At 43.7% G+C, this 250,134-nt stretch overlaps 6 protein-coding genes across 14 annotated transcripts; 4 read left to right on the top strand and 2 right to left on the bottom strand.

Annotated features, from left to right (window-relative positions):
• The first annotated feature begins 2,290 nt into the window (after positions 1–2,290).
• Positions 2,291–22,025, top strand: shdb (Src homology 2 domain containing transforming protein D, b). The gene is made up of 6 exons (XM_041935858.1): positions 2,291–2,623; positions 4,470–4,620; positions 7,302–7,523; positions 16,091–16,265; positions 18,163–18,282; positions 21,774–22,025. Exons 1-6 carry the CDS (start codon positions 2,291–2,293, stop codon positions 21,958–21,960), a joined length of 1,188 nt encoding a protein of 395 aa, XP_041791792.1. The 3' UTR covers positions 21,961–22,025.
• An 11,080-nt stretch (positions 22,026–33,105) lies between these two features.
• On the bottom strand, positions 33,106–36,650 carry s1pr3a (sphingosine-1-phosphate receptor 3a). The gene is made up of 2 exons (XM_041935403.1): positions 36,411–36,650; positions 33,106–35,554 (listed from the first exon to the last, which is right to left on the bottom strand). The coding sequence occupies exon 2, from the start codon at positions 35,425–35,427 to the stop codon at positions 34,228–34,230; it is 1,200 nt and encodes a 399-aa protein (XP_041791337.1). The 5' UTR covers positions 35,428–35,554; positions 36,411–36,650; the 3' UTR covers positions 33,106–34,227.
• A 19,579-nt stretch (positions 36,651–56,229) lies between these two features.
• mier2 (mesoderm induction early response 1, family member 2) lies at positions 56,230–69,237 on the top strand. Its single transcript, XM_041935423.1, has 13 exons — positions 56,230–56,244; positions 58,561–58,726; positions 59,516–59,629; positions 59,721–59,832; positions 60,718–60,797; positions 61,319–61,388; positions 61,481–61,632; positions 62,105–62,186; positions 63,370–63,464; positions 63,603–63,733; positions 64,022–64,164; positions 64,801–64,896; positions 65,830–69,237. Exons 2-13 carry the CDS (start codon positions 58,700–58,702, stop codon positions 66,282–66,284), a joined length of 1,557 nt encoding a protein of 518 aa, XP_041791357.1. The 5' UTR covers positions 56,230–56,244; positions 58,561–58,699; the 3' UTR covers positions 66,285–69,237.
• Positions 69,238–79,674: 10,437 nt separating this feature from the next.
• Positions 79,675–96,984, top strand: plpp2b (phospholipid phosphatase 2b). Of its 3 annotated transcripts, XR_006006790.1 has the most exons (7): positions 79,675–80,095; positions 90,355–90,506; positions 90,775–91,037; positions 91,167–91,224; positions 92,776–92,952; positions 93,953–94,280; positions 96,429–96,984. XR_006006790.1 is itself a non-coding variant. In XM_041935132.1 (6 exons), the coding sequence occupies exons 2-6, from the start codon at positions 90,375–90,377 to the stop codon at positions 94,109–94,111; spliced, it is 789 nt and encodes a 262-aa protein (XP_041791066.1). In that variant the 5' UTR covers positions 79,675–80,060; positions 90,355–90,374; the 3' UTR covers positions 94,112–96,984. The 3 variants fall into 3 exon arrangements, 2 of the variants coding, with proteins under 2 accessions (XP_041791066.1, XP_041791065.1); XM_041935132.1 differs by having other exon boundaries at positions 79,675–80,060; positions 93,953–96,984; XM_041935131.1 differs by having other exon boundaries at positions 93,953–96,984.
• Positions 96,985–113,828: 16,844 nt separating this feature from the next.
• Positions 113,829–156,607, top strand: tle2a (TLE family member 2, transcriptional corepressor a). 6 transcript variants are annotated; one of them, XM_041934717.1, is made up of 20 exons: positions 113,829–114,417; positions 124,963–125,126; positions 137,357–137,420; positions 141,082–141,126; positions 143,439–143,501; positions 143,932–143,973; positions 144,538–144,748; positions 145,140–145,156; positions 147,220–147,315; positions 147,940–147,984; positions 149,159–149,320; positions 149,788–149,911; positions 150,799–150,995; positions 151,334–151,413; positions 152,101–152,350; positions 152,656–152,903; positions 154,486–154,633; positions 154,760–154,910; positions 155,115–155,191; positions 155,447–156,607. In XM_041934717.1, exons 1-20 carry the CDS (start codon positions 114,394–114,396, stop codon positions 155,552–155,554), a joined length of 2,316 nt encoding a protein of 771 aa, XP_041790651.1. In that variant the 5' UTR covers positions 113,829–114,393; the 3' UTR covers positions 155,555–156,607. The 6 variants fall into 6 exon arrangements, with proteins under 6 accessions (XP_041790651.1, XP_041790650.1, XP_041790648.1 ...); XM_041934716.1 differs by having other exon boundaries at positions 144,535–144,748; XM_041934714.1 differs by having other exon boundaries at positions 143,932–144,006.
• Positions 156,608–158,251: 1,644 nt separating this feature from the next.
• On the bottom strand, positions 158,252–239,623 carry tle2b (TLE family member 2, transcriptional corepressor b). Of its 2 annotated transcripts, none has more exons than XM_041934587.1 (20): positions 238,753–239,623; positions 226,923–227,020; positions 225,313–225,376; positions 209,969–210,013; positions 188,926–188,988; positions 186,750–186,824; positions 183,814–183,994; positions 182,416–182,432; positions 179,627–179,767; positions 177,877–177,930; positions 172,550–172,717; positions 171,889–172,039; positions 170,989–171,158; positions 170,166–170,242; positions 168,832–169,081; positions 168,283–168,530; positions 167,581–167,728; positions 166,088–166,238; positions 165,806–165,882; positions 158,252–161,776 (listed from the first exon to the last, which is right to left on the bottom strand). In XM_041934587.1, exons 1-20 carry the CDS (start codon positions 238,774–238,776, stop codon positions 161,669–161,671), a joined length of 2,310 nt encoding a protein of 769 aa, XP_041790521.1. In that variant the 5' UTR covers positions 238,777–239,623; the 3' UTR covers positions 158,252–161,668. The 2 variants fall into 2 exon arrangements, with proteins under 2 accessions (XP_041790521.1, XP_041790522.1); XM_041934588.1 differs by having other exon boundaries at positions 183,814–183,991.
• Between the last annotated feature and the right edge of the window lie 10,511 nt (positions 239,624–250,134).

Below are 250,134 nucleotides of genomic sequence, written 5' to 3'. Positions count from 1 at the left end.
CCAGAAGGTGAGACCTTCAGCACAACATATTGATCTTGTTCCCACATGATATTGTCTGGTTTCTCACAATGCATGAATCTTGATCCCACAAGATTTTGTTCTGTTAACTTTTTAAAAAACAATCTACAGGGAGGGCAGCTGGAAGGAGATGTAAAATAGGTTTTCCCTGCAGAACTTCTTTCCCTCTGAAGCAAATTTGACGGGCCTTTTTATCATCTGATGTCATGAAATTGATCCTGTCTTCAAGTGCTTCACCTCCATAAATGATTTAAATTGGACTGAAGGGACTGAAGGGACTTGCGAGACGTTTCCAGTGACACACTTCAGATTCCCCTCAAAAACAGTTTGGGACTTGTTTATGATCCCCATGACCCTCCTTTAGGTCTGACGCCGGTGCTTGGTGAACACTGGAGCTGAGGCCGGCAGGCGGAGGAGGAGGAAGATATGAAGCCCTTGATGGGATAATGTTGATGGTTGTGGTGTTCGCGGTGGGGGTGGATTCTAGCTCAGTGACCTCATCCAGCCTCCCGCCCCTGGGAGAAAGTGAGCTCATGAGTGTCGTAAAGAAAGAAGCGTTTACGGTCTTTTAACAGACTTAGATGGCCTCACCCACTGTAGCACACAATCCAATTTACCAGCTTGGGCCTTGGATAATGGGACATCTGTGAGAGGATGAAACACGCTCAGAGAGAGTAAAAAGGATGAAACAAAAGGAATGAAACACACTCAACGAAATGCCTTATTTTCCATCCAGAGTGGATAGGCTTCAGTGCTTCTGTCATCTTGTTTTAGTGATAAGGAGCGTTTTTGTGTCTCCACTTCTGTCCAAACTTCGCTACATCACTGTTCATGTTGCCTGGAGGATGATGGGATTCCTGTACTCCACCAAACCCTTTCATGGGGAACCACATAACAGTTTTGTTCACCCTTCAGGCTTTTGTGCTTAGACTTTCTTTATAATATAATCATTTCAGAAACCTCCAGTGGAGCTAAAACAGGAAAATTCTCCAGTGATGTCATGTGAATAAATAATGCACATCTTTTGGAGCACGTTCGTGAGAGCCGATCCCCCTCTGCCTCACACACACGCGCGCGCGCGCGCGCGCACACACACACACACACACACACACACACACACACACTTTCTATTCTTCATTTGTTTCCCCCATGCAGTTAGTGTGATTTTGAAAGAGGATGTATCTTATGTTGCAGCCGGTGTGATCTGCAGACATTTCAATGAATGAACGGTCGGCTGACTGTGAGAAGGGAATAGGAGGATATTCCACTGGGAATGAAGCACCTCCCCTTTAATCGCTCGGCTGAGTTTGTCTCGGAGCTGTAGTCGCTCTCTTCACTCGCACATTTGCCGTCAGAGGAACTCTTGGCAGATTTCAGTGCTGCTGTTTTGTTCCAGAAAAGCTGCTCCTTCTCTCCTGTGCTTTTTGTAGAATTAAAAGCGCGAGCGGTGGAAGGATTTGTCACTTCCCTGCGCCGTTTTATTGTGATCGCCATGAAGAAACGTGAAATAAAGCACCCAAAGTGGCTGAAGGACTGAATAGGGTTCGGTAAGTGAGCATGTCTTCGCAGCGCAACGCTCGCTGGTATTTAAATCCAGTGTTTTGGTGACGGTTTTGAGTGCAAGTTCAACAAAAATGAGCTGATTTTCTGCCTGCGTTTACAGCTTTCCAGATAAGTCTGTGCCACAACTGAACATGCTGTATTTTATGTTGGTGCAACTACAAAAGAAAAGCGCATAAGATGTTTAAAATTAATGCAACTTTCATTTCTCATTGCTTTGATATGCCCACTCAGTCTTCGTCTTCCCGTTTTTTTATTAGCATGTTAACGTCGCACTTTATTGCGTGGGTGTGAAATGTAATTGCAGCCTTTGGGCAAAGTCCAGATGCCAGACGTTATTGCTCCCTGCGTAAAACAAAAGGAGTGCGTAAAGCCCAGCTGTTGGTGTAGTTTAATGTCACACCAGTGCATGTAAACGCACGCTGATTGTGGGTCTGTGATCAGGAGAAAGTTGTCCAGCACAAATATTATAAGATGATCCAGGACCTGTGGATTGATATTGGTTTTGGAATAGAAAAAGCTGTTTTTTAATCTTTCTGTTGTCGTTCCATGAACATAAAAATACAAACGCACAGCACAAAGCCAATCCATCGCTGACAAAGTCTCATCAGAAATGAACCAAGCAATAACCCCCATGCCTGTCCCTGTCTGCCCCCTGCAGCCTCCTGCTCTCACTCCACCACACACCAGCACATTTGGAAGCAGAGCTGCGATGGCCAAGTGGCTGAAAGACTACCTGAGCTTTGGCAGCAGGAAGGTGCCACCACAGCCGCCCACACCAGACTACACAGAGAGCGAGATCCTGAAAGCCTACCGGCTCCAGAGGGACCTGGACTTCGAGGATCCCTACGAGGACTCTGAAAACAGGTCCAGGGGCGAGTCTGGGGCTTCTGACCCCGCCACACCTGTGTATGGCTCTCCCATGAAGTCATCCAGCGTGGACATGAAATCTCCCAAACACAGACTGATCAAAGTGGACTCCCAGGAGCTGGGACGCACCAAGATCCTCCTTAGTGCCATCTCTTTAGAGGACCAGCAAGAGCCTGTAAGAGCCTCAGTTTGTTTGTGGGTACCGAAAAGAAAGCAGGTGACGAGTTCAGTTTTTTATGTGGTTCCTGGCTTGGGAAGTGGAGATAGAAAAGAAGAGGGGGGTGAAGGAAAGGCAAGTAAGTGGTGAAGGATAAAAACACTCTCCCTCGTCTCTCTCATCTCATTTCCATCACCGTGACAGCTTTATTGATCAGACTCCATAAGCAAGTGACTGGTAATGTGTGCCACAAATATGCATTGTTTACATAAATCACACTACATCCCATGCGCCACATAAAATTCGCTATCCTAGATGGAAAAAAGAATTATTGATGGCTTGAGCGGACCGTCGAGTCAGAAAGGGTCACAGTCCCTTGAGTTTATGTCCTTCCATAAATAATAAATGGGGTTTGGCTTTGCAAGCTGAGAGAGACCCCCACAAGAGAACATGTTAGGGGCCGTATACAGTATGCTGTATGGTGATATGCCATGGGCCACGGGGAGGTATAATTTATACTGTTTGTGTCACTGGGGCTGCAGTGCTTTCCTGGCTATGTACTGTGCATGTTGTGCTGTAGGAAACATGCACAGCTCCTGCAAAGAGAAAAGGCAAACAGATGTTGAGAGAGAGAGCGACTGGAGCAGGAGCAAAGCTTTTTACGAGGAGATGGTCTTCACATTAATTCAGCTCACATATGCTGGGTAAGTTAAGGAGCATTTCAGGGTTTTCATCGCTGCAGTTAAATCCATGACTCGGCTCATGGAAAATGCTACAAGTGCGAAAGTCCTGAAGTGGATTGAAGTAATAGTCTTAACTCAAGTCGATAGCTGCCCCTCTCTACCCCACTCTCCTCCCGCGCTCATTAATTTCCCAGGCTCTGTGGGAACATCCGCCCTCTAATTAACATTGCAGATGCCTGTGTGTCGATAGGTAACCTGTTACAGAATCAACACGGGATTAGGATGTGATTTTTGTGAGGGAGTGTGCGTGTTGAGCAGGAATTTGGGAAGTTGGCCTTGCGACAGTAATTTCCTTTGTCAGACGGGAAGAAAGCGGTGGGAAGAGAGCACTTTGGCAAAGGTGGTATGTGTTTGTAGGTAAGTGCACGTGTGTGTGTGTGTGTGTGTGTGCGTGACCATATGGCTGCCTCTGTAGCTGTCACTGTGCCAGCTGACCACTGTTTTCCTCCTGCGCTTGCATGAAGGAACAAACGCTCTCAGCCAGCCAACCCTCTCCTTCTTCACTCTCCGTGTTCTCCTGCAGCCAAAAAGCACATCATCCTCAGACAGGATGATTTGTGGCTGCGTTGCCTATAGCTTCAATGAAGCAGCGTAGATGCAATTCAGTTCCCAGTTCAAAGGGTTTAAGAGGAAACTATGTTGCATAGTTGCTAAATATACATAGCACTGGTGTGGTGCTGTGAACGTGCAAATTAGTGTCTTAATAATACTTCGGAAGCGTTTTGTCTGGAACCAAACATATATTTAACGTGCCGTTCAGGGAGGATTTGATTGCTTGTTAAGAGTGTTGAGCTGCTCTCTCCATCTCGGGTCTTGATGAGGTATTGTCCGTGCAGCACTCCTTCCTTTTTATGCATTTATTATGGACTGAATTCTCCTAATTGCTAGACAACATTCGGATCTTAGGTTGCTTTAAGTCTTTAAGTATGTGGCGCTTTTACAAAGTGCAGGTCTGAAAAGGTCAAACTCATTATAGTCTATGATTTTAAATTTTAACTCTTTTCGCACAGGTGCCTGCAGGACACAAACATTTAAAAACAACTGGTTCGGATTTATTATATGAAGTCAAAAAGTGCTGGCGGCATTCTTCTTCATGAGTAAGTGTGTGCTTTGTCCTTCAGGTGGTGCCATCTGCTCCGCTGGCAGGCGACACAGACTACTCAGACCCATTCGATGCTCGCTTGGATCACAGGCCAGAACCAGATCTCGGGCCCGTTCCCTGCGAGAACAACGGCTACATGGAACCGTATGAGGCCCAGAGGGTCATAACGGGTCAGTGGACTTACCTGACTCATCAGTCAGTATCTATTCAGTATTACAGTGTTTCAATGAGCCACATTGTTACCAAAGAGGCACTATAACTTTTCCCTTGCACCGCTTCCTTTCTGTATAACATTTGTCATTTAAAGTTACTTCTGCTAGTTATCTCCATGTATAGTAAACCCATACAACAATGCAAATAATGAATCAGAATTGCCTGCATGATATGAGAGTACGTGGATACCCTGAAGGGTTAAATTCAGACCTCTTACCTGCCATGCAAATCACAGTCAGGTGTTTTATTGGATTTCAGGTGCACCGAATCATGAATAAAATATGCAACTATGGCACGAAGCAATATCATCACTGATCTATAATCTGTCAGCAGTTTCTTTGATGAACAACTTTAAGAAGATCAATGGCCTTATAATTCTTTATCACCCTTCTTGTTCTTTATAGTGAAGTATTATAGAATAATGTGTCGGTATTTCACCAGTTCTTTGTTGTAAAAACACTGCTGTCAAATGCAGTATTGCTCAGTGATTCCAGGGTAATGACTCCATTTGTTGGTTCTGCAGTACAGTCTGGTAACTGCCCACTGTGTTTTGGTTCATCACTGGCTCTCGGCCTCACGAAAATGTCCCTTTAAAGATGTCTATCCAGCACCGAGTCCCAGACCCTCCCTCCTCCCTTGTGATTTTCTCCCACATCATCTAGCTCATCGTTTTCCATTTGTCTCTCCTCCTGTAACGTCTCTGTCTGCCCGTTTCCCCCCGGCTCTCTCCCTGCTATGTCCCTGTCATTTAGTGTAAAAGCCCCCCCCTCCTCTCTCCCCATCTCTCTATCTCCCTTCATCTCAAGGGCTCTCCCCGGCCCCGAGGGAAGTCTGGCTGTCTTTCTAATCTGTCCTTTAACAAATTTTATGTCCTGTCCTCTCTCCGTTGCCACTTGTGCTGCCTTTTTGGTGGTCAAAGGAAGATTGTAATATGGGGCTTAAAGTGAATGGAGCATCCATTACTCTGCCCAACCGAGAAACCGCAAAGAAAATCTTTCCTCACCACAAAGGGATAAATCCATTGGAGGGGCTAGATTTGCAGCGGGGATGGCAGAGAGTTTGGCAAAGCATTGTCACAAGCTCCGTCATTGACTTTGAATTGCACCTGCCACTCCAGGGCTGTCTGTCTGCCTGCTTTTGTCTGTCTGTCTGTTGTTGCTCATTAAAAAAAAAACAAAGCAGAGCAGCAAAACACAGATGTGAGATTGGAATCCTAATTATCCCTCACAAAAGACACCTGTGTGCTTTCCACACTGTACTTTCAGGGGAAAAGCATCATCGGTGCTTATATTTGAAAGATGCATGCTTCTGTACGCCTAAAAGCTCCTCGATCCTCCCCATCGTCATTCCCCTCAATCTTCAATCTCTCTCACCTTTCTGTAAAATTACCATTTTCTTTCCCAGCCCTGCTTGTGTTTTCCACCATCATGTGTCCTACGATTTTCTCATTTTATTTCCTACACGCCTGTTTTTATCTCTCCGCCTTCATCTTCTCCATCTCTGGGCTGCCGCTGACACTGCGGGTACCCGTCGCAGGTAGAGCAGCATTCAGCCCCACTGTGCTTCTGTCTCAATGACTTAACATCAAACGTTGACAGAGCCCCCCCCCCTTCCACCCTCTCCCCTCCCTCCCTTGTCCTTCTCTCCTATCACCCCTCTCCTCCCCTTGTTTCCTCACTGCTTCCTTTTCCTCTTCCTGCTCCTTGTCCCACCACCTCCTCTTTCCCTCCTCCCTTGCCTTGCTCCTCCTCTCTCCCCATTTCCCCTCCACCCTCTTCTTCATAACCTCAGGGCCTTTCCCCAGGGCCTCCACTTGGTCGCCATGGTGACTGAAGGGCCGCCCAAGAGCGGTGTCTTGTCGTGTGAAGGTTAAAGTTTTCCCTGCCTTTCACCAGCTAACCCCTCCATTTAGTCCTGTTCCCTTCTCACGTGAGTGCACCTCCTTTGCAGAGTTGCTGGTCGTGTATGCAAAAAGATGCCTACTCCTTCATCCCCCCCCCCATTTTCTCTTCTTCTTTACCACCTGTTTTTGTTTTTTTTTTAAGTGTACATTTTTGAGGTCAACATATCAAAGCCCCATTGCTTATTGCTGCTGCTGCAGCTTAGAGGCTCCTATTGATGCATTGGGAAATCAGATTTCATCCTCTTGCCTGCTTCAACATAACTGTTGCAGGTGCTAAGAAACATGTCTTGGTTGGAACCTACTGAGAAACTGATGAAAATGTTAATAAGGGAACATGGATGCTGTTGTGAGCCGTGCTAGATTGCTGCTGGGATTCGTGATGGACAAGAGAAGGGGGGCTGGGTTTGTCTACAGTGTTGCTACTCAGCATCTAGCCCAAGGCCTCGATAAGCCCCACTATATGAGATTCTGAGCCTGCGGCAAGCTGCGCAAACATCATTTGTCTCTCTCCTCTAATTCTAGTCATGTCAGAGCTCAACAGGCGTTTTGATTTACTTTGTAGTACAGAATAATATCAGTGTTGTGTTTGGGGGAACTTCATCGCTTCTGGCAAATATGATTTCTTAGCATAGCCTGTTTTTCTTGCAGACGGGCTGAACGTTACACATCCAAGAGAATTTTGCGTGCGTGTTTGTCTAAGTATGAATTTGTGCTATTTTGCATATTCATCAACAGAGCTGCAGCGTGGCCCAGGAGGAGGACGGCCGCGGGGCGGAGTGCAGCTTTACGACACCCCCTATGAAGACGAGCGAGGCCAGCGTCTGGGTCTGTTGTACGCGGAACCTCAGGAGGAGGGCAAGGAGAGCAGCAGGCTGCCGCAGGACGACGAGAGGCCGGCTGATGAGTATGACCAGCCCTGGGAATGGAAAAAGGATCACATCTCCAAAGCTTTTGCAGGTAACCGGAAAAGACGATGACAGTATTCTGACAGTAAAGTCAACATAAATCAGAGTTGAGGTTAGCCCGACAAAGTCTGCTTACAAATCATGTAGGCTGTACACTATACTGTATGTAAACTCACTTTGGATGAATACTCCATAAACTGGATTGTACTGGTCTTGCGGTTTAACTGCCGAATGATGTTTCATTTTGTTTAAAATGGTTGTTTCACATATATGTCCATCCGAACCTCCTCTCATACTTGGTTGGTTTCATCTGGCTTCCAGCTGCAAGTTTCAATCAAACACTCAATTGGCCAGAATATTTTATTTTAGCAAAAATTGAGGTTGTGACGTTTCAGCTGGCTGACCAGCGGGCAGGAGAAGCATTTCGACGCACCCAGGTTAAAGCCCACATAATGGCTTTAACATCCATTACATTGAAGTGTCTTGTGAAACAATGAATCCCTACCACCTACTGTACATAGAGAGCTCCTGGAGCTTAAAAAACAATCAATCAAAAATCATACAGTATCTCACAAAATTTTTTTTTAGAGGGGGAATCATTAAATAGAATTAGTGAAAATAGTGAGGACCAGGCTCAAAATGGGCCATTTTTAAAGGTCAAAGCCCTCCCAGGAGCACACAAGAGAGCCCAGCTGCTGATACGACATGGCGAAATACTCATCTAACTGTCCTGACCTTTAATGGAGTGTCTGCCCCCACATCTCCACAGCCTTTTTCGCAGGATATAGAGAGTGCTGTGACCTTCACTGCCTCAGCTCAAATGACACACATCTTTCTCTTTTACTACATTTAAACGCCTTCTGGTGACTATTGATTTCTTTCTTTCTTCTTCCTCACACATGCGCCACACGCACAGCAACCTGTGAGATGATCATTACAACTGATGGAGACATCTGTGTGTGCGTGAGTGTGAGTGTGTGTGTGTGTGTGTGTGTGTGTATATATGCATGAGAGAGATACAGTAGGCGTCATAAGGAGGTTAGCAGAAGAACGAACAAAGAGTTGGGTTTTTTTTTCATAATCATCATATTAGCTGCAGTATTTTTAAAAATAATTGGTGTAGTGCATGATTATTATTTTTCAAAGTTGCAGGGACAGTGCATTTCACATCCCATCCCGTCATGTTTCATCTGTTGATTGTAATTTGAGCGAGAGAGGGAAGTAGAAGCAAGAGAGACAGAGAGGGAAAGAGAAACAGCACCAGACTGATAGGTCATTTAGAGTGGATCAGTGTAAGGCATGCCAGGCCAAGTCAGCTTAATTGAGCTGCATCTCTAAGTCACCAAGGTCAAGGTGATGGGATAATAAATCAACCTTGCCTCGCATGCACTCCCCTCCATTTTCGCTCTACTCGCCTCTTCCCGTCCTGTGTGTGCCCCCCCCCCCTCTTCTCAGTTAATTACGTGCCTGCATGTGCATGACTGATCCAGTGCTAATAAGAAAGTCATGGTCAGCACACCATTGTATGAACACACACAGAGATATATCCATTCGCTCCATGTTCATGCTCAAATCACATTAAAGAGCAGCAAAGAGACGCTGCAACTCATTTGAGAGTGGAGATGATTCAAAATGAGGTGCACGGCAGTTAATTTAAAATATCACCTCTCGCCTACTTAGCACTCATTCCTGGTTTTTCTGTCGTTTTCTCCCCCTCTTTGTTCCACATACAGTATGCACTCCTGCAGAGGAGCGCTTACAGAACCATTAGAGAACGCAGTGGAGGAAAACGCTTGTGCGCCTCGAGTTGTCTGACCCCTTGTTTTTTCCATTTGGAGTCAGCACTCTGAGCTGGCGTGCTGTCTGTCTGAGCAGACCAAAGCACTGAAGTGTAAACACACAAACAGTATTTTCCCTTCTCACATTTAATCCATATTCCCAGACCCTCTCAGCGTTGCTAGGCACGACCCACATGTGAGGGAGGGGAGAGGCGGGGAGGACGGGGATGGAGCAGAAAAAGAGCGAGATGGCAGAGATGAAAAGAGGAGGGGAAAAAAAAGAGATGAGGAGGAGGTCTGACAGAGCGAGATGGACAGAGAGAAAATGGATAGAGAGGCTGTGGAGAAAGGTAGCTACAGAGGAATGGAAAGGGACTCCCAAGGTTATGGTATGTTTTGGTGGCAGCTTAGTGGATGTTTGTAGGGGCCCAGTGCTTCAGAGGGGAGGGGCGTTGAGGAGAATTAATGGTCGGGGGCTGTGGCGAGGTGAGGCGAAGGGAAAGGAGGGGGAGTCAGGGCCATTGTGGCAGGGTGCAATCAGTCATCCGCTAACACAGGCACACTCTCTCACATAGACCAACACTGCAGCGGTGACAGGGCTGTCCCCGCAGCCCTCCCTCCCTGCGGATGTGACACACTCACTCAGATAACCCGCTACAGGGGGCAAAGGGGGCCATCGCAATCTGCCAGCAGCCCCTCATCATCACCTTCACAGAGGCGCATGCACATGTCTGTTGACTACGTTTTTTCCAACTCTGATTATCAGGCACCTAATTCAAGGGTGAGAAGAGGTTGAGTGCGTGTTGGCACAAATAAGTGTGTGAGTGTTGGGGCAGGGGGGTAGGCAGGATTGCTGTTGCTTATTGCGTGTGGATTTGCGTGTATTGCTTTCATGCAAGTGCTTCTGAACAGAATCTCTCTAATTATGATTTTCACAGCTTGTCGGGGTGAATATTGCATGTTGCGGCTACTTTTCGAAAAGTGCCTCCAAAGCATTTTCTTTATTTTCCGCTGGATTTGGAGGGGTGAGGGGTGAGGGTGAGCCTGGCCGTGCCTGAGGGGTCGGACGTGGCAGGCCTCTCTCAGTCCGTTGGGTTTTAATTACAACGTTAGAAAGCAGTCACCAGTCACCAGCGTCCAGCTCAAATTACAGCAGTCATTAATTCCTGGAAGTCAATAGACAGTCCAGCGCTAAGATATTGCCCCTGCAGCCATTCAACACTAATTAGTGAGCTAATGAAAGGCGCAATCTCATTAACTCTCTGATGGCCACACCTAATGAACAGATGAATGGGTGTTTCAGGTATTTCATGTTTTATAGTCCAGCACAGGAGCTTTGAGCCATTTGTAGCAAATGATGGTCATCGAAAGGTGGAGGAGTGGGCACGTGATGAGAGAGCTGCAAACGGAGATCTGGATGGAGAAGACAAATGAATAGCTTTGCCATCCCTTGCAATTACTATTATGGTGCCATTGAGCAAAGCACTTATCCTCCACTTGTTCCAGTCCAGCTGCTCATTAGACAACAGCAAAAGACAGGATGCTGTGCAGGGAAGCTCCTGAATGTATGTGTGTGCCCATTATCCATTCGGATAAAGGCTTTGCTGCACAACAGCATGATGAAGAGGGTATCTTGTGATTTTATAGTTTATTTTCCTTTTCTGTGGCAATGTCTTTGCTGTACATCAAAACAGTTTTATTGTTTTATTCTTGACCGAAATATAAATTAAATTCCTGTACATTAAAAATAAATGTAGTAATTTTCTTGAACTGCCAGTTTAGCTTTCATTGTTTGTAGCCATGCTAAAAACCGGTCCACCACTTTGGTGCAGGCTGAAATATCTTGACAACTATTGGATGGATTGACATGAAATTTTCCACATTGTCACCGTCCCCCAGAGAATGAATCCTACTGACTATGTTGATCCCTTTGTTGGTCGTCATTTGTGGTTTTAACTGAAATGTCCTGACAACTATTGGATAGATTGTCAATGAATTTTAGAGCAGACATTCGTGCTACCCTCTCTGAGTTGCAATAACTTTGTTGATTTCTTACCTACAAGTTTTAATTTGTCCAACACTTGCAAAAGTAATAACATTCCCATTAGCCTCAGTCATTGTGTTCAGAGCTAACTGGCAAATGTAAGCACGATAGCATACTAATCTAAGATTCTGAACAATGTTAAATCTTTAATCCTCCACACATCAGCATGTTAGTAATGCCATTATAAGTTGTTAGCATGCTGGTCTTAGCATTTAGCTCAAAGCGCTTCCATTCCTGAGTAGCCTCACTAAGCTGCTAGCACGGCTTTAATCAAGTTCTGAATAAATAAATAAAATATCTTGACAGCCATCCAGAGCATTACATTACTTTATCCATTCTTGTGAAAGTTGCACTATTAGCTGGATGCTAAAGTGTGCTTTAAAGTGTCAATTCAGGGAAGAAAAAGCTCAGTTTAGTAAAGCTTGCAAAGAGACGTTGACAGGTGGTCGGCATGTGCATGTGCTCTGAGAGGACAGCAAAAGGTTTCCTGAGCTATTCTGCATGTTTGTGTACGTCCCTGTAGGAGTTTGTGTGTGTGTGAGCAAAAAGAAAAAAGAAAAGAAAGAAAATTAGATTTCCATACTGGTGTGATGCTCTCAGTGTCTGTAAGCAGGCCCAGAGGCCATCTGACCAGCCTCTTCATCAATTTACTGGCACAGTGGAAGGACTCTTGTTGCTCTCTCTCCTACTCCTTTTTCCTCTTTGTCACATTTCATCCCTCTCCTGCCCCTGGCCTCTCCCCATTGCTTGCCGCTTTTCTCTCTCCTTCAGCGTGAACCCTCACTGACATTAATGAAAAGGCATGTCCTTCACGAATCCCTCTCGCCAGCCAATATGCGAGACGGGGCGGAGAGATGATGGAAGTAGAGTAGGGCAAGAGAGGAGAGGAGCGAGGGAATATGGAAAAAGAGATAATGCCCCACTTACAGGGAGGTAGGTTAAAGAGGAGGGATGAAGAAAGAGGGATGCTCAATAAAGAGAGAAAGATGGTGAGAGCCTCAGGGGAATGGATGCAATGAATGTCTGGAAAAATGGATACAGCAAGACTGGTGTGGATCCATATCGTGACAGGGGAACTTGTGTGAATGCGTGTTTTTTTTTTTTTTCCTTCACTGGCATGAGGTGTTAATTGTTTGTCCTTATGGGGGCCGGTTTGCCCAGCAGAAGGTCTTTTTTTTGCGGTGAGGAGAAGGAATGCCAGGGCTGTTTGAAAAACAGATGTCTTCATTAATGGACCCAATGAAGCCGTTCTATTGTCTCTTTATGGCGACAACACCAGAAGCAGCTGGTGTGCTTGAAAAGTCAGTTATCCGTCACTCATGTTGATGTGTCCTGTGTGCAGCACAGAAAGGAAATCCTAATACGGCAGCTCCATCCCCACTCAGATCATTTTTAATGAAAGCAGGTATTTGAGGCGCCAGGCACATGCGGGACCACAAATTACTGAATTGCTGCCACCTGTTTCATCAGTGGGGTTAAAATGGGGGTCAAAACTGATGAAAAGCAAACTCCTTTGTTTTAGCATATGTAATGAATACAGTGTAGTAGATTTGAATCATCAATACGTGCCTGGAGCACTGACGTTAGCGGGGGCTTTGTCCGTAAGCCATTAGTGTGTCTCATTGTCTTGTATTAGAGAACAAAGTGGGGCACTCACAGCCCTCTATGTCTGACAGATCCACAGGTTCCCATTAGAAGTGAATGGAAGCCAGATGTTCCCCGCTAGTGAATGAGTGGCATGGAGTGTGTGTGTGTGTGTTTGCTTGGTATTCAGCCTTTTGTTATCAGACTGAGGAGCTCAACCATGTGTGTGTGTGTGTGTGTGTGTGTGTGTGTGTTGGCGTGTATGTGCAGCCAGTGCAGAGAGCTGCCACTAGTTAGCTTGATAGAGGTTTTTTTTTTAATCTAAATATATGTGAAAACGGATTTCTTGATATAGACTTGATACATTCGGACAGATAGTGACATGATTCCTCTCGTGAAATAAGGTAACATCATTTTAATACTGTGAATTAGCTCGCAGCACATTTATCAGCACATCACATCAAATCCCTGAGCAATATTGTGAGTAAAGCAATAACTTCTAATACCTATAGCCTATATATGTCTGTTTGCTATTGGCTTCTCTGTTCTGTGTGTGTGCGTGTGTGTGCCGGTCATAACATAAGCCACAGAGACACACAAATCTGCGACGTTATCTTGATATGAGATTTCCGCCAGGATTTCAGGGCCCCGTCGTGTACTGGTTTTCATCCTCCTCATCTCATCAGGAAGTGATTTGCTGCTTAGATGCAGGATGAATGCGGCTAACTACCCCGAAATCTTCCTTATTTCAATTAACTGTGAGTCGATCGAGATAAAGGAAACGGATGAAGCTGCCAGAAACAGGTGTGTTGTTTAAAATGCGCCAAGCAAAAACGTTTGGCAGATTTTTTTTTTTCTTAAAAAAAGCACAATTTTAAGACAAAATGACTTGTTAAAGAGAGACAACAGCCACCCGAATGGCAAGAGAGGAACTGTGATAGAATTTTCTCCTCCGCCCGTGTAACACCGCTACCTGGGCTTATCTCTCGCTCAGATGGCTGAGCACATTTCTGATCTGTAATAAATTGTCTTGGCTGTCTCGGTTCTCTCTCTTTCTCTCTTCTTCTTCCTTGTTACCCTTCTCTTGCTTTTTTGTGTGCTTCTCATTTACACCCCTCGCTCTATCCACGCGTCTCTCTCAGTTTTGCCTGAGAATTAGAGGTGTGAAACGTGGTGCGGTGGTGAGCGGACAGGCAGCAGAGTGTGGCAGTCATGGTGTTTTGGAGGTGTCAGGTGTGTATGTGTGAGTGTGTGTGTGTGGGCCTGCGTGTTTGCGTGCGTGTCTCCCATTGAGGGGTGCCAGGCCACACTTTAATCCTGGCTTCAGCGGAGGTGCGGCCTGCTCCAGATGGGGCCATTGTACTGCGCCATGCATCAATAATTCACAGAGAGCCAGAGAAAGTGGCGGAGTGTGTCTGCCTGCTCAATAATTAACCAAGCAGGGTGAGAGGCATGTATGTACAGCCTGGGTCTCTCTCCAAACGCCCATTCAAATGGCCTTTGATGTCGCGGGCCTGGGGGGTCTTTGGATTTGTCGGCTCATTAAGACGTCACCCCTCTTTTCCTTTTATTTGTTTTGTAATCCGTTTTCGCTGTGAGCGGGAGCTGAATGTACGGTGTGAAACCGGCAAATCGCATAATGTATGTGTGTCTAAGGCTGCAGTAAAGACTGTTACAGTAGATGGCTGCCTGCCATGGTAGATAATGAGCTATTTTCAGTCCTTTCTCACAGTGCACCCTCTGCCACTCTCCTGCTGTAGGTAGGACAGTGAATGGAGCATTATTCTGCCCCCGCGCTCCTCAGTTCCTCTTTCACACTGCACTGTGGGGTGCAGCTCACAAGAAGTCACGTTTTGTTTTCATTGCATCTCCTGCTACTAGACATTTCCTTAAAGTGGATTCGTTCAGATGACTATAAATAATGCAGCCTCTGACCTCTCCTGTCCTCTCTGCTTCATCTTCTTTGCTTTCTTTGGTCTTATCGCACGTGATAAATGACTGTAAGTATGGGGTCTGAAATACTAAGACTGCGTTGTGATGAAGCAAGGGGACAGGAGGTTGGGTATATTACTCCTCTCCATGACAGGAGGTGTAGTTAACTACATTTCACGACACCACATCCCTGTCATCTGCACACACATGCCGTCTCACACGCTCTTAACAGGGCTTCCCTTTCTCGCACCTTTTCCACATCTCTCTTCTCACTTACCCTCGCACAAAAATCTTGCCCCCGAATTCAGTCTCACTTCTTAATCATCGCCATTTCTTCTCGCACGTCTGCCTTTAGTTAACTTTGTTCCAACCCATCTGCTGTTTTCTCACTCTGTCGCTCCCTTTTTCTCCCGCCTCCTCCCCTTCTCCCCTCCCTTCTATTAGAAATGAGGGAGTTGTCGGAGTTGCCCTGGCCTGCCCCAGTGGGTCAGCTGGAGGATGAGCCCCCCGTCAGAGAGCAAGGTGACCTCCCACCCCTAACACAACCTGCCTCCCTACTGTGCCGTCCTTTATCATCCCATACAGGCGCATATGCAGTCACCCTGGCCTTCATAACCCAAGCTGCTGTCCTACAACTGCTCTTCCTCCATCTGAAACCCCCCAGAGGCCTGCATCTGCACCACCTGCATCTGTCCCCGCCTGTTGTCAGCTTTTTTGAGTTGAAATCACTCCCTTCTTACCATATTTCACTCTTACATCAAGCATGCATGAAGAGCTCCCTGTAAATTAGGATGTCTGCCTTGTTCGTGCCAGGGTGTTTAGTAGTGCTGTGATACACTTAATGTTTAATTACAAGGTCTGTAGATTGAATTGCACCAAACTCAGGCAAAAAAGGGGTAAATAACACTTCAGTCTGCACATGTAATTTGCTCCAGAATAGAATCAGAATCGTCAGCAGCAAGTAATCTGCAGTATTGTCTGCTGGAAGACAAAGACGTGCAAGACAGCCAGGCAGGGAAAACGCCAGCTTTCCTGTCTCTATCTGCCCTCGGGGTCTCATAAAAATGTTGATGATGGTAATTGTGATGCCGATAGCTTCGAAATCTGTCTGATGTCCTCTAGCTCGACCTGTCCATGAGAGGTCTCTCTGCTGCGTGCGTGGTTGTGCAATAGCCGGATGTCTGATGTTTACCCAGCTCTTGCTGTGAGGTTTAATCTCTTTTGATCATAGCACTGTCTAAATACTGTGACTCACTCTTTCTGTTCCCCGTGTGCCAACAGTGCAGTTTGATGGCGCTGAGTGGGACCGCTCCTCGTCGCCCACAGAGCGGTTGCGTGCTCCCGGGCCCAGGTCCAGCCCGCTGGCAGGAGGGGGGATGAAGTTTCGAATGCCGCAGGAAGGCCTCTCCATGGTGGGGGAGAGAGTGGACCCTGCTCTGCCTCTGGAAAAGCAGGTGTATGTATGCAGTCTTCTGTTAAACACATAGGAGCTACATCAACACATAGAAATTTGTAGGAGTTCAGGCCACACTCCAGTTAAGATTTAATCACATTAAGAGGTTCACATACTTTACTATTAACTGACTTTTGAACTTTAATGATTAAATGTCTCTGTTGCCATTCATTTAATTACCTTGAATATAATACAGAAGAAAAGCAGCAGTAATAGTGCTGGTCATACAGTTGACATCAGCTGATACCAAATTCTACACATAACACTTTGCAAGATTGAGTATTTGCAAATGGACTAAGCAAGACTCAGCATTTTTCTGATGTATGATGTTTAAATGCATCAAACAAATCTGGATTATGCAGTTATTTGTGCACGTAAATACAATTAGCACATGCTGTTAATCTCTGTTGCCTGGAAATGTCTCTGCATGGCTGTCACGCGCATACATTCCTCATGTGTTGTTATTAAAGTGATTTCGAACATCTGACGTAGAAAGAGTTTGTACATCCCACAAATTAAGCCAAAAATCCCTTTTATTGCACCACTTTGATCTATTAAGGGGCGTGGACACATTAAAACGAAACGGTTATGTGTTTCGGCTAAGCAGCACTCATCAGAGCTTACAGAGTTGTGAAAGGTTAGAATGAGAACTAATTAAGTCAGGACATTAAAAAAACACATTTCCTTTGGTCTTGTAATTTCAGACATCATTGGTGTTATTTATGTGGTGTTTTCTGTGCACATAAAGGGCTGTTTTACTAATGAAATCCAGGCACGACACCCCTTAAGCACACATGCACACACACGCGACACGCACAGTGTTCACTTGAGGACGGTAGTTGATTATTATGCTCCATTACTCCCTGATGATCTCTGATGAGGTTTCCTTCAGCTCAGCTTTAAACAGAGACGCAGCACCACTGTCAACCTGTAGCATTCGGTACACCTGGCCAAGTCGTGTCCAAGAAAACCTCATCATTATGGCAGGATTTATTTCACTTGCTGGTTGTGTTGGTCCCTAACAGTTGTGTCTTTTATTAAAGTACTTTTTGTGGTGTTTTTGTAAAACACTTCCTGTATTTTTAGCCACATGAATGTGTTGGCCTGTCTGTTGGACTGTGCTGTGGGTTGGTCGCTCCACCACTTGGTCCAGACTGAAATATCTTAACAATTATTGGATGGATTGCCATGCAATTTTGTACAGAGACTCTTGGTCCCCAGAGGAGGAATCATAATGATTTCGGGGATCACCTGAGTTTTCCTCTAGCGCCACCATGACATTGACATTTGTAGTTTTGAGTGAAATGTCTCGACAAATATTAAATAGATTGCTAGAACCTGGCACAGATATTCACGTACTTCTCCGGATGAATTACAATAACTCTGGTGATCCCATAACTTTTCATGTAGCAGCATCATAATCAGAAAAAAATTGAATTTGTCCAAACTAATGACATACCCATCTGCCTCAGCTGCACTTCATTTGTAGTGTTAATTAGCAAACTAGCATGCTGACACGCTAGGCTGAGATGATAAATGTGGTGAACGTTACCTGCTCGGCATCTGCATGTCGGCATAGGCATTGTGAGCAAGTTAGCGTGCTGATGTGAGCATTTAGCTCGAAGCACCGCTGTGCCGAAGTGCAGCTTCACGGAGCTGCTCGCGTGACTGTGGGCTCTGGGCCTCGTTAGAACTGTTGTTCAGATGTAACGTTCAAGACCATGTGCTGATTGGCCAGCAGCAGTGTGCCACGGTATTACCAGCTGTTACACACTGTTTCACTGCCGTTAGCATGTATTATCATCTTATTTTGTGTGTGTGTGTGTGTGTGTGTGTGTGTGTGTGTGTGTGTGTGTGTGTGTGTGTGTGTGTGTGTGTGTGTGTGTGTTCTGCTAATCAGATGGTACCACGGTTCACTGTCACGTTCAGAGGCAGAGTCGCTGCTAACGCTGTGTAAAGAGTGTAGCTACCTGGTGAGGAACAGTCAGACCAACCGCTCTGACTACTCCCTGTCTCTACGGTAAGACTTAAGATTTACACGCACACACACGCACACTGACCTTACAAATGAAGGCAACACCTGTGCACCTTCAGTATCATTCTCCAGTAAACAGCTTTACAATTTAATCGCACGCTTCTCATTTCTTCTGCCGTTTGACTGAGGAGTGTGTACAAAGACACCTGAGCTACGGCTCTCATATTGCAGTCTCCACACCTCTCCATCTGTCTCTCCCTCCTTCCCCTTCACCATCACCCCCACTCAGGATCACTGCCGCACTGATGATTCCTCTCCCCATACTCATTTGCAGGGCACAATACTGCTTATCTGGTCAAATCTCTTCCTTGTAATTACCACCACGATCCATCGTCCCGGCCTCGCATCGCTCTACCATCATCCCTCTGTCCTCACCCCATCCTTGGCCTCTCTCCGTGGCCTCCCTCTTTGGCCCCAGTGGGCCTTCTAAGTGGTAATCAGGCAGGTAGAGCACACTTCAGTGCACACATCATCCTCGCTGTAATCGCTAATGAATATGAATTACCTTCTGTGGGCCACACAAGAAGGGAACCGGGGAGGGGAGGGAGAGGAGGAGAGGGGGTGCAGGAGTGTCACTGTGTTCTGCTGACATATAAACAAGCTCATGCATTACTCATTTACATGAGTAGAGTGGGTTTGACACACACACTCACGCACATTTGCGCAAGCAACAAGGTCACTGCTGGCACCAGTTCCTGAGCTGGCACATGTGGGTGTTTAATATCTATTTGAGGCACAAAGTCCATCAAGCTCACACCATTTTGGATGTTTCGAAGGTGAAACTGTCCTTCATGCATTTAGACTTACGGAGTCTTTACAAATCAAAGAACAGCATGGCACAATCTGGAAAGAGTTGAAGCCGCTTAGATCTTTAATCTCCTTAAAGGGGAACTTCATACAACCTCTATCTACTCAGTTTTGGGCAAGAAACAAGAGCAGTCTTATGATCAGACATATTTTTAAACAAAGCTCCTAATTAGATAATGCATTTGGAAGATAAGACTAAGGCGATATTACCCAATCTCATGAATATTCATCACAGTTTAAAGACCCTGACCTGCTTTGACCTTCCTTGCTCTCCACAGTTGTGCATGCACATCATATTCCTGTGTAATTATGGGTTATTACCAGCACTGATGGGGCACTCACTTTCAGTTTTAACTCTATATTTGTTTTTTGTAGCATCGTCATTTGTGGCTTATGAAATTGTCTGTATGTTTAAAATGTGTAATATGCCACAAATCCCTCGTCATCCATCTTTGTAGTCCACACCGACTGACTACAATACCTTGAGTGTAATCTTGTGTCAGATGTTTTCCGTCGGGGCCATTTAGTGGAACGTATAAACACTTCAGTGCTCTTGCATTCTGTTTGTCTTGTATGCCTCCAGAGGGTTTACGACCGAAAAGCTTGTGTATAAAATTCAATAGAGTGTGTGGACGGAGTTTTTTGTGCCACTTGTTATTGTCCTTCCAGCACCTGGCCTTTCAGCCAGGCGGGTGGTGGACACTCTAATCCAGCGATGCTGCTGTTTTCCCAGATATCAGTAATTACTTTGGTCAACGCAGTGCTATCATAAAAGGTGATAATATCTAACCTGGAATTTTCCTTCAATGTTCCTCATGCCTAGATTGGAAAGAAGCTGAAGGTTAGTCTGTATCAGGGTGTTGTGACTGGTTTGCTGGTAACTGACACTACATTCATGATGTCAGTACACCCTTCAGTAAGGACAGCTTGTAATCACAATCGATATCAGCTACCTTTTAGACATTGCTGCATCTGTGTGCTTTTGTTATCCTGGCGTTCCTTGGAAAAAGTGAACCGCACCCACTGCATGTTAAGATTACACAGTAATGTGGACAATGGGAGGAATGACGAAGGTTGTTTAGTGGAGACAAGACGAAGAGCCACTCCAAAGTGAGTCAGACAGACCTGCCAGATTTAAACCAACATGAATATTTATGAAAGAGCACTGGTAGCTTCTAATGTTGCACGAGATACAAAGAGTCCCCAAAACAAACAGGACTGGATGAAAGCAGCCTGTCAACTGTGAGTGCTGACGTGAGGAAGCGTCAGTGCTCTGAGGCCGGCGGGACCATCATGAACTGCCTGTTGTTCGGCTGTTTGTAGTCACAGCGAGCGTTTTTTGGTTTCACTGCTCTTCAAAATTTAATTTGGTTTAGTAGAACAATGACAATTATGGTGACCCCTTTCAGCCCTTGTCTTTCCCTCTGCTTCTATAATTAGACGTACATCATCATGACTGGCTGGCTCTTAAAGGGGAAGTCCTGTCCTGGCTGCCCGACACTTAAAGGGAAGGAGCCGGTGTGGTTCTCTCAGCGAAGCCACTTTCACAGTCCAGCTTTCTTCTCTGACTCTCTCTTGGCTCTGTCAGCCCCTCCATGTGCTGTTGCACCACTCAGTCATCCATCACAATGTCCCTTCCTTCCTAATTTGTGACACAGTGTTAAATCTCGGTCAGAATCGCGGCCTCAAAGTGCAGGAAAAAGACGTGGACATAACTCCAGGCTGTCATTTCCACCATGTCATTATGAGACAAAATGTGTGGAAGGCTGCACGGTGTTTTATGTGCCCCACATTTCATGTCATCCTTCTTCTCCCCTACACTTCTGTCTCACTTTCATATTGCATCTCTCCCGCTCGCACAGTACAAGAATGCACAAGAATGAAAAACACACCCAAATACATACAAAAGATAAAATCCATACATACAAAATCACCAGTAAAATTCAAATATTAGTGTTTAAGACATGCACATATTAAGTAAGTGTATTATAGTTTAAAGAAATGCAGACAAGCAGGAGTAATCGCTGTCTTTACATTATGAACAGCAGCTTCTAACAGTGATCATTACTGTCTTAAATCAAGTGTTTTTGGACAGCAGGGCATTTCAAAGTGTCTTTTTGTACGTTGTCAATGACGCAGAGGAATCCATTAAAGGTACATTTTCATTCCACAAGAGAACTCCATGATATCTGATAGAAAACTGACTGGGATGTTTTATAAGAAGGAAGATGAAGCCTGTCTAGTTGGGGGATTATGGAATTGTGAATTATATATATTATTATAACAAAATAATATCTAAAAATATAAGAGAACTCTGTATTCTTCTGTCTCACTTTGAAGACAAATGAATGTCGATGTCAAAAATAGTCAACTGCATTTTGAAAAGAAAGGTGCACTTGGCACATCATTTTGGGAAAAAGTTGCTAATGTAATAAACTGTTTCTGCAGCAGCAATTTTTAGTCAAGATAAGTAGGAAGTACTTACCCATGCAATATTACAGTATGTTAAATTTGGGTAAATTAAACTATAATAATAATGCTAAGAAACATCTACTGTGTACAAAACCTGTTAATTTTCTCATAATCCCTGGAGATGCAGACAAAACCAACCTGTTCTCTCCGAGAGTCATCAATCAGAGTACCTAAAAAATCCACTCTTTTCCTCACAGGAGCTGCCAGGGTTTCATGCACATGAAGTTCACCCAGTGTAAAGACGGCAAGTACGTGCTGGGACAGAACAGCCCTCCCTTTGACACCATCCCAGAAGTCATCCACTTCTACACCACGCACAAACTGCCGATCCGAGGGGCCGAGCACCTGTCCCTGCTGTTCCCGGTGCTGGTGCAGACACTCTGACTGACCCTGACGCTCTTCCTGGGCCTCCGGGATTTCATTGTGATCGGACAGGTAAAACTTGAATGTTTGCCGGGATCGTCCCAGCGGGGGGCCCAGTGCTCTCTTCTTGTTGGACTGGACTACTTTTGATGATTCAGCACACCAGGGGCTAATGCCCTCACCCACCACTGCTGTTGTACCTGTGCCAAGTGTCCCTAACATCCAGGGGATCGATTCACATGAAATGCAATACCTGAACTTTAGGCCACCTTTGCTGTAACTCCACTCTCTCATCTTCTCGTCAAACCACGGGGGGCCGACTTCAGGACATTTGAAATTCTCATTTCCTTATTACGTGTTTGTCACAGCTGACTGAAATGCAGAGGAAGTTGGCAGAGCTGTAGCTGGGAGAGAGTCTGTATTTCTGAATATTCTGATGCCCCAGTTTACTGAAGACCCGCAGAAGACTCACATTTAATTACTGCTGTTCCACAAAAAACACCTCATCGACACTGGTGGAAAATATTGCTGTTGCTAGGTGAAAACCTCACAAATCATATTTTGCTGATTTTTCGTCGTACTGTGTAAGATGAGAAACTTTTTCATCCAAGGACCTTTTTGTAAATGACAGAAAATTCACATTTTCCATTAAAAAAAAACTGCTATTTTCAAAGATCTAAGGTTTTTACCAACAGCAGTGAAGCTTTTCTACACAAAGCCACACCTGTTAATGTTCATCCAGTCTGTTCTGCACTGTCATGCTGCTGTACGTTGAGGATTTGCTCCACACGTCTCTGTGTTACTTGTCGATTGTTCCTCAACAGAGAAGCTGTGTTGTATTGGTACTTGTGTTGACCTTGCTGACCTGTATCTCTTGTCGGTTGCCTACGTTGCATTTGGTAGACAACGCTGGGTTTGTAAAAAAAAGCGCTGCCGTCGTCTTTTCACTGACTTGAAGCGAAGGCTGGGAGCTGAGCTGGAGGCCTCATCTGAAGCGAAGAGATGCTAATCAAGAAACGCTGAACGCTCTCAAACAATCTCTCAAACTTCGTGACTGTTGGCCACGTTCTCACACTTCCTACATGTTTTCGACTGGCCAAGTCATTACATGCTGGTTGGTGAGTCGTATTTGAGTTAAACGCCTGCCATCTGGAATGGGGTCCCATGTCTGCTGCCTGGTTGCAGCGTCGTGTGGCAAAAACTGATTTCAGAGGAGAGCCAACTTCTAAAATATGCATTCATCACCATTGGAAATGACAAATGGAAAAATTATTTAAGTCGTTATTTCTTCAGCCAAAAGTCCACATCGTCTGGGTTGTATTAATTGTTGTTATTATGGGCATTTTCTGTCACTAGTAAAAGATGAAGGGATGTCTAATTTACCTGCTGTGTTAAAGCATCTCATCTGTATTCACAGCCTTTTTAAAGAGTGTTGATTCTACATGTAGATCTTTATGTAGATCAGTGGTTCTCAACCTGGGGGCTGGAACCCCCCACAAGGGTTTTGGAGATGAATCGTGGTGGGAAATAATGAAAAACTAAATTATGCTACACAAAACCATGTTTATTTACAGAATCTTTCTGACTTGTGCTCATTTCTGTGCATTTTTTTTACCTCTTCAGGCCTCTAAAATTGAATCAAAAATAATTGGAGAAGGATAAATTAAAGCTGAACTGCTCACATCTCGTGCAGCCTGTGAGTGGTTGCAGCGTGTTACTATGGGGTCACCTGCAGTGAACGTCGGGGGCCACTAATGGTCTTGTGTTTGATTCAAGAGGAGGACACTTTCAAAATATTCAGATTTAAGAGTGTAGCTGATCAAATTTTCTACAATAGATTCATTTGCAACCAAGGAAAAAGGAAAACAAGCACAAAGGACTTGGCAAGATTGCGTGCTTCACACACTCGCGCACGCACACATTTGCTTTCCTTCATCCATTAACAGCAGGGTCGGGAGGGAGGGGGTGAGGTGTGGCTGAGGAGGGGTGAGGCAGCCCTCATTATTTGGGCTGCGCTGCAGTGAAAAGCACTGGGATTGCTTTCATTACTGAGCCAAATGAAATAGCAGAGGCTGATTACCCGCGTGACGGAGAGAGGAGACGAGCTGGATTGCTCTCTATTGGGGAGAAAAGAGTGAAGGAAGAAGAAAAAAAAGGGAAGGAGGGAAATGAGGGAAGGGGGGAGGAGGAAGAGGAGGAGGGAGACGCTGCCTGGCTGTACTTCCCCAACAAGACTCCAAACAAGTGTGTGCGTGTGTGCATGTGTGGGTGTTTGTGAGTGTAAGAGAGTGAGACAGCGACATAAAGGGGGGGCTGCTATAGTCCCATTTTTCAAACAAGGCTCCCTGGGGAGGGATATGAATAATAACGACGGTGGCACTGCTGCATGTAAAAATCAAACAAATATCACGCTCATATTTCTCTGGCTTTTGTCTAGCTTTTACCTTGTCTCTGCATTTTTCACTATTTCTATTACATCTACTATCCAAGTAAGATTTTCAGGAGCACATTCGAAACAAATGGCGGCATCCTTGCAGAATTGTGCCACGATTCTGGTGTGTGTCAATTGTGAAGTGTGTGTGTGTGTGTGTGTGTGTGCAGCTGTCACATCCGAATCAGAATGTGTGTAATGTCGATTACGCGGTGGCGGCAGCTGTTAATCCATCAGACAGGCTTGGAGGAATGAACACCTGTGATCGCCACAGAGCCAGAGAACATGTCAGGAAAGCTCATAACATGCAAAGCAGAGCTCTGTTCAGTTGGGAGACACCGTTTTCACATGAGGCACATTTTGGCATGTCTCAGTGTTAAAAGCACAGGTGTAAATAGTCCCATTAATGGTGGCTGCATTCCTTTCAGCTGCTTCAGTTTCAGGGTCCTGCCATTGTTCTTGCTGGCACATTACCTCCTGGGACACCTGCATAGAAATCAGCCTTGTTAATGTTATTAACAACTTTTTTCTGTGTTCTAAGTCTAAACAAAAGGACTATTACCCATTGTCTTGTAGAAACTCAGGCAGAATCATAAAAATTTCAAAAATAAGCCATTAAACGTTTGACATTGGAAAAAGATGATATTAAATTGTTGCTGTGAAAACAGAATTGCTGCCGTTTTACTGAAAAAGAAATCTTCATCTCAAGAAACCATCCGAGGTTAAAGGTCAGGTAAGAAAAAACATTTCCTTTAAATCCTTGACTAACAAAGAGATTTTACCTTCATATTAAAAGAGGTTCCATTAGGATTGGGCCACTTGTGAGAGACAGATTTTAAACAAACGAGCCAAAATCAAAGCCGGAGAGGCAGAGAGGACAACTGTTATACAACTGTTTTCACAGGCGGAGCAGCTCTCGTCCTGGACTTTATTTTCCTCCATAGATGCTATAGTGTGCAGCACCTAAATACTCATGCTGGCCTTTAAAGGTCCTGAATCAGCATCTTACTGTGAGCAGTGCGGTCCTACAGGAACACACATTTTGTGCCAAAGATGGAACAGTTGTGCTTTTTATGCATCCAAACTGGGGACAGTCGTGGCTGGAGGCACTATTCTTTCAGATTTGTCCTTCTGTTGGTCCCGTTCGAGTGAACACCATATTTCAACTGCACTGTAAAATAAATAGACCAAAGAAGTCCTCCTCCTCTGACCCTGAATGGCTGCCTGGTGATGGGGCTGACTCCAGATCCATGTGGGCCTTGATGTAGTCCATGCTTATACAAAACAATTTCTACACAGAACAAAGGAAATGTGTGAAACCAATAAATGTGCACTGTATGTGTACACAGCAACCATATGAACATCATGATGACTAGGCAATTGTGCTGTTTCTCCTTAGTGACTATTAACACATTTTCGGATCAACTGTTATATCTTACTATGATCAGGATCTACTTTTTACTTTAATAAATTAAAAATACCCTCCCTGTACAACAGCAATTGCGGAACCATTTCAGTGACTTACCAAATTTCAGCAAGTCCGCATTGCTTGTCCACAAGGGGCAAAACTTCAGAAGCAAAATGGCAGCAGCAACATGTTCAGGGTCAGAAAGCATGTCGCCAAATCGCTGCTGTATTCCTTCTTGAAGGGCAGTGATCAGTGGCTGGCAGAACCTAGATGAGGTTTTAGGAGGGTTATTGTGGCATTAGCCATCCCATGTGGGCATCCTCCTCTGCCTGCAATATGTTCAGTGCCTTGAAAATTGGGCCCATGGTTGCAATATATTCAGTCAAGAAAGCAAGTTCTGCAGGGCTGAACCTGTAACACAGAGACAAACCACCAGAATGTAGAATGCCAATAAATCATCAAAATAGTTGATATTAGAATATTCTCAAGTTGATATCGCTGAATTTATGATTTGGCATTTTTAACATCAGAAAGTAGTCTATATTGAACATTTCAACATGTAGTCTATAAGCATAAATCTGAAAACTGGAAACTTTAATTTCACCAATCATGTTTTTACAAGATTAGTGTTTGGCTGTGCAAAATACTTAAATTATGAAACGCTAGTATCTCAAATTAAGATCTAGTTCTACAAACATGAAACAGGTGGTTGATAAGATGATAATGTTCCAAATTATCTAAATGCAGTCAATAATACAGGTACTTTAACAGCAGTCCCTGAGACTAGGGGAAACAATATTACTTATTATACCCATATTACTATTATACCCATGCGTCTGCTGTTGACTCACTGCTCATGTTGGGCTGTTGCTCACTCTTGGAAAGATAGAGAGGACATGATCACTTCTGCCCGGGTCATTGACGAGCTTCTGACGATGCTGAAATGTCTCTTTCATCTTCTGGAAAATCACACAGTTGTCCGTGGTATGGTTGAGCAAACGACATTGCCTCCTGGCAAGCATGCCCATTGAGCTGCCTTTCGACATCAACAGTCCTTCGAAGATTTGGGCCCCCTCGAGAAACGTCCAACTTGCAAAAACAATTTTACACCTTGCTGAGGTGGAAAATTTGGTTGAGTAAAAGAAAAATGTGACAAACTGCAAATATCTCAGAACATATAATACATAATCAACCATAAAAATTAAACAATATAAACTCTGTAAATGTAAATGTGTAAACTATGTGTATTATTCTACTACACATAGCAATCGGTCCGTTGAGAAATACATCTGTTGTGCCACATTCTGCACTAAGTAACACAAATAACAGAATACTACTACTGCCAATACTAATGCTATAATAAATACAATAATAACATCACTAACAATAGTAATAATAAAGTCATATTGAATGATAATACTATATAATAATATATAGTAGTAATGACTATGACTTGAAATGTCAACAGACAAAATCATTAGATCTGTGTGGAGTGATGAGGAGACTCTAACCTTCCTCACGTGAACCAAACAGAAATGTCATATTTCATGTTTTCCACTTTGATTCTCACTGTTTCAGGTTTGACCGGCTCTCTTTTAGTTACATCATATTGTTGAGGCCTCTTCTTCAGGGTTCTAATGCACCTGACTGGGGAATTAGCGCCACCTATCGTTTATCTGACAAACCATGAAAAAATAGTGAAGAGAATTCACTTTCATTAGCAATTTCTCGCAATCTGGTTAAAATATGTATTACATTTGCACGAAAACCTGCCGATAAGACAACTAAGGCAAAGTCTCGTACTTGGACTCGAGGCTGAATTGATTAAAATTTGTGACCTCACAAAACACATGACAGTAACTCGATGTGATGGAGTGATGACATTTTATATCCAACAGGTCAAAGGTCAGCTTAACTGTGACATCATAATGTTCTACAAAAACCCTTTTCTGGCCAGTATTCAGCACCATAACTGAAGGGAAGATTGACCATATTTCATTTCGATCAGATACTGAATTGGTGACACTAATCTTGATGTCCACCCTGAAACTGTGCTGATTGTATAGATCTTCTGTGCTGCTGGGTTGAAGGTGTGTGTGAAGCATCCACGTTTTACAATTTTGATCTTCTCTGTAGCAGCATCCATATTTGAAGAGTTGCCTGCTGTCACAAGTATCAGAATCAGCTTCGTTTTGCCACTGCTTGCTGTACAGAGGGTGAGAAGAGTTATCCAAGACGGCTTTGATTTCCAACCTGATCAACTAGCTGGGCTTCCTTAACAGCAGAGCAGCGCACTGCCTACTTTGATCCAAACTGATCTGCATTAGCCTGTTCCACTCACTGAAGGATCTGAGTCTCCTCAGGAAGAAGACTCTGCTCTGTCCCTTCATGAAGAGGCCGCCTTCTTCACTTCCTCTCTCTGGATGGCGAACAACGTCAGGGGGCCTCCTGTTCCTCTGGTCGTCCACCACAGGCTCATTAGTTCTGCTGATTTTGAGCTTCAGGTGATTGTCGTTGCACCATGTGATGAAGCTTGGAGTGCTCCTCTGGGAAAATCTCACTGGAAATTATTCACTGGAATCATATCAATCAGTCATCATGTATGTTAATATGGTGACAGCTTCCATTTTGACAGAAAATGCACTAAATACCTTTTATTAAATTCACTACATATATGAGCCTGGACAGACATGGAAGTAAACTGCAGCTGGTTGATGGAGGCAGACAATTGTGAGACAGTAATTTTAGGTTAATATAATAAATTGTGTGTGTGTGTGCTTTGGGATTGTTTGCTTATATTGCAATCAAATCAAATCAAACTACACCCACACACTCCTGATGAAGCTGATTGGTGAGTGTTCAACTCTGAATACCTGAGGATGTTTTTTTTTCTTCAACTTTGATATTTGCCCATTTAGTGATTAGCATTTAACGTTCCAGAGAAATACAAGTTGTCAGGGGCTTGAAGACTTGACATGAGACGCACACTCGAGGTCTCGCGTGGGTGTCTCCACCTCCGGTTGCACTTTCACAAAAAACCTTCAGGCTGCTCGCATGCACAGAGGCAGGGAACCAGCCAGCTGTGCACACACGCTCAGCGCCACAAGTGAGGGACGGGACACGCATGTCTGACTAAAAGGCCGCCGTCCTCCCTCTCACTTATCCCCTATATCCAGACATGCTAATCCCTGCAGTTGTGGCTGGCAGGCATGGAGGAGATAAATTGGAGGTCAGTGTGAGCAGGTGTGTGCATGCCGTCGGGCTCTGCCAGAAGTCTGCAATCAGAGAAGGTCTGGAGAGAAAGCAGCTGCTGTTTGGGGGATTTGGGGAGAGGGGGATATTGAAGGGAATCATTTGGGAGAGATTGCTTATCCACTCCTGCCATCTATCTGTTATGATGGCACTGAAAGGCTGGTTGCAGAGACTGATGAATGGAATATATGTATACACACCAGTCACACACAAGCAAAAACAGATCCCACTAAATATGTTCCTAATGGCCTTTGAAGTTCATTCCATCTATGGTACAAAGTACTGGAAGGACGTCTGGTTCAGTACTTACTTGTATGAAAAGTTGGCCAGATCTGGGATATGTTCTGATGAACAGTAGTTCAACATACGGAGGCAGCTTATAGGATACACTCATAAAGAAAAATGAGTGTGTAGTTCTCCTCTTGTCGCCAGTGGGGACCAGCTTACTTCCTCATTTACTGTAGTACACAGTGAGCAGCGCAATATTTATCTCCTGTAATGAATTGCAGCACAGAGCAGAGATGAAAAACCCATAAAATTATTTTAACGTGGAATGAGCTGCATGGCAATGTAAGATATGATGGTGGAATGGTTTTCCAGTCCTCCGGAGAAAAACATACTTTATCCTGACATAAACACATATTTGTGCAGTTGTCCACGATCATTTTCATGCTGCTCATTTTTGATTTGTTAATAACGTCTGTTGTTTAAAAAGTAAAAATGGCTGCAGGTTCTCTCTTTGCTGCTCTGCTTCTGCATGTTTTTGTGTCTTGCTCAAAAAGAAAAAACAAGCAATTTGAAAACATCACCTTGGGCTCTGGGAAATTGGCATTTTCACTATTTTCTGGAAACCAAACAATTAATAAATTAATTGAAGAAATAATTAAGATACTGATTGATCTTAAAAATGAATGTTAGCTGCAGCCCTGCGAGGCACGCGTGAGGCTCAGGGCTCCCAAATGATCAGATATCCCACAGATAGATGTTTTTGTTGTTGCTTCAGCGGAAAGAAAATAAAAAAAGACTTAGCTGAGGCGTTAAATTGATGAAAATGTTCTTTTTTTATTTTAGTATTCGTGCTGCAACTCAGCTTGATCAGCATTGGAAAGGAAAATTAATGGCAGTGGGGCGTTCAGGGGGATGCTGGGAGGAGTGTCCACCAATCCAAGTCTCAGCCAGCTCCTTCAGATATCCTCCCATGAAGTGACCTTTGCTTTCGCTCCCACAGCTGCTCCCTGGATAAAGCCCTCTGATCCCTGGGAGCTTATCACCAAAGTCTGCCTGGGTCTTCACTCTCTTTGTTGCACATGTAATTACACCGTATTGAATCGGAGAGCTGTGGAGGTGAAGGTAGGGGAGGAGAATCATCACACAGCCCGATGAAGTGTGTGCCTCCTCTAGCGAGAGTGCTACAATTCAGCTGGTGAGGAGAAAATGGCTTCGGCTGGGGGCTCCCCGCGTGAGCGCCGCCTCAAATGGGACCCCTCGCCGCTCTCCGCCTGGCCCCTCTCCACCTCCGAGCTGCTTCAAAAAGGGAGTTCAGAGTGACAGAAGTGTTTCATACTGGCACATTCAGGGGCTCGGACCAGATGGAGTCTTTGTTCTTGCTTTGAAACGCACACGCACACTGTCTGCACAAAAACGTGACACATGCAAATGTGCACACACACATGCATGCTCTCTTCCCCACCACACAGCAGTATAAAGCCAGGATCATGACGACGGGGGCGGTGTGATTCTCTTGTCCTCTGTCGTGTTCACATTAGTCATATGCAAATAGGCATTGTGCACAGAGAATGACACAAATCCACCATGTCTAAATCCTCAAAGAAGACTGGTGACGGCTATTTAGTTAACACGATTTATTAAGGTGTTTGACCCATTTAGCGCATGCAGCCATTAAATGGTGTTTGTTTCAGGTGTTTGGAGAAATGGAATCTGTCACAGCTGGAATAGGAGGACATGAATAAGATTAAAATGAGAAGGAGTTCATTAATGTTCACTGAATGTGTTTGAGCTGTGTTTTTTTTTTTAATGAAAGTAAGCAGTCTGCAGAGCCTGAGGATGAGAACATCTGGAATGTGCAATATTCTGTCTCTCAGCTTCATCTCCATTGTGTGGCTTGTTTATTATTTTCATAATTTAAAGCCTTATTTGTCAGTTATTTCTGTGGTGTCCATAGGGGGATTTTTCATGCGGCGTCTCCATGTGCAAAGTCTGATTGAACAGGCAGATTAATATCAGTCACATGTTTGAATTTGTCACATGATGTTTAATTAGGCAATGCTCAGCTTTGCCTATGCAGTCACTCACAGTTAAGGGGATATACAACTGAACTGTTAACTGAGCTGAACTTTTAAATACTTTTGGTTAGAGCCATCCTAACTTTTGACCTGATCCTTCTAGGGTTTGTTCTTCAATTATTCCAGTAAACTGTAGTTGGATACACATTCGAGAACAACTGCCTGCTCTGTGTTACTGGAAGGTTTTCCCAAACACAGTCTTATAATGACCTTTTCGATGTTCAGTTTTTGATCAGACACAGTTCTTGAACTGAATGATGACGACTGGCCGGAGACACAGAACCTCTGATCCAAGAGATTTCCGAGACAAAGTCTAATTGGTGCCACTGAGCAACGAGCTGGCACATCTGGTCTTTATTAGCTGCTTCTGGACACCACTAGCCTCCTGATGATGATTCTAATGTAAAACTGAAAGCTTGAAACTGCAACAAAGTCCACTCTTACATGTTTTATACATCAGTGAATCACCTGCTTAGCTAAATTACTGACATACTGACTGAGTTCTAATATGCTGTATTTTATTAATTTGTGAGGATTTATTTCTTTGGAAACTGAAATTCTCACAACAAATGAGTGTGGATTTGGATGAGGATTTGACTCAGGATAATAATGGTTTGGAAATGGAAGAGAGGAACAAGTCAGACAGGAAGGAGCAGAAGAAGAGAGAGATTCACTGACTGCAAATGACGCTTTACAGCTCAACATTTTGCCTTTTTCTAATGTTCCAGATGGCATAAAACCGCGACCATCCCCGGCAAATTCAGGAAGGAGAGCGTTCAAACATTTCCGACAGGAAGCAGTCAGTGACCTTTAAGCTGGAAATGCTCGGCTGGTGTCGCGTCCTCGCTTCATCAGATGTGGAGGTGGGGAGACGCATCCTTTTGTTGAGGTGAGTGTGAAATGCCAGTCTGTCAGCTCCTGTCTGGTCCTTGCTGTGCAACATGGTATGAACGACACACGCCGCTGCAATCGGCTCATCAATCGGTTGCAGTCAAAGTAAGCTTGACTGCTGCAGGTTTATCGGAACAAAAACAAACACATGAATCGCACGTCTTCAGTTGTCAGCATCTAAAAAAACACAGATTTGCTAAAGTACAAGATCATTTCTCAGAATCCTCAGCACTGACAGCTAACCTTTCTCATCACTTATGCGAAATTCGACAGACTGTCTCCAGAAAACACGTCACAATAACTCTAAATCATTCAACACACCAGATAACCGGGGTTTGTCACACTAAGCACTGGAGAATTTATGCAATGACGGGGCTTATTCCACAATGACAGGAAGCTCTTCAGAGTGAGATTCATGCTGTATACCTTTCATGACTAATAGCTGCCTGACCTCACTGAGCTGGAAACCCCTGGTTAAAATAAATATCAAAAGTTTCTCTGCATTATTCATCACTGGCTGACCAAGGCTGCCTATGAATTCTGCCTATGAATGGGAATAAGAGACTTCCCTTTAGGACATTAGATGAGAGCAGCAGGTTAAATCGCATGGCATTTCTCTTCTCCTGTCTGAATAGCAAATGATAAAGTGACACATCAGAGCATTCCTACGTGAATATTAATAACATTATAAACTGGGGGGAGCAAACATGCACCATTCAGAGGTGCAACAGAGTATATATCCTGTGTATTTATGCAGAGGATCAGCAGAGGGACTGAGAGGAAGGGGCTTGAAAGCAGGCACGCCAGTGATTTAATATAAAAACACGACACATGTGGAAATCTCATAAAAGGAATAGGATTTTATTTCATTTGCTATATAATGGTATCAGGCACTACACCACCCTAGGCAGAAATGTCATTTACAGTCTACCACCATTAAATAATTCACATCCGACACTCCTATTCGCTAGTGGTTAGTTGACTTGTGAGTGGTTTCTAGACGTGCTGATGAGAAGCGAAGATGTCCATGAGTGTAGTTATTAGCCACGCTAATTCAGCTCACAGTGCAGCTGGTGCTGATGAAGCGGAGCTCAGACCAATGAAACATGAGTCAGTTCTGGTAACGTCCACTGAAGGCAAACCCTTCAGTGGAAACATCGCTCTTCCTGTTGCACCACCAGGAAAATCTTTACGCACCAGGAATCTAATAATCCTCCATTTTTCATGTATCCAACAGTTTTGTTTCGTGGCATGTAATCACAGCCTCAAGAGGCCGCTAGTCTGGCAAACTTTTGCTCTTGTTTTCTCTCACAGTGCATCTATCAAATCATTACAAAATCAATCATAAAGTCCAAGTACCATGATAGCTTTCTTATGCACACAAGCTATACCAAAAAATGACACCAACGGTATTAAGATGGCAAATGTTTTCATAGAAAATAAATAGTTTACCAAGTCAAGTTGTGATGGAAAAATGCAAATGTTGTAAGAGTATCTGCATATAGCACATGCAAAAAAAAGTGCCCCAATTTGATCTTTTCTGCTTATAATGACAAAAAAGTAAAATAAAATAAACACACTGACAGACACAACGCTAATGAAGTTAATTATACTCTGTTGTTGCTTGAGGCATTGCCAAGTATAGTTTCAGACATGAATTAAGACAAGAGATTTAATTTGGGGCTTGGTCTAGTCCACGTCCATGAACGTGTCCTACTGTAGTCATAGTTTTGAACATTAATCATTGTGTCAGACAAACACAACGTATCCGCTACCCTGCTGCTGTGAATAATATTGCTCAGTTGCTGTAAATAGTGGCTTTGGATGATTTTGATTGTACTCTAGTCTGCATTTATGTGGTTCCAACTGAACATCACATGTTATTTCATCTTATCCATGCTACGCTGGCCGTAGTGCATAAACAAAAAGTGGCTGATAGCAGGACTATGTCAGTTCTACGTCTACTTCTGTGTGACTGTGAGGCCTCGTTAAGGTGCTTCCACTCAGAACTTGCTGAGGGGCGGCAGCGCCCCCGCCTTCACGAGCACGGCAGACAGCAGGTCTGCAGGTCCGGAGGGATGAGGCACAGCGGTGGCTGAGGGATCTCCATGCTTGTTGTCAGAGTTCATTGGTGTGGGAACCTTCCCTCTGTTCAGCGTGGATTTGCCAGCCCCACTGCCCCCTCCTCCACCCAAACTGGTCTTGCTGTTCTCCGCTGTGGGGATGACCGTGCCCAGGTGGGGGTTGCCCACCACAGGAGTTCCGGTGGACTCCATGCTTGTCTGACAGCAGCACAGCAGCCGGAAGAAAGCGGCCCTCATCTCCCTGCTGGACAGAGTGTATATCAGAGGGTTGAGGGCAGAGTTGAGCACAGCCAGGGCGATGAACCAGTCCACCTGGTAGAGCACAGGGCACTTATCTGGGCTACAACCAACGTCCAGCAGCAGCAGGAGGAAGAGGGGGGTCCAACACATGACAAACACTCCAAGAACAATGACCACTGTCCGCAGCAGGGCCAGGGAGCGCTCTGACGGCCGGCTGCTCACCCTGCGGCCGCTAGAGGTCACCAGGCGGTAGATCCTGATGTAGAGGATGATGATGGCGACCAACAGGGCGCTGAACACGCTGATGCAGAAGGCCACGTAACTCTTAGCGTAGAGCGGCAGCACCGTGGAGCAGGAGGCCATGTTGTTCAGGCAGTTCCAGCCCAGGCTGGGCAGAGCACTGAGCAGCACTGACACAAGCCAGCAGGCTGCCAGCAGTCCTAGAAGTCTCCCCCGCCCTGCTGTCTCACATGGACGCAAGCGCACCATAGTCATGTGCCTCTCAATCCCGATGGCCAGAAGGCTGAATGTGGATGCACTGAGGGCCACGAACATGCTCCCCTCCCTGGCCAGCCACTGCACTGGCGTCAGGAAGAAGGTGTTGCGTCCCGAGGTGAAGATGTTCACCACGTATGCCACGCCAGCCAACAGGTCTGACAGCGCCAGGTTCCCAATGAGGAAGTACATGCGGCTATGGAAGCGTTTGTTCCTCCAGAGAGCGAGCAGGACCGTAACGTTCTCCAGAACGATCAGCACGCAGATGAAGAGCAGCACGGCCATCTTGCAGGCGCCGCCGGTGCGAGGCCGGTCCCACTTCCCCGAGTGGTTGTAGTGGCTGACGATAACGGTGTTCATCCCTTCCTCCAGCATGTTCCCCATGCCGCCGCCTGCCCTTCCTGGCCTTCCTCGGTCACACAGCAGAGGGAGCCACAGCACTGGACACAGCAGAGGGAGGCTGCTCAACCTGGCAGGGTCACAGCTGGCATCTTAGAGCCTCTTACAGGACCTGCCAATCAAATGCAGACAAAGGATAACACTTAAAAATAATATTCAGTGCTTTAAAGACAGAAAAGTTACATTCAATAATGTTTTGGTTTATTTGTGTAAGAAAAACATCTGTAGGAGGACTTAGTGTGTAACAACATCAAAAATATCAAATTGAAAATAAATACTGAACCTATATGTTATGCCTGCATCACTAGGATTAAAAAGCTCTCTCACAAAAGTGTATCACCAAAGAGAGCAGCACCAATAAATTACATATAACACTATGTGTAACACAGACTTATCAACATATAAATCTACAAAATCAAAAACAAAGAGGAACCTGTATTAGAACATTACATTATGTTTTTATTGCCCCCTTAAGAGCAGCGTCTTGAGCAAATAGCTGCGACAGTTACTGCTGTTCATAAATCTTGCGCCATAAATGTTCTGACTTCTGACTAAATGAATTTCTAGTGAAAGTACCGTAGCCTCCTTTTCAGGCCTCTGCTGAAAGGTTACAAAGGAATCTTGGCATTATGCTTCATGGCCACATGTAATCCTGAGGCTGGACGAGCAGGTTTTCCTCATCATTTAACACGATTACGCGAATCCCGAATTAATACGATGTAAATGAGGCAATTTACTGGCTTTTCTCCTTTTATGAAAATATAATGCTTGTCAACGTTTCAGCATTATCTTACTTGATAAAAGATGCCTGCTCATGAAGTTCTGGGCAACTTTTTGGTAAAGTTGCTCAGAGTTAAATGGAGCAAACTGATGGCACACAGACCCGCAGTGCTTGGCAAAATAAAACGACTGGCAAAGCGCACAGTTGGTTTATTCTTCTTCACTACAGCTGCAGCAACTTATCGCACCTTTTGGAGTCACTGGTCTCATCTGTACATCCCGGTGGTGTGGTGAGATTTGCGGAATCCCGAAGGTGTTTTTCTCTCCTGCGTAACGATGCGCTGCACAAAATATGGGATCGCCGAAAGTTGATAATCATCGACGTGAAGTCAGAAGTCCATCTGTCGTCCTCGCCTGTATGAAAGTTTCCAATCACTTCAGTATCTATCGCCAAACATCCAGTATGTGTCGCGTCCTGAACTTTTCGGCGTCCTCTCCTCAGTGACTCTCTCCAGCTCCGAGCGTCCCTCCCTCACCCCTCCCAGCCGGTGGGGCGGGATATTCCCTCACCTCTCCATTTAGTTGTTTCCATTAATTATGAGTCACGAGGTCAAAAGCCACGCGCCAGAGGCTAAAATGTTACACAGATGTGTGGCTTAATGTTTATAAGCTTTTTTTAATAAAATAAATCATTTTCAAGCAAGCAGCCAGATGATTGATTTTGTCCATTTCTAAGTGTAGTTTAAAGACTAATTGTTGTTCATGGGGGAGAGCAGCTGACAGCTCCAGACAACAACACCTTAATTTGCCTGTGTCATAAAATTGCTGCACTTACTTGTCCCAACACATGTTACAGTTTTTTGCCTCAAGGCTGATGTTGTGTCACTCTAATAGAGGCCTTAGCTCTACCAGTGCTTTGGTTCCACTGGTCCTCTGTATCACTGAATTTTCGGCTTGAAAATAACGAAGGATTCCCGAACAATCCTGGACCCCTGGAGTTCATTTTGTCAAAACACAGACAGCAAAATCCATCCAGTGCTGTCATCCTATCGCAAAACTGTTTCATAAAAGAGCTCAGACTGACATGTGTTTATTTGCCTTTCTGTGGAATTCATCCCCTCCACTGACAGGCCAAGAAGCTGTAACCCGTTTTAAATCTGTGATTTGATGACTAGCTGTTTTTAATGTTCAAATAAAAGATGACATTGGTCCCTTTGCTCTTCCAGAGTGTGAGATAGGTCAGACCTCTCCCATTGGAGCCGACTGGACTGGACGGGAAGGGAAGAGTCACACTTTCCTTCTCCTTTTATGCACTTCCTGAGTGTTATTCTGAAGGAATATTTCACAGATGAGGATAAGACAAAGACAATAGTCTGGGAGACAAAATATTGCAATATTGGTACTGCTTATGGTGTCATCCGCAGCCCATAGGGTTGCATGTTCGGTTACAAAGAACTGGTTGGGTCATTAGTTCAGAGGAAGTCAGAGACCCCACAAGTAAGATCCAGAGAAGCAGGAACGTTGGTGAACAAAGAGCACAGAAACCCTGAATTTAGCAGAAAATTTAAGAACAAAAGCAGCGCTGAAAGTTGTCCATGCTGTTTCCCTGCTGCCGCTTCCTGCTGTTGTGTGACTTGAGGAACCAACTGGCAGGTGAGAACACAACAGAGGACCCACAGCTGGATGTTGATGGTGTGGGACATGCTGAGGACCGTGTCTGACCCGCTGACACCTCCTCTTTAACTCAGCTAATCCACCACCCGCACCAACACCCCCCCGCCCCTCTCCGAGCTGGCTCTGCATTGTGCTTAAAAAACAGGCCACACATTCCCATCGAATTCCATGAAGCCGTTATTCCAACCACCGGACGGTGCAGTGGGTGGAAACAGAGGGGTTGGGGCTGTTGCTTCTCACTGAGCGTTTACGCTGTGCATTTTATTGCAGTTTTCCCAGATGACGGTCACTGACTTTAGGTGCCGTGGATTTGCATCGAGCCTGGCAGAGTGAGAAAGACAACGAGAGAGACAGACGATGGGATGGAGGTCAGCAGAAATCTGAGCGGGAGCAGAGCGAAAGAAAGGCTGAGAGAAAGTTTCAGAAAATAGGAAGAGAGATGAAGAGAGCAGCTGTTTGAATTAAAAGGGGCAAGTGGTTGGTGCATGGTGCAGCCTTTTGTTCCTACATTCTGTCATTTACACTCATTTTCTATCAGTATTTTGAATACAACCAATGGTGGAATCTAAGTACATTTACTCAAGTACTTGAGTTCTTCCATTATATCCTACTTTGTACCACTAATCTACATCTATTTTACAGTTAAATGTACTAGTTACTTTGCAGATACATACAAAGCTTATGATCAATTTCAAAATAAAACACCCTGTTAAAGGTGAAGTACCCGGCATACCCTGATGGCTGAGGGGTTTAAAAGACTATAAGATGCAACACGTGTAGCATGTTGTTCCCCATCACTCCGCTCGTTTCCTGTCATCTCTCTATTGTTGTTTGTTTATAAAGACAAAAAATGCCCAAAATATACCTTCTGAAAAACATTACATGCCCATAAGTATGTAAGCATGAGCTCCCTGTCACCAGCTCAAACCCTACAGTAATATAATAATAATAATAATGATAATAATAATAATAATACTGTCAGGTTATCATTTCCTGCGTGATGAGTACTTTTACTTTTGATGCCTTAAAAGCACAGTTTGAAAATATTACTTTTACTCATTTTACTTACAGTAAAAGTTTGAATACTTGTAATTAAGTGTTTAGTATCATTACTTTTTCTCAAGTAAAGGGAATAGTTCTTCTGCCGCTTTAAACAACATAATATAAAATAATAGTCCATATAACTTAATAGAGGCCCAATGAAGACAAAGCTGTTCAACTACAGTTTCATTTTTATAGTAACAGAATGTATGAAACAAAAGTCATTGTTCAAGCTCCTGTGGATTGAAAATAAAAACACATTGTCCATTCAGCGGCTGCTGTGGAGCCTTTGATGGTATTACATAATGTGTCTCAGCAGACGGAGTGACCCGTTTGTGGTGGAAGTTGCCTTGTGGTCAGATTGTTTTGACAACTACTGCCCTCATGGTGAAAAATAAACATTAAAGTTCAATTTGTAAGACGTCATTAACGAGAAGTCCTTCAATTGCCCGGAAAAATTACACATCTATAATTCAGTGACAGCTGAGCAGCTTCATATGCTGAGAAAGACCTTGTGATGATCGAAATCTTCATGACAAGCTGAGGATTTTGTGGTGAAAATACTGTTTCTAAGGTCAAAAAATTTACTTCAATTTCAACTTTATCTGTTTTGGCTGATTTGTACCTACCTGCTTATTGCTTGAGGACATTATATATAAAATTTCCCATGCATGTAGTCAAATTTTAGAGACAAGAGCAGGACCTTTGTGTGCAGATATTGGATGTTTGTAGTGCTGCAGCTCCGTGCAGCTAAATGAAAATGTGATGCAGAGGAAAGGTGACCATCTATTCCCGATAGCATGGTTGGGAAGTGTTCTTAAAATGGCACAGAGTCCACCGTGTTTTCTTTTCGTCTTTTCTCCATGCAGCTTTGTTTTTCAAACTGTCCATCTCTTGCGTTTCTTTGTTTTTATGTTCTTTGTTTTTGCTGGCCCTAATAGGCTGAAATAGGGTAGAACAGGCCAGGAATTGAGACTGTGACGGACGACAGTGAGGGCTAACAGAGACCGACGGCGTAACGAATGTTGATAAAAAGAAGGGGAGATGGAAAGAGACAAGAAAGAGCAGGAGAGTAAGGAGCAGCAGAGCTGACAGTTTTCCCTTATTCTCTCTCTCTCCCGCTCTCAGTCCCTCAGGTATCACTGATTGTGAGAGGTTACAAGCATTGTGGCCCTCTTGCACAAGTTAGACCAGGCATTGCAGATTAATGAATGACCCCCAGAGCTGTTGACTTTACCCTGAGCAGCAAGAGATGTACAGACACTCTGACAACCCATTTATAACCATATAAAAACAGCCCAAAGGCCTTGGCTCTGTGTTGTTGCAAGCTGGATACAGACTTCCTGGATGTTTGTTGCTGTGGTGGAAAGAGGAAATGTAGCTACAGGTCACCAGATCATGAAAAAACGGCCTTGTTGCCAAGTCCTGTAAAAGTTTGTACAGTGCCGCTGCTGTTGCGTGCATGTTTCTGCATCTTTGTGTGTGTGTGTGGCCGCTGTGTGTGTGTACACGTACAGCTGCAGTTTGTGAGTCAGGGCACACTGACGTAGGCTCAGATGGTGAGTTAGATGTTTGGGAATGCAAAGTGTAGTGGGAACGAGGGAGGAGCAGCAGCGGTGGAAAAGGGAGGCCTCTTGGGCCGTCACCCCACTGCCCTCCACTCCTGCAGTTTACCCACTCAAAAAATCTTGTATAAGAATTAGATGAGAATGTTTATTCATCACTCCAAGCTCCAGCAATATTTTAATATGACATCGGGTAGAAATATAGTTGTTCATGTTGTGGAAGCGTACACCTCTTGGCAAGCTTTGAACTAAGCATTTTTAACAGCCAACAGCAATTTTAAGTTTTTTAAATCTGGCACACTCCATCATTGTCTAAGTCTTGATGCTTCTGGTGGTGGTTGTGGGCATCATAGGAGTGAATGGCTCTTAATGATTCAGGGGGATTGGAACATGTAAAGGAGTATAGATACTATTCATTGTGTTAGAGATGGTGATTAGTGAAATATTGCTATTAGTGCACCTGAAGGCATGAAGAAGGCACGCACGCAAACACTACACCAACATGAGATTGGATCCTGCACATGCGGGACAAAAACAGAGAGAGAAAATAGTTCTTGTATTGGGTGTTGCAAACCAAAGAGAAAGCAAAAATAGCAGGAGCTAGCTGTGTACATAGAATAAGAGGGAAGAGTAGAAAGTCACTTTCCTGACTGGATTTCTGCTAAGCTCCATTTGAAGAGAGGGAAAAATTCTGGTATAATGTTGACTGATCATTGTGCCACTGACTTATCTGTCATAATATATCTCAACCTGTTAACCAGCATAAACCAAAAACATACGATTATACATCATACATACCGTACCACTGTTACATTATTGGCTTTAAAGATATTTTAAAAACATGGTGTAGGCTCCCAGACACAACCATTGTTAAGGTTTTATCTAGCAAGTTAAAATTAATTTGTTTTTCTTGGGGTGGTCTATTCAGAATGAACACATTTTTCATGAGGTGTTCCCCAAGGTTTAGTCCTGGGGCCCATTCTTCTCTGTCTCTGCAAGTTGGCATTGGGTTTTATTATCCCAAAATTGTTTCTATTGCTATGCAGTTGACACACAGCTTTATATCTCTGCCTCACTTGATGATCTGAGGCTTGTCGACAGGTTTGCAGATTGCATTTCAAAAATTAATGATTAAATGGCTCAAAAATGTCATCAGTTAAATAAAGACAAAAGTATTTAAGCCATAAGTAGTAATTTAGCTTTCGGGGAAATGGTACAAAAAAAGTATCAAAGCGCACATTCTGAATGCCCCCAAATTGACCTTTTACCATTTCAAGAACATTACCAAGGTCAAACAGTTTCTCGCACAGGACAACTTTGAAAAACTTTGTTTGCAGTCATCCTGATCACTATAACGCTCTATTCACTGGGCTTTTCACAGTAGGAACCTGCTCAAACTGCTACAGCTGGTTCAAAAATACTGCGGCCAAGATCTCCATGCAACCCAGACTGAGGATGTTACCCCTGCACCAAAATCTCTCCACTGGCTGCCTGTGAACTACTGAGTTGGATTTAGGGTCCTTATAATCGTTTTCAAATCACGTCACAGCATCACAGCAGATCAAAGTGAACTCCACACAGTATAAACTTGTACCAGATCACTGTGCTCTGCCAACTCCAGGACAAGAACTGACAGAGAAGCTGAATTTAGTTCAAACACCCCAGATGCTAAAATAGTAGATCTGAGAACATTTACCACTGGTACAACTTTTAAAATAAAGCATAGAATTTCAGACTTGTTTGAAAACTTTTGCTATGCTTTTGCCTCATCCGCAGTATTTATTGTAATGTATTTGCTATTAGATTTCTTTGTCTTTAAATCCCTCTTTCATTTGTCTCAGTAAAAAAAAACATTTTGCTGTGTTTGTAATGTTCCTTTTCCTTCTTTTATGTGTGTTTTCCATCTCTTGTGTATAGTACATACATTAGTTTTATTATCACTGAATTATAACCTTAGCAGGGCATCACAGCAAAAGAAACAACCGGTCAAATCCTGTTAATTTTAGATTATTGCAACATTATCTATATCTCCAGGACCATCACATATTTTCTTGGGTGTGATATGGACTACGTCTCTGTTGGAGGTCATGAGTTGAGCTCTGAGGGCTGATAGTGTATCTGGAGCGATGGTGCTGCTGGTGGGTTATCAGTGGAGGTCTGGGGTCTCTAAGGGCACAAGGTGACTGCTTGTCTGAGAAACAGCCTTTCTGGTTCTTTTAGATAACCTTTTTATCTGCATCCAGCTCAAAATAGCAACATCAAAGGATGCACAGATGGAAGGATGAATGGATGGATGGAGGACAGATGGATTTACAATGAATTTTCATGGTAAGCTGATCGTATGGTTAACTTTTCCGTGCAGAAAATGTTATTAGTCTTCCGCTCGATGTCTCTATTACACACCTGTGAAAAGATAAGCAACCGTAGATTAGAAGGCAGTGAGATGACATTTCATCCTGGTTGTAAGCAGTTGTCAGGAGGAAGGAAAAGAGAGGAATTATCAGTCAGGAAGAGGAACATCGTTATTCTCTATCTTTATTCTGTATCTTTTAATCAAAGTTTAGCTGTGTTTAATGAATAAAGTCTGGATTCTCAGCTTCAATACACACAACCTTTTGACAAGGTAATTTAGAAATGATGGAAAATCAGAGACTTGAATGTGGGATCACGAATCTGGTGAATTTCAAATACCAAGATTTAGGATTGTCAAGACTTGCAGTAATACATATTGAAAAAGCTCAAAATGACGTGAAGTGCTGGCAAACATGGCTCCATATCTGAACTCTTCATCATGGCTCCCTCATCTTTAAAATGTCACCATGTCTGTTCTCACACAGCCACTCTGGAACTTCCTCAGTCAAGATCTTTACGGTGTTATTTATTTTCTTTACAATAGGCGGCCTTAAACGCAAAATAGACTTCAAGCCCTCGCTTTGCCAAAATATGTTATAAATAACTTTGACCTCAGTCGTGTAAACAATCATGCCTGATTTTCTCAGAACTGCTTCTCTGATGTCTGGGAAAGCTTGTGTAAAATTTCCGTGTGTGTGCGTGCATGTACGTGTGTGAACGCAGGGCAAATGAGCGTCTGCAGAAAATGAGTTGGCCGTGGGCATGGTGCATGTCTGTGCCCATTCACGCATGTTTGCTGGTGTTATCGTCTCTCCTTCACACCAGAACCATGACTCTCTGTTCACAACATGCAAACATCAGTGGGTTGACCACCACAGAGCAGAAAACATGCATCCTATTTTGGGAAGGTTGTATGTCTTGGCTGGCTCTGTCTGTCTGCTGCTCCATACGAACGGGTCAAAGGTACATTTCCCTTGACGTGAGGACAAACGGTCAGGCAGTCCAATATGTGACGCTCCACACATGGACCCCCTAGACATCCACCATCTACTACCCACAACACCCACTTCACGGCCGATCTCCCCCCTCCTTGCCCCACACCCTCAGCCCTCCAAAGAAATGCAGCAGGAGCCTGAGAACGAAGTAACCCACTGACAGAGACAGACCAGACTCTGAATGCCATCAGTACAGATTTAGAATCACTTTAACCTTTCAAAGACTTTTTTTTTCTTCCTTTCTGTCTTCATATTGCTACGACATAGTGCAAGGACAACAGAAAATGTAAATAGAAATACATAAATTAGACAAATACATAAAAATGCTGTATATCATGCCTACTCCTGCCTGCTAAAGACTTATCCATACACAAATGTGGCTAATGGGACCAGATGCTCCCTTTAAGAGGAACATTTTTTTGGTTTTATATGTTAAGCTACAGCACCTGGCCACAACCATAACATCATCATCGTCATTTCTAAACTGAGGTTTTTGTACAGATTATACACACAAGATAATGGATTTAGTGAGTAAGTAGCCAGCTTTAGGGGTCCTGGTAGGTGGATTTTGTCATCTTTAGAGACAGGGTAGCCCCGTGTTTCCAGTCTGAGTGCCAAGCTGAGCTAACCAGCTGCTGGCTGTAGTTTCAAATTTACCCTACAGACATGAGAGTGGTATTGATCAAATCAATATGCAACATATATCAAAAGAATTATCTCTTTCTCTCAAGATGGTTCAAACTAACCAAACAGCTGAGTAGATCCTGCCCATGGATTTTTATCACTGATAGATTTCTCACCATTGCTGTTTTGTGATAATGTCTGTTTGTTATATGACTCTCTCGAAGACCAAACATTTCCCAGGCTTTCCAAAATGCCATAGGGAGGGAGAAGTCATAGCTTTGTTCCAGCAGTGGATCAACACATCGTCAAGTGTTCATACCAAGAAATTTGATGCATAAGAGAAGTGTCATCGTGGTGAAATGTGTTCAGATGAACACCGTGAAACCTTTTAATACTCCACGCTGAGCTAACACAGGGTTGGAGTATGTGGGCATATTTGTGATCGCATTCACAGTGCATTGGCATTTTCCCCACATGTGACCCTGCCACAGCGGCTGTGAAATGAATGAATGGTGTATGTTTGTGAATGAATTACTGTGTGAATGGCGATCAGTCACAGCCGGGCTAGCAGCGTCTCACGCTGACAGCGGGCTCTGTGGCCTGTGTGACGCGGCGATGCTCCACATAAAGAGCGGCTCGATAGAGATCTGCAGAGGTAGTAAAGGCTACCGTGGTGACCGCTCAACCAGCAACAACAATAAGACAGGCCGGCCATCAGGCACGGCCATCCTAAAGCTCCCTGGCTCCAGGGACATGCTGGACAAAATAAAGGCTAAAAACACACACTTCACATCTCATTAGACAGGGCCACTCTGACAGCTGACTGAGGGCCCGAAACAGGTCAACGTCACCAAGTGAACCCGACTAAATGTATATGAATGAAAAAAGGTACAGGCTGCTTTTGGTGAACTACTTTCATGAATTGGAGCATGAAGTTAAGCAAACCCTGCTGACACACGTATCTTTTAGTAAAATATGTGTTGTAGTTTTTCTAGTCAACATCTGTTTTACATCTCTGCTCTCTGAAGCCTGATGTTTTAACATCCACAATAGTTGTGACTTCCTGGTATTGTAATTCCATTAACAGGTTGTACCTAGCAACAGAAACTTAACACATTCACCCTGAGCTTAATTCATTATTGAGATAATTGCACTTATATGAACATTTCCGTTTACTTCTACTTCATAGTTCACCATATTTGAGAGAGTTACATTGTACTTTGTAGTCGACTGTATTTGATCATCTCATAAAATGCAGGAGTTAGAATTAGCTTCACGTAAAATATACCTAATCATTGTCCAATAATATATGCATTGATGAAAGATTCCACCACACTGTCAAAATATTCTGTTGCAAGAGTATTATCAGCAAAATGTACTTACAGTATTGAAAGTAAATGCACATATCGTAGTGGAATGCCCCATTTCGGTGTTACATCACAATATATTGTTGAATTATTACTGAGGAAATAACTTCAGAGCAGCATTTTAATGCTGTAGTTGGGTAGTTTGCTATTTCTATATCCTTATTCTGGGCTATTAAAATCCTAATATGCAAAGCAGCCAGTAGCTATAGCTGACAAATAAATGTTGTGGAATGAAACGTTCCAATTTTTGTGTTTGAAATGAAATGAAATATAAGTTTAATGTAGCTTAAAAAAAGTGAACTTAGGAACAGAACTTAAATGTACTCAGTAACTTTGCATTTCTGGTCATTTCTAACATAACATTGTGTTGGGGCAATTAATGCTTTTACTTGTAACAGAGCATGTTTTATATTGTTCTATACTTCTGACGCATGCATATGCATATACTGTATATAATCATCCTCTCGATCTATGCATATTCATTCAATATTCATTTCTTTCCACTAGTTGTATTGTTTACATTATTTATGTTGTTGCATCTATTTCACATAGTCTCCATCACAGTCCTGACGTTCATTCCTGTGTTAGTACACAGAGAGCAATGAAAAACCTGAGTCAGATTTCTTGTATGTGTAGTTGGCTAATAAATTCTCATTCTTATTCCACTGCTTAAGGGAAGGATCTGAGCACGTCTTTAATCCTATTAAAATAGACTCTGATATTGGAATGACTTTAGAGGTCTGTGGGCAACAAGTATTCCTAATACGGAATTATCATGTGCACCACAGCTCAGTAATTAATCCTCTTTTTAACCACTGTACACACTATTCTGGACAGGTTCTGGGCATCTGTGAGGCATATGTCTCTGCAGTTTATCTGTGGAGTCACACACACATCCTCACTTACACAAGCAGACACACGCACTGGAGTCCCTGGCCTGCAGTGCCGCGGACCACATGTGTTTATAAGTCTAACACATCATGGTCCGGCAAATTGCTTAGATCACAGCAGCCTTCTCCACCTCCCACCCAGCCAAAACCAGCCAACCAGCATCTGTCCCCCTGTACCTGTCAGTGCGCTGTGGTAGCGTTGCTGGTGCACAGCGGCCGCAGGAGGTCCAACAGCAGTATGCTTCAACGGTGGACGAGAAAGGGCGACTGTGATGGTCGTGGGCTGTTTATTGATGGAGTGTGAAGTGAACAAGGGAGAGGGGTGGAAGAGGCGGACGGAGGTTACATGCAGGGAATGCGGTGCGAAAATAAACCGAGAGGGCTGCAAACAGTGGAGCCAACAATGGTGTGTCAGATCCAGGTCTGTCTAAGGTTTATGTGCCCTCTGTATAAACACTAAAGAACGGTCTGCTCTCTGAGATCATCCTTTCCAACAGTGCAGCCTTTGGGTTGGACCACCACAAACCCAGTATCACCACAACGTCTTTCCAACAAAACTAAAGCAAATCTAACATATGCACAGACTCATGCACACACACACACACACACACACACACACACACACACACACACACACACACACACACACACACACACACACACACACACACTGCTACAGCCTTTCCCTTGCCTTGGACCTCTGGACTATTCCCTGGAGTCCAAACCAAAACAATCAAACCACTAACACAGGAAAATGAACTTGTGTCTCCAACACATCCATCACCTTTACAAGCCACCACCAATGCCTTAAAACTGACAGACACATTTCTAAAACACAGTCCAAGTTCGAGATATTATCTTTAAAATGTTTCAAAACACAAGAGCTCACTAACAAGATCTTATCGTGTGCATGTAGGCATGTGTTTGTCTCCGGCACACAACTTCACCCTGCTGCACTGCGACATTCCCCAGCGCTGTTTGGTCCTACATCACCAGGCTGAGGGCCTCCTCAGGATAAGGTTTTATCAAGACGAGGAGAACGAAAACATATTGAAACTTGTATTTGCAAAGAGTTTAGGGTTTTCTGGACTAAATGTTTTCTCGGCGGCCCTCACCCTGATGGATTGTTTTCCATGGATGCCGACCAAAAGATAAAGACGTGACCTCTCAGTGGACTGCCAGCTCTACAAGACCGTCACCACAAAGGCACTCGCTCACTTCGCATTCTTGCTTCAGTTCAAATATAGCCTTAGAGGGTTGGAAGAGAGCAGTCTTTGTGGAAAATTAACAAAGTACTAATGCTGAAAATCCCAACACAGCCTACGGAGGTTGATTTTCTTTGGCTGAGCTTGTGTAAATTAATATCTGTTATGAAAGCCTTGCACAGTTATTATCACAAAAAAATATTTTTTATCCAAAAACATGATTTAGTAATGTGTTATCATGTTATCAGTTTGCTGTAATTGTTACAATGCACTTCAAGGATGTAATTTGGCCTCATGAATGCACGAGATGAAACAAGACTCATTAGGAAGTCAAGCGGTTGCAAAGCATATGAACAACATGTTCAGCAGGTTCCAGCTTGTAAGTGGTGAGATCTCATAATTTATATGATTCAGAGCAGTGAAAATCAGTGACCGTTGAATAGTGATGTAATATTTCAAGAAGCCCATATAAACTCTCAGCCCATTTCATTGTGTGGAGGTAAAAGGGGGCCGGTCACGATGGCAGGTTAACTGCGGATTCGAACAGTGGGCTGGTTGTGCGCTGTATCTATGGCACATGTGTGCACACACAGGGGTGAGTCGTGGGTGTGAAAGGCCTATGTGTCTGGGCGTCAGTGACTTAATGACACCACTTACTGGCCTAATTCACACTCAGGTTCTTGTGCATATTTGAAAAAAGCAACACGCGAGGAAATCCTACCAACAGAGAATCGGTTGTGTGAGTCAGATTGGAGGTGAGCACTTTCAGGTTTCGTGTTTGACCTGCTTTGATGCTTCCTCTGGGTCGAAATAGAATTCTGTTTATCCTTTTATCCGACAGACATCATTTGGCGTGTTTTCACATCGGCAACTTGAAAAGTGACACCTTTCAAAAAACGGAATATTTGTCCACCCAACTTTGCTCTTGAGCTACTTATGAAGAGAATTAGGGCCAAAAAAGGTAAATGTGAGGAAAGGAGTGGTTTGGCCAACCAGAGGGAGCGATATGGGGTTTGGAGGGTGGAGAGAGACTAAAACAGGACAGGGCAGAACCACACACACACACATCTTTCCACTCCTGTGTTTTTATTTGAGCTCATTGCGCCTCACAGGAAATGCCCTCCACTGTTTCCATGAAAACTTCTTCTTCTATGGTAAAAGCCAAGCAGACTATTAATAAAACAAGAGAACAGAATGCACAGTTAGATGACTATTCCCGTTATCTATTGTGACACAGCAGTCTGCAGCTATCATGATCATTTATCAAAGATTTAACTTTCTGCAATAGCTGAAGCCTAATGGCAAAAGCTCATTTTGCTCTGGCTTTACCTCTAAGTGTAATCCCTGTTTTTGGTACTGCAAACACCAGACTGTGCTTAGATAACTCAGACTTTTGTGACATTGTTTTGCCATGAAACAACTTGTACTCATGATTCAGATCCTGTGGTCCACACAGCCCTGCTCAGCCAGGCGTCTGATATTAGCTGTGGTGAGTTCACACGCACAGCACCACAATACACGGAAACAAAAGTCTCCTGAGCCTCGTGATATCACCTTTGAATGTCACCATCATTGTAGGCTGAATTATGAGGCACCATAAAGCACCGCACTTTCAGGCTTAGTTCCTCTTGTGTGGCAATCCTTGCCAGTGCATCAGGACACAAACACATGTTATTGTCTCCTTTGGATAACTCGCAGGGACAGTCAGAGACCTCTCCGGCCAACTTCCTTCACATTGCCAAATTCATCCGTACACTGCTCGTCTCGCGAAGACAATATTATCCTGTTTGTGTGCAATGCTTGTGAGGCAAGTAGCAAGTTGAAATAAATCATGGAGGGGGAGGGTGGGCCTCACTGTCAAGGCAACAGCAGCCTAGGGGAAGCATGCTGTCGGCTGCCTGACCTCCTGTGTTTTGCTGTCTCTTTCGGTGTGTTGGTTTAGCGGGGAATCCGAATAGAAGCCCTAAATCCCAGTTAATCTGCCACAGCGCTGGGAGAACTGGGCACTACGCAGCCACGCTATCTGATCATCTGCTTTGTACTGGTCTGCTCCCAGCAGCCCTGCTGAGACACAAACATCCTGTTTAGAGAGGGAGTGGGAGAGACAGATGGGGGAGAAAGAGAAATAACGGAGTAAATGGTCAGTAAATGAGCAAGAACGGTTGCTGACTGCGGTGTCTATGAAAATATGCAATGAAAGACTGGCAGGTTCTATGTTTTGGCCACAGTGGTGTTTGTTTAGCCTACTCATGATTTCACAACATTTCTGCAGAAAATGCACATCTTAGACGGGAGGAGTGAGTCATTTTAGTATGCATGCAGAAACCTGAGAGCAAACAGAGCAGCCGGTACGCTGAAAATTAGCCCAATTATGACTCCACTGCACTGCTCGTAATCTCTCGTCCCATGTGAGCCACACAGGCACAAACCACACACACCACATATACTGTAAAGCTCTCAGGATGAACTAGTTAGCTTTACCATTCAGCTCTGGGTTTCTTGTGCACCACTTGGCAAAGCCATTGAAATAGATGTAGGAAAATTGTTTGCTGGCATGTTGAAGTTCTGAACTGGCATGCGCAGGACAGCATTGCCCCCTTGTGGAATGGTAGATAAAAAGCTAGAGCATCCAAAATTTGTTTAAATCACAAATTAGTAGCTTACCAAAACCACAACTAGTTGGATGAAAGAGAAACCAGAACCAAGGGGAGAGAGCGAGTCCAGTTTTAGCTGCTCTGCTCTGGCTTCCCGTGTCATTCAGAATAGATTTTAAGGTCCTCCTCCTTGATCACAACCCCCTTCATGGGCTAGGACCGAGCTAAATCGCTAACTCCCTTGTTTTCAACTTGCCTCCGAGAACACTGTGATCATCTGCTGCTGATTTATTGGAGGAAGAAAACAAAAAACGGATCTCTTCACTTAAATCTTTAACCATGACTTTCCTGAGACAGGCCTGAAACTGTGGTGCTTTGCCTCACACGTTTGCACTGCTGCACATCTTTCAAAATGTTGTATTTTCCTTCAGTTTATGCATCCTATTCACTCTGTTTTTAACTTTGTTTTATTACTGTTATTCAGTGATTTTATTTTCCATCCTATGCTATTTATTCTCTTTATTCTATTTTAATATTTATTCCATCTAATTTAATTATTATGAAGTTGGTTTTATGCTCTCTTATATTACATTCATTGTCTATCCCTGTTTTTTTCTTAATTCTGTCTGTTGTATGTGAAGCACTTGGTGCATGCGATTTCTTTGCTGTAAAGCAATTTTAGCTGCATTTCCTGTATGGTGGTGATGAAAAATAAGGTTTATTATCACTATTATTAATAATATAACCAGGACTGGAGTGGCCCTCAAGCTTAACTGCTAAAACAACAAAGGAAACTCTGGAAACAATGAACAAACAATGCAGAAGCTGAATGAATGATACAGTTTGTCAATGCAACAGCATTTTTAAAGATTTTGCACTGTTCCAGAAACTGTACAGGCAGATGAGCTACAGTGCAGTCTGTGTTTAAATTATATAATCTACATGATGATGGGTGTCTTTCAAAAACATGTGCTGCAGCGTGACATTCACATGCACTGACTGACTGCAGGATGACTAGCGACATTTCCCTACTCTCTCAATGGAAAAGCACTTTGCTTCTGAGTGAATTTTGGTTGCTTTACTCCATTTAAAGAATTTGTTCGTGTATTTTACTTTTTGTTTTGAGCACAGTGATCAAATGCCTTCATAGAGTGAAACAATATACATATTCTCACCACGGAGAAGAGGCAGTGACAAATATGTGTATGTTCTTATATGGCTTCGTTGTGGTGGAGCTGCTGTGGTCGGAGTCCGCTGATGACCATGTGCTCTGTGTTTTAGTGTTGACCAGCAAAACACCAAAAGCCATTCTCAGGAAGTAACTTGAGGAATGAGGAAATAACTTTAACATTACTTCCTTCCATTCTTTTCCAATTAGCCGGTCAAATAAGGAACTACATTTAATGTTATTTCATTTTTGATTGAACAGTTCGACTGTGTGAATTCAAATGGATCCCGGTGACTTTGTATTGCACTGTATTGTGTTACATTGTGTTGTATTTTAGTTCCTCTTCTCCTCTCAAAGTTTGCCAAGACTGATTATAACAGAAATATATTTATGCCCCTATCATAACAGACGTAAATTCAACATGCATTAAATCACAAGTCCATTAAATGCTTCTTTCTTCAAACTTTAGTCATTAACATATGAGGTGTCACATGGTGGCATGTAATCACACATTTTGGTGACATACATGTGGATGTATGTCACGGTGACTCGTGGACACACAGACACATTTGGAGGACTCGGGAATCAGCCGCGGATGGATCAGAGGAAAGGTCAACCTTTGGTCTGGCTGGATCAGCTGAGAAACTCTTCATCGCTGCTGGCAAATTGTCAACAGTGAATTTGTACTTATTTGCATGTTAATTAGAGTGATTACCATTCACACACACACACACTCTCATTTGGCCATCCTGACCTCCCCCTGCATTATGACCATCGTCACACAAAAACACCCACCATAACACAGCAGAGCTAGTCTGTTGTTTTTGTCTGTATCGCGTTTTCTTCTGTAACAAACCCTGATCTGGGCTGAGGCCTGTCAGCTGACTGCTACCCTGCAGCATCTGGCTGAGGCATCCGGGAGTAGCAGGTTAGCAAAGCTCTCAGCTTAGTCTTGGCTGTCCATCCTCTTTTTAAGAGGAGAAATGACTAGAGAATAAAGAGGGAAGAGGGCAAATGAAAAGCATTCTTATCAAACTGTAAGCGAAGACAATGAACCTCTGCACACTCTAATGTCCAGGCAGTGCTGAGTCTAAATCCTAAAGCACAGACTGAATAATGAAGACAGCCATAGTGGAATGTGCTATGTATGGGTAGCACTTTAAAATAACAGCATAACAGACCACAGACCACACAGGACACGTCACAAAGAGAGACAGAATGTGAGCGAAGGAGCAAAGGTGGGATTAGGGTCCGAAAAGTAAGACAGACTGAGAATCAGGCGTAAAAGCATTGAAACATAAAAACTTAACTATCATCAGCCTAAACATAATCTCTGCTTCACATCTGCCTTTCATCATGGGGAGGACGAGTCGTGCTCCCTGCCACAGCGGGGTGTTATGGGTCATGGTTCAGTGCCCAGTTCCCCATGATGCACTGCAAACTCTTCTCCATTAACGCCACATCCAGAACATGACCATACTGCACCCTGTGGACCGAAGTCTTCACTGCACCCGTTCTACAATGTACTGTAATGATCTACTCTCCCATTGCAATAAAACAGTCACACAAAATCAAGATTTCCTTCTGGAAAACATTATTATGACATATTTTCCATGACATACTAGACGAAGCCCTAGATTTATATTAAAACGTTAGTAAATTCCATTTAAATGAGTTTGAATAAACTCACCATGCTTGTGTCATTATAAGTCTGGCTGCCTTTCACTGAGTCTATGCATTCTCCTTACTTATAAAAAAAAACTTGTATACCAACTTGTATGCTGACTCGTTTCGTCAGCTTATTTTTTTGCTACGTGTTGTCCAGTCTCGACCTTGAAAATCGTACAAAACAATCCCAACCCGAGGCCGACTTTCCTGCTTTTTCTTGTGCTCTCATTCACAGCACGCAGCGTTCAGCAGCAGAGGTGCGTCTGATCACAGGAAAGCTTGTCTGCGTAGTGAGGGCCGTGGAAAAAGAAGTGGACCTTGAGTTGGGATGGTCAAACTTTCAATTTAAGAACAAGTTTTCATGCTTAAATTATGAGCCGACATGGACAAGAAGTCATAAAAGCACTTAAGTGCTATCTTTAGCTTCAGCTGCAAACTCCATCCACTGATAAAAAACATGGCTGAAGGTTTCGGGAAAAAAACTGTCAAAAAACTTTTTTTGTTAATTTTGAAATAAATTATACTATATGTACTGTAGACATTTCTCAAAATGCCAGTTACCCCATTTTCCCCACACTTACAGTTTTCTTAGTAATCATATTACTGTATCTGTGAATGTTTAATGGGTATCTGGTCAAAAAAATAAAATTAAATCTCTTGCAAATGAAAGCTTTCTGAGACTCCACCATTTTTCTGATGGTTATACTGGGGAGCATTTTATTGGTCTCCCATGTGTAAAACAAAATTAAACTAAATTTGTGAGCTGTAATCCAAAGTGTTACACATTTGCATTCTTTCTCCTATTTATAAAACTCAAAATAGTGGTGCATACCAGCAACAAAGCCTTACAAAACATTCGCTTCTCTTCTTTTGAACAGCATTTCTTATTCACACAAAACACGCACAGTTACAGACCCTGAAGAAACAGGAGGAGACAAAACAAGGGTTGCTTGTATAAACCCTCTCACTGGGGATAATTAAAGAGATAAATCTCTCAGCGCTCGTGGATGAACACTTCATGCACTGTCCTGATCCAGCCAGGTTACTGATACAGCAGCCACATGAAACAGAAAATATTAGATACGCACATTGATTTAAAAAGCAGATATGTATGCATGTGTGCATGTAGTCTAGCTATGTCTACACCACATGCATACAGGTCAGCAACTTTTTGTCATCCTGTCAGCTACACACTGCGACAATTGTGTGGCTGTGAATTGATTTCCAGTGGGTTTGCGTCTATTGTTCCGTGCAGTATATCCTGTTTATCCTTTAGTGTTCAAATCCTTATTGTGCAATACTCTAAATGGCAAAACCAACGAACCGACTACACACCCACTGCAATGAAGAATGAAAGCCATTCAGACCAGCTCACCTCTAAATTCATCTACTACTGCCCTGCACGCAAGCGCACTCAAGGGCACACACCCAGTAAACTAGCAAGTACAAACCTTCACATGGCATTTATTCATACTAAATTTCTACATACTAAAATCTGACCAAACCTCACACAGTTTGAAAACCCACAGCATTTTAAATTCTGAACGATGAACTCTTGAGCGCATTAAACAGAGGACACAGCAGTAAACAAACATCCTCTTCATGAGGAAGAAGTGGGTGTTATTAAAGTGATGTGGATTATCCTGTAAAGTGCATATTCACTTTATGCATTAGGACTTAATGAGTCACTATTACTTTGCCGAAGCATCTGGACACTTTAAATTCAGTAAGTTTGAGGTAGAGCCACATGAATATGTCAACACGTCTCACTTCTAGGAGCCTGTAGCTATGATCCACGCAGGAACCAAAAACTAGATCTCTAAAATAAGATCCAGATGTGATGGACTACTGAAACCAGTGCCTTTTCTTGGCCTCTCCACATCTTTCCTTAAAAAAAAATAATAACAAAGAATTATATATTTCGTCATAAACTTACTTACATACTGCATATCAGTTAACAACTCAGTTAACAAGTTGCTATGAGAAGAAACTCCCCAAATGAAGATCCATAACATTTGCAGTTTATTATACAGTGAAATTAAATTACAGTGGGTCACCCCTAACAAATAACACAGATAAGACAAGAGAAGATAAACTTTATTGATCTCATGCTGGGGACATTAAGTTGTGACAGGTAGCAATAATAGCAAGAGCAATAAAAAAGGAGGCGTAAAAAAAGAGCAAACAGACAATGAAAAGGGATGCAAAATAAAATCAACGTTCAATAAATGTTATCATTAATATCAGTGATATTTTTTCTTTGTTCTTTTAGTTTATCTGTCACTTAAGGAGCGTGACAGACATCACAACCTTAGCCTGTGTGCTGTACATGGGACACATGAAGTGAATCATCATCACCGGAGCTGTTGTGGTTGTTGTGGTGGAGTTAATGTCACGTGCTGGTCAACACATCCACGAAGTCTGCGTGTCGTATCTGTGGAGGGCTGTCAGCAGTCATTGGCTGAGGACCCTCTATCTCTATCTGCTGTGACCATGTCCTGTCCCTCCCTCACTCACGTATCACACTGTAGGCGCCGCAGTGAGCTTTAACTTTAACTTTAAACTCGGTTTAAACAAGCAGACAGTATTTATAAAACATAAACTAAGCAATGGCCACCAGCGTGTATGAACATAAGTTCTAGCTTCACGTCTTTTAGAGGTATCCTTTTTTCAAAAAAATAAAAATAAAAAAAGAGCAGAATTTAAGAACTGATACCGAAAGTGGGAGGAAACTTGTGAAAAACTATGGGGAAATGCTGAAAAATGAATGTGAAATGTGAATGTGAAAAAATAAGTTGGAAACAGTCGATATAAGCGAGCACCAGGCTGAGGCTCGGTCGCTGTTGCTGGATCGTTGCGGCAATAAACGGAGCAGTGCAGAGCAGCAGACCTACAACATCCGGGCAATAGTAAGCTTGCGCAGAAACGGAATGGCGGAGGTAAGTGAGCGAAAACGAGGAATGTAATGACCCGAATGGTAGAGAAACCGGGCCCAATGTGAGACTTGTGGCGCTCCGGACGGTCCACACGGCAGTCGGGGGTGTCGCCGGCCGGTGAACGCCGGCTGGAGGAGGGCTACGGTGGGCATTTTAACCGGGAAGCGGAGGAAGAAATGGAGAACCTCTCCTCTCCGCGTTCTTGGCTTTAAAGAGCCATTCCCTCTGCCTTCATAGTTAAGCCGCAGAAACAATAGGGAGCCCGGCGGGGTTTAACGCGGTGGTGCTGAACTATTTCAGGTGCGCCCCGCCGACCAAGTGGATTGAATGAGTGAAAAAGTTGGAAGAGATGTCACGACTCGGCGGCGGTAAACTCCGACCGTCTCTTTCGGAAATACTGAGAAGTAGTTATTTCCTTCTTGCGCCGCTCGTAGTGAGCCGGGGAGAGGAAGAGACGTTCAGCACCAAGTCACAGGAAAGCGCCCCTGGTCAGCCAGACAGCGCCCGATGGCTCGGAAGAGGCACACCGCCTTAATATTTACGCTCTCAGTGCACTTTTACAACTTATTCGCCAGGGAACGGTGTGGTTGGAGCTGTAGTGTAATTCAGTGAGCGTTGGCAGCTGTGGTGGGGTTGTTTCCACCCTCCTCCGGGCTGTCCTGCAGCCTCCTGCGCGAAGTTTGTCCACTTTGAAGTGAACTCTTCTGTGGCCTCATCAAACGCGTACAGCGCCGGTCAAAAGTCTGGAGGCATCTTCTCATCCAGCGTGTTTCCTTCCTGTTGATCCTTCTCGACTATGTGCATTAGTTCTGAAGCTATCAAACCTATCAAATAACACATGTGGAGTAATGCTTAAACTAAGCAAAGTATGTTCATATGTTAGATTCTTCAAATTAAGCTTCATGGGGTCAAATGACAAAAGGTGATTCAGGAATTTCATGTGCATTTGAGACTCTCAGTTGTGCTGGGCTCAGATAGTGTTGGCATATTCAACTGCTGTAGTAGTGCTTGTTATTGCTGCTCAACTAATTAAAGAGAACCAATTGCAATGAAGACATAAAAGCCAGTCGATCCGGAAAACTTCAACTGCAGTTCCTCAAACCATCAAAAGCTGTGGGAAAAGAGGAGCCAGAGCTACCTCTGCTGCAGAGTTCGTTACAGTTACCAGCCTCAGAAATCTCCAACTAACACCACCTCCGTTCAGAGGAGGCTATCAATCAAATAAATGCTGCAAAGAGGCCCCTGCAGAGGGAGACCAACGAGAAGAAGAGAATCGCTCGGGCCGAGAAAGGACGGGACATTAGGCCAGTGAAATCTGGACCAAATCTGCTTCCAACCGCCATGTCTATGCAAGATGCAAAGGAGGTGAATGGATGGCATCTGCGTGTGTGGTTCCCACCATGAAGCTGGGGAATTATTTGCTAGCGGCACTGTTGGCGTCCAACCGGCATGTCTAGCGCAGCACTCTGCCATCACGTCCAGTTTGTGGGACCATCATTTTTCAACAGGCCCGAAAACGCACCTCCAGGTGATGTAGGGGCTGTTTGACCAAGGAGGAGTGCTGCATCAGATGACCCGGCCTCCACAATCACCCAGAAAGCAAAGTGAGATGGTTTGGGTTGACTTGGAACGCACAGTGAAGGGAAAGCAGCCAACAAGTGCTAAGAATATATGGGAACTCCTTCACAAGTATGACGGAAAACCATTCCAGCTGGTTGCCAACAGGAGAAGTTGGCTACCTTTAAAAATCTAATATCTAAATCATAATTTGCTTTGTTTCCACTAATTCCATATGTGTTGTTTGATAGTTTTGGAGTCTTCAGCCTTAATCTACGACGTAGAAAATTGTTTGTTTCCAAACTTTTGACCGGTACTTTATGTCTTCTATCTTTTAGCCCGAAGCTCAAATTAGAAAACATGTTGTCACAGTAGAGAAAAGTGCCGTCACCTCACTTGAAAAACTATCATCTGTTATTATTTTGAGCAAAGCCAAACGTTCTGTAGAGTCGTCTGATAAGAGATTTAAACAGTATATTAAAGTTACAGTTGAGGGCCACAGGCAGTATGATCGTTTTGTCCTCACAGCAGGTCTCATAAGTTAAAAAAGGCGCTTTCAAAGTCAGGAGTCAGCTGATCTGTAATGGGATGAGCCAGGATCAGCCACTGTTCCCGCGTGTTGCCTGTGTCTACATGTGTGCACGTGCTTCGCAGATGCACGGAGGAATGCGCTGTCACATTGTAATGCACCCCCGCGCTGTTTAACATGACTTTACATGAATGTTCGTACAAATAATGCTGTGTGTTTCCGTGTGTGTGTAGGTGGGTGAAAAGCCCCTGAAGATAAGTGTGGAGGTTGTGGCCTAGTGGAGAGTGGATGAGCTACAGTGATGAAGGCCCTCGGCAGGAGAAGCGGAAGTGTTAACAGGCCTTAGAGGAGCTGAAGGAGAACGTTCGCCCCATGAAGATGGCAGCGCAGTCCCACAATGTAGGGTCAAGTTCAGCTGTGTTGGAGCTAGCTGCTGTGTGATTATGGGAACTTAATAGCTGCAGACTGGCATGCATCACTCAACATACCCATTGTATCAGTATTCTTTTTATTACTGTTGGAAATTTCTGCTTCTGCATAACACAGCTTGTAAGAAAAGCAGCCTAAACAGACAGAACTGACACTGTTTCATGCAACCTTTTTCTGGATGCTGCAGAGAGAAAGTCCTCGGATGGAAAATGTTACTGTCATTGACGTTCTATGTTCCATCACCACCTGAGAGTGCATCTGGTCTGTAACAGAAAGCTCTGTGTCAGAGCCCAAAGTGACACTCCTGTTGAGAGGAGCAGCACTTCAACACACATATGCCTCCACCCTCCTCATAGTGTCACTGTCTTTCCTTTCTGTCCTTTAGCATTTAGGTGGAGTTATGCATGAACAATAATCTAATCAGCAGCAGCACTTAATGGACATGGATGTCAGATTTACTTAATATATAATATTAAGTAATTTATAATATAAATCAACGTGTGTCCGGTGCAAAGCGAAGAAAGCTGGTGTCCTTCAATATCACATTCAAGCTGGTTGAAGGTCAGCAAATGATATTTAACACAGCTGTTGATCAGCTCAGATCTGAAACATCCACATAGCATTATGAAGATATTCAGGCAAAAGAGGGGAAAAAAAAATGTTAGTGTTGTTGAGATCATTGAACTGACAGATGTAGCAGTAACCCAATCACCTCCCTCCACCTGTCTCCGTCTCCCTCTGTCACTCTTCTCTTCGTAGGCCAGTGAGCTTCCCTTGGAGGAGCTGCTGGCTCTGTACGGCTACACAGTGTCCGATCCAGAGAAGGAGACCTGTCAGGTGGCTGCCAGCCTGCCCGACATGACGCTGGACAAGGTGAGCCACAGCAAAGAACAGAGAGAACTAAATGTATGATCTGTTGTTGGTATTTGTGCGAGCTCTATTGTGCTTTATTTGCTCTGCACAGGATCAGATAACTGAGAATCTCTTTCCTGGGGAGGAGGAAGAAGAATCGTCAGCTGATGATCTCACCCCTTCAGTCACCTCCAACACCTCAGATCTGCTGCGCCGCCTCCAAGGTATGTCACACAAAGACGTGCATTTACACATGACATTTTAGATAATTTCCCACAAAAGAAAAGTTCTAAAATTGCGGGTTGGCTTCATAAATTCTGTTCAAATGGAAGAAAACTCATGTGCACCCTCAGAGCGGTCGAACAGTGTATGGCTGTACTGAAAGAAAGGACTTTCCTGAGACTGCAGCTTGTTACTTACAGCTGGGTGGTGCGTTTCAATAACATATCAGAGTTCATAATGGCAGGAAATTACATGAAAGCGATTTGTTTTTGGCTTCCTGTGTGACAGCATGCACAGCTCTATGTGTCTCTCTACATATGACTGAACGCGCTCGAACCTTTCTGAACCAGAGGAAATATATTCAAGCAGCCTTTGCCTGGTAGTGATTCTGTTTGAAGTGAGTGACAATATTGGTGCTGAGTCCACAAAATACAATGAAAACTGGACATAAGGTAAGTACGCTGGTTTTAGATCCTGATGTATTCAGGAGAAATTAAGTCAAGAGAAGAAGAGCCTCTTTCACTCTCATTCTTTTCTCTTTTCTGTTGGCTGGTTTATCCTGAATTGTATTTTATGCTAAGTTAGATATGTTGAATTTGTATTTCTTATTATATTCACCCTGTCTTTCTATAACTTCCAGCGCTACATACTGTAGTCTTGGGTGGGTTTCGCTTGAGAAACTGATTTTTATCTCAATAGGATTTACTTAAATAAATAAATAGAACAAATCTGTTCACAAACGTTTTTGTTTTTTGTTTTTTTTTAATAGCGTGATTGTGATTTGTCAGCAGAAAGGCTTGACTTTAAGATAGGATCTTTGGATTTGACTAAATCTTTGGACATGCAGTATGTGTTCTCATCCTCCTCCCTCATGTTTTGTCTCTCAGGTGGAGACAAAGACACTTTAGTCAGCTCATCTGAGGAGGACTCGGACGATGCCTCCGTTCCCTCCAATGAAGAGCACAAGGTGAGAGCAAGAACACACATCTCATAATCGCTGGACCTTTTCGGAAACACTAAGAAACAGTTTAAGTGAGACGTTGCAGTGTGTTGCGGCGTCCATTTTTTTATGTGAGAGAAAATCACGGCAAGCACCTTTCATTAAATTATAAAACAATGATAGAAGATTTAGATAGAAGTTTTTTTTTTTTTTTAATGAATTCTTTGTCGAAGGGTCTGTCTCACATTTGATCCAATGAGCAGTGGATGTTCAGATTAACCCAATGTCGCACTTCTTCCTGTTTGGCATTGGACATGAATCATATACTGTAGGATTGTTCAATATTCAATTCCTGGGTCCACCCTGTGTGGACCGACTGAACCCAAACCTGATTTCAACAGATGCATCAAAGCCACCAATTTATTGATTATGATTGGCAGATCAGAAGATGTAGCACTTACGAATATTTTCACTTACGCAAAGGCCGAGAAATGGTACATATGACATTTTTCAGATTTGTGACAGACGGTTTTTGGTCTTCTTTTCAGGAGATCATGGTTGGCTCTATGTACCAGGCAAAAATCCCTCCACTCGGTTCATACATCTACCAGGACAGAGGTGAGCAACTAAGGGGTTGTGGGGATTGGTTCTAACATGTTGTATGAACTTTGTAGGAGCCTCATCATCATTGCATGTCTTTGTACCTCTAGCCTGCAGCAGTGAGGACCAGTTGTTGTGGAGGCCCGGTGTTCTGCCGGTGCATGAGGTGGAGGAGTTCTTGCTGTATGCACACAGGCCGCGTGTCCAGGAGGGAGCAGCATGCACACGAACGCAAGGGGACACTGTCCAAGACAACGAACAGGTACAGTGGAAACTTTAAATTGCATCCCAGACGACACTGTCAGCTAAGTTAAGTGTATTCCAGCTGTGCTGCTGACTGTAGGTACATGACAGAGATGGACACAGTCAGAGATTCTGCCCAGTGTTATATGTTGAGCAGGAAAGACATGCTGCTTAAATGTATTGAGAGAAACTGGTGGTAATGAATAGGTTGAGGGCTGCTAGTATGTGAAGTTGTGTAGCTGCTGACTTCATCATTTGCCTTTATAATCAGCTGCACCGCTTTTATCCCAAACTGTGTCCCAATCATTACGAGACTCATCGTGAATTGATCTCATTTATCTCCCCGTAATGATTAACCAACCTCAGCTAACTGCGGTTGATAGTTGGATCATTTAATCATTCGTGTCAGTCTGTATTCCACTCAGTGTAAAAACAAAGGTCAACAGTCTAACCCTTTTGGCTCATCCTCGTCCTTTTCTCTCGATCCTCAGGCGCTGTATGAACTAGTGAAATGCAACTTCAATGCAGAAGAGGCACTGAGACGATTACGCTTCAATGTTAAAGTGTTTAGCGGTAAGAACCTTCCTGTTGTCCTACAGTTACAGTATACTTCTCACAGCTGTAAAAGAAACTTATCTCTGCTTGACTCCAATGATAAACCTTCAGTCCCAAAGGTCAGACGTGCCTCCTCTGGGATGGTTGGTGCTGAAGAGAGACCGCAGCGCATTACGTGTCTCAGAATATTAGCAGCACACAGGTTGAAGACGAAATATTTGAGACACCGCTTTGACACTTGACATGTTGAGCATGAGCACAAGTTTTTTTTGTGAGGGGAAAAAAACTGAAAAACTGTTTTTTGGACTTAGTGTTAAAAGCCACGTACAACAAAAGGAGAATCAGTCCTCCCTGCTGCGATTGATGTTGTTTTAATCATGACTCATGAAGCAACTGCAAGCAAACTGAAAGCTGTCCCTGTGTCGAGCAACACTATTGAATATATTAGGCATTTTTATGCAAAAAAAAAGCAAGGAGCAGCTCAGTGACGAGATCAGAGACAGACATTTTGCTCTGCAGAAGGATGACAGGAAGAAAGGCTGTTTTTTTTTTTTTTTTTTTTTTTCTTGTCAGGTTTGTTGTTGCAGATGACGTGAAGGAGGTTTATCGTTGATTTTCATCTATTTCACGTTTTTGAAAGAGGTTGATCTGAAATTGGAGGTGCGGGGTGAGTGAGGCGTCCTCCAAGTGCTCATCAAGTGCCTTTCTGTTACTGTTACCTACTGTTTGGTATCCAACCCGCTTGAGATCCAGACTGTAGGATGAGATTATAGTCATTATTTATTATATGTTCCAGAAACTCAATGAAGCAAGTTTGCAGTTGAAGGGCAGCAGCACAAACCCACATCACACTGCAGAATATGAGTGTGTCTGCTCCCCTGTCAATGCAGCACCAGCTGCTGACTCACTGGTGTGAACTCATGACCTCTTACTCCGCAGCGAGGCTCCAGTTTAAGTCCTGCTGTAGTTTGGATTGAGTGGAAAAGATAGTATGGCCCTGACCATACTACCACTACTACGATCAAGACAAAATCAGGTCAAAAGCGGACACTGAGTTGCATTCTCAAAGCCCTGCTTCTTGGTAATCTGCGGGACAAACCTGTGGTTGCATTCCATGAATTTAAAATAATGACTTCAAATGAAAAATATAGTAAAAACGGATGCATAATGCTAAAATATGATGCGTTTTCCCTCTCTTTAGAAGAGCTGTGTGCCTGGAGTGAGGAGGAGTGCAGGAACTTTGAGCACGGCTATCGAGTTTACGGGAAAAACTTCCACCTCATTCAGGCTAATAAGGTGAGCGACCGGAGACAACGTGTCAGCCGAATCTTTCCTGAAGTTTGTCGCCAAATCTGACTGATGAGCTGCCTACGTGCTGAACTCATCTGCCTGTTTGTCGCTAAAAGCAAAAACTGTCATTTTCCTCCTCCTCAGGTACGAACGCGCTCGGTTGGGGAGTGTGTGGAGTATTACTACATGTGGAAGAAGTCTGAACGTCACGAGTACTTCACCCAGCAGGCCACCAGGCTCAGCCGCAAGAAGTACAGCCTGCAATCAGGAAGCATGTGAGTTCTGCAGGAACCCTAATGATAAGGTTCATAGTCAAGCTGAATGTGTAGGAAAAAGGTATACAGAGATCATGCCTGAACAAAAAGGTAACAGGGCCACTGATTCTGGAGGACTTGTAATGCTTGTTGCTCGGAATTCAATAAGCCAATAACAATAACTTCACCGGAGGCTGTGTATTCCTCTGCTCTGTGTGCGTTTGATCTGATATTGTGTCCACCCACTCCAGCTTTCCACTGTTGATGCCCACTATACTGCATTGACAGCGGCCGTGTTGTGCTTTGCAGGGAGGATGGAGACCAGGACGGGGAGGTTGGGGAGCTGGAGGGGAACAACAATTCTTCAGGCTTGTTGTCTCACAGCTCAATGGGCAGCGGGCAGCTGGAGTCCCCTTTGCCTCCACAGTCGAGCCTGGATCTGGACAAACAAGGTAAAACTTAGAGGTATTCTGTTACAAGCATCTGATGGCGGCAGCTCAAATTCTGGAAACTGTTGCCAGTACAGTAATACATTCTCTTATAGATGACAGCATAACTAAGAGTGAAGCCAGCCAAAACACCCTGAAGTATTATTCCTATTATCTCACTTGAAAAAGAAGCATGTGTACCATTCAAGCTTAGATTTCCACTCATTTAATCAGAGTTTAATTTGAAGTGGAAGCTGGTCATGGAGCACTTGACTCTACCTCTTGGCGGATAGAGCTTGTCGTAACAGTCCCACACACGGTGGGCTTCAGGATTTAGTTTGGTGAAATCAAAAAGAGCTGCATAACCTCACTCGTCTTTCTGTAAATAAACCATTCACATACCATGTCACAGATGTTTCTGCTATCCATCACATGCAGTTCTACAGACTTCATTTTTGTCTAATGAATGTCTTATTTTGATTACCTTTTATTTTGACATCACGCACTCATTATCTTATGTTAAGAATCATTTCTGTGTCTCTCCTCCTTTGTTTTCTCCACTGTTTTCTTGCTTCTTCTGTGTCTTGTGTTGCTGTGTTTGTGCGTGCACGCATGCATGTCTCTATCTCTTTGCACACCTGTTGACACGGTGCTCCAGAGGAGGAGGGCCGTCCCCGGCGCAGACGAACCCCCCGCTTTCTGTTAAAGCCGTGAACTCGGTCCAGACAGGCCTCAGAAAGCAGGCTGGGCCTGCAGGTAAAGAAGGCGAGAGGGGAGAATTAGAGATGGAATATGAATGATGTGGTGATTGGGAACAAATCTCAGTAACTTTCCGGCAGCTGATAATCAAACTCTACTTAGGACCCAAACGCACAGAACTATATACGTGTACATCCTCATCTGGCTATACAGTAAATAACGCAAATTATGATACAGATTGAGACATTTCAGAATGAATTCCGGCCTCGACCTCTTAACTTTGTATGTGTAAAATTTAGTTAAGTGCGTGTGATTTTTCCATCACATGTACTCAAAGCTTAACTCTATTTGCACTAAAAATGAAGGTTAAATTCAAAATAAGTGTTCGTGCAGCATGCAGCTTTTAACCGTGACCATATTTAAAAACTGAAATCCCTGGTGTTTACCAGGAGCGAGTTCACAGTGTGTGGTAATGGCTGTGATGCATTTACTGTTCGCACAAACGTAACACGACCTACAAGAAATTTTCAATGCAGAACAACAACAACAAAATCAAATAGTCATACATGTTGCTCTCGTGCTGCCCGATTCAGCAGATAATTGCTCACATGTGGTTGGCGAGAGAGAGCGACTCATAAGGCCTTATGCCAATTTAGGAATCATGCTAATTTAAGAGCCACTTAAATGAATGTTTCTGTCACTTGCTTCCATATCTAAAGAGAAACACAGTGATGCCATAATTTACAGTTCAAGTCATTCTATCAAGTCTCCTTTTTAGTGGTTTCATCTCAGTTTCATTAAAGAGTAATAAATACTTTTTTACTTTTTATAATGTGTGTAGACATTTTTATGCTAATTTACTTGAAAGCATGCATAAAACATACAGTATGCAAAGATTATTGGAACATATTAATCCGTAATAGATTAAATGACTGCAGTTGCAGACATTTGGGTGATCCGTCATACATGAATTCCTCTACATCTGTCCAGATGGCGAGCTGGTGATGGGGCTGTCAGACTTGTGTGGCGACGGATGTCCTCAGCAGCTGTTTGCCTGCCCCTTCTCTCTCCCGCCCATGGACGACCTGCGGGACCCTGACTCGGGCAGTTGTTGTCCCTCAGCTCCAGTTCAGCTCCAGTCCCAGCCCCCCCCTCAGAGCTCGCAGTGGGCCAGCGGGAGCCCTCCATCCTGCCATGACGACCTTCACCTCCCAGGCTCCTGCTTCTACCAGCTACACATGCACAGTGGGCCTTTTGCTTCTGAGGGCCCTGACTGCGGTGCAGCAGGCGGCGGGTCTGGCTCCCCCCATGGGCTGCAGGTGGAATTTAGCCTGTCTCCGTCTGCCTCACCCCCCTCATCTGCTGTCCTCCCAACACACTTCCAGGCATTTGGCAGCCTGCTGCACCCCTCTCCCGTCCAGCATCCCCGCTCTCTCACACAGTGAGGGGGAAAAATTAAAATTGAGTGGTACCCTTCATAGTTTGCCCTGTGTCGAGATCTTTGATTGGTTCGTATTCACACTGGGCTTGAAGAAACCAGGACAAAAAGTGCATTTACTTTGCGAAAAAGGATTGGACCTACTACCTGTGCTGGGAGGGGGGTTACTCATCTGTCTGAACCCTCTACTGAGACACTTGAACCCTCTATCCATTGTGGAATGTTGAGTGTTTGTCACCACTTTCAGGTGTTGATTATGTGTTTATTAACTGTTGATTACCTGCACCGTGGCAATGCTATTGATTGACTATAATTAAAACATACTTGTGAAAGCACAGTGCAGGTGACGAGAGCTGCAGCAGCCACGCAAACAAACCACATGCGAGTGGCCAGCAGCCTATTTTTGAAATGATCAATGCTTGACAACGTCAACCACTGTCGCTTTGTTTTTGTTTTATTTATCGGGATGGAAAAGTTTGACTGCAGCTCAGATTTCTCCCAGCTTCTTACAGGAAGAGCGTCATGTGTTTTTACATATGTTTTTTTTTGCCGCTGCAGCCATCTGAGATCTGTCTCTGGAGAGCACCACAGAGTAAAACCTGTCCCTTCAATGGTGTAGGATACTTCATTTTCAGACATTAAGTCTGTAATTGGCTCCTCGTCCTCAGTCTCACGTCTGGTTTGTTTTCACGCCCTGCCTCCACCTGTCTGAAAGCTCTTGTCAGACGAGTCACTCATGTGAAGAGCTGATACAATCTCTGAGGTTGAGATTTGAACACGGTCGCAGGAAAAGGAGCACAAAATTCTTTCTGCAGGTTTTATTTGTAATTTTGCTTCTGTGGAAGTTTTCGTCTTCATTTTGAAGATTCACAGAGAGATTTCTAAAGCTTCAGTGCTTTGTCATCATTTCTGACCACCTTTTTCTATCATGTTGAATCTTTAATACCATTGAGAGCCTGTTCGACATGCAGAATAGGCACACAATAGAATATGTCAATGTAAAACGTACATGAGAACACGACTAAGTCACTGAATGCAAACACAGTTTCTCAGGTTCTGTTACTTTGATGATCTCCAAGACCGTGAATCATTGAGAGTCGGACACTATCACTCCGGACAGATCCGATAAAAAGAAGTGATTGTTATTAAAGGTTTACTGGATAAAGACGCAGCTTGGTATGAAAGTAAAACGTGAAATTTAAAGTTCTGGCACCTTCTGTTTGCTTCTTACAGCCGAGTAATGTCCAGTCAGCAAACACGTGTGAACAACGGTACAACAATGATATTTTTATTGGCCGAGTGCAACAGATGCCAACTGCGTTGTGGATTAAACAAATGATTTTTCTCTGAAATGTTTCCTTCACTGACGTCTCCCAGACACAATTAAATATACTGATCACACCGTTAATATTTCTAATAATAATAGATTTTATTGTGCCAATCTATCAGGACGATCCTCAACTTTTTGTGACCCACAATTCTCATGGGCAGATCATTGAGAGTTGTCATATGAGTTTTGAGAATTGCAAAGTTTTATATTCTCAGTTTAGTTTTAACATCTCATAACATTTCATGTCTTCTCTAAAGCACAGAGGGAGCTTCAAGTGAATTAGTGCAGATCTAATTTTGTACTGTATTAAATCTGCAGTTTCATATTGAAAGAATCTACCAGTTCAAGGTGAAGAGAATCTGGTCAATGAGAATCATGTATCCATTGTGATCATATGTGTGAATACAGTAAAAATTATTTGATTATTTAAAAATATGTAAGACCAGATGGATCATATGGGGAGCAATTTCATACATTATTAGTAATTCCATAAAATAATGTGTTGATTTGTGTATTCATACACACATATAAGGTATTTTTCTTATATGTAACAGCTCATTTTACTGTTTCTAAAGAGGTAAAGGAGAAGTTACAGGGAAGGAAAGGATTAAGCTCCACGTTGTTCTTTCCATCTGTCCTTCTATTTATTCTTTATTTCTGTCTATAAATGTAGGAGCTCTTCCTGTAATGCCTGTTAAAAGATCAATGATTGTTTTGCGATGCCTCCACGGCGACGACAGCCGTGGCTGGAGGGATCATATTTTCAGGTTGTCCGTCCATACGTCCCATCCTTGTGTGTGTATGCGATATCTCAGGAATGACCGGAGGGAATTTCTTCAAATTTGGCATAAATGTGACCCAATCACTTGGAATCAAGGATGAGCTGATTGGATTTTGGTGGTCAAGGTCACTGTGACCTCACAAAACATATACAGAAGAAGAGATTGTGAGCATATTTCACATTTGATCAGATACTGAATTGGTCATACTAATCTTTGGTGTCCACCTTAAAACTGTGCTGATTGTATAGATCTTCTGCGCTGTTGGGTTGAAGGTGTGTGTGAAGTATCCACATTTTGGAGTTTGTAGCTTCTTTGCAGCAACATCCATATTTGAAACATTTTAGTCCAGCACATGATCATTGTCTTAGCTGATGGTGAGCTTCAGGTGATTGTTTTTGCACCATGTGATGAAGCTCGCTATCAGCCCTCTGTACTCCTCTGTAAAAATATCCTGTAAGTGAAGACAGCATGTTTCTCACTGGAAATTATTCACTGGAATCATACATGTCGTTATAGTGATAACTTCCATTTTGCCAAAAATTACACTTAATACCTTTCATTAATTCCTAAGTTAAGTCTTCACTACATGTATTATGTGAGTCTGGACAGACGTGGATGTAAACTGCAACTGGACTGGTGGGCAGAGACGTTAGTTTGAGGTTTTTTCTGTTTACATGAACGGGATTCAGGACAAGACCATGAGGGCAGGAACAGGCGCTGAATCACTGCCTTTTGTTAATTAGTTATTTTTACTCCTATTTTTAGCAATTTATATATTGTACTGCTTCTGTTTTGTTTGTTTATAATTATATTTTGTAAAAAAAAAGCAACGATTAAAATGAAATGGGTGAAATATTAAAATGTAGTGCTTAAATTATTTTGAAAACTGATCATGGTGTGTGTGTGTGTGTGGCGCGCGTGTGTGTGTGGAGATGGGCGTGCAGGAGTCAGAGCAAAACCACACCAGCTGCACCTCATCTTAATAATCAAGACCTCTACACATACTCAGCCCTGCTACCTGCACTGTGTCAGATAGTGGACTAACCGTCAGCGTTCCCATGCTTCAAGCCACTTCACCCGCGTTTATCCTGTTTTCTGTTTGCCTCGTTCCCCCTGCCTAACTCTGTCTCCTGTTCCTGCAGCCTCTTCCAAGCTTCCAGCACAAGCCTTAGCACAAGCCCCACCCAGCACTGGCTTTTGCTTGGGAGATTAGCATTGTCATATAAGCAGGGAAATTATAATGCATTATCACTTGCTGTAATGTTTGTGTTTACAAGTAGAAATTGTGAAATGTTGGCCATAATTTGAGTGTTAAACTGGGGATTAAGTATACAAATGAAAAATAAGGAACTCAAAAATGTGGGTTCTTTTTTTTACTTTTTATCTACATTGATGTTGTCATATTCAGAACTTTTCCAAATCCTGCATGAAGTCTTTGAATCTTCACTCAAAGAGTCGTGACTGACTACCATGTCTGAGGACCTGACCGTTCTAATGGACTCTTCTATCAAGACTGCAAGTGAAGGCACCATCACTAACCTAATGCGGGGTTAATACCACTGACACACTCCTGATTACTGTAGTCTGCATGTTCCTACTCATGTAACACACACATCCTAGACCCATCCTCACCCTGGACATACTCAGTGACGGAATGTAACTAATTACATTTACTCAAGTACTGTACTTAAAGGACCAGTGTGTTGGATTTAGTGGCATCTACTGGTGAGGTGGCAGATTGCAACCAACTGAATACCCCTTACCTCACACTCCCTTTCCATGAGTGTAGGAGAACCTATAGTGGCTGCTAAAAATAAGAAAAAATTGTAAAGCCAGTGTTTGGTTTGGTTTGGTTTGTCCGTTCTGGGCTACTGTAGAAACATGGCAGACTCTGGGGAGAAGGACCTGCTCCTTCTGAAGATATAAAGAGCTCATTCTAATTATAATCCAGTGACATGAAACTATATATTTTTCTTAAATGGGCCATTCTGCATGGTGAATGCTTTTATTTTTGGTACTTGAAGTATATTTTGCTGTTAACACTTAATGTACTTTTATTTAAGTACGATTTTGAATGCGGGCCATTTTTAAACTGTGGTTTTACTACTTTTACTTAAGTAAAAAGTCTGAATACTTCTTCCACCATTTAAGGTATTTAACAGGCACAACTCATTAGGCAGGAAGGAACATTGGGACTGTTGAGAGGGAGGAAAGTTTGTGTTGATAATAGGAAATAGATGAATGATTTTTCTATTTTTGCTAATATATTTTGATCTCATGTGGAAAGGTCCTGCTGAGTGGCCTATAGAGACCAGAATGCTGCCACACATTTTAATGACTCTCTTCACATGCATTTTATTGCAATTGCACAGTACATTGCATCTATATCAGCACCTGTCAGTGGGATTTAAAACACTTTTAAACACTCAACACTCGACGTCAAGTCTTTTATCAGCCGATGGAGTCAAAACTGACTACTCACTCAGTTATTTTGACGTCATCACTTGATGAAAACTGTATGAAATGTGACCACACTGTGTGTGTTTTTGACAACTGTCCAGTCTAATTACTCCTGGGACATATTCAGCAGTGGAAAAACATCTTTGCACTCTTACAGCAGTGCGTCATTGCTGCTGAGTGAAGTTTTGAGCATTAATAATTTAGCTGCAGCTATCGTCACCGTCCGTCTTTAGAATAACTACATGTGCAGTGAGCAGGGGAGGAGCCTGTCAGCCAACGTATATTCAACAAACAGCTGCACAGATGATTATGTGCTCAGTTTTACATGGACACGCTCAGATCGCATTCGTCACAAGTGGGAGCTGCTCAGTATCGTCCTCCACTGTTGGCCACACGCCAGCAGATAGCCAAGCAGTACGGAGTGCTCACTTCCCCTTCCCATAGTTTCCCGCTGGTTTCCTGAACCTTGTGAACAGGTTGTTTACAAGTTTCTCCTTGAGAACAACAGTGCAGCTACTGCATGCAAATGTAGTATCAAGTCTAATATTTAATCATGTATTTTTCATTTATTATTGATACTTTTATTACAGAAGGATGTCACTTTTCATTTCCAGCATTTCAATCTTAATTTCCCAGGTTACTGCAGTGTTATTGTTTCTGAAGTCAATTTGCAGAGGCATGCTTCACTGAGCCACACTTACAATGTCAAGTACATTCCTCTCTGCTCAGACGTCACATGTGCATGCGTGTAAATGCTTGTAATGCTAATGCATATACGTTGCACTGGGATAAATAGGACGCACAGCTGCGGCCCCGTGAGCAGTCCTAACAGGCAGAGCTGCAGCGCTGCAGCAGAGACCAGCGCTTTAGCAGAGCTTTAGATGCTGCTGACAACACATACGCTTTATTTTAGAAAAACACTCTACAAGTATCGAAGAGAAGATTTATAGTTTTCAGTTGGTTTATGGGCTGTGGTAAGACGATTTGGTTGCTCTGAATTTAGTCACCCATGCCCAGCATTCATTCATGTTGTTCACTTTTTACACATAATCTATCCCTCTTGTCTTGTTCCACCAGTGAAGCTATGCAGGCCAGTCCTGTCTGATCTGAGACCAGTTGGAGCTACAGTGGCATGAACCTGTAGAACATCTGCAGTGGTTTGTGAACTAGCAGCTACAACACAGCACAGATGATCAGGTGTGGTAATACACTGGCAGACCTTCGGATGGATGGATATACAATGTAGATATTTCTCATAATCCCCTTTGGATCACTGCTGTAAATACGGTTTGTAAAATGTGAAAAAGATTACTGTATGTTTTGCATTCAATATCTTCTTATTCCCCATTGCATTGTCCCCTGAGGTGTGAAGACTCTCTGAAGACAAACCAGACAGTCTGTGTCACACGCCCATCCTCCATTAGTCCATTTACTCGATACACACTCCTCAGTATCTGGAGCAAGTGGAGAAACCAGCTACTGAGCTGCACAGCTGATTTCTAAAAAAATGTAAAACATGTCTGATGTAATTCTCTGGAATTCACATTTCGGAGGCCATCAAAGCTTCTTATGATCAGTCCTGTGACTGTCAGTGTGGACTGTAGCAGAACATTATTGTTTCTGCCTGACGCAGGTCAGCAACCTCACATCCAACCCCCTTAAAAGCGGCACGTTGACCCAATTTTGAGACTCGCTGTCAACAACTCCTTAAACCAGAAGGCTAAGTATAGCCCAGTTCTTAGCACAACCTAGCCAAAGAATTGCCTGTTCTCTTGAAATCAAACCATTGTTAACGGTCATCTGACTCAATCTTCATATGACAACAAACACTGCTTGAGTCCTTCCTGTTTCTTCTCAGCTGCAGCCACCTTCCTGATGACAGTTGGTCCTAGACTGCTGCCATAAGACCACTTTGGTCCATGGGCAGTCCTGTTGAGTTGTATATTCTGGACTTTTCTGATCCGAACCCCGCCCACCCTTTGTCACCCTGACCTGCGTGCTGCCTACTATAAATACACATCAAAAACACAGCCTCCTCACTGCTTTACACTGATGTGTTGGCACATTAGAGTTCTGCTGCACATAGCTGTTTTATCTTTCTGCGGTACAAAGCTACGTATCCCCATGGTTTGCATTTTCCGCAGATGCAAATGGCGTCATAATTACATGAAGTTTTATCAATGCGAGGTGCAGCACAGAGGAATGAAATAACATCAACCAGCTTGCGTCGAACTTCAACTGTTTATGCTTCTGTCTTGTATGTCTGTGCATCATATACTCAGTTTTGATAGTTATCTGCAGGTATTACAGGTACTCACGCCTAGAAGTGATCAATAATAAGCGGACACACGCACACTAAAGAAATCCCCATCATGTTTAATGGACTGTCCCTCGCCCCCCGACAAGCAGCTGACATTTTTCTTTTCTCCAGAAATGCCTGAACATAGAATGGAAGTCAATGATGATCACGAAACAATGGTTATTGTGTTTATCATATTTCAGATCACACACCATATGCACTCCTGTCACTTTCACCACAGAAAACCCCTCAAACCTCGACGAGTTAGAAACCAGGTGAGATGTTGACTCTGGAGGGTCTTCTTCACATTCATCTCTCTTCCTCTGTTCGTTTCTTCTGGCTCTCAGCATAATAACTGCACCACGCAGACACGGGGGAACGACTTTCCTGCGTGTAAAGCCACTAACAGAGTGGGCCGGTTTTCATTTCTGCTCCGTGCGAGTGAACAACTTGAAACTCAACCTTGGAAAATCACACTTAAACCCAATTAGTTTGAAATTAGGTGTTAACAAGACTCTGAGTCCAAAGGTTAAATAGCCTCTCTCATCCATTCTTGCATCTCAACACAAATTGACTGCAGAACTTCCTTCTTTGTGGAAATTACACCATCGCTCGCTGCCATCTGACTCAACCCTCACGAAAAAACAAATCTCAACCACTGCTTGAGTTGCTAAAAGAGTTGTGAGATTAAATGAATGGGCTATTATGATCTATACTTCTTTTTGTGTGTGTGCAGAACCATGATGCTAATGGTTGGAGGTTTAGTTCTTTCACACCTCACACTGCTGCAACATATCCCCTACACATTCATTTACTGGTTTAAGTCTCTGCTGAATGCTTTTGTGGACTTTCTGATGCCACAAAGTTTACACCACTGTATGGTCAGTTAATACTGTGATTCTTGAATGTTCTGAAAGTAAAACACAGCGAAGCAGCTTGTAGTTTGTGTGGGCCAAATGTGTCAAACCACCATCTGGAATATTTAACCTAATGTATTTAACTGTAACTCTCATGTCTGTCACTGCTGTTTCTCCACTCTCAGTGCTCTGTGAATTAAATCTACTACCAGTGGACTGCGGATGGACTCACATTCTGTTAAATCTGGCTGTGAAAAAACAGTCAGGCGGGTGGGTACTACTCACTTTTTTGCTTACTTACAGGGATGCACTGATCCAGTATTAAATATGATTTTAAATTACAGGGATTGGTGTAGCACAAAAAATTCAACCTTGATCAGCCACGTACCCAATCCCCTTCAGAAGATCTGTGCTGATACTGCTCTGGCATATCAAATATGGCAGGCATATTTAATGCACATGTACAGTATGCATATGTTAAATATACTGTACATACGTAGATGTATGCGTACAAAGCATAGGCAAATGAATGCATATTGTTTTGCACTGTCTATGTACTGTTTGTTAGAGTTAAATCACAACCAAGTGTTCCTCTTAATCTGTTAATCACTACACAGCACGTTCAGTTTTAATCTCTGTGGTAACCTCAATGTTTTCTCCCCTCCAGTCTCCTCCAAGAAGTCAGAAAGCCTGCACCAGCCTGTGGTTTAATGCATACTGTCAGTCAGAGGAATCCCACAGTGCACTGCAAACGGAGAACTGCTTGAACATGACGTACGCTTCCTGTCAGGTGACCCTGCCCTCCTCCTGCTTTCTGACTGGCAGCTCCCCTGCAGCCCACCTCACCCGACCGGCACCGCAGACGCACACACATGCAGACACACACACATGCACAAAGCCACTAATGAAATGAATGAATGTCAAAAAATGAAATGAAAAAAAATACAGATATTTTGCGCACAAAAATGCTTCAAAAAATAATTTTAACTGCAACTCAAAGTGCATTTAGAGCATGTGTGAAAATGTGTGTTGTAATACCATGACAGTGTGTGTTTACATGGTCGACACTCACACACACCTCACTTACTGGCTTCCTGCTAAAGCTGGAATCAGTGACGCGAAGCTGACAAAGATAATCTAAACTTGGAGAGACTGAACCAAACCACCAGCAGCATGATCATCGCTGGAAAGTTCATCATCTGGCTGCTGTGAAATAGACGAATTATTAGAAACAAAAATGAAGAATGATGAGCTCCTCATCAGGCCAGTAAGGCTCTGACTCTTGCCCTCTTTACTATTAGCTGCTTTTAATAATTCTATCACTGCTGAGCCCAGTGCAGTTGCTTTTATTGTAAAGCAGTCTTGAATTGAAGAATGTCTGCAAATGCAATCCTCCCTTTGATGCAAGAAGCACTGTTTTTTATCTGATTGGCAATAGAATCAATAAGCTGCCACACAAATAAAGTAAAGTGTGTCTCCGTCAGTGTGTTTTTTTAGTCTAGAGAATTTACAGGGTTTACCAATCCCGATTGCCATTTTTACAACAGAAGACTAACAATGTGTGTGTTTGAATTCAGTGGTGTTCTGCTTTAACCAACACATACTGCTACATCTGTTTTCTCCTGAAATCTGGGACATAATATTTGACCACGACAAATGTTAACCTTGCTGGAAAATATGTTACAGTGCAGGTCATTGATTTATCTTTGCGCAAGACATTTATGTGATTACACACTTTTGGGTTCAGATTTGTCATCATATCTGACGACATATTGTAACTGTAAGGCCTGAATCTGGCAGTGAGCCTGGTGAAGCAGTTTCAGCTCAGATTTACACCAGCCAAGCAGGTGATGCACCTGCAGACATACGATAAATATAACTTTGACAGCACCTCAGTGTGGCACATGACATGTACTTTTACACCTTATCAGATTCTTGTGCCATTTAAAGCAGGAGTTAGCATACAAAGTGCAATGTATTCATTAAGTGCCTCTAACATTCTCTGCCTTCATTAGAGAACACAGAAAATAGAGCTATCACCTGTCAACAGATCACTTTTTACTACATTTTTTATTAGTCAAGCTTATTGTTCATCTCCTCACTATTTATCACCTCACCTGCACCCTCTCCTGTGCCTCCTCTCCTTTAATAAACTCTCCTGCCTGGCTCTTTAGTGCCCTCTGCTGGCTTGAGGCTGCAGGCAAAGTGTAGCAGTGTAGTCCTCGTGGTGTGGGCGCCTGTGCAATAGCAGCCTCTATATACGTATATATATATATACATATATATATATACATATATATGTATGTATATATATATTGTATGCATATGCGTATATATATATATATATATATATATATATATATATATATATATATATATATATATATATATATATATATATATATATATATATACGCATATGCATACAATACATGATTTAATGATTACTATGATTATTCACCATGACTCACTCTGGTAGTTCAGCTTTGCCTCTAAATGTAACCAAGGAATCAAACAGTGAAACGGTTAACAATGAGAGAGCCTTGATTTTTTTTTACGCCTGGATCATACTTTCAGTTTCATTAGTACTACATGCTATTAATACAGGATACAGATATGAGAGAAGAAGATGTGCACGTGGAGTGCAGCACTGCAGGAAAAGCCCTTGTGGGACGTAGTTGCAACTGTCCCTCTATCTCTTCTGGCCTCCTGTTCTCCAGGCCAGGTTGCAGTGCCTGATTAGGAGCTACACTGCTGACTACGTGAGCTATTTATTTCAGGGGAGTGAATGCAAAGTGGGCATTTAATACGCTTCTGGGAGGGCAGCTAAATAACAGTCAGGTAACAGCAAACAGAGTACAAATGTGCAACGTACAAGCAGAAAATAGATGCTTTGTTTTCTCTGCTTAAATTTGCACAGCTGTCTCCTCTGAGTATGAGCGAGCGTGAGGCTGAGAGTGTCAGTCTGTGCAGTCTCTCATCGGGAGAAACGTTCTGTATTTGCATTTCAGTTGACTGGAAACCAACACAGAGCTGACTGATAGCTATCACCGGTTGAACACAGAACATTAGCAACGCTGTTCTTTTTATCATAGCTCAGACAAATGCTGAAAAATGTCTTCTGTAGAAAACAGACATTTGTCACAATGCAGTTAATGGCCCGCTGAACAGCACTTCAAACATCAAGGCTGCCCTCTCCTCTCTCTGCATCTGCTGCCAGGATGAAGCACAACGTCTGGCCTCCAGTTTCTGACCCTACACTCTGCAGTCTGACCGCCTGGATCTCCAACTCCGAACACGTACTGAAAAACGTCTACTCCGAGGCAGCGGATCACACTTCAACCTCTGAACTAACTAATGGACTGTGTGATGAAGAGGGCTGTTGAAGCTCAGTGGATTTTTTTTTTTAGGATTATAATTAATAATTATAAATGTATGAGCATGCATAGCAGAAGAAAAGCACACGGGGATGCCTGGTGAACCTGCAGGCCAATATGCACAGCACTTTTATCCAAATGTCTGGGATTACACCATTTAGTTTACAGTTACCATTTGTAGTTGTGAGTTAGTCTGGAAAATACCATCATCCCTTGCCAATATGATGGAGGTTCTTTGCTGGTCATGGTAACAGAAAACAGTCAATCCTGACAGAAATCTGTTATCTTCATTTAACTGTGATTTTTTTTTTTTTTTAAGAATTGTTCTTTTAAAGGTTCAGTGTGTAGGATGTAGGAGGATCTATTGGCAGAAATTCTTCTACACGCTTGGAAGGGCATGGTGAGGTGAGGGGTATTCAGTTCACCACTAGATGTCACTAAATCCTTCACACCAGTCCTTTAAGGGCAGTAAGACTCCACAGAGAGTTTTCTGACACTGAACGTGTGGAGGACACACAAGGAAGAAGATTGTCAAGCTTAAAGATATTGAGAATTGATGCATATCAGCGGGGATATTTTCAGTGGTTTCCATGTGCACAAGTGCAAAATGAAGAACTTTATGTGGTCAACACCTTTCCATCTTTTCCACCACGTCCTCTGCTTTGCATTAGTGTGGATCACTCTCTTCTTGCCTGTGAGAATACCTGTGAGTGAAACAGACTGAACTGACTTAGAGCATATGTTTAACATTAACTCCACAATCCGTCTTTATTTTATTTCACAAAACTAAACAAGGGGGCTAAAATAACAAATATGACGTTTGGAGGCTTTCGCTTATGGATTGGGGCCTTATTTGTGAAGCTTTTTCTTTCACGATATGTAAATAAATCTGAGATTTTCATTCCTGTTTCTGTAATTTAAAAAAATGATGTTAGAGACGATGTTTTATAACTAGAGGGTCTGAGTGCTCACTAAAATGAACTTGCTACTTATAGAAACGACCAGAAGGGGGCAGAGAAAACTCAATTTTAAATGTGTTCCTCTTACTCTTACATTGAAGTCTCCACACTGTTCCCTTTTCCTCCCAGATATTCTTATTTATGTTGTTGATGTTTCAGTTGCGTAACATCAACTTTTAATTGGCAGCTGGACACTGCTAGATAGTCTAATTTTAATGCACTTAATTCTACCATTTGCAAATGTGCACAAAGTCAAATAAAGCTGCAAGCCAGAGTTTGTGCATGCAAGATTATCTACTTAACTCAAGGGTGCTGAACTAATAGACTTGGGGGTAAACGTTGTGTTTGTCATGCAAACAGTGTTAACTGTTAATACACACAAATGACTCTTCTGTCCACATGGCTGGATGCAGCCAGCGAGCGGTGGCCTGGTATTGACTGCTGGCGGGGAAACATCCTGGCTGCCTGGAGCAAAATAACAGAGTGGCCCGGAGTCGTGCTGGTGCTCAGTCATGCTAATTTTGCTTCAGTCTCAGCAGGGCTTGTTCACGTCTTCCTGCTTTTGTTGGGTTGCAAGTTTTGTTGCCTCAATTCTTTTAATCACCCACCATGTGTGCTCAGCGTGGGTCCGCCTCCCAGTGACACCAAGCTAGTTGACTAATATGTTTGGACCTTATTAAGAACCTGTTTGCTTTTTAGTCAGCTTCAATATAAATCCCTCTCATATATGGGAGAGGAGTGCACTCTGGGAAAGGTTAAGTTCTCCACAGAACTGAGCAGCTCAAGTGTTTACCCTGTGGGGCTTTGGTGGGGAAAATGAAGTGCATGATGGGATGAGCTCATGCAGGGCTCTCATCTGTATGTGAGGATTTCAGAGATGGAGGCAGAGCGGAGTCCTCAATCAAAGCCGCAGCCTTATTGCAGTGCATTTAAATCCCATGATTGTGTGTTCTTGATTAAGTCCAGATTACCTCAGATAATGAGATCAGGTGTAATGACGGTCATTTGTGTCAGGCTTTGACTCCCCCCCTTCTTCTTCTTTTTTCCTCGTGGGTATTTTTGACCTGACAGAGCATTTTGTCCCTGCGCCGCTGCTGCCAGGAACCTCCTTCTGGTTTGATCCTTTACACTGTTTGAGAAGACATTTTTAAAAAGTTGGTTTGCAAAGCAGGCACAGAGGCAAACCGCAAAGAGCTTTTCTCTCTTGCTCTTTGCACGCTTGTGCGTAAAAACTTCGAGCCTGGCGATGATCAGATAGCCAGAGAGGAGCCAGACGAGGAAGTTGGGAGGAGGGACCAGCGCAGTGGCGTGGTGTGAGTAGAGAGGAGTTTATACAGGGTTCTCCGGACGCCTCCAGCGCTGTGAAGTCGGAGGATCTCTCCAGTTCTGGTTTTTGAAGCAGCAATGCGCAAAGAAGGACGCGACGCTCCAGCGCTTGCTGCGTGTCTGCTGAGAGCTTTTAACACGTTGTCTTTTTAAGAAAGCCACACACCTCTGCTGTCAATGTCAGCACAGGTAGTTAAGAGGATCCCGGAAGAACTCGTAGTGCAGGTTACCTGCTTATTTGCATAGTTTGCGCTTTTATTCCAAAGCGAGCGAGCGAGCGCCGATGGACGTATTCACTTTCCTCCAAAAGTAGTTTTTTTCCCCCCTCTTAAAGTTGTTGATTTTAAAGTGAACGGACGGGAAGAAGATGAAGGAGCTGAGGAAGAAGAAGCTGTACGTGGTGATGGACGTGCTGTGCGTGTTGGTTGGTGAGTTGTGGACACTTTTTATCGACGTGTTGCGCTTCAGTGGCAGATATGATCTCTGCGCGTCTGTTCGCACTTTCTTACCTGCCGCTCGGCGTGTATGTGTGTTCTGCAGCCATGACGGCAGTTCGGGAATAACGACAACTCCGTCCTGTTTGTTTATTTACGCGGCGGAATCACAATGAGACGTGTTTTTAATCAGGCCAAACATCTTTAGGGCAACACCGAGGCGCATTTCTGCCGGTCTCTCTTTCCAAAGGCAGATGAAATCGCTGGCTTTCCACCACTTACAGAGCAGCCTGTCAGTCGGTTTGTTTATGTTGTCCACGCTGAAATGTGACAGTAAATTGCACCGTGGCGAAACGCAAGAGGAACCATCTTTCTCCCTCTCCTGGCGGGGCTGCAGCGTGCTCCCACCTAAAAACTTCGCAGGACTTTGCAGAGGCTCAGGAAGCGCAGTGTTTGTTTATGGAAATTTGATATGCATGTGTGCGCCCCGCTTATTCCTTATTTTTTTTTGTCTGCCAGGAATCTTCCCAAGAATGTCCCCACACCCCGCATGCAGTGCACGTCTGAAGATATTACTTCCACATCGCTCCACAGGCCATTGTTTTGCGTTTAACTTCTCATTTTGGCTCCTTTTCTTTAGTTTCCATTGCTGTGGTAACCAGATCCCAGCAGCCAAGTTTTTGTCTCCCTCCCACTCTGGGCAATGAGCAAATAATGACATGTTGGAAAAATGAATCATATCAGTGACAATTACTGCGGTTATAGTTGACAACGTTTCTCTTCTGCATTTAATCTTTAATGAATGGAGCTGAATATGAAATTATATTGAGGACCACAGGTGTCAAAAAATATTTATGCAGCATTCTGTTGGCTGATATCTAATTGGACGATTAAAAAGGAATTAATAAAAGTGAAGTTAATGAGTTAAGGAAACACTAAATTGCCGGCTGTTTCATTAATTGATATTTAAATGGGCAATAAAAACGATTATTTAAGGGAAAAGTAGAAATTAATCCAGTCATAATTGTGTTCTTTAAAATGGTTTCTAAAAATACCATAAACCAATCAATAAATGTATAGTTTAAAGATAAATAAATACTGGGATTTCAGACTTGACACCTGTGGGCTTCCATAGTTATAATGATGAGGTTCTGATAGTAACAAATGTGGGAGCTCCTCACCTCCTCCCTCAGAAAACCCAGCTGTTTTCAGATGCAGCCTCAGAGATCATGTGTGTATGTGGAACGTACCACCGTGGTGGGATGTTGGTTTTCTCCATCAGTGGCCCTGACAGATGCAGGTTGCGTAATGGTCTGGCGTTTGGCGACGTGCTCATCCCTTGTTGTGTCTGTGGCGGTGACAGCGGCGAGGTTGGAGGGAGAAACGGAGGCAGGGATCTGCTCTGCTGTGCACTTTCAGCCCCCCGCTCCCACCCCCCGGATTTTCAGAGAGCTTAGGGGTATTTTTCCGTCTGTGGGAACATCCACAGACTGCTGAACTTGATAAGCCTCGCCATTTCGCTGTCACAAGTCTGGGATTAACGTCTGGCTTGGGTCGGTCAGGTCTGGGTAGCTGCTGCATCCCACCCTTTTGCCTCTCCCTTCCCTTTTGCCACCCACGTCACCCACCCAAGTAATCGTCACGTCAACCCCAAGCTTATGTGAGGTTGCCCGAGCCATGTAATGACAACGTGGTAGAGCTTGTAATTATGCTGACCATTAGCCGACATGGAAACGGAGCTTGGAGTCGGGTTTTGTCTGCATTTTGGGACTATTTACATGTCTTATTGTAAACCAAAAACTTCCCATGTGAACCTCCCAAAGCTGTAATCCTGTCTGAGTTAGCTTTTCTGCTCATGTCTTTATCTTCTCTGCGTTCACCATGTGTCTCCTTGTGTTCTGAAACTCAAAGGCCAAAGAAGAGCGGCACACTCTGTCACCCACACCCTGCCCTGCCTGGGTCAAACTAAAAACTCTCGCTGTGATATGAACATATGGATGCGCCTCCCTCTGTGTTCACACACGGTAAACCTCAACCACTGAAGCTCTCAATGGAGAAATCTGGTGCAACATCTACTTAACTGCTACCTCAGACACAAACTCACTCCGAAACCTGTCTGATGCATCATGAGGGACATTTGAGCTGTTTTTGCTGCCTCTCTCTTCAGTTTGTTGTTCATTGTGAGCTCTCGGCCTCCCCTCCCTCCTTCTCCCGTTCTCTCTCCAGCGTATCCCTCTCTCACTCCCTCCTCCTCCTCCTCCTGTCCGTGTAAATCTACACTCAGCACAAATAGTCGGTGGGTGTTGGCTGAGAGCGCAGCGAGGAAAGACCGGGCTTTAACCTCTCCCTGCCCACGGCTCGCGTTGTGCACTGCAGGTGTAGGCTGCTCAGGAGCCATAGCTCGCGTCGCTGCACGAGGCGACATGAGTGCCGGCCAGCTGCGAGTTACGAGTAACGTACTCGATAGAAGAAAGTAGTGTGTGACTAAATGGCCGAGACAAAGCACTGGTGCAGCACATGAACACTTTTGTTTGTCTGTGTTTGCGCTCTCTGTTGTGCTGTTAAGTGCGCTGTGACAAACCAGCAGCTGAGGTTTAGCTTTCCTGGCTGGAGGTCATTTTCTTTTTTTGATTTCCAGGGATGCACCTCTGCGGGAAAGATGACGCTGGGTTATTAGTGTTTCACCAATTTGATTTGACTCCTGTGAGTTTTAGCTCACAGCCACATAGATTACATATAGATGTGTCCCCCCCCCCTCTAACTCACACATAAAGGGTAAGGCCTTCAGATTCTCCTCCAAAGCATGAAACTCTTCTCATATTCTCATTTTGGCTGCTGGTTTTTACCTCATACAATAGAGTTTGCTCCCAAAGCCCCGCAGCTGTAAAAGTCAAGGATTGGCTTCGTATTTCCTCCCATTATTTTCATCTCGTTCCACGTAAACATCCCCACATTCTGTTCTTCGACCTCGCTGGATGTCGGTCAGAGTTTGTCGGCGAGACAGCGGCGTTGCTCCAGCTGGGCCTCTCGCACGGTTGGGAAGGCTGGTTGTCCCGAGTTCTCAGAGAAAGGCAGCGATGGGAATCGTTTTCCTCAGGAGAGCTCTGTCATGGAAACTCAAGCCCTTTGAACAAACAGGCAAATCCCTCTGCGGAGTACGAGCCCGGTTTATTTTCTCTTCCTCTTCTTATTGTTGTTTTTCTAAATATCTTAATTGCACAAGGGCTTCTGGTAAACCAGTGAAGTCTTTTATCGGTCATACTTTCAAGTGCACGAGGATCTTTTGTCATGGTGGCTTTTAAAAATAAATCCTTCGTTCGCGTTCATTCTGAGACATTAAAGCCGAAAGTCAACCCAGTAAACAGATGACTTCAAAAACTGTGGGCTGAAATCAGGAAGTGCAGCTTTTGATATAATTCCAGTCGGTATTATTGTTTTTAAGACTTTGCGGAGGAGAAAATTGACACCTCCTGCCACTTTACATTGTTTTGGATTTCATGAGAAATTTCCTAAATCGCTTTGCAGCGACCACCTGCTGTGCTCCCAGCGCAAACGTCGCTCTCCAGCTTCTTTTAGAGGCAGACCTGCCAGCGTGTAGTAGAAGCGAGAGAGAAGAAAACATATGCATGGAAAGGGAAGTGTGAGGAGAATTTTGACAGAGGCTGGAATTTAGCAAAATGTGGGCCTAATTTGGAGAAACACTAACAAAGTGACTGGTGTTAGACAGCAGCTAAACATAATCCGCATTTGCATACAGTGATTATACAGAATAATCACTGTATATTTGGCAATGATCTGCAAATGTTCTGCAGTGTTGAAGCTGGCCCTTCATGATAGTTCTACCCTTCAGCTCCTCCAGACCTTTATGGTTTGGGTTTAAAACCTGTGTGGCTCACTTCTTTGATCCCCTCCAAACCCAGACTCTTTGATTTCCAACCCAGATTTAGCTGCCCTCCCACCGCTCGTACGACCTCGCCTGCCTGCCCTGTCTCCTCCTGCGCTGCTCGGAGCGAAGCATGCGTAAATGATGCACGGAGCGAACCAGCAGGATTAAAAATAAAGAAAGGGCAGCAGCAGGATTTGGTGTGACTGGTGAAGTTGGGCGTTCCTCATGTGAATTAGAATTCCAGAGGCCAACGCCGGCAGAGGTTGTAGGCTCAGCACATACCTTCCACATTAGTCAGTCCAGCTTGGGGTGAGACAGTCGGAAAGAGGGAGAGTTTAGTTGTTTTGTTACCGCGAGCCATCTTTTAGAGGTCTGAAACATCACCTGTGCTGGCACACTAAAGAGCTTTGGCGCTCTAGGTTTCCGCTGTCATCTCAACAAAGCATGTTTGAATTGGAGGGAGGAAACAAAAGAGAGCAGGAGTGAAACAGAAGTGGAAACACTGACTGCAGCGAAAAGAAAAGGGGGGAAAAAAAGGCCTGCCTCTGTCCTTGTCCGCAGTGGGAGGGGACGATTGCTGGAGTTAATGACTAAAGAGCGACACGGGGATGAGAAATAAAAGAGGCGAGGAATGGTGTTAATGCGAGAGGAAGCGCGAGCTCTCAGCAGAAGCATGAGATGGATTGTTCAAGGGCAGAGAAATGCAGGGAGAGGAAAGTCGCTGAGTGACCTTCGCGCTGCAAAGACGAGAAATGAGAGTGGAAGAAATTAGATGGAGGGGCGAATGTTCCAGCTGTGACCCTGGAAAGTTTTAGAGCAAGCAGGGCAGCCTGGGGGCATGAGAACACCCCTCACACACACACACACACACACACACGCCTTGAAAATATGCATACTGAAAACCCAGACTGTATGTTTTTCAACTTGAGGAGGATAATTGTTCGTCCACATGGTCTCGCAGGTGCAGCAGGTTATGTCAGAGAAACCAGGGCGAGCAAGCCCGGAGCACTCTGAGCCCAGGCGTCGACCTTTCTTTAGCGGGGCAGGCGAACAGAAATGTCAGAGAGGACAAAGAGAAGAACCGAGTTAAAAAAAAACAGCAACTCGGCGGAGACAGGCAGAGAGGGGACGCGACGAGCCTCGAATCACAGCCCCGGAGTGCGATTGCGGTCCGAATGGTCCTGCGTAATTGCACATCTGCCAGCTAAATAAAGCTTCGTCCCATTGAGGCCTCTATATTTACAACAGAGGGAGAAGTGTGTGGGAGGACGCTGTGATCAAGAGAATGACGGGCAGAATGATGGAGCTGCACGGAGAAGAATGAATGACTGTGAGGAAGAGAGAGAAAAATAAAGCAGAATGGAGGATGTGAATCAGCAGTGGTGGAAGGAATGAAGGAAAGAGCGCGGATCTCTTCTCACACTGACTTCTTTGTTTGTCCGTGGGGTTAACGCTAAAATCTTCCGTGATGCCCTTCGGACCTCGTCAATTATGCGGCTCTCTGCTGCACTAATGCCCGTTTCAGCAGGGGGAGACACGGAGGTGCCACAGCGCATGGAGGCTCATTTGCGGCCAGGTAAATGAGAAGCCTGAAACTTCCCGAAGCAGGCCCAAAGCCTCCAAAATGGGCCTTTCTCAATCTGAGACAGGAAAGCTTCCTGCATCCTGTGACTTCAAACAGGCTCCCATTAGAGGAGGTTTCTGACTGGCAGCTGGAGATTAGCTTCCTGGCTGCGTTCCAAACTTCCCTCCACCCTGTAGAAGCAGGTGTCTGGAAGGAAAAGCACCTCCACCCCCTTCCCCTACCTTCCCTCCGTGTGCGTCTTCTTTTGGGTTTTTTTCTCGACACAAAAATCCGCCATCGATGTCTGAGTTCAGCTCGACTCAGAGGCGCTGCTTGATCTTTAAGCAGCGGCAGCTCTGGAGCAGTGTCAGTTTGGGTTGCGGGGTCGTCTCGTGGTATCCCGGAGACCCGTTTTGTGTGCCGGCCGGTCTATTTATGCCTGAGGGCTGCGTATGTGTGCTTTTTCGAGAGAGTGGCTGGTTTGTTTCTCGCGGATGTTCCCCACAGAGGCTCTGCTCATGAGACCCGATCACACACCTCAGGATGGTCTGTTTGTTCAGCCCATGACGGCAGCCCAGGTTCCTTATTTTAGTTGACCGCTTTTATTTTCATCAAAACCTGTAATTTATGACTAATCAGCTGAATTAGTGCTTCGTTTATGAATGCAGAAATGAAAAATTCACTTATTTTTATTTACAGGCCCGGGGAGGGTTATTTAAGCCCAGGTGCCCTGACTTCACTTCACTCAGTCTGTGAACTGTGTGGCAAACGGGCAAAATCCAGGTTCAGTTAAGAGGATTTTGTGAGCACACACACACAAAAATCATAAAAAACGTTCCGCATGTGGCTAAACAGACAAATCCAATGATACTTGAGAACGTAACGTTGATGTACATGCATAAGCTATTTATCTTTTTGTGAGCTTGTTAGGTGGAAGCAGGCAGTATATTTCATTAGCTGCTGGCACCTCTCTTTGAAGCTTCTCACTTAATTTTCCTGCCACTCCTCTGTGATTAATGGCCCCGCTCCGGCAAGTGTTAAAAGCTTCATAAAACAGTTCCAAGTCTATACCACTATGCCATGTGACTCCAGTGCAGAAATAATTATGCCTTTCTGTGACATTTACCATTCTGTGTAAGTAAATAAACATTCCCCCAGACTTTGTCCAGGCCAATCTTGCATAAACCTTTAAAACTTGCTGTTATTATAATATGTGTTCGTATCCGGTCAAACGAGTCTTTCCTTTGCTTTTGTTTGCAGTTCCATTTTTAATGTTGCAAACATGCCGCACTCCGTAAAACGTTGGTTCTGGCTGATGCAGTTTGTCGAGTGGAAACAGTTTTTATGTCAGCGTGCAATGACAGCAAGCCGTGGACCGAACCCCCAAACCTCAACGAAGGGCAATGCTGGTTTAAGGTATTTGACAGGTTGTGGAAATTTCTGCTGCATCTACACTGGATATATAAGGAGCCTGGAAATAATATTTTAAAGCTACTTAGCATGAAAGAAGCAGAAAATCCTGAATTTCCTCTCATTCTCTTTTTGTTTTTTAAGAGATTAAACATTTTTAAAACCAAGCAATTGCTGAGAGATATTCATCCTTTGGGCCGCAGTCGCAATAATAACACCTGACACTCTTATCTCCTGTAAAGCTTTAAATCCAACCATTCGTCAGCAATGGTGAGATGCAAAGTAAACCTCTTGTTTTTTTGGAGGGGGGGGTGTGTGTCATGCAGGATGCAGGACACAGATGCAGAAGCGGCCACCACAAAGCCACATCAGTAAATCCATATCAGAGCGCTCCCCTGAGGCGCCTGAGACAGGATGTTAGCTAAATACAAGATACCCTATATTGCGCTGTCGCGACAAACAGGATTCTGGGGGAAAATGTGTGTGATTAGGCTTTATGCACCCGGTTTGCCACGTCCTGACACGGCTGGTAGATGTGTAAACAGGGATCCAGAGGGCGCCTGGTGGTTGGCGGCCGGTGGGAAGTTGCCATGCAGGGACAGGTGTCATCCAGCTGCTGCTGGAGACAGAGAGGGGGAGGTGGAAGAGATGTGTCAGGCATGTGTTCGCTGCTGAAACTGCTTTCAGGCACTAAAACGTGTTGTTAAAAACAACCACATGTGTTGGTTAAAGTTGTTCTACATTTCAGAGAGTGCACTTATTCACTTTGTGGAAAAGTTAGATGAGAACATTGATACCACTCTCCTGACTGCCACAGCCAGTTAGCTTAGCCTAGCATAAAGACTAGAAACAGGGGGAAACGGCTAGCCTGGCTCTGTCCAAAGGTAGCAAAATCTGGCTACCAGCACTTTTAAAGCTTACTAATTGCACGTTATATCTTGTTTGAATAATCTGTACAACAAATTTGTTGAGCAATAGCCCAGCACATCTCCAGAAAAAAATACTTTACACTTTACACTTTGGATTTTGGCTTTAGGAGTTACTGGCTCGTTGTTTCCAAGGCAGAGGAAAGCAAAAGGCCTCTCTTTTAAATAATCTTTCTCCGATTCTAGAAGTGGACCTTTCAGTTTGGTGAGGTAAACGCTGATAAGACAGGTGGAGTTTTACTTTAACAGCTTGTGTTGAAACACTGAAACTGGGAGTTGTGTTTCCTCCCTTATTCGAAGGTCACAAGAAGATTACAGCTTTTTTGTGCATGAATACCATGTTGCAGTCAATTGGTATCTCTAGCTGTGTTTCGCCTTCCCTGTTTGTCTAGTCTAAACCCAGCTCCTCAAGGTCGGGTTACCAGGAGGCTGACGTGCAACCATGTGTTTACCCTTTAGATCGCCATTGTTTATTCTCCTCCCAACACAAAGCTTCTATTTTGCTGCTGTCCTTCGTTGCTGAGCCAGGAAGACGCTTTGTCTGCATAGTGTCTGCGCGGAACATGTGTGCACTTGGCACGTCACTAAATGACATCCGCCCTCATCTCGTGCCGCCTTGGATACAAGCGATGTCAGACGAGGGCTCACACAGCATGTCACGGTGCAGGTGTCATTGTGCATTGTTTGTTGTGAATTAGACCATCTATAAAGGGAATTTCTCAGCTTCGTTAGTCAATCAGTGGTTTATTATAGACATTGAGACCTTTTTGTTTTTGTTCTCAGAATTAAAAGGAATCTGTCTATAAGCTAAAGTTTTAGTTTCACACATCAAAGTATTCAGAACTGAAAGCAGTAACGTGTTGTACTTCCCTCTTCACATCCTTTTGAACTGCTCTGCGCTAACATGCCCTCAGTTTTTGTGTTTTTTCAGTCAGCATTCATACATTTACAGTAGGCTGTTGTTCCTTCTCCATCATGACGGGCGCTACAGAGTGTTCACCTCAGCTGAATCCCGATCCACCGTCCAGTTGTATATTTTCCTTTACTCTCAGTCTTCGGCACTCTTGGTCTCCCATCAGTCAGTCTCGCTGGACGTCCTCCTGGAATTATGTCAGCTGCAGACATTTTTTGAAAGAATGGGAGGGGTGCACTCCTCATTTGCACAGGAATGTAATACTATTGGTGAGAGCGCTTTTTTTTTGTGCTGCGTTTTTTTTTGTTTTTTTTTTCACGTCTGTTTTTCTTGCATTTAGAGTGTGGCCATATGGCATTTCCATAGTGGCCCCAAGACTGTCTGCCTGCCTGTTATGGATAGCAGTAGTGGAGAGAGCATTCCTCAATAGGGCTGCAACTCCTGAATATATTCATGTGTTCATTAATTGTTTGTGCCAAATATGAAATGGCAGACATAATGACAAGTACCCATCACAAAATCATATGTGTGTGTTGAGTGTGAAACCATCAGAGACTTAAAAATAGGTAGTAGAAAAGTTAGAGGATATGGTCAGTTACAATGGATTCTAGTGGTGAAAAGGTTTCACTGCTGGGAATAAATTATCATAACATCCAAGAGAACCTCTCAAACTACTTGCAGCAAAGGCTGCTTCTCTGCTACCCGGCTATATCCTCACTGTGGCCAGCAATTCAACAAAACTGCCCGAAACTCTCCTTCAGTCTCTGACAATTTGACTCGAGAGAGCAGAAGAGCATCTGCGAAATGTTTTCATTAGCCTGGTTTTATCAGTACGGCTTTGCCAGGAACGTGTCCTTGTGCGTCTGCAAAATGCATATGCAATGGATGGATGTTTCGGAGAATCTCAAGGATATCATTCGTGCACTCTGGAGCCTTGAGCGGCTATATATGGTCTTATTTTTGGACAGAGCCACATGATTCAGAAGAGTTGCAGTTGTGTGTGTTTTGTCTGCAGTAATTTGTGTACGGTCTTGTTTATACACTCTTGCGTCTGTTGGGTTTGTGTGTGATGTGTGATTTTTACATATGCCCACATGCCTGAGTATATAAATACTATTTTGCGCTGTTTATTTTTGCAATTCCTAGCTGTGCATTTCTACCCTGACATTTAAGCACTGCATGTTTTTTTTCCTCCATGTGGGCTGGTTTCATCATCGTGATTTTAGACCTTTAGGTTCCAGAGGGAGAGCGAAAACAATTTAGCTATCCTTAGAGAAACATTTTCACTTCCCAGCTTTGAAATGATGTAATGTCTGAAAACCTGCAGGAAGCGAGACAAATATGTTATTCCAAAACACTTTCCTCAAATATCGGTGTCCATTAACTTGGATCCATCTTGTTCCTGGTCTGTTTGCCCAGTTTTAATCTTGGCCATGACCAAGCACATATCACTGACAAAACCCATTCGTCTCATTTCAACAAAAGCACAGTTTTTGCATATATAGTGAATATTCTGACCCACCTCATCTGACTTCTGGTTTGTTTTCACCACAGCGGCACTGCCCTTCATCATTATGACCATCGTTTTCAAGCCATATCAAAGAGGGGTTTACTGTGACGACGAGAGCATCATGTACCCCGTAAAGCCGGATACCATCACCCACGGCATGCTGGCGGCCGTCACCATCTCCTGCACTGTCATCATTGTAGGTTTTCCGCAGAACATCAGTCTCCCCGCGCCTCTCACAGGGAGTTTTATTACGGATCACCTCAGTAAAGCCAGAATCGTGGAAAGTTTACAGTCATTTAATAACATCCTGTGCTGTTTGCTCCATTGCTAAATGCCTTTAACAACTGGGCAGAGTGTTGATGTATAAGGAGGAAAAGTCATTTGATTCAAATGGTGCAAAAAATGAAAAGAAATTGGAACAAAGCTTCAAAAAACTCTTTCCGCTGTTCGCCCTCTTCCCTCAGATCTCCTCTGGAGAGGCTTATCTGGTCTACAGCAAGAGGATTTACTCCAACTCTGACTTCAACCAGTATGTAGCTGCGCTCTACAAGGTGGTGGGTACCTTCCTGTTTGGAGCGTCGGTCAGCCAGTCGCTGACCGACCTTGCAAAGTACACCATCGGCCGGCCGAGACCTAACTTCATGGCTGTGTGTGCCCCCAAGGTCTGCACGGGGTACATGCAGGGGATCAACTGCACTGGAAAGCTTCAGGACGTCACAGAGTCCAGGTGGGAGGAGAAAATCTCAGTATTATACCTGTATTGTCGGAATTCTGACACATTTTACATGCTTACGATGCTGACAGGGTTCTGCAGTTTTAAATATCCTGTGTCAATTTGATGCCCTTTCCTCTCCAGGCTGTCCTTCTACTCTGGTCACTCCTCTTTTGGAATGTACTGCATGCTCTTCCTAGCGGTAAGTAGCATGATCACACAAAGTCTTAGCAAATGTGTACGTGAGGTCAACATGAAAATATCTCCATGTGATCTCCATGCAAATAAAAGTCCCAAGATGAGGACAGACTTGTGCATTTGGATCTGTGCTCAAGGGCTAATTGTTGAGAATAGAAAAGGCTCATTGAGGTTCTTTGTGCTAGTGGACATAAAAGGACAAGGCAAGAGTTCAGAGGAGGAATGTGTATACTGAGAGAAGTGATCTGGAGGCCTCTGCTGCCTTTTTCCCAGCAATGATGAAGGCAAGGCATGTGCTGTGTTCTGTCTTCCAGGCCTATCCAGTTCATTACCCTTGGCCTCATCTCTTTGTGTTAAAAGCCAGGCACCAGTGCTAGACAGCAGGCTTCAGGAGGCCAAGCAAAGCAACAACTGTTCAGCTCAAAGACAATTCGGGAGACAGAATATCTCGAGCTGGTGTCCGTTCCTGTTAGCGTCCACACTTTCTGTTTTGCCAGGAAAATACTACAAATAAATAGAGCGAAGCTGTGATATCCAGCCTGTGTCCTGCAGTGTTCGGTGCAGAGTCCGTCTCTGTGTCTGGGGTCTGTGGTGTGATGCCAAGTTTTGCACCTTCAACAGCAGCCCAGCAGAAGCCCAGAGAAACCTGTACTGTTGCCAGGTTCATAATTTTTTGGCATCTGCTGTTTTCCAGTAAAAAAGGGGTTTCAGTCCATTGCGGACATAAATTAGATCAAACTCAACACCTTTTTATAGTTCAGTGTGTGTACAGTACAGTACACAATTCAATTTGAGACATACCAGCCACTGCTGTTGCATTAGAGAGACACACTGTTTTTGGTTTTTGGTGTTCGAAAAGAGATGCCATCTACCCTGGAACAGGAAGCAGGACGGTCTGTATATTTAAGCAAATATAGAGATGACTTTTGCAAAGCAGAAACAAAAGTTTTACAAAGTGTTCCTGAGCCCATGTAGTAACATCCGTTATACGGTCATGTTCACAAAGTGGTGAACTTCGCTCCAAGATGCCCCTTTCAGACCCAATCATGACACTATCACCTGTTACCAATGAACCTGTTTACCTGTGGAATGATCCCAACAGGTGTTTTTGACCCAGTCTTTAGTTGCCACATGCAACATGTTCAGATTCAGATGAAGCAGATATTTACAAAAATCATTGAAGTTAATGAGATGAAACATTAAATATTTTGCCTTTGCTCTGTTATCAATTGACTATATGTCAAAAGCAATTAGCAAATGATCGCTTTCTGTTTTGTTTATGTTTTATACAGCATCCCAACATTTTGTCATTGGGGTTGTAACAGGATGTCAATGCAAAATGCTGTAGATGTTGCTCAACACCAGCTACATCCTCCTAACATTTTATGATGTGGTTTTAACATCGTTTTTTCAGTTGACAGTAACAACTGAGGAATCTCTGTATAAACACACTGTCTCTCCCTCTCATCTCTCCTTTTTTCTGCCTCTTCTCCCACCAACACACCCAACAATCTACCACCCTCTACTCCTCTTCCACCCTCGTTCCTCCCTCCAGCTTTACGTGCAGGCGAGACTGGTGGCTAAGTGGGCCAGACTTCTCCGGCCCACCATCCAGTTCTTCCTGGTGGCCTTTGCGGTGTATGTGGGTTACACCCGAGTCTCTGATTACAAGCATCACTGGAGCGACGTGCTGGTGGGGCTGCTGCAGGGAGCGCTTGTTGCCGTGCTCAATGTGAGTCTCCAAGACAACTCCTCTCAACTTCCTACACTATATTTCCATGGCGATGTGATCTTATGTCAAGACTCTGAGTTGCTCATACAGCGAATGGAAGCCACATTTTTGCCAGTTTACAGAAAGTTTGAGGTTTTACACTGAAAATATTATGATGTCATCGGCTCGAGGCTAAAAAAACCAACACTTATCTCAAAAACCGTGCTCACGCTGAAACATTTTTGTGGCATTTCATTTCCTGTGAAGCAGCTCCAGCCTCTGAACTGATGACATCTTCACTTTTGAGTCTTCCTCCTGTGGTTTCTGGCTGTAGGAAAGGCAAACATGGGTGGGACTGTCCAGATCAGAAGAAATATTATTAAATGGAGATCCTTCTGTCAGTGATACTCCCTTCAAAGTGGAACGAAAATCCATATTTCAGCTTTATTTCAGTCTGGCAGTAAAAACCTGTGTAGACAGGAAACATGATGGGAGTGTGACGGCAGCAAGGTGTGACTTGACACAAACCCACACACTCACACTGGCATGTTCTCAGGCAGTCAGTCTGTTCTCCTCACTTCGTCCAGCTGGCTGTCTTTTTATTGTTTGGCCACTTCCCTGTTTCGAGTGAGCCACTGTCAGCACCGCCTTGTGGAAACTCTGGAGTGGCCGAGTGTGTGTTTGTGCGTGTGTGCGTATCTGTGTGTGATTAATTGTGAAGTGAGCCCGCGCCTTTTGCCTTTCCAGTGCTGTGTGCAATTAGGGACCCTCCTGGGCATAGTATTTTATGGCCTGCAGGGGTTGTGCCTTGCTCTCTGTGTGTTCCTCTCAGATGTGTTCAAGTGTGAGTATCACTTAACAGCTGTGCGCAGACCTGTCCAGACATATGTAATCACAGTTTCCAGCCCAGCCCTTACCTCCTCTGTATCCCTTACATGCTTATATTCCAATATCTGTGGGAAAGATGACCAGGGCTAACGTCTCCTCCTCTCCCTTTTTCCTCCTCTCCCCTTCTCTGCAGGTGCATTTTGTGTCAGACTTCTTTAAGAAGCGTCCTCCGCGTTGCACTAGGCAGGACACAGCTGATAGCGAAGAGCCAGAGAGGAAGCCCAGCCTGCAGATCGCAGACTCAGAGCATGGAAACCATTACAACTATCACCACAATCCAGGCCCAGTGTGATATCTCATGACATTCGGGAATAGAGGCTGCAGCCTGCAGACCCCAAACCTGTGTGATAGGGTCCAGTTCTGGGGCCCCCGGCCTTGACTGTGCAGTCAACAGTGTTTAGATAGCCTGGGTCCTGACTCTGTATGCTGACTCCTGATGCCATGTGAGAAGACCCATGAGTGTGAGTTCAGTTTTAGAGTTTTTATATGACTTTTGCAATCAGCTCTTTGTATATCTGTTTGAAAGGAGGGATCTGGTCTGTAGCTTGCAGCCTCCAAGCCCCCAGCTCCCTCCCACTGCGTCAACCACTCACACCCCACCCACTCCCCAACCACTGGACTGACTGAGGGGGCTGCACCCCATCTCCAGGTGCCTGAGCCCCCTCTCAAAGACACCATGATAACCTCCTTTTCTCCTGTAAGAGAGAGAGGAGCATATTGTTTGTAATGCATCGTTGTTGATGTTGAAGCGTACGTGCTTAAGGCTGCATTAAGCGAAAGACTACGATATAGCTATGACACGCTAAGTGCTGGTGGCTAATTTGTTAGCAAGCAAGTTACACAGAACCGGAGGAACATGGGCATCCCGATGAGAGGCCTTTCCCACCAAATGACAAATGAAGGTCTGGTATTCGCTCACCTTTATGGCGACACCTCCTGAGAAAAATATGTTCTCTTTGGCTTGACAGCTGCTCGCCGTTTTATATAATCTGTGACTGAGTGTGGTTGGGTTTCAGCTGTATTGATTCAAGTAAAACAACCTGAAAGTGCCTGAAACCAGCAGACATCCAGGCGTGGACATGTTGATACTCTCTGGCAGTAGCAGCAGCTCTGTTACTCAGCAGGAGCTCTTTGATTTCATGTTAATATCTAATATATCGCTTAATGGAGCTTTAACATTTTTTTTGTATTTTTTTGTTTATTTTATTTCTGTATGTAAAGAACCAGATTTGTTTGCAGTGAGGAAAGAAATGTAAGAATGGTAGATGAAGAAAGACAAGAATGTTTATAGACGTTGGTAAGAGCACAGTTTGTTGATTGATTAGCTTCACTTTAGTGCACCTTAAACTAGAAGAGTGCTGCAAATCATAACAAGTTAAGAGAATGGCAGCCAGTTTTGCGGTAGATGAGCTTATTTTTCTCCATATATCATGTCACAAAGTGAAAGCGTCAGCCGCAGGCCACCCCAAAGCCGCTTTGAGAGGAGACGTATGTCGACTTGCCATACTAGAAGCAACGTTCGGCGGCGGTCCGAAATCAGCTGACAATGCATGTCGGCCAGCTCGTCCAACTGCCACACGAACAGGTCTGGGTATCTGACTAACAACATAATGTTTTTAAAGTCACTATACAGGCTTGTCGTGCCTGGTGACTCTGCTTTGATCAGCCCTGATTCACCTGCACCAGTGGAATTCAACTCCCAGCAATCATTCTTACCGGCAACGCTCGCTGAGTGAAGTGTGATGTTGCGTCACTAACTAAGTGTGTCAGATCAGAGTCTGGCTTGTTGAATCATCTCTCCAGTGCCAGCTAGTCTGAATCTGGATTGACGAGTACCGATGCTGAGTCAGTCATCTTGCTTTTCTAAAACGTGTAAATGTAATCGTGGAGATTGTTAGTGATTGGTGTTCCCCCTGTGTGAAATGGACTGCAGAGGTAGAAACCATTGATGCAGACGGCTTTGCTTCCTGTTGGACTTTATGTGTCATACCACTACTATATCGCCAATCAAATGTTAAGAAATTTGGCCTCTATCCTGTCTCCTTTTTTTTCCTGTTTTAATGTGTTTTAATTTCTCAAATAATAACAACCAACGAAGGATGAGACGACCATTTCGAAAATGGTGTTTAATTTATTTTGAATAAAAGAAGTTCTTTATTTACTCGTACAAGGTTGGAAATGCTGGCGCTGTTAAGGTTTTTGTGCAATCACCCCCGCTTGCCACTATGAGCCACAAATACTGTACATACTAATGCTATGAGACATGTTTCATGTTGCGTGAAGGATGTATAGACATGCTTGTGTGTTTTTATTGCACATGTAGGTACATTTTTAAGTTCACCTGTACAGCGTGCTTTGGTCCGTGCCTTCTCAGACTGGTGCCTGTTAGAGTTGCCACACAAATGGATCCAATTCCAGGTCCAAACATAAGCCAGATGCCTTGGCAGGGCTTTTAAAGGGCTGTTGTAATGATAAAGGGTTACATACCCGACTGTGTTTTTGAAGCTAGTAACACTGCTCCCTTCCCACTTCAAAGATTCGTCTGTGTTCCTTTTCCCCTTCCTGTGCTGATAAATGGGGTTAATTTGTGAATACGGTCTCCTGCACAGTTCGTGTACAGCATGCAGACCCCTGGAGGACTGACGAGATCAGACAGACCACAAACCTGATGGGAGGGGCAGGAAGACAGAGAGAATCTCACCTGGTAGTCATTGTGAAGCCCCGAAGCTGAGCTGGGACTGGAGAAAGGCCGGGTACTTCAGGGGGCGGGCTGTGGGGGTATCCCGTGGTGAACCTCGGCCCCTGGGGTCTTCTACACTTTTAAAGCACAGATTTATAACAAGAAACAGCTGGACCTGGTTGCGGTGAAGTGCTGTGCTCACCCCCTCCCTTGCTGCCTACATCTAAATCATCCGTGTATTACTGCAGCCAGACTAATCGCCCAAACGAGGATGAGGATGTTGAAACGACATGGTGTTTGATTCCCCTCCAGCTTCACGAAAACAACGGTTCTCAGCTGGTGATGTGGCTCCATGTGTTATTATGCTTTATTGAGTTAGTCCTGTAAAGGAGGCACCGGTTGGCCAATCTCCTGTTCATATGTCAGCTTGTATGATTCATGTTCATCTAGACTCCAAACCAGAGACTTTTAAATAAAGATATAATCTATCAGACATATTGTTTTGTTTTATTTCTGCATATAAAGTCACTGCTGTCATGATAGAATTTAACTGTCTAAACTGTTGATACAGACATTTGAAGCAAAATGTGCTTTGTGGCACACTTGATAGATGACGTTGGTTTTCCCCTTTTATTCCACAGATAGTGAAATCTTTGAAATGAAATACGAGAAACTGTTAATGCAGCGTCAAGACTTTGAGATGTTCTTGGCGAGTTTGCTGTAATCTTGACTGGGAGCCATTTCTCATTGGATTGACGCAAGATCTAAATTCTTCAGACGGTCAGCACACTGGAAATTGGTGTAACAGGGCGTGGAGGGCACCGCTGGTTTCATTTGCTGTTTGTTATCTAAAATTAGTTTATTTCATAGTGAATCCACCAGGATGACATATAGCATCTGCTCTCAGAAACAAAAAAAAACATTTTCTCACTTGTGTTATTTTGTCATGCAGAAAGTTTTGATTTTACCAGCTCAGGTTTGGAGATATCTTTAAGATCACTACATGCAGTTTTAGTTTAGTTTGTGGTGCTTTAAGTAAAAACAGAGACATTTTGAAAATTCCACTGTAAGAAATCTTTCCAGAAACTGTCTCTGGTTGAGCCACAGAACACATGTTTTTTCTGTAATTTGGGCGAACTGGCCCTTTAACCTCGTAAATTTGAGAATTCCTTTTCCCTCCTCAGTCAATCATTCCTGCAGGCAATATTTTACAGTGTGGGGAAGATGCAGCTCACCAGCATTTTCTTTACTCAAATGCTAAACCAAATTTCGCTGTTTCTGTTAGTTTGCCAGCTTTTAAATGCACGATGAGTTGCAGCCTGTCAGTCAACGATTTACACTCTTTCAAAAACATACGCACTGACGTACTCTGCACGATGGAGAGTGGAAGGAGGAGCCCAACTAAAGTTCACACACAGATTCATGTCCAGCGTTCAGAGCATATGGTTTGAGTGCTCGTGCACTGCAGTGCCTAAAGATTTACAGTTTTACCTCTGGAGACATAATGTCAAGTGACCAATGCTTGACTTTCTCGTGCACTAGATGGTTTTTGCCATAAAGAATAAATAAAACCGAGCACTGAGGATTCCTGAGGGGTTAATCAAGGCTGCCTCAGCGCGTCCTGGCCGGAGAATTGAACGCTCCGCAAAAATAAACACATATATTTATAACGAAATAAACACCGGACCCGTGGGGACACTTGTGGGAGTTTTGTTGGCAGTGGTATTGAAAACCACTGTCATCCCTCATTTAAAACAATATTACTCACTTGCATGTTGTGAAGGTTGTGCGTACGTGGGGCTATTTTTTACAGTGGTGTCACAACAAGTGGGAATGGAAAACATGAAAGTATTTTATTTACATGACTATTTAGCCATTTAGTCTCTTCTTTTTCCTCCTCTGTAGGGTGATTTACAGTATGTGAGTTCATAGCTTTGTCATTAATTTCTCCAGATGCATAACATACCCTTGCTGAATATATTACCCTTAAGGCCTAAAAGTAAATGTGCATTGTTACATTATGAGAGATGAGCTCCAAGGTAACCACGGGGGTTCTGGGCTTGCTAAACAGCACGTCCACCTGTGGTTGTAAATAGTGAGACGCTATCTATCTGCATTTTCTAACACATACATCAGGTCTAGCATCTGCCTGAAGGGTTAATGAGGCACATGAAATAGATACTCTACCTGGAGTAGATAGACAGACTCCTGTGGCTTTGCATTATCTCCGTAGCTGGTCACCAAACCATCAGCATTCTGTGATGTTCTACCGTGCAGTACTGTTCAGCACACTTCGTGCATACAGCCTTTCATAAAAGGCTAAATATGGCACAGGACCTTTAGGTTTTATATCAAAGCAATGCGGCATGTCTGATCTGCTGACAAAAGTGTCGACACAAACACAGCAAATAGATCATTCCTTAGAAACCACCACAAATCATGAATGGTCTGGTCCGCAGGGAAGGAATTCTGTGAATGACCCAGAGCCTGGTCAGAAGTGGCTCTTGAGATGAGCGGGTTTGGGAAAAACCTCAGCGCTGGAAGCAGTAGCCCATGACAGAGGAGACTCGGTTGCCAGTATTTTGATGCTGCGGTAGACGTCGCTGAGGATTATATACTTGACCGTTCAGCCCACTTTGGTGAGTGTCCCTGCGGGCGATGGCCATATGGTTTCAGGCTGGAATTTCAGGACCAGAAACAGGAGTGAGGAATAAATGTGGGACAAGGGCGCAGCTAGAAATCCTAGGATCCCTGAAGCTGATTTAAAGACCTGAAATACTGAATAAATACTGAATTGTCATCTCCGTCATGTTCCAACTGTTATTCCACTTCCTCTCGTCCTTGTTAAAGTTCCTCTTCTAGCATTGATAAAACTTATTTCTGTTCCTCAAACACACATTTAGTTTTAAGTTTATTTAAGTTCTTTCCCTTTTTCTTAAAATGGCTGAGATGTAACTCTCCACCTTTGCTCTCATTTAGTATGCATGAATGTGTGAATATGCAGATTGACCCTGCTCCTACCCTCACCCACCACTCCACTGCTCACCTGCAACGCGGGTACCGATTCGCCTTCGACTCTGCACATCAAACACATGGTGCTTTCTGGCAGAAAGCCCTGAAGCAAAACTTCCCCAATTTGCCACATGCACTTGGAGCCCATCCTCGCCAGAAAAACAGCCGCATAGGTCGACTTTGCAAGTAAGTTGTTACAACCCATGTTTACATTTGTTGTTGTGCAAGAAAGTGAGCATATGTAGGACGGCTGGATGGATGGATGGGTCAAACAAACACAGGAAATTACTCTGGCTGTGAAACCAAAAGTCAATGCTGACTTATTTTAAGTTATATAACGTACTTCCTTACATCACATAGGTAACAATAACATACATATTTTAACCCATGATATTTTCCTAAACCTACTTAAAGGATAACTTTCGTTTTTTACAACCTGGACCTTATTTGTAGCATTAAATACGACCATTTACTCACCCAGACAACTTTGGTGGCATTTGGAGTCGTTTTGAAGAAATTAGCCCCAGAGGAGCGGCGCGTATATCCGTATAATGCGAGTACTCGGGGCATCCATGCGTGGCCTCTATATAACGCATAATCTGCAGCAAAACTCGTTCATATTCCAATATTTTGTTATGATATGCTGGTGCTAGTCACCTCTGAGCCCGTGGTGGCATGTTATCAACATCCGGCGTCTCTAGACAACTACCTCTGACGTGGATGATGTCATTACCGAACGCCGCGCGCTGCAAGCAGCCAACCGCAACACGGCTGACTCTGCGGCATCCGGCTACGAATACGTAATGACGAACCATAGCTATGCAAAACTACTGCTAAACTAGCCGACCGGCGGCTCAGAGGGGAATAGCACCAGCATATCAGAACTAAATATTGGAATATGAACGAGTTTCGCGCAGATTATGTGTTTATAGAGGCTGCGCATGGATGCCCCGAGTACTCGCATTATACGGATATACGCGCCGCTCCTCAGGGGGTAATTTCTTCAAAACGACTCCAAATGCCACCAAAGTTGTCTGGGTGAGTAAATTGTCGTATTTAATGCTAGAAATAATGTCCAGGTTGTAAAAAACGAAAGTTATCTTTTAAGTACATTTGTCGGCTAAACTTAAGCAACTGCAACGATTTCACAATGTTAACGTGAGGATGAAGGTCCGATATGACGAAGGTCCGTGTTCAAGGTCCGCCTCTGTCGTACTGGCCTGTCGCTGGTAATCTCCAACAGTCATATATGTCGTTCTGAGTCACGAATCATTGGCAATCATCCTATTCAGTCATTTAGGTATGATGGTGTGTTGGCGCTTAAATGACCTAACCTGAACTTGCTCATTCTCATGAGGACGACCGTTATCATGACATGTTTTCTCTTTGAGCAACCACAAATTCATGATAACTCTTCTGTCAGAATTCGCATAATGAATATAGCATCATCTAATTCAGCATCTTAGCTATTTGACAGAGCTTTCCGAACACGCCAAGCCATTTAAAATCTCCTGTCAGCAGTATAAACGGATGGGACGGCGCCGGGCTTCAATACAAGTTTTGTAGCGAAACCCAACAACAAATCCAAGTTCTGTCTGTCTCAGGTTTTCACATCCTTTGTTTATGCATGAAGGCTCAGCCATTTCTACTTTTGTGTACACCCTGTAAATTAAAGGGAATGGTTCCTTAGGTGTGTGACGCATGAAACCCCAGCTGTCTGTCCATGTTTGTGAGACTTGACAGAGTCATTGGTCCACTGCTGTTCAAACTGCTTATTTAACTCCTAATATGTCCCGCAGCATATAAAAAATTCCATATGGGCATGTGAACAAGGTTAAAATATTTATTTTCATTGGACGTCTCCCTCTTTTAGCCGTTAGAGATTGTTTCAGATAGGAAACTGTTCAACACATTAATGAGATTAGACTGAAGTTGAAGGAAAAGTAGTATCATTGGATGGAAATTAGCAGGTGTGACAGTCAGATGAATTAGGGAGTCCTGAGACTGTGGGCTGAGGGCTCCACTGAGGTCCCTGTGGTAGCTGACGGAGAGGACACGAAAGGCAACGTAAGCAGCGAGGGGAATCAGAGGGTGGGGGTGTAAAATTGAAACAGACACTGAGGAGAGCTGGTTTACATGATTAGAGCTAGATAAATGGGAGGAACAGGCGTTTTCTTGTTCTTCAACCTGTGTTGAATTTAACTTAATTATTTTGCGGCTTTCGTCGAGATAGAACTGTTTACATCCCGTTTTCAGCAAGTCACCGAGCGCCCCGCAGTCACACATCCACAGTGCTGCAGCCTGAGAAGCTGCTGGTGCTTCTGACCCTCTGTGTCTGCAGATATGAGGGGCCTTTGGCTGAAACCCACAGTGTGGTCATGGATTCTGTTCCTATGTGATGAACTGAGTGAGGGAAAGAAGAATTTGGATTAGACACAGAAGCCTGCAAGAGTAACTTTCATGAGAGTACAATTACTGCTGTCAGAAGTTCTAGTTTTGTTTGGTGCACCCTGTGCAAGTGCCTTAATATATTTCAGAGCATTCTGGCAATTATAATTATTCTGCGGCATTGATTCAGAGGTGTTACAGAGAGCAGCTTCTGTTACTTTCTCATGCTGGAGGCCAGTGGAGACATTTTTAGCTTGGCGCTGTATTCTAGCAATTAAAATGCCTCCAGAAATGAGCAGCTAGTCTCTGTTGTTTTTCTCTTCCTATTATAGACGGTAGCTAGTCTTCCTGCTCCGTTGCCAAAAGTATTGCTCCTCCGAAGAGGCACACTAATTAACCCCTTTTCTGTTCCACACACAAACACACACACACTCACACCAACATTATTAATGCAGGTTCATCAGCCAGTGTCACGGCCTTGCGTAATTTGAAATAACAGCATGAATATGTTATTCTATAATTAAGCCCACAAGACTCAAATCTCATGGACTGTCTGCTCTAACCTTTGTGTGTGCTGAGGGACTAATTTTATGATCAGAGTTTTGAGATCGTGCTGAAGTTCAGTGTGTGCATTTCAATAAGGAAGCAACTACTGACTACATATTTTATCAGTTTAGGCCCAAATACCTGCTTTCTGAGCTTTTCATTTAAATTTATTCATTAATATCAACAGGAAACCATCACCACAACAGCTCACAGGTTTATGGTGAGGGAGGATCAAAACTACCCAGCTCATTTTTCCACAGTTACAGTGCTCTCGTATAGACTGTTTACATTTAAATGGACCATGAAGCTTTTTCCTATTGGACAACATCCTATTTTCCTTTTCATTCACAATTGACTCACTTATGGCATTTATTTTTAGTTAAATTTTTCCAGCCCACTAACCGGCAGCTGTTTTACCTTTGGAACTGAGCCATAGATTTAATCAAATTGAATGTATTTATAATCTGTTTGCTTTTTTTTCCCTTTAATGACCCTGCACCTGTGATTAATTTGTCCTTCCACAGCAGCGATTAGATTGTGGTAATTATAATTACACAACAAAGCTGTGGGATACTGAGGGGATGAGGATGAGGAGTCTGGTAATGGTTATGATGATGGTGATGACAACAATGATGAGGATACTAACCTTTGACCTTGACAGCCAGACTGAGTTGGGGGCAGCAGGGGTCCTCCACTGTGACGGACGACTGCAGCCTGACATTAAACAGCACTCCGGTCCTGCAGGCAGGAGCCCACCTCCTCGTCCTCATCATTTTGTGAGATGCCTCATTGAGGTCTTATTATTAGGGAGTTTTATCTTAAATGATCTTGAAATTTATCTAGCCTTTGTGCAAATGTTGCTCTCATCCTGATTAGAACTCAACAGGGGTCAAAAGCAGCTAGTTCCCAGCTCTCGGGTACAGCAGTCCTCATCCGGTACAGTACATCCTCACTGCTGACAAAGTGAAAGCAATGATGGAGCAAGAGATAAGCCACATCTAATCTCTAAATCTCTCATTTCCAGTACGCAGTTCATTGCAGTTTCCCTGCACATTTCCAAGGAGGAAATTCAGCAAAGATCACTGTGATTTCATACAATTACCTTATTGTCATGTTCTTATTATTCACAAAAGGTGTGCTCCGTGCCTTGGATTAGTTGGTTTTCAGAGGTACAGTTCTGCAAACATCAGTCTCCATAGGCAAGGCACCTAAGCCTTAATGCCTTGATAAGCACAGTAAAAATTCCGTCTGACCCCTTGAGTCAAATATTTAATTTGCTTTGCATTTGTTGAGCCATTAAGGTAATTGTCCAGTGTTGAGTTGTGGTCGGCTCCTTGGGCCACAGCTCCACTGCAGATTCTAGTCCAGATTCTGTTACTGGGTCCTACTGCTTCAGCTTTAAACAAGGTTCACATCAAACATGTAGGGACCAGCGATAGCAGCCCGGCAACCCCAGAACGAGACTCTGGACATGATAAAGCGATTACATTCCCCTGCTACCACCTTGGGACCACTTAGGCATGCCCAGGGCAGATGAAGAAGTTGTTTAAGAAAAGCATATTTGTTCTGCTCATGCCACCTGAGCTCTTCGCTGCATAGGTGACTCCAAACAAGCTGTCTATAAGAGAAAATAGTGAAGAAAAAATGTATTCTTCTATTCTAAGCTTTATGATGATGTCAGCATTTATGTGATTCATTATCAAAACTAGACTGTAGTTTGACATTTGTCCTTTAGCTCCAATTCAATTTCAGTTCAATATTTATTTACATGGCACCAAATCACAACAATAACCATAACCTTTACTGCACGGTGACGGCAGCAGTTAAGAACATCATACTTACAGGCAGAAATCTCAAACAGAACCAGGCTCTGGGTGAGCGTCAAGCAGGGTCACAGCAGTAGGCGCAACCATAATCCACAATCCAGGCGCAACCACGATCCATGGGAACCTGCGAGACGAGGAAGCAGAAGGACTCCGGGGGAAGAAGCCAAGTTAGTACCACGCATTAATGGGACATGAGTGTGTACAGATGGAGAGGAGGAGAGAGGAGCCCAGTGTATCGTGTGAGCCTATAGCAGCACAACAAGGGTCTGGTCCGAGGCAAGCCTGAGCCAGCCCTAACTCTAAGCTTAATGAGTCTGTCTGATGAACCAGGGCGAATGGTTGCTGCAGAGATTTTAACCATTAGGCCACATTACAATCTGTCATTCATGTGATGTTGGGAATTGTATTATTCAAGTCTCTTGTAATTTTGTGTCCCTGAGAGGGAGTTCAAATTCAGTTGCACTGTGAACTGCTGTAGGAGACCCTTGGCTGCAGTGATGAAGCTGTGCACATGCACTCTCAAAACATTTTCTGGAGATCTGTGCAGTTTGAACTTATGAATGCCTACGCAGCCAGACGCTTCATTTCACTGGCAATGACCTACTGGAAAGAAAGAAGCAGTGAGGCAGGAGCAGCTTTTGGCTGTAGTAGAGGTGGTCGTAAACAGTCTGAGGAGGTATCTGAAGCGCTCTCGTCTCCAGCTTCCAGTCTCCAGTCTCTTGGCCTTTGCATGTTGTCTTGGACAGCAGTTCTGTGCTCGGGGGCCCGGCTGCAGGGGCCTTGCTGGATAATGGCACATTTCTTTCGGCAGCCTTGGGAGAGAGAGAGAGAGAGAGAGAGCTAGAGAGGGAGAGAGCAGAAGCAGCTTATCTGGCCGCTAGCCATCCTCACTACCACCACCAGTGACCCTGATGAGGGATACATATATTTATATATATACACGCACACACCATTCCTCGCGCCTCAGCCAGTCATGCAAGACTTTACGATGGGGGGAAAACGCGTCCCGCTGGAATAGTAGCGACACTGAGAGGTAAACAAACCTCATGCATGTCGCTAGAGGCCGTGTGTGACAGGGCCTCTGTTGGGAAACAGCCCAAGGTCCTGTTTCAGGCTTGAATGATGTCATTCCAAAGGGAGCAGCACCGTGTAGTCGAGGCCATGTGCACGCATACAGGCCGCAGCTATTAATGCACAAGAGCGACGATCGGGAGCGGTGGCCCATTGTTTCTGTCCTGTGCTTACACAAGAAAATACTATACAGTGATATACTGTTAAGCGCTCGCACTCGGGCCCATGTGGAGACCACCCATCTCATCGACTGAGGAGGATATGTGTCTCTCACAGCTACGTTACAGTGCTCAACCCCAGACATTTTAATAATGCTGTTCTGTTATGTTTAAGGCTTCAGATTTAGCTTGCACAGAGTTATGCATGCTCCTATGGGGCCAGGGAGGAGATACAGGCCTAGCATAACATGCATGTGTATTTAACCCATCAGTGAGCTCAACATATACCATCCAACTCAGCATTTTCCACAGTTTGGGGATGGTAGTTCACAAATATCAACATATGCTCCTAAATGACATTGCAACCACATTTATGTGGAACCCAAACTAAACTGTCTGACCTGACACTAAATCAGCTGCATTGAGTACACAGTCGCTCACTCCCTGTGGGGTACGAGGGTGTATATCAGTCTGTACTTGTCATTTAACACTCCTGCTTATATAGTTACTCCAAATAAGGTCTGTCTTTGTGATAATATATTTTTCTGCTGATAATAAATCGCAAAGCTGTGCAGGAAATTGCTTTAGGCCTCTAAAGTTTCTTTCCACAAAGTTGGACTCTTTTTAGAATTACCTATTAACACAATCGCGCCAGAAGCATAGTCAGGATTCATCTACAAGCATCTGACATGTGACTCTCATTCTTGCCATAAATTACATTAAATCGGTGGTGGGTGGGTAGGAGGGTTATCCTCTTTAGACTGTCAGTAATTTATCTTTGATCTTAACCATGACTGTTTAAAACTGGCATTTCTCTTCTTGTGCAGCCGTTGCCCTCGTAAGCTGCAGCAGAGAGAGAGAGGGACCACAAGGGGAAGTGGAAGGCCTGGGTCTGCTCAAGACAGCCAGCTGGTCTCCCCCTGGAAAATACAAGATGCCGTCCGGTGCCAGAAATCTGCAGATCGAGAGGGAATAGTGAATGAAAGAGGGGAAAATGTTTTGCTGCCAGCTAAAGAGGAGAAGGTGGTTCCTATTCCTAAAATTCGACAGTCTTCTGAAGAGGGGAAAGTGCTCTTGAAAAAGGACTGGAGGAGCAAAAAGAAGGGGAAAAAAAATACATTTACTTCAATAATAAGAAGGTGAAGTAGTTAAAGAAAGACAAACAAAAACTTGTATGACTGAGTTCTCTGATTTCATTATAAAAATTGCTGTACATGGAGCATATAATGTAAAAGTTTTGTTGTCTTGGATTGTCATGAGGTACGCATTAAGGCTTCAGGACTGCAGTGTCATTGAAAAGTCTTCTGCGGTTTGACCTTATGATACAGCACTTAGGAAGAAAAAAAAACAGGATATAAGAGGGTAAAAGCAAACCAAGTCCTCCCTTAATCACAGAATGTGGGTCCCAGACTTGTCACCAACTAGATGATATTGTTGGAAAGTGACCAAATACATTTACTCATGTACTGTTCAGTGCACATGTGAGGGACTTGTACCTTACAGAGTCTTCAGTTTTATGCTACTTTGTACTCCACTAACTTTATTTAATGCCTTTGATTACTAGCAACTTTACTGTTAACATTTTACATGCAAAACATTTGATCAGCGTATAAATAAAATATGACGCACTCTTACAGGTTCAACTAAGGAGTTAAAAATGGTTTCTCCTCGAATGGCTGCAGGAGTTAACAGTAACATTATGAAGAATTCCTAATTAAGTTTTCAGCCCTGGCAAAGACAATTATTGGTTATATAATGGAGAGCTTGTGGCTGTTGTAATTTAACAATTCACTCAGGGATAATTGCTGAAAACAGCTTCGCATTTCAGTGAAGAAGAAGAAAGAGGAGTCTGCTGATGTTGAACAGCTGATGTTTACAGTTACACGTCATCTAAATGTTTAAAAATGTGTTGCTTTCTCATCAAGACGTCTTTGGACCTGAGGCTCAAACCCTGCTGGGATGGTAACACTAACAGCTGCATCTAGCACCTCGTACGATGAGATATGAAGTTAATCTGCTGTGCAATTAACTTTGAGAGACAATATAATTATTATTATTTTTGACAAGACAGTCTTAATCATTTGAATAATCTCACTGATGATAAATCATGCAAGTTTATATAATATGCCTTTTTGTAATATTACAAACAGTATCACAGTTTGGACCTGCACTCTGTTGTGATTTGAAGCTCTATAGATAAAACTGACTTGTATAGCTGGTCGACCAAATAACTTACTAAGCCAGGATGGCTTTTTTAATTTAAAAATAAAAGTTTACAAATGGCAGCTTTTGTATGTCACCAATAAAAAAATCAAATGTAAACACACAAATATTTGCGTGAATATGTGAAAATAGGAGGGTCTGCTGGGCGGTTTTAGGAGTTACATAAATCAGTTTTTGAGCTGCTCTGTTAAACAACTGTGTAGCTCAGCCCACAGGCACCTCATGCTGGAAGGGTACCAGTGAAGGCACAAGCCAAGATTTCATTCTATTCTGACTGCCATAATAATAATCGATGAATTATGATTATTTTAGCAAATCCATTGGAGTTATTCCTCTCAGCAGTCCTCATGATGTGAAAGCCGCTGAGAGAAAACCATATTCCAAGATATAACTGCACGTGTGTCTCACACACCTGTGCACCGGTGTGTCGACTAAGCATAAGCGCGTGTACTCCCGTGCACCACTGCGTCACACGCACATAAATACATATGGAGCTTTATGCACCGCTGACAGCTCGGCATTTGCGGTGTAATGGCGACACCGTGCGGTACAGATATATAATTGCAGCCTGCAGCCAGGAAAGGGCGCCTTCACACAGCCCAGTCCTCCGCCTCTACCTCAATGCTTTCCCCTAATTGCAGAAAGTTTTCAGGATCTTACAAAGACGCCGACACGCAGATGTTAAGTTTTTTAATTATCTGCAGGCACATCGAAGAGCTGCTTGTCGGTGTCTGTTCACCGGAGGATTTCCTGGACCTCTTCCTGAGCAGCAGGTAACTTCCTCCTGGAAAAGAAGGCTGCGCCGATGAAGGCAGATCATCATTGGGATTCAAAATTGGTGCCATCACAGAACCAGTTCTTCTCCCTCAGTGAACATCTAAAACTATATCAGATGTATTAGCGCACAGTGATGATTATGGATTTATTAATTCAATTGCAGTCTTGCTCCCTGGAATGATTAACGAGAGGTACACTTTACAGGCAATCTGGCTGCAGTACCTGTGTTGAACAATGGGTGGCAGTATGATGCAGTGTTCAAGCTTGCATGGCTCCAGGTAGAAACCCACAATGTCCACACAGAGTATTTGTACTTGGATATGGGGGTTTGTCTAGAAGGCAGACATCATTATACTGACTGTTTACTGCTTACATCCAACAACAACAATGCATTTATTCCATCATTAACATCTCTCTCTTTAAAATGTGGCTAATTAGTTCTACTTTTAGTCAAAGTTCGGTATTTCTCAAGTGTCATTTGTCAACCAGAAATGTGCCTTATCTATTATCTTTTGTTAATCGCTGCTCGCCTGTTTTTTTTTTCTGTTTCGTGGCCTCGTATTGGAGCCAGACGGCTGACATCCAGCAGATCATTTCACTCTCTGCTACATCCCTCTGCATGAGAAAGTAATTTATGCATTCTCCTTCCTGTTTTAACAGAGAAATTAACACCTGACCCGCACTCTCCAGCTTGCCAACACTCATGTAAAGTGGAAACCTGTGGCACTAACTGCATACTTTTTTTTTTTTTTTTTTTTTTCCCAGAGAGCATCTCTCGGCTGTGCGAGAGATGAGTGACAGCACGCGCAGAGTGCTGTCAGTAGCATTTGCAAGTCAATGCTCAGATTTAACCTCTTCACTCTCCCTTCAGTGTGGATCGACTGCCTGAATTCAAAATCAGCCGCCGTAAAGATGCTCTTTTCTCGCTCGGCCCTGGAAAGCGTCAGAATTTGAGAGCGCGAGCCATGGCATTGACTTTGTCTGGGGATTCCACTGACACGTGTGAAGTTAACTTTTTTTGCAACGGGACACCGTGAGGAAACTCTGCTTTCTGAAAGTCCTCTTGCCTCATCGCTACCTCGGAGAGCGCGCAGTGCAACGTTGGATTCCACGGCCAAATTGTGCAAGCTGGTGTGTTCACAGGTATTTGGAGAGTCAAAAGGGGATCGTGTTCCACTTCACTGCAGAGAGACACGAATAAATCATCCCATTGTTCTGATTTATTAAGGAAAAAATGCCAGTGAAAAGGAGAGGCGTACATTTCCTCTTCCTGAGGTTACAAGGGGTGAAAACAGGGTCCTCCTGACTAAAAGAAAGAACAATTTAACAAATACTTTGGAAGTTAATGGCTCAGTATTGATCTCTTCAGTGTTGTGCTAAAGACTGGAGGAGGCTTTTGAGTGGGGACGCAACGTTACGGCACAGCACTGGAATTCCCACATACACATGCCTGTGGGCGTAAATGTGTCAGCGTCTGTTTTATGTGTGCATACGTGTGCGTATGTGTGTCACAGAGGCTATTTATTTTATATCTGCCTGCAAGGGGGAGAGGTGTGTGTGTGTGTGTGTGTGTGCGTGTGTGTGTGTGTGCATAGCTGCTGCTGATGTGGGTCATTACCCCTTCTTTCCCCCAGGGGCCATGCAGCAGGAGAGGACAGAAGGGGAGGGGATGGATGGAGGGGTGTGTATGTGTTGGGGGGGAGGGGGGATGGGAAAAATGGAGGGTGGTGGAGTGGGAGTGCGAGGAGATGGGAGGGGTTGAGATTGTGTGTAGATGTGTGCGTGTTAGAGGAGGTGGCGGTGGGGGGGGAGTACCCCAGAGGAGCAGAGACCAATAAATCACTGTGCCGTCTCTGCGCTGACACCCAGCTTGTCTGATGAGGGACAGGGAAGGGGTGGGGGCAAAGTGAGGTGGGGGCGCGGGTGCGGGTGGGGGAGGGGGAGGGCACCACCATGACAACACTGTGGCCTTGTCTTGCTGTCACTCAAGCCCACGCTGGGCAGGAGCCATTCTCGACCCCATCCCGAAGGCACTGGGGAAAATGGGGAGAGGCGGTGGTGCCGGGAAGGGCGGGGAGCAAACCGGGACACCACAAAACCAAGTTTATGACCCGAATTAAAGCACCTTCCTCCAGTATCATCCCTTCTCTCATGGGATGCCATTTTGTAAAGAGGGGCCCTAAAGGAGAAATCCCCTCTTTAACCCACCTCCATGGCTCCACTGATTTGCATTCCAGGCCTTTTTTTGAAATGAAATGCAATTTTTAAGTAAGTTCATTCGACTGCTTGGAGATCAGTTAGTGATTTTATCTATCTATTTCTCAAAATGTTCAATATTTTGAAGAAAGATGCAACTACTACCACCATGCGGCCCTCAAAATGCAGCATTTGTTGTAGCTTCATTAGCATAGCATTGTGGTCTGTAGAAGTGGTCTGTAGAAGCTTATAGTTGAAGTTTATAATGGTCTCCTACCAGTATGACTGGGGCAAAATTGTAGGTGTGGAAACAAGGTCTTTGATTCTGAGGGACTGTGTCCAAAACCTGATGTTTTCCATTTTACATACATCATACGAGTGGCTCCATCCAGATTTGGCCTTCCATCACTAGATTTACTACAAATACTGACCCAAACAAGAGAAAGGGTAAATAAATGCATGGCGCATCAGCAGCACCGCCAATCCTGCTGTCGTTTAAGTGGATTTCCCTTTCTGAGCTCCATTTTTAGAGAGTTTCTGCACCGCATACTTCTGTGTTTTGAGCGCCAGACAAGTGAAGCTTATTGATCCAAACTCTGCCTTCCAATGAACAAAAGACATGATAGTCCATCTTCTCGGCCGGCTGTCTGTCCACTAGACCCCGTCCAGTGTTATTGGGGGCAACATTTAGCGCTCATATCGTAGTCACAGTTTGACACTGATATTGCTGTTGGCAAGAGGGAAGAAGCAGTCTGTGAAGTTTCCTGGGAAGCGAACTTGTTTTCATCACCTCTTTGGAAAGCCGCTCCCTGCTGATGTTTTGCTGCTCGGTGATAATTCGCCCACGGTATGGGTAACCGGCGGTTTGGCGCTGCTGTTTTTTCTTAAGTTGTGGTTATTAAGAGATGCTGCTGCTGCTGCTGCTCCCTCGGGCACTTTCCACTGCTTGTTTGCCCTCGGAGACAGGTGTGTGTAGGTGAGTGCTTGTTTAGTTGCGCTCAGCGTACATGCGTCTGACAGACTTGTCTCTTTACAACCTCACACGGCTGGGCTAAAACCAAAAGCTGCAGCATTACGACCATTGTGTCCCGTCCCATTGTGGGGCCACTTTGATGTCCCGTTGCTCCGAGCCTCTGTGGAGGAGAGAAGGGCACTGTGGACTTGGTGTATTTGATCACTGGAGCTCAGCCAACACACACACACCTAGCACACTCCTTCATCTGACCTGCCAATAGCAATAATATGTGTCCTTCACTTATCATTTTCTATCATCTATATTATTATGCCTCCCCCCAGCGCAACGCCACGCAGCCTCATACATCCTGTGCACCCCCAACCCAGCCGCCCAGCCCAGCAAGCACCCCCACCCCCCAGCACACACACACATATACACACACACACCAACATGAAACATCTCCCTGTGCAGCAGCAGACTGCAAAGCACTGCATTCCTCATGACTTTTTTTTTTCTAATAAATGTGATCCCAGAATCCGGGAGGGAGACCAGTGCTGTGCATTAAAATTCATGGGAAAAAATGGCAATAAAATCTTTCTTTCTCTCTCTCTCTTCCTCTCTCTCTCTCTCCTTCCCTCTCCACTCTCCCCACTTGCTCCCCTCACCCTTCTCCCTTTTTCATTCCCTCACTTGTCTGCTCAACACATGCACACACACACACACACACGCACAAGGCACATGCACGCACAGACACACACACTTTTTTTCATCACCCGTGTGCACTCTCCCTCTCGTTCAATCTCTAACCCTCCTACTGGCTCGTCTTTCTCAGCATCCCCCCTGCTGTCCTTCATCCTTTATTCTCTTCCTCCTCCTTCCCTCCCTCCCTGCCTCCCTCCCCCTCTGCCTTTCCTCTCTCTGTCTCTTTCTCACACACACACACACACACACACATGTATATACTCTCACACAAACACACACACCCATCTATATTTTCCAACTCCACCTCTGGCAGGTTGTGATTTCCACTGTCAGAAATTGCTTTTTCAATATCTCTCTCTCTAATTATGAGCCCCGCCAAAGGGGTCGTGCCACCAGAATACCAATTTTTCCACCATTTCTCCCTTCGTCTCCAGAATAATTCCCCTTTTTCCAGGTAACAACAATGCGCACATTCAATAAATAGCCGTGCAAGCGTTGCAGCATTATCACTATTGTATTTCTGTGGGTTCTGGAGCCCTATTGGGCTTTTATTTAGATCTTTTCAGTCTCTTCATGCTCGGTCAGTACCCTGCGGTCATGATTAATTTTTGACATCTAGAAATGAGCAGGATGATGCAGAAGTTAGAGCGAAGTCTATTTATTTCCACATCAACAAGGACGAAATGGGGGGGAATGTAAGATTTTTCAGTGCATCGACGGTTTGTGGGGAGAAAAAGGAAAACCACTGAATCTTGATGCAGCCACCACACAACTCCTCAATCACTCCCTGTACCCAGGAAGGGGTTAACCTCACTGAGCAATTGTAGCCTGCGTGATTGACGTGCGGAGCATTGTGCTACCCGCACCCTCCAATCAGCAAACGGTCAGCGCGCCCCACGTGGGTGTCCCCAATCCTCATTGGCTCATCTTACCAGTGTTTACTGTGCCGAGGCCGAGCCCCACGTGGAGATTTCATTCAATCACTGAACACTTCCTCTGAACCCCTTCTTTCTAAACATTTTTTTTTCTTTTTTGCACTTTTCATAAAATTTAAATTCCCCAATTGTGTGGATATACTTTCAATTACGTGGCTATATGATGATGAAGCTAATTAAGATGCAACAATAACGTGAGAAAAAAAACCCCAGCAAAGGTGTCTTTGCAAATACCATCAGGCTATTTGAAGAACAGCATTGTGTGGTATGCACGATGCTGCGATTTGCCCAGCACTTACAACTTTAAAGGGCAGATTGGATTTAATTAATTTCGGTTATATAGATATATAAAAAAGGAGCATTAGCAAACCATCATTAAGTTATTAATTCTGATAAAACAAACTGCTGAGGAGGGTGGTGGTTGTGGTGGTGGAGGGGGCAGTAATCCTTGTCTTTAGCCCCCACCCCTCCTTCTCCTCCTCCTCCTCCTCCTTAAAGAAAGCTACTCATATGTCCCATTGAGGATCAGGGAAGGGGGGAGTGAGAGAAGTGAGGGACTGGGAGTGTTGTGTGAAAAGAGTGCAGGCCGACGAGCGAGACAAAAGAGGCTGCGGCTGCATTGAATGTGCCGGTGGTGTGTCCGTCTCCGAAGCCACAAGCAAAAAAAAAAAAAAAAACACCCACATTTCCCCCCCTTCTGGCCTGTGCGCTGCAGACGGCGACGAGATACCGGAGAGGGAGGAAAACACAACAACAACTGCGATATCGTAATAGGCTGGAAGCGCGAAGTTGAGGACTTGGAAGAAAGCTGCCCTCGGACCGGGTGTCTCTCCTCTCCTCTCCCCGTCCTCACTACACGTCGAGCGCGGTGCGGTTTGGGGTTGGAGATACAACCCAGAACAAAGGAGTCTTGAAGCGAGGAATGAGCGAGCCGAGACTAGCTCTGCCATTACCTTTGAAAGCGGGCCAAGTGCCTCTCTGAGACCAACAATAGTGCATCGGCTGCTCGCATTTCTCGACGAAGCTTTCCGCCCGAAAAGGGAGAAACGAGGAGGGGAAAAAACACACACACGCACGCAAGGAGACACACAAGTCGGCGGCTACAATGTTTCCTCAAAACCGACCACCGGTAAGTAGGCTACGCTAATATGTAACCGTCTGCACGCGCTGAACGGGGTTATTGTCTCATAACCGGAACCTCCGTGGAATAAAACGTGTCTGTAATGAACGCCAGGTTGATTTTAAACCGTATTGAGCCCCGTTAAGAAAGTGCGAGCCGAAATTGTTTGTCTTTGTCATCCTTCCTGTGCATTTCCGGGGACTCCTTTTGTAGTGGGGGGGGGGGCTGCTCCTCTTTTATGCTGTTACGCACAACATAACGCGTTGTTCGTCTTTGTGTTAGCGCCGTGTGTAATCTTTGTCTTGTGAAGGTCAGGCAGATTTCTGTCAGTGGGGGTTTAGACAGGCGAAGCCCACCTTAAACAGCGTCCAACTTTGCCGAGTGGCTTTGTGTGTGTGTGTGTGTGTGTGTGTGTGTGTGTGTGTGTGTGTGTGTGTGTATCTCATGTCCTTGGTGGCCACCACCACAAACATGGAGCCTCCTTGTGTTTCCACACTATTGTGGAGTTGACCCAGATGATGAAGTGTGTGTTTGTTTGGCCCTTCCTCATAGGCTGTGGGTGGGGGGGCTTTGATAACACAAAACTTCACTCACTGGTCCGCCCTTCCCAAGTGCCACTCATTTTCCCAAAGAATTCAGCTTTTTGCCTGTGATTTCAGTCATATTGAGGGTGATTCACGCTCCGGACTTGCTTTGACACCCGGAGACCCCCCCCCCACCACCACCAATTTTTTCCACAAGCTATAATGGCCGGTAATGTGGCTGTAAAAATGAAGAAGGAATTGGAATGCTGTCTGTTTGTTGAGACAGATCTGTGCGAGGTTAGGAGCGATGTTCATGCTGCATGGCTTTAATTTGTTTTAGTCGAGTTAGGTGGAGAGCTTTTGAGCCGACTGAAATGCATAAACACTGGTCCTCCAGCTGTGTGAAGTATCAATTAAGACCTGCTCATTTGCCTAACCCTCATCTACATCCCCCAGCCATGCCACCCTGCACCCCCCTGACAGAGTTTTGACATTCATGTCCCATGCATTGAAACCAGATTAAGCACACTGTGACATATAACATCCCGTGGATGTGTGTGTGATGCTGCTGCTTCAATTAATTCTCCTTGCAAATTCGTTCGTGCAGGTGAGGACCCCAAAAAAATTTGAATTTCATTTAGCATCTGTGTGTTTGCTCATACTGTATTATCGTGGTGCGTTGTTTTTATTTCAGCTTGTACTTCCTTTGAGTGATAAAGGGATCTTGTGAGTCCCCACTGCCCAAACATACAGCACACACACAAACATCACACACACACACACACACACCAGCAGCTGTGTATGTAGTATGGCTGACTGCAGGAAGGCAGGGCAGGAGGCAGACTGTGGGTCTGTGGTTTGCACTGTAAACCCAATCCCTCTCATCCAGCCTCTGCTCGCTGTGTTCCTGTGAGAGCTCCAAACCACATCTTAATGTATGGGCAGGCGTCCCAGGGCGAGAGGAGCAGACTGCGGCGGGTCTGGGTGGAATGTTTAGGCCAGCGGTCCCATTTCATTTCAACCCTCGGCACATCTCGGCAGCACCACGCGAGACACTGTCCTCAGAAAGTCTCTGGCCATCGGTGGCTCTTGTTTGCACCCCGGAGTGAAGGGCCACTCAACCCGGCAAACTGTAATCTCTGAAATGCTAGGCGGGCAGTAACCTGTCATCACTGGCTACCGGTCTGCTGTGAAGGATGTGACCCATATATTACATAAACACATGACCCATATTAACAAAATACAGTAGTTATTTACCAAATGATAATTAAGCATCAGGTGCATTTTAAGATGCTGCACAAGACAGTTTGTGGCTTTTAGCATGTAATGTAACCTGCATGTTTATGGCTCCTTACAACAGATCTTCTTTCACGATTGTTCATGGAAATATTTGAACTTTTTCTGAGCTAGATTTGGTTTCTGCTGTGTGTAGCACACACACAAGGCACACTTCCATTGTGCAAAGTGCAACAGACAAACAGGTTAAAATTTCCGTATCTATTTTTAATTTTGCACCTGCAGTTTTTTTGTCCTGACTAAATGCAGAACATGCCCAGGATGAGGTTCTCCTCACCAGAGGTTAAAAATCTAATTATGGGAACAGATGTAATGACACATGACATAAACACGACACAGAACTGTTCTTGAAAATGCTTCAGGTCTTCAGATCTGCCCAGATGCTTTTGGGATTGTTGCCAAATAAAGTAGACTAGCTGAGAAGTGCATAGGACATGGCAGGCATGGCTGGCTGTCGTAAATCCTTAATGTTGGTTCAGACGTGCCACCGTGACAGAAACATACGAGGCCACACTGTAGACAAATGCAGAGGTGGAAGAAGAAGAAAGTAGAATATAAAAATGTATTCAAAGAAGACACAAATGGTCTGTTTTTTTTTATTGGTCTGTACACATCTGACCCACTTGATAACACAAAACCGAAGCATTAAATACATTTATAAGGACAACATGGTTGCTCTATCTCATCCGGGAAGTAAATCTTTCTGTTGCCAAAGCAGGCCTGATCCGTGAGAGATAATTAATTTATCAGTGAGCGATCAAAGACGTCCAAACCTCTCAAAGGTCACAATAAGATTGGTCAAAATGTTACCAACAGCCCTCCAGCAACCATTTTATTCTGAACAATACCCTGGGCTGGGGGAGGGGTTAGTTAAGAGGCCACTATTGTGGGTGCACTGTGGTTCAGTGTTTGTAGTTTAAGCTGTCGTTCATACCTATTTTAATAACGTTTTATAGGGCAAACAGTGATCACGCTGGTTTGCAACACGCCATCATGTTCGTCACATCATCTCAACCACTGATTTGGTTGCTACCCGCACTGCACATTGTAAACATTCATTAGAGTTTTCATAGCTACCTCCTGGTTCAACTTGGTTTTAGCTGCTGCTCCTGCCACACAATACTGCATGCATGCGCTCTAGTTGTTGGCACACACAGTTTGGATGTGTTTGCCTCAATCTTTTCTTCCAAACGCGTTGGATTAGATAGCACAGCTCATCTGGATTGTCTGACTCTTGCTCTTGCCTGTCCCGGTGGACTATCATGAAAAGCTAATTTTATCTAACACCGTCCCCGTGGACTTAAATAAACTGTACAAACTGAGGCAGTTCCAAAGTCGAAAGTTTTTATTGTCGGAGTGTTTATTAAATGATCCTGTTGGCACACTAAGGCTCCAGTGCTGTAGACCTCCTCTTCTTCTTAGCCTCAACTAAGATGTTTAATTAGTCAATTATGTAATGCAAAACCAAACCTAGCATCTGTTCCGTATTACGAATTGTAATTGGTTGATTGTCCAACAAATAGTGGCCGATGTTTGCTGTTAGGATGCTGTTGTTCATGCTTGTAACTGATATTCAAGTAGAATCAATACTTGGTGCCTTGACGTTACACCACTATATAGACTGTGGTGCACTGTCACTGTACTCATCATTGCAATGATACAACAATAGCCATTAGCCAGTGCTAACAATGGATAGTTTTTGTAGATAAATATCTGCTCCCTCGTTTTTGAATAGTGCCCAATTTGACTCTTCTCTGACCATGGCCGAAATCTTCATCACTGTGTCTCCTTGTCATCCACACCCCTTCGAGGAGATGGTCTTTCTCAATGAATGTCTGGTCAGTGAAGAGTGATATGGTCAGGTAGGAGTCATAGGCTGTTGTGGGGAGAGCACTTTGAGTGGCCGAGACGAGGCTTTCTCCTCTCCGTCCTCAAAGCTAGCATAAAGCAAGCCTCCACTTCCCCAGTCCTAGCATGCTTTTAGCTCTTTATCAGCGCTGTTGTCCAGCGGTGAGAGTGTGGCTATCGATCAGGAGCTCGCCTGCTTTGCTCAGCCGCCGATTAGATGGGGAGAGAGAGAAGGCAGAGGAAAATGAAGGAAAAGAGGCTGAAGGGATCTCAGGTTTACACAAGCTGTTGTGGAGGTGCGTCTCGGTGGAAGGAACAAACGAGCGGAGGGGGTTACCTAATAAAAGAAGGCACCTCCAGCAATTAAGCCAGCTGACAGGCAAACTGTGGCGCTTCGCTAATGTGGGCTGACAGCAGGGAAATTTGAATAACGAGGCTTGCGGGAGGCAGGAGAGGGGAATAAGGGGGGGGGGGGGGGGGGGGGGCTGAGAAAGAAAGATGTGGTGCTAATGAAACAGGTGCCTGGCAGCCCCTCCCCTCTAAGTACAGGAATCATTGAGAGATTATCAGCACGTTCCTCCAGCGCAGAGCCAGACAGATAGCCACTTGATGAAAAGTGTGTGTGTGTGTGTGTGTGTGGGGGGGGGGGGGTAGAGGTGTGAGCGATCAACCTGTGTCTTTTCTTCCCCCACCGCAAGCTGCTTTAACGATGCAAATCACAGCTGAATGTTGACAGTCATGTATGAATAATTTGATATAAGAAGCTTTAACTTCAAACGCTTTTGAGGAAGGACAGTGTATTGACATGTTTCATGGCCCTCGGAGATGGGGAGGCGCGTGTTTTAGGCATGTGTGGGAGGATACACGGAGATGCACGCTCAGGAATGCTATTCTGGGTTAGACCTACTGTCACTGCATCCTTGGTGGTAGTTGGATGAGAGAGGGAAAGAGAGCGAGCTTGGTGGGTGTTTACTCTGATGATCGACTCTGTGGGTAAGCAGTGTAATTAGTGGCCTGAGTAATGGGCCGAGCTGTATGAAGGGAGGCAGCGGCACAGCATCTTCCCAGCTAAAGGAGACAGGCAGGGAGAGCCAGCGACCATCAAACAAATAGAAAAACTGATGTAGGGCGGCACGGTGTTGCAGTGGCGAGCGTGGTTGTCTCACAGCAAGAAGGTTCTGGGTTCGACTCCGCTGGTCAGTTTCCTGTGGTCTGCATTTTCTCTCCTGGGTGCGTTTCCTCCGGTTGCTTCCTCCTTTAACTGCTGACTCTTGATTGCCTGTAGGTGTGAAGTTGTCTGTCTCTATTTGTTATCCCTGGCAACCTGTCCAGGGTGTACCCCACTTCTTGTCCAATGTCAACTGGGATTTGCTCCAGCCCTCCGCTACCCTCCAAAGGTTATAGATAATGAATGGAAAAATGTAGTCTACACATTTGGCATGTTATTCTTTTAGCCATATTAGGGATGGCAGCGTGTCAGATGACCCCCTGCGTTACTCCAGACTGAAATGTTTCAACAAGTATTGGTTGGATTAAGATGAAATTTCATACAGACGATCATGGTTCCCAGATGATGAATCCTAATGGCTTTTGCAAGAGCCATCTTATTTCCTGAAGCACCACCATGAGGTTGACATTTGTATCTTTGGTTGAAATGTCTTGACAACAGTTGAATGGATTGCCATCAAATTTGGTACTTTCATGTTCCACCCTGGATGAATTAAAATAATTTTTGTGACACCCACCCCTTGACTCTTCATCTGGCGCCATCATTAGGTCAAAATTTTAGGACCAAATACCTGGAAAACTAACAATATTCCTACCAGCCTCAGCTGTGCCTATGCTGATTGGCAAATAGCATGCTGACACACTGAACTGAGGGGGTTAACATTGTAAACATTATACCTGCTTAGCGTCGGGACATCATTTTGAGCATGTCAGCATGCTGACTTTGGCGTTTAGCTCAAAGCATGGCTGTAGACTTCAGTTTTGTTTTGTTTTTTTGTGAACAAGCAAAATTTTAGATTTTAGCAAAAGTTATGGCATCAGATCTCTGATCAAAGCTGAGCAGTCATTGTGCAGGATTTGTAATGAGGAAAGCAATATAGCAGAAAATAAACAAGTACTTCGCAACTGCTCATTACAAAGTAGTGGGAGCTTTGTGCTTAAAAGAACATGGAAGAATCTTGTCTTTTTTCTGTGATGCTACTTTTGGATGAACTATGGATGGTGGAAATTGTGAACAAAAGGACAGATAATGTGAGAGATCATCCAAGAGAAATCTGTTCCTCCCCTCATCCCCTGCAGCTGTACAAAGAAGACAGAGGAGTGTTCCTATAAGTGAACATAATATTCCTATGGTCACGCAACCACATCATAACGCTGATGGCCCCATTTCAGCTCCATTAGCAAATTATCTATCACTGTGGGTCAGTGTGGCTAGTGAGGATTGGGACACATCTTGTGGATTCCAATTAATATTGTCGAGCTACAGTCATGCGCGAATACAATAAAATGCATATGTGCTAGTAAATACTTGTTGGGAAAACTGCATAGCGCACACAGCCATTTAGTGTTTGTTGTGGGCGTGTGTGTGTGCATGTGTGTTTGTGTGTCTGTGTGAGTGTGTGTGTGTGTGTGTTATTTGAAGGTGGGGGGTTAAAGCAAGGATGTGAGGTCATAGTGGTTTGTTACTTGCGGTGTAATTAGAGGTAACTCAAATGAAAACAGGAATGATTTCATTCAGGGAATGCCACGCTGTTAATGGTCCCTTCACGTCAGAACTTAATGTGTGCACGGATACCATTTTTCTGCGCCATTGTGTTCACATGCGCACATTTGTTTGTGCATTCGTGTACGCGTCTTTGCGTTCACTGGTTTTGTTGCATGTGACCTTGGATGTAATGTGTGTGCAGAGCATATAAGCAGATCTGTCATGTTGCAGGCCTACTAGCACAGTGCACAGTGGTGTTCAGCTGTTTCCCACCGGTTAGCATGCTTTAAAACAGCCTCATTGGGTTGTTTCCTATCCTATCCTGCGAAAGCGAGGTCTGATTTAAATAATTTCTATTCCCCTAGATGACTCGTTCACACTCTCTCTCATCCCCTCATCATGAGGTCCTCATTTAATCATTGCAATTGACTTAGGCCTTCAAGGGCTGAGAGAGAGATTAGCGTGAACATGTGTGTGCACGCCTGATACATCTGATGTGACAGGTTTGTAACTGGGCTTTTCCTCACTGAGCTTGTGCAATAGGTGGCCTTAAACCCCTAACTTTAGCCTATAGCTTTCTCAGCTGGCTTTCTGGGAACGGAACAGATCACAGCGGCGCTGGTAACAACGCTGGGCTGCTCGGGGGCTATAAACACCTCCCCACTGATTTATCCAAGCAGATGAGTTATCAGATGATCTCTATTCAAATTGGAGAACAGCACATGCCCTACAACCTCATGAAATCCTTCCTTAGTATTACAGAACCCAACTTTATGACTGTGCGAGCCACAGAAAGATCTAGTCTGTAATTGTGTAACAGCGACTTTCAGTCTATGTAAGCTTTGTTCAAGGGCAGACGGCATGTCTCTTGTTTGCCTTCAAGCCAGGACACGGCCGAGAGGGAGGGAATAACCGAGTGTAGGATTATCAGGTGAGGCTCCCAGTCTAGATCCATTCCCAGAGGTCACCAGGTCAGCGCGATGACCTGACCTCTCACTCAAAAGCCCGCTCAGCTGTTTACCAGATCAGAAGTCAGGACAGGCCAATAGCAGTGTTTCAAAGGAGACGCAAGGAGTAGGAAAGAGGCCATAAATGCTGGGATAGGATCTATGCTTCGCCCTCGTTCCAGAGACGACATGCGTCCAGTCTAGTCTGGTGTGAATCATCATAACAACAAACCTAACCAGCAGACTGGAGTTATGCGTAAGGTCCTGAGTGGCTGAGCCAGCAGAGAGGCAGTGGTTTCCTCTGCCGTAAAAAAAAGAAAAAGATGCCTCCCGAGAACGTCAGAAAATAGACCATCTCTCTCTAGCCTCATCCATGCCTCCATTTCTGAGGAAGATGCTCCCTCTCCTCTCAGATGTCCTCTGGAGACGTGGCCGTGTTAAAAAAGCAAACCATGAGAAATGTTGAAAGGAAGAAAGGAGGGAGAGAGAGTGATAAAAAGGAGAGAGAAGGATAGTCGCCTCTCTCCCTCCTTCCATCCTATAAAATGGCCTTGGTGCTCTTTTTTTCCCCCGTGAAGAGTAATTGCTCTGTGTATGTGTGCTATGTGAAAGAGGAGGGGAGACTGTGTGTGTGTGTGTTTAATCGTAGATTTTTGTGTGAAAGAAGGAGAGTGTGTATGTGTGAGCCAGCCTGACAAAAATGTGTGTGTGTCTTTGTGAGGGAGTGTGTGTGTGTGTGTGTGTGTGTGTGTAATGGTGGATTTTTGTGTAAAGGAAAAAGAGTGTGTGTGTGTGTGTGTGCATGCACGTGTGTGTGTCTGTGCTCTAGGAGGGGGATCTGGCCGACAGATTGAGAGCAGCTTGTTAGAAAGAGGAACAATGAGGCCACAGCCCCTCTCCTATCTTTTTTTTTCTTCTTTTCTTTTCTTTTCACTTGTTCTCTCTTTCCCTTTTCTGTTATTTCCATCTCCTTTCAAAACAGATTCTATCTTCTCTTCCTCTCTGTTTATTTTTGACTTTCACACTTGCTAGCACCGCCAATATTATCTGTGCATTTTTACTTTCCATCCATCTTACGTTTTCCTTCAACTCTCTCTCTCTCGCTCCACACTCCTCCTCCTCCTCCTCCTCCTCTATCCTCAGTATTTGCTTTCCTCTCTTGCGATAATGTTTCACCTGCTGAAACACCTTCCACCTTTTCTTTTCGCCCTCTCTCTCCCCGCTGGTCCAGCTCACACCGTCTCTTATCTACACACGTGCATGTTCCCGTGCACGGACTGGAGGTGCTGGCACACTCTGCTCTCGTCATGCCAACATGCAAATGTCCTGAACATCTTTCGGCATCCCCCTGGCATTCTTGTTGGCTTTGGGGTTGAGTGGTGTTCTGATTAACTTGTTCATTAAACATCATTAATGCGTGACAGACATCGTGGACGTGTCGAGACGTGAGTCGTGCGTTGTTGTTGTTGTTGTCGTCATTCAGGGCTGCCCACATGTGTGCCTGCTGTCTTTGAACTCCGCTTGTTGGCTGAATTGTTGAGCTGGAAAAGTGGGCAGACTGTTTTTGGGTTTCCCATGAAAGTGATTTGGGCCAAATGCATAAGCTTTCATACTCGGCATCCTTTTTAGCATTGTGTCCCTATGTATTTATAATTGCCTGGTTGAGCCAGGTAGCCTTAACGCTGATAGAGCTCCTTAACATTATCACATTTAAAAATAAAATTATTACACGAAATATACATTAAAGGGAAGCCACAGGATACACAGAGGCAAAAGTCCCAGAATAAGGTTGGAAATGAAAGAAATACTTTAAATAGGAACAGACAAATACAGGTCTACTGTTTCACCGTCCAGTCTGGTTGGTTTAAGATTTCATAACTTACAAACATGCCCTGTTCAGCAAATGCTGTAACGAACATACCTGCGAGGAGGAACATCTAAAAATTACAGAGCTATATTTCGTGACTTATTATTATTCCAAGTTGCAGAAGGAAGTTGCAGAGTTCCTTGTAATAGGTCCCCAGGGAGTCGGTCCAAGGCAAGCCAAGTTACATGACTACCACTTAAGGATGCATGTTAGAGAAGAATGAGCTGGCAAGTTGTATCTGCAATCTGCTGGAGTTTAAGAGAAGTGTGGCTGGAGACGGAGGTCTTACACAAATCTTAAGAAATGTGTCTGCAAATGTTGCAAATCCGTTAAAAAAAAAATCACCAGAAATCCATTAACATTACGGGCTTACTCTTGTTTATAAAATGTTAGGTAATACTCTGCTATTTGCAGTTGCTATCAGATCAAGCAATCTTACTTGGCACAGAATCTAGATTCTAAGAATCCTCCCACAAATCCCTCCCCCCTTTCTTTACACCTCCCATCACAGGCTGAAAAAAGCAAAACCTCTTTCGTGACACATTGACAAGACTTTAGCCTCTCATAAACTAACGGAGTCATATTAAAGCCAGTCGGTGCTCTCCTGCAAGAAAATTACTGTATATTATTATCACTTAACCTCGCCATCATACTTGACCACAGAGAAGCTTGTGAACCGGCTGTCCCGGGCCCCCGTTGGCCTCTGCACTGTGTTATTTTGACAGAGAGCCAAAAGACTGACAGACGGACAGCCCCCACCAGCCACTAGTCCAGCTCTCAGCCCCCTTTTGTCTGCCTGTCCTGCAGCATTACCCCTATGGTTATAGTCTCCTAATTGCTCTGAACCCTGCAGAGATGGGAGACTAAGCACAGGGTCGGGAGGGGTCTTCAGCCATGATGGCCCACCCCTCCCTCCCACTGCTGTGTTTCTCTTCTTTATTTCTTTCTTCCACTCAGACTTGCAATTAAACAAAGTGTGCTCATTTGGCTAAGAAGCTCTTGTTCTGTACCTCTCAGCCATCCCATCCAAGTCCTGTGACACATTCACATCTGGTTGTGCTGCCAATGACAGTGCCTCTGTATAGACAGCCCCTCACAATAGTTACATACATGCATGCAGGGGTCCATGTGCAGATGTAGTTGCTTCCCGTGGTTGTTTTGTAATGTTCTTTGTAGTTGCAGCTCCTTTGTTTAAAGTTTTTCTTGTAACCCTACCACAAAAAATTGCCTTTCGCCATGAGATTTCGACACAGTTTTGAAATCAGATGTCAAGAATTATTGCGACTGTTATGTACTTCTAAATGTTTTAAGTCTTTTCTCAGTCAAATCCCTAAGTTGGTCTTCCTCCTCTCTTCTCAGGCACCTCTCCAGCCACCCCCCGGGTCCTCCGCCTCAGTGGTGGCGGCCGCAGCGGCGGCAGCAGCAGCCGCATCAGGGACGCCCCAGTCACTGAAACTCACCTACCCAGAGACTTTGGACCGCATCAAGGAGGAGTTTCAGTTCCTCCAGACCCAGTACCACAGGTGGGTGTTTGTGTGCTGGTGTTTCCCCTCAAGTTTCCGCCTGTGTTGCTGGGAATTCAGATCAAAAACAGCACTGTGTTTGTGGGGGGCGTGTTGCTTCAGGTACAGGTGAAGGCTGGTTTGGGTGATAGATCCCTGAGTCTGACGGCTTATCAGATGCCACAGCACTGCTCAGTGGTTTATAACACTTTGAAACAGGATTTTACAACTGATAACTGCAAAGTTATCACCACGACAATCGTTTTATGCTCTGTATGGACAACTGAGCGGTAAACCATATAATTAAACCGTTCGCATTGCAAAGTAATCTACCAGGAATGTGCACTTGCATATTTTGGATTGACCAATGTGGTGTGTTGCCGGATGACTTTACATTGAGTTGTGGCAAAAGTTGAGCTGGGTTCAAATTTTCCGACACACTGTTCTTCTTGCCCTCTTCTGTTCCACATGTTCATGCACACTCAATCTCTGAAATAATGCAAGGCTATGTGATGTTTCGACAAACTTTCTTGGCACTGTTTCAGGAGTATATATGCTGGCTACTCTTTTTGTATCACTGTACGGTGTGCTTGATGTGCAGGAATGTGCCCAGAATGCCTTTTTGAATGTGGGATTTGGACTGGCCGCGGAGCCCCAGCCTCCTCTCTCCCTCTTCTCTCCCTCCTGTCTCTGTTCTCGTGGCACACCTTCACAGGGTGCCCCCCCCCCTCACTCCTCTCCTCTCATCCTGCTTTGATTTAGCTGGCCAGAATCTCCCCTCCCTCCCTTTCTGTCCCACTTCAAAATTCTTTTGTACAGCCCTTGTCCACAGCCCCTCTAACCCCTGTGGCTATTGCTGCTTCCCTGTACACAAGTGTGTGTATGTGCATGCGTGCGTACCCCTGTCTATTCTGCTCACCACAAGCTCAGCAGTCCAACCACCGCCAGTCTAGTATGACTAATATTTTTTTCCCCCTACCTGCATTCCGCAAAGATTCTCTCTGATTGGCTAGTGTTCATTGCTTGGTTAGGGTTAGATGGTAAGGGTTAGGGAAAAAAACGTTACGGTCGGAGCCAATCAGAGGCAGAGTAGGGGTGGGTCTTAGAAATAAAAAAAGAAAAAGAAATAATGCGGACTGAACCCACACATGCAGATACTTTTTGTACGAAAAGGACTGAAAGATTGGACCTAAAATCTCTATCCGATATGTTATCAGCTAACAAATACAAGTATATAAGATAAATAGTATTTTTCAATACACTAGTACATATACTGCATTTCTTTTATCATGTTGGCCCACTTATGTTTGTTCTATTTAATTGCAGTACGACCAGTTAAAGATCCTGGGATGTTGGCTGATTGGTTGGCTGGTTGGTTGGTTGGTTGGTTGGTTGGTTGGTTGGTCTGGTTGCATGCCACTGGTTGTTGTAGCTACGCAGGCTAATGCTTAATTTATTGAATATTTCAATATGAGTTCATTTAGGATGGGGATAACACTAACAATGTGTTTTATTGTGTGGTCCTAAAAGATAAAACAGTACTTGCGCACTGTTATCTTGTCCCAGTGCTTCTTTTGTTCTACAGGGATATGAAACGTTTTTGACCTAAATAGTCTGAGAAGGACCATTTGTGGTTCAACTGTAGTCATGTCCATGCATGATAAAAGAACTGGCAATCTGCAAGAGGTCGACTGATCTGCGATTAATTGGTGTTGGTGGAACTTGGCTCTGTTAGTGGCAGTCACACGGGGACGTTCATCACAGACCCGAGCTGAGAGGGGAGAGTTGTGTTAGATCAAGCCAAAAGGAGCTTGATCAGTGGGTACAGCTCCAAAGAAGGCAGGTCCCTTCTGGTGTGTGAGTGTGTCCAAGGCTACATCAACATTAATACGTTCTCATTTTAACTTTTGACACGTTCATGCCGAGCATCCACTTAACTCTGGAGGTTTAGAACCCCTAAAATGGAGACTTTTGGAAAGGCTGCTGACCCCGGTTTAGTTTATAAGTATTGCGTTGTAGTCTGGGTAGAAATGGAGAAGACTGTAGACACGATGACACGGACATCCGCCTTCACTTCCTGATCCGATCAGTCACGACGTGTCCTTCCCTGACTCATCATGCCACTATCTTGTGACCCTTTCCCGTAGAAAAATTAAAAGGCATCAGCCTGTATATATCTATCTTTGACTACCAGCATATTATTCAACATGGATAGTGAATAACAGCTGTCGCTGACCTTGTTGTCTGTGCCAGCAACTGTTACGCAGTTGAATTCTGCATTTTATCATGCTACTACTGCCTTCATGCTTAGGAGAAATGCCAAACACCAGCATGCACATGCCTAGTGTGTGTGTGTGTGTGTGTGTGTGTGTGAAAGGTCATGTGACACGTGTTTTTAGCCATGTTAGTCTGGATGGAGATTATTTCTGGTGCTAAATCGCTCATCTGGACAGAGATTGTTTTAATATGATGTTTTATAATGAAAACGTATCAGTGTGGATTTAGCTCAAGTGTATTGTTCTTCTTTTCTTTTTATGTATTTACATGATATTTGTTTTGGCTGGACTGCAACAGCAGGGGCAGCCATATTTAAAAGTCCTCAAGCGTTTTATACTGAATCCAGCCATGTACCATGCTTTGACCTAGTCTTGTTTTTTGTGTTTTGAGGAAGCATTTTCAGTATTTTGAGAACAAAAAATGACTCCAATCCAAAGTATCTTGTTCCAAATTTCATTTAATTTTTTTTCAGCCTTGTCAAATACTGATTACAAAATACTCAAGTCATTTGAATACTTACTACAGATACAAGCTCTGATCACGGCTTTGCATGGAGGCTCCATACATGAAATCAAGGTAATGTTGTTGTGTACCTGAGAATTTCAAGTTGACTTCAAGGGAAAACAGTTGCTCAACACATAATAGTATATAATATAGTATATACTGTATATTTATTTAGGTCTTTATTCCTCAGACTTAGATGTTAAGTTCAACGGTTGCCCAGCTTCTAAAAAAGTCAAAGATGTAATTTCTCACAGTGTCAAGTTTTTCTCTTGGTTGATATTGGCTGATTAATCAGCTATTGGCTTTTTCTTGCTCCAAAAATCATTATTATACCGGCCTTTAAAAATCCGCCATCTGCTGTCTAGTTTCTGCAGATATTTCTACCAAGCACCTGAAAAAAGAAAGATTCTAGATGTGTTTCCTGTTGATAATTGTCCAGTCCTACCACATGAACCACAGCCAGATTAAGTCTCACAACACTAGAGGCTGTGATAGCGGCCGTCTCTTCAGCTTGATATCCTTTTTGCTATCTGTTTGGTCGTCTGGATGCACATCGAATTCTGTCCCAATGTGAGAGAATGTCTTGTGTGCCCTGCAAATCTGAGGACAACCCAAGGTTATCGCCAGGTGACCACTTTTGAAAACGCCCCCTAAAAAATATTTGCAAAGCTCCTGTGAAACCACCCTTTGAGCAGCACTGACCTCGACAAATCAAGCCATTCACTGAACATGAGTCACCCCTGGATCTGTCGGTTGCGGCGGTGTGATCAGCTCCGCTGGCAGCCGTTCAACGTTACACCTCGTGTTACAAAACACTTGGAGCGTCGCCCTCTTGCCAAGCACTGGTACTGAGAACAAGCAAGCAGGATAAACAATAAATGAATGATGAGATTAAGAACACGATTGGGAGCAAGAGCGAGCTTGTGATTCCCATCTGCATCTTCCAGTTTCGATAACCGCGGCGCTCGCTGTTTTAGCAGGCGTGGTGCACGTTTCCAGGAAAGATTTGTTTAACCTTCCAACACAACAGATTAACACACTGCATATGGCTGCAAATGAAAACGGAGTCTGCAACCGTAGCTCATAACAATAGCAGCAGTCATGGAACAGATTGTGTTATCAGGCGTCTTTTCACTTATCTGTTGGATGTATGCTTAATCTGGCAGGTAGCTGTGAACCTGTTAACTGGTGGCTTTGCTTGCTCATAATTGGCATACAAACCGCAGTAAACTTTTTAGTAAAGAGACACAAAAAGAACACTGTTGCATGGGATTTTCTGCAAATAAATGATGAGCATCTACCACTGAAATGAAGATAAATATTTTCACTTTCAGTGATATCAAGAGCCCCAAAAAAAAACAAATGACAAATGTGCCTCCAGAGGGTCTTCCAAGTCAGGCCAAGGTTTTGTTTTCCACATGCAAAAAAACAGTAGAACACAATTAATTGCATTGAATCTCAGTTTTATGATGCAACTTTGCATGCGTTCACCATGCACTCAGCTGCCAGTTTATTAGGTACACCTAGCTAAAAGTAATACCTTCTAATGCAACAGTTGTGCAGTAAATCTTACCTTCATGAAGGTTATAATGCTCAGATTTTAGAGAGGTGTTGATTTAACTCTTGGAGGCTGTGGGGCTGTTGTTTGAGAGCTGTTTGCATCACAAGCAGCATAATAAACTCACTTTTGTATGACTTAAAAGCTGTTAGCTGTCAGCTTGCTTTCCAAACATCACCCTGAAAAAGTCATTTTGGCAGCAGTTTAGGAAAGGTCCAAACAGATAGTGGCCAGTAGCATTAACAGTGGCCTTGTTTAGTCCAGCAGACAGACTGGAGCACAGATCCACATTTGATTGGAGGCACCTTCATGTAATCAGACCCACTTGTACGCTATTCACAGGGAAAACATGACCTGCACGCCCACAGAGCCAGACACAAAACACACTGACCCATTCAGAGAGACTCCCAATCTGATGCATGTGCTTAACACGCTCTTCCACACAAATAGTCGCTGTCCAGAAATAGCAGGGCTTAGTTGTGTATTTTGTCTGCAGAGAAGGTGGCTGGATTCTGATAGATGTTGGATTAGACGGCAGGAAAGAGACGGAGGGAAGGGATTAGCGCTGATGAGCTGCAACTTTGTGTGTGTGTGTGTAGGCGGGAGAATGGATGGATGGGTGGGTGGCAGGGTGTGTTTCTAAATGTGTGTGTCGCTTGTTGGTTTTGTTGGCATGTGTGTGGTTGGTATGAAGGGATGAGAAAGATTACTAAGGAAGCTAAAGAAAGGGAAGGGTTAATTAATTAAAGGGCCATTGGTTGGTCAGCTGCTCTGATTTTTGCTGTGTGTGTGTGTGTGTGTGTGTGTGTGTGCGTGTGTGTGTGTGTGTGTGTGTGTGTGTGTGTGTGTGTGTGTGTGTGTGTGTGTGTGTGTGTGTGTGTGTGTGTGTGTGTGTGTGTTATCTAAACAGGCTGTAATCTGCAGACTGAAGGGAGATGGGAGGAGCTGCTGACACAGGGCTCTCATTACTGTAATTCTCTTTCTATAAACACACACAGCCATATATCAGTCATAATGCAACGTGTGTGTGTGTGTGTGTGTGTGTGTGGGGTCTGCAGGGTCTGCAACATGCTGCCACTCATCTTTGCCCAAATACTACGCAGCAGTACTGCCACACACACACCCTGAGCGAGTGTGTGTCATCATTAAAATATTCGGCCGTCACCACATCAGATGCTGGAGAGGCTGGTGATATTGGCCAGGCGCACCTCTTTCAGACAGAACACGTATTTGACCTCATTCATATAAAACTGCTGCTGCAGGTTAATCTCTCATCATCGTTCACAGCAGTGTTGAAATCATTTGGTTGATAGTTTGTCGTTTATCAGTGAAAAGAGCCAAACGTTTGCTGGTTGTAGTGATGAGCTGCTCTCCTCTGTTTCCTATCAAACTTCTTTTGGGCTGCTGGCTGGACAAAACCTTCACTTTGAGGTTTGAGGAGTTCAGACAGACACTCTGGTGGCCACTTTCGTAGACAAAGTGACTGCAAGAATTTTATCAGGTGAATCATGAACAAAAATAAGCATTAGTAGAGCTGAAAAGATTAGTTGATTCATCGATGAGTCAATCAGCAGATAAGTAATTGGCAATTATTTTGATCATCAGTTAATTTAAAAAAAATTTTGTTAGTTTCTCAAGCAAAAATGGGACACATTTAAAAAAAAATACTGTCAGTATGTATATGTAGATAAGTGCTGAACCATAAAATTATTTTACAAGATTTTACAAGTTCCATTCATTTCCATTCTCTCTGCACATTTGCACTCCATCACCCTTTTTCTTCTCACTAACTGTTTCCATTCCTAATAGAAACGCCTGTTCACCTGAGTCGTGTCAGAGCTGCACTGAATAAAGGTCTGCAGGAGGCGATGCAGCTGAAGTATCTTCAGAGTACATGTATCTGGAAAGTGTGTGTGTGTGTGTGTGTGTGTGTGTGTGTACAGATGTAATTAGATAAAATAGTCAGGAATCCCCTGTGTTTAAGTGCCTGTCTGTCACTCACCAAATGATGAAATATATTTGCTTTAAGGAGGTCTGAGGGTTCATAGTAATGTGTGCGTTTTATTTTGAGGTTTGCTTGTGTGATACAACCTCTGCCTGTCTGCCTGTCTGCCTGCCTGCCTGCCTGTCTGCCTGCCTGTCTGCCTGCCTGTCTGCCTGTCTGCCTGTCTGTCTGCCTGTCTGTGTCAAACGTTTATGGAAGGGCAGCCCTTCCAGTGAGTCTGGCAGCAGAGAGCGGCACTGTTGGCCTCCTATTGTGCGACGACATCGCAGCTCTGTTTGGTGTGCGAGCATGTGTGTAGGTGTGTATATTTGCTCTTGTACACACCCTTGAGAGATGATGAAAGAGCGCACAGGCGAGTTGGGTGGGTCCCTGGTGTGTGTGTGTGTGTGTGTTTGAACAGAGAGGGAGAGCGAGACTGTGAGAGAAGCTGAAGGTTTTTCCAGTGGAGCAGAGAGGAAAGGTTGATCAATAGTTAATGTGATGTAAAGTGAACAGTCACATACCTGCAGGCTGGCGGGCTAAATGGTCCTGACACTGTAGAGGCACGGCACTGGTGCAGTCACTACATGGTTACCATCTGTGTCTGTGTGTGTGTCTGTGTGTGTGTTCTTTACTGGCTGGTAGCTCTGTATTTGTATTGCACTTGTGTCACTTATGATGCTTGTTTGCCAAGACAGCGACGGGCTCCAGACTGCAGAACCAGTGATGGTGGAACCACACTTGGTAGCAGCCCGCCAGGATTAATAAGCAGTTCAGTGCTGACTGATTTTCACATTAAAAATATTTATCAGGATGTGTGCCTTTTTTCTGTTATAAGGTAGAACTGAAACAATTAATCATTTTTAATTGATTGAAAAACTTGATTCTCAAGTGTGACAATTTGCTGCTTTTGTCTTTCTATATAATTGATAATTGAATATGCTTTGGTTTTTGTCTCCTTGCGCTCTGGGAACTTTTGATGGGCATTTCATATGATCAATAGATTCATCAAGAAAATAAATGGCAGATTAAATGATAGTGAACATAATTGTCAGTCTTTAGTACTGATATCAATCAGTCCTGTTTTTGATACTTTACTTTCAGAAATATATGTATACAATTTTTTTTTCATTTTAACAAAATATTTGCTTGTTTGAATAAAATAGTCTAAAGTTCTCAAAAGTTAAAATTATGATTTGATGTATGAAAGTAAATAATGAAAGAATTGATTAAGACTAAGAATCTGACGGAGCATAAAATGGCAGTTTTCAGTACTTGACAGTAAGACACTCAGCGGTACACACACTCTCCAGTCACTATTCAAAAAGCTTGACGTTTTAGAGCTGCAAAAAAGTTTTTTTTTTTATCAAATAAGCTGCCCAAACTGGTCTATAATTGTCAGAAGATAAAATAAAATCATAATATCCAACACCAAGCTGACATATTTAAATAGCTTGTTTTGCCTTACCTGCCCTTCAAAATCAAAGGGATTCAGTGTATCATCATAGAAGACTGAGCAAACCAGCAAATATTTGCATCTGAAAGCTATAGCTAGGAAATATGGTATTTAAGTTTTAAAAAATTTTGCAAATAAATAATTATCAACATTGTTGCTGATTTACTTTTCTGCAATGTTGGAACAGCAAATGTTTCAGAGCATCCGGTGAAGCAGCAGATATCCTGATAAGAGGTAACTGACAGACTCCTCCTTCCATGCTCAGGTCATTGTTTACAGTCTGATTAGGAACTTGACTTTCAAACAACAACAATTCAACTTTTTCGGCTAATCTCCAGAAACAGATACCTGCGTGTGAACGCAGATGAATGAAGAGCGAATAAAAAGCTGAATCGACCACAGACAATAGCTGATGGGTTCACAGGTTGTGTTTCGGCCAGTGCATTCCTCCTCTTTTACTCTCTACAGGGGCAGTTTACCTGCATGCAACCAAAGCCCGCTCAGAGATTAAATACTCTGTTCAGTCACCTCACTGTTCATCTCTAGCTTCAGATATGACATAAAGATATGAAATGTCATGTCTGTCAGAATAAAATGTTCATATCACAGGATAACAGTGTTTAAGAGACCAGTCATATGCCGTGGCATTACACCTTTAAAGCCTCACACTGCAGTGTCCTCCACTCTGTAGTTTGTATTTGTTTAGACCACAAACACACACACATACACACAGGTGGCTACTTTTTTGGGGGGGTTATTTCTTGCTTGTAGAAGACGCTTTTTACTTTACCCAAAATTGCAGCTGATTATTTTTCATCATTGTAATTATTGCTGTTTTATCAGCTTGCACCAACTCATTTAGTGCTCCGTCTCTGCAGCCCTGCACGCACTGACGCCTCTTTGTGGGAGGAAAATCGATGTTCTCTGGAATTTTATCTCTGTGAAATATCACAGTTGAAAATATTCTCAAACAACCAAAAGCAACGGACGAGCGTTTTATAGAAAAGAAAAACAGCTGAAAATGCCTTTGTTCCCTTTTAGTAAAATAATCAATGAGGGCATGGTGAAAGTAAAAGTATTGTGAAGAAAAACAAACACTGGAAGGAGTTGACATTTTTACAATACCCAGTAGCCTGTTTCAAACATGGAGACTAAAAAGGCAGTCGGCACATTTCTACAAAGTGCAGGGTCTTAATTAGATGCTTCACTCTCTGTAGGCTCTCGTTAGTGTGTGTGTGTGTGTGTGTGTGTGTGTGTGTGTGTGTGTGTGTGTGTGTGTGTGTGTTCATGCCTATGTTTATTTAGCCGGTTTGTGTGGATGCGTGGGTGTACATACTGTATACGTGCTCACGTGTGCGTTTGCTTCTGTGCGCCAACATGCATGCATGCGGTATATGCTGAAAGTATGTTGGTTTTACACATACACACACACACACGCACACAACTAAATGCTTCCAGGCTCTGAGTGGTATGTTGGTGTGTTTCTGTGTGTGTTCAGTAGCAGTGCAGCACTGACAGAGCTGTCTGAAGGCTGGCAGGCTGCAGATTTGTAGCGCATTCGGCTGATCATCTTATCTCCTGTCACCGCCAGTGAAAGATTGGAGGAACCGAGCCCACCGTGGCGCACACACACACACACACACACACACACACACACACAGAGTCATATCTGCTTTTTTCTTGCCGGTTCTTTCTCTCTTGCTCACTCACTCAATCTTGTTTTTTTTCCTCCTCTGTGTTGCTGTCTTTCTCTCCATCCTCCAAACCTTCTCTCCCTCCCTCTCTCTCAGTAAATGGTGCTGAGCCAAACACTAATTATTACAGGCAATCATTTCGACATGAAATACCCACTTCCTGCTCACCGCTCTCCTCCCCCCTCTCCCCCATTTTCTTCCCTCCTCCAACTCTTTTATGCTCCTACAGTCACATAATGGCACACACACACACACACACACACACACGTAATTTCATTCCTTGAAGTCCATTTTGTGGGGAATGGTTGTTTCTTTCTGAGTGCGACCTTGGGGTCTTTCCTGTAAGCACAAGAAGTGTCCGTCTGCAGGGTGTGTGTGTGTGTGTGTGTGTGCGCACACACCCGTGCAGACGTTGTCTATGCAACCTTGTAATGCTGTTGTGCTATTTCTCGATGCGCCGTGCCAAACGCAGAACTGATTTTATGGTTATAGAGACATTGATTTTTTTCCCCCCCTGGCTCTCTGTAGTGGCGTTTAATAGAATGGCTGACTGCTGCTCATTTGCTAAAACAAAATCTGAAGAGCCAGTGTGGTTTTGTGAATGTGACACATTGTGGTCGTTTTTAAGCCCCTTGAACTGCACAAATGACCTGACTTGCTGTGAATCCTCCAGTGACCTGATGGTATAAGAGAGAAAGAATCCATGAGCCCCAAGGTGACATCAAAATCATTCATGGAGCTGAAATGATGATGGATTTGTTGATTAGCTGATCTATAGAAAATGAATCAAATTGTTTCTTAATAATGACTTTATTAGATGGGTCAGAGCAGAGAGAAATGAGGGGAGAGAGAGGGATGGATAACGATAAATGTCTACAGCTGGACTTGAACCAACTAGGGACAATTTTAATAATCAATTAATTGTTTAATATGTCATGCTTTTTTTTTTTGCTTTACATGAACTGAATCTTTGGATTTTTAGACTGTCGGATCAAAAAAAGAAAGTTGAAGCTTCACCATGAGCTCTAGAAAATTAGTGCATTTTATAGACTAAAGGATTAAGTCATAAATCAAACACTTTAATCGGCTGATTGCTGTTTTTGCTGATTGTGATCAGCAACAGCACATTTTTAACACAGAAATTCCACAACAATCACTCTCATTATCACTGTGCCGATCAATAACTCTGTCTGTCTGTCTGTCTGTCTGTCTGTCTGTCTGTCTGTCCATGGTCATTGCCAAGCTCATACCAACTTTATGTTGCGATGAACACACTGACAGTCGTGCACGCAAACACACACGCGTAGTCGCATTTGTTCACAGCCCAGCTGTGAGCGACTTCTGCTGAGTGGCAATTCCACTGTAATAAAATCTATAGGGTGGGGGTGGCAGGGGGGGTTAATCCTCACTACCCCTCCACCCCTCACACACCCACTCTTCGTCCTGCTTTTCTCCCTCTCCTCTCTCGTCCCTCTTCTCCTCAACTGGCTGGCAATGATAAATGAGTCAATTATGTGTGTGTGTGCACGCGGCGCTGGAGAGGGGGGGCGGATGGGGCGGTTATTACCTGTTGCGGCTGGGGGTAATGTTGCGGTATTAATCATATTCTAATTTTCCTCCGCCAAACGACCCCCTTCTCCATCCACCTACCACCCCCCCCCCCCCCCAATCAATCTATCTGCTGCCTGCAAACAAATATACTACCTCTCTGGGGAGGGAGGGGAGGGCTGATGGGGGTGAGAAAGATGGAGAGTGAGTTGCAGAGGTAACAAGGGAGGTGTTTGTGTGCCTGGACCTGATATACAAACACATTTAGAAATGCAAACGTGTGTGTGTGTGTGTGTGTGTGTGTGTGTGTGTGTGTGTGTGTGTGTGTGTGTGTGTGTGTGTGTGTGTGTGTGTGTGTGTGTGTGTGTGTGTCAGTTTTTGCAAATCCAGCCATTGCCCTTATCCAGCTTTAGAGGACACCAGGGACTGGCTTGGGTGCGAGGAAAGACGGGCAGATACAGAGGACAGAGAGAAATATAGGACACATGGGAGAGGTGTTTGGCTGCTGTCACTTTGGAGGTGTGTGTGTGTGAGTGTGTGTGAGAGCGTCCACCAGGCCTCGCTGTAGCTGTGGTGGCCTGACATGCTCACAGACTGAGCCACAGACAGCAGACGTGTCCTCATTACAGGAAGAGAGAAGTGAATGTTCAAACAGAAAAATGGCGGATTTATTACACAGCCGCACAGGTCTGGCCCCTCTTTGACCCACTTAAAGCAGGAGCTTCGACTTCAGTGAAACTTGGCAAAGTGCGCTGTCGAAGGTGAAAGAGTGAAAGGAGGAGGGGACCGGTCAGATAGACGGACAGAGAGACAGACGGACTGGCTGGTAATTGAGGAAGCAACAAAATGAGGAGGAGTGGAGGGCACATGGGTAGATTGAAAATTGCCCAGATAGATCGAGAGAGGGGGAGAGAGAGACACCTTGGATGTGCCTGCATGCCTGCAGTCTTGGCTGGGTTTCAGACTCTGAGCGTGACTTCGTCTATTTCTGCTCTGCTCTGAGGTGATAATGGGCTGTCAGCACCCCAGTCACCCTGCTCCCTCCTCCCCCACTGAGTGTGAGAGAGGAGAGGAGAGGGGAGGGGGACAGAGAGAGAGCAGGGAGTGAGTTGTTGTCATGTTGCTAATTGCATTGTGCGTGTTTATTTGGGGAATGATACACATCAAAACTCACTGTCTTTACCCCCCCCCCCCCCCCCCCCCCCCCCCCCACTCCTCTCTCTGTTGTAGTTTGAAACTGGAATGTGAGAAACTGGCTACAGAGAAGACAGAGATCCAGAGACACTACGTTATGGTGAGACACACACACACACACACACACACACACACACAGAGGCCAGGGCTCTACGCATTCACTCACAACAAGTGCGGTGCCAAGTCCACTGAATCTCTTTCATCTGCTACCAGCTGCCAAACAACACCCACCAAAAACCACACGCAAGACCACACACACACGCACACACACACACACCCCCGACCACACACACACACACACATATTAAAGGACTGCAGAATAAACAGCACTTACATGGGCGTGCACTCTTGTGCTCGTGTTCGTGATTGTGTCTTCCCGTGTCAGAGAGATGCAGTCCGGGGCTGATGTGTGTCCACATCTGTGTATAGAACCTCATATTCCTACAAATCACCTTTATACTCGGTCTGTGGCGCCAACCCACAGAGTTCATAGCACCAAGTGTCAAACTGTGAGGTGCTGAAAGCTGGCATCCAACGTCTGGTCTGATTCATGCTCTTTTTTTTTACTCTGTGACCGCATTGTTCTGGATTTAAATCAATATCTCACCTGTTTAGTTCAAGCGAAGTTCTCGTATGGCTGCTTGTGTTCAGAGAATATTAACATTTGAGATTCTTTTGTCAAAGAACTTGTTTATATTTCTAAAAGGTACCAAAAAAAATAATTCTGGTATCTGTGCTGAAATGTAGGTTTGATATTATTGCTGGTATTGACAGATTTGAAAGCACTCATCTTCAAGTGTCTGTTACAGTTTGCAGCACAGATGTAATAGATGGTAAATTCATCTCAATTTAGTCCTTGTAACTTTTGTGTGCGCAGGAGCTTGTCTTCCTTTCTGATTTTAATTCAAGCCAAAACAGAGCAGCAAAATCTAAAAGAAAAAGTTCGGTACTGTATCTGTGTGTCTGTATCTTACATGTGTGGTGGTTCATGCCATCTTAAAGAAAAATCTGGAGTTTTTGACCTCTTCCTTCGCTATGGAGCTGTTAATTAATGAGCGAGTCTCTGTTTGTTTGTCTCATGCAATCAAACCTTGAACTCTGGCAGAGTTGCTGCTGAACTCTGCCAAAGCTAAAACGAATAGTCAACGAGTCAATTAGTTGATCGGCAGAAGTAAATAGACAATTCTTTAAGAACAAAAATCCAAAAATGTGCTTGTCTCAGATGGATGTGAGTATTTGCTGGTGATCATTTTAGTTTATTCATCTTATTTGATGAAATTCTAAAGATCAGATAATTAATCGGTTAATGAAGATAAGAATTGTGTGGTTGATGGTTAGCACTGTCATTGCAGCCCTACACTCTGTGCACTGAGCTTTGTAGACTTGTATTTGTTTTCCTGCTGTCTCACTGGTTGCCAGTCATTCCCTCCTACATGCTCCGTTAGAGGTTAGCGTGATCACATGGTGTGTTCTCTGAAAACTGCTGCTTAATGGATGTTCCTCTTAAGTTTGAAGCTCCTGCATCTCATCGCCGAGGGCAGAGGAAGGTATAGAAACGAGGATGTGGACCACGGTCCTGAAAATCTTTAAACAAAAGAGGCACAGACACCTTCTCTGATGCTGTGCTCCATTCAGAGGCAGCACTCTGTGAATATTAGTGGCTGCATGATTGTGGAGGACACATGATCAGCAGGTCTTTTTTCTTGATGAAGTAAAGGCTAAAACTCTTTGTCTTTCTTTGAATTTCTCAGTCTGCAAACCCCCAGCCTTGATTTACCTGTGATCAGAGCCACACTCAGCTACAGCTGACTGAGTGTAGGCCGCCCAGAACCCGCTGTGCCAAAAAAGAGCTGTGTGGCAATCTTGGCACAGAGCGGGGACTTGTGGGGGGATTGAAGTTTTAGTGATGCGGGGGGAGGAGGGTGGTGGTGGGGTGTTGAGGGTATGGGGGGCTAGCTGGCATCAAGCACAGACCAGGTCTCCTTTCCTGGCTGATGATTTGGGTTGCATGAGTTTGGATGTTGCTAAGCAACAGGCAAAACTTGGCACACCAACTGCCAAGCAGCGCTGCCAGGAAAGGCGTCTTTTATGGTGGCGCGCACACACACACACACACACACACACACACACACACACACACACACACAGAAAGAGGAACGCACACACACACACACATAGAACACACACACTTGCAGGGAAACATGTGCATAAAGCACACAGATACACACGCCTACACAGTTGCATGCTTGTGCTGCAAACACACACTCCTGCTCACACACACACAGACACACACGCATGCTAACTGCCAGGAAAGATGTCTGGCGAGAGAGGACCCCTGCCATCTCCTCTCCCATCCTGCCAGCCTGTTCTGGCTGCCTAACTGCCAATCTCCTCTCTCCACAACCAGTCACACTGAAAAGCAAATGTCAGCCTGTCACTTTTCGAGGCATCTGACTTTAAAATGCTTTCCTTTTTTTCCGTCCATCTCTGAAGGTAGAGACCCTCACCTGTCTCTCTCTGTGGCATTCATCTCCTCCCGCGCTCCTCGCGGCTCCTTGTACTTTCAAGTAAAAGCCACGGTCAAATAGCTCGCATTAGACATGATTATTGCAATAGTCTGTCACCTTCTTCCGCCCGGCGACCATTTCCCTGCCTCTCTTCTGGTTTTTGGCTCCCCGAAGCGCGCCTTAGGGTCAATTTAGTGCCATTGACTTTCAGCAGAGTCAAGGTGAAATTAGTGGCAGTGTGCTTTTAGGGACATATGGGCACTTACACAGCACACATGCGAGGGCTGGCATCATCCGAGGCTGGGAGCAAAGGAAAAGACTGTGCGAGTGGTTCGGAGCTCACACTGTTGCATGTATTTGTGTGAAAACAATGACTGAATTGCCAGTTTATGTAAATATAACACCACACATAAGTTGAGGCTGAAATGAGGTGTTCTGAGCCAGGTACTTCGTCATCTGTTCTTGTCTTGAAGAAACAGCATTTGTATGTTTTTTTTGTAAGGTGTTACTTTCGGTTTGTTCCTTAAAGAGAAAAGAGAGAAAAGGGCTGGCAGTATTGTTTTTTTTTTAGATATATTTTTCTATTGAGGCTTTTTAGAAAACTTTCATCAAACAGGAATAAATAGTGTATTTATTGGGGACTACTTTTGGTTGTGGATTAATACAGCTTTTGTGCAGCGGTGAGCATTCTGGGCAACATGTCTGTATGTGGGATTGACTTTAGAAATAATTCCTAGTTGGTTTGGAGCTTTTTGTGGAATTTGTTGGCAATAAGAAAAATATATAGAATATCCCCAGACAGGTTTTTTTTTCTTTGTTTTTTATTTCATCATTCATGTCACTTCTGCATTTTATCTTTGTGCAGACATAAAAAAAAACTACAGCTGAACTGTGCTAACAATGTGCCATAAATATAACATGTCATTTTTGGGATCTTTTCCAGTGGCCTAGTAATTCAACTTTAAGATTTCTACTTAATGTAGGAGTCCGTGTTTGCAGACATTGTCATAACTTTATGTACAGTTTGTATTGACTTTGGATTAATAATGCATTGCATTGCTTTCTTTTTATTCCAAAAAAGTCTGCATTCCTCATTCAGTTTTTCAGAAATGATAACCACATGTCCACATGGGAAATATTCATTATATTATTATCATTAAAAAGCCCTCCTAGATTTATGTAACGCACACAAGAAAGCTTAATCTTTGTTTTCGTACCATCGTGTATAATAACTGTTGTTCTGCTGTGTTTCAGTATTATGAGATGTCCTACGGCCTTAACATTGAAATGCACAAACAGGTGAGTGAACTCCAGGTCTCTCTCTCTCTCCCCCTCCCCCCCCTTCACTATGTCTCTTGCTCTCTCGTCCCTCCAGCCTCATACCCTTAAATCTTTGTGTTATTCTCTTGGGTTATTATTTTCTTTCCAGTCGTCTCTACTCAAAGTAACTCTCAAAGTCTCTCTCTCTTTCTTTCTGTCTCTCTTTCTTACCGTCTTTTCTCTCTGTGTCTCTCGACCACTGTAATGTCAGTCCTCTCTCTGATGGACCTACATATACAGCAGCGTTATGCTGTGGAGGCGTTAATAGGATCCACAAACAGAATTCATTTCTCCACCACAGACAGATGAGAATACTCTGCCCTTCCCCGAGCCTCCAGAACAGTCTCCCCCTCACCCGTCATAAATCCCTGTCTGTTACTGCCTCTGTGCTCCCTCCGTCCCTCCCTCCACACCCCGACTCCTGCCCCTCTCCTCCGTCCCCATCCCTCTTTTCTACTTTCCCTTCCATTGCTGTCTTACTTTGTCTTTTTTAATGCTCCCCTCTCTTAATCTCCATTTCTTCACCATCCCTGTCTCTGTCTCCCTTCCTTTCCATTGATTTCTCCTTCTCTCTCTTTATCTCTCTTTTTTTCTTTGCACGCCCTCCCTCCACCTCTGTCTCCTCCAGACATACAGTCCATGCTGAATTTCACTTTAAATCAGGTCACTGCCTTCCTGCCGTCTACCCTCTCTCTCTCTCTCTCTCTCTCTCTCTCCGTTCACTTCACCATCTCAATCGCTTTGCTTTTGTCATGAGGCTCCTGCCACGCTGCCCCCCAATCTCGATTTTTCCTCCTCCGCCTTCCTTCTGTTTCTTCTTTCTCCATCTATTTCTCCTCTCCCTCCCACATCCTTCGTTCATTGGCTGTCATTCCCTCAACCCAATCTGCCCTTTTCCTCCTCCTCTACCTCCCCTCCTTCCTCCGCCTCCTCTTTTCATTTCCCCTCTCCCATTTTGTCCTCCCCTCTTTATCCTCTTTCTCCCGATTGCTCATGTATTCTCTGTCTCTCCCTCTCTCCCTCTCTCTCTCTCTCTCTCCTGAAGATGTCATTTAGTAGTTGGAGTTCTCTAACAAGAAATCATTGTGTCTCCCTTGGGGTGGGGGTGATGGATTCAGAGGATGGAGGGAGGGAAGGAGAGGGGAGGAGGGGGGGGGGGGGGGGGGGGGGGGGGGGGGGGGGGGGCACGCTGCCTGGCTGAAAAATGGAGAGTGGAGGGAGGGAGAGATGTGGGCAAGAGAGAGGAATGAGAGAGAGGGAGCATGAGAGGAAGAACGAGAAAGAGGAGGGGGTAGAAGTTCAGTCCGGCATCAATAAATCACTGTAGAGGGAGGTGTGTGTGTGTGTGTGTGTGTGTGTGTGTGTGTGTGTGTGTGTGTGTGTGAACACATGCACATGCATTCTGACACATCGGACACCACACACACACACACACAGCAGAGTCTAGCTGTCAACAAGACAAACAGCCTGCAGCCATAATGATGTTGTCATGATCTCTGCATGCATATCATTAATGGCCCTAACGGCCTTGTTGGGCCTGCCGCTAAGTGTGTGTGTGTGAGAGAGAGAGAGACACACGCGCACACACCACAGAACAGCACTTGTAACACTGATTACTGCACGAAAAACTGGGAAGGGAGGAATGGAACGGGTGATAAACGGAGTGAGATGCAAAGAAAGATGGAAAGGAGGAGAGAGAGGTGATGAGGAGGAGGAGGACGGAGGCAGGGATTGAGGGAGGAAGAGTTTGCTGCTGGCTGTGTAGTAGAGCAGATCGAGACAGACACACACCCACAGCTAGAATCACTGACCCCCAGCAGGAAACATACACACACTCAAGCATGCAAAATGCAAACACACACACAGACAAACAGACATGCAAGAACACACCAGAAACACATGCGCACACACACACACACACACACACACACACACACACACACACACACTCTGTGTGGGCTGGCTGAGGCCACAGCAGATGCTGTCCATGAATATTTTAGCCAAACTCCCTGGCAGAGTTTCCATTTGCATGGACCAAATGTAAGCAGCTGAAATATTTACCACACTGGCCCTGGGAGAAGCAGGCCACAGCCAGGGTGTGTGTGTGTGTGTGTGTGTGTGTGTGTGTGTGTGTGTGTGTGTGTGTGTGTGTGTGTGTGTGTGTGTGTGTGTGTGTGTCTTTTTTATGAGTGTGTGTTTTCTTTGTGTTCAAGCTCAATCTTGGCTCTGTGTGTGTGTGTGTGTGTGCACTCATCAAAGCAACAGTATCTTTTTTTTTTCCTCTCTTTCAGACGGAGATTGCCAAGCGGTTGAACGTGATCTGTGCTCAGCTCATCCCATTCCTGTCACAGGAGGTGACACACACACACACACACACACACACACACACACACACACACACACTGTACAGCGTCCAGCCCTCTCTCTTTCTGTCTGACAGCAGCCCACACAGAGGGTGTGCACATGCATACACACAATAGGCAATAACACACTCACATGCTAACACACACACGCACACACACACAGAGCTGCAGATGGACAGAACTTCAAAGCACGTTCCTCGATCACCAAATGGTTGCATGCGTTCACAGGATTCCCAGAGCGAAAGAAAATCTGTATTTAAAATATGCTGTTTGTGAGAGTCTGAATACTTTTTCATACTAATTAAGAAATGTTACATGTCATTAATATTAATTCAGCTTACGGAGAAAAATTTGAATTTTAAGTCACAGTATTTAATTCTGAATCCACCTGCCCTCACTGACCTCTTGGTTTGTTCCACAGCACCAACAACAGGTGGTCCAGGCCATGGAACGCGCCAAACAGGTGACCATGGGGGAGCTAAATGCTTCGATAGGGGTACGTGGGCTCCCCCCTCTGCCTCAGAGCGTGTGTACCTTATCCTCCCATTTATTTATATTCCCTCCTTTTCTTTTTCTTTTTTGAGGCAAACATCCATTGGCCCACTCTGAAATAAACAAGTTTATTGAATAATATTTCAGAAAGATGGATGAAAATTTTAAGATATCAGTAAGCGGCCTTACCAGGTACCTGAACAGCACCTACTATTAAATGATTGGCCCAATCACATGTGCTGTATCATTTTCCAAATATTCTAAAAGCAAATTTGACCCATAGGGAATTAAAACAGGGTTTAAATAATACTTCAGTTTGAGGTATTTGTCACTTTATCTAGCTGATTCGGCTAATGAGCTTCCCCTTTGCATATCTCCTCTCGTGCACATCGCAGCACTTAGTTCCCTTTCTTTCCTTCCTCCTTCCTCTTGATCACTTCCTGGTGAGCCACTTCCTCTGGTGCTTGTAAGTCACCCAAATCTTTCTTTCTTCTGTCTCCTCTCTCTCTGTCTCTATTCTACCTCTCTACAGCAGCAGCTTCAGGCCCAGCACCTCTCCCAGCATGCCCAGGGTTTACCAGTGGGTCCACACCCATCAGGACTGCCCCATCCCGGCCTGGCGCTCGGCGGAGGGTCCAGTCTGCTGGCCCTGTCGGGGGCTCTGGGGGCCCAGCTGGCTGCCAAGGATGAGAGGGCACACCTAGAGGCGGCGGCGGCAGCTGCAGCTGCTGCAGAGCACCACAGAGGTACAGGAACACTTCAAATGGTGCTTGTTTACTTGGTTTTCTCCAAGCAAAAAGTGTAAAACTCTAGACGAGTTTTAGGGCTGGAACGAGAGCCGGACTGCGCTCTTAGAGATGAAAACATCTCGCTGAGGTGGGAGTGGAGTAAACACCGAAGCTTGGCTCGGTAGATCCTGATGATTGGCTTTGCTTTGGAGTTTTGGCAGGGCACAGGAGTGTTGCTGATAACGCTCCTCAGGGATATTTTCCCACTGAGTCATCAGCTGTAGATTGATGTAAAGCGATGGCAGATAATCCTGCATTTACGTGTGTTTGTGTGTGTGTCCATATCTGCATTTCCTGTCCTTCGGCCCGGTACCTGGATGTGTTGGTTGCTTCCGCCTGCCTTGAACAGACCGTGAAGCAGGACCAGTGAGTACAAATCACTACGCACTTATCACCTCTATCAAATACACTCACACTTGTCCACTTGTTTGTTGAGCGGTCTTTGATGTTGTTGGCAAATTCAGTGTTTTACATGGATCTACAAAAGCTTTGAATATAATTTTGTTTTGTTTTGCTTTCTACAGCTGTGAAAAGTTCAAATAATAAGTTACACATAGTTATAGTCTATAATTAGTACCATATTAGATGCCTCTTTCCAGGAAACTTCTTTGAAAATGTATAAGGAAGTTACTTAAAAATAATGAACCTGTAAAATCAGACCTGACAACCTAGGATTCTCCTGTTTTGTGTTTTTCTCTCCTCATGTCCTCCTATTTCAATGCCTAATTGCGATCACTCACTTAATGTAGGAACAAACGTTAATGAGCACAATGCTCATTGTTCTGATATTTTAAAGAAAGTGCAGCCTTGTGGTGATTTTAGGATTATACAAGGATTATACAAAACCATTTATATAGCAGGTGCACGCACATGAATTCATGCGCATGAGTGGACCACACACACATAAATGTAAAAATGCACATGGTAAGGTAAGATAATTAAGTACAGTGTTTTGCACTGCTACACAGTAGATAAATATATATATATATGTAACACAGTACAAAAGATGAATTTAAGCCTTGGCTTGGTGTGAAAAGAAAAAAAATGTAATATTGTAGAAAAAATGTATGGTATTGTACAAGATATTGCATGGATGTAATGACAAGATATTGGCACATAAATAACACAGTTGTGCAAACAGTATGTAAACGCAGCGCTGCAGTAAACAATGCTGGAGTTGAACAGTCTGTTGCTGAAGGAGCTGCTTAAGGCCTCCACCATCTCATGCAGGGGGTGGGAGGGGTTGGCAATGATGGATGTCAGCTTGGCTAACATCCTCCTCTCACCCACCTCCTCGACGGTGTCCAGAGGACAGTCCAGGACAGAGCCAGCTCTCCTTACCAGTCTGTTCTCAGAGCTTCCACAGCCCCAGCAGACCACTGCGGAAAAGACTGCAGCTGCAACCACAGAGTCAGAAAATGTTTTTAACAGTGTCCTACATACTCCAAAGGACCTCAGTCTGCTCAGCAGATGGAGACGACTTTGGCCCTTCCTGTACAGGACATCTGTGTTAGTGGTCCAGTCCAGTTTATGGTTGAGGTGGACACCCAGCTATTTGTACTCCTCCATGATCCCAATGTCCAAACCCTGGATGCTCACAGGTGTAATCTGTGGCACCTTCCTGCAGAAGTCTGATGTGCAGGTGGTTCAGTTCACACCAGTCGACAGAGTTGGTGATGACTCCCGTGTGATACACATCCAGCGATGGCTGTATCATCGGAGAACTTCTGGAGGTGGCAGCTGTCTGTTTTGTGTCCACGCAGCCAGGTGGCAGTCTCCTCCACCTCCTTCCAGCTTCCCCCTGAGCAGCGATGGCTGGTTAACACACAGCTGTAATATTTTTTTTCAGTTTCAAGGCTTTACTTAACAAGGTTTAATGAGCAAACAGGAAACACGCATTCTCCTCCCACTGCATTTACTTTAGCAAACAAAACTGACATAATTATTACATATAATGACGTATAATTTTAGAAGTGTTGTCGCTGTCGTCAGGTGCATGTACGCTGGTTTTGAAATTAGCATAAAAACAACATCTTAATGATTTTTGTAAACTAGGATTGACAGATGCTGATTTTGGATTTCTATACACTACATGAGCACCACTATAAAACTGTGACAGTGCTGGTTTAAAAGATAAGATTAAAAAAGTGCATCAGTGCCAAACGTGCCCAGGCAGCTTCTTTTCTGCTGCCTTAAAGAAAACTTGAAGCATTCTCTTTCTTCCTCTCACTCCTACAGCGAGCTGGCCGATCGATGCCGGCTGATATTCTTCCACATTCATCTCTGCAGCTTATGAGCCTGACATGATTTATGCAGTCCCTCTCACCTCATTATCACCCTCTTCCGTCCTCCCCGCTCTCACTCGCTCTTCTTCGCTCCCCCCTCGCTCCTCCTCACCCCTCTGCTCTCCCTCTCTCCCCACTCTGCAGAGCTCTCTGTCCAATGGGGACAAGGGTCGCCCAACAGACTACCTCAGCAACGGCAAGAAGAGGAAAGCTGATGAGAAGGAGTTCATGACAGACTATGTGAGGCTCTTTCATCACTCTGTTAAATGTTTGAGCAACTGAAGGAAAGTTTCACCCAACTCCACCAGTCAGCTAAACCAGTGGCGTCTGTCATGCGGAATGTGGAGACCTGCTCTCTTTTTACTTGTAATTAAAATAATCACACTCCCTCCTGCCATCACTGTATTATTGTGGAAAAGCAGATACATTAAGAATTGCGAGGGATTATTTTTTTTGCTGTTAGATAAATTAATCGTGGCTAGTTCAGCATTATCGCTTTGTTCGAGAAGACCTGCGATATTGAAAACAGCGGCGCCTCCGAGGATTCACCTCTCCAAGTTAAACATCTAAAATTAATTACATTTGTACTGTCCATTGAATTCACTTCCAGCTATCTCATCTCAAGCAATAAAATGTCAAGATAAGATATTTCATTTTCCTCTATTTGCTGTGTAACAAATTACAGCTCTTGAGAGAGTGCACAATATTTTTTCATAAAACTTTTTCAAACACACCTCTGTGTGTGTGTGTGTGTATGTGTGTGTGTGTGCGTGCATGTGCACTGTATATTATTATATGTAATCTACATACATCAAACAGCAGAGCAGGAATATCTAATCTCGCTTTCTCTCTGTTCTCTCGCAGGGCAGCGATGCGGATAAGAGCGATGATAATTTGGTGGTGGATGAGGTTAGTAGGCGGCCGCCGGCCTCTGTTGGCCTCTCTTCACCGCTTCCATTTGCATACATCATGTAAACACACCCAGCAGGATCATCTGAATAATGATAATAACAATAATATCCCCCCAATCCACCTCCGCCTGCCCTTATTTCGCAGCATACACTCGCTCCACACCTTTCTGTGCAGTTCTGTGGGCGTGACTGTTGTATCAGTGAATGAGTGCAGAGAAAAATGGATAAAAAGGTTGTAAAATGTTGGAAAATAAAGTTTGTTTGTCATATAGAATAATAAAAGTGGGAAAAAAACCTAATCAGAGCAATGTTTTTTCTTAAAGTTATTATCTGTTGCATCTAAATGAATGCACATGTGTCCCAGTAACTGAGGCGGTACCCAGTTCCTGAAAGCTTTTTTCTTTGCAGCGTTGGGCGTGTTTTGGTCGGAAAACTTCTCCGGAGCCAGGAAGTAATTAATTTTATGTGTTCGTTGCTGTTAGTTTGGAATCAATAACAGAAGAACAATAGATGGCACGAATAGTTCTTTAAATCGCTTTAGAGCAGTCGTCAGGTGCCCGTTGGAACACTGCAGCAGGTTTCGCTCGCTGTGATCTTCCCTCGTGTTCGTACTGTGGCCATTTATGTGCTTTCAGAGCGAGTGATGGAGGACAGAATCCACAGTCCTCGCTCTGTGCAAAAATGTACAGAAAGTGAAAATGAGGCTTTGGCGAAGTTGGTGTTTTTAGAATGAAACGACCTCTTTGTGCTTCCCCAGATGGATTGTAACATAAATCTGGAATTTCATCCTAAAAACTCTCTGGTTTCGGAAAATACGCAGTTGCCTTGATGAACGTCGAATGCTGAAGCCTCACATAAAGTTCAGATAAACACTTTTGCGCAGAACAAAGCCTGTGGATGTTGTCTTACATTGGCAGCACATTAGAAAGTGACTTCTTAATGCTCAGGATAAACAGGAGGATATCACTACATTCACGTGGGCTGACTTCTATCCTTTTAAAGTCAGCCTAGTCGAACGAACAAAGAAAGCAGTTAATCAACAGGAGACACTGACTGATTTCCCGGTGATCCCTGTGGCCTTCAGCGCTAACACACTGCAGAATGAATGAATAAATCACCATTACTTCTTATTACTGTCTTCTGTAATAAGGTTTTCTGTGTTTTGAATGCAGGACCCGTCGTCCCCCCGCAGCGTTCAGTCCTACTCGTCCAGGGAGAACGGCCTCGACAAGATGCCCCCGTCCCGTAAGGATGGCCCCCCGCAGGCCAGCCCCACCTCCCTGGCCTCCTCCAGCAGCGCCGCCTCCCCATCTCGTGGCAAAGAGCCCCCGCAGGTGCACGCACGTGAATTCATACACATGAGTGGATCACACAAAGACATATTTGCATGGTTTCTGCAGACATCTATGCAGAACACACTTCACACTCTTTCAGTATAGGACATCGGTGTTTCCGTGCTGTCAGCACACGCTGTATTCTGCTGTTTTGTTTGGGTCAAAAGTTCGTCTCAGAGTTATTATGCTCTATATTCAACATCCTACACACTCAGTCAGGGCTGCTGACATTCCTCAGCGCTCCTCAGGTCCCATCTGCCCTCCGTCATCCTTACTGTCATTCTCTTTTTGTTTGTGTGCTTTTCCTAGCCATTCTTCTTCTTCTCTCCTGACTGGCTCCGTCCTTCACTGTTAAATTGTTTTTCCCCCATTTATCGAGGTTTAAAGCCAGAATGTTTATGTCGCTTTTCAGTCTCGGTTTATTTTCTTCTCCATCTTTATTTTCTAACACTGCCCTGCTCTTCCAGAGGGAGAAGTCCAGCACTCCAGGTATGAAGCCAGGGACCCCCATGTCTCAAGAGTCCAACACTCCGGGACCAAGCGGTCCTCCGCAGTTCAGACCTGTCCCTGGCAAGCCTGGCGTCGACCTCGGTAAGAACACCCCGTGTGCTTCAGTCGTCTCTGCTTCAAGAGAGAGGGCTGAACTTCAGAAAGCCTGATGTTGTTGTGAAGTGAAAACAATGGCGTGTTACTCAGGAGACCGAAAGACAAATGTCTCCGTCCTCCTCCTCCTCTCAGGGACTCACACAGGATCAATGAACGAACATGAATCTGCCTTTGCAGAGGTACATTTTTAGCCTCTACTGGCTTTGTTATAGGTGTGATTCTATCAACATCAGGCCGCAGTAGTTGGTATGGGTGTCAGCCAGCTCCCCACCACCCACCACCATCTGGACTTAATAAGCAGCTGTGGGCAAAAATATTCAGCGCCCCTCACTTTTTAAATGGAAAGATTAGGAGAGGTGATGGACTGTGACTGTGAGCTGCCTCGTAATGAGCCTCCATCTATTCCAGTGTATCTCTTTCTCTTTTTTCTTTCCTCACATCACCTGTTATCCCCCACTCTGCACACACACACACACACACACACACACAGCATTATGCATGCATATGCTCGTAGATGCAGCTACATGCATAGAAAGTGGATGTAGAGGACGTGTATGTGAACACGCACACACGCACACAGTCTCGCTGCAGGGAGGAATGGTGGCCAGCAGGGGTCAGTAGTGGTCCAGTGGTGCAGTTAGCGATGTCCTGCCTTTTGTATGGCAGGCGGCAGCTTGTTCACAGCCTGTCAGTCACCCTGAAAGGCTCTGCAGAGGGAGTCACCTTAATAAATTGTGGAGCTGATTCTTGTCCATGCTGAAATGAGGGATGAAACTCTGACATAGAAAGACTGACATATTCTGCCTCAATCAATAATGTTTTTCACTTAGATCACAACAAATTAACTGTCTCTCGTCTTTTCCTCCCTCCAGCTCTGGGTCTGAGAAACCCCCTGGCGGTGCAGGGAGCGTACCCACCGGGGGCTTTCGGCCTGCCCCCTCCAGGGGTGAACGGGGACCTGCCCGGGGCGGCGGGCTACGGCGCCGGCCTCCACTTGGTCTCCCCCCAGATGAACGGAGCTGCAGCTGCAGCGGCGGCAGCTGCCGCGGGCTACGGGCGGTCCCCTGTGGTGAGCCAGACGCCCGGCAGATAATCAGTCTTCCCACTGTCACTGTCACTATGTGTAACACCTCGGCGTATAACCCTGTCAGAGGGCAAGAGGAGGGAAATATATATACGCAAAAGATGGGAGTGTTTTAGAGGGCGAGCAGCTGCATTGTCATTAATCGTTGAGAATCTATGACCTTGGCTCTTGAAAAGTCTCTTTGCTTTTATATGATCTCATTTTATTCTGATCTTTCATCTGATACTGTCTCTGTATTACCTGTTTTTATGAGTGAACTCTCTCCTCTCCTCTGCTCCACTTGAACACAGGGATCTTTTTCTCATATTCTTTTTCTCTTCCAGGTGGGCTACGAGTCTCCACACCCACATATGAGGGTCCCCGGGCTGCCCGCCAGCCTGCAGTCAGCGGCGTCCGGAAAGCCGTGAGTTTCCTCTTTCCTGCCGGCTATCACTCACATCTTCACCTGTTCGCGATTAGCTGCTCTCAGGTCCTCCTCACATTTCAGCTGCAACATCAGAAGAGAAGATGAAATGTGGAAGATGTTGAAGGAGGAGTAAAACTTTGCACCGTTGTTGAAATCAACAATCTGAGTTCCTGCATCAAGAACTTTTTCCTGCAAAATGTTTTTAAAACAGTTGTTGCCTTCCATCCGTGGCTCGTTTGGAGTATTTCTCTAACTTCTGCAGATGAATCGCTAACATAGAGGACGTGAGCAGCTTCAGCACACCTGAGTAGTGAAATGCAGGATTTCTCAGTGACGCAGACATCTTTGATAAATGTCAGGTTTCAGCCGCTCAGTCCGTCTGTCAAAATTTTTTTTTTTGGAAAAGCAGAAATCATAAGTTGAAAGAGAAGAGGGAGGTGGAGGGAAAAATGTTCTGTAACTTTTTAGCGATCGTAAATGGCGCTCATCAAAGTTACACACGTTATTATTCTTTTTCGCTAAACGGTTTAACAGATTCCTCTTTTAGAAACAAAGACCAAATAATAAAATGTTTGCCCTCTCTCCTCTCCCGCTACGCGCTCCGTCTGATTGAGTGTTTTTGCTGCAGCCTTTAATCTCAGTTGCTCATCAGTTTGCGTTCTCTTCCCTCCGTCGTCTCTCCAGCGCCTACTCCTTCCACGTGAGCGCAGATGGCCAGATGCAGCCGGTGCCCTTTCCCCCCGACGCCCTGCTGGGCCCGGGGATCCCACGCCACGCCCGGCAGATCCACACCCTGAACCACGGAGAGGTGGTGTGCGCCGTCACCATCAGCACCTCCACGCGCCACGTCTACACCGGAGGAAAGGGCTGCGTCAAGGTGTGGGACATCAGCCAGCCGGGAAGCAAGAGCCCCATGGCCCAGCTGGACTGTCTGGTAAGACGCTTCGATGGATGTTTGCAGACTTTAAAGTTTGTTGTTTGTCTAATGAGGTTGCTTTACTACTAAAAGCGATGCTCTTGTTCTTCCACACGTTAAAAAAACACTTTGGATGATGAATCACCTTTGTGTTGTTGTCCTAAAGCCAAATGCTCCACCATCTTTATTTATTGCTGTGATACCGCTGAAGCTGCGTGCTTAACTTAGCATCTTTGTATCACTTTGTCATCACTTACAGAGCAATAGAACATTCATTACCCGATCAAAACGTTTATATTTGTCGTTTCATTGTGTCCAATCAGAACAGGGATAACTACATCCGCTCCTGCAAGCTGCTCTCCGACGGGCGGACCTTGATCGTCGGCGGGGAGGCCAGCACGCTGTCCATCTGGGACTTGGCCACACCCACCCCTCGCATCAAGGCGGAGCTGACGTCGTCCGCCCCCGCCTGCTACGCTCTGGCCATCTCCCCCGACAACAAGGTCTGCTTCTCCTGCTGCAGCGACGGCAACATCGTCGTCTGGGACCTTCACAACCAGACTCTGGTCAGGTAAGAGCAGAGAGGAGAGATGTCTCGACTGGTTTTAGTAGATGGATTCAGGTGGAAGTAGCAGGAAAAGGAGGAGAGATTGATGAGAAAGGAGAAGTTAAGGATCCGCAGAGAGCCAGAGGAAGTAGTGCAGTTTCTGAAAGCTCTACATGGTCAATCATCAAGTAATCAGAGAGGGAGAAGCAAACATTGTAGATGGGCAGCCAAAGCATGAGGATGAACGCAGCATAGAGGAGGAGGACTTTAGTGTTTGAGCAAAACCTGTTTGCCTGTTTTTTTAACAGGGAGGAAGATTTCTACTGTCTTTCTTTAAAGCACAGGTGATTTTGCTAAATTCCTTATTTCTTTTAAATGGAAATGTTCAGATCGGTAGCTCACCTGAAAGAGCACGAGTCCTCAGCTGCAGTCCGGGTCAGAGCCCAACCCGTGACCCTCTCTCTCCCACTTTCCTGTCAACCTCTAAACTGTCAGAGAATAAAGGTGCAACACCTGAAAATTTTGTGCTTAGCTAGCTTGGGCTATAAATGGTTAGGTAAATTGCACTGGCTTTACACTTTTTTTTTTTTTTTACACTTTTTATCACCTGTCAGCATTAAAAAAGATTTAGTAAATAGTTTATGACACTCTGTAATGTAGTTGTACACAGCAATAACTACATTATAGACAACTAAACACACTATTAAAGGTTCTAGCTTTTTGAAGTGAGGTTATATGAAGTACTTAGAAATAGTCAGTGTATCGCCTGGAGTAGATGCCCTCAGTCTGAAGAATCAGCTGGTGCTGGAGGCTAAGCGATGTACTGCTGCAGACGGGGAGGCAGCAACATGTATTTTAGCCACCTAAAAAAAAATCAATATCAGTTAAAGTGTGCGCCACGTTTAGAATATTTTCACCGCTTTATCTTGCTGTCAGACGTCCCCTTCTCGGGAACTGAAGCCGTTATATCGCTGCTGTTTTTGTCAAAAGAGCCTGGCGCCGCTGAAGAGAGCCCACACTTAAACTGATATTGATTCTGAGTTTTTTTAGTGGCTAAAACACATGTTGCCGCTCCGTCCACAGCAGCGCATTGCTTAGCTTCATGCTGATACTCCTGCCTGCTTCTACTGTACACAACACACTGATTTATGGATGAGTGCATTCAACAACTCCAACCCTTTAAATGTTTATATGGTGCATGTTTAAAAAGCAGCCCAAGGGCACTTTTTTTTTTGTTCATTTCATGTTTTTAGCTTGATGTCTTTTTATTGTGAAGCATTTTGTGACGTCTCCTCTTGAAAGGTCTAAATAAAGTTTGTATCTTACTGTTTATGAATGCTAAATAAGGGGACTTAAGGGAAAGTGTCACCAAATAAAGATTAAATAATAAATCTGCATTTATAAGTCACTGTAATTTACATTTCTTTCAAAATGTCCTGGGACGGTTTTTGGTGGAGACCTGCGTTCCTTTTATGTTTCGTTCAAAAATGAATTAACAAAAAATGGCGAGGGCGTAGGTTTGATGCAGGAGCTGCAGTCCGTCAGGTATTTTGGAACAGCAGCAATCAGAGAGGAGGCTGAGCTCTTGTGCGTCTCCTCCCTGCAGGCAGTTCCAGGGCCACACGGACGGAGCGAGCTGCATCGACATCTCCAACGACGGCACCAAACTGTGGACGGGAGGGCTGGACAACACGGTGCGCTGCTGGGACCTCCGGGAGGGACGCCAGCTCCAGCAGCACGACTTCACCTCGCAGGTGAAAACACTGCACACGTTTATATCCGACTCACTGCGCTCCAAATATGCATTCATGTGCTAACAGACTGTTTCCCTTTTTCCATTCTTATCTCATTTCACTTCGTCTCCTTTCTTCCATCTCCAGATCTTCTCTCTGGGCTACTGTCCGACAGGCGAGTGGCTGGCTGTGGGAATGGAGAGCAGTAACGTGGAAGTCCTGCACGTCTCCAAACCTGACAAGTACCAGCTGCACCTTCACGAGAGCTGCGTTCTCTCCCTCAAGTTCGCCTACTGCGGTATGGACACACACACACACACACGCACATGCAGACTAGGGAAGCAGAACAAATCTCCTGCTCCTGCCTCTCATTATTCAGGAACAGTTTCTTCCTTTTCACCTCTCCAGTTATTTACAAAAGCAGCGCCTCCTCTCAGGCTCCTCCATATCTCACCTCCCCAGAGGCTTATCTGTCGATGGCTGTGTGTGTTTCGTCCTGTAGGTAAATGGTTCGTGAGCACAGGCAAAGATAACCTCCTGAACGCGTGGCGGACACCTTATGGATCCAGCATATTCCAGGTAGGCCGCAAAGCACATGGATTTTATGCACATCTTTGTTCAAAAACAAAATTTCTGTAGAAAAGAGAGAAATAGTGACATGATGAGAAATTTTTTTCCTGCATGTATAAATATTAGAGTTATTCTGGGACACAAATACGTCAGTTTTGACTTGAATAACAGCCGCCAACATGTGTATTTCTGTGTCACTATTTGTACAAAACCGTGATTCATTGTTTGTAGCTAATATGGCTTCATCTCCATGTCTCTGTCCAGTCTAAGGAGTCTTCATCGGTTCTCAGCTGTGACATCTCCCCTGACGACCAGTTCATCGTCACCGGCTCCGGGGACAAGAAGGCCACAGTCTATGAAGTCATCTACTGAACTCTGATTGGCTGAGAAAACCCTAATAATCAGGGGGCGGGGCCAAGGCTCCCTCCTGCACCAATGACTGTACAGAGCGTCGGTGGCATGGAAAACAAGAGACACTCAACTCCTACTTTGTTGTTTTGTTTACGTTTATGAAAGAAATGAGAGAAAGAGAAGCAAGGGGGCACAAAGTCACATCTCTGGAAAAAAAACAAACTCTGAACTTTGTTTTTAATGCTCTGAGAACGCTGGTTAGTCTATAGCTGCGCAATTGTGGATTCCTCCAAAGAACTTTTGTTTTTGTTCCTTTTTTTCCCTTTTTTAACAAAATAAAACCTCTGTAGTGAACAAGAAATTAGCCAAAAAAAATTATTTTTTTAGCCTTTGAATTTTTCGCAAACAGTTGGACTGCATCGAGTGGAAAACGACAGACGAGGACTGAGGAAGTGTGGGAAGGGTTCCTGGGGGGCAGGGGGACTGGAAACTCTCCACGGCCCATATTCTGTACTGTGTTTAAAAATCCCAGCCTGGGTCAGCTTGGCCCGCTTTGGCCCGGTCTGGTCCAGCTCAGTCCGCAGCACGCGGCTGCTCCTCGGGGCAGCAGATGCGTGGCAGATGGCAGGATGGCGTGCTGTGAAGTTCCAGCTTTTTTCTTTCTCCTGGTTAAGTTTGAGCAGCAACATGATTGTATCATCTCCAGTACGTACGTGACAGAACAGGGCTCGGTATTCTCTGAAGTGTCTTTGTTCCTTTTTATTTGTTTGGTTTTTTTTTTTTATTCCTTCTAAAAGAACAGAGCCAGACTTATTCTGGAGATGTTTTTGGGGAAACCAGCCTGGAACACAAAACCACAACCCAGAGGACAGAAAACTGAAGTCGGTTCAAACAGCTCACAACAGGTACTCGGCTTCTGGTGGCCTCAGCTACATCATCATCATCATCCTAAACACTCAACATTAAATGTTTTTTTTTCTATTGTATTTGTTAGGGCACATATAGGCAGACAGGTATTTTCACAACTGCATCATGAACCTTGCTATATATGGACATGTAAATAAAGTTCTCTAAAGGCAAACGAGGATGTTATCTGTGACTTGGATTTGCTTTGAGAAAGCTGATGAGCGTGTCTGTGATCTGCCGTGCATCATTTGTCTTTTTCTGTCTTTCATGAGAATCTTCTCTCCCAGAAGAAACAGATTGAAAACACTTCTTACGGATGGATACAGGTGTGAAGAAATGAGGTAGATTTGGTGTGAGTGTGTGTGTTGCCACATTTCTGGCTGTCAAAAAGTGTTTTATAATCGCAGAACCAAATCAGGTTCTTGCCAGGTTTCACTTGGATGTTTTTTAAAATTCAGGGAGGCGGGGGAATCAAAAGAAGCATTTGTTGAATATTTGTTTAAACCTAACAGGCAGAGTAGCGTGTGCTCACTGCGAGGTGCCAGGAAGCATCTTAGAAATATTTTGATTTAAAAAAAAATTAAGGCTGTGAGTGGTGAGCTGTGCCTCTGCTCTGCTGCGAAGGACACACGTCTCTCACTGGGGGCTCGCAGCAGCACAGAGCCTCACCTACAGTCCACGTCTGCACAGAGAGCGTCTTCCGATTCAAACCCTCAGCACGGACAAAGTTAGGATGCACGGCTCCTCTGCGACCGCAGCTCTCGGTAAATAATGCAGCCGTACAGTTGTTTTTGTGCTGAGCTGGCACGAAGTGTGGCGAGACAAAGGTGATCTGCAGTACAGCAGGCTGAGGAATGGATTATTACTGCAATAATACCCAAGAGGGAGTTCTTCGGCGATTATGTGTGTAGTGGTGACTGTCCCGCCAAGACAAAAAGCTTCAACTGTGAGAGAAGTAAACACGAGGGGGGAAAAAAATGAAAGTACTTATCTCCCTTCCAGAGTGAAGGATTATGGGCGTGCAGGTGGATAATAAATCATTTAGCTTCATTTAGTTTCTTTTGGTGCAAGATTGAAACTGTGGTTTTGACCTTTTTAAAATGCACAACACTGCTGTTAATACCTATGATCACAGCACAGAACAGCCTCAAGGCTTTTATCTCTTTTATAACGGTGTCCAACTAGTGTGAGCAGTGGACTAAAGAATAAACCACTGAATGAAGAAATAGGAAACAGCCTGCTCGGGGCTTTGGTCATATCACTCCAGGATGAAGTCATTTTAGTCCTGATTAAAGCAAAGTAATCTTTTCTTACTGACGTTACTGCACCATTTCCTCATTGGGACTTATTTATCACACCAGACACTCAGAAACTACGAAGGAGCAGGTTTCAAAATATGCAATGAACGATCTCAGCTGCCAATTAAACAACACGGCCTTGGAAGATATTTGGCATCCCTGTTTTATGTGTTTTAAATTTAGGCCCACCATGTCAGCATCTTTTTAAAATTCTACACATATGGAAATGAAAATGAAATGAGCTCCAGTATTTCTGCTTTACTTGATGTGCGCAACTTCTCTAAAGAGACGAGAACAGACCTCCAACCATGGTCACACTCCAGGAATCACAATGGTCAGCTGTAACCCGGTGATTTTTGCTGTTTGTCTGTGATGAATCACCAATTTGCTGTTTTGTTCCTGTGATGGGATGGACAATGTTTTTGTAGGTTTAAAATCTCAGGAGGAGGGAGGAGGAGGAGGGAGGACGGGGGTGGGGGTGCAGAGAGATCGACACAGCAGACACCTGAAAGGATGAACACAAGTTTGGTTTATTTTTCACACATAATATTTTCTTGTACAGCACATGGGAAACGCATCAGGAGGGAAGAAGACACAGTGCATTTAAAAAAAAGTTCCTTGGCTTTTTAAAAGAGAAACCAAACATGGGCTTGTAAAACTGAAATAAAAAGGATTTATAGTGTTGGAACAGAGAAAGCACAGGCAGGAGGGGAGAGATGTTACTGACGGTTAAAGAAGAGTATCAAATACAATGTCCCAAATATTCACGGTATACCATCAAATGCATAGCCATTGTACAGCATCTTTCTGAGTAGTATACAAGCTTGTGTATGAGAATATCATTTAGGTCTGCTTGTGGCTGACAGGCAGAAAGGGAAAGAGGCAGGCAAAGGCATTAAACTGTACAGATGATCTCTGACTCCTCGCTGGTACAGTAGCCATTGCAGAAGTCCCTCATTATTCTATCCCGCACTAGCGCTGCAGCGAGAAACACGGACGAATCTGGCTAAAAGTTTATACATTTGGAACTAAATTGCATACTGTAATGTAAAAGTCATCCCTCTGTCAAACTGTGGCTGTGCCTCCTGAATTACATCAGCTTTGTCCCGTTCTATCAGCAAAAGTGGAGCTTTAGTGCAACAAGCATGCAGTAAAAAGTGGGACCTCTTCGATGGCTAAATCTGTATCGCCGTGTCGCGGCCGACGCCTGCTGTACACTGACTTCAGACTCAAGAGAAACATAGTTTAGTTGCACAATAAGGACTGAAAACAGACTATAGCACATTTTACTACCACTTTTGAAAAAAGGGAAAATAAAACAAAAACAACAAACGGGGGGAGGGTCAGCATTAAATGAAGAACAGAAGCGTCTTCATTTTTTTTTCTTGACGCGTGCCTGCTGATGTTGTACGCCCTCTGCCTGTCACCATCACCAAGGATAAAAAATACACTGATTAAAAAAGAAAAAGCTGAAAGAACAAATGTATTTTCCCCGCCTGTGTTCCACTTGATTTTGTACGTCTCCATGTGTGAGTGCGTCCCTCTCCGTTTGCTCCCCCGAACCCGAAACGCAGTCATAGGCAAACCCCAATCCATAAACATGTCAGTACATAAGACGAGCAATCACTATTCATAAAAAATACTGAAATAAATGAGTAATAAAGGAAAAGCTTGAAATGTGCCTGTTTAGTCTACACATTTGTGACGTATGTTCTATAGAAGCAGAGAGCTCTGATATACAGTTTGCCTGCCGGTTTGGAGTATGATACAAGGAGGCCCGAAAAGAAAGAATCGGGTTTCAGGGAACAGTTTGATATTTGGGGAAATCCATCCAAATCCATCACAAGTTTTAACAGAATTTCAAGAAAATCAGCAAAAGAAAATGCAAATGAATGCTTGTTGTCATCAGCTATGCAGGTATTTATGCGATTATTCGGAGTGGAGTTAAATGTTTGCTACGTCTGAACTTATTTGACAAAGGAGTGTCCGTCCGAAGAACTCGTTTGTGCAACAACATTTAAGAAATTTATGCACAGTTAAAAATTTGCATAAAAATACATCGATTGACACACAGCTTTAGATGAGAGGGTTGGCACCACTCTCACGCCTGTACAGTAATTATAAGGCTATAGACAGCTGTCGGTTAGCGTAGCTTAGCATAATGACTGGAAACAAGGAGAAGCTCTGTCCAAAGGTTGTGAGATCCACCTACCAGCACCTCTTAAAAATCACTAATTAACAAGTTATATCTAATTTATCTAATCTGAACTATAACTGAGGTGTAAAACCCAGGAAACCAGCTGACTCTGCAGGAAGTTTTTGCTTCAGACCAAGAAACAGTCCAGCACTAAACCACCCTGGGAAGCAGCGAATTGTCGTTTTAACACTGGTTTTGTGCAGATTAAATGAAGGAGCTGTAACGTGTTAACAGGCAAGCTTCAAAGGTTTGTTATTGCTCCCCGCTTTCAGTCTTTATGTTAAGATAGGTTAGCAGGCTGCTTAGCCCACAGGCAAGAGAGTGGTATCAATCCTCTTAATCTCTGCAAGAAAGCGGACAAACATATTTCCCAAAATGCCAAACTTCCCCTTCCAGGTGTTCAGCATCTCAGTTAATAGCAATCAATAGCTTACCAAACAAGATTTAGCCGGAGCACTTTGAACACTAGCGCATCAGCAGGCAGGCAGAGATGGAGATCATGACTCTGATAAACACGTAATCTCATCTGGTTTGCAAATGGAAACAGCAACTAGTTGCATAAAATTTGAAAGGACTCAGATTAGTCGCTGCTTAGTTGGCTGCTGATGATAGCGTAATCGGGCGGTGTTAATTTGCCCTCGTGTCTGCCGTACAGTGAAGTTGGCGTGCTGCTACTTCATCTAGCTGACAGTGCCTTTAATGAGAGTGAGTGCAGCGCCCGGTGTCAGGAGAACAATCCAGAGGAATTAAGGGGGAACAGCTCGGCTGATGTTCTGTGTTTGTGTCTGCCGGCCCTGGGAGAATCCCATTGACTCCGCTGCTCATTAGACGCTGCCTTTGTCAGACCAAAATAAAATAGATATTAAGCAGTGAGACGGGGAGCGCTGCGATGAATGTTTAATTGGGTGCTCTGTGTGTTGCGCGTGTGTGTTTGTGTCTTCCAACGATTACCTCAAGGGCGTTTATCCGAGTGTGAGTGTGTGTGCGTGTGCGCGAGTGTTTGTGAGCAGGTCTATTTCATGTCAGTGTATGTGGATATCTGAAGCGGCCCCCTCCATCTCGGAGCGTCATCATTCCCCAGCTCCTGACACCTCTCGCTGGGGAGAGCGAGCTGCGGCGTCAGCCTCATTAAGGCTTCCACTGTCTGGCTAATGAATCGATTGTGTGGTATCAGTGCTCCTGGCTGGCGCTCCCACAGTGCCGCTCCGCGCCTCCTCTGGGGGCCTCCCTTCCACTGAGCTCTTAATCAGGAAACAGCCCTAATTACCCTGCCCCCCTCCTCCTCCTCCTCCTCCTCTTCCTCCCTGTCATTTCTCTTCCTTCTCGCTTTCTCTCCTCCTTCTTGTCTTTCGCTCTTTCGCTTCCCGACTTTATCTTTATGCTCCACCGCCCTTTTCCTTTGTCCTTCTTATCTTGCTGCTTCCCTTTCTGCCTCTCTCTCTCTGCTATCGTGCCTCATCCTTGGGCTAAAAGTGGAAGGGGGGAGGAGGGAGGGGGCATTTGGGAGCTTCCACAGTAGCTTATATCACAGCAAAGAGGGGGAGGGGGGGTGATGTATTAGGGATGAGGGTCAGGAGGACTGCGACGAGGGTGCTGCTGTTGCTGATGTAATGAGGATCAGGAGCAGTTGGCAGGGCAACTGGTTGCTCTTCCCCATCCTCTTAAAAAAAAAAGAAAAAAGAAAAGAAACACCCCAAAATCTCCGCCCTGTCTCTTCCCATCTCATCCCGGCCCTCAGTACACCACCTCGTACACCGTGGCCTTCTTGTCCCCGGAGCCCGTCACTATGTACTTGTCGTCCGGGGAGACATCACAACTCAGCACAGACGAGGACTCCTTGGACTGCGAGCGGGCGAGAGACACAAACCCGGGAGGGAAAAAGAAAGAGAGAGAGAGAGAGTGATGATAGATGGATGGAGACAGATGGAGAGACACAAACACAAAGAGAAAGATGTTAGAAAAGATATGACTCATCACTTAATACTCAATCAGACAAGACATATTTGCATTTCAAAACAGTCGGCAATTATTTCCAAACAGACAACTCCACAGCTCCGGGATGCTGACTCATTCGTCTGCTTCACACTGCGCTCTTCCTCCGGAGAGACGCAGCCTCATTAACTGCAGGTTTAAACGTCACTGGCAGCACAAGTCCGATGGTCTGCTTGAACTGGAAAAATGCACAATCCACCCCCCTCCTCTCCTCCGTGTCTGAAAGGCAGACCTGGGCACCTGGCTTCAGATGATCTAAAGCTCCCTCTACTCCACCACCCCTCCTCCTCTCCCTCCCACTGCTCCATCATCATTTATCTTCCTTCCTTTTCTTCCCAGACTCTCTTCCTCCTCTTCCCCCTCCATCCTCTTAGGCAACCCTTTCACTCTGTCCCCCACTGTCATGTCGACGCCTCCTCCTCTCCAAACTCCTCTCCCCTCTCCTCCCCTCCCCTCCCCCTACAGGCACAGCAGGACTGTCAATCATCAAGCCACCGGTGAGAGGCCATTTCACACAGGATCCCTCATACTGTACCAAGATAGCAGGTGGGTCTGGGGGTGTAATGACACGCCAAAACATAAGTTTGGAGGAGCCAGAGCCACTCAACCCCTGACAAAGTCTAATCTGATGCATTTTTATAAACATGTAAGGATGTTTTCATTAAGCCAAACAGAGTTAAACCCACCAAGGACCATCAAGAAAGCATCAAATTATGCACACCGTACCTGACCTGTCTATCAACAGGAAAACCTTGATTGGATACGAAGAGAAGGCGGGCTGTAATCCACAAGCAGACTTAGATGTTATCTTGTTATCATAAGAAATGATCAAAAACAGCTCTTTTGGCTTCAAAATCATGCATCTGCATCGCACAACCAAAGAGAAACTGTTTTTGTTCTACTTTGGTCTAATGTTTTCTGTTAATCTTTACACAATATTTAGGATTATTTATTATTGTTGTTATTTATTAAGACTACAATGATTATTTTCATCATTGATTCATTTGCATTGTTTCTTAATTAATGGATTGGTCTATGAAAAAAAGTCAGATATCAAATTGCACTCCTACAAATTCTTTCTGCACTATCACTTTAGACAAAAGGCAGAAACTGAAAACTGAAGAGAATTTGGCGCGTTCGGTTGAATGATTGATTACCAGGACGGTTGCAGATCATTTTTCTGTTGATCGACAAAGCGACTGATTGTTTTAGCTCTGCTGAAGATTCTCTGGCATTTCAAACACCAAGAACCACCCAGACAACATCAAATTAGCCCGGCGTGTCCGGGCAACTTACGGATGACCTTTTGGACAGAAGTAACTAAAATACCACACAAGCTCATTTGTTATTTGGCGATAGAAGCAGACAAATAGCTGAAGGGAACCTTGATGAAGAGAACGCAGCCTGACCACTGATACAGGCAGAGGAGGGATGTCGATGGTTAACCGTGTTTTCGACTGGCTACACATGTCTGTCTGTAAGTTGATATGCCCACGTGCGCACACACAGTGGGACGCGTGCCGGTCTGCAGCCATCCGGTTGGTGTGCCGAATGACTGAGGCTGATATGGTGCCAATCAGTGTTGTAGAGGGCAAGGAATTCAAAGAGCTAGTTTGGTACCTCGAGCTTGAGTATGTTTTGCCATCTAGAGAGTAATTACCATTTTTTTTGTACAGCGTCTGACAGAGTTTAGTCTTTCTGGCCGTAATATCCAGTGAAAATAGAGTAAGATGTGAATTTATTCTGTCTCTCCACCACTGCTTCTCTGATGTGGAAAGATGAACCAAGAAGGTTTTAGTGACTTCTTTTTTAATTCAGTCGAGTTTGAACGCAGTGTGTTTTTCGATTGTTTCTGTAAATGGAGTCCGGTGGCTTTGGCGAGAATGTTTGAGTGGCTGTTCCTGGTTAAATAAAAAGGATCTTACCCTTTAAAAAAAAGGGCTCTCTCTTTAGGGATCTTTAGGGACACTTTTAGCAGACGCACGCTGTCGGTGCACAAACGCCTGGAGAGATTAAACTGCAGCCTGTTGCAACACTCGACCAATTTTAAAAAACTTGTCCCCATTAGTCACAAAAACATGCAAAAAAAGGGCCCATAAACAAAGATAATATTTGACCTTAATTCCTCCCATTTGTCTGGGACATTGAAATCTTCCTACCCTTCCATGACTGACTGGTCCAGCGCGCTCCTCAGCTCAAAATGAACTGGAAGTAAGTTACCAGTTAATGGCTGTCAGCTATGGAAAGGAAAATTAACCAAAACTGACATCCCGAAGGCTGATACAGACAAACAAGTCTGTGTTCCCACTTCACGCATAAAGCTTAGACCTTCTTACACAAAGCCAGCATCACATGTCCATAAATCTTTGTCATATACGTGAGGGCTCTCTCGGCTGCAGAATACACAAAGTATCTGTCACAAGCAAAGAGATTCTTTTGATCTATCTGTAGTATTGATACTGTTTAGGACATTTGTCTTCTTGTGATTATCTTTTTTTTTTTCTCATACATTCTAGATTTTATTGAATTCTGTAAGCAAGCAAAGACACAAACAGGCAGAGAAAGGACCAATCAAAGGGAATACAAGAAAGTGAAGGGAGTGCAAGAAAAAAGGAATAAAAAATATGGAAGAGAAGCTAGAGAGGACAGTGATAAACCAAAAGACAAGGACAGGGGAAAAAAGTGAGGCTAGAGGTACAGATAGATTAGGAGACAAAGATAAAAATGAGTAAGTAGAGAGAGGGAGAAAGGACAACAATAAACAGACAGACAAGGAGAGAAAGAGGAAAAATGGGTGTAGAGGCAAGAGAGGAGAGGGGGGTGGAAGAATAGCAAGGAGACAGAAACTGGAGAGGACAGTGATAAACCAGAGAGGAGAGAGAGCAGCTCTGTGTAACGCGGTGACAGGAGGGAGCTGTTTGGCAGGAGAATCGTTTGGCATTTGGATAACAAAGCAGATAGCCAGCATTCTCCTCTCAGTCCACAGGGAGAGACAGGAGCCGCCAACCCTGCTGCCCACTGTAGCTTACAGAAATATGACAGACTCACACACACACACACACCTTAAATGTACATTCATCTCCCCTGGCTAGTTTCATTCACATCCAGATGAACTGGCTCAGCTAAAAATATTGCACCTCTGCATATCAACGGAGCGATTGAACAGGACAGAATTACTACATTTGTTGTTGTCTGTGTTCTGTGTGCGTGTGTGTTTGTGTGTTTGACAGTCTGCACTCTCTGATAAACCTCCACAAGTCACCATGGATCAACAAACCTGGAATTTAAAAAAATGTTTATCATTCGCTTTCTTCCTCTGAACCCCCTCATTCTTCTGCCTCTAGGGCTCAGAGTGTGTGTGTGTGTGTGTGTGTGTATGGGTGTGTCTGCGTGGGTGTAGTTGTACAGCTATCTATGTGAGAATTTCAGTTTTACACACAGGGGGTGAGTACATTTCTTGTAAAATGAGAACATTTTGGCCAGTCCTCACTACAGGAGAGACCTTTAAAGGGATGTTTGAGGGTTAACATGTGGCTTTAAGGGTTAGGGTTTAGGATTAGAGCAAGAGTTAGGGTTAGGCATTTAGTTGTGATGGCTAAGGTTAGGGTGAGGGTTCTCACAAAAGTATAAACCTGTGTGTGTGTGTGTGTGTGTGTGTGTGTTTGTGTGTGTGTGTGTTACAGGGACAGGAAGCAGATTTAGCTTCAACAAGGCTATCCACACATGCTAACACAGATTACTCAATACAGACACACACACACACACACACACACACACACACACAAACACACACACACACACATTTATATATATATATATTCTCAAGTATGTATAGACACAGAGCATAAACTTCCTGAGAGCAATACACTTGTCCCTCACCTGGAAAATACTAGCTCCATATGGTGTCCTCCATGCATTCAACAGATTGTCTTTTCCTGTGCTCACGAACCACTTGCCTGAAATAACACAGACAGACACACACACACACAGTGCTACAGGTTAAACAAAAGGAAGGGGGCCATGAAGAGACAATAATACCGTGCATGACCTGCATATTAATAACACATGGAGTAATGATAAATGTTTGTCAGTGGTTGCAACTATTCTAGAAACGTTACGCAACCAATCCAAGTTATTGTGTGTGTGTGTGTGTGTCCATACCGCAGTAGGCGAACTTGAGGGAGAGAACGCAGCTCTCGTGAAGGTGCAGCTGGTACTTGTCAGGTTTGGAGACATGCAGGACTTCCACGTTACTGCTCTCCATTCCCACAGCCAGCCACTCGCCTGTCGGACAGTAGCCCAGAGAGAAGATCTGGAGATGGAAGAAAGGAGACAAAGTGAAATGTAGAGGGGAAAACATATGGTGGGATTGGAGGAGGGGAGGACAGAAGATAAAGGGGCGGGAAGCAAGGGTGCAGAAATGAAAACAAAAATGGGGAATGGGGGAGAAGATGAGAGGAAATGGGGGATGAGGGAGGAAAGAAGATAAGGTTGGTGAAAGACAGAACAATGGAAGTAAGTAAGGAAGACAGATGAAGGAATTAAGCAGGAATGAGGAAATGAAGGATATCAAGAGAGAGATGATGAGTGAGTATATAAAGGAGGAAAGATGGTGAAAAGTAAAAAAAAAAAGGAAAGAGTGGAACGACATAATAAAAGTAAATACAGAGTGAATTAATAAATTGGAGAAGAAAGAGAGAGGGAGAGAAAGTCGTAGATGGAGAGAGAGACGGCAAGCGGGAGAGAAAGTCATTACACGGTGGATCGAAACTCATCTGACAACAGTGGTCAACTCTATAGCTCTGCTGTGACAGTGAAGGGTGAATGAGAGAGACAGTGTGTGTGTGTGTGTGTGTGTGTGCGTGTGTGTGTGTGTGTGTGTGTGTGTGTGTGATGGCACCTGTAAGGTGAAATCACGTTGGTGTTTGTCAGTGTGTTAACTTGTGAGGTGAACTCTGTGCAGATGCAATGTGATGTGCTGTGATGACCCGGTAATGTACTGTATGTACCTGTAAAGTCAAAAATCATGAGCACATATGTCTGCTGCTGTTTATTTTTTCAAGTGTGTGTGTGTACCTGCGAGGTGAATTTGTGCTGCTGTGTAAACACACCAGTGTGTGAAGTATCTGGGTATGAGGTGTCAAACGATTCAGCCAACAAACGTCACTCACTGGCGCCTTCTTGGGACGTCTAAGATGTGACCAGACCTCTGGACGCATGCTAGCAATTGGCATAGACTCACAATGGAGACACAGGCGTTACACACGCGATGTAGGTGTCACATGCTACACCTGATTTAGTGCAACATATGCAACACCTACCTGTGCATGTAATCTCATATGCACACATCATACTATACCTTACAGTTGCATGTGTGCATATAGCTACACGTTGTCTGTACCGTCCTGTGGTTGTGTCAGGCTAAGTGGGCTCATCGCTGAGTTAACATGTGCTCCACTTCATGTCTACCTATATGCACGGCTAGATACCTTCTTCAACTGAGGTGTGCTACAGCTCGTCAAAGTGTATGCTTATAGAAGTATATATGTACTTTTAGTCATTGCATGTATATAGTGAAGGTACTGTGCGTTAGAATCGTTTCACGCCTCATGTCTGAAAGAGTGTGCAAGTTTCTAAGTGTGCAGTGTTTTCACCTGCGAGGTGAAGTCGTGTTGCTGAAGCTGGCGTCCCTCCCGGAGGTCCCAGCAGCGCACCGTGTTGTCCAGCCCTCCCGTCCACAGTTTGGTGCCGTCGTTGGAGATGTCGATGCAGCTCGCTCCGTCTGTGTGGCCCTGGAACTGCCTGCAGGGAGGAGACACATGAAACACTCTGCAGACTCTGCATCCTGTGTGTTTCTTTGCTTTTTTTTTCCTGGAGGTGTCAGACCAGATATATTTGAATCCTTCCCTCCCCATAGTACCTACTGCCCTCACCCCACCCACACCAGACTCTCCTTTCTCTCCTGTTCTCCCCTTTCTTCTTTCCTTACCACAATATTTCCTCCCCATCTCCCTCAATTCCTCTTTCTCCTACCCTGCCAGAATCTGTTTCATCCCACCCACATCCCCTATGGCTAATTCACCCACCCCCCACACAAACACCTGACCATAGGGTTAGTTGAGGAAACCCAGACAGCAATGATTTTTCCTCCCTCCTTCTTTTTCCTTTCATATTTTATCTCCTTTTCCTCATCTCTCCTCAAGAAGTTCCTGAAATATTTCCACATCCTCCAGCCTTTCTCTCCCTCCCCTTCCTCCCTCTCCCCTGACTACAATCTATTTGTGGAGGGTTTTTTTAATGTGCTTTTTCTCCTTCCACTGTCCTCTCCTCCCTGTCTCCTCCCTCTCTCCTCTTACCTGACCAGAGTCTGGTTGTGAAGGTCCCAGACGACGATGTTGCCGTCACTGCAGCAGGAGAAGCAGACCTTGTTGTCGGGGGAGATGGCCAGAGCGTAGCAGGCTGGGGCGGACGACGTCAGCTCCGCCTTGATGCGAGGGGTGGGTGTGGCCAAATCCCAGATGGACAGCGTGCTGGCCTCCCCGCCGACAATCAAGGTTCGCCCGTCGGGGAGGATTTTACAGGAACGGATGTAATTATCCCTGTTCTGATTGATTAAAAAAAGACCAGTCAGCTTATGCCTGTTGTGGATCAAGGATAAAAAGTGTTTGTGGGACAGATGGTAGCATGACTGGCCACATTCAGGAAACAAATGTGGGCATTTTGATGTCGGTTATCAAAATTGAAGAGGAAAGATGACATAGGCAATAAAAACAAACCAGCTCAGTGAATATACTGTGCATACACGTTTGTCTGCATGGCCTGATATGTGAATGTTTGACATTGTACCAATTTCTGTTTTTAACTCTTGTGAGTGCGCATGTTTCACATCATCCCTCATGTCTCACCAGACAGTCCAACTGGGCCATGGGGCTCTTGCTTCCCGGCTGGCTGATGTCCCACACCTTGACGCAGCCCTTTCCTCCGGTGTAGACGTGGCGCGTGGAGGTGCTAATGGTGACGGCGCACACCACCTCTCCGTGGTTCAGGCTGTGAATCTGCCGGGCGTGGCGTGGGATCCCCGGGCCCAGCAGGGCGTCGGGGGGAAAGGGCACCGGCTGCATCTGGCCATCGGCGCTTACATGGAATGAGTAGGCGCTGGAGAGAAGACGGAGGGAAGAGAACAGAAAAAATTCAATACTTCACAACTGAAGAGCTGCAGCTAAAAATTGGTTTCTACTATTAGGTACTGCAAAGGAAACTGAAGGACTGGAGAAATGGGCCAAGGACAAGACAGACAAGACAGACTCAATCAATCAATCATTGAGCAAGTGAAAGCAGAGGAGCTACAGGTAAATATACATAATGCAACCACGCACAAGTCAGTGGGCAAGTTGTGAAATCTGACAGCATCATAGTCAGACTCAAGTCATATTTGCCCAAATTCTGAATTACTTGTCCCACTGAAGCTGTGAGTGGGAATGCATAATGGCAGATTGTGTTACGGGCCAGAGTCAGTGTGGCATTGCTAATGGCCGATCAATACCGTAGGAGTTGGAAGCCAAGGCTGCTTTATGATTTCAAATTAGCACCACAAGAATGAATTGCTACTCTGCAACAAATGACAAAAACAACAAAGCTCCTCAGTCAGCAGAGCTGAATGGACAGTGTGCAAGTGTGTTGGAGGAGGTGGACACTTGAAACTCCACAGTATCTACAGTATTCAGGGCTTCCAGCTGTTAGACAGGCTTAATGTGCAGCCCTGAGTATGAAAAAAGAAACAAAGTGAGCAGCCTGGAGGAAGTATTACTCATTTGGATTCCATTCCAATGAAAATATTTTATCACAGAGTGAGTTTTGACTATGTTCAGTCATCTGTATCTAACTATTTTCTTAGCCTGACATGATTATCGTGCTCAGCTTTCACATATTTCCTTTTTTAAAAATCACTATTAATAGAAAAGAAAATTAAACGTTTGACTGCACTGTTTAACTGTGGAATATACAACAAGTATCCACAGTAACTATGTACACACTAATGGCAGCAAAAGGCTTTAAATATGTGTTTACAAAGGATAACCTTCAATTTTCATTCCAAATTTTAATATCCACAGAGCGACTTTTACAAACTGACAGCGCATCAGATGTATTGAGATTTTATCCCATAGTGGATCTCTGTTCATGTTGCATGCATCTACTCCATCTGCGTATGTGTTCACATATAACGGAAATACAAACTCACGGCTTGCCACCGGAGGAACCAGGCAGAGAGGAGGACAGCCCTGGGGCCCTCAGGTGAGACCGGGAGTCATACGCCACCTGGTGGGGACAAAACAGCAGAAAAACAATTAACAGCTTGACAAGGACGAACTTAAAAAAATGCACCAACTGATTTATGGACAACGTTCATCAAAACGTGTGGCAAGTACAGACAAAATGTATGCAAATTAGTTCAACTGAATCAGTTTTTTAACAGATAAAGGTACAATTTAATGTGATGATTATAACAATACAACAGTTGTAAGAAGACAAAATCATTCAACTATAAAGCAGGATTAAAATAGTGGGGTGACCAGAATGTAAGAAAAAGTCGGCACTCTGAAAACTGTGCTGAAGTGTGTGAGTGTGCTGATACTAATATGTGATGTTGTGAGCATACTGCGGTTCCCCAGACTGATGACAGTGTGCTGAACAGGCCACTGCAGTGAACATCCTCGGAGTTAGGCTGAAGTCTAGTGGGAGCTACGTGTCGAGGTTACATACTAGTGGCTATATCACACGACGGTCCCACGACGGCTGACTTGCACATCGACAAAAATGTGACTACGTGTCGGAGCTATGCGGGCCACGGGAGACCGTACAAATTGCGATTGGATTCTTTGGGCTGCTTTGTGTTTACATATGTTTCTGATGCTGGACAGAACATAATGAATGTACAACAAAACCTGATAACGCAGAGCACATTCATCTATTTTTTAACAGTACTATGACAGTTAAGGGGGTTAGATCAGATGCTGAACTATAAATCAAACATGACACAGAAAAATAATTTGGCCTTTACTCACCATGGGGCTTCGGGAGTAGGCGTTAGCTGCTGCGCTGATTTGTGGGGAGAGAGTCAGAGCGCCGCCGAAACCTCCTGGGCTGGCCAACTCCCCATTCAGTCCTGCGTGGGACACCACGCCAAAATGAGCCGGGTATGAACCGGGGGGCACAGACATGGGACTGCGGAGAGCTGGGGAGGGACGGAGAAGAGGAAGGAGGGGTTGAAGGATGGACATAAAGAAGGGAAACAATACATAGCACACAAGCACAGTCACAGAGGGACTGAGAAGAATGGAAATCTTTTTCTTTTATTAGACTTTATTAGTTTATACGGCAACAAAGTTTCAGACCAGGGATCTGTTAAGTATGACATTTGTCTTCACTGATGGCAGCAGAGGAGCAGATAGCAGTTAAGAGCTTTGCTCAAGAACACAGTGGTAATTGTTGTCAGGGAGATCTAAGTTTTTTCTTATGGTTTTGTATATTGAAAATGTCAGTCCTATAAGCATTTGTTTTGTTTTACTTTGATCAAATCAAGAGATTTTGGCACAGATTTTTTGCCCAAATTACAAGGCAACAGTAATGTCGTTGCATAAACAAATGAGGAAAAGGAAAAAACGGAGGGATGAGAGGATATATGGCATGAAGGGCAGAGGTAGACTGGGCGCGATTCCCATCCAACTCATGACAGCCTGATTCAAGGAGACACATTCTTTGGTCTAGCTGGTTTGCTTTACTTTAAAACATATTTTATCTCTAGTTGAGCAGCTAAACTAGAAAGTAATGAGTAATGTAATTGCTTTCTCCAGTAAAACATGAGTTATGTAATCACATTATATATTATACAGTAACAGTTACAATACCAATATCAAAAACCCTTTTTCAATTTCAACATTTCATCAAGCTTGTTACAGTCTCACCAAGGGGGTCCGCACTGGATGCTGCTTTGCTGACCAGACGAAGGCAGGAGGTGCTGGGACCAGGGGCTCCTGGGGCTCCTGGGGTAAGGGCCTCACGGTGGGACGGGGACGGGGTGCCAGACTTGGACAGCGGAGACTGGGACTTATCCATCTGTAGAGAAGTCAGACAAGAAATGTAACAAATAAAACACATGGTTGATCTGTCATGGCACCTATAATGCCTGTCATGCTTAAGCCCTCCTTTATTACACTGACCTCTAAAATAACTAATCTCAATGAAAAGAGAAGAATTTGCCTCTGTGATACTGGCACAGCCATTGTAATGGCTACAGCTATCTGTACCAGACATCCATGTAGCTTCTTAATGGAGTTTAATAGGACAAGGATTAGTTACTGTACAATAGTTATGAGTTTTATGAATTTCAAGTGCTTTTATTCTCAAAGCAAAACACCATAAATGATGGCATAACATGTAACAGGAATGGACAACCTAAGGGTATAAAGTGAAAAAGAATATAATTTTATTACCAAAAAAAAAAATGCTGAATATCTTCAGTCTCATTAAACATGTTGAAAATTACAGTAATATATTAGCATAAAGTAGACAGAACCCTCCCAGTCTGCAGAGTGCAGCAACTCCCTGAGAATCTGTCTGTCTCACCTGTGCAGGGTCCTTGGCTTTCCCTGGGGTGGGGCTACGGGGGTTTGGGGTGGAGGGGGCATCTCCCGTGCTTGAGGAGCCCGGGAGCTCTTTCCTTAGGGTAGGAGCCCGGTCTAATCCATTCCCGTGGGGGGAGTGAGGAGGGCTGCCCGCAGGAGAGTTAGGCTCCTGAATGACAAAGAGAGATGAAAAACATATCTTAAGTGTAACCTGGTGCAGTTTCAGAGGGTCACATGGCACGTCAACTGTTTTGATGTTCAGTCTTGCCCCAAGACCATTTTACAGCATTTCATCACTGTGACATTTTCTCTTTAGAAAAGGGATCCTGAAAGTAGCATTTCGCAACTCTTTGATGAGAAGCAGTTACACTGTAGTGTCTGTGCACTGCACTTCCCATACTTTGCCACCTACAGAAATATGCATACATGTGTGTATAGTATGCAATACTATTCATACAGACATTGGCCCTGCTTGAATGTAACATCATCCGGCAAGGCACTGTGTCAGCCAATCGAATGTGTGCAACCACACATTCCTGGTAGATTTCTCTCTTGAATGCCTCACAATCGATGCAACGAAAGAAAGATGAAGTGATTGTCACCATGATAACTTTGCACTGTAAAATCCTCCCTGGTAATATTAAATAAAGCACCATCCAGTGCTTTTGGCTGATTAACCTTCAAAGTTACCACTCAATTACTCCACCAGGAATTCCTAGATCGTATTTCGTTGTTTCACCAGAAGCAACATGCTCCCACAAACGCAGCCCTTTGCATTTTTTTCTGCAAGGCTGTTTCAGTCTGAACACCCACTTATTGTCTTTTCCTTTAAAATATTTTGCTGTATTGTATTTTTAGCCACCACGGATACCATCCCTGGTCATAATAGCTGGCCTCTTCTTGCTTTACGTTGTCTTTTATCTTCTGTTTAAGACAAAAAATGCTGCTGTGTCTCCTGCAAAACACAAGCATACCTCTTCTGCGTGCCAGCAGTTGGTTAAAGAACCTCAAAACATATTACTTAAAGTAAAATACTGCAGATTCTCACTTAATGGATAGAACATTGCCTTTAGTGTCACAGTCTGTATTGTGATTTGTAAAGGAGCTCAGAGCTCAGGGAACATTACATGAAACAGTGGAGACTGTCACTGTTGCTGGTACAGTAGTGTGTGGACCTGGAGATAATGTTGCTGTTACAGCTGCTTTCATCACTGGAGCCACTGTTGAGGCAGCGCTGCCTCCCACAGAACAGAGTGCTGGAGTAAGCACTTCTCACTGGGTCACAGTGATCAGCACAGACATTTTAGTGCTTACACACACACACACACAGGCACGCATGCATGCACGATTATCTGCTCAAACACACACACAGACATTTAGATTGGTGCGTAGACACTCAGGAGCAAACAGAAATACACACAAATACGCACTTTGTTCAAACACATGCATGTATATTCTATCTGAAACACACGCGTGCACATACACACACGCGCACGCACGCACGCACACACACGCACGCACGCACGCACGCACGCACGCACGCACGCACGCACGCACGCACGCACACACACACACACACACACACACACACACACACACACACACACCATTCACCAGAGAATTCCCTTCCCTTTTTCTGCCATTACCCACATTTGTCATTTCTTTCTGCTTTTGTACCAATTTCCAAATCACACAAGAGACCGGTCCCACTTTTGTGTGAAATATCAAAATACATAGAGCTTAGATAAAACATATTTTGGTACACTGCATGAAGTATTTAAAGAACTAAAATATTCCAGGGGCATAAACGGCTTTGCATATATTACATGAACCAGACTGCAGTTATCTAATGAGAGAAGGGAGGACAAAAGGGGGGAGGTGGAGGGGGGTGAGAGGAGAGGGAAGGAAGGAGTGAAAAGAATAGAGACAGTGGAAAGAGGGAAGAACAGAGGCTTCAAAAGGTTGGAAGGAGAACAGAAATATACACAGAAGAGGTACTGTAGATGAGAAGAGAAAGGTAGACCAAGTATTTTTGTGTGTGTGTGTGTGTGTGTGTGTGTGGACAGACACAGTTCACAACACAAGCAGCAGCGGCTGATAATGAGCTTACATAGGAGCTCTTCCTATTTACAAGGAAACTGCAGCGGAAAGCTGAACTAGCTACATACCTGCTGACTCGTTCCACGTTTCACAGATCCAAACACAACACACACACACAAGCCAAGGTTACTATCTGCGACTGGCATTAGAACAAGCATCCTTGCATGCAAAACCAAAAACTAAAACACAGCGTTGTGTGTTTGTGTTTGAGCGTGGAGCTGAAGCGATTACTTGGTTTGTCGATCGTCAGAAAATGACACGATTCAGCAGGTATTTTGATAATCGATTCGTGTAAGCCGTTTTTTAACTCCAGCTAAAATGTCCAGCTTTGAATGTAATAATTTGCTGCTTTTCTTTGTCTTCAACACTGGGTTCTGCACGTTTTTTTCCAATAAAACAACTATTTGCTGACATTTTGCAGACCAAAGGATTCATCTATTGATCTGAAAAATAATTGGTAGATTATTCAATAATGGGAATAATTGGTAGTTTCAGCCCCGTTTGTGTGTGACATTTGGAGTGTATGAACTAAAATAATAATCACTGCCTGCAAACTAACTAAAACAAAAGAAATAAACACAGAACACCGTTTCCTCATCCAGGAATCTCAAAACAAATTTATCCTCAAACTAAATGAGGCAAAAATAAAACTGACCAACAAGAAATGGACACAAAAGAGCAAATCTTGCTCAAAAAATTCCAAGGAAACCAAAATAAAACAAAAAAAAACTGACCTCCCACACACACTGAACCACACACATGCACAAAGGCAAGCACACAACCAGATAAGTGTGTTAAATTGACCTATCGACAGACAGGCAGACAGGGTCACACCGAGGACAGAGGGTGGTTCCATGCTGTGAAAAGTACATCTATAGTTATTCCCACAAGCGACACTGGTTCTCCCAACGCTGGATTCATGCCTTATTCATGTGTGGGCTGCCACACAGTGTCAGAAAGCTTCTGCTGGATAAAGAAAGCTTGTAACTTGTGGCTTTGTAAGGGAATCAAAGATATTTTCTGTAACAGGGATGTACAGCTCTTGCACAAGGACGCAGCTGTGAGGAGGATGTGGGAGAAAAAGTGAAGTCTGAGTTCAGTGAGTGAGTCAGATATTTTCCATTGTGGAAGTGGGAAACTGTGAGTAAACACTGGTAGTGAAGGTGGAATATTAATTTGAAGAGGTCAGAAGAAACTATAAACAATGGTATGTTGTGATGGGAAATTGCTTGTGAGTGTCTGAGCCTTTCCAGGATGCTCCTTTCAAACCCAATCATGAGACTATCACCTGTTACCAATCAACCTGTTTACCTGTGGAATGTTCCAAACAGGTATTTTAGAGCGTTCCACAACTTTCCCAGTCTTTTGTAGCTCCTGTGCCAACTTGTTTGAAACATGGTGCTGCCATCAAATTCAGAATAAGCAGATATTTACAAAAATCAATGAAGCTGATGAGGCAAAATATTATCGAACATCAGACTGTTTTCAAAAGAGTGCGAGTCAAAAAGGATTTGCAAATTATCCCATTCTGTTTTACTTATGTTTAACACAGTGCGATTAGTCGACTGGTCAATTAAACGTTGCTTTCCTCGCTAGTCAACACCGGAGATACTAGTCGTTCAAATGTGTTATTTTAATAATGCACACATTTAAATTACAGGATAATGTGTTCACAGTGCACATCAAGGTTTCTGTTATCCAGTTTTTATGGTGACCCCTACACTGCAAAATTCTGTTTAAGTCCGACATATTTAAATCTCCCCCTCATAATGACTGGTGAAAATAACTCCTGAGTTAGATGTGAAAATATTCTGGCTCGTCATCCTGGTTCTCTGATATCTGTCTCTGATGACGCCCCTCTGTCACTCCTCTCCCCGATTTAGTTAGCTGAGGGTTTATTTTGATCAAACCAAAGCTGATTTTTAGAACAGTGAAAAGATGAATCAAGAAAGGTTTGAGGAGGTGTATTTTGTTTCTGCCAAGCTTGAATGAAGTGTGTTTTACAATGATAAAATCACTATTTCTGTAAATGGAGGCTGGTGGCTTTGGTGAGATCTTACAGCTGTTTCTGGTTATGCAACAAGGACCTTAACCTTTAACAAAAAGGGACCCTTTTTATAATGTTGCTGGACACTTAGAATAACAATCTGAGCCTGTCAGTAGAAAAAAGACTTTCTGTGGACGTACATTGACGATGCACAAACACCCTGAGGGATTACATTGCAGCCCATTCCGCGGCAGCACACTACAGTGCTCTCGTTCAATAATGTACCAATTTCAAAAACTGGTGTCCCAATTAGTCACTTAGACACCATAAACATGTGAAAACAGGGCCCGTAAACCCCAGGTAACATTTTCTCACATTAGTCCAGGACATTGAAAATTTCCAGGACACCCTGCTACAAATTCTGTTGCACGGTGCAAAGTGCAACACATTTCAGCTTCATTTAAAATTCGGCTATTGAGGAATGTGATTAATGGTTTAACATGGCTCTTATAATATAAACAATATTTTTTGGACAATGTTTAATGTAACAGAATAAAATGATGACTGTTTTCTGAATGCTTTCCTTCTTTCACAAAAGTCCACGAGTCCACTAGGCTAAGTTTAAACTTCTGTTTAATCATCAGGGAAATTAGTCATTAAGAACATCCCTATTTTAAACCTGCAATAACTGAGTTTTTGGCCACTTGGGTGGAGTGTAAACAGAACAGCAAAATATTATCACCTTTGAAATTGTGCACATTCAACAGACACTAAGCAACACTAGCGTTCATTTAGAATCATGTTTCTAGCCACCTTGCAAATTTAAGTCCAATATTTATTGTCCTTTTAGTTCTGCTTTGGTCTCCTGTGGAAAATATCTGTCTCTTAAGCTGCTAAAGCCTGCACTATATTCACTAGCTAGTTGCTAACTTTGTCTGTTTGCCACTAGGTGCTGAGCAAGTAGTGTACAGTGGGTTTGTAAGATTTTTTTCACTGAAAACTTCTTGTTCCAAAGCAGTAAAGGTGTGGGCTGTAAAAAAAAACAGACAATAAGCTGAAAGTCTGTTGAGCTGAGGCGAAGAGCAGAGTCAGGTGATAATTCTCTGTCCGCTCATCACTACAAGCGAGCAATTTCACAGACAAGAAGTCATGTGATCTATTTTCAATATAAAAAATATTGATTATAGCCTCTTTCAATGTGAGGATGTCAAAAATCCTTTAAATACAGATAGGCCACTTACTTCATTGGAGACGTCCACTACGAGATTGTCTTCACTCTTGTCTCCATCGCTGTCCTGAGGAGCAAAGATAAGAAGGCCATTTTATTAGCTGTATTAGCTTTTCTCTCTATCACCCACAGACACATACACTATACCGTATGTGTATATACAGAACTTGAATAACAAAGATGGAAACACACACAAGTCCACACACAGATCAATATATCAATATCACTGGCTGCTCTTTGCTTCCTTTGACTAGTTGTCTACCATGCAACATTTAACACAGAGGTACTATATACTATATATTCTCACCGAACATCTCCTCCATACAAACAATATTTCGATCTCTCTCTCATTCACACACACATGCACATACACACACAGTTGCTCTTTCTCCATGCTTAGCACATTTTTTCTCTTGGTCTAGCCATCTCTCTCTATTTCTCTCTCTCCCCTTTTCTGGGGTGAGAATGATGGCACTTAGTCACCATAGCAACAGCGCTTTGATGTGATCATGGCCTGATATTCCTATTGACATCAGTGTGGAGTGACATCAGTAACTAATTATAAAGAGCCAAAACAGGGCTATGTCTAGAGTCTATTCCAAGAACAAAAATACAAGAGCAGACAGAGAGAGAGCGCGAGAGAGACAGACAGACAGACAAACAGACAGACAGACAGACAGTAAAAGACGGTAGACAATATTAAAGAAAACAGGAAGAAGACAGAGAGAAAGGAGGGAAAAGTAGAGAAATTGAGAGACAGTGATAAAGAGACAAACAAAGATACAGAACAGCAAAAGGCAAACAGGGAGAAATAGGAGCCGTAATGCTGCTCGACAGACAGAAAGAGAGGAAAAACATTCAGAAAGTGGAAACTAACTGTGCCTGTTCTCGCTCTGAACTAATGGGAAGATTTGGACTGTTGTTGTTTTGGATGCCAAACTGATTTAGCTGGAGGCCATCTTGCACAGACTCCCAGTGTCAATCAATCCTCCAGACTGCAAACACACAGCCATCTAATTCATTACAGCTATCTGCCTTGGCCGTCCCTTTGCTGGCATTACACTGCTTATAGCTCCTTGCTCTTCCCCAGCGGACCAATCCAAACCAAACATGACTCTAATTGGCCACTGGCCCCCAAACCCTGTGTGGCCGATGATATAAAGTCACACACACACGCGCACGCACGCACGCACGCACGCACGCACGCACGCACGCACGCACGCACGCACTCACACTTTGTGATGTCTTTGGCGTGTTGTCATACATGCACATCAATGTCACACTAATAAGATTTAATTTGAATGCATGTTTATACAGCTATTGTTCATTTGCACGTCATTTCTATGTTTTTTTTTCTTGCTGTATCCCATGTGAACTGCTACAAACTACTCAGTTTCCTCCTAGGCATCATTTTAAGGCAGAATGAGTAGGATTTGCCAGTTGCAGTTTGCAAACACAGCAAAGTTGGCTCCTCCTCCCTGGCTCACCAGAAGCACATGCCCCCTGACTGCATTTGCCAGACCACAGCTCAGTGTACCATCTGCAGCCCTGACATCCTGACGTCCTGTGCGCTGGACATCCACACACCCACTGTCCAAAAGTTGATGCCCAGGAACGTCCCAAACACAGCACATTAAAAAAATAAAGGTAAAGGTCGGGGTCTCTGCAGACACAGACTTGTGATGATAGGAAAATCGTAATCATTCTGCCTTTAAAACTCAATTGATCTAATCTTGTACGGACAAGGACACACACAAACGTACATAGGAGTGTGGCGCAAGGGGCTCTTTGTCGTCGCAGCGCCTCCGCTTTGCCTCAGCTCCGCCCTGCGAGGAGGAGTAGCCTCCTGATGGGCCCTGTCGCTCCTCAGTGGGCTGGCTGTCTGTTGATGACACTGACTTACTCTGGAGAAAGACAAGGACACAAATGAAAGTACTATAAACACACAAATGTGTCATCCTGCCACAGACAGGTGACGAAAGCTTGAATGTAGCCATCGACACCTGACACAGAAATGTAAAAACAGATAATTAAATGCACCTTTTTACACACCCAGCGTTGTACAAACACATAATACACACCCACATCCGCCGAATGTACAGGTCACAATGTGAAGGAACATGCAATACACACAATCTCTCTGTAGATATAAGCAGGTGAAGACTAGAAAAAACACACAGGGCAGTAACACACACATTAACAGAGACCATAAAAACACACATGATAACATCTCACACACACACACACACACACACACACACACACACACAGAGAGAGCAAGAACAGCAGACGTAAGCGCAGGTTAAGACGTAGCCATAGAAGCACACAAGACAGCCTATACAGCTAATTAGCGCGGTCCCCTCAACACACCAGTCCTCATGTAAAATATGACTCTCATTATTGGCCAATAAAGCTGTGCAGGCATATTTACAATACAGCCTGGCCTGGTGCTCAGCACTCAGAAAAGCCGATCAAAGCATTGTGTTGTTTTTGCACTGGGGCAGGGGCCAGAGGTTCGGTGAGGGCCACTTGTCATTCTCTGTCCCCCCTGTGGGGAGGACAAGAACAGTGAGGGTTTAACACACCAATGAGTCACACAGGAAGGAGCCCACAGGGCCGACAGGAAGGAGCACTGGACAGAGGACTGGAGAAAACCACACAATGGACCTCAGTGTGGCTCAACAAACTTCCCTCTCTTCTTTCTTTCTTTCTTCTCCTCCTCCGCCGCCTTCTTCCCTCTTCTCCAGACTTCCTCTCGCTGTCCCTTTTTTTCCCTCAATTTAAAATTCCAACATGTTTTACTGGTGCGGTGCTCTCTGACAAATGCCAGTTGATATGCATCTCTCCCACCCCTCCCCTCCCCAACGCCGTAATGCTTGGGTAAGTTCGGCACAAACCTCAACTCATAAGAGAAATATTTTCCTGGTGCTTAACAATCAGCATTGTGTTTAGCAATTAAATTATGCTAAGGGTTTCATTGCGGATAGAGAGAGAGAGAGGGAGGGAAAGTTAAGTCAGTAGCGCTCTTAAATCATTTTCATTTCGCAATAAAAGCCAGAACAAAGACTTGCTGGTATTTTTTAACAACCTCTCTCTCTCTCTCTCTCTATTTTTCTCCTATTCTCTCTCTTTTTCCTTTTCCAATTTCACTCTCCATCTCCCTCTAACCCCCTACTCCCTCTCTCTCTCTCTGTGTTATCAACAGTTACACTGATGAAGCCCAGCTGTCCATTGCAGCCAGTACAGTAAGGGAGTGTTCACACGGCTTCCATAAAGCAGCCAGAGTGAATAGAACAAACCATAGACGTCCACTGAATTTCAATCAGGCCATTTGCACTGCATTAATTCTCCAGGCGATTAACAGGGACTTCTAACAACAGTGACAAAAAATACTGTATATGCAAGACCTGCGAGGCAAGATGAACAGTCATATACACTTCATGTTTCACTGCTTGTTGCATTTGCTCAGTTTTTCTAAGGACGGATTTTGTTTGTTTTTTTTACCATCAATTACAGCTGAGTCACAATTTTGTCACATATCATACATAATTAAAGGACTGAATCTGGACTTCAAACAGCCTGGCGTGTTATACTGAACAAGTTAATCTCTTCTGTGTACTTGCCTCTAATCTGAAAAGTCTCTTTAATGTATGAATCTGTACAATAGCAACATGCAATCATGTTCAAAGAAAGAGAACAAAAGAAAAAACCTGTAATATCATCAATGCTTCTGTGTTTACTGTACGTACCAATGCACAGAACCAGGATTCATTAGGAAACAGTTTTGTACATTAGCAGTATAAGAGGTCAGGGTACATGTTTCTGTCTTTGAAGTGACAGCATGAAAACAAAACAGTTGTGAACTGCTCACACTGTTCTTCCATTCATGTGGTTTCACCGGGTAAATGAATGCAGATAAATTATGCATTTAAAAAGGTTTCTTCTCCTCACCTCTCCTACAGCGCTGGTAATTCCACACCAAATATTAACCAACGAAACAACAGAGCAGGCTCTTTCCAAATTAATCTCAGTACTTTCATTTTTAAAGAAATATTTGATGGTTCTACATCAAGTGGCATCCTGTAGTATTTTATGTACTGGATGCACAGCACACACTCAATTAAACATTTTTTAAGCAGGGCTTGCTCATTTTGACAGACACTAAGTTGTGTGTTTTGGGCAGTCTGGGTTTTAATCCTTTCACTTGTTCTGTAAGTCTTGTAGATTACCAGAACATTTGTGGTGCTGATAAACAAGCAGTTGCTTGTTCATCCATTCACTCAATTTGTACTTTCTTCCAGATAACAGCGAAATGCTGTGAGCTCAGATGTTAGTGTGATGTAGAAAACCTTGAGAAGCTCAAGGTTGATAGAGCTGAGTGGCTATTGTGCTGGTTTTGAGCTGTGCTACTCCTGGCTGAGCTCCAGCAACACGCAGCCTTTTTTAGAGGCCACTTTATAGTGTGTCTCCATTTCCCTCAGTTTATCACTGTCACATGCACGCACACACGCATGCACACACATACACACACACACAGTACACAACTACTCACCCTGCTGGGTGCTCCCTCTGGGATGGGGTGGAGAAAGGTAAGGAAAGAGAGCAGAGCAGAGAAAAATGAGAGTGAGAGAGAGAGGGGTAAAGGGGGAAAGAGAGAAAGTTTGACGTCAGTCCTAATAATAATAACAACAGTCCTCCAGTCAGCCAAGGTTACGCTGAACTACGATGGCTCCTCTCTAATAAAGATACAGACCTGCTATTGTGCCTGATTCCACTCTCCTCTCTATCTTTCCCTCTCTCTGCTCTCCAAACAGACAAAGCTCACTGTCTTCCCCTGCTGCTTCTTTCAACGCTCACTATCTTTTCACTCATTCTTCCTCTTGTATGTACGAACAGAAACACACACAGCTGCAGAGATGCATAAGCTCTAACACAGATGCTTAACATGCCAGTATGAACACATTGATCTCTCTATCTCTCTCCCTTTCTACTCACTCATTCCTTCTCTTTTCTTTTCCTTTCTAGCTCTCGCTTTATTCATGAGAAAGTCTCTCTTGGCTCGGTGCCTGAAACAGAGCGCAAAGATAAGATATTCTATCGGGGTGAATGAGAGTTCGTTGGGAGGAAGCGTTTCTCCTGCATTTACTCAAGTGCCATGAATACTTCTGTCCATATTATGACAGCAATCTAAACAAGAAAGTTCAAATTCAGTCCAAAAGGTGACTTGCCGTACAAGTTACGCCAAACGGCTGCCACAAATGATGTATTGTATTGCTTTCCATATTATCTCGTCTAAAATGATAAAATGATCTACTTCTTATTCTGTAGCTCAGAGTTTCTCTCACTGCTGCCTTGTGGCCATTGTATGAAGAGTATGAAACAACTAAACCTGAAATAAACACACAAATGCACACATGTAAACGCAGAAATGCAAACATTTCATGATGGAAACAGTAATTCTTGAATGTATGATATCTGATTGCTTCATTCTGAATGATTTCTCAGAGTCTGTTACTCTACCTCACTTGCTAAACACTTTCTCTAAATGTTCAATAGTGTAACTGACTTTTAATAATGAAGCCTTTTGTATACACTGACCTGAAACAACAGCAAGTACGCTGATTTCAACCAAAACTATGATATTCTTTAGAGCTACACAGGCAAAAACTTTGTGTTTCTCAAATATCAATTTTAAAATATCAATAGTAATTTTACTTAGCTTAAAGTCTAACTTAGGGTCTTTAAAATGTGCCTGTGAGTCGCAAGATCAGAAAAGATGATCCTGCTTATTTTCAGAGGTACAATTTTTATTCTATCACTGTATTGGACTTCTTAGTAGGCAACAATGTTTAAATGTGCCGTTGCTCCTGCTGAATTTGACTCTTGAAGAAAAACTTGCCAGAACATTTACATCTGTTTTGAGAGACAAAATTCAAAAAAAGTTCTTTACCTCTGAGATGCTCAGGGTCAAGGTGGTTGCGTTCATCTTTGGAGGCAAGGTGGGCCGAGACCCCCAGGGCCCCAGTCAGTGCAAGAAGCCCGGAGCCCCCCGCGCCCAGGGACAGGCCTGATGGGTGTGGCGTCAGGGGGATGCCAGGGGCGTGGTGAGACAGGTGCTGGAGCTGCTGCTGCTGTGGCCACAGGGAAAGGAGGGAGCGGGGAGGGAGGGGTCGGGGAGGGACGGTGTCATATAAGGGGGTAGGTGGTTAGGTAAAATGGGGGAAAGAGGAAATGGATAGAAAATAAGCAGGAGAAAGTGACACAGAACAAAGGAGAAGGAAGGAAAAAGTAAGAGGAAGTGGAGGTTGTGATTGGAATAGGGGAGGTGAGACAGGAGAAAGGGAGGAAGTTAATGGAGAGGTCAACAGGCAGGGAGAAAAATAAGACGAAGGAAGATAGGATGTTAAAAAGATTAGTGGATTAAGAGATGATAGAGATGGACACCAAGGATGAGAAAGAGGAAAAAGAAAGAGGGGGAAGAAGGAAATTAAATGATCAGGGTATGCAGAGAAAGTAAAGTAAGTGGAGATGGAAACCAGGAAGCAAAAACAAGACGGAGAAAAAGAATGAGGCAATGAATGGGATTTATTATGAAGGAAAGGCAGGAGGAGGAAGATGGAGATAGAGGCCCAGGGAAAACACGGAGCGGGTAAAAGAGAGGGAAGAAAATGTTTGAGTCAGAGAGTAAATGATGGGGAGGAACAGAGGGAAATCACGGAGGAAGCAGTGAAAAGTGAAGGAGAATGAGATGAGCAGGAGGGAGCAGATAGGTAGAGAGGGTAAATGAGCACAGGAAGAGGGAGGAAAAGTGTGCAGCAGAGAGAGCAAAAGATAAGACATATCAAAAAAAAAACAATGGGAGAGGAGAAATGAAGACAGGGCCATAGCAAGAGGAAGAGAATGATAAAAGATTACAAAAGGAGCGATGATTTTGGGTGAAATCCAGAAGGAAAAAGAACAGAAAGACAAAGAGGGGAAAAAAAGGATGATGGGGGACACAGAGAGTAGAGAGCAAAGGAGCAGCTACAGATAAAGGAAGGCTATTATCCTGAAGGAAGCATTATGATGTGCTTTTGTGTGTTGTTTTGTCGAGCTGGCGTGTTCGACACACACATACTTAGACGAGCACGCACCTTAGAGACAGCGGTGGATGTAGCGCTGGGAGGAACAAAGGGCTTTAAGTAGACGGTAATGTGATCAGTGCTCAGACAAGCTCTGGAAAGCCCCATCTACTAGGGCACTCAGGAGCATCACTGTGTCTGTACATACATATATGTGCAGACAAGCATGTGCATGTTGCTCTTGGTCAGGTGTTAAAGCGCTATTACATGCAAGTGTAGGTGTATTTGTGTAAAAAGTAGACAGTATAGCTCTACAGTTATTGTGTGTAAGTTAGTTTCAATTCAATTCAAATATGAAATGTATGCTGTCCAGAGAGCGTTGATGATGAACCTACGTGTTGAGCACACAAACCTTGAAACTGAGCTCTAATTGATGCAGTGTACATGCGACAGTTGTTGCACAGTAAGTAGACAGTAATGTGATCAGTCTGCTGACAAGAATTAATGACATTAGAAATGAACTGATCTGATTACAGTCACTGCTTTCTTTGTTTTCTTAGTCATTTTTGAGAAGACTGCTACACACTAAAACATATATTTCTTTACACTAATAGTTACTCATTTAAACTCCAAGCAGCCAGGAGCTTTATGCATCGCTGCTCACCAAGCGTTTTACTGGGAGCAGTGATTCATTACATCTTGGTATATTCAGCTGTATACCAGTTGTATGTAGCAATTGGTCCAGAAAAATAGACTAAAACGGGACGCGACATTGCAGTTGCCGCTTCAGGGTTATACAACAGGCAGTATACTGAAAATCTATTTTCAAGTAAAAGTATAATTACTTTTACTTGATTAAAAGTGAACATCACTTGAGAAACCTACTCAAGTAAAAACTGTGCCTGATTAATAAATTAGTTAATGTATGAGCTTCTTTCCATTTTAAAATGGGCCCTTACGTTTGGGTAACTGCTTTCAAAAGCATGCGATTTAAAAGCCCAACAGACCACAAGCTACAAGTTAATGTCATTATCTTAACATCAGAGACAAACATTACACATGAAAGATTAACATAGCTAACTTTAGCTAGCTAACTACACTTTCACCTACAGTATATGCAACTTATATGCTTGTGGTGGTAAGAAGTGGAGTTTTTAAAAGGGAGATCTCAGTGCTTTTCAGCAAGCACTTCATCATGCAACTGTTGTCTTTTTTAGATTTTGGTATAAAAAGTGCGGCCAGATGTGGTCAGAGATTGTCGCTGGAAGCTGCCACTTGTTTTGGATTTTGATTTGTCATCATTGCGTTATGGTCAAAAGACAGGTGGTGCTTCTTTTTCTTCCAGGCAGCTTGCAACACTAGACCAGACTAGTTGTAACAAAGGTATAAATGGCATGATGTAGCAAAAAATACTTGACAACAGGAACATACACACCACATTCTGAATGAGATGCTGATTAACATCTGATTCCAACAGGTCGGCTGCAGAATACTTAAAACATGGATACATTAAAAAAAAATCCTTCAAAGGCCAATTTTCATTAAAAAAAATTGCCCTTAGCCACATTAATTAATAGCATGCTATTAAAGCATTCCCTAGTAAATTAATACCTGCCTGACTGAAACCTAGATTTAGCACAATCAACATCGCCATCTTCTTCTTCTGATGTACATGCTGTATTTATAGATCAGTGATGAAAGAATTCAAACAGCTGACTCTCATCAGTGCTACTGTGTCAGATCGGTAGGAACATCCTTAGTTAATATGTGTGTGTGTGTAGGCGTGTGTGTGTTTGCATTGTCAAAACGAATGGAGGTGACTCACCCCGATAATGGCGTTGAGTTCAGCCATGGTGACCTGCTTGGCCCTCTCGACTGCTTGGACCACCTGTTGCTGGTGCTACACACACACACGCACATAAACACGCAGTATATAAACACAAACAAACACATTCAATACCACAGAGAGAAAGTAAGCAGAAAGGCAGGTTGCACTGCATTAGTATCCACGCTGTATGTTACAGTTCACTGTGTCAAGTAAACATAATGTATATTGGAGGAGCACAGCAGGAACCATTACACAAGCTTAACTTGAGGAAAGGTGTTACAACAACTACACTCTGCTTGTACAGGGTGTAAAAATACAAACAGAATTGGCAACCATACATTTTACACACAACACAACACACACAGTCGTGTTTCCATCACTTTTGGGGATTACATAGACTTCCATTCATTTCGTGGAGACTTACCTTAACCATAACCATCCGCACTACTTGCCTAACCCTAAACCTTACCCTAACCTTAACCCAAGTCTTCACCCTAAAATTTAATGATTTATATTATAGGGACTTGCACTTTGTCCACATAAGGAAGGTGAGTCCCTACAATGTTACCGTGCCAACAGATTTATGTCCCCACAGCATGAGTAATGCATGGCCACAAACACTAACACACACGCTCAAAGTCACACTAACTAAAAATCTCAGTTCTGTTTACACAAAATCCCAATGTAATCAGTCACACAAGCGCAAATATGCATGTGTGCAACAGTGCTTTCTCTCTCACACACACACACACACACACACACACACACACACACACACACACACACACACACACACACAGTCAATATTGATCAAACTGACAGAGCTGCGACCATCCCGTCTCCAGTGAGCTCACTCATCAGCACACACTCACAGAAATGTGTGTGCATTGTGCTCCAGTCTACACACTTGCATGTACGACCAGCACACACCTGAGAACTGTACACCCACACACATGCACATACACATACATACACAATGAAATATTAACTTCAATAATCCTGCTCCTGCTTTTTCGGTTGTATTGAGTAGATATAAATTAAAACATAGCTTTAAGAAGCAATTAATGGAGGTCAAGCACACATAAAGAAATGGTGTTAATGTTGCCAAATGATAAGAGGGCCCAACGTAAGTTTTTAAGGAGTAGCTGTATTTCATTTAATCTAATTTAAAGATAATGGGGTCTAAATGTTTTGAAAACAATAGAATTTATTAATAATACTCTTGAAGTTGGAGAACCTTCTTTATGCTTTTATACTGTATTTGGCTTGAATGACATGATAAGTACTTCTGTAGCCTTTCCAGTGACACTGATACCTGCGGGAATTTGTTAACATCAGTACCTTTTGACCTTGTACACATCATTTGGTACAAAACCACGGGACCACATATGAGGATATGCAGCTCACAGCACATGTTTACACAATGAGACATCAGCTGATCATCAGCTGATATGATTAAAGCTGCTTTGATCATAATGCAGAGCTGCAAATTATATTCACCATATACTAAAGTATGGTGCCAGTGTTCCGATTGAAATATAAATATTTTGTATATTTTTTGCACAAGACTCAAATAATTCTCTCATTTGGATACCTTTGTGCCCTCCTTTTTATTATAAGCCAGAATTTCATTTTGAAAAATTTTCAAAAAAATAAAGAATAATTAACAACAAACACAGTTTAAGTCAAATTAGTTTCATCCATGTGCAATAATTAATTGAATTTACATGTTTGCTTTGCTTTCTTCTATTTCATGATGAGCCAGATGTTGTGTTTAATGAAGATATACTTAGTAAAACTGGGGTTAATGGGCTGTGTTGACATTAATGTGAAAAATGTTTGAAAAGTGTTAATTGGCACAATGTTAGTTGTGTCAATTAACACTTCTACATGCTAAAAAAGAACTATTGTATGTTTAATATCTACACATCAAACTGTAATGTAATCTACTCACTACAAGCTACAGCCTCACAGTGGTGGAAGAAATACTCAAATCTTTAAAGTAAAAGTAGTAGTATGCATCTGTTTTTGTACACTTTATCCAACTTGAGCATCTATTTCAATCATTATTGTGACTGCAAAGAAAATATGACATAGGGTTGTGAATAACTGTCTCCTGATTATGTGTGTGCATATTTTGTGTCTCTGTGTATCTACCATTGGTGACACTTACCTCTTGAGAGAGGAAAGGGATGATCTGAGCGCAGATGGCACTGAGACGCTTGACAATCTCCGCCTGTGATACAAAGAGAGAGAAATGACAGTGAGAGAGAGAGAACCAGAGAGAATTGTATATATGCTTGTGTTGCATACCATATGAGGAAAAAGTACATAATGAACATAAAATATGATACACTTTAATAGCACATTAAGCCTCTGTTGCATTAAATCATCTTTCTAATGAGCAAAGCATTCTGTCAGTCACAACTCCATGAGACTGAGGGTGTTTTCACACCTATAGTTCATTTGCTAAGAAAACCAAGTGTTTTCCCCTTCTTCAGTTTCTGTTCTCTCTCACACAAACTGACACAAACACAAAAAACCCCCCCCAAGAGAACCAAAACGTAGAACTACAAACCACGTGATAACACTCACTCCGCTAACTGATCAGATGGGTTTGGCATCTTATGCACTTGGAGGAAATGTCCAGAAAATAACATATCGCTTCATGCTTTGCAAAGAAGACTGCTGCCTTCAGGTGACTTAGCCAAACAAGGAGGCTAAGACTGAGCACCTACAACGAGTCGCTTAGCTCAAACTTGAGGATTACCTGGTAGTCGGGTCAGATCGAGATCGGATCACGTTCCCACCAGAAACAAAAAACTCCATAGTTCAATTGGGATTGGACTGAGACCACCTCCTCTCAAGGTTCTCAGTGTGCTTGCGTTAGTCCGCACCCAAGTGCAGCCTGTTTACACTTGAATCGCACCATGTGGGAAAATGAACCGGAGTTCGATTTAACCGAACTAAAAAGCACAGGTGTGAAAACACCCTGAGAGAAGAACAACGTGGGGGAAGGTGGGAGTGAACAGCAGAGGTGGAACGATGGAGGCAGCACTCCAGTCATCATCTGGTCTTTTAGCGCCATCACACTCTCATTTGGCTCGGCCTCACGCACTCATCCACTTCAGTCTTCCTCTCTCACTCTCTCTCACGCACACACGCAAACATATGAGCGAACGAACACACACCCACAAAAAGCAGAACACCTCTAAGAATTCCTCTCTTAAGCTCTCCGCCTGCCACAGTGCACTATTCACTGCCTAAAACTTGTAAAAACCATAAAAATGCTCTTTCTCACCTCAGCACACACACACACACACACTACATATGCACACAGAAACACACACACACTCACAAGCACACATGGCAAACCTAGTAACCGTCCACAGAATACAGCTGCCTGCACACGCAAACACATAAAAACATAAGCACACACTCTCTGTGTCACACACATACACATGCTAAAACACACACTCACACATGTACACACTGAACCTCTGCGGTGTGTCTAATTCTATCTGTCTGAGTGCCCTCAGCCTCATTTTGTTCTCTTCTTCACTCAGCCGTTCTCTCTTTTTCTACAACAGCTCTCACACTGAGCCATTATTACCCTATTCATCCTCTTCCTCCCATCCCTCTCCCCCCTTCTCTCTCTCTCTCATCTCCCCCTTGCTCGCTTTGTCTCATTTTCTCCCATCTTTCTATTTTTCTATATTATTACTTTCTCTCTATTCTAACTCATCCTCCCTCCTTTCTCTCAGCTGCCCTTTTTCTTCCTCTTACATCAGTCGCCCTCTTGTGTGTTTTTCTTTCGTTACTTTGCTGTCACACATTACCACAACCATACAACATGCATACATTTTTCAGCTTTCCTCCGTCTACCAATTCTGCTTTCTTTCTCCCTCTATCCTCACGAACACATGTTTCTGGCACTTGAAGATACTAAAAAAGAAGAGAGAAAGACAGCAAAGGGGTGACGGAGGGCAGCGCAGTGACTGACAGGGCTGTACACACCATCATGAAAAGGCTCACACATGCACGCACACACACACTGACACATGTATGATGTGATAAGACTGTCTGTCCTTGGAACAGAGCTGCGTGTAGGCCAGTTTATGAAGTCATGATGAGACTGTAACTGACAGGCTGGCTGATTGTGATTGTGTGTGTGTGTGTGTGTGTGTGTGTGTGTGTGTGTGTGTGTGTGTGTGTGTGTGTGTGTGTGTGTACGGGTGTGTAGGTGGGTGGTTGTGCCAAAGCTCCTCAGTGTGTTTTGAATGATATGCATGTACAGTATGTGTGTCCTGACCACAGAGAGGAAAGTGACAGCCAGAGAAAGGAACAGAGATAACAGAAGAGAATGAATTTCTACAATAGGAAATTGCATCATTTCATATTGCTGTATTTCGACTGATTTCATTTCTTTTAGAACCCTTTTGTGTGTTTGTCTGCTTGACTCGACTTAATCCTCTTCTTTGCTTTCTGTTTTTTCCACCTTTACCACTAGATTATAGCTGAAATTGATTCTTACCTCTGACAATGATCCCGACAGAGCCTATTAATGGCTGCGCGAGCTGGCCATGTTGGCTTTGTTAACAGGTAGCCTCAACAGGATCCTCACAAATATATCTGCTTCCCTGTTTGAATTAACTTGAGCTTTAAATCTTTGAATTGCAGCAACTTGCAAAATGGTTCAACATGAAAAAAAGGATGGTTCACTGCTGCTGATCACTAATCTATGGTCCAAAATATTCCATTCATGGACAAATGGCAAAACTTTGTTGATAAAGGTTGTACATTACACCCTTTTCATTTAATTCACTTACATAGACTGCAGTATCTATTCTGCATCAACTGTCCTCCCCTCAGTTGTATCTCTACAACTACACCACATTGCCGCCTACTGAACCACAGATTGTCCTCAGGCCACAGATCATTTCAGACGACCTGGCTCAGTTTTGGCCAGATAAAAGCCAATCTGACAGGTTTGATGCTGGAACGCGAGTTAGAATCGGATAGAACTGACCTGAACATGGCCGTTCTATGAAGCTGCTTTCATTGAACATTTCTAAAGAGGCCATGAGTTTGATTGAAAGCTATACCAATAGATGTAATTAAAAAGAAGAAGGAAAGAGAAGCTCGTCTTTCAGTGCAGTTTTCAATATGGAATATCTCTGCAACAACAGAAGGAAAGTCAGCCAATTTGTGTGGCCTTGTCAGCTAAAACGCTATCCACAGGCAAAATAAACTAGCTCTAACAAGCTCCGAAGTGATTAGTTAATTGATAAATGGATCTCCAAGTGACCAGTGGTGATACTGATGAATGACTTTAGCCACATAGCATATCAAGCATAGTGAAAGAGATGTTAGGAATAGGATTCCATTTCTGTGTTTCATACGTTATAAATATTTAGAGTTTTTGGCTGCCCATTGCACTAGTTAGGGAGGAACCATGGAAACCTGTGATGGGCACCATGCAGACTATAATATAAAAGCTACCTAAAGCTGCATGAAGCTGCAAAGTTGGGTGTTAATTCTAAGCAGTTTTAGCACTGTTAGTAACCATTTCTATATACTGATTTGTTTGATCAATTGCTATTAAGAAAAATATGAATTCATGCTGTTTAAAATCTAAATAAAACATAATGTGATCATTTGCTAAGCCGTTTCGATATATATACTCCATTGAAAACCATACAGACAGTATATTTAATGTTTTGCCTCATCAACTTCATTTCTTTTTTTGGAAATATCTGCTTGTTCTGAATTTAATACCAGGGACACATTTCAAACAATTCGGGACAGGAGCAACTAAAGACTGGGAAAGTTGATGAATGCTCCAAAAACACCTGTTTGGATCATTCCACAGGTAAACAGGTTGATTGGTAACAGGTGATAGTATCATGATTGGGTATGAAAGGGGCATCCTTGAAAGACTCAGTTGTTCACAAGTAAAGATGGAGCGAGGTTCACCAGTTAGTGAACACATGATTGTATAAAGGATGTTACTGCATGGGCTCAGGAACATTTTGTGGAACTGTTATCAATAAACACAGTTGCAATTAATCTCATCCTATTTTTATTTACATTTTACACAGTGTCCCAACTTTTTTGGAATCAAGGTTTTATGTACTACCCGAGCACATTTTTGATCAACTTCTGCAACAAAGCAGCATCTCACCAACTCCTCGTTCTGGCTGAGAGTGGTGGATGGTGTTATGAGTGCAAGACGCCAATCAGCCGATGGGTTAACAATAGAGGGAAAGTGAGCCGGGCTGAAGCAGTCTGAGCTGGGCCAGGTGTCAGAAACAACTCGGCACAGTCTCGTTCCACAGCCCTGCCAAAGCAAAGCCACCAGGGAGCACTGGCAAAGACTGGCCGAATGGAGGGATGAACGGATGGAGGGATGAATGGATGGGTAGATACAAAGGAAGAGAGGGGGCTGGTCAATAAACACCTGAGGGCAGATAAGCTGCCAACTGGCATTGGGACACAGAGAGACTGAGAAAAGAGAGAGGCTTTAAGGGAAACAGAGTTAAAATTGTCAATAAGAGAGAGAAAGAAGGACACAACAGCTATTCATTTAGAAGAGCAAAAATGTCTTAAATTATTCTCTAAAAGAGACAGAGATGAAGGAATGCAAATTGGAAGTAAGGTTAAAGGAGAATAAACAGAAGCAGAGAGAAAAAAAGAAGAAATGTACTGCAGGACAAGGACAGCCTGTTCCAGAAGCTGTGGTGCATATTAGCCTGTCGGAGCCTGAGGGACACACACACACACCACACACACGCACACACGCACACACACACACACACAGGCAGCGTGCTCAGACTTGTCATCTCGTCAGATCATTGACAGGATGATAATAACAGCCACCAAAACGTTTATATGATCACAGTGCCTTGTTGCTGCATAATGATACAACCTGAAATGTGTGAAAACGCAACACACATGCACACATGCACACACACACACACACCTATATATCAAATACTAATACCTATACTAATACCATGTGCACATTTTCTATGTTGACAGGGTTTCTTGGTTGGTCGCATCAACTGAAGTCTACCTACAAATCAAATTATTTAAAAAAAACAAAAGTAATACTAAGAGCTTGCCAGTAACCACATGTTCACACCAGCACTTACAAATACAGACAAAGCAAACTGTATTGATCCATTTCAAATGATCACTGACGAGACACGAAGCAACAGGAAGCAGTGTCACAGCCAGTGGAGAAATCTCTGCAACTTGGCAGAAGCGGAGTCAAGCAACGTTCTGCAAATAGGCAGCGATGGTTAAAGCCTGTTGAGGGACAGGTGTGTCTCCATCTGTCTCTATCAAATGAAAAAGGCAAGAAAAGTTGACTGTAGCTCTCTGCTGTCCCTGTAGCACATCACACACTCCGGACTATTAATGGCAAAATTATGAGAAAAAAATAATACAGCATTGAGGGCAATAACTAAGACTGTGAATCCTGTCAGGTTTTATGAGTTTACTACGCAAGAATGTGGAAAATAACACTTCATAGAACAATAAATAAAGCATTTGATGTGCACAGAATTTTCTGAGCCCACTGCTGTTTTTTGAAACTTATTAATTCTGCAATAGCTGGTCGGTCGTACATGATGCGACATCATGTTGGGAAACTTCAAACAATTCATTGTTGTGAAAATTTAAACACACAAAGTAAAGGTCATATTTGGTGCGAATCTGCATTCAACTGTCAATCAGGAAGAAATCCATCAGAGTACAAGAAGCAGCGGAACCAATTTCTACAACAACACGCGGCTCAGCAGACCAGAATACAATGCAGAGAGCTGAGCTTTGTACAAGAGGCGTAATTCTCAATTTTTCTTGACTAGACGAAACTCATTCTCCTTCACTTACTTTGCAATTGGTATCGCTGTTGCTAGTGCTCTCTCTCCACCCACATGTTTAACCCACAGCGCAAATGCAAAACGCTCCTGCCTGCTCTGTGAGGGCTGTCAAAAGGCATTCTAGGAAATGTAGTAGATGACTAACTGGAGTGGAAATAGACGAGACAGGTGGGTAGATAAGGCGGTGGGCACACTAGAAAAGAAAATAATAACACTCACTCACAAAACAAGCCATCACAGGCTGATGGTGTAACGGTGTGTCTGCACGTGGAATTTTCTTTGAATAATGAGCCGGCGCCTGACTGCTCTGACAAAGACTAAACTTGTCTTAGAGGGAGGGGGGCCTATTGGAGTAAGATTTGCCCCCTAGCTATTTTTATTCAAATGCTTGGAATGACAACACGTCTGGTGTTGTATAACTGTAGCATATCGTGAGGCTTGGAAAGATGCAGAAAGTGATATATGAAGGTTCACATGTAATGCCCTCTCATCGAGACCAGAAACGCAGACGAGCTCAGAAGGAAGGATGAACTGACAGAAAACAAGCTCGTGTTTTTTCCTCGTACACTTTTCACTCGTGACACCAAAGTGAACTTGAACTGGATCAACGGGGAAGCCACTTCCCTGTGAAAGATCAGCATTGTATTTGTTCTCCCAGCATGACGGCAAGCAACAGTGACCGCGTTCATCCTGCCAATAAAGCTTGGTGAATTTGAATGTGATGAGCGTGGGTTGAGGTTGGCACGGGAGGAGAGAGATGGTGCCCAGTGTGCTCGGGCACTGCCAGCTGTGCCAGCCTCTGAGTCCCACTACGGCTGAGTGAGCCAGGTTTTTTTGGGGGGCGGGGGGCGTATGTGTGTGACTGATACCCCACTCCTCTATTCACTCTAATTGCTCTCAACAAAAATCTCTGCCCACCTCTCGTAGCTCCTGTTTCTATTCCTAGCACCTCTCTCTGGCTTGTTACACAAATAGATGCTGGTTTGAATCCTCGGAAGGAGAAACATCTTAACCTCCAACTGTAAAAGACTCCGGTTCTAGCTGCCAACTTCAAAAGTGATTGTGTGCCACAGAATATGATGCATGATGTTGATGGAAAAAATTATGCATGCCCAGTCAACTTTACCTTGATAGAAAGAAGGTTATACAAAATGGTTCTGTGGTGACAGGAAAAGTGCTGAGGCTCTGACCTTTACATTTCCTATGATGCCACATTTCCCATATAATAAACAATAAATTAAAGCTGAAAAATAGTTGGTTAATTGATTAGTCAATCAACATAAAATTAATAATTATCTAATAATGAATGATGTCACTTTGCATGCAGAAAATGCCAACACTATCTACTTCAAACTTCTCGATTGTGAGGATTTTGCTGCTTTCTTTAAGTTATATGGCATTAATCTGAATATTTTGGACTACCATTTGACATCATGATAGGCTTTAAGAAATAGTGACCAGCATTTTCCACTATTTCATGACACCTGACAAGCAAATGAAAGAAATGCAGATAACTACAAATTGAAAATAATCGTTAGTTGCTGCCATACACTCAACAGTTCACTTTATACTGAGTAGTCAATAATGGTTTCGGGTACTTGCAATATGAATCATCATCGAAGCATTGGATTGGGGAATTTTTAACAAAAAGACGTGTACATGCTATGGACTGATTTTGGACATACTGCATGCTACATTGCCTCACAGTCTGTGCACTGCATCTGTATGGCTGCAGAACACCCTCATGTATTTCCAGGAGTCAGAGGGTGTGTACATATCAAACACACACACAAACACAATCCTCTGTTCCCTGCTTTCTAATTGGACTGCTCTCCCCTCTGTGAACAGTTTAAGGTAAATATTTGTAGCCAATGCCATACTAATCACCACTGATTGGGGTTGTAGGCACAGAGCTGTTCAATGAAAAAAGCCAGCCCTGCTTCCTCTCTTTCAAGCCCCCACCTCCTCCTCTCTTTCCTCTTTCACTCCATGCAATCAGCCTTTTTCTTTCTCCATTCTGCTGGCTCATTTTTCTACTTCCACAGTATCTCTCTCTCTCTCTCTTTCTGTGTCCTCATGCTCTGTTTTCCCTCAGTGCACTTGGCCATGCTCTCTTGCTCTCTCTCTCTGCCCTCCATCTCATTCTCTTTCATTTCTTTCTCCTTCTTGCTCTATCTCTCTGCCCTCCTTCTCTACCAGAATCTCCCTCCGCCCTCCTTCTCTTTTCTTTTCTTGCTCAGTCTTGTTTTCCTCTCTCGGCCCTCTCTCTCTCCCACTCTCCTCTGGGCAGCTTGCCAGCTCCTCTTCCCTGGCGCTGAGCCAACTCCTCTCCTCCTCTTCGCCTCCTCCTCCTCCCCTCCCTCCCTTCCTCTATCCCTCTTGCCTCTGATTGATGGCCCCTCTATTCTGGAAGGAGAGGAAGGGAAACAGAGAAAGAGAGAGAGGCAGAGGAAGGGGAGCAGCAAAGCACACACAAACAACAAAACACACACACACGTGCGCTCACACACAAAAACACTAAAAGGCACACACGTGCACACATGCACTCTTAGAATTGTGCACACAAATACAACTACACACACACAAGTCACCACAAACAGCCATGTGTGCGCACGCGCACACACACACACACACACACACACACACACACACAAAAGCAACACAGGCACACAGAAAGCCAATCCAAACAGAGCAGAGGAGAGCACACATACAAAGAGCTGTGTGCAGAGCAAGCAGAGCCTCCCAGCATGAGACCAACAAGCGTGCGCATACACACACACACAAACACACACAAAAACACTTCCTCAGACACATACACACACATAAAAACACAGATTCAACCTTCAGTGCAGTAAGAATACAAGATAGGCAGCAGACCAGGCAGCAGAAACATTTAGAATGAAAAATACAGACAGACAGCTCACTTCTACCCCTCCCCACCAACACACACATGCACATGCACATGCACACACACACACAGACTGACACTTCGGAGGATAATCAGCACAGTTACCAACATGTACTATCAATTACTTCACACGAATGCTGGCATGTATGGACATAGATGTATTGTCCACACACATGCCTCTGCAATATACGAATGCACATGCAGTACAAAAAAAAATACACATACTGTACACACACACATCTTTCTAGGGCATGTGACTTTGAGACACAAAATCTGTAGCTCACAGTCGGGGTTGCAGTTTTACAACCAACTAGAACCATATCTCTCTCTCTCTCCATCTGTGTGTGTGTGTGTGTCTCTCTCGCTATATTATACACTAGCTATTAGTCATGTTCACACTGTGCCAGCTCACCAGCTTGCATTGACAGACTGCATACGGCTTCAAACTCATGTCGGCCGCCATGCAATCAGACACAAAGTAGCCAGAGTAGCTGGCTGCACAGTATACATGCATGTTAGGGCATGCAAAAATGTGCACATCACTCACGAACTTCCACATACACACAAAGCTAATGAATCTTGGTGTTATTACACACCTCTGTGGTGCAGAACAACACAACTGGGCTGGTACACACTGAGTACTGGAACATCAGACTTTTGCACACATTAGTACTCATACCTCCACTGGTGTAATTGATCCAGAATACCAAAAGGAAAAAAGACTGAGGGAATTCTGCAAACAAAAGAGAGATCTTCACTGTATTCAGCACAGCTGCTGCTGTGACTTCCCCTGTTGCAAACCTCAGTTTCTCGCTGCAGAACAAATCACACCAAGGATACAGTTGATACTATCTGTGATAACACGGAGCCTCCTCTCTTCATGTTCACCCACTATATTTCAAAATGACACCTCATTTGCCTTCACCGTTGGAGACATGACCCACATATGGTGGTCTTGGCTACAGTGACAGTCATTATTATGATAATTATTCCTAAAACCAACTGAACTAAACTAAAACGTCGAAGATGTACAACTACAGTCATGCTAGCTGCTCTGTATGGCCGCACAGAAATGCTTTATGGTAAATGCTAGCATCAGCATGCAAACATGCTCATGAAGACAATGCTAACATGCTGATCTTTAGCAGATGTGTTTACCATGTTCATCATTTTAGATTGGTGTGTTAGCATGCTAAATTAGCAGTAAACAAATGTAAAGCTGATGGGAATGTCATTCACTTTGCAGGTATTTGACAACAGCACAAAGTATTGGACAAATTAAAAGTTTTGAGCTGATGTTGGTGCCAGACAAGAGTTAAGGGATCACCAGTTAAGCTTTTGGGGCACATAAAAGTTTGAAGCAAATTTAGTGACAATTCATCCAGTAAACTGGTAACTTGAAGTGCTTGCTCATGGTGAGAACTGTTGGACCTCAGTAAATCATAAAGAGTATGGCCTAGACCTGCTCTACATAAAAAGTGCCTCAAGATAACTTCTGTTATGATTTGGTGATATAAAAATAAAACATTGCATCGTGTTCCCACATCATGTGTAATCCATGACTGTACAAAATTTTGTGCGAATCCATCTAGGAGATATTTCAGAGGATAGGCGAAAAGCGAGTTGTAGATGGCAAAGTCAGTAGGGTTCATCCTCTGGGGACCATGAATATCTGTACAAAATAGCATGGCAATCAATCCATTAGTTGTTGAGATATTTCAGTCTGAACCCTGCTATTTTTACAGCCATGTCACTATCTTGCCAAAAAAGCTTCTATCCTAACCAAATACTGTTATTGCACATGTTATTGCACTATTATTTTCACATGCATGCACTAACACACACACACACGTACGCGCACGCACACGCGCACACGCACACACACACAGATAAGCCAATGCAGTCTGTGTAGCTACTCATAGCCCTTCTGCCAGAGTGACAAAGCCATTACGCTAAAAGGCTAGCTCCCTGGGAATTTAATCACTCGTTTTCTCTCTCATCTCATCTTTCTCTCTTTCTTGTTCACAGTTCTTCCTTCTCTCAACTTATTTTCTATCATTCCTAAAGGGTTATATCACACCCTGTCCCGCTCTCTATGCCTCATTATTCACAAATGAGCTCTGTTACACATGTATGCACAGGCATTCACACACGGTACGAGAGGGAGGGACATCAAAGCTGCACACATACAGAGCACAGATGCTACAACATGTGCAAAGAGGGACTGCATACACCAATGATCAGAGAGAGTGCAAACACATACCATAAACACACACACACACTCACACAAAGTCATTTGACCTCTTCAAAGGCTGTTCTAGTTGACCCACATATGCAGGCTTGTCCTAATCCAGCCCTTTAAATAAAATCATTTAGAAAAAAATTGAAGAAAAACTCAAGCCACAACCGCAGGATTATCGACTGACTGGGTGGTGGGAATGACAGGGAGAGAAAAGAGGAGGCAGAGGGGATGGACAGAGTGAGATGGAGGAAGAAAAAGGGGAAAGAGAGAGAAGCCCAATCCTATTACGAACCAAAGCGGTGAGTTGAAAATGAAGGCATCTCTCGCTTGCACTCTTTCTCTCACTTTCTTTCTCATTCTCATTCACCCTCTCCCAGATGAAATGAGGATTCAGGTCGCAACTTCAGCCAAATATACCAACGCGTGCACACGCACGCGCACGCACGCGCGCACACACGCACACACGCACACACGCACACACTCACACACACACACACACACACACACACACACACACACACACACGCATAAAAGGGCTAGACAGCTCGGGCTAATTAGGCGAGAGGATAAGCGTATGCGCACACACACTTTTATACACCACAAACAGATAAACATTCTCTCATGTGATCTCCCTCTCTTGCTTGTTTGTACTCTGTCTTAATCTTCCTCAGTCCCTGTTCCTGTTTTATTCATTTTCTCAGTTTATTTCTTCGCTCTGTTCACAGTCTCTCCATCTTTTTTTCTTTCGCATTGCTCCCTTTCATTCAGCTCGATTCACAGATGTTCATTTAAATTGCATGACTGCTACAATTGCCAATAATGCTAACATTGTTTGCTGCTATATAACATGAACTATCACACAACAGAGTGTAAAAGAAGGAATGGGCTACTCACTCTTTTCTGTCACACAAAGACACACACGCGCATGCACACACACACACACACACGCTCCCACACCCTCAGCCTCATATGTGTGGTGGTGAAATGAAAGGAAGGAGCAGGAAGGAAGGACAGCCAGCTGCTTCATCTGTCCTCAGGAGTCCACAGGGGAAACAGTCTGGCTGCCGAGCATCCTGACTATCAAACACAGCTTCCTATAATATCCTGTGTGTGAGCCACACTGTCCCTCTATCTAGCATTCTGATACAGCAAGTTAAGTCTATATATATGCTAACACTGATTCTTATAATATCCTGTCCCTAGTGTGTGTACCTGGCGTTCGTATGGCAGTGTTCTTTATTGTAGTATAAAGAGGGGGAAAAAGCAAATGATTCACCACTGATCAATGATATCCTGATTAGTATTAATTACAGTGACTCACTGTGGAGGTCAGGACCCAAGGTTGCAAAGAGCTGCTGGTTTAAGTAAGAAGTCTGTCTACTAAGCAGTCTGCTGTATAATGTCCATTACTTAAGGAGTGGGTTGGTGTTTGATGTTTGGCTTACTGGGTTCCTAGCTGGTCATTTTTAGGCTTTTAACTCATGCTGCTATTATCCTAAATGGCTTAAAATTAGTAACCAGCTAGAGGATCACCATCACTTCAAGGACACACTAATACCTTTCATGAACTGGATGCTCACTCTCTTTTCAGCATGTCAACCTGTTAAATTATTGTGGTGGATTTTAAAAAAGTATTTAACATTTAAAGGCAAAGGAATTTCAGCTCTCATTTTTTCACCTCCTCCATGATCAAAATGTCTCAGGTGTCAAGATTTGACTGTCAGATTTCTCAGACTGAATATTTAGTTCAAGGTAAGAATGTGTAAAAGGAGAACTTTGTCTCACTTGTTACGTGAATGCAGAGTATTTGAAACACTTATGGAACAAGCTCGCAAAAAATTAATAAATGTTGCCAAAACATGGGAATGTGTAAGAGAGATGAACAGGATAAAAATAACAGCACAGCCCAATTTGGGACAGTACTAACAGATTCTAATCCAAGTTTTAATGATTACAGGTTCTGTATGTGGACTGAGGAGCAGCATTGTTAGTAAACTAAACTTTGGCACAAACCCTTAGTTCTTATAGGATCGAAATTGGCCTTCTATTAAAGGATCTTGTCAAAGACAGCTTTTACATTCAGATGTTTGCATGCTATAAATATTTCTTTCTTACATGGATTGAGATTTTTATGTTTTTTATGATGGACACCTTTATTTAAATACTGTACAGCTGTCATCAATATTAATAGAAAGAAGTTTGTGCACTTAGTAATAAGGATCTATTTTCTTGTTAGGTTTTCTTTGCTCTGCTCGTTTCCTTTCCTTTTATCTGTTTCTTGGTTGGTTTTTACATTGCTGCCAATTGTGATGGGACTGTGAGCACTGGTATTTGTTATTCTGATTTCTATGATACCTTTACTAAGCAGTGTACATTTTAATACTCGTGAACAGCAGATTGGGTTTTTGTGGGTTTTCCGAATTATATTTCTGTGAATTTAACTGAAAATCAAACAAAAAGTATAAATAAGCAGTCTGCTTTCATCCTCCAGTTACATGAACAGTTTGTTTGTGTCCTAACCACCTAGAAGGCTAGTATAGTGCAGCATGAACCTTTATAAAAATTCAATTGTGACCCAGCTTTCAACTACACAGGCCCCTCCAGGTTCTTGCCGTCTAATCTCTCATTAAGCACCCTCGATGCCCAGGAGCCTTGTTGCCTTACATCCTGCTGTACTAGGCTACTAAAAAGCAAACAAATATGCAACAAAACCAGCTTCCTAACATCAACAATTTCTCCTGCAAACCTAAATTGGTGTCACAGCTTAATGTGGAACCTTATGTAAAAAGCACAAGATTTCAGAGTTGTGCACGTGGTATTTCAATCAGCCACAACGCTGGCTTGACTCGGAAAGTCTGCCACTTGGTTCCTTGGGATATCGATTTCTAAATAAATCAGGAAGACATTTATACACACCTAAAAGCAGTAATGGTTGTACATGCACAATCATAATGCATTAACAACACTGAGTCATCCAAATTTGGGGATTTTCCTGTTTCTAGTGATATGATTGTGCAGTGACGGCTGAGAAGGAGAAAAAATGAATGATGCAACATTAGCTAAGGCCATGTGTTTTTCATGCACTGCTGTTCCCTTTCCGGGCAAAATTAAGACACTAAAATGTGGTGTTTATTTCTGGAAGGAGTGGGTATGGTGTACCTACAGTTGCAGTGTAAGGATGAACCCTTACAGTCATCTTTTTTGGGATGCATTGTCAGGTCCCAACACAGTCGTTCAGAAACACTTACCTAGGCTGTTATTGAAATGCTGCCACAGTAGCTTCCCCGCTGGCCCCCTGGTGCCTACTGGGGGACACTTTCCCAGTAAAGAAATAATGGACCCTTCTGCTAAAATCACCCATTACCATACTGAAAAACACACTGCAAAGTATAGGTGCGCATGTCAAAACAGACATTTCATTGCAAGAAAGAAGACAGAAATGTTACCATTCAGACACAAGGTTGTTTCAGCTTGCAAGGCCAGGAAGTAAAACAGCATGCATCAAACCTGCACATACAAACAGCTGGCTGTTTTCTGCCTAAGATCACTCATTGTAAAAGATGCAGCTTAAGTAGAAAGCAAGGCATTACTCTTTCCCTGCCATCAAAATACATGACAGTCCAGTTTATTGATATTCAGTAATCAAAAATTTAAATATGATAAGATAAGATTAACAATACAGTAAGTTGTTGTGTCCCAACAGGTGGAATAAAACTAACTGCAGAGTGAGGGAAATGTCAATCTGTGCACAGAGATTTTAACTGTACAGCCTACAAACAGTAAACATTTCATCTAGATCATATAGAAGGCCCACTGTTTAACTGTTTCACACAATTAGGTCTTCATGAGAAACAGAGACCTGACCTAGGAGGACTTGAGTTGGGTCGGCAGGTCCGAGTTATGTTTAGCCTAATCTGATCTGGGTACGGTCTAATGTTCTACTGCTGCAAGACCAGTGAGTTAATGTGTGTTTTTCTTTGTTTAATGGCCCTTTGAAGTTAGCTGCTGATGGAAGGAAAGACATATTTCATTCCCTTCCTGCCGTCTCTATTTTCATATTTTCCCAGGCTGCACTCTGGACACAAGCTCTTGTGGGACCCAAGTCTAACAAAGCATCTATTCTTCCTCTCCTCCCGCCATCATCCTGTTGTCCTGCAGCTAGAATCAGCTGTCAATACAAAACCTGCTTCAACCCATTCACCACACACCTTACAACAATACATACAGCCCAGCATCACATCTGGAAGCTTCCCTGTGCCAACCACTGTGAATCCACAGTATGACTGAATTACAAAGTCACTGAATATACATGTTGTGCGTCTGCACGTAGCGGGGGACACAGGCAATAACTATCCAGACCCCAGAAGTGCAATATCAATGAATATAGAACAACCACAGAGAGCAGTGTAAAGTCCTTATAGCCTCCCTCGCTCCTCTGGGGATACCGCTAGTATATATATGATATGATATGACATGATAATGGAAGTGAACCAAGTGAGATAATGTGACAGCGTGTGCGTGCATGCGCATGTGCTTCAATGCATCCATACAGCTTAGATGAGGAGAAGGAGGAGAAGGAGGAGGAGGGGGGAAGATGTTATCTTTTCTGTGCCTTCATATAGTTCAGATACAATCATCAGAGAAAGAGAGAGGCAGAGAGAAGAAGAGAGGGAGGAAGAGAAATAGAAAGGAAACGAGGGGAGATCAAGATAGCGAAAGAGAGGGGCGGGAAAGGGGGTGAAGATAAAGAGCAAGTGCGAAATTTAAAGAGCGAAAGAGAGAGGGATGGGGAAGAGAGAAGAAGCAGAGGAGGCTAAAAGGGAAGGTAGGAAGGCACAGGAGGACTGTTACAGCTCAATTAATGCCGGGACATGCGATGGCCCTGCCACTGATAATGACAGAGCGTGTGCTAGAGAGAGAGGGGAGAGAGGCAATGGCAGTGATCTCGACAGGATGTTAGGAGGAAGCTGGAGGGAGGTGAAAGAGGAGGAGGAGGAGGAGGAGAGGAAATAAGAGCAGATACTGTTAAATCTATTCATGATTCATTATTTCTCACTGCGGCTCAAAGCTCCCCTCCCTCCCTTGATGTCTCTCTCTCCCCCTATCTCCGTCTTTCTCCTGACTGCCCTCCCCCTTTCTTTCCTTCTCCCTCCGTTGCTTTCCTTTTCTTGGCTCTAATTTTCATCTCCATCTCTTTTCTCCCCCTCATCTGTTCTCTGAGGTCTTTATCTGTCTCTTCTAAGGCTCCATCCTTCCTGTTTACCCTCTCCTCTTTCATCCGTTCAATTAATCTCTATCCCCTCTTTTCCTCTCATCCCCGCTCTCGCACTTTTTCCAACATTAGCTCTCCCCGCCATCTCACGCTTTTTTTCCAGTTTCTCTATCTCCTTTACTCTTTTTTCTGTACTGTGCTCTCTCCTCTTCTTGCAGTCTCTCATATCTTCAAAGTCCTCATTTTTCTAAATTATCTTACTCTTACTTTTTTCAAGCTATCCCACTCACTTTTCCATCCCCTCTCCCTTTGTAACACCCTCTACTCTACAACCTCTCCTTTTGTGTTTTATCCTCATCCACTCTCTTTTTCTTTCACATTGCTTATGCTATCTCTTTTTCCTATCAATGTCCCTTTCTGATATCCTTTTTCATACTCGTTCCTTCGTTTTATACACTCTCGCTCTCTCCCTTCCTTCTTACATTTACTCGATTTCTGTCAATTTCCACTTCAGTTTCTTTTTCAATCTGTGATACTGTAAGGTCTCTCTTACTATCTGGCTCATATTTCGCTCTCACTGGCTCTCCTTTCACCTCTCTTGTTAAACCTTTTTACCATCTCTCTTGTTTTTCTCTTGGAACCACTTTCTTTTTCTCCCCATTGCTCAAACATGTACTCTTTTTCTACCTTTCCACTTTCTCATAGTCCCCCCGCTCACTCAGCCTTGTTCACCAGTTCCTGATGCCAGGCCCTCTTCCTCTTCACTTATTCCTCTCTTTGTTACTCTCACTCTCTGTCTTTGGTCTCCTTCTGTCATCCCCACCACCTACCCCTTTTCCCTCTCTCTCCTTCCGCTCTTCCTATTTTCCACACTCTCCCTCCTTGGCCTCCCTCTGTCATCTTTCCCACCTATCCCCTCTTCCCTCCTCCTCCTCCTCCTCCTCTGTCCATCTCTCAGAGGTGCAGCCAGCACCCCAGTGCATTTCTTCTCTTTGGCGACAAGAGCTGACAGTCCAGCTCTGCCTGGCTTTGTTGCCAGCCAACTCCCTCTCTCCTTTTATCTCTCTTTATCTCTGTTCCTTTCCTGTGTCTTCACTGTGGGGTAACAGTCTCTCTCCTTGTAATTAAAGTACGACTGTTTCTGCATTTTGCTTGGTGGTTTAGCCCAGCAAAATATAAAAGTGGTCAGTTCTTTGGTAGCATATTAGAATTTTGGTCATTTGATCAAAATGGTTTCAACTAAAAGTCCTAATTAAATAAGAAGAAATAAATTGCTTTTACTAAATTCATGCTTCATTTGTTTTAAGTTTCTTTATTGAAATCTTAAATTTCCCTACTGGAGAACAATAAAGTGCCATTTTATGTTAATTGTAACTGACATTATGAACAGTGAAGATAAATGACTACAGGCATTGACCCAACCACTATTTTCTTTTTAAATACAGTAGCAATTTAGCTTCATTCGGTATGAAATGACTGGTGGCTGGTAAAACTATACTTTTAAAGTACTTTTCTATCATTCTGCCCTCTTTGGTCTCTTAACTCTCTTGGCCGTCTGTCTCTCACCCCCACTTTCTGATTACTGCTTTGTCAATGGATGTGCCCATGTTGCCATGGGGTTTAGGAATCAATCTATCTCATCTATCAGTCACTTTTATTGTTCACATGTGTCCTTTTTCCTTTTTCTTTTTTTTTTCCAGCAAAACAACTCAAACCTAATGTCCCGTTGAGGTTTCCTGATTTTGAATGTGGCTCACGTCTTTGGTCCATGAGACTAGGGCTCAGTTTGGATCTTGGAAGAATGCAGAATAAAACATGAGGAGCAGAGAGGACAATTTCACATTTTTGAGGCAGAAAAAATGGGAGCTTTTGCTGACATATTCCAGATCTTGTTCTGATTTAAAAGGTGAGACAAGCTATAATCTTTTCCAGACATTACAGTTCATATTCATCTTAAATCGATATGAAGATAACCAGGATTTAAGATGATTTTAAGTCCTGAATACTTGTATGAGAACAATGACCCACCCTTTTCTTATAGCCCTGAAAGCTGACATGAAACTGGGATGTGAGGTGATTTATACAGTAGCTATGGAATTTAAAAGAGATGATCTATAGTGTTGTATGGTGTTTTGTGTACTTTCCATGTGTTTGTCTGGAGCTGTTACAGCCAAAGTGGACAGAAACTCTCTGAAACACGTACGGAGGTACAGATGTACCTTCCACCCAATAGCAGCACTATAATCAACGTTTCCACCAAAGACTCTGGGTATAGTACCCTTGGAATTCATATATAACTCATTCAAAAACCGATCTAAACCCTAGATGTGTTTTGTGTTTCCACCAGAGACGGTGTTCTTAAATGTGGGCGGGGTTGTTACCGGGCCTTCAGGGCTAACCCCTTTAATTTTTTCCAGCAGGTGGGAAACAACAGACGAGACTTTTCTTGGTCTTGAGACTCTTCTTGCTGCAGCACTTATTCACTGACACCAAACTGTAGCCTATACTGTACATTTACTGCCAAACTGACAACTTACTGCTAACCTTTTCTTCTGCTCTGCTCTCATTTCACCATCACTTTTCTGCTGCTCACTCTCCCTCACTAACTCAACCACACACCAGCTATGCACACACGTTTCGTGTTCTTTCTCCTCGGTATGTGGTTGTTTATTACAACAAGGAGACGAGCTTTGTTTGAGAAAAGGCTGCAGGCAGCAAAACAAAAGACTGCTGGAAAAAAGAGTTTGGGAAATCCTCCATCAGAGCACAGATGACAAGACGACTCTGGTTGCTCTGATCCTCTCTGACCAATCAACGGACTGCAGTGTTCCTTGCTCCACTGTAAGTACTGGATTAATGTGCTGGGGACCTCAACAGAGGGGTTATGAAAAAACATGACTGAATGGAGAGGTTCTATTGGTACCATCCACAACTTTTGACAGTGGAAACGCAAAAAAAAACAACCCCTTCTTATATGTACTGAACTGAACTGAAACGGACTGCTGGGTGGAAGCAGAGCTTTAGAGGGAAAGCACACCTGCAACATTTTACACTGAAACAGGAAAGAGAGGTTTGGTGTCATGTGGAAACTGCTGTCTGCGATATATTTCTTTTCATGCTACTGAGAACAATGTGAATTAATTTAACAGGTTCCCATGTTTTAACTGGATTAATGTTTAATAAAGCTAATGCCGGTCGACTAAAATATGCCCCAATCAGCTCTTGATCTCATCATGCATCATCCCTAACTTCAACCATTGGACAGAACACCAGCCAGTACTGGAGTCTGGAGTTAAGTATGTACACTGCACTGCACGTATTTGGACAGAAACCCACTGTTTGATGTCTCCGTGCTATAATTACCTTTGCTCATGAAATGACACAATGATTATGAGGTTAAAGTGCAGAGGCTTTCATTTGAAGGAGTTTTTAGAGATTGTTTCAAACAATGAGCTCCTTTCTAACTGCATATGCTGGGAAACAAAAACAAAATCCCCTCTTGTCTTATAACAGTGCCTGACTCCACCACATAGAGCGAGTTAGCATGACAGATAGATTAAGAGAGGAGGGGGGCGCAGGCACCTTAAAGGAAGATATGATTCAACTGATGATTTTGTCTATCTACATGGAGGTCTGCAACAGAGAAGAACAGATCTCACATCTGCAATCTGTCTGTCTGCTTTTTGTCTGTCTGTAAATTTATCTGACTATATGCCTGTCTGCAATTTCACCATCTTCCTTTCCTGCAGTGTGACCCAGACAGCAAATTAGCAGCAAATGTAACGGCTGACAAGCAGTCGGCTGCTGAGAGCGCACACTGCTCATCAGTCACATGTCCTCATTCAAGAATACCAGAGCTCATTGAGGATAAAACACCATTATACACAATTCACCTTCTTTTTTTGCCTTCTACCTGGGATTTGGTCTTTGCATCACTTAGAAGACCCGGTGGGTGATTTCATACATCAGTCCTAACTATCCTATGCTGTAGATAATGGCTGAGCCTTGTCAGCATCTAGTGTCAGTCAACCTCAGTCTGTCACCACCAGTTCTGTAAAACATACATTTGCCATTGCTATGGTTACCATCTGTAGCAGCCAGATTAATAGTATTATTATTCTCACTTCAGTAATTGTTTCTTCTCTCACCTACAGCAGCCATCACTTGTTTTGCTTGATAATAGCCAAGAGGAGACTGTCCACAATGAAACATAAGTCAACAGGGACATCAATCATAGCTGTGCAGGAAATAAACTCTCCTGGGTTTTTTAACTTCTTGTTTCATGCAGTAGTTCTTTATATTCACTATGCAGGCATAGAGGGGAAAACTACACTGTTGTCCAGAGACCCTTATTAAAACTAATAAAAAGAGCCATCCATTGCTTAGTGCTGGAGCCACCTGTTGCTCTTGCTGACTTCTTATTCATTTACCAAATAAATGAACAAACAAGTCCTTCATTAACAAAAAATCACTATTAATTCCATTGCCATGCTTTTGATCCTGCTTTTTTACAAAAGTGAGTCACCTCTTCTTTCCGTCTTCATCGCCTTTACACAGCAGTTTAAGCTGGAACAGTTTCTGCTTTGTCCTGCCAATACATTATACACGAAGTGACCCGAAAAACAGAAACACATGTACGATGTGATAAGTCTCAACGCTGTGGTACTTTTTGAAGCTACACTTTGTAGTGGTGTTGTACTGGGCAGCATTTAATAAAAGGTGTTTCGAATAATTTGTCTACCTTATTTACATGTATGGAGGTCACTTAGCGTAAATATGAAATAGGACAGGAATGAGAGAATATAGTACGAAACCCACCCACACAAAATGACACAATGGCATACAGTGTTTGTGTGTGTAAAATAACACATTCACCTCTGCACGCCCACTCAGTAAATGCGACTTTCACTAAGAAAGCTTTGGGCAGAGACTGAAAAAACAACAAATACTGAGAACAGTCTTTCTTACCTGTTTGTGCATCTCAATGTTGAGACCGTAGGACATTTCATAGTACTGTGGAGACAAACACAAATGACAGCTTCGTTAGCATTTTACACACAGCGCACATTAACATTCAGTCTTACACAATATCTCCCATTGAACATCTGTTGCTCAGTGTAGCTGCATATGCTGCTGTTTGTCAGTCTGGTTTTAATGAAAGCAAGAGATGAGAGAGTGAGAAGATGGGGGAGAGAGAGAGAGAGTGAGTGTGTGACCGTATAGTACACGTTTGTGTGTATCTGTGTATAGATAATGAGGCATTTATTTCTCTGAGCAAGTTACGTGCGATCCGCGGTCTCAGCATGTGTGTGTGTTTGTGTGTGTGTGTGAGGGAATTTTACAGTTTGATTATTTGTGTCTATGCACAGGCGCCAAATGAGCATGACTTTGTGTATGTGTGTGCTTCAAGTTGTGTTCCTGCCTCTATTGTGTGTATGACTGTGTGTTTGTGTTCCCACGGAGACCTACGTATGGTTGCCATCAGTGTGACTCCTTGTTCATTGTATCTGGATGTGTGTGTGTGTTTGAGAAGTGTGTTTCAATACAAGTTAACACCTTTATTAGCACGGCTCCCATTCACACCTGGTACAAACATGTGATCTGCATTTCTCATCCACACAAGGATTTTACTGAAAGATGTAAATGCATGTTTCTGTATGAGCTGAAACAACTTGGCAGTGAAGACCTACTTTTGAGCCAAATCTTACAGCAAAATGGTTTCAGTTTCTCAAATATGGGTATTTGCCGTATTTCTTATGACGAATAACTTCGGATCAAGTGTTAACCCACCATAATGTCACCCATTGGTTTGTGGACTACTGTTTTGAAGCCTCAAGTCTGGCATTATGGCCATCGACATCCTGTTTTGTTCAGCATTAGCAACTTCAATCACAAGGTAGCGACGCTGTAAAGCATACCCAGCTTTATTGTTTATTTTACGCTAAATGGGGCAACAATATACGAATAATGCAGTATTGGAGAGGACCATAAACTCATTAGGAAACTGTTTACTGAGTTACTAAATTAAGTGAGAAGTAGGTTCATTTTCTCATAAGTCAACATACAAACAGGCTTCTTTTTGCTGACAGTAGAGTCGCCCCCTATTGGCCATTAGAAAGAATGCAGGTTTAAGGCAATACCACCTTGACTTCACTTTTCAGAGCCAGAAGCTCCGTCCACTATTTACACAGTTTATGCTTTGAATTCTGACCTGCTGGTCAGGCAAAACAATCTGAATAAGTCAACGTGGGCAGACAAATCGATTATGAAAATGATCGTTAGTTGCAGCCCTAATTCAGAAAACGTATCCAAATCGTACGATCAATAACAAAACATATCTAAGTCAAGCATGTAATGCTTCTAGCTAAGCAACTGTGTGTATTTTGTGTGCTTTATCTATTCATTTTATTGTGTGTTGTCTATTTGACACCAGAACGTATGCGAATGTTTGCTAAATGTGTTGTCCTCTCTCCTCTGCGTGTGTGTGTGTGTGTGTACCAAAGTAATGTGCTGTAATGGTGTTGGTGGCGAGCAGCGTACAGACAGCGAGGATCCGTCATGGTGACAAAGGCAGCCTCTGCCGCCGGATGAGCAACGCTCTGACTGATGAGAGCGAGACACTACTCTCTCTCTTCCTCTCTGTATTCTCATTCTCATTTTCGCTCTATCGCTCTCTTCTCTCTCTCTCCATTTATTCCCCACCTCATTCAGTCTCTCCCCCTCACTCCTATCTCTATCTTTCAGAGGCTGTCAGTCCGTCTTTCCCATCACCCCTGCGTCTCTCGCTAGTTATTCCCCTCCTTCTTTTTCTAGCTGTCAGATGTTCTTTCGCTCTCCATTTCAGTCTATCTCTCTATTTCCTGTCTCCTTTTACTCCCGTGCAATTGTTGCCCATTTCAAACCATGTTTATTCCTCTCTATCTAAATTCAAATTTGTTTTATTGGCATGGACATAATTAAGTACAGCACTGCCAGGTCACATTGTACAAGGTTTACACTGCAGATGTAAAATACAGAATTAAAAAAAGAGAACAAATGGTTTCCACATTATTATAGACACTATACAACACTATGTACATGGAAATACACTATGCTGCACACTGCACAACAACATGACTATACAATATAGGATACCATAATGAAACAGATGAGTGCAGACTACTCATTAAAAAGATAAAGAAATATATGATGAACAGAAATTGTTTTACAATTGAACTGTGGTGAGACAACCGACAAAAGAAAAAAAAGACATAACAATCAAAAAGCAGATTTTGAAGGAGTTCAGTGCAGTTTCATATGCTGTTTCACTGATTCTCTCTGATTCTCTCATGCTTTGACATATTTTGCCGCTTCAGTGGCAATGTCAGCATTTTCCCCAAGTATACGCTACATTTGGGTGTGAGAGAGTGTGTTGAATTTTGCTGTGATGAAGAACTATATTCACACGTCACTTTACACATGTTACCTTATATAAAAATTATTCCAATGAGTTCTCACGTAGTGAAACGTACAGATTTTAAATTTAAATAAAAAGACAGCGCTGGTGCTGGATCGGTGCTTCCAAATCAGCAGAGACACTGCATCAAGGTATCAGAATTGGTATCAGGAAAGCAAAACTTTTGGCGCATTGCTGCCCAGGACTTCTAGCGACCATGTGAATTATTACTCCTCCAGGAGCAGTGGCAGGCACACAGTGACACTGTTGTGGTATTTCAAAACATTTCAGAGAGGCTGGGGAGGGATTGAACATTTAGGCGCGTCACTCACTGACAATAGCAGCTTCAGGTCAGATAACGTTCATATGGGTTGCTATGAAACACATTTTATTATTTATTTTGGAGGAGTTGTTGGTCTTTATACAGAATACAGTGGCATGGTATCCACCCATCAATCCATCTTTCTATCTACAGTATATATTCTGTATGTATATACATTTAACTTTGTGCTCTTCCTCTGTTGTCACCTTCCTCCTCCTGTGCATTCTCTCTTACTCTCTCCTGTCAACACCTTTTCTGTATTTCTTGCCAATTATCCTTCCTGTCTTTTTTTACCTTCTTTGCCTCTCTCCTCTCAAATTCATCATATTTCTCCTTTATGTTCTCTCTCTATTTCATGCTCTCTCTCTCTCTCCATTTTCTGCTCGGCTCGCTCGCTTTGTATATTTGCTCTCTCTCGTTCTTGTTGAGTGCTACACAGTATCTATATTTTTCTTTTCTCTCCCTGTCGAGCTCATTTCCACCATGTATTCCGCTCCTCTTTCTTTTCCGTTTCTCTCATGGCCAGACTGATGTGTTTTCATGCACACAAAAACATATACAATCGTTGCATGGGATCTCTTTCACATGTAAAAAATGCGCTTCACACACCTGGAAGCGCACACACTTTAAAAGTGCACGTACACACAGACACACACACAAATGTACTTCAGCTAGCTCTTTGTGTTTCCATGTCTGCCTCTCCTCCAGCCCTCTCGACATGAAAGATATGTGACATCTCCCTTTGTTCTCCCTCTCTCTCCCTCCATCTCTCATCAGCCTCTCTCGTCACCTCTCCATCATTACACCTCACCTCAGCCCTCCCCATCTTTTTAACTCAATTCCTGTCTTTCTCTCCTTATTAATTCTCCCTCCATCTCTCCCGTCGCCCTCTCCACCTCTCTGTCATTACTCTCTGTTTCTCTTTTTCACTCGCTCCCCTTTCATCCTCTCCTCTCTAACATCCTCTTTTCATTTAGTATCTCACTTTTTTCCCACTACACTAACAGCTGAGTGCAACAACCAGGGCCCTAGTATTTGAATACAACCTTGCAAGCAACAACACGGCTCATTTCAGCAGCCGGCCACGGCAAGAGCGCTCCAGTCTGGGCTAAAATGAAGCAGCTGACTCATGATATCATGGGAGCATGATATCATGGGAAGGATTGCAATAAAGGTATGATAGAAACTCTGCTAAAAGTTAAGGAGCTTTGATGCTGCCACTGTGCATTCTTAAGAGTCTGTGGACTCAGTTGAATTAAAAAGGCGATTCATTCACTCATTCCACAGTTAGTGGAAGAACTTCAGCTATGTATCTATATGGAAAATCCAAGGCCAAAGGCAAGAAAGAAGCTGTATAATCAATGGTCTGTTAAATCTAGAAGACAGGTATGACACACAAATCTTTTCCATGGTTAACACAATGCCCAGCTGGCAGTGGCGGATATAAGTACATTTACAGAAATATACTTTCTGTAAATGGAAATATTCCACTTTTTACTCCAGTACATTTACTAGACAGGTATAGTGACTACTTATTTTACAAATTAAAACATAGGGAAATTCTAAAATACATACACTGTTTGATATTAAACAACCCAACATTATCTAAAGTAGATCAACTAAACTTCACTGCCTCCAATAAAATGCTTTTTACACAATTAACACAAAAATAATAATAGTGATAATGTGGAATATGCGTGATAAACTAACTCTCATAGTGGTCAGTCTGCATTAAGAGTGCTTTTACTTTTGATACCTTAAAGTACATTTTGTTTAACAAGATTTTTTCCACCACTGCCAGCCCTGCAGGATTAGACATGAACGCAGAATTTATGAACTACTGTCCAACGTTTTGTTGTAGGCAAAACAAGCAAAGAAAGCCATCCTAGTAGCAGGAGGTTACTCACCGCATTACGTACTAATGCCCCTCATTGTATTCCACTAGAGAGCTGCACCGCTAGCACTGATAACAATATTAAACTGTAATAGTTTATTTGTCTCTGCAGGATCATTTCCTCTTTGCTCGCTTCCTTTCGGTGAGGTCATACAGAGAACAGTGTCACCTTCAGGACAGCTCAAAACAGTTCAGAAGGCCATTCATTTGCCAGGACTTAAACCTAAGTCATTCAGTCTAAAGACAATGAAGCAGTTATTATCAGGCAGAAAGCAACATTAAAATCTCAGGACTTTAAACACCAACAGGTGACAAATAACCAAGAGCCGATGGGTAATCTGGCCGAGAGCCACAAGCTGCTAGGTCAGTTACAGCATTGCTCAGTTACAGTTCCGGAGAAGTTGCATGAACTAGAGATGTGTTCTTTTTAACTGTACAAGCAATTCAGATCCACAATGAAGTGGTCCAGTCAGGGTTTCCTTTGAAGAGGCAGAAAGGAGAAGACTAAGTGACTGAAATGTGGTAGCAGTTGTCTGTGGGTGTAGGCTAGACAGCAGTGAATTGACTATTGTACTATTTGTGCAGCCTGCACAGCACTCTAGTGTCAACGCTCTATGGGAGTCTAGTCTGGACTGTAGTGTGGTAACAACTGTGCTTTGTTCTCTGTGAATGTGCAAGTAGCAACTCATGACTGACAAATTACATTTAGTATGATGATGTATGTATTAATTACAGTAAGACTACAACTGTTTGTTGTACTGTTTGGTCGTATTCTTATTGAAGGCAAACACCAAGCTTGTTCGAGTATAGACTGAAAACCTACAGAAGAAAAGCTATAACTGTAACTTGTATACAGTACAGGGTCATGACTATGGTCTGGAGTGCAGCATGGTGATAACCAGCCTATGTGTGCGACTGAAATTGCAGCGGTACAGTCCGTGTTATGGTGTTAAAGTCAGCTTTTTAATAGGTTCATCCTCTCTTAACTGCCTGCCCCCCAACCACCAATTACACCCCCCACCCCTCAGTGCCCGCCGTTCTGCTTTATATAATCCCTCTGTTGTGTCACTGCGTTCTCATTCAGCACTCTGCGTAAGATCTCTTGTCTACGTGGGTTGTGTGTATGTGTGTGTAGCAGATTGCAAGGCGCATGTGGTGAATGTGGATGTGTGTTTGTGCGTGTGTGTTAAGCCTGGCAGAGGGGCACTAAGCCAACTGGCTGACGTCGCTTACCAAGAACACCCAGCAATGCCCACCCAGAGAGCAGTGTGTGTGTGTGTCTGTGTCTGTGTGTGTGTGTTTTACATTAGACTACTTTTTCAACTGAAATGTGAAGAATGCAATGCAAATGTCAAATAAAAATACCCTCTTACTACGAGAAATGTGACCATACATGCACATACACGTGAGCAGTGAATATTGCAAGCAAACACTGTACAAGTAACATTACAAATTAAATGAGTGATATTGATAAAGCAATTTACTTATTGTTGTATATATACCCGATTTGTTACAGTAGATTAATATCAGCATCAGTACATCCTGTACCTACAAAGTAATCTACAGTGCTTGTAGATTACAATAAATCCATGTATGCTACCTTATATGACATTTGTTGCGTGCACTTAATGAAAATGCCTGACTGTATCATGACGTGGACGTTGTTGTGACTGGCTGACAGCTGTTGAAAATGTCATTGTCTATCCGCTACATGACACAAAATAACAACACAGAAATTGGAAATAAGTTGCAATCCATAACTTGAAGGTAATGCAAAGGTAATGGAGAACCACAGCCAGGATTGTGAGGCTTTATCCCCTCGATTGTGTTGGTACGCAGTGAAAATGCCAACATCCAGCCAGGTCATGTGCACACAGGGCTGGGCGACAATTCAATAATGATTATTTACTGTCAGTGGAACTGCAATGATGATGATCGCATTATGTCATTGCTTTGCCAAAATCTGTTCAAAATCATAATGCCGAAACAGAAAATTACCAATTAGCATCAAGATATTGAATTTGAATCGTACTGCCAAGTCTACATGAACACATACATTTACTGAATTGTACAAGATGGCTATTGCATCTTCTGTACACTCCATATTAGAAGTATTCATTCAAAAGTCTATGCTGAGGAGGTAATTTTGCTCTTTAAATATCGCATTCATGTAATAAAGAAATTACCATGTATTTATTATGGTGAATGTGAACCTATGAAATGGTGTCTCCAAGCTTCAGCATATAAAATATTTTCTTAAGAACAAAAAACATTTTAACATGTGTTTAAGTGTTTATTGTAAAACCCAAAAGGTTTTATGTACTTTTCAAAACTCTTGAAAAAATTGAGGGGAATAAAATCTCAATTTGTGGTGTGAACTTTATATAGAATGCAAAAAAAAAACAACAAAAAAAAAACATGTATGCACATTGTGAGACGTGCAGCAGAGTCTCCATCTCCATCTCCGCTTTTTGGCTCATTGTGTCCATTCTGCAGGCGGGTTACTTTAGATAAATGAGGTTGCGGTGTAATTCTTGTTTATCTGATCGCACTGTAACGTTCCACTCTTCTGAACATCATATCTACGTCTGTTCGCCGCTAATAACATACAGGCTGCACTGTCATCATCTGGGCAAGACAGACAAAAAGCATTCCTGTATTTCTCTCAATGAGCTGCTCTCTCCCTCGCTCTCTGTTTCTTTCCTTCTCCACTCCCGTGTTTCCCTCCCCTTTTCCACTCTTCCATTCTTCGGGGAGTGTTTGCTCTTTCGTTACCCCCTCCCTCCCTCCACCCTCATGGTGTTGAGAGAGTGTCAGACGATGGTGCCAGACTCTCTCTCTCTCTATCTCTTCTATGCATTCTGTGAAGAACGCTGGCAGACTTTAAAAATGAGCTTTAGGAAGTGGGTCTAATCCAAGGTGATTTATCTAAATGGGACATTTGTGTGTGTGTGTGTGCGTGTAAATCTGCACACGTCTATGCGCGGCTTTACAGCATGCTTGCAGTTGTACAGAATGTGTGTGTGTGTGTGTGTGTGTGTGTGTGTGTGTGTGTGTGTGTGCTACTTACGTGTGTGCAAGCAGCTCGTGTTTACTCCTGCATGTATTATTTGTGTGTACGTGTGGGGGTGTGGATGTGTGTAAAAACCTTAACAAAAGCATTGTTCACCGGTGTCTCTCGGGTGAGCTTGTCTCTTTCATCTGCCCGCCCACACACACACACTCAGAGACACACACATACCAACGATGTTAAAACATTTATTAGCATGCTGCGCTAACCCACATCAGAGGTTAGGTTAGCAGGCTCTGACTTCTCCATTGTGTCCTGTCAGCGGGTGACGACTAAATCAGTCACGGCAGACATTCAGCCTCACTGCGGCTTCTCTTGCAGCCGGTTTCGTCAGAGGGAGAGCCAGAACAACAACTGGATAGCACTGACCTTGAGTTGGAGGGGGTTTTTCATCTATAAACACATGTGTACAGTATGCACCACGAGGGAGACCCAGTCCATCTTCATGAACCCTCCTGTCCTGTTTGCTTCTCCTGCTCCAGACAGTTCAGACAGGTTTAAGACTCTTAAAACAGACTCAATCCTTCCCTACATCTGGCCCCGCTTAAATCCCCTAGCCAACTCCCACTATCGGATGGCAGAGCGACGTTTAGCTCAGAGAGGAGCAATCCCTATTCAGATTCTGCCCTCTTCCTTCCTGCTATCTTACATCAATCTCATTTCTCCTTCTCTTTCTCCCATTCTTGGCTTTTCTCATCATCTCCCCTGTCTATTCAACCCCTCCTCCATCTCCTTTTCTTTCTCTATCATACTCATGTCTTTGATGTGTTTCTTCTCCCTTTCTTTTATCACTCTCTTTGCCAATGTCCTTGTTCTGTTTTTTGTTTTTTTTTCTTTTTCTGCTCTTTCTGCCAATGCCCTTGTGCCCTCTCCCCCTCATATTTCTCTTTCATCTCTGTCTGTTTTGCTCACCTTTTCTCTCTATCTCACTGTCCCCGTCTCTCTCTTCACTTCCCTTATTACTTCTATTCCCTCCCTTCATTTTTTTTTCTCTCTTCTTCCCTTTTTCTGACCCCTCCCTCCTCCCTTCCCCCTTTCTCAAGCAGTCTGTAATGTTGCTGAAGAGAACACAGTGTGTCAGCCTGAATCAGACAGATGAGCTGGGAGCGGAGTAAGAGGCTGAGAGCACCGCATTAATCCACACACACACACACACACACACACACACACACACACACACACACACACACACACACACACACACACACACACACACACTTCATCTCTGCCTGAGGGGCTGTAGTGAACGGACAACGCACAAAAACGCGTGCACACACACACACACGCTCACAATGTTCCAACAAATGACCGCATGGCAGGCATGAGACAAAACACTGAGGCCATGATACAACCCTGATACAGGCTCCGAGATAAAATATTTAGATGCAGGTTTAAAAAAGAAAACACACACTATTGACAGAAAAAAAGAAACGAGAGAACTAAGATATATTTTGTAATATCAAGTCACAATAATCTTTAACTACCAATTAAATTGTATGTGTGTATTTGCAGAAATGGCAACAACTTCTGCAGGAGGCTTAGAGTAAAAGTCTTCCTGCAAAGAGAACTAATTAAGACAGTTACCACGAAGCAACAGTAGGAAGTGTAACATTATAGTCACTAGTGGCAGCTTAGCTAAGGTTATTTTTCAGCCAGTTGGCCTGTTTTTGAACATTGCTAGTTGAAGACCTGCAGGTGCTTATTACACACGTTGGAAGTTGAATGTTTCACAACCTGTAATAAGGGTAGGCAATCATTTTACTGTGGCATTGCTGTCCACTAGAGCTGTTACTTTAAAAAAATCCAGAAAAATAACAAATCATTCATTTTGTTAGTTTGCAACCAACATTTCCTAATCCCAAACTACACTGTAGAATTGACAATCAGTTAATGTGTGCTGCCTTTGTTGCCTATTTAAATGATAGTCTGACAAGTTAGTCTGGTTCAAGACCTCTGAATGCAAACATCTCAGGGGTGTGAAATGAAACAAAATGGAAATCCATTCAATCGTTTTCCTCTGATGTTTAACAGCAGTTTGAATCGCTCAGCTCAACAACACACATACTTATCAGGAGTGAAAACATGGTCATCTGCAGTTTATCACTTGTTTCATTTGGCCATTATTTTCTATCATGAAATTTGAGGCAACAATATTTTGTCTTTTGCCAGCAGCATGGCCTTTCATTAACACCAGACCCCCGCAGCGCCTCTGTACCTCACTTCAACACACACACAGCAATGGAGAGGCCACCTAATTTGATTCCCGACTGTGAGCTGTCACCCTCAAGTAGACATGTCTTTTTTATACTTCATATTAAAGGGTCTGGGCAGTCCACTCTCCCATAAGAGCTTTGTCTTGTGTTTGACAGTAGGAAATGAGAGGAAGGCTGCAGAACAGTCAAGACTCTGGGGGGGAAAAAAGGTTTCCGAGGACATTTAATCCTAAAAAGAAAAACAATTGAGAAAACCAGGGCAGCGACAGTACATATTTCTGATCAGTCCACCGTCAAGGTTCTCCCACTTTAGACCAGCAAGTCTTAAACAGTCTACTACATTAAGTTGTGGGCTTTTAGGGATTTATGATGCAAGACTTTATCACGTCTTCTTTCATATTCCACTGAGCCTGATTGCGCGTCTGCTCTTTGCAAGATTCAACCTCAGGCCAGCAGGGGTGAACACAGCCCTGCAGGCGGCAGAGACTTGCTTGCACTATGTGTAAGCATGTGACCGACACGTCTACGCCCCCTGATTAGCTGGGGCTACAATGCAACCTCATTTAAAAATACACAGTGGAATTCCAGGAGAGCAGTGAAATCTGAGAGCCATGAATTATAAATACAACAGGAGGAGAAAAAGCAAGACGCCCACAGACACTCTCAATGTGTGTGACTTGATGTTTGCGTGTTTGCAGCTACCACTAAAGTTACACATTGCCAGTGTCTCTCGACACATACAAAGAAATGAGGCAGTCTAGTCGAGCAGCCAACATTATACTCCATCCAAAAAGATACAGAGAGTGGGTCTGCCAAACATACAAACACACTATATCCAAACCTGGCTCTGCCGTTTTACTGCAACACTCCACGGACAGAAGCAATTTGAGAGGGTTATGGCATCATCTCTCCAAGCGTGAAATGTGTAAAACATACCCATTGCCAGCTATAGAATTTAAGTAGCAAATGTGAGGAAAAACAAATTCCCTGACTTTGAAAAGTTGCATGCCATAAGGAGATAACTAGCAGCACAGTAAGACGAAAACCCTCTGTTAAAACATGATGGCTAGTAAAAAAGCACAACTCTTCAGCAAATACAATAGTGCCACACTGTTATTGGCTTATTTCAGCATTTCCCTTTTTTCCTCTGTGAGCGTCAAATCCTCTCACATAGTTAGATGCAGAGGGGACGTTTTCAGTCTATTAGTCTATTTCAGTATTACTGCCTCCGTTTAGTGAATACCATTAGCCTAAAGACTGCTACTATGGCAACATGTGACTGTCTCACACACAGGGGTACAACAGAACAAAAGAATAAACATTATTATCAAATAAATAAGACAGTACTACCATCCAAAATCTGCTTCAAATGACTGTTTAAAAAAGATAAGAGCATTGTTTGTGGCTGTTAAATAAGCGGTTTTCTCATTACATTTCTGGAAGCACCTGTTCTGTCACTTGAAATTTTAATGAGACTGTTGACCTATAAAAAAAAAATTAGATATTTAGGCTGTGCTGCTGGCTCAGTTCTACTTCAACCAAGATTTTCAGGTTGGATCTGGAATGATGAGATCTGGAGCAGATGGTTTAAGTGTTTTTAATGAGGCGCAGCAACTAATATTTTAACCTACAGCATGTCTTCATCAATTGTTTAGGTATTTCCCTCAGAGAAAAGTCCACTCCTAAAGTAGACATCGTTTATTTGTGATATATACAAGAATACTGCGTTAGTAAGCAAGCTGTGGTTAAAAAAAATGGCTGCTGATCAGACTCACTGACACAGTACCTCTATAAACTGAAACTTTCTCTGAAGAAAATTCAAAATGCTGCAAGACCTCTAAATAAAATAGCAAAACACAATCTGTAACTGCCATCCAGAAAGACACATGCAAGCATTTTCTGATCTGGCAGGGCAACATTTTTTTTGATATGACACCACAATAGTTGAGGTTTGGTTAGGATTAGGCTCAAAAATGGCTAGTAGTGTTGGGGAAAGATGGCAGCATGGGTGAAAATAACTTCTTGATTACGGTTAGGAAACAATCGTGGTCATGGTTGAAAGAAACCAGCGTTGACCATCAAAATCCATCGTTTTGTTGACCCACTGAATCACCCAGACCTCCCATCCCTGCAGACTTTGTGGCTATATAACAACTTAACACTGCTTTCTCCTTTAGTCCATAGGAGACCCCTACGAGAGGTCACTGCAATTTCAAAATAAACATGTTGTTTTTAGGCCCTTATCCTGCTGTTTTGTTTTTTTTTTTGGTAAGTCAATCAAATAAAAAATCAAAGTACTGCCACCTTACAGAGAAGAAATGCACGTTTTCTTAGTTGTCACATTTCTTGGGTGTTAAAGCGTTAAAGTTCACAAAAAAATTCCACATGTATCAGCCCTGTATCACCCCGTATAACCAGCTCCCTACTTTCCAACCCCTCACCCTAGTATTTAAAGAGCTTAAAACTGATGAATAGTAAAGGCAGGAGCAGTGCAGCGTGGTGAGCAGAGCCCCAGCCTGTGGAAACAGGCCTCAGTGTGGATGACAGGCCTAACGAGCTAAATATAGCCTTCTGGGTTATCTCCTCTGTGGGCGCAGCGAGTCCGTTGTTGCTTCACATTATTTACGTGTCTGTGCGTGCACCCTCTCGCTCTTTCCCTCTCTATCTCTCTTTCTTTCATTTCACGCCCCCCCACACAAACACATCACTATCTCTTTCTCTTGCACTCCATGTTGCATACTCTCTTTTTTTCCCTCTCTCCCTCTCTCTCTCCATTTCATCCCTTCATGGCATCTTTTTCACCCTCCATCTCTCCTCTCTGCAATTCTGTCCCCTGGTATCTCTCTTTCCTCATTTTGTCTCTCTCTCTCTCTCTCTCTCTCTTTCATTTTCAGCATTTTTCACTCCCTCTCTTTCCCTCTGTATCTCTCTCCTGCCTCTACCACTCTCTCCCTCTCCTCTTTTATTCTCTTTATCTCTGCCTCCTTTTGTATCCTTCCCTCCCTCTCTCCCTCCCTCAGCAGCTCCCTGTTTTTTTTCTATCTGACACTCTCTGAGCCTTTTTTTCTCTCAAGCTATCTTTCCCTTTGAGCCTCTCTTTCACCTCCCTCTCATTTCTGAGCCATGCCTATGAAGAAGCATGGCACTGTGTTAGCCATCCACTCCACTACAGTGAGCCCCAGTTCAAATAATATAGCCTAGAGTGCTAACCATCTGCCATGCTAACCTATATGGATATGACATCTGCATCTGCAGCCCGCTGACCTCCTGCCATAGGGAACTGTTAAAGCCTAGTGTTGAACTTAAACATACTGCAGAAGATACTCTATTTCTCTCCCTCCTTAGTTTACCAGTGCGGCAGTGGTCACAAAGGCCGTGACATTTAATATGCACAAAGTTCGATCAAATGTCATCCATTGCCCCTGTCTGAGGAAAGACAGGGAACTGCATCCATGCTGGCACGCTACCCTTCCTATTGTATAAGATCGGGTGGTGAGGATTTCAAGGTGGATGTTTGTCTGGGCTGTTTGTTCCACACAGTAATTGCGTGAAACCACAGCTAAAATGGGGAGTGCCTGAGATTAGGGAAGTGGGTGTTTTTGAGAAGTCTGTGGTTTGCAGAGGTTTCTCTTTGTGTGTGTTCTGTACTGTATCATATTTATGTGCACGTTTCTTCTTGTATTTTTTTTTTACCGCTCTGAAAAGCATAGCAAAGATATTTTTATGGAATGAGGTCAGTTTGAAAAATCCTTCTGCTTTTAAGGGACCAGTTGAGGGTTGGGGTTTGGGTAGTTTAAGATCCTAAACAAAACCTCAACAAGTTTTTGGCTTTACAGTTGTATGGATATGTTATTACACAGTACTTGATTTATTCAAAGTTGTATTGTGTTTATGCAATATGCCAGAAAACACAATAACTTCAAACTGTAATAAAAACATCCCTTTATTGGGCCGATGATGTGACGAGGAGATTATGTTGCAACTTAAGCATGCAGAGTGACTAAATGAGCTTATGCAATTTTTGCTGAGCAGCTGTCATTTCGGTCACAAGTAACAACTGAAGGACATTGAATTTCCCTTCCCTGTTTGAGCTGGTTTTGAGTCAGCTGCATTATAGACACCATTATAAGGTGACCAGACGAGCCAGAAACAACACACAGGTCTCCTGGTGAGGTACACTGTGCACTGTAGAGTGGTGACAAGCGCAAGCAAAGAATACAGTCGACAAAGTGACTCAGTAAAGTCAGTTACACAGCAAAACCTACCTAAAGTTTGTTGGCTAACATTAGCCACATGTGTAAGTGTAGAATGAATGAATGTGTATATGCTGTATCTCCTGGGTGTTTGTGCGTCTGTGTTTTTATCATCTGTCTGTCTGTCTGTCTGTCTGTCTGTCTGTGTGCTTCTATACCCACTTGTCCATTCCCCCGTCTGCCTGCTTGCTTTTCCCTCTCACACTTAGTCTATTTGCCAATCTATCTGTCTGTCTGGTTCTTTCTCTCGCTCCCTCTCTCTCTCTCTTTCTGTCTATCCATCTGTGTGTCTATCTAGCTTACGGCCCTGATCCTGCCTGCTCTCCCAGGTTTATGAAATGCGAGCAGCTTAGCAGATGGTGCATATCGTATTCTGGTCGGCTCTGTGTGGGTTTTGTACCACAGACGAAGGCTTACGATACATGTGAGCCTTTAGTCGCACAGACACACCGACACAGTGGGAGCTCAGGCTGTTAGCGCACGAGAGAAAACAGAGAGAGGAAGATGAGGCAAAGGAACAGACTGAGGAAGATAGAGGGTCTGAGGGAGGGAAAAAAATGGGAAGACTCATGGGAAAGTACATTTTAGAGAGGGGTATGAGTGAGCAAGATAAATGGCATGTAAGAAACACAGAGAGAAGATCAGACAATGCTGGTTTATTGATGGTTTGTGTAACTTGTGGAAATTTGAAACTGTATTCCACTATTCCATTTCATTTCATTCCATTTCCATTTCATTTTCAAGATTATGTACCACTGCAAATGACATATATTTCAAAGTAAATAGTGGCATTTAAAGACATTAACGATTGCAAATGATTGACGTTATTCATTATTTTTTTTATATAAACAGCCTATTTATGTAAATGAATATGGACATGGACAAAACAAAGCAGTGACAGAGAGGAGGAATAAGAGCAGTGAAGTGAAGAGCAAAGCAAAGCGTTTACTCCTGAATGACATAAACACTAAACAACATCAAGCCAGCTAATCAACAGCACAGATACAACTCCCCTGATTGTAATTCCTATATAAGAACCCATCAAACTCTTGTCAGAGTTTCCGATTGGCCCGGTCAGACTAACAAATCACCGTACAGCTCTGGTAAAGACATGATTGGACTCACCATGATATAGTGCCTCTGCATCTCAGTCTTCTCACTGGCCAGCTTCTCACACTCCAGCTTCAGGCTGCACAAGGACGAAAAAGGACATACACACACACACGCACAGATTAAATGGTGCATTTGCATCCACTGAAATAAATTGTAATTTCCACAGGACTTAGATTTTGCAGAGGTCAAACATGGTTTAAGGCCGTGAAAGGATACCAAAAAATGATTCTTAGTCACACGGTCGGGCTACCTATTACTGCTGAAAGTGACACTGAAAAACATTGCCTTCGTGGTAACAACTGCCAGCAGGGTGTGTTTTATTCGCCACTGCAGTTCATTACACCTCCATGTCTGTGGGAGTGTGTCGAGATATGTACGTCACATGTACGCTGGTGTGTCTATATTAGTCCAGTGGATCCTGACAAAGTATCATGGGTGCGATCATGTCAGGTTGGTGCCTTTTGGTTGTGTTCTGCTTTAGTCTTGCATCAAGTCTTGTTATTTCCGAAATACTTTCAAATGTGTTTCAAATGCACTGCATTAGTAAACAATGGATGAAATTTGCAAATGCAAGCTTCCCAAAATCCCCTAGTTATTCAGGAAAGGCTTTAACATTGATACATTATTAACAGGTATCAGTTCTGAAGTTTTTAAATCATCACATCGAGGTGGGAAAGAGTGCATGAGTTTACCTACCACTTTACCAGAAAGGGTGAAACAGACCTTAACACTGACTGACAGGCACATTGGTTGGGTTTAAAATTTTCCTATAGCATCATGCTGGTGATTGGCTGCAATTTGTGCAGTGTTATTGCCACTAATCAATTAAACATTTATAGTGCACATGGATAAATGTTTGTAGCCTTTTGCGTATTTGTATGAGTGTGTGTGTGTGTGTGTGTGTGTGTGTGTGTGTGAGAGTGTGTGTGTGTTTCTGAAGAGCGGGTAACTGGGAATGGCTTGTCCAATATAAAAGATAAAAGATAGGCAAGTAGCGGTTAGGGTTAGGGTGAGTCTCCAGGAAATTTATAAGTGTTGCCAAAAATAACTCAAGTCAACATGTGTGTGTGTGTGTGTGTATGTATGAGTGTGTGTACATGTATTATTAATGATGTGGGACAAAACACAAGTCTTTAGAACATAAATCATTAAATTTTAAGGTGACTACCTAGGATAAAGTTAGGGTGAGGGTGGGGGTGAGTTTCCTCGAAATGTATGCAAGTCAATATAATGTCCTATAGTGCCCAATGTTACTGAGGCCCACCAGTCCAATGCCTAGCAGTAAAGTGCTGCTGTATCACAGCAGGGTGGTCAGCCTGCCCACTGAGGTGTTAGCAAGAGGCTGTGTGTTTTAACCTACAAGGGTTTATCTCTCTTGGCCAAGGTCACTTCTGGTCAGCCATATGATAACGTGACCATCAGTGACCTCCAGCTGTAGAAAATAAAAAAGCTATATAGACCTTAATTGCATTCGAATTTGTTTGAGATGCTGGAAATCTCAGTTATTCACAACTTCAGTTAAACTGCACTAAAGTGTAATGGCAAGACCAATTGAGCATGTCTATGGATGAATTTCTGTATACTGTCTGCGTCATGTTTGCAATGTAACATTGTGTGTGTACCTGTGATACTGCGCCTGGAGGAACTGGAATTCCTCCTTGATACGGTCCAGAGTTTCCAGGACTGTGAACTTGAAAGACTGGCCAGGCTGCAAGGGGACCTGCACAGGAAAAGGAGAAAGAGAATAAGAGAAAGACAGGATGAAAAACAGATACTGAGGGTGGGTGTGTGTGTGTGTGTGTGCATGTGTGTGTGTGTGTGCGTTCCTGCTCAAGAAAGGACATTGTATGCATTGTGCTTGTAATGTTTTTGTGTGGGCACAAGTGCACCTGCATGCGCCTTACATTTGAGTGTGTGTGCAAGCAAGCGTGTGTGTGTGTATGTGTGTGTGTGTGTGTGTGTGTGTGTGTATGTCAGGGAGCAAGGCAAGGGGAGAAAAAAGCCAAGATGAAAGTGAGAGGGAAGGTCACTTCCCCTTCCCACACATCATGAAGCCATGTCCTCTCTCTCTCTCCCTCTCTCTCTGTTCTCCTCCTCCTCTAATGACTGCATCCTTCCCTCCACTGCCCCCATCCTTTTTTCCTCTCCCTCTCCCTCTCTTCCACATTAGCATCCTCTCCACTCTGCCAGGTTGCTAATGTATTCCAGCCTACAAAGAGCTGAGAAGGGAGGAAACGTCAAATGAATAACTTATAGGGAATCACGGCACCGTCTCTCACCTGCTAAAAGCTAAAGAAGGCCCAACAAAACAAGCACCTCCCTGGGGTCCACCCTCCACCACAACCACCAGCCTTCCATGTCTGTCTAAAGCGCTTTCGACAGCCACTCTCCTCCTCCATGGTCTTCATAAACTTTTAGAAACAAGGGCACTTCGGATGTTTGTTGATGCTGTAGTTGTTTCTGTTTTACGATGGGGCTTAGTTTCTAGTCAAGCAAATCTTGAGTATATTTTTACATAAAAAATACATTTTTTTTCCATTCTTCACCCTTTTTCTCCCCAAAAAATGTATAATTGGATTGGCTGATTGTCCCTGCACAGGAGAACTCCTGCTGTTAGCCTGGGGAGGATTCAGCCTGCCAGGTGTCTCTGCCACTTCTTTTCAGCCACTTCTTTTCACCTGTCAGTGATCAGCCTCAACAGGAGTATTGAGGTTCACACTATCCCGCCCAGATGCCACCTCCCTCTGCACAATCGCTCTGACACTGCTGGTGCAGATACGAGGACACCTCATCGGCATCCTACCCTGCTGTCTACTGTGCTGATGAGTGCACCCAGCCTAACCCAAAGCACCACAGCTGGGGACTGAACCCAGATCCCTGCAGTGGCAGATGGGTGATTCTTTCTCTGTGCCATCGGGACAACCTACACCCAACCTTCCAGCATAATTATAGTCTGATGCACCAAGCACGGAAAACTAAGATAATCCTATCTACGATTTTCACTACTGTTCTCCTCAACAGTTTCCTTTCACTATGATTTGCTGCAAAATACACAAAATGCAGCTTTTACACAAGCTAGGATCAAATTTGTCAAATTAGAAGGGACATTTTTTAATTGGAATGGATGCATTCAACTTTACAATTTTATAAACTTTCAATGATAGTGACCTTTAACCCAGTAAGGTCATACAACATATGGAATATGTGTTTTTACTTTGTAATTTAACTATGAATCCACCCATCTATCCATTTGATCATCTGTTTATATTTTCATCCATCCATATAAACAGAGCAGCACAGTGCAGCAGCTACAGTGCTGCTGGGTGGCTATCGGCCTGTAGCTACGGCTAAAAGATTGGCGGTTTCAGTGGCGGGGCTTCATTAGTCTAGACAAGCACAATTCAATTAGATTTCAATTAGTCCGATGGTGGAGGTCAGAGACGCGGTGGGTTCCCCAGTAATTAATCCACGGAGCCGAGCTGAGCTGAGCTAAACTGAGCCGAGGCAGACATAGCAGGGACATCTAGCTGGCTGGATGGGCACAACACACACAAACCCTCTGGGTGTGTGTGTGGGAGGGAGGCGTGGAGGGGGTGGGTAGGATAGATGGGACAGGGGGTGTCTGCCAACAGATCCCCACTGACCTTGATTCACACCACACACACTCAGCAGGAGCAGGGGCAGGGGAGGGGTGGGGTGGGGTGGGGGTAGATAGTGATCTGGCACACGCAGATACATACACACACGCTCCCACGCCAAGAGCACATTGAAAAACCCGCAAACAAACAAACACACACTACCGCACATGCAGATTCACACCACGCGCGAGCACACAGACAACACACAAACCCACAGTGGGAGGATGGAGGGATGGACTGACAAGGGGGAAGAGAGGTGGAAGAGAGATAGATACTCATCTGACAGGCAGAGGGACGGATGGACTGAGGGATGGAGGGAGTGATAGACTGGTTTGATATCCTTACAGAGGAAAGAAAGAACGAGCAGAGAGACAGATGATGAAAGAGCGGCGTGGCTGCTGAGTGAGAGAGATAGCCAGCCATTCATCCGTCTGACACACAGTGGATGGGAAGAGGATGGAGAGAGAGAGAGAGAGACAGAGAGAGAGTCATGCTGCCTTTGCTGTAGTCAACACAGCCCGAGTCGCTCTACCCGGTGCACTGTCCGTCGGTCTGTGGTAATACTGCTCCCACCATCTGCTGCCATGAACACATGAACACCCAGACACATACTCATGCGGATGCACACAGACAAAGTGCTGCTGGCGGGTTACATCAGCAGCACTGAGTCATATAACAAAGCCCATAGTCACAGATCAGGCTTATACAAGAGATCTGCGAGTGAAAACCACTGGTGTCAACATGGCGTCCTCTGTGGTGTGCTGATGAGAGAGATTTGAATTTCTTTCATCTGTTGGACAAAAAGTCCAAAATGTCTTCCTTTTGATTTGCCAGTTGCACCTTTTTGAATGAGTTTCATGGAGCCTAGAGCTATGAAACTTCTTATGAGCAAAAAGGAAATGAAAAATACACACACACCAAAAAAAAAAAAGTTAAAAAATGTCCTCAGGCAAAAGGAGAAATATTCCCTGCCTGTACTGAGTTCTGCCTGTCAGCATAAAGAGACAAGTATGGAAAGCTGGTATCAAATTAGTTAATGCTTATTAGAAATAATAAGAGACTCAGTGTTTTGCTAAAGAACACTTCATCAAGTAAACGTAAAACTGAGCTATAAGTTATATAAGGAGATAAATGTGCATCCTCCTGCAGTGTTTACAAAGATGGTGGCATCATCAAGTCTTGCCGTATGTACACCAGAACAAACATTTGTTGTTGGAGTGTGTGTGTGTGTGTGTGTGTGTGTGTGTGTGTGTGTGTGTGTTTGGTCTCTCCTGTATTGTGACAGATGGCAGCTCAGACTGTTAGGGGTCCAATAGCGCGTCACGAAGGGCCAAAAAACAGCCTACCGCCTGTGTTTTCATGAGTGTGTATATATATATATATATATATGTGTGTGTGTTTGTGTGTGTGAGTGTGTGAGAGAGAGCACCGTAGCAGCCAGCATAGGGGATCCTGAAACCCAAAACTGATCCGGTTAATCTAGGAGGTGGAGGTGGAGGAGGGGGTGAGGAAGGGAGGGGAGGGTCACTTGTGCACAAGCAAAACACACACACACACACACACACACACACACACACACACACACACACACACAATGTGGGACAGAAGTCAATCACAATTTGGACGAGCTGGCACGGGCAAGCAGAGAATTAGGAAGGATTATCTATGGTGGGGAGGGAGGGGGAGGGAGGGGGAGGGAGGGGGGGAGTGGCGGGTGAAGCCCATTGCACTGTATCACATAACAGGGCGGAGGTGGGACCCACTGGCCGTAAACATCACCTGTCTGTCAGTGTCTGTGTGCCTGTGTGTTCAACTGCCTGTCAGCCTGTCACAAGTTTGATTGTTCGACTTGATAAACCAGCAGTTAAAGTGCTGCGATAACATGGAAACACACTGATATGATAAAATGATGAAAAGACACTCAGTATCACATGAAAAAAAAAAAAAATCAGCCAACACCATCACCAGATTCTTGTGTGGCTTTTACAAGCTGTCAGTCAGTAACTGCATGTAGTGAGTGTTACTGCTCACAACCGATAACTGGGTATTTTACTGGCTGTATATACATTTTTCACCATAAACACTTAACATAAAGAAACATTTTTGATGAGAACTGACTATTGTATTGAGTGGGACATTTTACAAGTGACAAGCAAACGAGTCAATGCTTTGTGCAGTTCTGTACTGCAATTTCTCACTCATAATCAACCAACATACACTCAGCTGCTAGTTTATTAGTTATTAGTCCTGTAATAATCCTACCATCATGAAAGCTTTTTAGTGAGTATTTGGAGGCTGCAGCGAGGTGGTACAATTATTTTGTCCACCCTAATTAAACTACCTGACAGAAACACCTCTGTATAATGCAATACAGACCCCACCACCAACATCGCCGGCTTTGGACGAGACCTTTTATCAGGCTTCTCACTGACCAATATGGCTTTAGGGGTGGGGTTGACAGTGCTTCAGTTGTGTTTTTGTTTTTTCAAATGGATTTTCTTAAAACAGTGCTTGCGTTGACAGGATTTTTTTTTGAGAACAAAGGAGGAAAATTCAATTTTAAAAACATGTACATGCGGACTAGGCATTAGCCACACCCACCAGTTTTTCTGGTATAGATATTAGACGTTGGAGAACTTCATAAGTGCCTGAAACTAACATGTTTGTCCCAAAAAGAAAAATTTAACCATAATAAGTCGCCTCCTAGTCCTCCAAGTGATCTTGCAACAATCTTGCTGTTTGACTCCACTTATATTCCTTTTTACAGTCACACTTCAGCTTTTCTTCCCCAATTCTGTCTGAATATAAGGTCGGTCTGGATCGATCTGCCTCTCTCTCAGTCTCTCCTGTCTGTTCGTCCATCACATGGAAGTCTTCTGTTCAATCAGCTGCCTGTTTTTTCACCACTGGCAGCAGCTATGTGAGAGAGACAGCAACTGTGAAACAGATGCAGGTCTGGGAGTGATTGGGAAAGAAATGATTCTATCTATCTGCTTGTCTTCTCCATCTATCTGTTTAGCCCCTGGCACAGCTTCTACCAACACATGAGGATTCACACGGCACAGTATAAGCAGGCATGTCTATGCATGGATGCATTCATTCAAACAAATACACCCACAAACAAAACAGTTTCTCTTTCTTGTGCCCGTTCTCTTGCTGCTCCATCTCAGTCCTCCCTCCTTTTTCTCTCCTTTTTCGTTCTTTACTTCTCCTTCTTAGACCCTTTGTTCTTCTTTTTGCCAGCGTGTCTCTGAGACAAGCAGAGACACATTCAGATAGCGCATGAAATAATAATTGGCTGGTGAAATATTTAGGAAAAAGGCACATGAATAGATGAGAAATACCAAGTGTGGCAGAGGAGTGTCAGTGCCCCTTGTGTACATGTCTGTCTGAGAGTGTGTGTGTGTGTGTGTGTGTGTGTGTGTGTGTGTGTGTGTGTGTGTGTGTGTATGAAGTAAGCAGCAGTGAACATAAGCAACAGCTCATTGGTTTGGACTGTGTGGATGAAAGACTGAAGAGGATCTGCAGGGAAGAATGGAAATGTAACTTACATATCAGCCATCTTTTTATGACGCCCTCACATTTGCCTCCTTCTTTTTTGATAACCACGCTGCCGGCTTCCCAACAAAAGAGGCTCAATTAGAGTTAGTGCCCCTCTTGTTGTGCTGCTGTGTGTATCTTTACCACTCAGTCATTTTGCCAACTAGCCAGTCAGTCATTCAGTTTGACAGTCAATTAACAAGCCAACGCTCAGCCAGCTAGCCATACAGCTAGCTAACCAGCTGGTAAACCAAAATTCAGACAGTCAGTGCACTATTTAACCTGTCTGCAAGTCAGTCAGTCATTCATACAGCCAGACAGTTAATGCTGCAGCTCACCAGTCAGCCGCTAAGCCAGCGGTGGATTACAAATCAGGGATACTGAAAGCCAGAAGAGTCTCTGGACTCCATCCAAGTCTCGCTCTGATCATTTCTTTTAATGACAAAGAAAAGAACACAGAGCACAGGATTTGAGGACAGAAAATGGCCCGTAAAAAAAAAAAAAATCAGAGCGCAGACTTAATCTGGGTGGCTGTTGATGAAGTTGTTGGTTGCTTGTACGACTTTTTGCTTGTTCTGTGGATCGTCTCGCTGCAGCTGTATTGTTGTTACTTGACTTTTTGCCATTTCATGGCCTCTGAAATGCTGTATGAAATTAAATGTAAACAAGATGAGGACAAAGGAAAGGAGGGGAGGATGCCATCTGTGGGAGGTGACAGCAATAAGCTGTGCTGTTTACCGAACATGGCTTTCATTACAGCCACAATTGTTGGGGAAAAACAAACTGCCTGATACAGCTAGATGCCAAAAAAACAAAAAAAAAGGTCCAGTGTGCACAAAAGCAAACAGCGCACAGTTGCATAGCCAAAATTCCCAATATACACATTAGCAATAAAGATGGGAATGGAGAACAGGAACCACTGAGAACCGGTTCGAATTTGTCTGATGCACCAGAATCCTATGCCTCAGAGCTTATCAGTCCCTTTTATCAATGCCGGGATGTTTCCCCGACAGTTGAGCATTGCAAAACAATGTCGTCAAACAGTCCACAGTGGGGGTTCATTTGACAAAGAAAGATGAGTAGACTGCTAGTTGTAATGGCTTTAGAAGGGTAATTTCATGTAAGGGTCGGAACACCAGCAATACGCTAAAACATATTTCTATGCGACATGAGCTCAAATTCCAGGAAGGCCACGTATTTGACACTATACACACGAGCGCTGCTGCTTCCCAACCCGAGCAGCACGTCTGTTACTGAGGGAAAATATCTTTTGTTATAACAACATCAGCGCCAAGCAGGCAAGCCTTGCAACATTTGCTGTACAAATATTCTCTCGTTTCATCCATCTTTACTGTAGACGATGACAGACAAACTGTTGCTATAGCTAGCCCTCAGGCCACAGCCAGCTCGCCTAAAACTGATCAGGAATCAATGAGGGAGTCGCTAAAGAGTCGGGCACATCAGCAGAATTGATAATGGCGTTGGTATCGATGAAATCTTACCAATTCCCATTCCTAACTAGCAAGCACTTACACAATTCAACACACAGCAATGAGTAATTAAGCAGATCCTACCACTGCAACTACAAAATTAACTCACAAATTCAATCTCATGCACATCGAAATCCAACCTTATCCAACACCCTTACAGTGGCTCTGCCATCATCAATAGACCATATGTGATTTCTGTGGCAATATATTTGGCATTAGTTTGTTTACATGGCCATAAAAATAAAGTGTTAGCCTGCCCATGGCCAAAAGAGAAGGAAGCCCTCCCCATGTGTGCGCACACACACACACACACACACACACACACACACAGATGATGATGCATATTGGGTGCATCAATTTTCCATCAGTTACTTTTCAGATTGTACCACAAACACTGGCACACTTGTGTTCAAATTTCTTCTTCAGCGTTTCTCTCTCTGTCTCTCTCACACACACACACACACACACACACACACACACACACACACACACACACACACACACACACACACACACACACACACACACACACACACACACACACACAGTCGTGTTTCCATCTCTTTTGGGGTCATTAAATAGACTCACACTCATTTCTTGGAGACTTAACCTAACCATAACCACTGCTTCCTTATGGGGACTTGCGTATTGTCCTCTTAAGGAAGTCCCCACAATGTGAGTGTGTAAACACATTTATGTCCCCACAACATGACACAACACGCACTCACACGCACACAGGTGATAATAATTCAACTGGTGCTTTATTGTCATGACATACTGAACATTTCACAAGTGCAAAGTGACTGAATGATGTTTGTGCATGATCTAATAATAACAATCAGAGCAGATTTGATTTAATATAGCACTGTTGCAACTGAGGGACAACAATAGACACCTTCAGCATCTAAACTGGAGCCAAGTCCAACTTTCTCTCTCTTCCTCTTTCACAAGCTTGCTAAATACACTTTGTCTGATCTTAATCTTCTAGACAGCCATCAAAACTCCTAGCTCTGAGAAGAAAATTGTAGTGTACGCACATACACACAAACACATGGAACAACGGCTGTAGGTGTACAACAGCAGAACCTTTCAGGACTCTGGATTTTTAAGTGAACGTGCTGAGCGAATGTGCGCTCACAGAATGTGTGTATTAGCTCTGATCGGTCCTGTTTGCAGGCTAGCAGTTATGGATATCTTTTTTAACCATGAAAACACACAGTAAATCCTCTCTCTCGCTCTCTCTCGCCGGGGTGTGGCAGCCAATCAAGGGCTTGTACATTCACAGCAACAGTCGAGGTCAGACTGGAACATTATTTATTGTTATTGTTGTTGGCACACAGTGCGCGCACACGCACACACACACACGCGCGCGCACACACACGCACACCATCACTCTCCTTTCCCCTTCTTCTCCCAGATCCAAACACACACTCAAACACACACTTTAAGAGCTGAACACACACGCACAAGCACAAGGGAACAAGGACAAACACACACGTAAACACACACCAACACATACATATACTTACACACAAAGGCACTTTAAACTTAAGAGCAAATGCACACATAAAACAAAACTGAACCTCACACAGGAGATGCACACACCAACGCACACACACACACACACACATTTACACACATCTAAGTCAACAAACAAGGCAACACACACTGTTAATACAAAAACGCAGAGATCCACAAAGCACTAAAGACACATGGACAAATAAAAAGAAGTCCCACACACGGCAAATACACACATTAAACAAAAAACACACATCAACACACCTCAAACATATCCACGCACACACAAACACATCACACAGTTCTGATAACACTTGCCACAAAAATCCAGTGGAACCAATTACAGCTCTGCTCGGCTGGCAAATCAGCCCGCGGTTTTAACCTTTTCCTGCCAGACAGCGAGAAGAACAAAGTCGGACTTTTCAGATAAAAAAAAATATTACTGCCTGAGTCTTGGATATACATTTTATCTATTTATACTGAAGACACCCTCCTTATCTTTCAAAAAGGGACACACAGAGGGGTTGAGAGGAGCAGCATTCAAGGCATCTCTGTCCCGTCTGACAGGAAGTAGACCACGAAGACTGCAAGGGTGCATCAAGCCCACTCAGTGACCACAGCCAAGCCATTTAACTTTAGCACATATATGTTATATTACTGCTAATCGTTTTCACACAAATGATGTGCCAATTTGTATTAGCCAGTCACCTCAATTATGGTATGAAAATTAAGGATGGGAATAAGGAACTGGAACCGCTAAGAACACCAGCAATATGCTAGAACATCTTTCTATGCAACATGGGCTCAGATTCCAGGAAAGACATGTATTGACACTCATAAGTGCTGTACAAATATTCTCTCTTTTCATCTCTCAGGCCACAGCCAGCATGATTAGAATTGATCAGGAATCAGTAAAGGAATGATAAAAATTGGACCAATAAGCTGAGTCGATAACAATAAAATCTTATTTATTCTAGTTACCATTCCAAATGAAAATCGACTTGAAGAAACGCCATGTTTTCTTAAAATTAACACTACAACAGCGAACAATTCATCACGCTTACTTTTGTGCCAACGTTATCATCTTGTGGTAGTGCAGCTGCAAGAGGAGCCTATTTTGAAAACTGTCACTGTTGGTGCAATTAAGAATGAGCTGACAACTGAGGTCTGAAAGTCAACTGCTAAAAAGATCATGTTGCCCTTTTCATATCGTCCAAGCGTGCTTATGGTTGGGCTTCTGATTTTGTTGTCTGGCAAGATAAATCAGCTCTTTAATGCAAGCAGCCAACTCAGATTTTGGAAATATTGGATCTTCCTTGAATGCAACAGCAAGCAGAGTTTTGACGAGGGTTTATATTCCAGCTGCGCTTGTGAAAAAAAACGGGGTGAGCCACCTTTACACGTAACTATTCTGAATTTACGAGGAGAAACACACATATGCACAAGTGTATGTAAATGTACATACATACACAGTCTGCAACCACACACATACATCCACACACACACATGCACACACACAACTGTTCTTTGCACCCTCACACCTCTCCACAGATCACATTTCATAGCAACACCAGAAATAAAGTTCCACTGGCAAAGGAGGGCTGAAGAGGAGGAAGGACAGAGAAAAAAGACAGCGAGGGAGAGAAACAGAAGAGAGACAGAAGGAGAGAGCTAGAGGCTATCGATCGGTTGGAGTTGGCTCAATCTGGAATTGAACTTTATCACAAACGCAGAGCATCGCAGCAGGAAGCTCTCTGATACGCCTCTAAAGGAGAGAACAGAGGAATGTTCACACTCGATTCTTCCTTTGCATCTCTCATTCATTTTCATTTCTCTTTCCACCCCCGGCCGTGCCTTTTTAAAGAATTCTTTCTCACTCTTTTTTTTTCCCTTTCTTGGCTCTTACATCTTTCATTTTCTCCCTTTGTTTTTCACTTCTCTCTTGTTTCTCTCAGCATCTCTCTCTCCCTTCTATTCCAGCGGCTGGCTTATTAGCATTCTCTCTGTACATATAATTGATTCCTCATGCCTTCCTCTTGTGAAAATGTCATTCATAATTCTGTGTGATAGCTAGCTGGCTGGCTTGCTGGCGGACTGAGTGGCTGGCTGGCTGGCTGGCTGGCTGGCTGGCTGGCTGTGAGGCAAAGTGGCCACTGACCCATTTGTACCACATACAAAGAGACTGACAACCAAATCTGATTATAGCAACCGGACCAGGGCCCCGGTGAAACGTGTGGCCTAAGCCAGACTGAGCCTAAGCTGTCATTCATCCTCTTGTGCTTTTTACTTTGTGTATTTAACCTTTATTTTAACCTGGTAGGTAAATTAACAGCAAATTCTCAGTGCTGATGAAAGGCAAAACTGAAGGAGGGACTTTAGGGAGGTATTAAAGGTGAAGTACGTGTGCACTCACGACTTTTCTTATTATTAATGGAAATGAATTAAATGGAAATTAACTATCAATTAAACGGTCTGTGTGTGTGTGTGTGTGTGTGTACACGCGTGCACACAAGTGTTTGCTTAGCAACAGAAATGAGCAAGTGGACAGCAGACAGATTTACTGACCAATTTACACACATGCGCACACACACACTCATACATTAACACAGACCCAATCTATTGTCACACACATGTCGCCACATATACACACACCTAGAGACAACTAAGTACTAATGGACACACTTACATATACACACGCAAATATACGCACACAAGCTGACAAGTGCAGATTCAGTTATATGCCACCTACACAGCCAACCATCAACAAGATCTCAAAGGCACCTGGTTGCAGCTGACAGAGAGGGAGGTGGTGTGTGTGTGTGTGTGTGTGTGTGTGTGTGTGTGTGTGTAAGTGTGTGTGTATACATAACAGGGAATCTCTTAGCCCAGACACCCCCCCTCCCCTCACATCTCGCTCCTCATGTTACAGTACAGTCCCTTAACTAAAGAAGAGAGAGGGACAACAGAGACAGAAAGGACAGAAAGACAAAGACAAGAAAAGACTTGCGCACAGACCAAGGAGCAGAGACACATAAGGAGAGACCAAGAGGAAGGAAAAGGAGGAAAGACACAAGGGAAGAGAAGCAGAGAGGCATGAGGGGAGAGAGAGAGAGAGAGAGAGCAAAAAGAGGACAGGGGGACATAGAGGTGACAAGGCGAATCCGAGGCATAAATAAGCAGCAGAGAGATTGGAGTTGAGAGACAGACGTGGAGAGACAGAAAAAGAGTCAGACAGACAGGAGAAAGAGACATGGGGAGGTACTTACCGGATGCCTGCCCTGAGGGTACATGATCCCAGGAGAGGAGAGGCTGCCAGTCCGTTTGATGGCCAGGTTAGTCCCCTGGCCCTCCACTCCTCTGCCCTCCACCGGTTACACAGCCACACACACACACACACACAGACCCACACACCCACACACACTTTCACACACTCAGTAAGTCCAGTCCCTGCTCTTTAGCCGGGTTGAACACAGCAGTCTTTACTCTTCCAGACTCTCTCCCCTTCTTTTCTGCCTGGCTCTCCCTCGCTCTCTCTTTTAAGTCGAATTCCTGTTGATACACAACTGAAGAGCGCTCAATCCCTCCGTTCATTTATCCAACAACGTCATGATAAAACAGGAGCACCAGACTTTGCCTCCTTCTCCTCCTCCTTTCTCTTCTTTTCCCAGTGAAACCAAAGTCTCAGTTTCTCCTTCTGTCTCTCTCTCTCCACCTCCTCGTCTTCGTCTCGGCGTCTCTCTCCCTTTCCTTCAACCTGTGATCAGTCAAGGTCCACGCGTAGTGACATGACACAGAGAATTTCATGCAGGCAGGCTCCCCTCTTCTCCTCCTCCTACTCTCCTCCTCGTGCCCCTTCACCCGGCCGTCCAATGGCGAAACATACAAACATAAACACACACTCAGCTCCGTCCAGACAGTCTTCTTCTCTTTTTCCTCCTCTTCACCCTTTCTCTGACACACTGAAGGCTCTGCTTTGACTGCTGCCGCAGAAAAGAAGAGGGATAAGAAGGAGGAGAAGAAGGAGGAGGGAGGGGGGGTGAGAGAGAGAGAGAGAGTGAGAGCTTTGTTTTTAATCTAAATGTGGAAAAAACGCGAGAGGAAAGCAGGAAAGAACAGCAGGTCAGTGGAGGATCCAGCGGGCTTTTCAGCAGCAAGCCCTAGACTGTAATATATTGTGCCTGTTGGCTTCAACACAAACACGACAGGCTGCTAAAGCTCCTCTTAAGGTGGAACTGAGTAGACAGAGACACCGAGTCACACAGAGAGAGGGAGAGAGAGAGCGAGGCAGAGGGAGGGAGGAGAGAGCAGCAATGAGAGAGATGGATCTCTTTTCAGTTGTGGTCAGACAGACAAAGCAATCAGTCATGCACAAAGACTTCGGCTCAAACTGATATGAATCAAGATTCACACACACACAAATGCTCCGACGCTCATACACAAATTCACGACAGTTCCTGTATGCGGACACACTTGTTACACAGCAAGAGCACACACACGCACACACACGCACACACACACAGAACAGTTACTCAGAGTGATAAGTTTATTAGTCACTTTACACGTTACATTAAAATGTGCCTTGGATGAATGGACGGCTAGCCAGTCAAGCTTAATCGCATATAAATCCAGGTGTAAACACGCACAGATGATTGCCACTGATCCGACGGCTCAGACCTGCTCAGGAAGTGGTCTGAGACACGTTGCATCCAGATGTTTGTCAAGTGTAAATACATCACCATGTTAAACCACTCCAAAAGCTGGAGAAACTTCATCCAAAGAGCAACAAAGAAGTAACATCACTCCCAGTTAATCCGGTTGATGTCCAGTCCAAGTCGACAGCTAATGACACATCAGCACCACAAAGCAGGAGACAGAAAACAGAGGCGCTTAAATTGCCTACGAGATTTGTTTGCACTGGTTTCAGCATAGATTATTTTACTTTTAAACCACACCACGAAGCCGTTTGTGTGATAAAACACAACAATGCATCCAGGTCATTGTGTGACCTATTTGGCTAACACACACAGTGAAAACATGGAAACAAATCAGACACAAATCAGGCACAATTATTAGAAGCATTAGATAGGTGTGCCAGAAAAACAAACCTGCGGACACAGATGAAAGTATATATTTAAAAGGTGTTTTATCCGACACTTTTATGCAGATCTTCAAGGACTTGGCTGCTGATGAGAATCACACTTTTAACAAGTTATAGCAAAATGCAGTACAATTTTCATGATACAGATAATTAAATATAAACATCTTTATTGCTGCTGTATCGCCAGGTGATATGATACCAGATCGATTTAACTCATACCATGTTCAGCTTTTACATTTGCAGTTCTAGCCATCTATTGGTAGGTGGTCTTTTGGGGAAAAACCAGAGGAAGTGATTCATTTCACTTTTCCCTTAGCAAAGAAACAGTGGTTTCTTTGGAACAAACAGAAGAACCGGGCAGTTTCCCGTAACTCTCTCTGGTTAAAGAAACGGATCTAACTCTTTAACAAAAAGGTGTCTCTGTAGGGATAGCTTCCTAAACGTTGACAGAAACTTAGAGTAACAATCGGGGCCTGTCAGTGGCAAAAACAAATACTTCTATTGGACGCACAGAGATATTACACTGCAGCCCGTTTCATGGCTGCTGGCTGCAGCGCTCTCACTAAATACTGGAAAAAAACTGTTGTCTCCATCATTCACTGGGAAACAAAAACATGAGAAAATAGGGTCCACAATCAAACAACATTGAACCAGAATTGCTCCCACTTGTCCAGGCCATTGAAATCTTCCAGGACTAGTGGACGGACACCAATTGGAAACTCTTAACGTGGTATAGGACATTTATTTGTATTTTGCAATGTGAAGTTATGCAGATCTTTTAAAAGATTTGCTTATGTTGAAATAATGTACAAGTAGAATGCCTCTCGCTGTGCTGGTTTACGCTCTTATGAACATTAATGCGCCAAAATAGATATTCGAATGGTTCTGACCTGTGTGTCTTTTTTAGAAGGAACAACTGAAAGTCATTTTTGGCCAATTCTGACAGCCCGAACAGCCATCATGAAAGTGTGCTACCTGCAATAAAAATTCCAAGGTAATGACTATTAAAGTAGGAGTCACACACTGCGTAGTGAAATCTGGCAAAAGTACAGTGCAGAAACACCACAGCAACATCCACTTACGGCCAAAGATGTCATCAAAATCAATAAGTCGAGTATCTTTAGGATTACCACTGTAACACCCCACAAATATCCCCGCTACAGCAAGATAAAAAATGTCTGCCTGCCTACTTTTGACTCCTGGCTCCAGTGCACATGTTATTTACAGGACTGCCCAGAATGGACCTGGACCAACTAAGACCTGGTATTTAAAGCCTTTCCATGTACAGCTCACCAGTCTGGCCCGGCCGTCTTTTGGCGCTGTTTATAATGAGTTTATCCAGGGCAGCTCTGCCTTTGAACTTGATCAAACAGCCATTAATCCGACACTGTAAAATCGGACACAGTCAGTCTTGGCATCCGTGGAGGGTTTCCAGTAAGACAGAAACTGCATTTGATAACAAGCGGGTTAGCCAGGGGGCAGCCCCAAAGCCTCAATTAAGGTCACGTACAGACATCCTATTATCCAATGCAGTCTATTACCAAACACCATAGATCCTTTTGGGGAAACCTAATGCCGGCTTATGTTAACCTTACAAAGTGTGTTTGAATTTGCACTGTGACTGATTTAGCATTTTCCCACTATATCTGATATGATGGTAAGAAACCATTGCCCTATTTTGAGTAAGAAACTGTGTATGTAAAGATGTGTCTGATATTAGAGGAGAAGGCCGAGGATGAGTATTTTTGGTTTATCTGGTAGACACAAAAGAAGGGCAGGTCTTGGAGGACATTTCCATAAACTATACATTCATTTGTTGGTGGGGTGCGTGTGGATTTTTCCAATGGTTTATTATAACCTATTAATTCATTAACAGACTAAAAAGCATTTGTAAGGTACTTAATATTAAATGAGGAAAAATTAAACAGGTAATAAAAAATCATATCTGTCGATTAATAGTTCTACTTCATCATTCTGACTTCAAATAATGAACACATTAATGCATTTTTTAATTGGTTTGCAAAATGGTTACATTTGACTTTTTATTTACATTCACGATGGTGTCTTTCTGTCACATTCCATCTCACAGTTCATTTGTTTTGTGTTTTACCCATTTAGACTCTATTTCATATGCTCTGTAATGTAAAATATGCCTCTGTTTTATTCAAAGCAACGCTGCTACTACTACATTTAAAAGAACTAATGGCACATTCATCCTCTTGCAAATTAAAATTGAATTCATAACTAATGAAACACAACCGTATTCACTTATATCCACTGAGAGGTTTTGCCACCACAGCGTTAATTGCTCTGGTATGACCTAAAGTTTATGGCAGTGATATGTTATATGTTGGGTAATGCTAGCAAACTTTTAAAATATATTGCTGTGTAAAACATCAAATGTGTTATCAAATCAGTTCACTCGTTTTAAGAGTCTTCTCTACTACTCGCACTGTCATGCTAAATTTTAGCCCGTCACAGATATTATTTTCTCCTTTTAAATATTTCACTGACTTCATCAACAAAGCGAAACAAAAAGTAAACATAATTTTCCTCACCAGGAGACATGTTACTGCTTGTGATCCCGTTCTACTCGCTGTTATTCATGTCACCCTTTGATGAAAGCAAGTAACACAAGGGAATCCTTGAAAACAAAGGAAAATTCAGTGTACTATAATCCTACGGCCATAATGATCACTATAAGACACATTTGAAAGTGGTGCAGTCAAATTGCCAGACTGAAAATCAAAGAGGGCAGTAATAAGAGCTCTCATTGGCCAGCATTATTCTCAGTGTTTGAACCTCTGTCATCTCCCTCCGTGAATCCTATGTAACTTCAGCCTTGCAGCAGCAACGGGGTTGTCTCAAACTCAAAAAGCTTGTCAGAAGCCAACAGCTGACAAAAACAGTGCAAAAATAGCACCACCATCTGCCTATACATTTCCACTTGTAAACATCGATCTATCCAAATTACTCACATCCAAACCATTTGTCCTGTTCAGGGTCACACTGGGCTGGAGCCTACCTCAGCACACACTGGTCAAGAGGGAGACCCTTAACAGGTCACCTTCACACCTGCAGTAAAGGCAATTTTACCTGACCCACATCCCTTCAGACTGTGCAAGGACATCCTTGCAGACAAGGAGTGAACATGCTAACTTCACAAAGAAAATCAAAAGCTGTCTGAGATTCAAACCCAGGGACTTCATGCTGTGAGGCAACAACAGTTCAATGGGTAGACTTCCACAAAATTTAGTGAGGAGCCTTGTGCTTCACAGAGGATGAGTCCTTTACATTTTGGACACTCTGAAAGCTTTCTGTCCATACTTTTGTTTCTCTTTCTACCTCTTTCCCGCAATTCTTACGATCTTCTTTCATTCAAAAAACACTTTCGGCTTTCTCTTTCACACATACACTGACAAACAGTACTATTGAATGGAGGCCCCACCACCAATACCACCCATGCCCATGTAGTCTGTTGTACTAATCAGTATTATCTAATTGTCTAGAATGGATTATGCAGGTAATTATTCCCCCGACTCCTCACACTGGGTTTCAGAGAGACAGCAGGGCAGGCATACAAACACGAAGACAGGCACAGACATCAACACAGGCCAGAAGGTACAGAAGTTAAAAGCTTGCTGTTGTGTTTACCACCAGCACTTCATAATACTACAGTATCTTTCCACAGCAGCACAGTATGTTGTGGGCCAGTTTGTAAGGTCGCACCTGCCCAGACATCTACCTCCATCAGTAATTGGTACAGATTGAAGGCTCAGAACAACACAGATATCAACACAAGTTTCAGGTGTACATAATACATCTGGATTTTGCGTTGGACTTATTATAGCGACAACTTGGAGGACACATGAGTTCCAACTACAAAACAGCAACACACATAGTCAGGGTAAGTTTGCCTTCAGCCCCTTCTTTTTATCAAAATGATTTCTACTGCATATGGTTTCTAAACAATCACAAGCTGAAAAACTACTGCTTGTTTAGACGTTATTTTCCCAGGGGATGCAGAAAATCAGCAAATAATCAACATCAAAAACAGTGCCTTTTACTGACCTCTGCCTCTGTGGTGCATGAGGAAGTTCAGGGTTAAAGTCAGAGGGGATTCACAGAGGAGAGTCAGCACCTTCAAAGTGATGGTCAGCATCTAAACAAAGGGAAACAGACTCAGCTGCTGGCACAGGTACAGTAAAGACAGTATAATCTCAGCTCTCAAAGCCCTAAATAGCAGCACCAGATGATACCAGCCAGCAATTAAAAAATAATACATAACACCTGATAGCAGTAGTAAACATTTCTGGCAGAATAATAGTACTCATTTGTGTCAGCAGTCAGGTCGGTTACATAACCCAAACTGCGCTTCATCAGGTTACTGTCTGTAAACAACGAGCCATATTATATATAAAGCTCCCATTGACTTAAACAATGGTTACCAAACTGAGGGATGAGACCTACAAGGAAGAGCGCAGCAGGTCCACAGGCTAAAACTACCCTGGGCAGTTTTATTAAGATAATATTTGCTAATTTTGAAATTGGAGAACATAAAAATGGCTTATTGTTACTATACCAAGTGCTTCCAGGGTTAGACCATACAATTGTGTCTCAAGATACCGTACCTGTTAGGCTAATGCAAAAAAACCCTTTACCAAGTGGCACACTTAGTCTCATGTTTCTCCTTAACTGGAATTTGGTAATCCCTGTTTTACAGAGTTTTCAAGAAGTCATGCTAATTTTGTATATTTTGTTGTTGTAAATCTACAGTATACCAAACTCTGCTACAAAAACAGTAATCCATTGTTAGCTTCCTAAACTTAGCCTAGCTAGTTTACAGTTAATGGCGTCTTTTAAGATAGTAAACACACACACAATCAGAGCAGCACCTTTTTTTACATTAACTTCTACCTTGAAACCATAAAATAACGGTCGTTGGAGACAATGTAACTTACATTCAAACCAGGTCACCTGTAAGTTAGGTAACTGTGCTTGCCTTGAACTTTTTCTTACATCAGCAACAAGCTCTAAAAGCGAGGGAAACTCAAGTTTAATGTGTATACGTCTCAATTTAGACTGTGGAAAGAGATACCTGCAACTCTTCCGTTCCACCTTAAAACCACTTCCTTGTCTGAGGGCTGTCTCTGTATTCCGATTGGCCGAAGGCATGCCTCGTTCCAACCAATCGTTCTAAGAATACCCCACGTTGGGTCCTGATGTCATGGGACAATCAGACCAATCGCAAGCCGACCCGGCCGCTGAATGGGTGTGGGCGGTAGCGGGGGGCGGAGGGGAGTTGAGGAGTCTGTGGGGATTGTGGGCATTGAAGTCCCAATTATTCTACACACACACACACACACACACGCATGCACGCACACACAAGCACGCGCGCACCCACGCACACTGTCAGTCACGCTACATAAATGCTCAGTAAATTCCGCCGTTAATTTCAATCCCGCTATTTCTACTGCGCGCGCGCGCACACACACACACACACACACAGTGGGTAAACACCTCACTTGTCACTGATGTCCGGTTCGAAATTAAAGATCTTTTTTCTCAACAGTTTTCTTTATTCCACTTCAAACACTGAAATCAAAATAAGTAAATGGGTGGCCTTAACGTACCCAGATTAAAACAATGAGACACAACATAAATCATAACCTACAGGGATAGGAGAAGTCAGCTGTGACATACAACCTGCAGTGTCTGTGTCTCTGCTTTGAAATCCTGCAGTCACTTTACTCGTGTTATATTGGTTTATTTAGATCTTTCCTTTCTTTCTTTCTTTCTTTGTCGATATCAGGATAAAGTAGCTCCATGGTTCCAAATACACAAATACAAATTGCACATATACACACACTCAGAAACACACAAGCAATCGACTGTTCTGAAGTCCTGCACCTAATTGCTGCCTATATTTCCCTCTGTCTCTGTTATATGTAACACATATACAAACAACACTCCTAGCTCCTTGCTCGTTCCATGCATCTCATTTCAGGGTGATATTGTGATATTCAGAGCGTCTCAACACGCCTCACCACGACAGCTCCCTTCATGAACCACATTTTATGACACCACTGCTGCAGAATAAAAATAAAAACCTGCTGACTCCCATTTAGCTCACTGTCTTTTCTTGTGCGGAAGCCTGATGTAAAGCTTTATAGACAGTGTACATGCGTTTTTTTTTTCTCTCAAAGAGGATACTGTCATATTCATGAATGTATGGCTGTGGAATGCAATATGCATGTTGGGGAAAAGAGGTCCTGACTGCATCTACTTATCAAAGGAAACATCCGTGCTGGGGCCCAGTGAGATCATCGGAGACCGCGATGTTCAGCGCATGAATACATAATTGTCATCTTCTGAATACTCCTCCTCAACCTGCCTCACCCAGAGTACATCTTCCTCAGTTCGTGACTGTGAGTGCCCCTTGATGGTGGTGATAGTAAGCCGGAGTGTCTTTGACCTGATATGAAGTGAGTCATTCAGTATGCTTAAACCACATGTGTTGCTGCATTGCCTCCATGGTCTGCTGAGGCTGCCGTTAATGGAAAAACTGGCATCTTTGCTTCCTGTGCCGTCCGTTTATCCCTGATTTTGTCTGGAAGCGATCACTTGCTCTTTGACTGCAAAAGTCTGGCACCAAAACCTGACATTTACCGTTGTTGTTTTAGATTATTAGAATTGAGGCGCATGTAAGATAAGAACCGCTTTGTAGATTTGCATGCCATCGAAGGTTTTGTTCTGTTTGAAGTTTAAAGGCTTTGTGAAAAGTGATGTCTGCACACTGGAAACCAACTCTGATTTCCAATTGTATCATATGTGCTAATAAACAAACGTTACCTGTACCTTACGTTAAAATGAAATCTCCTGAATTCTGTCTTATTTTCTTCTGCTTTGTTCTGTTTTATTCCACTCAGTTGAGCGTGAAAGTGCATTCTCGACTCTGGAAATAATAGTTTGACAAAAAAAAAAAAAACTCTTGGCCAGTTTACAGGCTTTATCCAGACCTTTGAACCACATCTCGCCATCTTCATCAGCAGACAGAGTTCGTCCAGTCGTCATCATTGATCAACCTCTGAGAATGGTCGAAAATGGTCTGCAGACCTGCACAGACTAATCCATGCAGTAATAGGAAAAGGCAGAGAGGGAAATTCTATCCCTGTGATGTGGGACTCTGGATAAATTCTGGTCTGGTTTGATGGTGGATAAATAGACGCCTATTCACACACTGGCAAACGCACACACACACAGGCAAAACACACACACAGGGCGAATAAAACTGCCATGTGTATGTACCTGCAGTGTGTTACAAGTCCCTGAGCGCCTGCAAACACATGTGATCTGCTGACCTTGTAGTGCAAACATTTGGCTATTCTGTGTATGGATATATGTGCCTGTGTGTGTTTTCTTTTGTGTGTCTGCTTGTGCGTGCTTTGACGTGTCTGGGTGTGATTGTGTATGTTTTTGCAAGATCAGTGTGACTTCCTGGCTGCATGCGTAGCGGGTCCGTATGTGTGGGACATGTGCAGTAACAGTCTGTGCCATAATTAGCTTCATCCAACTTATTTCCTGCTCCTGGCTGCAGGAAAGAACTGTGTCACTCCTGTGCATGTGTGTGGATAGAAACATATTTCTGTTGTTTCAGCTCTGTGTTCAGGTGTGGGAATATTTTTTACACATTTTAATATTATGGTACAACAGTTTTGGGACAATACAACAGGACAACAACCCTGAGCAGGAAGCTACAGCAGCTAGTGAGTTCTTCATGGACAAATGCTGTTCTTGATTGACCGAGGCAGCCAACTGATTATGTGTTGCACTGAGCCCATTTCACCACACACACAAATGCTGATATTGGACGATTCAGCAAAAACTCCCAAAAGTTGTAATTATTGCGTTCTATTCCAACACAAAAACTGGCCAAAACATTATAATTTAACACAACATTTTAAGTCCAGTGCTAGCATAAAAACACTTTTCTCACAGTTTCTCCACTGTCTGTGCATGGCAACTGCAGTATTGATTAAATTAAAATTGCTGTCATGGCAAATAAAATAAGGTAAGGCAGCTAACACAGCTAGTTAAGGTTAGGGAAAGGACATGGTTATGGTTATTAAAAATTACAAATTTTGCAGGTCTGTGATGGGAGGAAAACCTGCATGAAAGTGACATCTGCTTCATGCCCATCCACCACTCCAGCCTCCACATCCTTACTCTGCTCCTTATTATATAAGGAGCACACCATTTCTTGCCATGGTAGTTAACGTTTGCATTGGACATTAGACACTGGGAGGTGCTGAATGAATGGATGTAATTCTTAGGGGTACTGGGATGGTTGCGCTTGTTGAGGACAAGACTTAAGGCAAAAAGCTCAGACAGGAAATTAAGCTGGCTTCAGTTCAGATCTGATAAAAGATCATTAGAAAAAAATACAAAGTGACTGCTGATGTGTTTGGGTCAATGACTTAAGGCAGTAATTGAATATTAAAGATCCAGTGTGTAGGATTTAGTGGCATCTGTTGGTGAGGTTGCAGATTGCAACCAACAAGCCTCACCCCATCCCCGTGGGGGATGAAAAATAGGAAAGGTGCTCTCTAGAGCCAGTGTTTGGTTTGTCCATTCTGGGCTACTGTAGAAACATGGCGGTACAACATGGCGTGGAAGAGGACCCACTCCTGCTTCCAAGTTTTCTTTAACTGAAGAGCAACTGCAAATAATCTTACTTGTGCTACAAACTAGTGGTGCAACAGATCACACAATGCTTTTCCTCTCCAGACAACATCTAGGTGGGTGTTACTCTTCAAGTTTGGCACCTTAAAATCTGCAGAATATCTACAAAAAGGGCTCCAATTCCTCGATTGTCCACCTGCTGTGGATATAAATGCCCTTAGATGAAAGCTAAACGATAACGTTACAACCGCAAAGTCAGATTATTTGATTTCAAGTCCAGCGTCTCAGAGTACAGAGCCAAACACCAGGAAATATGTCCCCATTATGCTATTAATGAAATGTGACACATCAAGATTGAATCTTCAGGAAAGAAGGCAACTGAGCATAATGAAGTCAGCATCAGTCACTGTCTTACTCTGACATGCAAGGATGGAATATATATGTGAGTGTGCGTGCGTGCGTGCGTGCGTGCGTGTGTATGCACAGAGAGAGAGAAAGATAAGGACGTGAAAATGCATTAAAAGCTGTATAGATTGTTATGTGCATATGGATATACTGTATCCGTCGGTGTGCATCTGATGAGCTGTAATGTGTGTTTGCCTGTGTACACTACGTTTTTGCATAAATGAGTGAGTGTGTAAGCATGAGAGGACATCCTGGGTGTAAGCACATGTGTGTCATGAGTAAGTATTTGTGGTTGACGTGTGTCTGGGCGTGAGTCTGTCTCTTTATATGTGTGTGTGTGCAGCATGGTCTTGTGTATGAGTCTACACAGCATATGCTCGTTTGAGTTGGATGGTGTGCGTGTGTTTGAAAGTGTGAGTTATCCTCAGAGCTGTTACGTATGTAAGCGTGTGTATGTGCCTTA

Source organism: Chelmon rostratus, chromosome 4 (genome assembly GCF_017976325.1).
Source record: "Chelmon rostratus isolate fCheRos1 chromosome 4, fCheRos1.pri, whole genome shotgun sequence".
NCBI classification, from domain to species: Eukaryota; Metazoa; Chordata; class Actinopteri; order Chaetodontiformes; family Chaetodontidae; genus Chelmon; species Chelmon rostratus.
The sequence above is the reverse complement of the archived record's forward strand: the minus strand, read 5'-3'. Positions and strand labels throughout refer to the sequence as shown.

Excerpts from the sequence above, each read along its gene's own strand:
- tle2b (XM_041934587.1), bottom strand. The coding sequence starts at position 238,776 with ATGTACCCTCAGGGCAGGCATCCG. Across the intron at positions 183,995-186,749 it reads AACTCAACGCCATTATCGGG|CAGCAGCAGCTCCAGCACCT; the intron begins GTGAGTCACCTC and ends CTGTGGCCACAG. Across the intron at positions 167,729-168,282 it reads CACAACCAGACTCTGGTCAG|GCAGTTCCAGGGCCACACAG; the intron begins GTAAGAGGAGAG and ends TCCTCCCTGCAG.
- shdb (XM_041935858.1), top strand. The coding sequence starts at position 2,291 with ATGGCCAAGTGGCTGAAAGACTACCTGAGCTTTGGCAGCAGGAAGGTG. Across the intron at positions 4,621-7,301 it reads GGCCCAGAGGGTCATAACGG|AGCTGCAGCGTGGCCCAGGA; the intron begins GTCAGTGGACTT and ends ATTCATCAACAG. Across the intron at positions 7,524-16,090 it reads CATCTCCAAAGCTTTTGCAG|TGCAGTTTGATGGCGCTGAG; the intron begins GTAACCGGAAAA and ends GTGTGCCAACAG.
- s1pr3a (XM_041935403.1), bottom strand. The coding sequence starts at position 35,427 with ATGGGGAACATGCTGGAGGAAGGGATGAACACCGTTATCGTCAGCCAC.
- tle2a (XM_041934711.1), top strand. The coding sequence starts at position 114,394 with ATGTTTCCTCAAAACCGACCACCG. Across the intron at positions 147,316-147,939 it reads AGGAGTTCATGACAGACTAT|GGCAGCGATGCGGATAAGAG; the intron begins GTGAGGCTCTTT and ends GTTCTCTCGCAG. Across the intron at positions 152,351-152,655 it reads TGGCCCAGCTGGACTGTCTG|AACAGGGATAACTACATCCG; the intron begins GTAAGACGCTTC and ends GTGTCCAATCAG.
- mier2 (XM_041935423.1), top strand. The coding sequence starts at position 58,700 with ATGAAGATGGCAGCGCAGTCCCACAAT. Across the intron at positions 58,727-59,515 it reads TGGCAGCGCAGTCCCACAAT|GCCAGTGAGCTTCCCTTGGA; the intron begins GTAGGGTCAAGT and ends TTCTCTTCGTAG. Across the intron at positions 59,630-59,720 it reads CCGACATGACGCTGGACAAG|GATCAGATAACTGAGAATCT; the intron begins GTGAGCCACAGC and ends TGCTCTGCACAG.
- plpp2b (XM_041935131.1), top strand. The coding sequence starts at position 80,035 with ATGAAGGAGCTGAGGAAGAAGAAGCTGTACGTGGTGATGGACGTGCTG. Across the intron at positions 90,507-90,774 it reads TCTCCTGCACTGTCATCATT|ATCTCCTCTGGAGAGGCTTA; the intron begins GTAGGTTTTCCG and ends CTCTTCCCTCAG. Across the intron at positions 92,953-93,952 it reads CGCTTGTTGCCGTGCTCAAT|GTGCATTTTGTGTCAGACTT; the intron begins GTGAGTCTCCAA and ends CCTTCTCTGCAG.